The 266369-nt window shown below is 45.5% G+C and overlaps 1 protein-coding gene across 5 annotated transcripts; it reads left to right on the top strand.

The window, feature by feature from the left end:
- The first annotated feature begins 72160 nt into the window (after positions 1-72160).
- Positions 72161-265845, top strand: SMOC1 (SPARC related modular calcium binding 1). 5 transcript variants are annotated; one of them, XM_030559687.1, is made up of 13 exons: positions 72161-72468; positions 142381-142552; positions 150357-150469; positions 172323-172422; positions 179502-179549; positions 205590-205646; positions 211962-212042; positions 236690-236882; positions 240686-240768; positions 245652-245757; positions 252655-252902; positions 257258-257308; positions 260412-265845. In XM_030559687.1, exons 1-13 carry the CDS (start codon positions 72361-72363, stop codon positions 260426-260428), a joined length of 1377 nt encoding a protein of 458 aa, XP_030415547.1. In that variant the 5' UTR covers positions 72161-72360; the 3' UTR covers positions 260429-265845. The 5 variants fall into 5 exon arrangements, with proteins under 5 accessions (XP_030415547.1, XP_030415546.1, XP_030415549.1 ...); XM_030559686.1 differs by having other exon boundaries at positions 205557-205646; XM_030559689.1 differs by lacking the exon at positions 205590-205646.
- Positions 265846-266369: the final 524 nt, after the last annotated feature.

Raw genomic sequence — 266369 nt, 5'->3', positions numbered from 1 at the left:
CTCCACAGGGACAAAGCGCATCTGATCCTGATCGCACCTGCGTGGCCCAGACAGCACTGGTTCACCACCCGGCTAGATCTGTCCGTGAACACCCCAGTTCCTCTCCCTCTCCTCCCAGACCTGATCACACAAGACCACGGCAGGCTTTGTCACCCAGACCTGCAAGCCCTCCACCTCATGGCATGGCTCCTGCGTGGCTAAACGCGGCGGAGTTGAGCTGTTCCGCTCCGGTTCAGCATGTTCTCCTCAGCAACAGGAAGCCTTCCACCCGCTTCACGTACTTGGCAAAGTGGAAACGCTTCTCTTGCTGGTGCGCAACTCAGGGCGTTACTCCTTCGGGTGCCTCGATCCCCACGGTCCTAGACTATCTCTGGTACCTTAAGCAACAGGGCCTGGCGGCATTCTCTCTGAAGGTGCACTTAGCGGCCATATCCACCTTCCGGCCAGGCGAGGATGGCCACTCCGTGTTCTCCCACCCCTTGGTCTCTCGGTTCATTAAGGGCCTAGAGCATCTCTATCCCCCTGTACGTCACCCTGCCCCTACCTGGGATCTTAATTTGGTCCTAACCAGACTTATGTTCCCACCATTTGAACCGCTAGCGACTTGCTCGCTCCTGTACCTATCATGGAAAACAGTCTTCCTGGTGGCCATTACATCGGCCAGGCGAGTCTCCGAGCTGAGAGCTCTCATGGTGGACCCCCCATACACTGTTTTCCATAAAGACAAGGTACAGCTGCTCCCTTATCTGGTGTTCCTCCCTAAGGTTGTGTCTGCCTTCCATACCAACCAGGACATCTTCCTCCCGGTCTTCTTTCCAAAGCCCCACTCTTCTCGGCGGGAGCAGCAGCTACACTCCTTAGATGTACGCAGGGCACTCGCCTTCTACGTTGAGCGAACAAAGCTGTTTCAAAAGTCTCCCCAACTGTTTGTGGCGGTCGCGGAACAGATGAAAGGTCTGCCAATCTCCTCCCAGAGGATCTCCTCCTGGGTGACCGCATGCATCCGTGCATGCAGGGCCGTCCTTAGGCATAGGCAACATAGGCAGCTGCGTAGGGCACCTGAAAATTTGGGGCACCACTGGGTCTTAGTGTCCACCCTCTTGTTTTCCTGTCCCTGTTTTGACCCTTTCTGCAGGCTCCCACAGAGGGCTGCTCTAGCCTGGTGAGTCTTCCTTGGGAGGGAATCTAGTAGTTAAAAGTGAAAAAACCTCCAGCCTGCCAGACCTATTAGCACAACATTGAAACTGTTAAAGAGACATTCAAGGGGTAATAAAGCCATTTAACAGGCATTTGCCAACCCCAAGGTATATACTGACAGGTTTCAGAGTGGTAGTCCTGTTAGTCTGTATCAGCAAAAACAAGGATGAGTCTAACAAATTATTTGGGCATAAGCTTTTGTGGACTAGAACCCATTTCATCAGATGTCCATGAAAGCTTATGCCCAAATAAATTTTTATACTGTCAGTTTGTGACTTTACTGACAAAAACAGTTGTGCATTAATGTAATATTTACACAGAACATGTCAGTCTACAGGACCTTAGTTTAAAATTTGCTTTAAAAATATTTCATTAGTGAGCTGGTGAAGATTATAAAATCACATTTCTAAAAAATGCTTGCATAGAGTTTTAGATGCACAATCATCTTTAACCTTAAATGTGTGGATCTTCACACATAGTTTTTTAAATAAATCCTTCAAAAGACCTCCCTTATCTAAAATACACATTTTAATTACTATAGTTAAAAAAAAAAGTGCTTCCAAGTCTTCCTGTCCTTTCTGTCCATCCCTTCACCACCTCTCCCCCTACTCCCCACTGAAGAGAGCCCTTAAAGGGACAACAGTCCTTCCCTTCCAGATAGCTGGACAAAGAGTTCCCTTTCTTTACTTCTGACTATCCGACAAACTAGTTTTAAAAGAACCCTCCAGCAAAATCAGTACCTTAGTAAGACAAAATCCTTGTTATACCTAAAATCTTTGGAAACATATTTTTTTAAAGTTGGTGAAATTTCATAACCATGTCTCTTGTTATGGAGATCACACAAAGTAAATTACTGTTCCCTTTTTCTAAAAGCAATGAACATTGTTATGAACACACTAAATCTCTCTGATTAATTTAAAAGAATGTCTTTGTTTCAGTGAGTTAGATATGTAGTAATCTGGAATGCTGGCTTAAGATTTGAGTACATTTAAAATATACATTAAACTTAGAAATTCTGATGAAGAAAATGTAAAACAGAGAAGAGCTGCATCATGTATTCCATTATATGTAATGTTGTATTCAGCAGGACAGCTGACTCACCCTTACTATGAAGCTTTTGCAAATAAATCTCTGACAAACTTCAGGGCATATCAAAAAACCTGTGACTGACATTTTTTATTCCCAAATTTTAGTGCTTTTAATTAGGTACTTTCTTCATGTCCATTCTGCATGAGGGAGAGTGCATGGAAGTCTCTGCGGGGAACTGTGACTCTCCGCCACCATGAGGCAGGCTGGGCATCTCATTATCCTTTGCTGTCAAGTCCCTCCTCCCCCTCCCCCACCAGGCTGTGAGCTTGGGCTGCCATCCGGCATAGGGGCACCAGTTTAATAATACTGCCTATGGCCCCATAAATCCTAAGGACGGCCCTGCGTGCATGCTATGACCTAGCTCATGTCCCTTCGGGCCACCTTACAGCACACTCTACTAGAGCTCAAGTGTCATCAGCCACCTTCCTGGCGCGCGTGCCCATCCAGGAGATATGCCATGCAGTGACCTGGTCATCAGTCCACACCTTCACCTCGCACTACGTGCTGGTCCAGCAATCTAGAGATGATGCAGCCTTTGGCGCAGCAGTTCTGCATACTGCCACATCTCACTCCGACCCCTCCACCTAGGTAAGGCTTGGAAGTCACCTAACTGGAATGCATATGAGCAATCATTCAAAGAAGACCTGCCGAGTGTTGCTAGGGTAAACGTTTCTCCGACGAACGTGCACGCGGCGCGCACACACCTAAATGGAATGGATATGAGCAACACATCTCGAAGAACAACAGTTACAAAGGTGAGTAACCGTCTTTTCTTCAAGATGTGTTGCTCATATCCATTCCAGTTAGGTGTGCATGCGCCGTGTGCACGTTCATCGGAAGACTTTTTACCCTAGCAACACTCCGTGGGTCGGCTGGGCGCCCCCTGGAGTGGCGCCGCTATGGCACTCGATATATATCCCTGCTGACCCAGCCACCTCTCAGTTCCTTCTTGCAGGCTACTTCGACAGTGGGGAAGGAGGGCGGGTTTGGAATGGATATGAGCAACACATCTTGAAGAACAACAGTTACAAAGGTGAGTAACCGTCTTTTCTTCTTTGAGTGCTTGCTCATATCGATTCCATTTAGGTGATTCCCAAGCCTTACTTGAGCAGTGGGGTCGGAGTGAGATGTTGCAGAATGCAAAACTGCTGAGCCAAAGGCTGCATCATCTCTGGACTGTTGAACCAGAGCATAATGTGAAGCGAAGGTGTGGACTGAAGACCAGGTAGTTGAATGACATATCTCCAGGATAGGTACACGAGCCAGAAAAGTGGCAGACGAAGCCTGAGCCCTGGTAGAATGTGCGGTGAGGTGGCTCGAGGGAACGTCAGTCAAGTCATAACAAATACGGATGCACACTGTCACCCAAGATGAAATTCTCTGGGATGAGATAGGGAGACCCTTCATTCTGTCTGCCACTGCAATGAAGAGCTGGGGCATTTTACGAAATGGTTTTGTCCGCTCGATATAAAATGCGAGTGCTCTACGGATGTCCAGGGAGTGCAATTGTTGCTCCCATCGTGATGAGTGCGGCTTCGGGAAGAAGACCGGGAGAAAGATGTCCTGGTTAACATGAAAGGCGGAAACCACCTTAGGGAGGAATGCCGAGTGTGGTCGCAACTGCACCTTGTCCTTGTGAAACACAGTATACAGTGGGTTCACCGTGAGAGCACAAAGCTCGGAAACTCGTCTGGCCGATGTAATGGCTACGAGAAAAGCTGTCTTCCAGGACAGGTATAGCAACGAGCATGTTGCCAATGGCTCAAATGGGGCAGACATAAGTCTGGTTAGAACCAGGTTGAGGTCCCATGTTGGGGCGCGGCGGTGTACTTGGGGGTATAGGCGTTCCAGGCCCTTGAGAAATCTAATAACTATAGGGTACGAGAACACGGAGCGGCCACTCTCCCCTGGGTGGAAAGTAGAGATGGCCGCCAAGTGCACCCTCAATGAAGATACCGCCAGGCCCTGCTGCTTAAGAGACCAGAGGTGGTCCAAGATGGAAGGGATCGAGACCTCAGTTGGAGTAACATTCTGCATTCCGCACCAGCAGGAGAAACGTTTCCACTTGGCCAGATACGTTGACCGAGTGGAAGGCTTCCTGCTACTCAGGAGTACTTGTTGTACTGAGGCAGAGCAATGCAACTCTGACTGGTTTAGCCACGCAGCAACCACGCCGTGAGGTGAAGGGCCTGCAGGTCTGGGTGGCGAAGACTGCTTTGGTCCTGAGTTATGAGGTCTGGGTGGAGTGGTAGGGTAATTGGGTTGGCTATCGACAGGTCGAGCAGCGTGGTGTACCACTGTTGCCTGGGCCACACTGGAGCGATCATGATTAGGTGCGCTCTGTCCCTGCGGAGTTTTAGCAGGACTTTGTGAACCAGCGGGAACGGTGGGAAGCATAGAGCAGCCGGTTCTTCCATGGCATTAGGAATGCGTCCGAGATCGATCCCGGTGAAAGACCCTGGAAGGAGCTGAACATCTGGCATTTCCTGTTCGCGCGGGAAGCGAACAGGTCTATGTGGGGAAATCCCCACTTCTGGAAAACCAAATGAATAACATCCGGGCGTATCGACCACTCGTGGCACAGGAAGGACCTGCTCAGTTGATCTGCCAGAGTGTTCTGAACCCCTGGGAGAAAGGACACTACCAAGCCTATTGAGTGGGCTATGCAAAAGTCCCAGAGTCGGATGGTCTCCTGACAAAGGGGGGAAGATCGAGTCCCTCCCTGTTTGTTTATGTAATACATGGCCGTTGTGTTGTCTGTAAACACTGAGACACAACGGCCTTGTAAATGTTGCTGGAACGCCTGGCACGCCAGGCGGACTGCTTTCAGCTCTCGGACATTTATGTGTAGCGCCAGTTCCTGAGATGACCAGAGGCCTTGAGTACGAAGGCGTCCGAGGTGAGCACCCCAGCCGAGAGATGACGCGTCTGTCGTCAGGGACATTGAGGGTTGTGGCGGATGGAATGGCAGCCCTGCACACACCAGGGAGGGAGTCAGCCACCAGTCTAGGGAGCCGAGAGTGCTTGGGGGAATGGTAACTATTGTGTCTATTGGGTCCCTGCCCGGGCAGTATACCAAGTTGAGCCAAGTTTGGAGAGGATGGAGGCAGAGTCTGGCGTATTTGGTCACAAACGTGCAAGCAGCCATGTGACCTAGGAGACCGAGACAAGTGCGAGCCGAGGTCATCGGGAAATTCTGTAGACCTCAGATGATTGTGGCCATTGCCTGAAACTGCGGCTGTGGTAAGTAGGCCTTGGCTAGATTGGAGTCCAGGGTAGCTCCTATGAAGTGTAACCTCTGCGTGGGAACCAGAGTGGATTTATCCATATTGATCATCAGGCCTAGACGTGTGAATAGGTCCTTGATGATGCCCACATGCTGGGTGACTTGTGTCTCGGAAGCTCCTCGTATGAGCCAATCGTCCAGATATGGAAAAACGTGTATCCGACGTCGGCGGAGATATGCGGCGACTACGGCTATACACTTTGTACATACCCTTGGGGCCGTAGAAAGGCCAAAGGGCAGGACCGTAAACTGGAAGTGCTGACGGTCGGCTACGAAGCGAAGGTACCTCCTGTGCGGAGGAAAAATGGCGATGTGAAAGTACGCGTCCTTCATATCAAGGGCAGCATACCAGTCTCCAGGATCCAAGGATGGGATAATGGTCCCCAGGGATACCATGCGGAACTTCAACTTTATCATAAACTGGTTGAATCCTCGCAGGTCTAGGGTAAGTCCGAGACCTCCCTTTGACTTGGGGATTAGGAAATAACGGGAGTAAAACCCCTTTCCCTTTTTGTCCTTTGGTACCTCCTCTATCGCTCCCATGGTTTCGAAGCCCCCTTGGGGTCCTGACTGGCATCTGCGCCCACCTCGTCCGCACCACCTGCCAAAGTCTTGTCTGTGTCTAGGCACAAAGTACGAGTGGTGAGGCTGGGGACGGAAAGGCCTGCGTTGGGACACCAGCGTATGCATGCCTAGAGAACGCATTATGATCCTATTGTCCTTCAGGCTTTGCAGTCTAGGGTCAGTCTTTTCCGAGAAAAGACCTTTATCATCAAACGGCAAGTCCTGGATAGTATACTGCAGCTCCAATGGGAGGTTGGAAACCTGCAGCCATGAGATGCGTCTCATGGCAACACCCGAGGCCAGAGTCCTGGCTGCTGAGTCAGCTGCATCTAGCAAGGCCTGGAGGGAAGTTCTGGCCACCTTTTTCCCTTCCTCCAAGAAGGCAGCGAACTCTTGGTGGGAGTCTTGAGGGAGTAGCTCTGTAAACCTACCCACCTCTGCCCAGGTGTTGTAATTATAGTGGTTGAGCAGGTCTTGTTGATTTGCCATCCAGAGCTGTAGGGTGCCTGCCGAATACATTTTGCGGCCGAGCAGGTCCATTTGCCTAGCCTTTTTCGACTTCGGGGCTGGCGCCTGTTGGCCATGGCGCTCCCTCTCATTAACGGACTGAACCACTAGTGAGCAGGGAGGAGGATGGACATACAAATACTTGTACCTCCTAGAGGGTACCATGTATTTACGCTCGACTCCCCTGGCCGCAGGAGGGATTGCCATATAGTGTCGGCATTGGCTTGGATGGTCCGAATAAATGGTAGGGCCACTCTGGTGGGGGTATCCGCCGACAGAATGCTCACTACCGGGTCCTCTACCTCTGGGACCTCCTCCACCTGGAGGTTCATATTGAGTGCTACCCTTCTGAGGAGGTCCTGATGGGCTCTCAGGTCGATTGGAGGAGGGCCCGAGGAGGATGTTCCTGCCATTCCCTCATCTGGAGAACAGGAAGAGGAGATGCCGGGGATGAGCGGGTCCTCTGTGGCCTCTTGCTCTTGGGCAACCTCCTGCTCCAGTGAGACCGGAGAGACTGATGGGTGGACTGGTGCTTCCTCCATACGAGCCGGAGGGGGACAGCTAGCTGTTGCCTCTGGCACTTGGTGCTCTGATGGGGCAGAATGAGACGGAACTACAGGAGCACCTTGGGCCTGGTGGTACACCCAAGATGTCCAAAAGGACCATTGATGTGGGCCTTGGTCCTGGGTCTGGGCCTCTTGGAAGACTCCATTGGGCACATCCGAATTGCGGTCCTGAGCATCAGAGCTGTCCGCATGGGACAACACTGAAGTGTGTCTGGAGGGCCATGGAGGAGCAGAGAAGCCCTGGGCAGAGTTCCTGTCTCTAGTGGACCTTGCTCTACTCGGCACCGGTGCTGGTAGGCATACCGGTGCTGGGAATGAGATCGGAACCTGCGACCGGAGCGGTGCCGGGAGGTCGACCGAGATCTCGAGGCTTGAAGTCGGGAGCGGCTACGGGAGTCACGGTGCCTGGAATGGTGCCGAGAGTAGCGGGCCGGTGAACGGGATACCGACTGGTGCCGCGAGTGCGACCGGTATCGAGGAGGAGAACGGTGCTGGGACTGTAAGCGGCGTCGGGAGCAGGAGCACCGTCGGGACCTAGAACATCTGCAGAACCGTGATTGTGAACGGTGCCAGTCCGCTGTGCCGACAGAAGGTGGTCTTATCAAGGCTGGCTTGCCTATAGACTGTATTACCCGCACCGGTGGTGCCAGGGGTAGAGGCAGCGTTGACTCTGTCATGGCAATCAGATCCCTTGCCGTTGAGAACGTCTCTGGCGTGGATGGGATAGTAAGCTCTATTGCGGCTTGCGCCGGGGAGCTAACAGGCGCCGGACTCGATGGCCTTTGTGGGACCGGAATCAACGGTGCCGACGTTGTCGGTGCCGCGGCGGGTGTCGGCGCCGGGCGATCCAACTTAAACGAGCTCTCTGGCTGCGGTGCAGGTGGCACAGAGGCAGCGAGAGTCTTAGTCTTTCTCGACCTCGGGGAGACGGAACGGTGTGGAGCCAACTTTGGTGCCGGTGATGGCCAGTGCCGAGAGGCCTTGGCAGTACTGGCGCGGTCCGGTGCCGAGGAGGTGCTTCTGCCCGCTGATTGACCAGTGCTCGGTGCCGAACGCGGAGGGGTGAGAACCGCCTCCATGAGGAGCTGTTTAAGTCTGAAGTCCCGCTACTTTTTTGTTCGTGGCTTGAAAGCCTTGCAAATGTGACACTTAGCTGTCAGGTGCGATTCCCTGAGGCACTTCAGACAGGAGTTGCGTGGATCTCCTGTCGGCATCAGGGCTTGTGACAGGCCAAGCACGGTTTGAAACCCGTTGAACCAGGCATGGGCCCTGGCACTGGGTACGGGGAAGGGGCTAATCCCCGAACCCCTCTTAACGATATTACGCTAACTATACTATAAACTAAGTATAACTATATAAAAAGTTTACAACTATCTATTCAATAATGAATGAGAGAACTACGAGTAGCTAGGGAAGTGGAGGTCAGCTAAGCTGCGCTCCACTGTTCCAACGACCGACACGGGCGGTAAGAAGGAACTGAGGGGTGGCTGGGTCGGCAGGGGTATATATCCGGTGCCATAACGGCGCCACTCCAGGGGGTGCCCAGCTGACCCACTGAGTGTTGCTAGGGTAAAAAGTCTTCCGACGAACGTGCACGTGGCGCGCGCACACCTAATTGGAATCGATATGAGCAAGAACTTGAAGAAGAATATAATATTCTATAGTATTGCAACTTCTGAATCCTGTGGGTGGCCCTAGACAAATGGGCAGTTTGGCTCTGGATCCAGAATGTTCTGTCTAAGGACCCTCTAGCAATAGCATGCTGAGAGTGTATTGCAACATGGTTAGAGATGGGTCCTTTCAGCTGAGGGTGAGCCAGGGTCTTCTCTGTCCCATCGTAGTGTCTGTCCACGAGCTGGATCACCTTGTTCCAGAGCTCTGAGGTGTCCTAGGAAGCCATCTTGCCCAGCTGTATCCTACTTCAATTGAATGGTTGGTAGGTCAATCACCAATATGGGCAGCTCCATTCAGTGTGGATGAATCACGGAAAGTTCAGCGGTGCATCTGGTGAAGACACTTAATGCTGACAGGAAAGCATTCTCCCATTGGCATAATAAAACCACCTCCATGAGACGCTCTCCCGCTGACATAGCGCCGTCCGCACTGGCGCTTCTGTCAGTGTAACTTACATTGCTCGGGGAGGGGGGTGGCTTATTCACACCCCTGAGCGACATAACTTATACCAACGGAACCTATAGTGCAGAAAAGCCATGTCCTGTTCCCAGGGCTTGACCAGAGTGCACAGTGTGTTTAAGAAACCCCTGTGTGTGTGAGATTGGGGTGCTTCCCCTGTCAGCTGTGTGAGGCATCTCTAGCAGGTGCAGAGACAGTCCTGTTCCATGTAGTGCAGTGTTGGAAGCAGTGGCATGACACAGAACTCAGTATGTTACACTTACCACTTTTAGCTGCTGAAGAATTCAAATGCAGCCAAGGCTTCAGTGAAGTCTGATCTTTATTTACCCATAAACAAATGACAGAGCTCACTGTAGCAGCATGGGAATTGCCATATGTCATAAACAGATAGTTAAGGGTTAATAGAACAGAAGTACTTCATGTCTCTTTTGCCTGTAAAGGGTTAACAAGTTCAGTGAGCCTGGCTGTCACCTGACCAGAGGACCAATCAGGGGACAGGATACTTTCAAATCTTGAGGGAGGGGAGTTTTTGTGTGTGCTGTTAATTTTTGGTTGTTGTTCTCTCTGGGTTCTGAGAGTGACCAGATGTGCAACCAGGTTTCCCTCCAATCTCTCTGATACAGTCTCTTATATGTCCAGAATAGTAAGTACTAGGTAGATAAGGCGAGTCAGGCTTATGTTTGTTTTCTTTATTTGCAAATGTGTATTTGGCTGGAAGGAGTTCAAATTTGTATTTTGCTGAAAGGATTTTAATTTGTACTTGTATATTTAGGCTGGGAAGGTATTCCCAGTGCCTATAGCTGAAAGACCCCGTAACATATTCCATCTTAAATTTACAAAGATAATTTTTACTGTTTGTTCTTTCTTTAATTAAAAGCTTTTTCTTGTTTAAGAACCTGACTGTTTTTTTTTTTTAATTCTGGTGTGAGATCCCAGGGGACGGGGTCTGGATTCACTAGGGAATTGGTGGGGGAGAAAGGTTAATTTTCTCTCTGTGTTAGGATTACTTTCTCTCTCAGGGAGAGTCTGGGAGGGGGAAAGAGAAGGGGGGGAGGGAAGGTGAATTTTTCTCTCTGTTTTAAGATTCAATGAGTTTGAATCACAGTGATCTTCCAGGGTAACCCAGGGAGGGGAAGTCTGGGAGAGGCAATGGGGGGGAAAGGGTTTACTTTCCTTGTGTTAAGATCCAGGGGGACTGGGTCTTGGGGGTCCCCGGGCAGGGTTTTGGGGGGACCAGAGTGTACCAGGCACTGGAATTCCTGGTTGGTGGCAGCGCTACAAGTACTAAGCTGGTAATTGAGCTTAGAGGAATTCATGCTGGTACCCCATCTTTTGGACGCTAAGGTTCAGAGTGGGAGTTTATACCATGACACCATACTAGATTAGATCAGTAGGGTGCATCTAGCCCACTATCCGGTCTTTGGCACTGGCCAGCACCAGACACTTTGGAGGAAGAAACAAAACCCCCCATAGCTGATGATTATGAAATAATCTTCCATAGAGGAAGTTTTTTCCTAATTCCTATCAGTTAGTTGTCGGCTTAAGTCCTGAAACAATAAATTTATAGCTCTGGTTTAGGTCTAGTCTAATGTAATTATGGATGTTCTCACTATCCATATACATTTCTAATCTTTAAAAATCATATTAAGTTCTTGGGCTCAATGGCAGCTTGAAGCAAGGAGTTCCACAGATGAAGTATACTTGGGGATCTTTTTATTATTTGTGTTCCAGTAGCAAGCCCACTGTGCTAAATATTGTCCAAGCACCCTCAAAACACAGTTCCAGCCCCAAAGAGCAGCAGTTTTTGTCTTATTTTAATTATGCAAGAAGGACACAGTTGTTGGGAATATGCTTTAGTTTCCATCTGCTCATTCTGACAGCAAACAAAAGACCGAGTAGCACAGAGGAAGTCATTATCTCCAATACAGGGTGCTTCAGGAAGTTTTAATGAAAACCAACCTAACAAGATTAGTGCAAATGAGAGTGGCCCATTCTGTTACAGGCAGTAATCAATAATAAGGTTTATTAACCTATCAGAGCCTTTGTATTGTAATGATAATGAGCTTACATGTATAGTGGCCTTTTAGTGGGGTGGATCACTATATGCTTTAAAACTGATATACTTCCTAGGCAGAAATCACTGCATCCAACACTGTGATGCAGATGTCTCTGGAGTGAAACATGGCAACTATTTCAACAGTTTAGGACAGGAAGTGAAGAAGATATTACAGGTGGTGTCTAGCTGCTCTGTAGTTACATTTGCATTAAATTTCTGTTCTACAAAGGCTAAAATGATCAGGATGAAGACTGGTAGGCCAGGTCTGGTCCAGAGGGATACTCTTTGGAGCAAATCTGAGGTCATTTGATCTAGAGGTTTCCCTGTACTCCAAATAATGAGCTGTTTTCAAAGTTGCAAAAATCTTTCAATGCTTTTTTGCACACAGCAAGGGGAAAATGGTGAGTAAGAGACCCACAACATATATATCCCTGTACCTCTACAGAGGTTGCCAGCTCTCATGATTTTGTCATGAGTCTAGTGATACTTGGTGTTTTTACTTAGATCTCCAGCTGCTGGAATCAAGTGATAAGGTGAGAATCTCAGCTTTTATTTAAAAAAAAAAGTTTCTAGCTCACATGGCTGTGGAGAAAAACTTGAAAATGTGACTTAAGTGCTCCCTAAAGGCTCAGAAATGGAAGGTAAATAAGAAGAACCCTTAACATTCTTTTTTAAATATTTCTTAAGCCAATCTCATGATTTGGGTGCCTGACTCATGATTTTCAAATGCTTGGGATTGGCAGGATTGGAGAAGATGCTTTCTTCTGCCCAAGCCATCTATTTCAGCTAGGAGTCATTCTTGCCTCTGAATTTTAATTTGTCTGTGGATGGACCTTTGCACTAGATACTTTTTTCCACACGTCATCTCTGCCCTGTGGAAACCAATAGCAGTGCTTTGAAAAATGGTATGATCGCATGGCGTATGTGGGCTGAAGTATGAGCTTGAGGTAACTTTGATTGGCTGCTAAGATTGCCAGAAGACTAGCTCAGGTGCAGCAATAGTTCCTGATTTCCAAGCTGGCTGAGAATGACAACAGAAACAACTTACACCAGCTTCCCTTGTTTATTCCCATCCCTGTGTCACCTGGCCTGAGGAATTCACCAGAAATGGTCCTCCATTTCTCTCTAGTGCACTGAAGACCCAGCACCATCAAAGAAACAGGGCAGCTCTGTGAGGTGAGAGTTACTCCTTTGTGGTGGGCCTCTCAGAACAGGCAAAGGGAGAAGAGACCTCCGTTGCCACAGAGTTCAAAAGTACAAGCTGCTGTGGTCTAGGGCCAGTCCTGGCCCGTCTTTCCTGGCTGATTTCTTCTGCAGAAGTCTGCTGCTGAGGAATTCCACAGACCTGTGATTTGGAGGGGCAATGGAGATGACAATGTTAGTTTGAAAGGCTGGTAAGTGCAAATGCACCTGGCTATGTGCTCCAGACCTACCAAGCTCTTGGGTCAGCAACAGAACCTTCTCAGGGCCCTAAAGCCTACTTAAGAAAAATCCTGTGCAATTTAACTGGGATGAAATCAGTAGGGCTGTACTGAAATGTAAACAGGATTTATAGCAATCACTCTAAAAACCTGTTACGGTGTATAAAGAATTATCTCCTTTTTCTAGATATTGTCACCATCTAGAATTCTGTTGCAATGAGAGAGTTCTCTGGAGTGCTTAATTAAAAATAAAACTACAGAGAAGGTATTATTTTCTATTAAAGCTTTTTTTCGTGCGCTGGTTGCTCCATAATAGTGATGCCTGGGGCCTCTATAGCATCTTTTTTTCCCTGAGGCTCATGAAATACTTTTTATACATTAAGCCCCATAGTTCCCTGGGGAAATGGAGGCAAAGAGCAGTTAAGTGACCTGCTTACGGTCATGCAGCAATTTGGTGACAGAGCCAGGAATGGAACTAAGGGCTCTTGACTGTCTGTCCCCTACTCTAGCCACTAGGCAATGCTCTCTCACAGAATGTGTATTTGTATGATTAGAGAGCAGTGTCAGAGCAAGGCTTTGAATGTCAGTAGCTCCTTCACAATGAATTCTCCTGGCCTATTTATTCTGGAAGCAAGGGCCGCCCTGCCAGATTTTGTGTTTATACCACATTGTCACTACAACTGAAAAAAGCTCCATGATTTCTAGCAGCTTTCAAATGGCTGGCTGTTGTTCAGAGTGTGTGCTTCAAGATGATACTTGAAGTTAGCTGGGAACTAGAAGGCTTAAAGGGATGAACTCTACTTCCTCTGTAGGGGTAAAACCAGTCCTGGCCAGCCTCATGTACATGAATTATAATGTTACTTAACTATAGTGAGGTACTATGTGGTTGGCTGCAATCCCAGAAGTTGTGGATTTGATTTCACCCAAAAGAGCCACCGCCAGTCTACCCAGCTACAAATGGGTACCTGATCCATTGGGTTAGGGGAGTCAAAGGTGGTCAGACCCAGTGCTAGCCACCTCTCTCTCTTGTGTACCATTGGCTATGGAAATTGATGTGCCTCAAGCACATCAGCCAAATGTGGCTCGGGGTGGACTTTGACTTTTACTCATAGTTCTACATACTGTGTTTTGTCTTAGTTGGAATATATCTATGTTGTGATTATATACATGACAATGGATTGTTACTGTGACTCTACGCATGAAAGGGCATAAGAATTGTGCAAGATATGCCCTGGACTGAGTGGGTCACCCTGAATTACAAGTGGTGGACTCTGGCTTGGGAACAGGCTTCAAGCTCAACAGGAAAGTGCAGAAGACTCTGTTCTAGAGAGGAGGGGCTGTGTCCAAGGATTCTGGTTTGCTGTAGGTTCTCCCTTCCCCCAGGAGACTCTGAATGCTGTGGGGAGTGATTCTGGGGGAATGGACTGTCTTGGATCAAGCTGAACTCATGATGGTGCTGCTGCTCCATAGCTGACTTTGCAGTGAGGCCTGACTGAACAAATGGCAGTGGCCTAGGGCCAACTTCACAGCACCCTGACAAGTGGTGGCAGCACAGAGCTGACTTTGCTGCAAGACTGACCAGACCTGTGGTATGCAGTGTGATTGTAGCCATGTTGGTTCCAGGATGTTAGAGAGACAAGGTGGGTGAAGTAATATCTTATATTGGACCATCTTCAGTTGGTGATAGAAACAAGCTTTCGAGGCTCACAGAGCTCTTCTTCAGGTCAAGGAGTACCTTTCCCAGACTGGTGGTGGGAGAGGAATTATCTCAGAACTGAACCAGATAGCTGCACATCAGAGCAGGTCCTGGTGGTTTAGACTTTCCTCTGCCTGTCTGCCCCAGCTTAGAGAAGTCACATCTGATCTCCCCTGCTTTTCATTGAGTCTAGCTGGACCTTTGAATGAGGTTTTAGGAAGGTAAGGATTGCTGTATGACTAAGGGTTCTGGACCAAGCCAGGCGACGAATATTTGCAGTTGTAGGGTTGGCCATGCCAGTGGTTTTGCTCATTTTATTGCATGTAAATTCTGTCGGGTTATCTTGTTTCTTTTGTCTCTGCCCTTGTCTCCAAATAAAGTATTGTGATTCCATTTTCCTAAGGGCTCCAGAGTGCTTGCAAGAGGGGGAAAACCACCTACAAATGTGGCCAGGGAGGTTATATTTTAATTCCCCATAGCCTGTACTCCTACTTCTGGCTAATATCAGCACTTGATGGAAGGGTTACACTGTTAAAGCCTTGAATGATATAGGAACAGGACCAGAAATAGTCCCTGTTGTAAACTATCTCCCCTGGCAGACTGGCTGGAACTGCTGACTGAGCCAAGGTATAATCTTCTCAAGAAGTGGAGGTGAGGGCAGGGCTATTTTTGCAGGGGGCACATGGTTCTAGAAGTCTCTTCTCTTCTGTGTACACCAGGATACATTTGTGGGGTCCTTTCAGGGTATATCTGTGTGTGCATGGTCTGGATATGTTGTGTATATTTCTGATGTCCTGGGGAGGGTTGTTTGCTTTTTTCATTCCTCTGTGGGACCCATTGCCCTTCTGTATCATTACAGAAAAAGAAAAGAGTGACAGTACTAGGTCATTTGCTCCTCACCTGCTGGTCATTTAACAGCTGTTCTCTAAAGCATATACTACAGTCTGTGGTGCTCTGTCCTCCCTAGTTTTAAATGTAAATGAAGTAGGAGCCCTGCCTCTTTTAGGTCCTGGTTCAGCAAGGTCCTTAAGCACTTGCCTGACTTCACTGACTGCAATGGACATAGAGCTACTCACAAGCTTAAGTGCTTTGCAGAATTGGGGCCCCTGTGCACACTTTTGCAGATAGCCCCACTCACAGTGCAGCCTCCTCCCTTCCCGTACAATGTCAACACATGCTGCAGAATCCCATAGAAATTACTGCACATATGGAAAGTGCAATTTCCAAGCCATTTTTAACTCAGTCAAATAGAAATCAATTTTCACCACTACACTCGGGTGCTTCTCTTCAACTAAAGCAATTTCTCTGCCCAATTTCAGCTTTCAACCTCAATCTTCCAGTAAGCCTTTGACAAGGTCCCTCAACAGAGGCTCTTAAGCAAAGTAAGCTGTCATGGGATAAGAGGGAAGGTCCTCTCATGGATCAGTAACTGGTTCAAAGACAGAAAACGAAGGGTAGGAATAAATGGTCAGTTTTCACAATCGAGATAAATAGCGGGGTCCCCCAAGGATCTGTACTGGGACCTCTCCTGTTCAATATATTCATAAATGATCTGGAGAAGTGGGTGAACAGTGAAGTGGCAAAATGTGCAGATGATACAAAATTACTCAAGATAGTTAAGTCTAAAGCTGTCTGTGAAGAGTTACAAAGGGATCTCACAAAACTGTGTGATGGGGCAACAAAATGGCAGATGAAATTCAGTGTTGATAATTGCAAAGTAATGCACATGGGGAAAACATAATCCCAACTAGACATATAAAATGATGGAGTCTAAATGAGCAGTTAGCACTCAAAAAAGCGATCTTGGATTGTGGATAATTCTCTGAAAACATCTGCTCAATGTACAGCAGCAGCAGTCAAAAAAGCTAACTATGTTAGGAGCCCTAAGAAAGGGATAGATAATAAAAAAGAAAATATCATAATGCAACTATATAAATCCATGAGACTCTCACACCTTGAATATTGCATGCAGTTCTGGTTGCCCCATCCGAAAGAATATATATTAGAACTGGAAAAAGTACAGAGAAAGGCAACACAAATAATTAGGGCGATGGAACAGCTTTCGTATGAGGAGAAATTAAAAAGACTGGGATTGTTCAGTTTAGAGAAAAGGGGGGATATGCTAGAGGTCTATAAAATCATGAATGGTGTACTGTAGAGAAAGTGAATGGGGAATGCTATTTAGCCCTTCACATAACAAAAGAACCAAGGGTCACCCAATAAAATTGACAGGCAGCAGCTTTAAAACAAACAAAAGGAAGTACTTCTCCACACAGCACACAGTCAACCGGTAGAACTCGTTACCATATTGTGAGGGCCAAAAGTATAACTGGAATCAAAAACAAATTACACATGTTCATGGAGGATAGGTCCATCAGTGGTTATTAGTCAAGATGGTCAGTGACACAACCTCGTGCTCTGAGTGTCCCTAAACCTCTGACTGCCAGAAGTTGGGACTGGCCGACAGGGGATGGATCACTCAATACTTATCCGGTTCTGTTCATTCTCTCCAAGCATCTGACACTGATCACTGTCGGAAGACAGGATAGAGGGCTAGCACCACTGGTCTGACCCAGTATGGCCATTCTTATGTGCTTAACCTATTTCAGCTCTACAGCTGCTTATGAAAACCGAACTAAACCAAACTTCCCAACAATGCTTTTATAACAGGGAAAATGTGTTCTAGCCTCTCCCTTCTCATTTTAGCTTAAACTTCCCAGAAAAATTCACCTATAGGGCAGGGAACAGATTTGAGAAAAATTGCAGCCCAGTGGGTGAAAATACTGGAAAGTTATGAATAACTGAAAACATGAGGTTGTTTTAATGGCGTGATTCATGTGACCTTAACTATAGTGCTAGCTAGTGTACCAGCTATAGTAATGTTTTGATTTACAGTGCCTTATGTACACAGGGAATTGCCTGCCTGTTAATGTTCACCTAGTGCCCTCCCTCTCAAAATCTTCCAAAGGCTCTTTCTTCCATTGATGTGTCTAGCTAGAGTGACATGTATGAATATGTTCTGTTTTGTGCTGTTCTCTAGTCTATCTGCTCAGACCTTTTAGAAAGTAAGAGCTTTGAGTCAAGGATGCTGAGCCCAACAGTGTGCTTGGTGCTTTTAGAACAAAGGCAACACAGTTCTTAGGAGATCCAATCTATTTCAGATACAGACAGTTATAGTTTGTGCTTGGCACATCTGATCTATGGCACAGTGCTGTGGTACACCTGCAGTGGTATATAAATAACAATGATAGCGTTGTCCAGAAGGCTTCAGGCATCAAGAGCCAAGAAACAATTAAAATGTATTATTAGCTGTTGGCAGCAATTGTGAGGGGGTGTTAGTGCATAACTGACCTGGATTATTTACTAAATAAAACCCTCCAGGGTAATTCACATACCAAAGAGCTTTGAAGGAACACAGAGGTCAATGGAAAATGGCAAAGCAACGGAAAACACTCTTTATATTTTAATGTACAAGATATGCTAGTGATTACCCTGTGGCTCCTAGTGTGCCTCCTGGAACATCAGCAGAGCATGGGGTTATATAGAGCCCCATCCTACCCATGGTGCACTCAATGGCAAAACTTTGTTAGTTGTTTTAAAAAAAAGCCTCTTCCATCTTTTCTTCCTGGTTAGGTGGTCTAACATGACATAACCCAGAGACTTTCAACAGGTCTGACTCATAGACTCATAGACTTTAAGGTCAAAAGGGACCATTATGATCATCTAGTCTTCCCCTTCTATCTCAACCCCAGTGAAAGTGCAACACTTCTTCCCTTTTTTCCCTGCCTGTCCTTTCTGAACAAGCTGTACCCTTCTATTCCAATGTTCTAGTCATGTGAATATCCCTCTAAATTATCTGTGTTGCCAATTATGTCTCAATTTTGATTATTCACTAGTATTTCTCATTCTTCATGTTTATTCCCCATACTTCTTGCATTAGGATACAGACATCTAAGCTATTTGTTAGATTTCCCCTCTATATTCCCTCTTGTCTCTCTTTTGTGCCTGCTGTGATTGCCCATGTTCCTCCCAGATTCCAACCCTTCACCCAGGTTTCCATGTTTTGGACTTACCTATGTTTTTTGTCTCCTGCCCATGTTGATCCTAGTTTAAAGCATGTTTCACTAGCCAGTCTGTATCTGAAGATATTCTTGTCCTTCCTTGATAGGTGGACCCCATCTCTGCTCAGCAATCCTCCTTCTTGGAACAGCATCCTATGGTGGAAGAATCTAAAACCCACCTGCCAACACCATCCACGCAGCCATGTATTTACCTCCAGGGTGCGTCTCTCTGCCTGGGCCCCTACTCTTGACTGGAAGGATTAATTAGAACATCACTTGCACCCCAACTCATTTGCGCTCACTTCTAGACCCCTGTAGTCATTTCTGATCTGCTGAAGCTCATACCTTGCAGTATCATTAGTGCCCACATGGATGAGCAGCATGGGGCAGTAATCAGAGGGCCAGATGATCCTGATAAATCCTTCTGTAAAGTCTCTGATGTGGGCCCCAGGCAGGCAGCATACCTCCTGGGATGCCAGGTCAGGCTGGCAGATAGATGCCTCTGTCCCTCTTAGAAGAGAGTCACTGGCACCACTACCCTTCATTTCCTCTTGGGAGTGGTGGCTGTGATCCTCCCAGCCTTAGGGGTACACAGCTTCTCCTCTTCCACCTGTGTGGGAGATGCCTTATCCCTTGTTGCCAGAGCAGCATAACGTTTTTTTTTTCTGTGGATGGTGGGTTGGATCTGGGGTGGAGCACTGCCTGCTGCCAGAAGTAACCAGTAGCCTGGTACCTCCCTGTGAAGGAGCAGGTTTCTCCTTCCCTGATGGTGCTAGTCCATTCCTCTCCAGCTGGATTTCTTCCTCAAACTTGGAGGTCTCCATATGCATGTTTCCAATGAATTCCTCCTGTGCACAGATGCACCTCAGCATACCCACCCCCTCCCTGTAGCTCTCCCCAGCCTGGTTTTCTGTGATGGGGAAATGCAGGCCACAGTCTCTGCAAATCCACACCGGGGCCTGGATAGAGGCATCTATGGTTAGGCTCTCTGGACACAGGCACCAGTGGAGGAGCCAGGAGCAGTGCTGCCATTAGCGATCAAGCCTTTCCAAACCATGGTGATTTTATTCTTTCTCCTTCCTAAAAATTCCCTCTCATCTTCTTGTGTTCGCTAGCTCCCCTTGGTCACTTAGCCTCTGGCTTTTAAACCCTTCTCTCTTAGGTCATCCATCACAGAAAACCAGGCTGGGGAGACCATCAGTGTTAGATGTGCTTACTGCTAGAATCTCTAAGGTGGCAGGTGGGAGAGCTGCAGGAGGAGGTGGGTATGCTGAGGAGCATCTGTGCACAGGAGGAATTCATTGAAAACATGCATAGGGTGATCAAGAATCAAAGATAGGCAGCTTGTGCCATGAGAGCACCCACTCAACTAGCAGTTAGTAGGACTCTAGCCACAGTCTCCAAACCACAATCCCCAGCAGGCCACCCTGTAAACTTACCCTATATAAGCAACGTATTTAAGTGTAGTGAGTTTGTAAAGTCTGAGATGAGAGTTTGCAAAAACCACTTTATATAGAGACTTGTTTTAGTAGCCAACATAAAGATTTTATTTCTCTGGGACAATTCTTTAGAGAAGAGGCTGCTATGCCTGCAGCCACTGAAAGGTTGTATATGTACCCGGTGAACTTCTTTTTTTTTTTAATATATAAACATCTTAATGATGAGGACTTAAACATTGCCTTGCCGTCCTGGTTCACACTTCCAAATATAAACCTTTCTTCCCCACACATTTAGCCCCTATAATTACCTCTTTACTCCAGTGCCAGCAGTCCTCAATCAGGCAGTGTTATTAACAGAGAGAAAAGAGAAGAGGAGGGAGAGGTGGGAGAGAGAGCCACAAAACTTAATTTAATCACAGCACCCCATGCTCAATTTAACAGACACAACGGCTCAGAATGGGGTCCCTGTGCAACGGGAGGGCAATCAGTGGAGCGTCCCTGGAAAGAATTAATTGTGGATGACAATGTGTAAACAGTGCAGATGAATAGGGCGTGCAGGTGTGAGCCACCGGGGCCATCCCAGGGACTTTTTCACACGAATTTCAGCTCCTGCACTGCTGACCTGCTCCCTAAAACATGATTAGTATCGGCGTTGAGAAACCATTCAGGGTGTCAGGACTTGGCACATATTAACTATCTCTGGGGCAAGGGGAGGGAGTACTTCGGGGGCTATGAAAGGAGGAAGTCTGGCGGACAAGAGGAGATTGTTAAAGGGCCAAAGCATCCTTGTCGCTTTGAGATGCACTCTAAAGAAAATCCAAGAGAGCTGAAGTTGAGAAGCATTTAATGTTCCCCAAGCTGTGCCGAAAACAAGACATTGCATCGCAGAACACTTGCTGTGCGTGTCTGTGATAAATATTCATTATATTTATGTTACTGACTTTCTTCTTTGCTGTGGCTGCATAGCTCTAGATTCTTCATCTTGAGAGATAAGCAGTCAAAACAGGAAATTAATAACACAGCTGCACTGAAAACAGGAAAATTCTCCTCAGTAGCATGGCCACTATTCAATATATAAGAATCCCCCTTTGCCAATACACTGGTATACATAAGGCGATACATACAGATGGGATATTTGGATAATAGGCCTGATTTACAGAAGACAGGCTGGAGAAATCTAAATTATACACTCTGGCCTCTTGCAGCCAAATGGGGAATTCATGCGGAGAGGACAGGTTGTGTTGCTTGTGGTTTTTCCACTAGTGTCAACAGCGCTGAGTGATGGACAGGACTTCATAGGACCTAGTAGCCCTACTGGTGGAGACTCTTGAGGGGATGGACTGGATCAATGTATCTCCTGAACCCTACAGCACTCCTTCCCTGTGAAAGGAGCCTTCCACAACCCCACGACCACTTCAGTGACTAGGATTGTCACTGGTGGAATCTGACCTTGCAGTGCACTGAGAAGTGGCTCTGTAACAATGCATTGTGAAGTTCCAGAGCTAGGCCTAGTTCCTCAAAAGTATTTAGGCTCCTAACTTCTATTGAAATCAATGAAAGATGGGAGCCTAAATATCTTTGTGGATCTAGATCTTTGTGTCTGTCATGACTCCATGTCGGATGTGCTCAGTTTACAAGTAACAAGATGATTCTTCTAACTGCCACCAACACAAATTCACCCTAGAATCTGACAGTTATGCTGAGTTCTTTGCTACCCTTTATGATCTTTGCAAAGTTGTTGTAGCTGTGTTGGTCTCAGGATATTAGAGACACAAGGTGGATGAGGTAGCAGCTTTTATTGAACCAGCTTCTGTTGGTGAGAGTCTTCATAGCTTTGCTAGACTCTAAAAATCGTGGATTTATGGCTTGTTACAACTGTCTGCAACCCAGTGATCCTCCTTTGTCCTATGACTTGCAAAGGTCTGAACTGGCCACTTCACCTTAAATGGTTTCTTGCAACATGGTTAATTTCTTTGTTTAACGATCTGTTCCCTCTTGTATGTAGCTGTGACACTCTGAGGCCTGGTCTGCACTACAGGGTTAGGTCAATGTAAGCTTGCATTGATCTAACTGTGGAAGTGTCTTCACTTAAATTTCGCTGCTGCCAACTTAAGTGCCTCTCTATGCCAATTTAGTAACACCACCTCCTAAGTGACGTACTGTCACAGACAATGTAATTAGGTTGATGCTGTCATAAACAGATAAGTAAGAGTTAATAGAACAAACTGCTTCATATCTCTTTTGCGTGGAAAGGGTTAACAAGAACAGTGAGCCTGGCTGTCACCTGACCCGAGGACCAATCAGAGGACAGGATACTTTCAAATCTTGAGGGAGGGAAGTTTTTGTGCTGTGCTGTTAGTTTTGGTTGTTGTTCACTCTGGGGGCTCAGAGTGACCAGATGTGCAACCAGGTTCCTCTCCAATACAGGCTCTTATAAGTTCAGATTAGTGAGTACTAGGTAGATAAAGCGAGTTAGGCTTATGGTTGTTTTCTTTATTTGCAAATGTGTATTTGGTTGGAAGAAGTTCAAATTTGTATTTTTGCTGAAAGGATTTTAATTTGTACTTGTATACTTAGGCTGGGACGGTGTTCCCAGTGTCTATAGCTGAAAGACCCTGTACCTATTCCATTTTTTTAAAATTTACAAAGATAATTTTTACTGTTTTTTCTTTCTTTAATTAAAAGCTTTTCTTGTTTAAGAACCTAATTGCTTTTTTATTGTGGGGAGACCCCAGGGGACTGGGTCTGGATTCACCAGGGAATTGGTGGGGAGAAAGGAGGGAAGAGGGAGAGAGAGGCTGATTTCTCTCTGTGCCAGGATTACTGTCTCTCTCAGGGAGAATCTGGGAGGGGAAGAGAGAAGGAGGGGGGGAAGGTGCATTTTCCTCTCTGTTTCAGGATTCAAGGAGTTTGAATCACAGTGATCTTCCAGGGTAACCCAGGGAGGGGAAGGCTGGGAGAGGCAATGGTGAAGGAAAGAGTTTACTTTCCTTGTGTTAAGATCCAGAGGGACTGGGTCTTGGGGGTCCCTGGGCAAGGTTTTGGGGGGACCAGAGTGTACCAGGCACTGGAATTCCTGGTTGGTGGCAGCGCCACGAGTACTAAGCTGGTAATTGAGCTTAGAGGAATTCATGCTGGTACCCCATCTTTTGGACGCTAAGGTTCAGAGTGGGGAATTATACCATGACAGACGCAATGTCTATGTAGACACTGTGTTGCTTACGTTGACTGTTACTGGCTTTCAGGAGCCCTCCTACAATGCACCACAGTGACAATACAATCAATACAAGTGGTCCGGAGGATGTTCACTGCCAACACAAGGAACCACGTGTGCACCCACACAACTGATGTAATAACTGCATTGGCTGTATGCTAATGAAAGTTAGGTCAATATAACTCTGTAGTGTAGACATGGCCCGAGTGCCTTTCCCAGACCTGAAGAAGAGCTCTGTATAGCTTGAAAGCTTGTCACTCTCACCAACAGAAGTGGGTCCAATAAAAGATATTACCTCACTCCCCCTTGTCCTTTTATAATCTGTAAACCAGAAAGATCTTGCAACTGGCAATTAATAATTCAGATGGTGATGCATTAGGCAGAATAGACTCTCTTAGTCACCCATGGCTGTGTTAGTAATCGAGGGTTAACAGAAGTTAAGTGTCAGTACTAAAAATATATATGTCAGTCAAATCACCAGAACTGCTGGCCAAAATTCAAAGTGAACTTTGCTGAACACTTCTGAAATTCGGGCTTCTTATTTTATTTAGATGCCTAACTATGCACTTGGGAGCCTAATTTTAAGCACTTGTTTGTGAATCTTGGCTGGGGATAATACTGATTACATTTGAGTACTGTTGTGAGGCTTAAGTCACAGCGCATCATCCTACTCATGCTGCAGTCAATGGGAGTCTTGCCACTGACTTCAGTGGCAGCGGTGCCAGGTTGTGATGTTTGCATAGTGGGTATCCATTAGTTGCAGAAGTAGCCCAATTTAGGCCAACTGAAGTCAATGAAGCTGCTCCTGTAAGAGCTGAGAGAGGGTTTTGTGGGATTGCAGCCTAAAAGATGGACAAAGATCAGACAAATACACAGTGGAGACCTGGTAGTGGAGGTGGGTTGGAAGATAACTGGGATTGGTGGTAACATAATATTGGCTTGGTTTATCTTTTTCAATCGACTCTGCCATAAGAGCTGGTGTGTGTAGTCATGTTCACCAAGGTCTGCAGATTTCCCTTGGAATCCCTTACACCTCTGATGAGTTAGGTAAAGATGAGGCTAAAGGTGCCTTCAGCATCCCAGAAAGTGTGGATATTATGTTTTTCAAATGACATGTAAAATTAAAATGGTTTTTTTTAACTATTTGTGGTCATCATGGAGTACACGGCATGTTTCTCAAGAGTAAGCTTGTTAACGTTGGTGTCCTGGACAAATTTCAACTAAGGTATATTCTCCTTACAGTTTCAACAAGATTAGGACAAGAAATTAAAAATAACACTTTTTGTTGTATTTGCTGCCATATGCTGTTTATATATCTGCTAGATTCCACTCCAGAGGTAGGTGCATTTCAGTTGTGAGTGGAGTGATCATCACAACTTGTAAAGCATTTTTAGATCCCTTGGGATGAAGATGTTATAGTTATCATTATTCTTATAGAATCACCTTTTTGAAAAGTATTCATGTTTATGCATTTTAGTTTCCCTTTAATTTTTTAAAGGGAGATTAATGTGCTAGAAATTTCTTTGGCTAGTCAGAGTTCTTCCTTTTTATAAATCTAGCTCCTCGATAGCTTCATTTCAGGTAAAAAAAAAAGTGCATTATTCAATTATGATGTCAAAATGTCCCATTATACTAAAATAAGAGTGATAAATGCAATACTTAAAAACTTTTTGGAGTCACATTTCAGAAAACAGGTGCCTGAATTCTGCTTGAAAAGTATTCATGCATGAGCGCCAACTGAGAATTCTGCATGCAAAAAAAGTAAATGCGGAAAGCCAAGTTCTCTTCAAGAACTCTTAAGTGATGCTCTGAGGGCTAGTCTGACACAAACTTGCATTGCAAGAATTAAATGTTTTAATTTACACCTTTGATTATTTCAGTGCAAGCTCTGAGAGTAGATACTATTATTAGTTTAGTTTAAGTTTGTGGGGTAAAAAATCCAACAATTTGGGTTAAGTTGCTAAGAAACTGTGATGATAACATCTCAAGTTTGTACACCCTAAAGTAGGGATCCGAAACATCTTTTTATTTATTTATTTTGCTCAAGTGTTTGCTCTCTGCTCTATAATAATAACCTGGATGATTCTAGCAAACAGTAAATTGGATGAGTTGGTAGAATAGAATCAAATATTGATGCTCACTAAAAATCAGTAGGTCAGTAGCCTTAGGATGCTCAGATAACAAATTTCAAATGTGAACAGGATGAAATGGTGACATTAAATGAAATTAGAAAAATAAATGAAATGTAATTAAAAGAGAGAGGAAAACTATTTGCCAGAATTCAGTCTGGGGAATCGAGATTTGGATAATCTGAATTCAGTGAGAGGTGAGGGAACCGGAAGATAAATTGGAAATGCTGTGCTGGGATTATTTCCTGAGGCTTAGTCTACACTGCACACATCAGTGTAATTATGTCATTCAAGGGTATGAACAATCCACACCCTGAGCAATGTAGTTATACTGACCTTAACCTCGTGTGTAGACAGCGCTGTTGGTGGGAGAAGAGCTTCTCCCACTGACATAGCTACCGCCTCTCGTGGAGGTGGAGTTATTAAACTGATTGGAGAGCTCTCTCGTCAGCATAGAGCATCTTCACTAGGTGCAACTCAGTGGCATAGCTGCATTGGTGCAACTGCACCGATGTAAATTTGTAGTGTAGACCTGCCCTAACTCCCACATGGGTTGTGCTGCTGATTTTATATGATATCCTCCCACATTCACCCCTCAATCTGACATAAAAAATTCCCCCAACCTAGCAGGTTGCTCAAGTTTCCCTGTGGACCAGGCCAAAGATCTGTAGTTTACAAGGAAAACCAGTAGACTTGGCAGGTCCCTTTTTGCCAGCATCATCACAGGCTCACCAACCAGCCTTCAATGCTGGCTGCCTCATAAGGAGCCAGACGCAGTGAGTGGAGAAAGGTGCAGATTAGGCAGCTGGCAGGGGGCTTGAGGCAATGAGAGATGCTATTCTCAAAGCACAGTAGTTCTCTAGCTTCTTGCAGCCACAGTACACTGACCCCCCACCTCACTATGCCCACAGATATCCCATCCACATACATACACGCAACCGGCTCCTCACTCTTTGTTCCCCTCCTTTCCAGTAAAGCAACCAGCAGCTCTAACTCAAGTGTCATAGGATGGAAGGGTGCAGCCAAGTCCACCTCCTCAATGGTTCCATCTTTGCTCCTTCCTTGCTGGTTCAAGCAGCTCTGCTCCTGCCCTCCTACTGCTCTGCTGGGCCTGAGCTGCAAATTCTTTTCTTGGCTGGGCAGGGACTTCAGTGAGCAAGGAATGTCCTTGCTGACAGTCCCTCAGCACTGGCTGGGACACCGGCTCCCTAGGATGGATGACCCAATTCCAGGACCATTTCAGCTAAACCAGGACTCTTGCCAGGTATGTCTTTACTATCTTTCATTTTTACCACCTTTAATTTTTTGGAAACTCAGTGTGCTATATTTGGAAGACCTGAGCCTTGAAAAAGCTATAAAATCTGATCAAAGGGATAGCTCATACTTAACCACCAGACATTTTATCAGTGCCTACAACTGTATTTCTGTGTCTTTTCCCAGGTAATGCCTGATGTTCCCCTTTTTCTGCCCTACTCCCACCTGCGACAACTTATTCCCTGCAGAAAAGTTTCTATGGAAGAACACTTCTGTCAAAATGCAGAGACCCTAGAAAACTGAATTAATAAGTGCTTTGTAACAGCGATAACTCTTGTGTATGGCCACCTGAGCTAGGTCCTCAGCTAGTGTAAATTGGCAGAGCTCCACTAGAGCACAGCTAATTGACACCAGCTGAGGATCTAGCCCATAAATGTCATTCTGCACAGATGGGGCATCTTTCCTGTGAGGATTACTTTACAGACACTGACTATCGCAGCACCATGGTGAGCTGGGTGAGTATTGGCTCAGTTTAAGAGATGAGGAAATGGGTACAGAAGAGATAAGTGCCATATCCAAGGCTCCACAGAGAATTAATGGAAGGATTAAGAAAAGGGAGGATGCTGATCCCCAGCTCCTGTTAAACGCAAGACCACAATCCTATCCCTAATTTTTACAGAAACCACATTTAAACCCTATCAAAAAGACCTCTGTGAACAGAATACTTACATGGGGGCAAACTCTGCTTCCTTGCAGCCTCCTTAGTAAGTCTGGAGGTTCCCAGACACCATGGAGCCAGTACAGTTCTGCTGCATGGGGAGGGAGAGTGGAGAGTTCAGGTTATGGGGAACCTACCCAGGGATGCACACCTCTTCTTCACTGCAGGGTGCAGATCCACTGTTGCACACGGGGCTTTGAAAGGTAGAGGTAATAGCAGAGCCTGGTGAATCCTCTAGCCTCTGTCCCTGTGGAGTGATTTTATAGGAGGCAGGATGGCTTTAGTAGTGGTGGTGACTACGGAGTGGTAGGAGTGGGAAGGATTCCTTTGCCTCGCCCCTATAGAGCCCCTTATATTTGGGCTGTGGATTTGGGGAAGGATTGACCCCAAAATCTGAACATTTACACAGGGCTGCCCAGAGGATTCCTGGGGCCTGGGGTCTTCAGCGGCGGGGGGCCCTTCCATTCCAGGACCCGCCACCAAAGTGCCCTGAAGACCTGTGGCAGGGGCCCCCCACCACCGAATTACTGCCAAAGCAGGACTCGCTGCCGAAGTGTAGCCTGGTCTTCGGCGGTAATTCGGAGGCGGGGGGGGCCCCGCCGCGAGTCTGTGGGACACTTCAGCGGCAGGTCCCGGAACGGAAGGGCCCCCCGCCGCTGAAATACTGCCGAAGACCCAGCTGCACTTCGGCGGCGGGTCCCGCGTCAGCAGTAATTCGCTGGCGGGGGGCCCCTGCCACGGGTCTGCAGGGCACTTCAGCGGCAGGTCCTGGAGTGGAAGGACCTTCCGCCGGTGAAAAGCGGGAGCGGAAGAAGCTCCGGTGCCTGGAACTTACGAGAGTTTTACGGGACCCCCGGAGCAAATGAAGGACCCCTCTCCAGGGGCCCCCAAAAACTCTCGTGGGGGTACCTGAGGGGCCTGGGGCAAATTGCCCCTCTTGCCCGCCCCCGGGCTGCCCTGCATTTACATAAGACAGAACAAGTTAGTTTTTCTAAATTACCTTCCCATTTGTATTGACCCTCTTCTTGCTGATTTAATATTTGATGCTCTTCTACCAAGTCAAGCCAATTAACTGGAACCAGACACACATACAACACATGTTCCTTGCTCAGGGATGTTTCTCTAGGACCCAACTGGCTGACCATATCAAGAGGTCTGATCTGAAAGTCCAAGACACCGGTAGACATGCACAGTCTTGATTTCAAATGATTTTGCCAATGCACTGACGTTCCCTATCTCACCTTTTAGGTGTGTATGTGATTGTGAGAGGGGGAGAGACTTAAAGGCGAAGGACATTAGAAATTCTCCATAACAACCAGAACAACATTATGGTCACTACTACTGAGTGGTTCAGTTACATTTGCCTCTTGGAACAGATCCAGTGCTTCACTAAGAACTAAATCAAGAATTGCCTCTCCTCTTGTGAGTTCCAGGACCAGCTGCTCCAAAAAAGCAATCATTAGTGGTGTCTAGAAACTTTATCTCTACATCCTGTCCTGAGGTAACATGTTCCAAATCAGTATGGGGATAGCTGAAATCCCCTATTATTGTTGGGTTTTCTGTTTTTGTAGCCTCTCTAATCTCGCTGAGCATTTCACAGTCACTATCACCATCCCAGTCAGGTGGTCGTTATTGTATCCCTATAGTGTGCAGCTATATTTTTATTAGTCAAGCATAGAATTTCTATCCGTAGAGATTCTATGGTACAATGTGCTGCTTTTAAGATTTTTAAAATATTCAACTCTACGTTTTATTTCACATATAGTGCCACTCTTCCACCAGAGCAACCTACTTTGTCATTCCTATTTATACCCTGGTATTACTGTGTCACATTGATTATCATTGTTCCACCAAGTTTCTGTGATGCCTGTTATATCAATATCCTCATTTAATGCCAGGCACTCAAGTTCACACATCTTAGTATAGTAGACCTCTAGCATGTGTAAACAGGCACTTATAAAATTTGTCAATATTTAGTCGTCTGCCTTCATGTGATGTAATTGAATGGGTCTTTCTTTTGTTTGACTGTTTATCTCCAGTTCCTATCTGTGCTTTATCAACTTCTCTTCTTTACTAGGATATAGAGTATCCCCTTTAATAAATCCTTCCCTATGGGACGTCTCTGTCTGAACTGTGTGCGCCTCTGCACTTGTTGGCTTCCCCCCGGACCTCAATTAAAGATGCTACAGTTGGCCACCTTTCTCTGTTTCCTCATAAATACCTTTGACATTTGTAATTAGATGCACTTGACAAACTCAGGTTCTGACATCAAAACCATTTCTATTCTGCAAGAGAGGGTTCAACCAAGTATCTTGCTTCTCTCTGCCTCCTGGCCAGCATCTCTGTGAGACCAGAGTTTTTGCAGTGCACTTGACCCTGAATTGGAGTTCCTGATTTCTCTTGTACGAGGGCAGGAAAACAGGCTTCGCCCAGAAGACTACACCAGTAGATTGGGGGACTGGAACTTTGGAATCATTTGGAGGGACAATCTTTTGCCAAAGAGGGGAATTAACACTAGAGGAGACTGTAAGCCATTTAGCTTCCATATCCAAAATACGACATAGGAGGAATTCAGGACCTGCTAGAGAAAGTTGCTGTGGGCTCTAGGAATATGGAGGAAGGGTTGTGAGGAAAATGTCATAAGATATGGACCAACATCCAGACTTCTGGGTGCTATACCAGAATTGACAGTCCAATAGTTCACCTATCCCTTTGGCTTAGTTTGTGAGATCTGAAGCTGAGGTGGTTTGGCTCCAGCACGGAGCCTTAATGATGAAGACATATCAGTAACCACGAACACTCTCCAGCTTAGGTGTTAAAATATAGTATGAATGATTGAGGCACTTGGAGTGCAAGAGTCTCTGCTGCTTTATACTGAATCTGAGGCGCAAGCCAGTGAGGCCTGTGGGCTCAAAGTGAGAATATTTCCTTTCATTGACTAGAGATGGATTAACTAGCTCTAATAAAGTAGAACCTGACCAAACCAAACCTTCCCCCAAAACTCAGGCTGAGTACTATTTCTCTGGGTGGAGTAAGAGAAATTTGAGTGACTTTTTTTCCTGACATGTTTTTAGGCATTTGCACTTCTAATTCCAGCTGGGAGTCCACAACAGAGGCAGGTTCCTTAGTTATTAATTCACTATTATTAAATCTTATCTTGCATTTCTCTGAATTCCACTAATTAGGATTGTTATATAACCTATTCCCAGATTTGGACCTTAGCGTCCAAAATATGGGGGTTAGCATGAAAACCTCCAAGCTTAGTTACCAGCTTGGACCTGGTACTGCTGCCACCACCCAAAAAATTAGAGTGTTTTGGGGCAGTCTGATCCCCCCGAAACCCTTCCCTGAGGACCCCAAGACCCAAACCCTTGAGTCTCACAACAAAGGGAAATAAATCTTTTCCCTTTCCCCCCTCCAGGTGCTCCTGGAGAGATACACAGACACAAACTCTGTGAATCTAAACAGAGGGACTCCACCCTCCCCATTCCCAGTCCTGGAGAACAGAATTACCTCCCTCTTCACCCAGAGGGAATGCAAAATTAAGCTAGTAAATCTAACACACACAGAGTTTCCCCTGACTTCTTCCTCCCACCAATTCCCTGGTGAGTACAGACTCAGTTCCCTGGAATTTCCCACTAAAGAAAAACTCCAACAGGTCTTAAAAAGAAAGCTTTATATAAAAAGAAAGAAAAATACATAAAAATGGTTCTTCTTCGAGTGATTGCTCACATCCATTCCAGTTAGGTGTGCGCGCCGCGCGTGCACGCTCGTCGGAAACTTTTTACCCTAGCAACTCCAGTGGGCCGGCAGGTCGCCCCCTAGAGTGGCACCGCCATGGCGCTCGATATATACCCCTGCCGGCCCACCCGCTCCTCAGTTCCTTCTTACCGCCGTGTCGGTCGTTGGAACTGTGGAGCACGGCATTGCTGTCCTCCACGTCCCTAGCTCTCCTTGTTACTACCGTTGTTACTACAGTTGTTAGTTAGTCGTTAAGTATAGTTAGTTAATTAGTTGTAGTGTAATTAGTATTTGTATATAGTTGTTCGCCGGTCTGGGCTGTAGCCCTTCCCGGCACCCGGCACCGGGCTCATGCCTGGTTCGCCGGGCTTTAAGCAATGTGCGGCCTGTAAAAAGCCTATGCCAACCAGCGACCCTCACGACGCGTGTCTAAAGTGCCTGGGGGAATCGCACAGGTCGGACAAGTGCCGCATTTGCAAGGCTTTTAAGCCCAGAACAAAGAAGGAGAGAGACCAGAGACTCAGGACTCTCCTAATGGAAGCGGCACTTGACCCAGCAGCTTCGCAGGCCGTGATCTCGACGCCGGCACCGGATCGCACCGGCACCGGAAAGACTCCCCGGCACCGGCCGTCCCCGGCACCGGGTGCAGAAACGAGACCATCAACGTCTGCTACTCCAGCCAGGCAGATTTGAATGGAGCACCCGGCATCGACATCGGCCGCGGCACTACCGGCACCGTCGACTCTGGGCCCGGTGGGTCCATCGAGTCCGGTACCGCCAAGCTCCCCCATAAGATCTGGGGTTGAGCTATTGGTCCCATCCACTCTGGAGACCTTCGCCTCGGCACGGGACCTTATCGCCCTGACTGAGTCGACTCAGCCGCCACCCCCGGTACCTCCGGTGCGGGTAGCATCTAGGGGCAAGCCCACGATGACGGCACGTCTCGGGACTCACGCTCGCGATCGAGGTTCCGACGCCACGGTCGCTCGAGATCCCACCGCCGCTCGCAGTCCCGGCACCGCTCCCCTCGGCGGTACCGGTCGCACTCGCGGCACCGATCGACCTCCAGACGGTCACGGTCTGACTCCAGCCGTCGATACCGGCACCGTGACTCCAGGAGCCAGTCTCACCGGCATTCACCACGCCAGTCGACCTCCCGGCACCGAGCTGGTGGCAGGTCCCGGTCCCGGTCGACCTCCCGGCACCGCGTCGGTGGCAGGTCCCGGTCCCGATCCCGGCACCGAAGCAGCTGCCGGTACCGGTCCCGATCCCGGCACCGAGACAGAACCCGGTCCCGATCCCAGCGCCGCTATGACTCCCGGTACCGATCCCCGGCACCGAGAGGATCTTCGGTGCCGAACCGCGCAGACTCTTATCACCCGCGGTTGGCCCCGCCATGGCCTTCTAGACAGCCGTCGGTGTCATCTCAAGCAGACAGCGTATATGCGCTGGGCACTGACAGACAGGCGGCGTTATTCCAGGACCCTCCGCAACAGGACCAGGGTCCGCAGCAGTGGGGGTTTTGGACACCCTGGGCGTACCATCAAGCCCAGGGCCCCCAACAGCTTCCTCCTAGGCCTGCAACGGCGGAGCACAGGGTGCCAGAGGCTTCGTTGTCTCGCCCCCCTCCCTCCCCTGATGGAGAGGAAGGATCGAAGCAGCAGGACCCTGGTCTTGCTCCTGAGACAGAGGCGAGGGCTGAGGGGGACCCCCCACTGGACACTTTCTTGCCAGGGGTCTCCTCATCCTCCTCCCCCGACGAAGCGGTGGCTGGCACTTCCTCCAGTAGCCCTCCTCCGCTAGATCTCAGGGCACACCAGGACCTCCTTAGGCAAGTAGCGCAAAATCTGAGCTTGCAAGCCGAGGAGGTCTCTGAGATCGAGGACCCCATCGTCACCATCCTCTCATCCGATGCTCCCACCAGGGTCACCCTCCCCTTCATTAGGACGATCCAGGCCAACGCCAATACAATCTGGCAGTCACCGGCCTCCATCCCCCCTACGGCGAGGGGCGTTGAGAGGAAGTACATGGCCCCCTCCAAGGGCTACGAGTACCTCCACGTTCACCCGACACCGTGTTCCCTGGTGGTGCAGTCGGTGAACGAGAGGGAGCGCCGCGGACAGGAAGCCCCAGCCCCCAAATCCAAGGAGGCCAGGCGTATGGACCTCCTCGGCCGCAAGGTCTATTCGGCTGGGGCCCTTCAGCTCAGGGTTTCAAATCAGCAAGCCCTTCTTAGCAGATATGCTTTTAACTCATGGGTGGCAGCGGACAAGTTCAAAGAGCTGCTGCCACAGGAGGCCCGTCAAGAATTTGCGGCCATTCTGGACGAGGGCAAGAAGGTTGCACGAACCTCACTACAGGCCTCTTTGGACGCTGCAGACTCGGCTGCCCGCACCCTTGCCTCGGGGGTAACGATGCGCCGCATCTCCTGGCTTCAGGTTTCTGGCCTTCCAGCGGAGCTCCAATACACCATCCAGGACCTCCCGTTCGAAGGCCAGGGCCTGTTTTCAGAAAAGACAGATCCCAGACTGAAAAGTCTTAAAGACAATCGGGTCATTATGCGCTCCCTCGGGATGCACACGCCAGGAACGCAGCGCAGACCCTTCCGGCCACAGCAGCAACAGCAGCGTAGGCCATACCCCCAGTTCCACCAACGGCAGGACCTTAATAGGCGCCGCGGCAGGAATGGAAGGCATAGACATTCGGGGAACCAAGGGGGGCAGAATCAAAGCTCCTCCAAGCCCTTGCCTGGGCCCAAGCCTTTGTTTTGAAGGTGCGCCCGACGGCACAATAACAGTTTCCCCCACGGATCCTTCCCCCCCGTTTTCCAACCGCCTTTCGTTTTTCCTCCCGGCGTGGACCCAAATCACATCGGACCGCTGGGTCTTACGCACGGTGCAGATGGGATATCGCCTGCAGTTTATATCATTTCCTCCTTCCCGCCCCCCTTCCTCGTCCCTCTTCAGGGACCCCTCTCACGAGCAATTCCTTCGGCAGGAGGTACAGACGCTCCTCAACAAAGGAGCTATAGAGGCGGTTCCGGAAAACGAGAAAGGCAAGGGGTTTTACTCCCGCTACTTTCTGATCCCCAAGGCCAAGGGAGGCCTCAGGCCTATCCTCGACATGCGAGAGCTCAACAAGTACCTAGTGAAGTTGAAGTTCCGCATGGTATCCCTGGGGACCATTATCCCATCCCTGGATCCGGGAGACTGGTATGCCGCCCTCGACATGCAGGACGCTTATTTTCACATTGCCATTTGGCCACACCACAGACGTTTCCTTCGATTCGTGGTGGGCCACCTTCACTACCAATTTGCAGTTCTCCCATTTGGCCTTTCTACGGCTCCGAGGGTATTCACAAAATGCATGGCTGTCGTTGTGGCACATCTTCGGCGCAGTCGTATCCACGTGTTCCCTTACCTAGACGATTGGTTAATTCGGGGCACATCGGAGCTACAGGTTTGCAGCCACGTCCGCAGGATCACCGGCCTGTTTGCTACCTTGGGCCTCATGATCAACGTAGACAAGTCCACCCTGCTCCCCACGCAGAGGGTGGAATTCATCGGGGCCGTCCTGGACTCCACCGTGGCCAGGGCTCTTCTGCCGTTACCAAGGTTCCAGGCGTTGTCGGCGATCGTTCAGCGATTGCGGGCAGCCCCCTTAACATCAATACGGACATGTCTAACCCTATTAGGCCACATGGCAGCATGCACATTTGTGACCGGTTACGCTCGGCTCCGCATGAGGCCCCTCCAGTCGTGGCTCATCGCACATTACCGGCCGGCAAGGCAACCACTAGACATGCTGATCACACTTCCCCAGGGGGTGTTGGATTCCCTGAGCTGGTGGCTAGACCAGTCCGTAGTGTGTGCGGGGCTCCCATTCCACCCACCCCAGCCCTCGGTGTCCCTAACGACGGATGCCTCAGATCTGGGCTGGGGGGGCCCACCTGGGATCCCTGAGAACACAAGGCCTGTGGTCCCCGCAGGAGGTGAAGCTGCACATCAACATGCAGGAGTTGAGAGCGGTCCGCCTTGCTTGTCAAACGTTCTGTCACCAGCTTCGGGGTCGTTGTGTCGCGGTGTTTACCGACAACACGACGACCATGTACTATATCAACAAGCAGGGTGGCACCAGATCCTCTCCCCTATGTCACGAGGCGATGGAACTCTGGGACTTTTGTGTAGCCCACTCCATTCACCTCATGGCTTCCTTTCTCCTCGGAGTACGGAACACACTGGCGGACCGCCTGAGCAGATCCTTCCTCTCACACGAGTGGTCCCTTCGCCCGGACGTCGCCCTCTCGATCTTCCAGAGGTGGGGTTATCCCCGTGTGGACCTCTTCGCGTCCGGGGGGAACAGGAAATGCCAGGCGTTCTGCTCTTTTCAGGGCAGGGAACCCGGGTCTATAGTGGACGCCTTCCTTATCCCGTGGACGACCCACTTGTACTACGCGTTTCCCCCGTTCCCGCTGGTCCACAGGGTCCTTCTGAAGGTGCGCAGGGACAGGGCCCGCGTGATCATGGTAGCCCCGGCGTGGCCCAGGCAACATTGATACCCCATGTTGCTGGACCTGGCCATAGCCGACCCAGTTCCCCTGCCCCTTCACCCGGACCTGATCACCCAGGAGCACGGGACTCTCTGTCACCCGGACCTGCAGTCGCTGCACCTAGCGGCGTGGCTCCTGCGTGGCTGACCAGTTCTGAACTGCGCTGCTCCACCCCGGTACGGGAGGTACTCTTGGGCAGCAGGAAGCCTTCCACTAGAGCGACTTACTCGGCCAAGTGGAAGCGTTTCTCCTGTTGGTGCGTGGAGAAAGGTCTCCGCCCGATGGAAGTTTCGGTGGCCAATATTTTAGACTATATTTGGTCCCTCAAACAACAGGGCCTGGCGATATCGTCCTTGCAGGTCCACCTGGCGGCTATCTCCACCTTTCACCCGGGTGGGGATGGCCGCTCCGTTTTTTCTCACCCGACGGTGAATAGATTCCTGAAGGGGCTGGAACGTTTATACCCTAACGTCCGACTCCCTGCTCCAACCTGGGATCTTAACCTGGTGTTGTCTCGGCTCATGGGGCCCCCCTTCGAGCCGTTAGCTACTTGCTCCCTTCTCTATCTCTCTTGGAAGACTGCCTTTCTAGTAGCTATCACCTCAGCTAGACGGGTGTCGGAACTCCGGGCTCTCACGGTAGACCCCCCGTATACAGTCTTCCATAAAGATAAGGTGCAGCTGAGGCCACACCCGGCCTTTCTCCCCAAGGTGGTCTCAACCTTCCACATCAACCAAGAGATATTCCTCCCGGTTTTTTTCCCGAAACCTCACTCTTCAGGCAGGGAGCAACAGCTCCACTCGCTTGATGTCCGTAGGGCTCTCGCGTTCTATGTGGAGAGGACCAAACCGTTCCACAAATCCCCCCAGCTTTTCGTGGCAGTAGCGGACCGCATGAAGGGGCTTCCCATTTCTTCGCAGCGGTTATCCTCATGGGTAACTTCCTGTATCAGGACCTGCTATGAGCTGGCCCATGTTCCTACGGGCCGTGTGACTGCGCATTCTACTAGGGCGCAGGCGTCGTCGCTGGCTTTCCTCGCCCGTGTGCCCATCCAGGAAATCTGTCGGGCAGCGACCTGGTCATCGGTCCACACCTTTGCTTCCCACTACGCCCTGGTCCAGCAGTCAAGAGAGGATGCGGCCTTCGGATCTGCAGTGCTCCATGCCGCTACTTCTCACTCCGACCTCACCGCCTAGGTATGGCTTGGGATTCACCTAACTGGAATGGATGTGAGCAATCACTCGAAGAAGAAAAGATGGTTACTCACCTTTGTAACTGTTGTTCTTCGAGATGTGTTGCTCACATCCATTCCACACCCGCCCTCCTTCCCCACTGTTGGAGTAGCCGGCAAGAAGGAACTGAGGAGCGGGTGGGCTGGCAGGGGTATATATCGAGCGCCATGGCGGCGCCACTCTAGGGAGCGACCTGCCGGCCCACTGGAGTTGCTAGGGTAAAAAGTTTCCGACGAGCGTGCACGCGCGGCGCGCACACCTAACTGGAATGGATGTGAGCAACACATCTCGAAGAACAACAGTTACAAAGGTGAGTAACCGTCTTTTTCTCTGTATTAAGGTGACACATACAGGGTCATTTGCTTAAAAGAATATTGAATAAACAGCCTTATTAAAAAAGAATACAATTTAAAGCACTCCAGCAACTATATTCATGTAAATACAAAAGAAAACCAATAGAAACCTTACTGCCTTACTATATTTTGTACTTACAACTTGGAAACAGAAGATTAGAAAGCAGGAAACAGAAGTCCTCCCATAGCCGAGAGAGAGAGATTCAAGACAAAGGACTCACACACTACAAACCCTCCACCCAGATTTGAAAAATTTTTGTTTCCTGATTGGTCCTCTGGTCAGGTGGTTTAGATTACTTCTTTCCAGGTGAAAGAGACATTAACCCTTAGCTATCTGTTTATGACAAGGATAGATTCAAAAAATGGTGCAGGGAGGGTAAATGATGGCAGAAACTGACAATGTGTTGATTCAGTACATCTCTCCCTATCCCATACCAACCACTCTAACCATGCTGCCTTCCCAGTCAGGGCTTGGCTTGTGATGGATGGGAGGTTACAGCAACTTTCCACCATTGTGTCTCCTAGAAAGGGTGTCACCTGCCACCTCAGAGATCCTTTGCTTAACTCTGTCAGCTTCTGCTGTTGTAGACAATTTAGCTCACTGAGTTTATCCCAATTAATAAATAAAAGTGAAACAAAACTAACAAAACCTGCATCTATTTTCTTGTACAATATTTATATGAAGATCATTAATAACGTGCATTCTTCTTCGAGTGATTGCTCATATCCATTCCAAGTAGGTGTACGCGCCGCGCGTGCACGTCTGCCGGAAACTTTTTACCCTAGCAACTCCAGTGGGCCGGCAGGTCGCCCCCTAGAGTGGTGCCAGTATGGCACCTGATATATACCCCTGCCGGCCCGCCGCTCCTCAGTTCCTTCTTACCGCCGTGTCAGTTGCTGGAACTGTGGAGTGCGGCTTGCTGACCTCCACATCCCTAGTTCTCCTGTACTTGTTCATCGTTTTTCGTTGTAAATAGTTCATAGTTAATTAGTAGATAGACTGTTAGCATAGTAGTTAGTTAGAATCTTGTATATAGTTGTCTAACATCGCTTGCGGGTGGGCCGTTGCCCTCCCTGGCACCCGGCACCGGGCCCATGCCTGGCTCGCCGGGCTTCAAGCAGTGCTCGGCATGCAAGAAGCCGATGCCTACGAGCGATCCCCACGACACGTGCCTTAAGTGCCTGGGGGAATCGCACATCAGCGAAAAGTGCCGCATTTGCAAGGCCTTCAAGCCTCGCACGAAGAAGGAGAGAGACCAAAGACTCCGCGCTCTCCTTATGGAAGCGGCTCTGTCTCCGGCACCGGCGGCACAGTCAGCCAGTTCTACTCCGGCACCGGACCGCGCCGGCACCGGCAAGACGCGCCGGCACCGACCATCTCCGGCACCGGGAGCAGACTCTCGTCCCTCGGCGTCTGCAACACCATCCAGGCAGGCCCGAGTGGAGCGCCCAGCACCTACCCTGGCCGCGGCACCGCCTGCAGGACTGCTGTCGACTCCGGGCCCGGAAGGTCCGTCGAGTCCAGCCCCTCCTAGCTCCCCCTTAAGATCAGGGGTCGAGCTACGGGTACCGTCTACGCCGGAGACCTTTGCCTCGGCTCGGGACCTGATCGCGATGACAGAGCCATCGCAGCCTCAGCCGGCACCCCCGGGACGGGTAACCTCCAGGGGTAAACCGATGCTTCGAGCGCTGTCTCCCGAGTCCCAGCACCGATCACCCCGGAGGCGTGAATGCTCGCGCTCGGGGCGCCGCTTGGAGTCCCAGCACCGCTCTCTCAGGCTGTACCGGTCGTACTCACGGCACCGATTGCCATCTGCACAGTCCCGGTCGGGCTCATCTCACCGCCGGCACCGAGACTCCAGGAGCCGTTCACCTCAGTGTTCGGCTCCTCGGTCGACCTCCCGGCACCAAACCGGTGGTAGGTCCCGATCCCGGTTGACCTCCCGGCACCGCGCTGGTGGCAGGTCCCGGTCTCTGCTGCCGTCCCGGCACCGCGATCATCGAAGGTCGCGGTCCCGCTCCCGGCACCGACATCGCTCCCGGTCCCGATCCGGATCCCGGCACCGGTCATCACGCCGTTCCCGATCCCGATCCCGGCACCAATGTGGGTTGCGGCACCGAGCCTCGGCACCGAGGGGAGCGTCGGTCTCGGCACACAGAGTCGCATACCAATCAGGCTCAGCGCCTCCGTGGCCATCTAGGGAGCCATCGGTCTCTTCCCAGACTGACAGTGCCCATGCCATGGGCCAGGAAACGCAATCGGCCCTGTTCCAGGACCCTCCCCCACAAGAGCGAGGGCCTCAACAGTGGGGGTTTTGGACCCCATGGGCGTATTCCCAGGCCCAGGGTCTGCAGCACATTACCCCCCGCCCTACGGGGGAACGCAGACCTCCGGAGGCGACGGTATCTAGACACCCTCACTCCCCGGAAGCAGACGGCAGGTCCAGTCACCGGGACCCAGAGCTCCCTCCAGGGACGGAGGTGCAGCCCCACACGGACCCCCCCGTGGACACTTTGTTGCCGGGGGTTTCCTCGTCCTCTTCTCCGGATGAGGCAGTGGCGGGTACCTCGTCCTCCAGTCCTCCCCCGCTGGATCTTAGGGCGCACCAAGACCTCCTCCACTGGGTGGCACAGAACCTGGACTTGCAAGCGGAGGAGGTGTCTGAAATTGAGGACCCGGTGATGAGCATCCTTTCCGCCGATGCGTCCACCAGAGTGGCCCTGCCCTCTATAAAGACAATCCAGGCCAACGCCAATAACATCTGGCAGTCACTGGCCTCCATCCCTCCGACCGCTCGAGGGGTGGAATGAAAGTACATGGCCCCCTCGAAGGGCTATGAATACTTATACATTCACCCGACACCCTGCTCGTTGGTGGTCTAGTCGGTGAACGACAGGGAGCGCCACGGGCAAGAGGCCCCAGCGCCCAAGTTGAAGGAGGCGAGAAGAATGGACCTCCTGGGCCGCAAGGTCTATTCAGTGGGGGTGCTACAGCTCCGGGTCTCAAACCAGCAGGCCCTCCTCAGCCGCTACTCCTTCAACTCGTGGGTAGCGGCGGGGAAGTTCGCGGAGCTCTTGCCTCCGTACGCCCGCCAGGAGTTTTCCACCATCCTGGACGAGGGCAAGAAAGTAGCAAGAACATCGCTACAGGCCTCCCTTGATGCTGCCGACTCGGCCGCTCGGACCCTGGCCTTGGGGCTCATGATGCGCCGTATTTCTTGGCTGCAGGTCTCTGGCCTTCCACCGGAGCTCCAACATACAATCCAGGATCTCCCCTTTGAAGGCTAGGGCCTATTTTCTGATAAAACAGACCCGAGACTAAAAGACCTCAAGGATAACAGGGTCATAATACGGTCACTGGGAATGCATACGCCTGCGACGCAGCGCAAGCCATTCCGGCAGCAAAACCAGCAGCAGCAGCGGTGGCCGTACGCCCAGTTCCACCCATGGCAGGACCTCTCTAGGCGCCGCGGCAGGAACAACCGCTGCAGGCAGTCCGGTGGCCAAACGGGGCAGAATCAAGGCTCCTCCAAGGCCCCTCCAGTGCCTAAGCCTTCCTTTTGAAGGTGCGCCTGAGGGCGCAGTACCAGTTTCCCCTCCGGATCCCTCCCCGCAGTTTTCCAACCGCCTTTCTTTTTTCCTCCCGGCATGGACCCGAATAACGTCGGACCGTTGGGTCTTGCGTACGGTGCAGGCCAGTTATCGCCTGCAGTTTTCTTCGCCCCCCCCACCCTCCATCCCCGTCCCTTTTCAGGGACCCCTCTCACGAGCAATTCCTCCGTCAGGAGGTACGCGCGCTCCTTGTCAAGGGAGCCATAGAGGCAGTTCCGGACAACAAGAAGGGCAAGGGGTTTTATTCCCGCTACTTTCTAATCCCCAAATCCAAGGGCGGCCTCAGGCCCATCCTCGACCTGCGGGAACTCAACAAGTATATCGTGAAGTTGAAGTTCCGCATGGTATCCCTTGGAATCATCATCCCATCCCTGGATCCCGGAGACTGGTACGCCGCCCTCGATATGCAGGATGCTTACTTTCACATCTCCATTGCCCCCCAACACAGACGTTTTCTCCGCTTTGTGGTCGGCAGCCAACATTATCAGTTTGCGGTCCTCCCGTTTGGCCTCTCTACGGCCCTGAGGGTGTTTACGAAATGCATGGCAGTCGTCGTCGCACACCTTCGACGTTGCCGCATTCACATCTTCCCCTACCTGGACGACTGGCTGATCCGAGGCACATCGGAGCTGCAGGTCCGTGCCCATGTCGACAGGATCAGCACCCTCTTTGCTGCCTTGGGCCTCGTCATCAATGTGGACAAGTCTACTCTGCTCCCCACGCAGCGGATAGAGTTCATTGGGGCCGTTCTGGACTCTACCCTGGCCAGGGCCTTGCTACCCTTCTCCAGGTTCCAGTCACTGTCGGCCATCATTCTACGTTTGCAGGCGGCCCCGCTGACCTCTCTACGAACATGTCTGGCCCTTCTAGGCCACATGGCGGCCTGTACGTTCGTAACGGCATATGCCCGACTCCGCATGAGGCCTCTTCAATCATGGCTCATTGCGCAGTATCGGCCGGCCAGACATTCATTGGACACAGTCGTCACCGTTCCTCAGAGGGTACTGGACTCTCTTCGCTGGTGGCTGGACCAGTCCATGGTCTGTGCCGGGCACCCGTTCCATCCGCCCCAACCCTCAGCATCCCTGACCACGGACGCCTCAGATCTGGGCCGGGGGGTGCACTGCGGCAACCAGAGAACTCAGGGCTCGTGGACACCTCAAGAGATCAACCTCCATATCAACATACGAGAGTTGAGAGCGGTCCGCCTTGCTTGTCAAGCGTTTGTCCATCTCCTTCATGGTCGTTGTGTCGCGGTGTTCACCGACAACACGACGACCATGTTTTACATCAACAAGCAGGGCGGCACCAGATCGTCTCTCCTGTGTCTCGAGGCAATGCGCCTCTGGGAGTTTTGCATAGCCCATTCGGTTCACCTTTCCGCCTCCTATCTCCCGGGAGTGCGGAACACTCTAGCGGATCGGCGGAGCAGATCCTTCCGTTCGCACGAGTGGTCCCTCCGTCCGGACGTCGCCCTCTCACTCTTCCAGAGGTGGGGTCGTCCCCGGATGGACCTCTTCGCGTCCAGGCACAACAGGAAGTGTCGAGCATTCTGCTCCTTCCAGGGTCGGGAACCAGGGTCTCTAGCAGATGCATTCCTGATCCCATGGACAGCCCACCTGTGTTACGCATTCCCCCCCGTTCCGCTGATACACAGGGTTCTCCTCAAGGTGCGCAGAGACAGAGCCCGGGTGATTCTCATAACTCCAGCATGGGCCAGACAGCATTGGTACCCCATGTTGCTGGACCTCTCAGTAGCCAACCCAGTTACCCTGCCCCTACATCGGGACCTGATCACCCAGGACCAAGGCAGGCTCTGCCACCCGGACCTTCCGTCTCTACACCTTACAGCATGGCTCCTACGTGGTTGACAGGCTCCGAGTTGCGCTGTTCTACCCCGGTTCGGGAGGTTCTCATGGGCAGTAGAAAGCCTTCCACCAGGGCGACTTACTCAGCTAAGTGGAAGCGTTTCTCCTGCTGGTGTTCAGAGAAAGCTCTTCGCCCTATGGAGTCTCCAGTCACCACTATTTTAGACTACATCTGGTCCCTCAGGACCCAGGGTCTGGCGTTGTCGTCCCTCCGGGTCCACCTAGCGGCCATCTCCGCATTTCACCCTGGAATGGACGGATGTTCTGTCTTCTCCCACCCTATGGTGGCGAGATTCCTGAAGGGACTGGAGCGGCTCTATCCACAAATCCACCCTCCGGCCCCTTCATGGGACCTCAACCTGGTCCTAACTCGGCTCATGGGCCCTCCATTCGAGCCATTAGCTACTTGCTCCCTGCTCTACCTCTCGTGGAAGACCGCCTTCGTAGTGGCCATTACCTCAGCTAGACGAGTGTCAGAGCTGAGGGCCCTCACAGTGGACCCCCCGTATACCATCTTCCATAAAGACAAGGTGCAGCTGAGGCCTCACCCTGCCTTTCTCCCCAAGGTGGTCTCAGCTCTCCATGTTAACCAAGAGATTTTCCTCCCAGTCTTTTTCCCAAAGCCCCATTCGTCCCACAGGGAGCAACAGCTCCACTCGCTAGATGTCCGTCGGGCGCTAGCTTTTTATGTGGACAGGACCAAACCCTTCCGCAAGTCCCCCCAGATATTTGTGGCAGTAGCAGACTGGATCAAGGGGCTGCCGATTTCCTCCCAGAGGTTATCTTCCTGGGTTACCTCCTGCATCAGGACCTGCTACGATCTGGCCCACGTTCCGACGGGCCGTGTGACTGCTCACTCCACCAGAGCACAGGCATCATCACTGGCTTTCCTTGCCCGGGTGCCAATCCAAGAGATTTGTAGGGCGGCGACCTGGTCATCGGTCCACACATTCGCTTCCCATTACGCCCTGGTTCAGCAGTCCAGAGATGATGCGGCCTTTGGCTCTGCAGTACTCCAGGCCGCGACCTCTCACTCCGACTCCACCGCCTAGGTAAGGCTTGGGAATCACCTAACTGGAATGGATATGAGCAATCACTCGAAGAAGAAAAGACGGTTACTCACCTTTGTAACTGTTGTTCTTCGAGATGTGTTGTTCATATCCATTCCACACCCGCCCTCCTTCCCCACTGTCGGAGCAGCCGGCAAGAAGGAACTGAGGAGCGGTGGGCCGGCAGGGGTATATATCAGGTGCCATACTGGCGCCACTCTAGGGGGCGACCTGCCAGCCCACTGGAGTTGCTAGGGTAAAAAGTTTCCGGCAGACGTGCACGCGCGGCGCATACACCTACTTGGAATGGATATGGGCAACACATCTCGAAGAACGACAGTTACAAAGGTGAGTAACCGTCTTTTAACAATGGGAGTAAAGTCTGAGACGCTACTGAAAATTTATAGGAAATTCGCCTTTCTAATGACATATGGTGTAAAAGTCAACTCCTAACAGAGCAGGAGGAGCCCATATCTGAACATGTTCACACATTCAGCATCCCTGCTGATCAGATTACACCTCTACCTCAATATAACGTGACCCAATATAATATGGTAAAGCAGCCCTCCAGGGGGGGCGGGGCTGTGCACTCTGGTGGATCAAAGCAAGTTTGTTATAGTGCGGTTTCACCTATAACATGGTAAGATTTTCTGGCTCCTGAGGACAGCATTATATCCAGTCAGAGGTATACTAGTTTAATAATGGAGAAAGTGGTGATGAAATGATAGTGGATGCTCTTACATGTTTCTTGGTGGGGGGGAGAATGTCCCCTCCAATGTCATAAGGGTGGCAAAGATACTCATGCTGGTGGTTTCTTTCACACCTTAAAGAATGTGTGAGGTGTCAATTTTTGCACAAATTGAAGCATTGGCTTGATCTAATGACAGATCAGATTCTAATGAAAGAGACTCTGGGGAGAAGGAAGGGGGTGGAAGTGTGGGTGGGTGAAAGACCAATGATAGAAGGGTAAATGAAGGCATGTTTTGAGAATGCTTGCGAGATGCTTTGCTGTTTTTTCCTCTCTCTCTTCCACAAACACTTTGCTTCTCATCTGTGCTAGTTTTCATACCACTTGGGCCCAGAGTGGTAGGTTGCATTTGCCAGGCTCAGATGATGCCTGGTGCTAGTTAGGCTAGAGTACAGAGTACTGCTGGCTGGAAATGGGGGTTCCAGTTTTGGTAAAACTTTGCCACAGTCAGTTTCCATCATTCAAAACACATGCAGCTCGGTTCCTTTCACTTCTAGATCACTTGCTGAAATCCAGTCCAGGTAGGCAGGGACCTAAAATTATTTGACAAGCTGCTTGGTGATTTGAGTAAGGGGTCTCAGTCCATTATCTAGTGGAAACACATTCTGAAGTGATCACTTGTTGGCCATCTCAGCCGAGGTTAAGGACTGAACAAACTGTGCCATCTGATCTCCTCTCTTTGCCCTGGAAGTAGTCCTTCCAGGTCAGGACTGAGGCACATTCATGCGGGGAAGCTGGAAATGCAGCTGCCCATGCTACACCCTGTTTTTTTGCTAGAGCATTTAAGATCAGAATACTACACTGACATGACTTTAAAACAAAACAAAAAGAGCTAAACTGGGTCCCAGTGAAGCTCTTTGAAGGAACACACTTAGAGAAGCAAGATGGTAGATTGCTGGAATGTTAATCTACTTTGCTCCAGTTCCTCCTCTGGTCCTGTGCCTTTGCTGAAACTTTTGGCTCACCTTGTGCTATGGAAAGCAGTAAAGAAAAAGCTTCCTCACTCACCCCATTTGATTCCTCACTGTCACCTGCTGTCAGGAACAAGGCCCTACAGCTGTGCCTGCTCAGTCTCCTTGACAACATAATGAGCACAGCTGGGCTGCATCAGCTAGACTGCCTGATGGAATGCCCTGCCTGATTGGCTGAGGAAGCTATCAGGTTTGCTATTAAGCCCAGCAGCTGTAGTAGTGGTTTGCCAGCTGTGTCAAGCATTTGTTCATGGCTGTGATAGTTCTTGCACCTGCTTGTTCCTAGCCTTGCTCCAGGTAACCTGGTTCTGACTCTTAGATCAAATTTCATCCCTGGTATCTGGGCTCTAACTCCTGGTTCCTAACTCTGGCTGTGATTCTTGGTGCTGATAGCTGGCTACTGAACTGTGTCTGGCCACTAGGCATGACCACCTGCACCCTGGTCCCTATCACCTGCACAGGAGCAATCCCCACTTTCTTGTGAATGTTCTCCTAATGGAAACCTCTTCAGTTTCTTGGCTCTTTTTACACCAATTATCTATGGGCTTGGCAGAGAGAGCCCTCAGGCAGGGTTTTATTATTAAAAATCACTTATTTCTATGTGAATTCTTTGCATAATGAGTCCAGGGCAATTAAAGGCTCTGGCATGCACCATAGAGAGTCCTATCCCTGTCATTATCTTGGAAATAAGTGCTTCATTGCTAACACAGAAGGGCTTCTCCCAAATGACCACCCTATGATGAAACTACTGTGCTTTTTTGTAGCAGTGTTGAACTTTCATCATGGAACCTGAACTCATGCAAATATACCTAGTTTTGCATTCAACTCAGCCCAAGTTTCACTGTAGGAGAGTGACCCAAAGCTTCGTTTTCAGCAAACCTCAACCAATTTATGGATTGATACTGAAAACATCTGACACTCGGTTTTATAGGACTTCAGGTTGAAAGTATGGGGATCTGGATGGTTTTTGATTGATATTTACTTTGTGTTTTGAGTTGCTTGAACCCACAGCTCAGGAGGGGAGCTCATGCAAATCAAAACAAATAACTGCAGAGTGCATGCCTTTGTCAGCGAACCACTTTCTAGGGAATATGCAACCTTGTGTAACATGGCAGCCACCGTGTAATGTAATATGCATGTATTTTGACTGTCATCTACAGGTAATCCTGAGTATAGTCATTATTTGTACAGGAAATGACTGTTAGACTCCACTATCTAAAATCCTTAACACAAAGTTGGCTGTATTGCTGTTAATTAGTGTAATTTTCTCTACAACACCAATGTTAAGATCTGATATCTCTTGTAAAGAAAATCATATCTGTGAATAATAAGCCAGACAGCTAACTAGAGAAAATTTAAGGTGAGTGAGCAAGAGATGTCAATATAGAAGATATAGGGTGTGTACATACATACACAGAAGACTGAAGATCAGTGGTAATCATAGAAACTTGCAACTTAACTATCACATTACATTACGAATGTCCTACTGTAACCTGTTACAACTAATATACAGGGCAGGTATAGTCTCAATACTATTTTTTACACTGGAATGTACTATGCTATACATATCTTACCCCTCTGAGATTGGTCTTGTTCAAACAGGAAGCCTCACTTCTTCTTCGAGTGATTGCTCACATCCATTCCAGTTAGGTGTGCACGCTGCGCGTGCACGCTTGTCGGAAACTTTTTACCCTAGCAACTCCAGTGGGCCGGCAGGTCGCCCCCTAGAGTGGCGCCGCCATGGCGCTCGATATATACCCCTGCCGGCCCACCCGCTCCTCAGTTCCTTCTTACCGCCTTGTCGGTCGTTGGAACTGTGGAGCGCGGCATTGCTGTCCTCCACGTCCCTAGCTCTCCTTGTTACTACCGTTGTTACTACCGTTGTTAGTTAGTGGTTAAGCGGACAGCGTATATGCGCTGGGCACCAACAGACAAGCGGCTCTATTCCAGGACCCTCCGCAACAGGACCAGGGTCCGCAGCAGTGGGGGTTTTGGACACCCTGGGCGTACCATCAAGCCCAGGGCCCCCAACAGCTTCCTCCTAGGCCTGCAACGGCGGAGCACAGGGTCTCGCCCCCCTCCCTCCCCGGATGGAGAGGAAGGATCGAAGCAGCAAGACCCTGGTCTTGCTCCTGAGCCAGAGGCGAGGGCTGAGGCGGACCACCCGCTGGACACTTTCTTGCCAGGGGTCTCCTCATCCTCCTCTCCTGACGAAGCGGTGGCTGGCACTTTCTCCAATAGCCCTCCTCCGCTAGATCTCAGGGCACACCAGGACCTCCTTAGGCGAGTAGCACAGAATCTGAGCCTGCAAGCCGAGGAGGTCTCTGAGATCGAGGACCCCGTCGTCAGCATCCTCTCTTCCGATGCTCCCACCAGGGTCGCCCTACCCTTCATTAGGACGATCCAGGCCAACGCCAATACAATCTGGCAGTCACCGGCCTCCATCCCCCCTACGGTGAGGGGCGTCGAAAGGAAGTACATGGCCCCCTCCAAGGGCTATGAGTACCTCCACGTTCACCCGACACCATGTTCCCTGGTGGTGCAGTCGGTGAACGAGAGGGAGCGCCGCGGACAGGAAGCCCCAGCCCCCAAATCCAAGAAGGCCAGGCGTATGGACCTCCTCGGTCGCAAGGTCTATTCGGCTGGGGCCCTTCAGCTCAGGGTTTCAAATCAGCAAGCCCTTCTTAGCCGCTACGCTTTTAACTCATGGGTGGCAGCGGACAAGTTTAAACAGCTGCTGCCACAAGAGGCTCGTCAAGAATTCGCGGCGATTCTTGACGAGGGCAAGAAGGTTGCACGAACCTCGTTACAGGCCTCTTTGGACGGTGCAGACTCGGCTGCCCGTACCCTCGCCTCGGGGGTAACGATGCGCCGCATCTCCTGGCTTCAGGTTTCTGGCCTTCCACTGGAGCCCCAATACACCATCCAGGACCTCCCGTTCGAAGGCCAGGGCCTGTTCTCAGAAAAGACAGACCCCAGACTGAAAAGTCTTAAAGACAATCGGGTCATTATGCGCTCCCTCGGGATGCACACGCCGGGGACGCAGCGCAGACCCTTCCGGCCACAACAGCAGCAGCAGCGTAGGCCATACCCCCAGTTCCGCCAGCGGCAGGACCTTAATAGGCGCCGTGGCAGGAATGGAAGGCGTAGACAGTCGGGGAACCAAGGGGGGCAAAATCAAAGCTCCTCCAAGCCCCCGCCTGGGCCCAAACCTTCGTTTTGAAGGTGCACCCGAGGGCACAGTACCAGTTTCCCCCACGGATCCTTCCCCCCTGTTTTCCAACCGCCTTTCGTTTTTCCTCCAGGCGTGGACCCAAATAACATCCGATCGCTGGGTCTTACGCACGGTGCAGACAGGATACCGTCTGCAGTTTGTATCTTTTCCTTCCTCTCGCCCCCCTTCCTTGTCCCTCTTCAGGGACCCCTCTCACGAGCAATTCCTTCGGCAGGAGGTACAGACGCTCCTCGACAAAGGAGCTATAGAGGCGGTTCCGGAAAACGAGAAAGGCAAGGGGTTTTATTCCCGCTACTTTCTGATCCCCAAGGCCAAGGGAGGCCTCAGGCCCATCCTCGACCTGCGAGAGCTCAACAAGTACCTAGTGAAGTTGAAGTTCTGCATGGTGTCCCTGGGGACCATTATTCCATCCCTGGATCCGGGAGACTGGTATGCCGCCCTCGACATGCAGGACGCCTATTTTCATATTGCCATATGGCCACACCACAGACGATTCCTTCAATTTGTGGTAGGCCGCCTTCACTACCAATTTGCAGTCCTCCCATTTGGCCTTTCTACGGCTCCGAGGGTATTCACAAAATGCATGGCCGTCGTTGTGGCACATCTTCAGCGCAGTCGTATCCACGTGTTCCCTTACCTAGACGATTGGTTAATTCGGGGCACATCGGAGCTACAGGTTTGCAGCCACGTCCGCAGGATCACCGGCCTGTTTGCTACCTTGGGCCTCATGATCAACGTGGGCAAGTCCACCCTGCTCCCCTCGCAGAGGGTGGAGTTCATTGGGGCCACCCTGGACTCCACCGTGGCCAGGGCCCTTCTGCCGTTGCCAAGGTTCCAGGCGTTGTCGGCAATCGTTCAGCGCTTGCGGGCAGCCCCCTTGACATCGATATGGACATGTCTAACCCTGTTAGGCCACATGGCAGCATGCACATTTGTGACCGGTTACTCTCGGCTCCGCATGAGGCCCCTCCAGTCGTGGCTCATCGCACACTACCGGCCGGCAAGGCAACCACTAGACATGCTGATCACTATCCCCCAGGGGGTGTTGGATTCTCTCAGCTGGTGGCTAGACCAGTCCGTAGTGTGTGCGGGGCTCCCATTCCACCCGCCCCAGCCCTCGGTGTCCCTAACGACGGATGCCTCAGATCTCGGCTGGGGGGCCCACCTGGGAACCCTGAGAACACAGGGCCTGTGGTCCCCACAGGAGGTGAAGCTGCACATCAACATGCGGGAGTTGAGAGCGGTCCGCCTTGCTTGTCAAACGTTCTATCACCAGCTTCAGGGCCGTTGTGTCGCGGTATTTACCGACAACACGAAGACCATGTACTATATCAACAAGCAGGGCGGCACCAGATCCTCTCCCCTATGTCACGAGGCGATGCGACTCTGGGACTTTTGTATAGCCCACTCCATTCACCTCACGGCTTCCTTCCTCCCCGGAGTGCGGAACACGCTGGCGGACCGCCTGAGCAGATCCTTCCTCTCACACGAGTGGTCCCTTCGCCCGGACGTCGCCCTCTCGATCTTCCAGAGGTGGGGTTGTCCCCGTGTGGACCTCTTCACGTCCGGGGGGAACAGGAAATGCCAGGCGTTCTGCTCTTTTCAGGGCCGGGAACCCGGGTCTATAGTGGACGCCTTCCTTATTCCGTGGATGACCCACTTGTTCTACGCGTTCCCCCCGTTCCCACTGGTCCACAGAGTCCTTCTGAAGGTGCGCAGGGACAGGGCCCGCGTGATCATGGTAGCCCCGGCGTGGCCCAGACAGCATTGGTACCCCATGTTGCTGGACCTGGCCATAGCCGACCCAGTTCCCCTGCCCCTTCACCCGGACCTGATCACCCAGGAACATGGAACTCTCTGTCACCCGGACCTCCAGTCGCTGCACCTAGCAGCATGGCTCCTGCGTGGCTGACCAGTTCTGAGTTGCGCTGCTCCACCCCGGTACGGGGGGTACTCTTGGGCAGCAGGAAGCCTTCCACTAGAGCGACATACTCGGCCAAGTGGAAGCGTTTCTCCTGTTGGTGCATGGAGAAAGGTCTCCGCCCGATGGAAGTTTCGGTGGCCAATATTTTGGACTATATTTGGTCCCTCAAACATCAGGGCCTGGCGATATCGTCCCTGCGGGTCCACCTGGCGGTTATCTCCACCTTTCACCCGGGTGGGGATGGCCGCTCCGTTTTTTCTCACCCGACGGTGACTAGATTCCTGAAGGGGCTGGAACGTCTATACCCTAACGTCCGACTCCCTGCCCCGACCTGGGATCTTAACCTGGTGTTGTCTCGGCTCATGGGGCCCCCCTTCGAGCCATTAGCTACTTGCTCCCTACTCTATCTTTCTTGGAAGACTGCCTTTCTAGTAGCTATCACCTCAGCTAGACGGGTGTCGGAACTCCGGGCTTTCACGGTAGACCCCCCGTATACAGTCTTCCATAAAGATAAGGTGCAGCTGAGGCCACACCCTACCTTTCTCCCTAAGGTGGTCTCAGCCTTCCACGTCAACCAAGAGATATTCCTCCCGGTTTTTTTCCCGAAACCTCACTCTTCAGGCAGGGAGCAACAGCTCCACTCGCTTGACGTCCGTAGGGCTCTCGCGTTCTATGTGGAGAGGACCAAACCGTTCCGCAAATCCCCCCAGCTTTTCGTGGCAGTAGCGGACCGCATGAAGGGGCTTCCCATTTCTTCGCAGAGGTTATCCTCATGGGTAACTTCCTGTATCAGGACCTGCTATGAGCTGGCCCATGTTCCTACGGGCCGTGTGACTGCGCATTCTACCAGGGCGCAGGCGTCGTCGCTGGCTTTCCTCGCCCGTGTGCCCATCCAGGAAATCTGTCGGGCAGCGACCTGGTCTTCGGTCCACACCTTTGCTTCCCACTATGCCCTGGTCCAGCAGTCAAGAGAGGATGCGGCCTTCGGATCTGCAGTGCTCCATGCCGCGACTTCTCACTCCGACCCCACCGCCTAGGTATGGCTTGGGATTCACCTAACTGGAATGGATGTGAGCAATCACTCGAAGAAGAAAAGACGGTTACTCACCTTTGTAACTGTTGTTCTTCGAGATGTGTTGCTCACATCCATTCCACACCCGCCCTCCTTCCCCACTGTCGGAGTAGCCGGCAAGAAGGAACTGAGGAGCGGGTGGGCCGGCAGGGGTATATATCGAGCGCCACGGCGGCACCACTCTAGGGGGCAACCTGCCGGCCCACTGGAGTTGCTAGGGTAAAAAGTTTCCGACGAGCGTGCACGCGCGGCGCGCACACCTAACTGGAATGGATGTGAGCAACACATCTCAAATAACAACAGTTACAAAGGTGAGTAACCGTCTTTTTTGTTGCCCAGACTATTAAAATTCACTAAGGTACCTTGTTTTAGGTATACCCCAAATTAAACAGTAACAGGAAAGAGGGCATAAAGTTGTTTGACATCAGAAAGATTCTGATAGCACATCCAAAGCTATGCTGATGACTAATTTTTCAGAAGAAAAGATTTTAGAATGCGGAGGCAAACTTGTTCTAATTGCCAGACAACAGATATCTTCCCAATTCAGAGTTGGATCAACGCCCTCCAACACAGTAGTGGCTTGTGCAACTATTGAGCAGGAAGGGTACAGTGCCTAGGACAAGACACATCCTTCCTCAACTTGATGTACCTGAAAAATCAATATTAGCTGCCAGCAGTAGTAGGGCTTTTATCCTCTTTAGGCTGCAGTTGGCCACTAGAGGTCAAAAGTATCAATTTTTTACATTACAGATTTACATTTCAATTGCTACACTATGTACATGTGTAATAAATTGTTGTATAGGTGAGTTATGTAAGCAAGAATGTCTTAAAAATAACGTAAAAGCAGCAAAGAGTCCTGTGGCACCTTATAAACTAACAGACATATAGAAGCATGAGCTTTTGTAGGTGAATACCCACTTCGTTAGATGCATGTAGTGGAAATTTCCAGGGGCAGGTATATATATGCAAGCAAGAAGCAGGCTAGAGATAACGAGGTTAGTTCAGTCAGGGAGGATGAGGCCCTCTTCTAGCAGCTGAGGTGTGAAAACCAAGGTAGGAGAAACTACTTTTGTAGTTGGCAAGCCATTCACAGTCTTTGTTTAATCCTGAGCTGATGGTGTCAAATTTGCAGATGAACTGAAGCTCAGCAGTCTCTCTTTGGAGTCTGGCACTGAAGTTTTTTTGCTGCAGGATGGCTACCTTTAAATCTGCTATTGTGTGTCCAGGGAGATTGAAGTGTTCACCTACAGGTTTTTGTATATTGCCATTCCTAATATCTGATTTATGTCCATTCATCCCTTTCCATACGGACTGTCCAGTTTGGCCGATGTACATAGCAGAGGGGCATTGCTGGCATATGATAGCGTATATTACATTGGTGGACATGCAGGTGAATGAACCAATGATGGTGTGGCTGATCTGGTTGAGTCCTGTGATGGTGTCGCTGGTGTAGATATGTGGGCAGAGTTGGCATCGAGGTTTGTTGCATGGATTGGTTCCTGAGTTAATTATGGTGCAGTGTGCAGTTACTAGTGAGAATATGCTTCAGGTTGGCAAGTTGGGTGGCAGGCCAGTCCTCGCCCACAGACAAGGCCTGTGAAAGTGAGGGTTCTTCTTCGAGTGATTGCTCATATCCATTCCAGGTAGGTGTGCGCGCCGCGCGTTTGCCGGAAACTTTTTTACCCTAGCAACTCAAGTGGGCCGGCAGGTTGCCCCTTAGAGTGGCACCACTATGGCACTCGATATATACCCCTGCCGGCCCGCCCGCTCCTCAGTTCCTTCTTACCGCCGTGTCAGTTGCTGGAACTGTGGAGTGCGGCTTGCTGTCCTCCACGTACCTAGCTCTCTCTTGTACACTGTTCGTAGTTGTAGTTGTAAATAGTTTTAAAGACAGTTTAAAGTAGTATATTAGTTAGTTGTTTATTGTATACAGTTGTATAACTTGTTCCCGGGTGGGCCGTTGCCCTTCCCGGTGCCTGGCACCGGGCTCATGCCTGGTTCGCCGGGCTTCAAGCAGTGCTCGGCATGCAAGAGGCCGATGCCAACTAGCGATCCCCACGACGCGTGCCTCAAGTGCCTGGGGGAATCGCACATCATTGAGAAGTGTCGTATATGCAAGGCCTTTAAGCCTTGCACAAAGAAGGAGAGGGATCAAAGACTCAGCGCTCTCCTAATGGAAGCGGCACTGACTCCGGTACCGGCAGCACAACCGGCCACTTCTACTCCGGCACCTGACCGCGCCGGCACCGGCAAGACTCCCTGGCACCGTCCATCCCCGGCACCGGGAGCAGATCCAAGACCCTCGACGTCTGCAACACCATCTAGGCAGGCTCGAGTGGAACGCCCGGCACCTACCTTGGCTGCGGCACTGCCTGCAGGGCTGCTGTCGACTCCGGGTCCGGAAGGTCCATCGAGTCCGGCCCCTCCTAGCTCCCCCTTGAGATCAGGGGTCGAGCTGTTAGTCCCATCTACACTGGAGACCTTTGCCTCGGCACGGGACCTGATAGCGCTCACGGAGCCATCGCAGCCTCAAACCATGGCACCCCCGGGACGGGTAACCTCCAGAGGCAAACCAATGCTGAAAGCGCCATCTCCGGAGTCCAGGCACCGATCGCCCCGGAGACGTGAACGCTCGCGCTCTGGGTGCCGCTCGCAGTCCCGGCACCGTTCTCCTCGGCGGTACCGGTCACACTCGCGGCACCGATCGGCATCTGCATGGTCCCGGTCTGGCTCCTCTTACCACCGGCACCGAGACTCTAGGAGCCGTTCACCTTGGCGTTCAGCTCCTCGGTCGACCTCCCGGCACCGAGCCGGTGGTAGGTCCAGATCCCAGTCGATCTCCTGGCACCACGTCGGTGACAGGTCCCGGTCCCCACTGCCATCCCAGCACCGCGATGAACGCAGATCGTGGTCCCGCTCTCGGCACTGACCTCGAGGCAGATCCCGATCCGGATCCTGGCACCGACTACCACGCCGTTCCCGGTCCTGATCCCGGCACCGGTACGACTCGCGGTACCGATCCTCGGCACCGAGGAGATCGTCAGCATATAGAGAGGTCTATCAAACTGGCTCGGCGCCTCCGTGGCCTTCAAGGGAACCATCCGTGTCCTCTCAGGCGGAGAGCACCTATACGCTGGGCCAGGACAGACACTCGGCCCTGTTTCAGGACTCTCCACCTCAGGAACGAGGGCCTCAACAGTGGGGGTTTTGGACCCCCTGGGCGTACTGCCAAGCCCAGGGTCCGCAACATATCACTCCCCGCCCTGCGGCGGAACGCAGGCCACCAGAGGCAACTGTGTCTAGACCCCCTCCCTCCCCGGAAGCAGAAGACAGGTCCAGCCACCAGGACCCAGAGCTCCCTCCAGAGACGGAGGTGCAGCCCCAGACAGAGCCCCCCGTGGACGCTCTGTTGCCAGGGGTTTCCTCGTCGTCTTCCCTTGATGAGGCAGTGGCGAGTACCTCGTCCTCCCGCCCTCCCCCCCTAGATCTTAGGGAACACCAGGACCTCCTCCGACGTGTGGCACAGAACCTGGACATTCAAGCAGAGGAGGTCTCTGAAATTGAGGACCCTGTGGTGAGCATCCTCTCCGCCGATGCGCCCACCAGAGTGGCCCTGCCTTTCATCAAGATTATTCAGGCCAACACTGCTACTATCTGACAGTCACCGGCCTCCATCCCTCCGACCGCTCGAGGAGTGGAAAGGAAGTACATGGCCTCCTCGAAAGGCTATGAATACTTGCACGTTCACCTGGCACCCTGCTCCCTTGTGGTCCAGTCGGTGAACGACAGGGAGCGCCATGGTCAAGAGGCCCCGGCGCCCAAGTCTAAGGAGGCGAGGCGGATGGACCTCCTGTGCTGCAAGGTCTATTCAGCGGGGGCGCTACAGCTCAGGGTCTCGAACCAGCAGGCCCTCCTTAGTCGCTACTCCTTTAACTCTTGGGTGGCGGCGGGCAAATTTGCAGAGCTGTTACCGCAGGACGCCCGTCAGGAATTTACCACCATTCTTGACGAGGGCAAAAAGGTAGCGAGGATCTTGCTACAAGCCTCCTTAGATGCTGCGGACTCGGCCGCTCGGACCCTTGCCTCGGGGCTTACAATGCACTGCATTTCCTGGCTTCAGGTCTCTGGCCTTCCGCCAAAGCTCCAGCATACTATCCAGGACCTCCCCTTCGAAGGCCAGGGCCTGTTTTCGGCTAAGACAGACCTCAGACTAAAGGACCTTAAAGACAATAGGGTCATAATACGGTCTTTGGGGATGCATACGCCTGCGACACAGCGCAGGCCATTCCGGCAGCAGAACCAACAACAGCAGCGTCGGCCGTATCCTCAGTTCCGTCCGCGGCAGGACCTTAATAGGCGCCGCGGCAGGAACAACCGATGCAGACAGTCGGGTGGCCAAACGGGGCAAAACCAAGGCTCCGCCAAGGCCCCACCTGGACCCAAGCCTTCATTTTGAAGGTGCGCCCGAGGGTGCAGTACCAGTTTCCCCTCCGGATCCTTCCCTGCAGTTTTCCAACCGTCTTTCATTTTTCCTCCCGGCGTGGACCCAAATAACATCAGACCGTTGGGTCTTGCGCACTGTGCAGGCCGGTTATTGCCTGCAGTTTTCATCGCCCCCCCCCCCACCCACCACCCTCATCTTTCTTCAGGGACCCCTCTCATGAGCAATTCCTCTGTCAGGAGGTGCAGACGCTCCTCGTCAAGGGAGCCATAGACGAGGTTCCAGAGAGCGAGAAGGGCAAGGGGTTTTATTCCCACTACTTTCTAATCCCCAAGTCCAAGGGGGGCCTCAGGCCTATCCTCGACCTGCGGGAACTCAACAAGTATATGGTGAAGTTGAAGTTCTGTATGATATCCCTTGGAACCATCATCCCATCCCTGGATCCCGGAGACTGGTACGCCGCCCTCGACATGCAGGACGCTTACTTCCATATCGCCATATCCCCCCAGCACAGGCGTTTCCTTCACTTTGTGGTCAACCGCCAACATTATCAATTTGCGGTCCTCCCATTTGGCCTCTCTATGGCCCCGAGGGTATTCACAAAATGCATGGCAGTCGACGTCGCATACCTTCGGCGCGGCCGCATTCACTTGTTCCCCTACCTCGACGACTGGCTGATCCGGGGCACATCGGAGCTGCAGGTCCGCAACCATGTCCGCAGGATCAGCAGCCTCTTTGCTGCCCTAGGCCTCGTGATCAACGTGGACAAGTCTGCTCTGCTCCCCACGCAGAGGATAGAGTTCATCAGGGCCGTTCTGGACTCTACCCTGGCCAGGGCCTTGCTACCCTTGCCCAGGTTCCAGTCGCTGTCGGCCATCATTCTGCGCTTGCAGGCGGCCCCGCTGACCTCTCTAAGAACATGTCTGGCCCTCCTGGGACATATGGCGGCCTGTACATTCGTGATAGTGTATGCCCGACTCCGCATGAGGCCTCTTCAATCTTGGCTCATCGCGCAGTACCGGCTGGCCAGACATTCGTTGGACACAGTTGTCACCGTTCCCCAAAGGGTACTGGACTCCCTTCGGTGGTGGCTGGACCAGTCCGTAGTCTGTGCGGGGCTCCCGTTCCATCCACCCCAGCCCTTGGCATCCCTGACCATGGACGCCTCAGATCTGGGCTGGGGGGCGCACTGCGGCGCTCGGAGAACTCAGGGCCTGTGGACCCCTCAGGAGCTGGACCTCCACATCAACATACTGGAGTTGAGAGCAGTCCGTCTTGCTTGTCAAGCGTTCGTCCATCATCTTCAAGGTCGTTGTGTCGCGGTGTTCACCGACAACACGACGACCATGTTCTACATCAACAAGCAGGGCGGCACCAGGTCCTCTCCCCTATGTCTCGAGGCGATGCATCTCTGGGAGTTTTGTATAGCCCATGCCGTTCACCTTTCCGCCTCCCATCTCCCGGGAGTACGAAACACTCTAGCGGATCGACTGAGCAGGTCCTTCCGCTCGCACGAGTGGTCCCTCCGTCCGGACGTCGCCCTCTCACTCTTCCAGAGGTGGGGTCATCCCTGGATGGACCTCTTCGCGTCCAGGGAGAACAGGAAATGTCAAACATTCTCCTCCTTTCAGGGTCGGGAGCCCGGGTCTATAGCGGATGCCTTCCTGATCCCATGGGTGACCCATCTGTTTTACGCGTTCCCTCCCTTTCCGCTGATACACAGGGTCCTCCTCAAGGTGCGCAGAGACAGAGCTCATGTGATTCTGATAGCTCCAGCGTGGGCCAGACAACATTGGTACCCCATGTTGCTGGACCTCTCAGTAGCCAACCCAGTTGCCCTGCCCCTTCATCCGGACCTGATCACCCAGGACCATGGCAGGCTCTGTCACCCGGACCTTCGGTCTCTGCACCTTATGGCATGGCTCCTGCGTGGTTGACCGGCTCCGAGTTACGCTGCTCTACCCCGGTTCGGGAGGTTCTCCTGGGCAGTAGAAAGCCTTCCACCAGGGCTACTTACTCGGCTAAGTGGAAGCATTTCTCCTGTTGGTGTTCGGAGAAAGGTCTTCTCCCTATGGAGGTTCCCATCACCACTATTCTGGACTACATCTGGTCCCTCAAGGCCCAGGGTCTGGCGTTATCGTCCCTTCGGGTTCACCTAGCAGCTATCTCCACGTTTCATCCTGGAGGGGACGGATGTTCCGTCTTCTCCCACCCTATGGTGGCAAGATTTCTGAAGGGACTGGAATGTCTCTATCCACAGATCCGCCCTCCGGCCCCTTCACGGGATCTCAACCTGGTCCTAGCTCGGCTCATGGATCCTCCATTTGAGCCGTTAGCTACTTGCTCCCTGCTCTACCTCTCATGGAAGACCGCCTTCCTAGTGGCCATCACCTCAGCTAGACGGGTGTCGGAACTACGGGCCCTCACAGTAGATCCCCCGTATATGGTCTTCCATAAAGACAAGGTGCAGCTGAGACCACACCCCGCCTTTCTACCCAAGGTGATCTCAGCTTTCCACATTAACCAGGAGATCTTCCTCCCCGTCTTTTTCCCAAAGCCCCATTCGTCCTGCAGGGAGCAACAGCTCCACTCGCTAGATGTCCGTCGGGCGCTAGCGTTTTATGTGGACAGGACCAAACCGTTCCGCAAGTCCCCCCAGTTATTCGTGGCGGTAGCGGACCGGGTCAAGGGACTACCGATTTCCTCGCAGAGGATATCTTCTGGGTTACCTCCTGTATCAGGACCTGTTATGACCTGGCCCACGTTCCGGCGGGCCGTGTGACTGCTCACTCCACCAGAGCGCAGGTGTCATCGCTGGCTTTCCTTGCCTGCGTGCCGATCCAAGAGATTTGTAGGGCGGCGACCTGGTCATCGGTCCACACATTCACTTCCCATTACGCCCTGGTTCAGCAGTCCAGAGATGATGCGGCCTTTGGCTCTGCCGTGCTCCAGGCCGTGACTTCTCACTCCGACCCCACCGCCTAGGTAAGGCTTGGGATTCACCTACCTGGAATGGATATGAGCAATCACTCGAAGAAGAAAAGACGGTTACTCACCTTGTAACTGGTATTCTTTGAGATGTGTTGTTCATATCCATTCCACACCTGCCTTCCTTCACCACTGTCGGAGTAGCCGGCAAGAAGGAACTGAGGAGTGGGCGGGCCGGCAGGAGTATATATTGAGTGCCATAGTGGCGCCACTCTAGGGGGCGACCTGCCGGCCCACTGGAGTTGCTAGGGTAAAAAAGTTTCCGGCAAACGTGCACGCACGGTGCGCACACCTACTTGGAATGGATATGAGCAACACATCTCAAAGAACACCAGTTACAAGGTGAGTAACCATCTTATCATTGTCCAGGATGGGTTGTAGATCTCTGATGATGCATTGGAGGGGTTTTAGCTGGGGATTGTATGTGATGACCAGTGGAGTTCTGTTGGTTTCTTTTTTGGGGTTTGTCTTGCAGTAGGAGGCTTCTGAGTACACGTCTGGCTCTGTTTATCTGTTTCCTTATTTTCTCGTGTGGGTATTTTAAAGTATCTTTTACAACAGATTCTGAAATACTTACGTACAAACATTTATTTACAGAAGTACATGGTAAACCTGTCCTTTAACCACTCTAATGATCCCTTTTCCTTCTGTCCGTTAAGTGTTTTTTGTGTTCCTGCCCTTGTCACCTTTTGTATATAATAGAGGTAAAATACTTGACTTATTCCCAACTGACAGTATACCTTGTCCTCGAACTCCCAAGATTTTACCTACTTCCTGAATCAGATTTTGCAAGTGAATTTACCCAATTTGCAAACAGATGTGCTGTTGCTGTGTGCAACTCTTGAATTTCTGGTTGTGCTAAAGGGAGTCCTTGAAAGCACAGGGTGTGCCATTCTGGATGGGCATACTGAGAGACTGCTTTGGAAAATTTGGCTTGTAATGTTTTAGAAAACAAATCTATTTTGAGGAGCAGTCTCCTTGTAGAGTGCATGTGCATTCTTAAAAATTGGTGCTGCTAGTTTTGCTTTAATATGCCTGCTTCTTGGGATCTGGACCATCTTTTCACTATGTGTGTGTTTGATACCCAGTACGGTAGTACCCTGATCCCTGACTGGAGCCTCTTTGTTACTACAAACCAACAATGAATGATACCCTTGTATGAGTGTGAATGTGTGGGCCAAAATTTACAGGCAACTTCTTGTTGGATGGGAGCAGGGTTGACTTGCCATTCGAGGGGAGGAAGGAGGAGCCACCAGATCAGGGAATGGGGCTCTGAGCAGCCTGCACTCCCCCTCTCAATGGTAAAGTGAGGTCTGTGGTCCTAAGGTAGTGTCTGATCTAAAGCCCCCTGTAATTAGTGGGTTGACTTCATTGAGCTTTGCATCTGACCTGTAAAGAGGTGCCCACCCTAAGGGGCAAATCCTGTCCCATCCTCTGAGGGCTTGAGAAGGACCTGCCTGCCCCAGAACTGCTGTGGTCCCACTGCCTGGAGGACGCTCAGGATCTATGCATTTAGTTTCGCCAGGATTTCCTGGATACTGCCACAGAACGAGGAGATGGGGATGGGCCGGTGAAACTGCTGTTGCACAAACCTGCCTGCTCTTCTCCCAGTGAGTTGAAGAAAGGGGAGGTAGAAGGGAAGTTACCCCAGCCCTGAAACTGGAGTAATGGCTGTGGGCTGCGGAAAAATTCCTCTTAACCTCTGAGGAGATTCCCCACTGCACACCTCATCTGTTCTGGGGAGGGTTGACCAGGGCCACCCTTAGGGGTCAGCAAGTAGGGCGGTTGCCCTGGTTGGCTTTCCCTAGGGAGTGCTGGACTGCTGTTGTGCTGCTTTGCAGGCTGCTGGTTTTTTTCTTCATTCTGATTGGCGGGCCATTTTTTGCTTCATTGATTGGCTGGCTCCTTTTTTGCTTGACCAAAAGGGGCACCAAAAGTTTTCTGTCTTGACCAGCAAAATGGCTCAGCTGGGGCCACTCATGGGGCTGAATACAGATGTTACAGGCTCTGCATGTGTAGATCACATAAGATCTGCCAGGGCAAGCTTTGAAAGCATTCCCTAAGAAGACCTATTCGGTACATTGAAGCTATAGGTGCTGTGATGGTTCTTATCTTCTCACTGTCTTCTTGGGACTGAGACAGCTCACAGTACCTCCCATGGGGACTGTAGTCCTGTATAAATGTTCAGATAGGCAGGTCTATTCACTTGAAGGAGTTTTCACATGTAAATCGAGAGTGCAGTGGGTTATGATGTGGCTTGTACACAAATATATATTATGTGGGTCAGATCCTACAAACCCTTACTCAGAGTATTCCAGTAATCCCATGGAAGGCACCTCTTTCGTGAGTAAGGTTTATCCTATGAGTAAGGGTTCACATGATCTGACCTCTTATTTTCAAACTTGTTTCTGTTCCCAACAGAGTGGAGCTCTTTCCCTGGCATCTTCTGCCTGTCTTTTATTTATGTCTATATAAAAGTACATATAAGGTATGCCAAGTACATGCAATATTTGTAATACATATATATAATGTGTGTGTCTTACAAATATTGCATGTACTTGGCAGAGGAAGACCTTTCTCTGCCAGCCATTGTCTCCCTGTCAAGGTGCTGTACTCCCCTAAGGAGGTAAATGGGAGCTGAAAGTGCTCAGCACCTCTTGAGAAGTACTCAGGATCTGGCCCACAAGAAGCATTTTTTCACTTCTCCTTGCTTCATCCTCAGTATGTGTTACACTTTCCCCTGCTTTGCAGAGATCATTTGTACTCTCCTGGTTCATTAGCTGCTACCCCCTCCTGTCATTGGACAAAAAAAAGGGCCTTACTGTTCAAAAGAACACATGCAGCAATCATTAATGCTGACCCTAATTGTGCCAATTCAAACCACTCAATAGCTCTAATTAAAACATCTCTTGTGCAGGGCATTGAACAGTAACAAAACTGTCACCCTGAACAATCAAATTGGAATTAAGAATTTTTTTAGTGGGGTGTGCAAATTTCATTGCTGCTGTTAAAAGGGTCATCAGAAGAGGATTAAGTGGGGGGCTATTGTGGGCTGCAAAGGAGGCTATCTAAAAACAACCCATATCTTTTGGTCACAGTTTGAAACCAGAAGACCCTTAACTCCCTTTTCTACTCCCACCATCCACTCTCGTACCCACCCCCATGCAGCAAATAACACCTGCAAGCAGAGTAGACAAGCTCTTGGTTACCAGACACATGGATACCACAAGTCAATTTAAACATCCACAAATGGGGATGGGGGGAAGAGAGGGGGGACCCTTTCCTATCCCTACAGCTTTGTTTCTCAAGGTCTCTGACTACACTTTCCTGTGCACCATAAATAACTCTGCAATTGCATTAATTGGTTGCATATTTGTTGACACTGGGGTGGATGGGAGGTGAGTTGGTTGGGAGGATTTTTGCTTTTAGTGCTATTTAATACTGCTTTCCTCAGATCTCCCTTAATCTCCAAACTCTCTCCCGCCTCCCCCATCATTTTGGATTCACATGTCTTTTAGAATAGCTTTATAAGTGTGTGTGTGGGGGGGAACAGCATTAAAATTCCTTTGATGGCACCCATGCACACACATCTGTTCTGTTTAAGTTTCCCCAGCAATGTCTATCAATCAAAAGAAAAAGGGTTATATGTACCTCAGTGGGATATTCCAAAAAGATGGTTGCAGGCAATTATGTAGTGAATGGCTTTTCTCTGTATGAAGTTTCTGGCAGCAGTCAGAGGGAGAGGATAATTTATATGTATAAAAATATAAACACATTAAAAAAGGTGTAGAAGCAGCAAAATTAAGGGAATGATTGGATTGGCTAGCACAGATTCCTGTCTGTGTCTGTTTTATTTAAGAGATGAGCTTGTTCTCTGAACTCCAGGTCTTGATCCAGATGCAAAAGTCCCCAAACACTTTGAGTGTTCAGATTTATGGCTTTGGTTCAATCCATTATTGAGAGAGGTGCCAGGCACAACATTTAGCTCTGGGTCCAAACTACCCCAATGTTTAGCTCTGGGGTTTTAATTTAGGGTACTTTGAGCTAGCATTTGCTTCCAGCATATTCTTAGTTTGATTACAGTTGCTAGCTGGGACTTGCTGGTGGAGCAGGAAGGTTCATGATCTAGTATATGGAGCATCTCCCTTCTAATCTATTCTGAACCAATCCCCAACATGGTGTTATGGGGAGCTATTGTTAGAACTGACCTCTTCCAGGTGAGGCCACAACTGCCTATGCTGACTGAAGATTCTGTGGCAATTCTCATAGGAGTGAGGTGGTAGCTTTGGTGTCTGGGCCAAATTCAAACTCTAGAAACTGCATTTAGCCTCCCTGAATTCCCTCTGCAACCTCATTTGGAAATTGACTCATCACGTCTTGTTCTAAAGTGTTGGGTAGTGTTGTTGCATGCTGTTAGAGAGCTGCAGCATTCTGCTCTAAAGGCAACATCATTTCAGTGATGGGTAAAATAATCCACATTTACCGTAACATTCAACTCAGCCATGACTAGCAGCTCCATACAATATACACGCATCCATTCTGTATCACACAGCAATGGATTGTGGCATGTTTTTAAAGCATTTTGAGATCCTGTAGATAAACTGTATTGGATTAGTGCAGAATATTAACACGGTGGCCACCTGAACTGAAATCCACTGGATAGTTCTGATTTTCGGTGGTCTGTCCACTGCCCTGCAAATCTGGCTCATAAAACAGTGGAAAGGATCCCTAATTTTTTTCCCCAGAAAGAGAGTTGTTGTGTTGTGACATGATACATCTGGGTCAGTAAGTGATTTGACACAACCTCATGCTATTTATGTCTTGACATCATGAAGCAGTGTCACAATGCAATTATTTGGTCTTGCTGCAAGATTAACAGGAATAGGTGGTAGTAATCCCGCCTAGCAGCCCAGTTACCTTTCTTCAGATCAATATGCCCAGTGGGGATGGTGAATAGAAAGGGGAAAGAAATAAGTCTTTCATTGTAACTAGTTTTGTAAATTGGAGAATCATGTTGAATGTCTTTGATAATACATTGCATTGACATAGGGGAGCATTTCATGAGAGGATCTCAAAGCACTTTACAAATCTTATCAACTGAGTCTTAGACCATATGGGGAAATGAGGCACAGAGAGGTTATATGACGTTGCTCAAGGTCACCCGGCAAGTCAGTGGCTGAGTTGGGAACAAATCCCAGGAGTCCTGACTAGCTGTCACCTGCTCTAACCACTGGATAACACTACCTCCTTTTCTGAGCTCCACCCTCTGTCCATCTAGCCCAGGGGTCAGCAACCTTTCAGAAGTGATGTGTCAAGTCTTCATTTATTCACTCTGATTTAAGGTGTCGTGTGCCAGTAATACATTTTAACGTTTTTAGAAGGTCTCTTTCTATAAGTCTATTATAGACTTATAGAAACTAAACTATTGTTGTATGTGAAGTAAATAATTGTTTTTAAAATGTTTAAGAAGCTTCATTTAAAATTAAATTAAAATGCAGAGCCCCCTGGACCAGTGGCCAGGACCTGGGCAGCGGAGTGCCACTGAAAATCACCTCACGTGCTGCCTTCGCCATGTGTGCCATAGGTTGCCTATCCCTGATCTAGCCTATGAAGCCTCATATTGCTGCAGTTTTCTGGGTATGGGAAGGAAATTTCCGTAAAACCTGCTCCAACCTAGAGTCCCATGTGCTGTTTGCAAGATGGGGAGATCCAGGCTGAAAGCAATCAGCTCCGTCCTCATCTCCCGCTCCCATTTCCTTTGTGGCAACGTTGGAACCTAGTCCCTTCACTTTAACCTTCAACAGGCCTCTTCTGCTATTGCACCTTGTGCGTGGTCTTTGAACATGTGGCTCAGCAGCTGGAATGCCGAATGGGTGGGAAATTATATTTGTTCTAAAAAACTCTGTATCAGTTTACAGAAGTTTGAGCTTTGCGCAACTTTAGATACATGGAGCTGGTTCTCAGGGCTGCAATTTAAATGCAGGATTGGATGTTGTCACTGTGAAGAATAACAGTCTTAAGACACTGGTGTCTTTCCCCTCATTCAAGAAGGAAAAGACAAGTCCCTATCACGTTAGCCGCTGTAGAAAAGGTGCCACTTTTTAGGCTCTGATACAAAACTGTTGGACAAGGGCATCTTAAATTTGTATCTTGCTGTTGTGTCACCTTTCTCTCCAGCAGCCCTGAAGATAAGAGAAGCCTAAGCCAAAACCAAGGGTCCTCTGTATGGAAGATATTTCGGAGTGTTTTAATGTCTCAAAACATGGGACAATCCAGAATCAGAACTGTTTCTGAAAGGCCAATGTGTGCCATTAAATCTTTCAATGCATTTATTTATCTATGTCTATATTTAGGCTTGTTAAACAGATTCAAGTGAAGAAAATAATCCAAACACAGACATTTAAATAAAAGAGAGTCCATGTGCTCCCTGTGCCCAATTCTCCACAGCCTTGGTCCTTCCTTTGTTTTCAGTTACACCTTTGTAAAGAAGGTGAGCTAATGTACCTAACTGAGCACTCCAATTTGGTAATGTGCCAGGCAGTAGAGAATTAGGACCATTGACTCGTGCAGTTCATATCATTGTAGTCTGAGGGGGAAATTTCCCAAGGGCTGGTAGTTGCATTTTATCTTTAAAAGGCAGGTATGGTGAGAAAATTGACTCGGGGGGAGAAGGGAGAATCAGACATTCTTACTCCACAGATCTGCTCGCTCTGTGTATTTAGAGTCACATCTGCTTAGCGTAGTGACAAAAATGACTTTAAAACTTTGTTCTGGTTAGCCTTTCAGCTCTTATTATGCCTGTGGAGGTGGAGGTCTGCTCATCACACCTCGATGCAACCCCTCCCTTCCCTTGCCCAGGAGGTGTCAGAGAGGCTTTCTGCTAGCAGGGAGGTCCCCTACGCAGGGGAGATTCTCCACCTGCTCTTTCTGGCCTTGGCAGCCCAGAGAATCTGACTCTCAACACTTGTCTCTATTCATTCTCTTCCCAGGTGGGTAGGACAGGCAGAAGGAAACCCTGCATTATCAAGCCAGATAAAATCAATTAGAACCAAGATTCTCTCTTCTGGGATTCGTTTGGAGTCCAACCCAACTTAAACTGTGTAGCTCATTCAAAAAACTGAGAAATTCCCAAACTACTTCTTGGTAAAGGTTTTTAAGGTTGAAAATGTTTGCACCTTGATCACTGTAGTTAGGTTGACCTAATCCCCTGTGTAGATGTAGCTAGGTTGACAGAAGAATTCTTCTGTCAACCTAGTTACCACCTCTCGGAGAGGTGGATTAACTATATTGATGAGAGAACCCTTCTATTGATGTAGGAAGCATCTCCACTACAACAGCACAATTGCAACACCATAGCTGGCTGCTGTAGTGTAGACATACCCTGAGTTAACATTTTGTACACTATCTTAAAGATGAAAATCCCTGTGAAGGTGCTGAGTACAATTATTATTAAGGTTGGATAGATGTATACGAGGCTTGATGTTTGCAAGTGTCCTGCTTTACTCAGGCATATAATTTTTTTCCTAAATAGTAATCTACACCCCTTCTGTACTGATATAAACAGTAATAGAAATACCGTGACTGTTCTAGCAATAACATGTCTATAGGGATTCCAACAATCATTAACATTATCCCAGTGCAAATTCCCCTAGTACCCCACACAGCAGCAGCCATGCCTGCAGAGACATAGCAATGTTATGTTGTCATACACGATGATTTCAGTCCTCTCAGATACTAGTGATTTTTATGCTTTAGGCTTAATAAGGGTAAAATTCACTTTACCCCCATAAAGCCCAAGTATTTAGGCTGTACATGGAAGCTGAGAAGGTGAAATTCATCCCCATCTTAAGATGGCTGCATAACCTCCTCCATTTCACAGCTGCCACTTCAGCCTGTGAGGAGGCTACTCAGGCCAGTGGACCTGTGAAAAAGTGGATCTGCAGCCTTTCCCTGGCCCACCCTCAAATTGCTCTCTTGCATCACTCCTGCATATTCTGGCATGGATTGCTGTGTGACTGCTGAGCTGGCAAGCCTCTTGTCCCCTCCTGCAGCCCCTAGACAGTGGAGGGCTTTGTGCTCGTTCTCCTCACCAGAGACAGGTTTCCCTCTAAACCCAGACTTCCACTAGCTGGACAATCTGCTATGAGAGTGGAAAGGCTTGACCATCTTTCTATAAGATGAGGCCAGATAGCTTTCTTTTCCCAATACTATTTGTTTGGGGTAGTTGGATGTGCTACTGAAGAGATAATTATCCAGAGCATTCAAGAATCTCAGACTTCAAAAGATTTCCCCAAATTTGCATCTCTTCTTTCTATTATATTTCCTGCTTCCTTCTTGTAACCAAAATCTTCTCTTTTCTTATGCAAAGTGGGTGAAATTTAGCTGTGCTGGGAATGGTTGCAACACCCACTGACTTCAAAGGCAGCTGTACACATTAATCCAGGACTTAATTTTCCCTTGTATTAAAGTAATACTTCCTAGAAGTCAGCAAATTACTGTTGATCGTAAGTCAGAACAATCATTTCCATTAAACACAAGCAAATGTGGCTTTGGCTTTGACTAGACATAGGTCAATAGACAAGTCCTGTGAAGGTTCTGCAGTCTATTCCAATGAAATTCAAATCACAATAGTAATTTTTGTGGCATGTAACACCGACGTATATCTAGTTTAACATTTTCCCCAAACAACTGTTATCAAAACAACTAATAACTATCTTGTACTGTACAAGAATTTTAAAACCCTGTACACATTGTATGCAGACTGTTACCATAATAATCCTCAACGCAAATATGCACACTTTGAGATTATTTAATAATGTAGAGTGCATATTGGGTGCAATGTGCCAAATAGCCCAAATTGTACTGCTTTAGAATCCCACCTCCAACAACACTGTGTAGTTGGGATGGGGTTTATGAATTCCTTGTGAAGCGTCAAGATACTGGGCTTGCTAGAACTTGTTATATAGGATCCAACCATTCATCTATCTTTCTTTATTATTTCATACCTCTCTTTCTTAGAAGTTTTCAGTTAACTACCTGCGCTAAGCTCTGTGCTGGTGTAACACCATTGACTGAAGTGGAGCTGTGTTAGCAGAGAATTTGGCCCCACATCCTTAAAAGTGATGGCTGGGATTTTCAAAAGAGCCTGTGGGAAGGAGGTAGGCACTCAACTCCCCTAGGCTCATTAGTGCATATGGAACTCCCTGATGTCCCAACTCCTCTTCCCATTTGCCAGGCATCCTTGGACAATTAAATGGCAAGAATCATTCCATTAGTCTAACTTGTTTCCTTGGGGATTTTTTTCAGCTGACATGGCAGTATAATATATGCGCATCAAATTCTGTTACACAAATTCAAATTAAAGACAAATGTTTAAGAGTGAGAGCGATTAACCACTTGAACAAACCACTAAGGGAAGTGATATATTCTCTCTTGATGTCTTCAAATCAAGACTGGGTGCCTTTCTGGAAGACATGCTTTAGACAAGTAAGTCATTGGGCTCAGTACAGGGGTAAGTGTGTGAAATTTAATGGCCTGTGATAGACAAGAGTTCAGACTAGATGATTTAGTGGTCCCTTCTAGCCTTAAACTCTATGAATATATTAAAACCTGCTGTACACAGCCTTCTCCAATACCTGCAAAGAAGGTGTACATCATCAGGGAGAAATAGCAGATGATCATCCGTGATAGGGAATATTGACTTTGGAAGAAGTTGTACATAACATGCCAATATGATCAGAAAAAATTTTAAACACGAAAGAATTTGATCCTTTTGAGATTATGGTGGAGAGATTTTGACCCTCTAAGGAGTTTTTCTAGGGTATCACCACCCTCAGAGCCACCAAGGTTGTTATGATTCTTTATGGGGGATTAACAAAGTTACCATCTCTCCACAGTGATGTTATTCAATATAATATAAATAATTATATTTATCTAGCAGCAGAATCCCATCATGCTTTGCCAATGGGATATATAGGAAGCACTTTACCCCCTAGTGAGATGCAGCCATTTCTAAGGTGGAACAAAACAAGTGTTTAAGAGTATCCAAGAAATTACATAACAATTTAGCCCAGAAGCAGAGAATAGCACCCCATATTCAACTGAAATTGCAGGAGTAATGTCAGGCAGGCAGAATGTAGCTACCCACACTGGAATTTAGCAATGATTTTTAATGCTACTTCTCTAGTGTCATGCGATCTAAATGGATACCAGTATAGAGAAGGAATACATTATTGGTCCCCTTCCCCTGCTCAATGAAACAATAATAGGTCCTGTCTCCCTTTGCTTATACCATATTTCCACTGGTGTAACTTCACTGGCTTCAGTGGAATCACTCTTGATTTACACAAGTGTAAAGTGAGAGGAATGTTAAACTCAAACCTTGCTCCTGTTAAGTCTTTGTTCACAGCACACAACTACTGCATGGTATGGCATAAATTGCGCTCTACACAGGAAAGGCTCTGGACTGGAATAGCAGGGGATGTTGTAGGTCAGGATTAACCAGAACTGGCAGAGCTGTACCAAAGCCTAGTAATGGAGTAGGAGAGAGTGGTGCAGGTTAGGATAACGGTATATTGGCAGAGCTGGGTGGGGTCCCTGGGCTGGAATAAAAACGAGTATGGGTAAAGTTCTGTGTGAATGCCATACTGCTTACCCAGTCTAGGCTAAAGTAATATTTCTCTGTATTAGGGTTTTTTAAAATAATGCTTCTTTAAAAAAAATTGAAGTAACCACTCAGCTAACCACCCTAGTCTGCATAACTTCCAGTGAGATGCCACACTTACAGGATCTCAACCAGATAGCAGGATTTTCTCATGCGGGTGGTACCTGCATCTCTCCATATCAAACTAATGAACCTTTTGGGTGGTTCTTAAAAGATCACTGAATAAGCCAAAGCTAAAACAGCCTACTGAAATGTTCATACATGTCTTGTGCATTTCCATCCAATCCCAAAAACCTGCTTGGTGCAAAGGGCTCTCTGATTATAATTTCAAGAACAGTGGTTATTATATATTGGTATAGCACCAGCAGTGTGTGGGGCATCATGAATGTACATCAAACTTGGACAGACAATTTAAAACTGAGTTTTAAAACTCACGAAGATTAGAGGAAGAAACCAACACAGAAAAGCCTAATTCATGGGATGTCCCAAGCAAGCTCTTAACAAGAGGGCAGATATTGCCATAACCAATGGAAGTGTGATCTTTTCTGACTGCAGCTCCCCTGTACTGACTGACACCCTTGGCCCCTTACAATCACCTCTCCCTTTGGCTAGCTGGTGAAGTGCACAGAATCTGTCATTCATGCTGTGCAGTTAATAGGCCTGTAGGGAGTAGTGGAAAGTGATGCAGTTGGTACACTACCCCCCTCAGAGTCACCACGCACATCACTTATTTGATGTCCCTGAGCGCTACCAGTCCCTGCAGAGCTGGAGGCTCCTACTCTTTCCCTGATACTGCACTGGGATGAATGGCTGCCTTTGCAGGTCCTCAGAAGTACTTTGACGTTTACTTGTTCCTGTAATTAGATTTAGATTGTGAGCTCCTTGGGAGCAGGGACCCTGTCTTATGTTTATACAGCACTCAGTGCACCACTAATACTTGATAATTGAAATGATATGCTGGCTTTGAGCATAACTTTGTAAACCAGATTTGCCTATCTGCTTACAGGTATATCCAACCTCTACTGAACAGAATAAGTTGGTGATGAGAGACTGTCCATTCTGAAACTGCTAGAGTGGATTCTGCTTTCTGTTCCCCCAGAAAGAGGACACACGAGTGACCTTGACTAGCACTGAGAGTAAGAGAAGATGTTAGGTCTAATATGACACAAAATACAAAGCTCAACTTTTATGGTGCCCAGGGAGATGTCTCATGGTTTCCAGCAGTAGGGGTTTAACTCCCAGCTCAGACCTCCCCTAGGTGTAAGGGGGAAGAAGCAGGGCTGAGGACTGAAGGTGGAATCCGATTTTCAGATAGAAGAAAGAACACACTATAAGACCAGGCAGATGGAGAAACTGCTTTGCGGAAGGTATGGCTGGTTTCCCCTTGGTTGTTAGCTCCTGTAAGAATTTGTTTTAAGTTTTCTTCCTGCAAAGACTGGACTTCATAAAGATTTAGGATTTGAGGAAGATGTGGGGGAGGAGGGAAATATATCTGTGTGGGTGGGTGTTGGGGGGGGGGCAGGGATCAATTGCACTTTTGATTGCTACAGTCCTTGACACTCCCACCAGCTCCTAAACCCCATGTGGAGGTTTCTAGGCCATCACAAGTAAGTGAAATGGAAATGTAAGCTCCTCACTGCTTCATCACCTTCATAGACTATCAGCCTGGGAAGAGACCTCAGGAGGTCCTCTAGTCCAATCCCCTGCTCAAAGCAAAAGCAAGACCAACACCAGTTAAATCATCCCAGAAAGGCCTTGTCAAGCCCAGCCTTAAAAACCTCTAAAGATGGAGATTCTACCACCTTCCTAGGTAACCTATTCCAGTGCTTCCCCACACTCCTGTAAGTCTTGAAGCATTGTGTCTTGAAGCATTCCAGGACAGCTGGAAAATGAAACTGATTGTAAACCAAAGAAACGGTCTGGCCTCTCTCTTTTTCTTGCTGGAGCTGGGCGAGGGGTGAACAAACCACTGCTGGGACACAGGGAAAGAGCTCTTTAGGGCGCTGCTAGTTTAGCTAACCCCAGGTGCTGCCAGCACCAGAGGTGAAGCGATTGACGTGCACGATGCTTTGAACCCGCCTGCGTCTCCCGCCCTGTGCCCCCCCGCGTGATTCCTGCTGCTCCTCACTCTGGATCTCTGCCGCTGGAACCCAAACATGCAGCCTCAGGGGGGCAACCTGAGAAACCCGCTGTCCGCTCCCGCACGGAGGGAGCCGTAGTGAAAGGGAGGGGCCCACCCCTCGCTCCCTGTCATTGGCTCTTGCACAGCAGCAACGCCGCTGTTATGGGTGCTTCCCTCAGTCACTCCTGCTGGCCCCGCCCAGGCAGGGTCTTTATAAGGGGGATCCCAATGGCTAGGACTTAGGCATTTAACCTGGTGCCGCTAAAGGGGGCAGAGCTGGGTGGCTCAAGTGCCCCGCACGCCCCGGCTAGGGCAAGAAACTCTCTGGCTTTTCAGGGCGGCTAGTGTCCCGTGGGCTAAGGGCAGGGGTAGGGCTCCAGCTGCAAGTTAAACTCCGTCCAGCAGAGAAAGGAAAAAAGGGGGGTTTCTCTCGTGCCTGTAGCCCCCAGCCCTCAAGTGACGATGCTCTCCAGACCCTGGTGCAGCGTGGTGACTCCCCAGCTGCTCCTGGTGCTGCTGCTGCCGCCGCATCTTCCTCAGGTTCAGAGCCACAGGGCCACTGGGCCCCGGGTAAGTGCGAGCTTCTTGCTTTTCCCCGGGATCTCTCTCGCGCCCCCTTCTCCCAGCGCGCGCGCGCTCGCTCGCTCAGTACAAGGGAATCATTGTCAGGTCACAGCCAGGTTCTCAGCCAGGTGCTGCTCTCATTCCCGCTTGGAAAATCCCCTCCTGCCCCGCACCGACCCTGTCATGCTTGTCAGGTACACTACGGGCTTTTGTGTGTTCGGGTGCCTGGGAACTTCAGCTGCGGTCCTGCATCGCTCCTTGTTTCTGGGATGCACCGCGGATCCCCCCCCGTTAAGACGTCCCCGGTGAGCTGTTGTCTGCCTCGCATCCCAGAGGGGCTCCCCACTCTGCTCTGACGGAGCCCTGAGGCTTCTAGCACTGGCCCTGCTGTGCTTGACCCATCACCACCTCTGGAGTGCTGCTGGAGATGCCTGCTGTGTGGTCAGTGATAACTGTTCAGAAGATCCCTAAAATCAAGCTGAGTACCCAAAACAGTGGGGCATGCATTTGTCAGGGGTTGGTGCAAAAGAGAGGAGCATGTTAATATGCTGTATTTTTATATTGTCAGCCTTGTGTTTAATAGGACCCCATTGGTTCCCAGAATATAGCTTTAGGACTTTTCTTCTTATGCTTCTAAGTAGGGATTAAATGAATCCCTGCAATAAAGCTAGATGCCTTCAGCCCAAACATCTCCCTCTAGGAATCTAGTTTTGTCTTAATCTATGGTTGGCTCTTATTGGGATGATTTAATTTTACTTACAAAAGTATTAAACTATTCTGGGGGAGAACAGCTCTCTTCTAAGTATGGTCCTCCTGCTCACATGTTACCTACCACTACAGCCTCTAGATTGGGGTAATGACTCTGAATTCTAAGGCCCTAAAACAGAAGCTGTTCTCAAGTCAATGCTGCAAGAAAAACACACTTCTGGGTAAGTGGAAAAACTTAACCTGTATGTAAGTATGTTGGGTGCACTGTCCACATACACTGTTTGCTAATTGGTCTGAAATGTATGTAGGACTCTTTACTCCGAATATAGCAATAGGAGACTTAACAAAAAAAAGTGGTGTACTAAACCAGATTACTATCTGAATAATATACACACACTTAAAAAAACCCTCTCAATACTGTGGAACGACTATAGCTGCCACATTAAAAAAAAAAAAAGTGTGTCCTTGTGTTCAGCTGCACCTTGTAGCCCTTTTATGACCAGATGTGTAACAGCAGCAGTTAGAATGTGGCAGATTGGATCCAGTGCATATCATAAATCCTTGGAGACAGGAATTTTGACGGTTGGAGGAAACACAAGATTTTGAGATACGCATAAATGTTCTAAATTAAGTTGTATTGTTTGATAGTAAAGCACTTGCTTTCAAAATCCCAAAGGTCTGGGCAGTTAATTTTTTTCTTTGAAAAAAGCATGATTCTTTTCAACAGCTCAATCTAGGTACTTTATGTGGCCCCTCATCAGTGAAGTAGCTGAGAGCCTTAATTAGGAACAGCTGAGATGAAGAATAAAACAAACAAACATCCTGATGCTAGCCTGGGTAATTGCACAACAAGCCTGTCTGTCAAACAGATTCCTTGTAGACTTTTTTTTATATACTGTATTTTACAAGCCAGTGTAACTGCTCCCTAGACTGTATTTTTTTGAAATACAAGTTACTTCAAGAGAATCTAAAACCCAAACACAAACAGCTGTTGAGTCTGTGTTCTTACCCTATGAATTCAATGAACTATTTTTTTTTTCTCCAAAGAACTTTCCACAGTCAGTGGGAAAAGTCAGCTAATCTGACATCATAGCTTTTGGTTTATTGGAAAGACCTGTGCCCTTAAAAGTTTAGCTTATGGGCTCTTCAGTATAAAATCATGGATTTTATGTATTTCACTAGTAAATCCTCTCCACCCTCTTCAAGTGGCTTGTTGAAAAGAGTGGAGTTGTGTAGTGGTGTGCTCTCCTCCCCACAACTTGTTCCACCAGCATGTTGAAATTCAAATCCTATCTGTTACATTCACCTGATGATTAGGCGCTCACAATAAAGCTGTCACTGGTCTAAAGGTGCCATGTTTTAGATTGTATCTACATTACAAAAAAGTTATTTGAATTATTCATTGTATTTTTTATTATGGCCACTAAGCTATACCACTCACTGTTTCTCTGATCCTGAGAATAGATCTGTGATAAGAGTGAAGAGAAACATCTGGCTTGTTAAACCATATCCCCTTCAGAACCCTACCTCTTTGGAAGTGGGCAGGACTGCAATTTTAGGGTTTGATTCTGCAGACTTATCACAGTGAAGTCAGGCTACTTTAGGATACTAGGCACTATATCTTGTAGTGTTTGTAGGCTTTAACACTTACTCAATTTGCAGTATTGTTGTAGTTGTGTTGGTCCTAGGATAGGAGAGAACCAAAGTAGGTGATGTAATACTTTTATTGGATGAACTTCTGTTGGTGGAAGGCTCAAGCTTACACAGAGCTCTTCAAGTCTGGGGAAGGAAGCAGTGTCTGAGCTAAAGAAAATTTGGGACAGATAGTTAAGTAGAAGGGGGTGACGCATGTTGGAGGCAGTCATTTGTATAGTCTCTTCTAGTTTAATAAACCACTTAAACTTTTATTTAGCTGAGACACTCTCTGCTTCATAGGTGCTGGAACTGGAGGTGCTGCCACACCCCCTGCCTTCAGCACCCCCACTATACAAATTGTTCCAGCAACACTGCTCTGCTTCCTTCCTCAGACATGAAGAAGAGCTCTGAGAGTTCAAAAGCTTGTACCTTCCACCAACAGAAGTTGGTCCAGTAAAAGATATTCCCTCACCTACCTTGTCTAACTCTAGTCATTTCAAATGACTAGAGTAGTTCCAAGTATTACTCCTGTGCCTGAGTCCTCCATACAAAGTCTGATTTTTACAATTCCATTTTCCTATTCTAGAAAGTTTTTCTCCTATTGCTGAGTGAAACCCTGGTAAATGGTGTGACTATATAAGGGTAAGAAGGGCATATGGGTATAGAAAGTATTGTTAAATAGACAAAGTAAAACTAAAAACAGAGTAACCTTTCAGTTAGAGTAATATTGATCAAATATTTTTCAGAAGTCTTTTTTTGTACAAATTGACTGCCACTAAGGGTATGTCTGCACTACATAATTAGGTCAAATTTATAGAAGACAGGTTTTTTTAGAAATTGTTTTTATACAGTCGATTGTATGTGGCCTCACACAAAATGCTCTTAGTGCATTAAGTCGGTAGACTGCATCCACAGTACCGAGGCTAGCATTGACTTCCAGAGCGTTGCATTGTGGGTAGCTATCCCACAGTTCCTGCAGTCACCACTGCCGATTGGAATTCTGGGTTGAGATCCCAATGAATGCCTGATGGGGCAAAAACACTGTCACGTGGTTCCGGGTACGTGTCGTCAGCGCTCCCTCCACCCCCCCCTCGGGGAAAGCAACAGCAGACAATTGTTTCACACCTTTTTTTCCTGGGTTACCTGTGCAGACGCCATACCATGGCAAGCATGGAGCCTGCTTAGCTCACTGTCACCGTACATCTCCTGAGTGCTGGCAGATGTGGGACTGCACTGCTACACAGTAGCAGCTCATTGCCTTTTGGCCGCAGACAGTGCATTACGATTGGTAGCCATTGTTGTACTCCTGGGTGCTCTTTTAGCTGACCTTGATGAAGTTGGTCAGGGGCGCCTGGGCAGACATGGGAGTGACTCAGCCAGGTCATTCCCTTTTCAAGTTTCGTCTCATGGAGACTTAATCCTGCCAGCAGTTGTACTGCAATGTCTTCTGCTGAGCACCCAGGAGATGATGATGGCTAGCAGTCATACTGCACTGTCTGTTGCCAGCCTAAGATGTACAAGATAGATGGAGTGGATCAAAACAAGAAATAGACCAGATTTGTTTTGTATTCATTTGCTCCCCCTTCCCTCTGTGAAATCAACTGCCTGCTAAACCCAGGGTTTTGAGTTCAATCCTTGAGGGGGCCATTGTGTGTGACAGTTGTTCGTGTTTCTGCTTGATGCAAAGCCACCCCCTTTGTTGATTTTAATTCCCTGTAAGGCAGCACTGTAAGCCATGTCATCAGTTGCCCCTCCCTCCGTCAGAGCAATGGCAGACAATTGTTTCGCGCCTTTTTTCAGCGCAGACGCCATCGCACTGGGAACATAGAGCCCGCTCAGATCACCGTGGCATTTATGAGCACTGTAAACACCACATTCATTATCCAGCAGTATATGCAGAACTGGAACCTGCAAAAGCGAAACCAGGCAAGGAGGTGATGGCAGCGCAGTGATGAGTGATGAGGACATGGACGTAGACTTCTCACAAAGTACAGGCCCCCGCAATGTGCACATCATAGTGTTAATTGGGCAGGTTCATGATGTGGAACACCAATTGTGCTTGTTTCCCGGGCCCAGAGATTGGTGGGACCACATAGTGTTGCGGGTCTGGGATGATTTCCAGTGGTTGCAAAACTTTCACATGCATAAGGGCACTTTCATGGAACTTTGTGACTTGCTTTCCCCTGCCTTGAAGTGCCAGAATACCAAGATGAGAACAGACCTCACAGTTGAGAAGCACAGGTGGTAGCCTTGGGGAAGCTTGCAATGCCAGACAGCTACCAGTTGGTTGGTCATCAATTTGGAGTGGGCAAATCTACTGTGGAGGCTGCTGTGATCCAAGTAGCCAAGTCAATCAAAGAGCTGCTGATATCAAGGGTAGTGACTCTGGGAAATGTGCAGGTCATAGTGGATGGCTTTGCTGCAATGGGATTCCCTAACTGGTGGTGGTGTAATAGACGGAACCTATATCCCTATACTGGCACCGGAGCACCAAGCCAGCGAATACATAAACCGAAAGGGGTACTTCTCAATGGTGCTGCAAGCACCAGTGGATCACAAGGGTATTTCACCAACATCAATGTGAAATGGCCAGGAAAGGTACATGACGCTCACGTCTTCAGGAACTCTGGTCAGTTTCAAAAGCTGCAGGAAGAGTGTCATGGTATAACCCCCACTCTGAACCTTAGTGTCCAAAAGATGGGGTACCAGCATGAATCCCCCTAAGCTTAATTACCAGCTTAGATCTTGTAGTGCTGCCACCAACCAGGACTTGCAGTGCCTGGTATACTCTGGTCCCCCCAAAACCTTCCCAGAGGACCCCAAGACCCAGACCCTCTGGATCTTACACAAGGAAAGTAAACCCTTTTTCCCCCACCATTGCCTCTCCCAGGCTTTCCCTCCCTGGGTTACCCTGGAAGATCACTGTGATTCAAACTCCTTGAATCTTAAAACAGAGAGGAATGCACCTTCCCCCCTCCTCAAGAGATAATACAGATTCAAGCTCTGTGAATCTAAAACAGAGGAATTCCACCTTCACCCCTCCCTTCTCTCTTCCTATCTCCCACCAATTCCCTGGTGAGTACAGACTCAATTCCTTTGAGCCTTAACAAGGGGAAAAAATCCATCAGGTCTTAAAAAAGAAAAGCTCTTAATAAAAGAGAGAGAAAAAGTAAAAGTTGTCTCTGTAATTAAGATGGTAAAGGTTACAGGGTCTTTCAGCTTATAGACACTAGAGAGAAGCCTTCCCCCCAGCACAAATACAAATTAAAATCCTTCCAGCAAAATACACATTTGCAAATAAAGAAAACAATCAAAAAGACTAAACCACCTTTCTACTTGTACTTACTATTTGAACAGAAAATTAGAGATCCTGTAGATACATCTGGTCACTCTCAGAACCCAGAGAGAACAACAAACAAACAACACAAAACACAGACTTCCTTCCACTGAGATTTGAAAGTATTTTGTCTTCTGATTGGTCCTCTGGTCAGGTGTTCCAGGTTCACTACTTGTAACCCTTTACAGGTAAAAGACATTAACCCTTAACTATCTGTTTATGACAGAGGCTTTCTTTCCAGGCCAGAAAATAACCATTGGGGATGCTGAAATGCCTATAGTTATCCTTGGGGATCCAGCCTACCCCTTAGTGCCATGGCTCATGAAGCCATAGACAGGTAGCCTGGACAGTAGTCAGGAGCTGTTCAACTATAGGCTGAGCAAGTGCAGAATGGTGGTAGAATGTGCATTTGGACACTTAAAAGTGCGCTGGTGCAGTTTACTGACTTGGCTAGACCTCAGCGAAACCAATATTCCCATTGTTGTCAGTGCTTTCTGTGCACTCCACAATATCTGTGAGAGTAAGGGGGAAATATTTATGGGGCGATGGGAGGTTGAGGCAAATCGCCTGGCTGCTGATTACACAAAGCCAGACACCAGGGCGGCTAGAGTACAGGAGGGTGTGCTGCGCATCAAAGAAGCTTTGAAAACCAGTTTTGTGACTGGCCAGGCTATCGTGTGAAAGTTCTGTTTATTTCTCCTTGATTGACTCATTCCCTGTAAGCAACCCACTCTCCCCTTTCGATCACAGCTTGCTTTCTAAGGAAATAAAAAGAACAGGAATACTTGTGGCACCTTAGAGACTAACAAATTTATTTCAGCATAATCTTTCGTGGGCTACAGCTCACTTCTTCGGATGCATAGAATGGAACACACAGACAGAAGATATTTATACATACAGAAAACATGAAAAGGTGGAAGTACACATACTAACTGGAAGAGTCCAATCAAGGAAATAAAGTCACTGTCATTTAAAAATCATGTATTCTTTATTAATTGGTTCATTCTACTTCCCTGTAAGCTAACCACCCTCCCTTCCCCCTTTGATCACCGCTCGCAGAGGCAATACAATGATTGTTCCTTCTCATTCATGCATTCTTTATTAATTCATCACATAAATGGGGGATAACTGCCAAGGTAGCCCAGGTGGGGTGGGGGAGGAGGGAAGGACAAGGCCACACTGGACTTTAAAACTTAAACTTTAAAACTTATTGAATGCCAGCCTTCTGTTGCGTGGGCAATCCTCTGGGGTGGGGTGGCTGGAGGCCCCCCACCATCATGTTCTTGGGCGTCTGGGTGAGGAGGTGATGGAACTGGGGGAGGAGGGCGGTTGGTTACACAGTGGCTGTAGCAGTGGTCTGTGCTCTTGCTGCCTTTCCTTTCAACCATACGCTGAAGCATATGAGTTTGATCCTTCAGCAGCCTGAGCATTGACTCCTGCCTTCTGTCAGCAAGCTGACGCCACCTATCATCTTCAGCCCGCCACCTTTCCTCGTGTTCATATTATGCTTTCCTGCACTCTGACACTGTCTGCCTCCACGCATTCTGCTGTGCTCTGTTAGTGTGGGAGGACAGCATGAGCTCAGAACATTTCATCTCAAATGCATTTTTTTGCCTTCTAATCTTTGCTGGCCTCTGCAAAGGAGAAACATATGCAGCTGGTAGAGGCGGGGGGTGGAAAAGAGGAGAGTGGTAGTTAAGACACACACTTTATAGAACCATGGGTACACTCTTTCACGGTAAACCTTGCTGTTAACATTACATAGCACATGTGCTTTTGTTACAAGGTCGCATTTTGCCTCTTATTGTGGGTATGCCAGTTTGGTGTGAGAGATCACTCACGGGGGGCCAGGCAACAGACTTTGGCTTGCAAGCAGTCATGGCAGGCCACAGTCTTTTTGCTGCTTTAACCTTCATAACATGTGGGAATGGTTTCGAACATCAGCGCCCTGATTTCCCATACCAAGCAGCCATTGGGTTGGCCATTTAAAATGGGCTGGCAATTTAAAAGGAGGGGCTGCGGTTTCCGGGTTAACATGCAGCACAAGTGCAACTAACTCCCCTCCTCCCCTCCCAATTCTCTGGGATGATGGCTTCACCCCTCCCACCACCGCATGGCTAACAGTGGGGAACATTTCTGTTCAGCCATAGGCAAACAGCTCAGCAGGAATGGGAACCTAATAAAACCACCCTATTTCAACCAGGTGGCCATGAATATCACTCTCCTGAGGATAACTCATAAAGAATGGATGTTGTTTGGATGCTAGCAAACACCGAGACCATATGCTGCCATGCTTTGTTCTGCAGTGACTCCCAACTACGTGCTACTGGCTTGGCATGGTAAAGTGTCCTACCATGGAGGATGGAATAAGGCTGCCCTCCCCAGAAACCTTTTGCAAAGGCTTTTAGGAGTACATCCAGGAGAGCTTTATGGAGATGTCTGGGGATAGAGCAGAAATCCTCCAGGGACGTGTTAACAGACTTTTCCAGTAGCTGTACTGGCCGTGAATGCCAGGGCAAATTAATAATTAAACACGCTTGCTTTTAAACCATGTATAATATTTACAAAGATACACTCACCAGTGGTCCCTTCTCTGCCTTCAGGGTCTGGGAGCCCATCTTGAGTGGGTTCAGGGGGTACTGGCTTCAGGTCCACAGTGAGAAACAGATCCTGGCTGTTGGGGGAAACTGGTTTCTCCACTTCCTTGCTGTGCGCTATCTTCAGCTGCTGCCTCATCTTCCTCTTCCCCAGAACCCGCTTCCATTTGCATTCTACTCCATCGATGGAGTCAAAGCACAGGGTCAGGGTAGTGATGGCTGCATTCCCTAGAATGGCATGCAGCTCATCATAGAAGCAGCATGTTTGGGGATGTGACCCAGAGTGGCCGTTTGCCCCCTCCCCCCCCCCTTTTTTTTTTGGGTAGGCTTGCCTGAGCTCCTTAATTTTCACACGGCACTGCTGCGAGTCCCCGTTATAGCCTCTGTTCATGTCCTTGGAGATTTTTTTTTTTTCAAATGTTTTGGCATTTCATTTCCTGGAACAGAGTTCAGCTAGCACGGATTCATCTCCCCATACAGCGATCAGATCCTGTACCTCCCATTTGGTCCATGCTGGAGCTCTTTTGTGATTCTGGCATTCCATCATGGTCACCTGTGCTGATCAGCTTGCAACATTGGCCAAACAGGAAATGAAATTCAAAATTTGTGGGACTTTTCCTGTCTACCTGGCCAGTGCATTTGAGTTGCGAGCGCTGTCCAGAGTAGTCACAATGGAGCACTCTGGGATAGCTCCCAGAGGCCAATACTGTCAAATTGCATCCACACTACCCCAAATTCAAGGTCGATTTCAGTGCTAATCCCCTTGTTGGGGTGGAGTAAAGAAATCAATTTTAAGAGCCCTTTAAGTTGCGAGAGGGGGAGGGCTTTGTCATGTGGACGGGTGCAGGGTTAAATTGAGGTAATGCTGCCCAATTCAACCTAAAATCGCAGTGTAGACCAGGTCTCAAAGTCACAGTATGCTGTGGGTGGCTGCCTGCCTGTACCTACTGGATTTCTGGTGTATGGGTCTCTTGCTTCACTGTGGCTTGATGAGCCCCTCAAAAGGGGCATACTAATACTTGTACCTGCTATCTTTGTCTCCTGGCCTAATAAAATTATGGCAGCAGTTTGAATCTATTTGAGGCTATTCTAGGTTTCCCAGTGACTTGCTATGCAGAAAATCTCATTTAGTATGTATAATCTGACCATCTTTCAGACTCGTAATAATTAAACATACTCACTGAGATGGTCTATAGGAACCATTAGAACCTAGGGTTCCCTAGAAATAACTTGGAATTCCTGATCTAATATTTCATAACGTGGCCAATATCTTAACAGAGACTCTTCTCTTGAACCTCTTCTGCTCTCTTTTGTGATCACATTACCACCCTCTTCCTGTGCAGTCTAACATCTCTATGCAACGGCAGCAATTGATCATATGGAAAAGTAATAAGAATGTCTTTTAGCTGCCTGTAAAGTGTTCTCATTAAAAAGTTAATTGGTGTCTTTCCTCTTCTCCTATCTCTCTCAATGGAAGAGTCAGAGCCAGAACCATGTCATTCTGGCACCAGTTCTGCTCACCCTGCCAGCAATTGGTCTTCAGAGCACCAATAGTCCACAGACCAGGTTCAAGAGTCTGTACCTGAAGGCTGAGGAGAACACTTGGCTGTCTCTCTAAAAAATCCAGACTGCTATGTGCCATTTAGCAGCATTTGTTCATTCAATAGCAGACCAGATGGGCTGTGCCCCCAAGCCCTGCTTTTCTCACTTGGGGCTGGAGAGGAGTGCTGGCAGGAACCTTCATCCCCCCCCAGCACAAGGCAAGCTAACATGGTCTCCTGCAGATCCATTTCCTCCTCTTTGAGACCAATACCCAAGTGGGGAGCAGTAGGACAACCTCCAATTCTGTATGTCATAGCAGAGGGTAGTGGCACTATTGTGGTGCCCTAGGGCTGTGAAAGCAGTTGGTTTATGTAAGAGGGATAAAATGTGGGTTGCAGTGCTTCAGAAATCCCCATAAGCAAGAAGAGACTACGAGATCGTGGCCCAGTCTTGAAAAGTCATCCTCCCTTTCTCTGAAAAGCATAGGATTGATGAGACTTTGGGAGCTGAACCCCCAACATCCCTGTAGAACTGGTCATGAGCTGGAGACAGGTTGTGAGGATCTTTCCCTCCCTTGTAGAGCAAATGAAAACAACCATCTTGGAATCCTTTCCTAAAAGGTTTATATGCTTCCTAGGGTGGGGAGCAGAACATAGCCAGGTTTACAGGGGTCCTCCTGACCCCTAGTAACCTGGACATTGATTTTGAAAGAGGGTGCATGATGGGAATAGCTACTTGGAGAAAACAGCTGGAGGAGGTGCTACTAGTAAAGTCATGGAACAGAACAATGGGTGCCAAAGCCATAAACCAGTGTAAAACAGGGATCAGAGAAATCGGTCATGAGATAGTGCTCACCATGGCGGAGGTTTACTATGTGGACTAATGGTAACTCTTCCCCTACAGCTGTCCACAAGTAAGGACCCCAAATCACAACCTCCGATAATGAGGAACTGAAATGGACTACAGCAATCCCCAACCCCTAAATAAGGGTCATGGACCACACCTGAAGGAATTTGAAATGATAAAACCTGTATGAGGAAGCCTGTGTTGTAGTAATGTCCATGAATTCTGTAACCTCCTGCAAGGGAGATGGCCCTACTTGTTCCAAAAAGCAGATTCCCTCTGTGTTCTCTCCATTGCACCACCATAAGAGAGTGCAGTCTGTGTGAGCCTGAAGCTCTGTTTAATATCTTGCACAGAGAAGATCTCGGCCCACACTGCATAATTCAGATTGGGATTAAAACTGCCCTGATGTTTGGTACTTGGTTTGGGCTCATCCATAAGCTTTCCTTTCAGTCTTTCATTAAATTAATTTTTTTCTTAGCTTTTTTGGATAGAAAATGACTGACTAAAAAGTTGTAATGGCGCAGAGTTTATTTTGGAGGGACTACAGTAGTGGAAAATTGTAAGTAGGTAACAAAAGGGAACACTCTAGGTCAGATTCCTTCAAGCGTAATACTACCTCTATCACTGCTGAATTGCTATAGTATTATGCATCTGGTCTCAAATGTTTAAATTATGACTGCATAAGATCTTCATTTAAGTGAGTCTAGTTCTACCTAGAACAGTTCCAGCTTTTTTTCTTTTTGCCCGTTAGGTCTGCATGTCTATTTTCTGTTGGGGAGAGGAGGGGGGAATCTTAGCAGGTTGGCTGCTATGGGGGCCCCTTTACCATTTGGATTATGTCAAGGTTAATGTTAAACAGCCGGTAGGTGGTGGGGGTGTGTGGTTTTTTTTTTTTTCCTCTTATGCACCCAAGAGGCTCAACATGCTGATCTGATTTGCATTGTTGGTTATGCACTTGTGTGGTAAGATAAGAGTTGACTTTACTTCTGAGATCTGTTTAGCATGGTACCCAAGAACTAACACAGGAATAGGCAACCTATGGCACGTGTACTGATTTTCAGTGGCACTCATGCTGCCTGGGTCCTGGCCACCAGTCCAGGGGGCTCTGCATTTTAATTTAATTTTAAATGAAGCTTCTTAAACATTTTAGAAACCTTATTTACATACAACAGTAGTTTAGTTATACATTATAGACTTTGATAGAAAGAGACCTTCTAAAAACATTAAAATGTATTACTGACATGCAAAACCTTAAATTAGAGTGAATAACGAAAAACTCGGCACACCACTTCTGAAAGGTTGCCGACCCCTGGATTAACACTTTGCTAGTATTATACAATATTTGGTTAGCTTTCCTCATTCTGTGTGACTTGAAAAACAATCCATTATACAGATGTCTGATTAGCCAATTACAGCAGCTTTTTCAGCAACTAGTCTGCATTTCAGGACCTCCCTTATAACCCTGTCATTTTGGGGAACAGAGGAGTTTGGGCTGAATTTCTACTTTTAAATAGCTGTCTTTTGCAAGGAATGAATTTGGTGTTTTGCTTCCATGAAGGCTGGTAGCATATAAAAGTGGGTAGGTAAAACACACGAAGACCCTCAGCTAACTGTACTGACGCTGTACTGAGGATACAATCCCTGACTCTATCTGTGACTGCAAGTTACATAAAGTTCATGCCCTATGTGTTATGTAGCTACAGAACTTGCTATGGTAGTCGTTTTTTTTCAACCTTTTTCATTTGCAGACCTTTATTAAAATTTTTTTGAATGGTGGTGCAGACCCCTTTGAAAAAAATCTTACATAGTCTGCAGCCCCCACCCCCAGGGGTCTGCCAAACCACAGGTTGAAAACCACTGTGCTGTGGAAGTCATCCCTTGCTCCAGCTGTTTAAACAAAGCATTTGAGCATGTGTGGTTGCTAGTCTAGTTTGAAACTGATACTGTGACTTCCTGAATTTATAGCAGTCTGAATCAATAGCTGAGAGGGCTGCAAACTCCCCATTTAAACGAATGGGGATGGTAGCTCTTGTCCCTGCACAAACCTAGTGTCTTAGTTTTTATTTGGACTATACACTTACAATAAAAACCAAGGCTATGGAATTGAATTCTACATCACTTACAGCTTGCTGCTCTTTGTCTTGCATGCCTCAATCTGGGGATTTTGTCAAGTGGCGTGGCAGAGGCTGCCATCGCTACTGACAATGGTGTCACTTGAGAACTAGGTTTAAAAATTACTCTGTGCTATTGGGCAATGTGAAGCTACAGACATCATCCAAGCATTCTGCTATAGATGGGGAAATTAGGGAAAGGCTAATGAGTGTATTGTGTGGTCATGTCTCCATCTAATGGCTGGCTCACATAGCAAAAAAGCCCTACTACTGCCAATGAAGTCTCCTTAGCTCAGTCACAGAAATTCTCAGGATTGGTCTGTCTGCTTGTTTTTATTTTCCTTTTGGATGGCAAGGTCCTGGTTCTATCCCTGATGTCATGTGTGCTGTCTAGCTGAACACCAGTGCTTGTCTCTGGGGCACATGGAATATCACCAGGACTATGACTTGTGAGTCTTGTCAGGCCAGATTGAAACCCACAGTTGCTACTCCTTGAAATATAAAGGAGGCAGAAGTAGCTCATGCTTCTTGGTGGAGGCAGTGAAGGTGACAACATGCTCATGGATTGCTGTACTCATAGTCAGCATTCTCTGGAACTAAGCAGTGTGACAACTGCATCTGTATCTGCGTTGGCTGTGATGTACTATTGCAGGCTTCCTAGGTCTGTAGTATGTGGCACTCGTTAACAAAAAATGTCAGCTCATACCCATCAGATGAACTGTGCATTGGAACTCAGCTAGTAACAGCCACGTTCAAACACTGCTGTGCTGCAGTTGCAAGGTTCTGTTTCCCTTTTGGTCAGGGCCTGTCTATTTTAGTAGAAGGTCAGGTTGTATTGAAACTGGTAGTGAAATGCATGCATGTGTGTAAAGGTCTTTGATTAAGAGACTTGCAGATCCTTGCATGCAATGTGAAGGAGTCTCTTGGCCTCTTCCATGTAAAAATACATTGGATGTGTTTAAGCTAGGAAACTAAATGGAGGTGGGAAGAACCTAGGGCACTTGTTCACAACTCCATCTGGGCCATTTCAGAGTGGAGACTTGTCTCTTTCAAAATCAGTTGATGTGAGCTATTTGGCAACTGCTCTGTTACAGTATGCAACATTCTTAATTGCTCAGTAAGATCAACAAATTCAGTCTAATGTTGAGGTTTGCAATGCCTGAGAGGGAGTTGATTTGGGTGCATATTTGACTGGATTGTAAGCTGTTCAGGGTTGGTACCTTGTATGTCTCCCCTCTTGTACGCTGCTGACCACAGTAGCATTCTGATCCTGATTGAGAGCCTGGCATGTGGCTGCAATAAAATAATAGCCAGTAGTACCTTCTTTACTTTACTTTATGCACTCATGCAACATCCTCTTCTCTCAAAGGCTTTGTCATCCTTTCCCTGACTTCCCTCCTTTTGGATTAGGGAAAGTTCATCTCTTAAAAGGACACTACCAACTTGTTTAAAGGTTTATGGCTGGCATGAGATCAGAATAGTCCAATACTCCTTTATTTGCCTCCCCTGCATTTTCATATTTACCTGTGGACTATTCATGTAGGAGGACAATTCCCTCCAAGTTTTTGCCACAAAAGTTTTTCTTTATCCCTTGTAGTCTTCCAGTTTTGCTTCCGAGTGCTGTGTGCTCTAGATGGCTTCACTCTATCCCAGCTGGTGCCATTAGGGTAGTACTATGAATAGTACAGGTATTATGCTGATGTGGCAAAGGGTGTAGGGACAGTGGTGACATCCAAAAGGGGATGGAGTCCTACCAGACTAGCAGCACCGAAATATAGCTCTGTTCGGGGTTTCCCAAACTAGCTGACAGGGCATGCTTAGTGGACAGTGTGTGTGTGGTTTTGTTTCCCCCCACCACACACCGGCCTGGGGGAGAGGGGCCACTAGAGAAGAGGGGGGTATGTGTGTGAGAGATCCTGTAGCTTGCTCCTTTGGCAGCCCGTAAGTCTGCTTTGGGAGATGCTCTTGTGTTTAAAGTTTAAGCTTCTTTTCTATACTTCTCTGAAGACTAGAACCAACACCCTGAATTGGATTGAGAAAGGAATGAGGAGCCCATGGAGAGTTAAGAACACATCCCACCAATGCTCTAGACATGGTATGCTGCATATTATAGACACTGGAGCTTTCATGAGGTGGTCTCCTTCACCCCAAGGTACTGACTTGCAGTAGTCTCATCTAGAAGTGGCAATCATATGGATACTACATGCTAAGACTGTATGTAGATTAGAAGAATAGGTGAAGTCTCTTAGCGAGCTAGTGGTGAAAGAAGGAATTTCTTGCTATCTGAATAACTTAAGGCAATGATGAGATTTCTCATGGTCTTGCATCAGCCCCCTGAGTAGCCCTCTAGGTGGTGAGGTGAGGATGTGGCCAATTTCACAACTAACAGTAATGGTTTTCTTCCTATCAGCATAATTTCTACCTTCCCTGAGAGGACCTTGAACTAGTTATCTCTCATCCTGATGGCGTGGTGATGACTGCTAAAAAGGCAGCATGCAATAGCACAGCACTGGCATGTTGCAGGTATTGATGCTTGTGGTGACTGAATTGCTCCAGGAGGGCTCATGTGTGGGTTGACAAGGAGAGAAGACAAGTAATTTTTGGTTTCTGACACCTCTCTCCTGCTAATCACCTCTGTCACGCAGGTTAAACTTGAGGTGGCTGCTTTTCATCCTAGATCCAGTTTCTACTGACACTGAGGTAGTAGCGTATCCCCTTCTAGAGGAGCAAGAAATGTAACTGGTGGTGGTGGCATATTAATGTCATCTGAGCCCATAGGCCAAGAGTCTCAGGAGTGACTAGTGATCTTGTGTGCTTCAATTGTTGAATACCCTACTTGTTTCCTTAAAGAGGCCTGACTTTTCAAAGAGCTGCACACTAAAGTAAGATTGGAAAAAAGATACCTCTATTCTCTGTGAAATGGAATTATTTCAAAATTTTGTCTTCTGATTTGCAGACGCTTGGAGCTGGGCATTCCCAGCAGCTGCCTCTAGTACATCGTTGCTGGCAGCAAAACAAACACAATGGGAAGAAACTACTGTCGGGTTTTCATACTCCCCTATTTTGTGAGAAGAATCACTGAGTTGGGTAAAATTGAGTAGGCAAATGCTACATGGCTCTTAAAGCAGGATTTGGTTCTGATCAAAACTTAAAAACAAACAAACAAACAAACCCAACCTTTTGCTGTGGAGTGAGTTACATTCCCAGATGGGAAGTCTGATGTGAGCTGGCAAATGTGTGGTTTAGGAAGTGATTCTTTATTCAACTGGGGAGACTGTTGTATTCCATTTCTGGGGGACAGATACTTTGCCTACCTTGAAGTATTTTGTCATATTTTTCTATTTATAGTGACCATTTCTTTAGCAAAACGTAATGTGTTCTTAGTTGTTCCACAATACTTATTGCCATACAAGCAGAAATGGCCTCATCTTAAAGAGGGAAAGGAGTGCCCTGAATTCTCTCAACACTGGGTCTGGGTCACCCGTCCATTGGCTTTGGGGGATACCTATATATGGAAGGCTTCTGGCACGTCCTTTAGGCTCTAACTGATCAGTGTCCTAGATCAGAAGGCTCTTGCAGTAGCAAAAACCGAACAAAACATAAAGGATAGAACTTTTTTAATCGTACTCCTACTTGAAGAAATGATTATTGTAAAGACAGCATTTATTAACAGGAATTGAAGACCACTTTTTCAGTGAGTCACTTGCCATTTTCTGTCCCCTACCTCCACCCACTCAATAAATTTCAAACAAAACCCAACCGGGGAGAAGAGAACTCCTTAGAATGTCTGACATTTTCTGCATGTGGATGATGGCATGCACATCACAAATGGAATGTTCACTTTAGTCGTGTTTGTAGTAAATCTACACTTGCCCCAGATTATTTGGCAAAGGTTTGAGGAAGTCAAATCTGATAACTAGGGAAAAAAAACAGACTATGAATCTTTGATAGCTGGATGGTGAAGGCTAACCTTCAGATCCCCGTCTTCCAGTCAGTTCTTATTCACCTTATGAAATACCTGGATGTGCTTTTTTTGTATGTTAGAATTGCACATTCATTTCCACTTGTTTTTTATTTAGGAGAGACTTAAGAAATCCCTATTCATGATTGTGAGTGTTCAAAGTACTAATCTTACCTTTTAACTTGACTTTGTCACCACTAATGGTTGACACACCAAGTGCTATTTAGAATAACTGATGTTTAGAGGTAGATTTAAACATGGGAGTAATTCCCTTCTGATTTGTTGCTTGAGAGCAAACCAGGATTTCACTTGTTAATGTTGAACATTAAAACCCAGGGACTTTTTGTGTATTAATCCTGCAGTGAAGTAACCAAAGTCAACATTATTACATCAGCTGCTTCTGTGTAATAGAGGTCAAGCGGATTCTGAGTCCCTGCAGGAGCCAACAATAGGAGGAACTGTCTAGTGATGTAGACAGCACTCTTTTTCAAATAGATCTGAATCTGGGGAGCCCACTGCTTAGTTAAGCATGATTTGGCTCTATATATTATGGTGGAAATCTGAGAAAGGACATATCTGTGGTTTCCTTCTGTCTAGTTCAGGATAACTGCACCTGTATTTCCCCTCAGCTGTTGCCTCTCAAGTGGAGATACACATTTCTCTTCCTTTCTCATCGGGATATTTCCAGGCTGAACAGTTCCGTGCCTACAGGGTAGTGGTCTCAGCATAGATAGGTTGCCCAAGGACACCTGCTTGCTTGCTCTTTGTAGATGATTTAATAGGTATAATGCTACAGTTAAGGTACTGCACAGCACGTCCTATGTAAGCCTAGTTTATTCTTAAGATAAAAAGCATTACAGAGCAAACCATAATAAAAACCTACAGGTATGTTAATAAGATTACCAGAATTAACCCCAACCCTAACATGAATTCTGGCAGGAACAGTCCTTCAGCATTTCCCCTCCCCTCCACCCCCAAAAAGGGGGGCGGGATTCCTGTGGTTACCAGTTCATCACAACTTCAGCTTAGAACAAGAACCTAGTCCTTCCAATCCAACCCTAAGGATTTGGGGTGGGGGCTGTGGACCAGGGGTCTGTCCACTTACTGGATCAAGAAGAGGGACCTAAATCTGTTTAAAAACAGGCTATTTAGCCATAACCCATTTTTGTCTGTTGGTCCCTGGAGAATCCAGTTTGAACTGGTTTAGGCAAACCTCTCCAGGGAGGTGACCTCTGTGGAGACTGTTAGGACCAGAGTAAATTTGCCTAATCACCCCCTGTTGTTCTGTTTATCCTTTCCCATGGAAAAACATACAATTCCGCAGTCACTCATGCAACCCTACTGTGTCAAGTGTCCTGTTTTAGTCTGGACTTTCCAGTCAAAAAGGGGACCAGGCAGTGTTTGGTCAGATATACTGATCAGACACCCCAAGTCCACTCACTGTGGCTTGGGGAGGTACTGGGTCATCAACCCACACCAGCCCCTGCACAGCTAGGGCTGCCTCCTATCTGCATCTCATAGGCAGGCAGGCATCTCCATGTGAGGCTGTAGCTCCTGTACCAGTCCTGGAGCAGAGGAAGCCCAGCTGATTGGGTGAGGGAGTTGAAGAGGATCAAGTGATGGGGAAGGGGGAGGGGAGAGAGGAGTAAGTGTCGGGGGGGGGCGCGCAGGGCCTGGGGTGAAGAGAGAGAGAGAGTGGTGAGATCTGGTTTTCAGAAACTAGAAAGTTGGCAACCCTAATGCACAGTTACCTTTTTAATACTAATTCAATGAGATATAAATTACTTTCTTAAATCCATAAAGTTTGTTCAGAAAATTTACAGAATATATTGTCAGTCTCTCACCTTCTAAACGCTCCTAGATGGTGGAGTTTACCCTCCCCCCACTCCCCGATTGAAAGAGCATGGGTCCAGCCCCAAACTTTTTGTATTTACTTTTAGGACAACACTACCATTTCAGTTTCTGGAGTCCACCACCATTCCACACTCCATTGGAGTATTGCAGCTTTTGTCAACTGTTGTACTAAAATCCCTATAACCTAGAGACCTCTTGATGTCACTGGCAGAGAGTGCATAGAGTTTTTATAGGCCTTCTCTGGGTTGAATATATACCTAATAATTCACTAAAAAGTAACGTGAGGTCTCTGAGAGCCAGTATCCCACCGGTGGTCATAATGACTGCAAAATGTATGTACAGATAATATTTAAGGACTTACGTTTATACTGAAAATATGTTGTGATAGGTCAACTTCTGGTTATCTGTTTGTTTCCTTTCCTTTCAAATAGGAGGCAAATTAAACTTATCTTGCTGTCTGGCTATGTGTATTGGGCATTTTATATCTCCCAATGGATGCCTGTTTGCCTACTGAGCCAAATGCTAATTGGAGACTAGGAAATCTGTAAATTTCCCTTTCAGGAAAAAACCAACAGCAGGAGGGGATCCTCTTTGAGTAAAGACAGTAAATTATTGGGGTATAGCTATGGGTGTTGTCTTATGAACGGAGGGGCTTTAGCCAAACCTGGCTGTAAAATACAGGGAGGACTTTGGGTGCATTGCTCTAGAAGACATGAAAGTACCTAGTTAAGCAAATCTAGGCTCTAGAATGCATTCTATGATTGTATTTGATATGTAGCCATTTGTTTCCAACTTTCCATCACTGGAGTCTCTCTAATTTGTTAAATCAACTCTATGCTTGTTTTCTATAACTATAACAACATCCAGTGCTGTGTGTTAAGTGGAGTGGTGATCTGAGGTGTAACTAGTAAGCTGGAGCATACTGCTTCTTTGGAATAGTGTGAATCGGTGACTAGTGATCAGTGGAGCAGGAGTTAGCATCTAACTGGAGTGTCCCATGGGGCTTGAGAGTTAAAGTGCTTGTTGCTCTCAGTAGAAAGAGTGGGACCTGCATAGGCCTAGAAGGGAGTACTTGTATTGCTCCAGCCAGTGGAATCAGAGAACTGACCCACAGTAGGCACGGACAGGGCTTTCTTCTGCAAGGGCAGGTGGTAGTGATGTGCCTTGCTAGCCTACATACTGCCAGGAAGCATCACAATCCCTCTTCCCTCATAAAGGGGTGTGTGTGTGTGTGTGTGTTTCCTCTGACTGGAAGTAGGCAAGGAGTGCAGAACAGGTGACCCAGCATGGGGGTGCCACCAACTTTTATTGGAGTTGGGTTACCTCAGGGGGAGGAGGTGGGAGATGAAAGCCAAAATGATATGGCAGGAGCATCAGGGAGGAGACCATGTACATGGGGGCCTGGCCCTATGAAGGGTGCTAGACCAGGAGGCAGTATCACAGAGGTTGCTGACCTCCTCTCACAGAAGGGGACTCTCCATGCATGGCTCGAAGCAGCCGTTCCCTCAGCCACATAGAAAATAACGTGAGATGGGCTGCATCAAAGAAACAGAGGTGGCAAGACTGTTCAATGGTTAAAATGCAGGCCTGGCCTTTGGGAGACCAGGTCTCTATTCCTGCTGTTTGAGTTCTGTGGGAGTGTTGGTCAGGTCTCTCTAATTACAAAATTAAGCTGTTGCCCTCTTAGCTCACAAGGGTGCCAAGGCTGAATCCTTTGTCTGCAAAACAGTTTGTTCTCTGATGGAAGCGGCTTTTGCAGAGCAGAATTCTGATAACACAAGGAAAATCTTCCTTTTTCATAGTGATTCTTTTTTGGAGAACTGTTTGGTTTGTGAAGACTGCGGCGCAGATCTTGCTATCCCCTGAAACTTACTTTAAATGGCAATGCTTCAGAAATGTTTCAAGCTGTTGAAGAGGCTATTACAGGGGGCTGAATAAATAACTGGCAAGTGTCCTTTCTAGCTGAAGCCTGGAATCCGCCCTGGTAATTGCAATATAAACTGTTAAACTCGAAAAGAAAAACAAGCAAAAAAAGCAGATGTTTCTTTATCAGTCTGAAAGGTCAACAGTTCTCCTGGAAAGAGGGGAGAGCAAAGCACCTCCAACTTTGTCAATCAGCATGACAAGATTAAAATGCAATGCAATTAATCTCACTTGCATTCATTTAATTCCCCCTCCTTCTTAGTTAATTACTGGGACATTCATTTAGACCTGGGAAGGGAATTCTCTCTTCCTGCTTTGCCTCAAACTATCAGTTTTGTTTGTATTTTGACCACAGTATGACTAAAGCTTTTTAAAGGTAAGTTGAGTGTAAGCTGGTAGCACAAGTTAGAGAAAAGACAATGGTGGATGGGTGGAACTGGCATTGTCAGTGTAGAGCACTTGTGGGAATGGCGGCTTAAAATATTAGTGGGAAGGGGATTAGGATGAGTTGAGCTAGTTCCTGCCTATATTTTCCTCTTTTACCACTAATCTGTGGGCTCCAAAAACACATACAGCTGCCTCTGAAACTATCTGCAGTATAGCTAGCAATACAGACGATAACCAGGGGTACTGGAATAATTGGTATAGTAGGGGTGTTGAGAGCCATTGAACCGATCTGTAAACCCTGTATATGATGGAAACCACTTCAAGACGGGAACGCTGATGTGCTTCTGTGACTAGCATGGGATGAAGTAGGGACATTAGTGATCTATTCTTATCTCTACCACAGACTTCCTCTGTAATCCTGGGCAAATTTCTTAATGTTTCTGTGCCTCTTAACTGCTTTTGAAGGAGGTGAACTTACTCCCTTTTTGTGTAATGAACTTTTGAGATTTATAGATTAAATTGGCAAGATCCTTCATAGGCAGTGTTTTTTGTTTTGCAAAAACAATATGGCAAGATCCTATGTGCTCTGCTCCAAGCTTTAGGGAAAGTGTATGGAGCATCAGCCTGAATTCAGTTGTCTCTTTAGGCTTTTATTGAACTATGGTTTATTGTACAGTGTTCCTTGTACTAAAATAAGTAGTTCTAGAATTCTTTACACTGGCTACTAGATTGTCAGTGTGTCACAGTTTCTTGCACTGATGGTGGATAGCTGGTCTGTAGATGTTTTGGGCTGGATGAGTTGAGGAGGGGACCTGCAGGTTTTGACAGTTGGGTAGTGCAAAGTTTATGCCTTTTGACATCTGGAAAGGTGTGAAGAGATTTTTGGCTCCCAGGAAGCTCTTGACCAGGGGTTCTCAAACTGGGGGTTGGCTATCTCTGGGGATAGCAAGGTTATTACATGGGAGGGTTGCAAACTGTCAACGTCCACTCCAAACCGCTCTTTGCCTCCAGCGTTTATAATGGTGTTTAATATATTAAAGTGGTTTTAATTTATAAGTGGGGTTGCACTCAGAGGCTTGCTGTGTGTGAAAGGGGTCACCAGTAAAAAAGTTTGAGAACCACTGCTCTTGAGGCTTCAGGTTGTGGGGTGGTGGTCTATGCCATGGTAGCAGGGCTGGGTGAGTTCTGAAACGTTAATCCATATGGGGTGGGAATTCCAAAACCTCAAGGAGTTAAGCACCCAAATCCCATTTGATTTACAGTAAGAGCCGGGCGCTCAGATTCCCTTAAACTCATTTGACTATCCAAGTCTCAAGCTCCCAGTTTTTGACCCAAGCACGCCCTGATAGTTCTCCACTGGTTCCAGGGGAAGGTGGAATACTTTGCACTATGTGGGCAATCTCGAGGGAGCAGAGGTGGTGCTTCTCTTCTGCTAAAAAAATCATGGATAATCTGAAAGGAAATCCCCTCTTAATCAATAACCAGCTTCAATGTAACTTTATACAAGCTTTTAAAAGACAAGACATCTCAGTTCTGGACTTCTTCCTCTCTTTCAGCTTGCTGGAGCTGAGTATCGCAGCAGATGTGACCCCAGGTTCAAAGGCTAGTGGGGCTGCCAGTGATACCAAAAACATTGACCTGGTCTGAGAGGGAAGAAAAGCTAGAGCTGCTGAGTTGTCAGTGCATACTAAAGTCTGATTGTAATCATGTGGCTTGTGGGATCACTTGTGGTCCCACAGTGAATGAAAACAGTTTATGAATGCAGCATATTGATAAATACAAAGTACAGTTGCAGAAGTTACTGTGGAGCATATTGCTGATTTTTCAGAGAGGCTCTTTGAGAGGAAACTTCATCAGAGTTCAGGGTTTATAGTCAGTGTGCTTCAATTGTTTTAGAAAAGCCAGTGTTTAGAACCTCCCCTATAGATATCTGTTAGACATCCAGTATGACAGACCAAGATTCATGGTTTTTTATCTCTGGGTATCCGTTGTTTGCAGTTTATTTTTCTCCTCCTTGAGGTTGAAGCAACAGGAAGGGTTCCAATATTTGTTTTAAATTTTGACCTTTTGTTGGGACAATAAAAAGGCTAATGATTTCACAGCCACAAGTGATCTCCCAAGAGAAGTGAAACTGACCAGTTTGGTGAACACTGAGTTTTTTAAACTTTCAAACACTCCAGGATCCATTTGTTTTCTTGCGACAAATGAGTCTCTCAGATGGCCGAGGCCTTTACAACCGCATTTTCCCAATGCCTCATGAAGGATTCATTTTCCGCCTCAGTGATTTCCAAGCCTTAACCTGGCCTTGCATTTATTGTTACACTTTGGCTTTAAAGTGCAATACTTCCTTTCATTTGTTATATGGGGCTCTTCCAATGCTGGCTATGCCTTCCTGCATCACTCTGCTCTAAGAGCAGTTTTCTGTAGTTGGGGAGTAGGTGCAAAAAATGTAGGCTGAATATCAAGAACAGTGACCTCTATTAGCTTCTGGAAATCCCATTGCCTGAGATGCTAATATTGTGGTGGTATTTTTACAGTAACCAAAGGTGTGCTGTGCTGGGTACTTTCTAGCTGTTAAATGAAGACAAGGCCTTTCCTAGAGAGCTTACTCTAGGCATGCCTCAGTGAATAACAAACAATAAGGAGAAGAAGGGCTAAAGGAGAAATGAGATCATCTAGTTACTTAGTTTAGGCATGTGTAGATCTTGGAAGTTCAGTTAAACAGTTGGGGTTTTTTCTAACCTCTTTCTTTTCTCAGAACATGTATGTGACTGTCTGAACTGTGGTGTGGTACAGTTTGTATAAAAGCTGCTACACTTAATGAAATAAAATGGGGGAGGGTGTACTAGAAAATAGCACTGGAACATATGCTATAGGGAACATGCCAGCACTGAGTGAAGGGGTGAACAAGCTGATTTAATAGGTCTCTTCCATTCCTTCCTTACACAGGGCACAGTGGTCAAAAGCTAACAGTTAGCATTTTGAAGTGACTTAAGCTGCTTTTGACCCTTCTACATAGCCTGTCATGTGGAAGAGACTTATGAGGCAACTCTGAAAAATGCAGGAACGTAAAATCAGCTGCCACTTGGGACTTAGCAGTTGTCACTGTTGTAGGGATGGCTATTGAGAACTTCATGGCACGGCAGACAGATCTCTGATCCTCTTGCTTCAGAGACGCAGGCTTCTTACCTGCTTTAGCAAAAGTGGAGTAATTCTGTTTCTAGCCGTTGGAGAGCAATGGCACACACATTCTTGTGTGGTACGGTATTGTGCACTTGTCTAAAAGGCACAATAGCTGATGCTTATAAGGCACCTTTTTAGAGCTGAAGTGAGGCACATGAAAGCAACATATATTAAATCCCAAAGTTTTATATTTAGAAGTACAAGGACTTGTAGTCAAGTAATAAACTGCCAGTGCCGAAGAGCTGAATATGCAACTGTAACACTGTCCTGCTGTATGCCCAGCTACCAAAAGGCTGGCAGCATGGTGGTCTCTTTGGGGGGCTGGGGTCTCTTTTGTTACAAATTTAATGAAACTTTAAAAGATAAGCCCATGTTCCCTTATGCTTCTATACTGTGCTGCAGCCTGCAGTAAGAAGCTAAGCAGTGGTATGGCTTTGCCTTGAAAAGCTAGTACAGCTCCCTTTCCACTTCATTGTATTAGGCCTAGTTATACCCTTGTTATAGATTAAACAATTGCTTTCCCTACTTTGTGGGTGGGTTTTTTTTGGACACTATTGTGCTGGCAATCAAATACCCTCGTCAGTGGACCAAGTTGTGTATTTGGTTCAGTGTCTCTTCATAAATCTATCCAATCCAACCTTAGTATAACCACACTCCTTAATTTCCAGTGATGCTTGTTTACTTCATTAACCATAACCCAGAAGGGATATAACTTGGCTTAAAATACTTTGGGGAGAAACTTTCCAAGCTGAACTATACACACATCTATGCAGCATAACTTTTGTGCATAATAAAGTTCCACTGAAGTAAGTGCAAGATCTCTGCACTAGGAAAGAGCAAGAATAAACTAGTAAATAAGACCATGGTGGGTACCTGAGTGTGGTGAGAACAGTAAACAGGAAGGGAATACTACTCTGGGGTGTGAGGAATGAGTGCTCTCCATCTTCTCAGGGCAGAGGGGAAGGGCTCAAACTTCCTTCACAGCCAGAGTGGCTCTGGTAGTTTTAATATACATCCAGGTGTTTGCATGGTTCCCACTGCAGACTAATAATGACAATATAAGACCAGCCTATAAGTGAGTGTACTTACTTACATGGGAGGTTGAAAAACTACCATTTTCTGGTTCTTGTAATCTTAATTGCTTATCCCTTGGGTAAATTTGGCCTGGCAGTTGCTCTGGGGAAATCTGAAGTGGTGGTTTGTCACAAGAGCTGTATATGAAGAGCACTTTTTCCTGTGGAATGTATTTGCTCCCTATTACAGATTAATATATTGACTTTGACACATCAGTTTGTCAGAGATCTGCCTTGAAGGGCAGAGGCAGGTTTGGAAGAGAATTGTATTCTGCCTTCCACAGCTTCAGTTGCCAGCTGAATTCTGATTCTAGGAAGTAATTGCTCTGTATGAAGCAGGAGGCGGTACTTGACTTTTTTCAGAGTCTGAACTTGGAGTGTAGACAGTTGAAAAATGAATCTTATTTGATCTGGCAGTGAAGGCAGGAGGAAAAGCAAGATCTAAGCTCAGAGTCATTCTTCTGACTTCAACTTTTAAAATCAAATTCTTGCCCTCTGTAACAACCACTTTGGATTGGGGTGGAAAATAAACTTCCTGTTTTACATTTTGAGAACTCTGGGAGAACTCTTTGGATTCTGGAGGTGTGGGTAGAAGGCCAGATGAATTAGTCTAATAAGGGGGGCACTGTGGACTTAGTAGCAAAAAGGAGTTTGACTATTAAAACCAGTCCCACTACCAATCTGCCACATTCCTGACAGCTGCTGCTTATTCTCTATTGTCAAATTCACAAGGACTCGCTTGAAACTGAACAGTGAGATGATCATATGCATGCTGGGCTTCTCAAACTCATCTGTTGCTTGTTATAGCTAAAGCCTGGGTTGTCAGTTGGCCTTCAGTTCTCCTTGTTTAGATTTGCAGTCTATGAAAGTGAAAATTTGTCACATGTGTATATACAGTATGTCAAGGCATTCCCTTCACAACTAGGATCAAGGTACTTACTGGGTTGATGGGAGTAGTAGATCTGGAACAAATAGAATTTCTGATATTTAACTCAAAGGGGAATCTAACAATGTTGCTGTTCCCAAATAGGGGAGAAGGGATGCCCAGGACTCCTTTCTGCTTCTCAAACCTAAACAAATCACAATGGGGTGGTAGATGTTAAGTTCTGAGATGACTTAACACATACTGATGTGTGAAGGGTGGGGGAAAAAGGCTTGCATTGGTATGTTTCCCGTCAGGCCACACTTGTTAGCTCTTGTTGATCTTAATAGGCTGCCAGTTGCAAAAAGCTCAAATAATTCATTGTAAAGAATTTCTTCTTGTGCCATGCTCGTGGTGTCTGGGAAACTTGGCATGTGCTATTGTCACAGTTGAGGTCAACCAAGGAGTTCTTACATGTGTTCCTTAGATTTGAATGTGTACTGTGGGGGTGGGTTGTCTTATTGGGGCAAGGGACCTCAAATTTGAACTTGTTTCCTCGAATAGTCATAGCAAGATCTCTTCTTTTAAAGCCCAGGACAAAACCTATGAGTCACAGATAGGCCATTAGCCTGGGTTAGAAGGCAAATTTTGAATGCCCTGGAGCAGCTTTGTTTGTTCAAGAAATGCTTATTGGGCTATGCTACCCAGAATCCTTTAACAGGAAGTATGGCTTAGTGGTAATATATCATAGTCATCATGGTAAACTGAGCAGATGACTAATGGAAGGTATTCAGGAAATATTGGAATATTTGAATCTTACAGTATTGTCAATCCCAAATTCTCAAATCATGAGACTGGTTTAAAATACATTTTGGGTGTCTACTTTCTGATTGGTATGTGTTCAAGCTTCTGTCCAAAATGAAGGGCTAGAAAGTAGCTTTTCATTTTTTAAATGAGAGCCGAGATTTGTACATATGGTAACTCTGGGGTTTTTAACACTTGATATTGTAAGACTCACGGTGACCAGCTCTAACTTTCAGAATTGCATAGGATTCATTCAAGCACTAATTGTATGTGGAGCTGGGTGGTTTTGGTTTGCAAGTGGTCAGTGTAAACCACTGTTTGATTTCCTTTCCCATGGGCTTGTACGTTTATGGGCGGAGTATGATAAACTCCGGAACTCAAAGCAAGACAGTCAAGTCTGTCAAATTTCCCTTGGCTTTGTAAACAGTGCAAAGTTGGGGGCTGAAGTCTTGAGCTCCTGCTTTAGATTTAAGTTATGTAATCACTATAGTATCTGCTTCAGTCTGAAAATACGAGGACCAGGATCAATACGTTGTGTTACATGTAGTACTGAGCATGCTAGGTTCCCTAGATAAAGAATAAAAGCTGCATGTGTTCAGGGCAAAACCTCTGGGTACAAAAAACCAATGATGCTACTTCCTTCAACCAGCTGTGAGTTGAAGCACAGTTTACTGTTCTGATTCCAGCTATTCCAAGAAGGGAAAGGTTTGGGTTGGTCTTAAAGTGCCTAGGAAGCCCAAATTGCCACAAGCTCCTTCCATTACAGATCAGATCAAGGGGCCTGAGGGACCTTCACTTCCTCAACCCCATAGATTGCCAAAGATTGTAGACTAATTCTAATGCTGGCTGTGTTCGGACAGCTCCCATCTCTTCCGTTGTGGAGAAAGCGAACTACTGTGGATGTGTTCAGATGGGCTCTGGATGTGAATACTCAAAGGTAACACCTTTTTTTCTTAAACTGGAGTTAAGAACCTCACCCACTTGGTGCATACTGCTTCAAAGAGAAGATAGATAAACGGACTACTATGGTATGGAGCTGCCAGTAAACCTAGGATAAATTCAAGGTTATCTGGGATTTCAGAGGAGCAGAGTCGAGACTGTGTTCAAGAAATCTAAAATGGCTACAAGTGTCCTGCAAAAGAAGGTAACCCTCTCTACGTTCAAAGAGACTATAGAATTCCTGTCTAACTCTGTTGGGTGGCAGAGGGTTATGAAAAATGCAAGAATTCCTACATCTCTTCTCCTCACCTCAGACTAGGAGAGAATTTTAACTGCTGCCAAGAAAGTGGTCTGTTCTATAACCATAAAATGCTGTATCTTCTTTCCAGACTTCGGTCTAAAATTTGTATTGAGGGAAAACCTTCATTCTTTAGAAGCAAGCTTCTTTAGATCCTAAAGAAGATCTTGCTTTGCTAAATTACAGGGTAAGCATTTTGGTAAAGAATTTTGCTTGAGGACACTTCTGTTCTTAGTTCTAGCTGGCTTACATTTCCCATAGGGGCCTGGTCCTGCTCCCATAGAAGTCTGTGGCAAGACTTCTATTAACTTCAGTGGGAACTGGACTGAGCCATTAAACAGGAGCTGTTGGTACACACAGGTTTCTCCCTCTTGCCCACTTAAATTGCAGATCGCTTAAATGTAATGATTTAAACAACAATATGTAGTAACATAATCCCTCTGTCTACTTATGCTGGTAAAATTGATGTCGGATTTCTATCTGGCTTAGTCCAGTATTATGGAGTTCTCTCTAAGAAATGTGTAGACCCACAAACTTGCCTGGCTTCTACCCAAGATCAGAAAAAGCAGCAGCCTCTTCATTTGACAAGTTAGCAAACTTTGGCAAATCTCAGTGGATTTGATCTGAATTGGTAATTAAATGCCAAACCAGGACCAACATCTGTGGGCTTAGATTTCACTGAGCACTCAATTCAGTTGCTGAATTACTCTTGTCATCTCTGTGAAAGTCTGCTTCTTAGCCCTAAACCTTCCAAGTGTTGGGCAGGGATGAATGTTCCTCATCTTAAATAGGAATTAAGTTAACTCCATGCCATAATGGGATTCATCACCCTGTGAATTTCTACAGCTCTGTCGAGCATTAAGTGGGTTGGATGTAGCTGTCAAACCAAGACTCCCACTACGGGACAATTGACAACAGGAGCTGATGGGCCTGACCCAACAACTCTTCCATGGTATGAAGCCAAGTAGCCCTTCCTAACCTAAAGAACTCTAACTAGCATCTGTTGGACCACTTTATCTTCTATTTGTCAGATAACTGTTACTCCATTTCACCACAAACTACCCAGGGATGGTGGTGGGGAATTCTTTAGAATCCTCCTTCTCGTTCTGTTGGATTTTTATTTTCTTAAAGGCTTCAAGCCTGCCAGAGGATGGAAATGGCTCATAAAGTAACGGGTTAATCTGATCTGCCCCTATTCTTACCCCTTCTAGTGTCTGCCCTTTTAAGCTAGTGGTTAGCAAGAGGTCACTGCTGCTTTCCCAGGTGTGGGACTCTTGTGCTGCTTTGGAGGTCACTTCAGGACTAGGAAAGGGCAGGTAGATGGGTAGGTGAGTGACTCTTTTTATGTAGGAGGTGCCAGATAGTCTTCCCACTTGTCAGCTGCAGGAGCTTCCTGCAGTGAGGTTTGGAGGGCAGGGGGGTTGATTGTTCCCTGCTCTTGCTGTTCCTCTGCCTTCCATCTGGTGCAGTCTTAGATCTTAAAACAAAACAAAAAACCCCCTTACAAAGGAGATGAATCAGTTAAATATTATCCTCTTACCATTCTAATAAAAAACAGAAATGATATCAACAAATATTTCAAAATTCACCTATGTCAACCTGAATTTCTAGTAGACAAAATTCAGTAAAGGCTTTAGGGGAGAGGGCGGGAGATGTAACAAATAAAACTGTACTGGATATTTCAAGCAAGTGCTTTAAACTTCCCATTAGTACTTTGTGGCTTGCAGCATCAAGGGTTTCTAGCAGATTTAGAAATACAACAAAAATGTTGCTGAGAACTCCACATAGAGTAAGAGGAGCTTGTTAATCAGGGTAGTTGCAGTACTGAAGGCAGTGGTGGGGGGAGCGGAGAAGAGAACTGATACTTAATCAAATAGTCTATACTATTATCAAAAGCACCTTCAAATGTTGCCCTCTTTCAGGGAGTGGAGCTGGGAATGCCATGTCAAAACCTGAACCTGAAAATTAGCAGGGCCATAGCTAAGTGTCCTGCTTTATGTGGGCCATCTTGCATCTGGCCATGATTTTTAACCATTGTCCCGCATGGCCACATTGCTACTGTAAAATCTCGAAGGAGCCACAGAAGTCAGGAGGAGGGCTGTCCCTTTTATGGCCTGGCTGAGCATCTGGTCAGGGCATAGGAGCCTGTCAGTCACCACTGGGCAAAGGCAGGAATTAGGGGGCCCCCAAGCAGGTGGGAGAACTCTGCCCCCAACACACACAAGCTGGAGGCGGTGTCTGGTGAGGAAAGGTTGTTTTTTTTTGTTGGGGATGGGAGGGGCTTGAGGGGCTGGGGACAGGTGTCAGGGTAGATCTGGAGGGTTGGTGGAGTGATAGGGGAAGGAGAGTGAAGGGGCTGGGAACTGCAGGGAGCAGGTGTCTGGGAATGGGGGTGACAGATCTGCATGTGTGAGGGGCTGGTAGGTGACAGGTGGTGCTTGTTGCTACTTGGCAAGCTTTCATGGTTGTGAGCTGCATGTCTTCGATTACAATCAGTGCTGAAGAAGCCAGTCAGCTAATAGTTTTGTTATAAATAGTTCTAGGCTATTTGCATATTTGTGTGCGTGTGAGAATGTATACACTGATTGAAAACTGCTTTTTATTTAAAGTGTGTGTGTGTGTGTGTGTGTGTGCATCAATTAAAAAAATTGATGTCCCTCACTTCAGAGCCTGGGGGTTGAGTGAGATGTTTAGCAAGAGTACAGTAGATGGACCAAAGGGTGGCTAGAACAATGCCACCATTAAAGGACAAGCTTGGGATTGTATGCATTGTAATGCTTTGAGAGTTTTTGGCATTTCAGGGGACAAAGTTTAAAGGACTTCCTAATGTGCAATTAACTGGACATTTAAAAAAAAATCTTGATTTCAATAGTTAACACTGATCAGAGCAGTGTGAAGGTTAGGGGCCGGTGAGTGTTCTAGCAGTGGAGTTCTGTGTTTACTTTAAACTCAGCACTGCAACAAGGTCCTCTGCTCTAAATAGTAATAGTGGCTTGTTAACCAACTGTGTATGTTGGGGAAAGTGAACATGTCCAAGCAAGCTGGGGATAGCAGATGAATTAGGCTTATTAGTTCAATGTCAGGTCAATAGCTTTCTTGGTCACACATGAGGGTTTGCTAATACAGGAGAAATTCTCCATGGAGTAGGGACTTCGTGATGATCCCACCAGACACATTGTGATTTAATAGGATTTTATTTCCTATCCATAAGCAAGTATGCCTCACCAGTATGTGGCCTAGCTTTCTGTGCTAGAATGGACAGACTGACTTAAGAGAACCAGTGCTGGCAAACTGTTTGTTTGTTTTTAGCTCCAGCTGTGGACTTGAAGAAGCTCTGAGAAGTAAATCAAAATCCAGCTGGGAAAGTGAGTTGTGAGCTACTCCGAGGCTGGAACAGACTCCTTTATTCGTTCGTGTTGTGGAGTGATTTTTTTGGCTGAATTACCTAGTGTACTCTATCGCTTTAGCAGTTACTGTCTAACCTTAGTACATAAGCATACCCCAGTTTATTTTACCTGCTGAAGAATGGTAAAGAACATCCTCATAAGACTCTGACTTGTCCTTTTATTAAATTGGATTAATAGGCATTTAATTCCAAGACACTAACTTAGTATACAGCAAAGAACAATTTCACAAACTGGTCAAAAAGGATGAATCACTATGGTAACTAGTCTAAAGTTAAAGAGCCTTTTCAAATGAGCGAAGTCCTATATCTTAGCAAAAAACATGCTATTGTACCTTCCACTTCAGATGCCTTTCAGGCTGTCTGGAGACACTGGTGGGTGACAATGGGTTGGTAAAGAATGGCTTTGAATTTAAAGCCTGTGCCTGGGAGATGATAGAAACCTGTGTTCTATTTCCAGCTCTTCTATAGGCTTTCTGTGTGAACGTGAGTGTCACTTAATCTTTCTGTCTTTATCTCAAAAGCTTTTCTCTAAAATGGATAATGACTGCCTTATAGGTGTGCTGGGAGCAGAGGCAGATTAAGATTTATTGGGTCCCTCGGCACAGAACACTTCACACCCTGGGGACCCAGGGGTTCCAGTACTGGGGGACCAGGCCTGCCCACTTTTTAACGTGGGTGTAGTAGTCTTGAGTGGGCATGGAGTGGTTGTGACCTGGGTATAGTTTGGGGGCACAGGGGCTCATTGCTTCCCCAAACTACAAGCCTTGGGCTAGAGGTGACAGTAGTGGTGTTGCACGTGGCTGCTGCCTCAGGCACAAAGCCCTGGCGGCAGTGAGGGCAATTTGTCACTGGGAGTACAGGATGCAGTGGGGGTGGGTGGGAGCAGGGCAGGTGGTGGCAGGCACCAAGAGAGTCTAGGTGGAGTGTGTCAACTGTTGAGGTCTGGCCAGTAGCAGCAGGAGCTGTGTTGGAGGAGCCCACTCTGCTTTTGACCTTCTTGGGGCTTCCTGCTGCCTCCCAGCCAGGGCAGGGCTGCCTCCTTTCCACACGCTGTTTTGACAGGCCCCAGGAAGGGGGCAGGAGACCCAACGAGAGCCACTGCCTCTGGATCCCCACCCGCAGTGCAATGCCCTGGCAGGAGGGACATGGGCCAGAGGCTGCTCTTGGGCACTCTGGCCTGGGCCCAGGGGCGGCTCCAGGCCCCAGCACGCCAAGCATGTGCTTGGGGCAGCATGCCATGGGGGGCGCTCTGCCGGCCGTCAGGGGGGGCAGCAGGCAGGCTGCCTTCAGCAGCATGCCTCCGGAGGGTCTGCTGGTCCCGTGGCTCTGGTGGAGCCATGAGACCAGCAGACCCTCCACAGGCATGCCTGTGGGAGGCCCACTGGAGCCGCAGGACTGGCGACCGGCAGAGCGCCCCCTGCGGCATGACGCTGTGCTTGGGGTGGCGAAATGTCTAGAGCCTCCTCTGAGGGCAGGTGAAGGGTCCAGGGTTCCTCACAGTGGGCCAGGCTCCCTGTGTAGTAGTGCTTACTACTGCCTGGCTCTGGCTTCCAGCCTGGCTGGAGGTGGTGCCTGGGTTGGGGGCAAGGAGTAGGGCTAAAGTTCTGGTGCCCATGGGGGGGCAACTTCTACCCAGATGCCGGTGCTCCTGCAGGAGCCCATGAGTCCATACTTTAATCTGCCACTGGTTGTGAGGTTTAGTACCTAATACAGCCTGTTGAATTCCACAGGTGAAGAGTTACAGAAGTATAAAGTAGCTTCTGAAGATGCATAGCAGTTCATTATATTAAACAGCTGTTTAATGGGGACAGTATTAGCTCAATTTACACTTGAGGGATGGTTTTGACCCCTGCCAAGGAGGGTAAGTGGTGGCTTATCATACCTATTTAAAACATTTGGTTAAGTTCTGATTTTGTAATAAAGAAGCTGCAAAATGTTTATCCTACTGAAATGAATGGGAATTTTGCAATTACTTATTGGTCCTAAAGGCCCATATAGAAATTGAGGGCCCCTCAATGCACTAGGTGCTTTGTAGTAAGAGTCCCAGCTCTAAAGAGCATACAATCCAAACAGACAGGAAAGTCGAGGAGGAGATAGTTCCCATTGTACAGATGGGATACTGCAGAATAGATATTAAGGGCTTGTGTACATGGTACAAGGTGAGTCTCCTCTTACGCGCATTTAACATGCATGAATTCAGCTTTGCGCGGTCAGCAAAAACAAAAAACAAAGAGAGAAATAGCAATTTAAATACTGTACCTGTAGTGCAGGCAATTCCGCCTGCCATTACACTCAATGTAATTTTGACTATGTGATTTTTGCTTTACGTGCTGACAGCAGAATGTAACCCCAGTGTAAGATGAGACTCGCCTGTACAGTAGTGCACATCATTGGTGTGCATTTGAATGTGCTACCCACTGTGTTGCACACTAATTGGCCTGTGTGGGTCCTGCTGCCATGCTCTGAAAGTTCTCAACTCTCAGTTCAGTGTCTGTGTTGCCCTGCTAACAACCTCACTGATGCCCAGGAACTGTCCCTAGGTGGGGGGAATTAAACCAACTGCTGTCACTTTTACTACAGGATTTTATTTCATCCACTTCAGGCTATAACATTTGTGTAGCATCTTTCAACAAGGATCTCCAAGTGCATTAAGAGAGGTGATATTGCACTCATTTTACAGGTGGCTAAAGTGAGGTACAGTTCAGATTACTTGTCCATGAGTGCCCTGTAAAAGAGGATTCTACCCTATAAGTTTGCTACATTCCAAATATTATCTATCTTGTTCCCTTTTCAATTCTATCTAACATTTGTGATCTTTAAATCTTAACTTGGCTAGCTTGATCTCTTATGATTTTGTGGGCCTTGACTATAACAAAACTCCTTTATACTAATTACTACATAGATTTATGGCAAAAGTCTACATTGCCTTGATATCTGTCATTTCTTTTTTAAAAGTTGACACTTCTGATGTGTTTGAACTGCCCGTGTCACCACTGTATGTGGTCTTCATATGTGCTCTTGTGCAAAGAACTAAGTCTGCTTGCAATCTACATCTGTCTAATCTGTTTATGTACAGAAAGACTTGATACACAGATGGAACACTTATGATAGAGAGCACCCAGAGTAGCTTTGTAATGTATAAACTGGGTTTGAATTGGCCAGGCCAACTCTGAACTTAGCTATATAAAGCTACTTTCAAATATGAACAGTCAGACGTCCGTTGTTCAAGTTGATCTGTGGTCCTCCACTCTTCAGCCATACCCCCACTTCCTGCTGCCCTTCCACAGGCTCCTTCTAGCCCTATTCCTGGTGTACAAGGCTTTTTTCTTTGTTTTGTTTTTTGTTTGTCTTTGTTTTCTCTGTACAGCTTTCCATGTAAGCGAAGAACACTTTCTCCAGACTGTGTTGGTTGGTTAGTGATCTGAAGCACAAGGTGGCGTGCAGGCTAACTGATATGTTTTATAAGCTATCAGAGGGGGCTATGGAAATGGAGTAGCACCACAATAAAATTGCTACCATGTTGCTGCAATAAATGGTCACAGAGGAAGTGGTGGCTGCAAATCCCTATTCACATCAATGAAGAGCTACTACACAGATCAAAGCACCTGAAGCAGCAATAATGAAGCCCTCGGTGTGCTTTTCATCGCAGACTAAGTGTGTGTTTAAACATTTCACCACAGATTAATTACATGCCTTTTGAGATTGGTAAAGTGGGAATGATATTTGCCTGTGGGGAAAACAGCCCTGGTTTAGTGACTTGCTGAGCAGGTCACTGGCCTGTTAAAAAAGAGAACCCAGGACTTCAGCTCCCAGATTTGTCCTATTGTAGGACTGGGGCAAATGGAATTTTAGCTCTCATGACATTCTGAAAAGTCCATGCCTTACTGAAGCTGAAAGCTCTTGGACTACTGCAACATTGAGGAGTGTGGATAACAGCAGGCCCTTCCAGAAGAAAGGTGCTGGAGAAATCTCTGGCAGCAACATATTGCTGTGTCATGAAATATCTTATGGGGTTTCCATGTTCCTTCCTACTGCCCTGTGTATTTACTTAGTCCCTGACAACCTCAAACTTTCTGCAATGCTGGGCTCCTGATTTGTGTATTTTTAACTTGCATTGCTTTTCACAATTTATGTTTGCACTTGGGTATTAAACACTTTTTTTTTTTTTTAATAGTCCTGGTTTTATTAACTTCCTGGAATACCAACTCGGGGCAAGCAGCAGCAATCCATCAGCCTCTTACCTGACAACTACATTATGTTCTGTCACTGCGCAAAAACAAAACAAACAAAAAAACCTCCCTCCAAGCATTTATTTGAAATACATGAAATGGAGTCAGTTATAAGTGGGCTCCTGTGAGGGACTTTTTTGGCAGGTTTACGAGGTGGTGGTCAGCCTGTTTAGACACATTGTTTAAGAGAATCCAAACTGCTTTCAAAAGTTTGGCTTTAATAAAAAGGCTGCAGTGTTTTTTGATGCTGAAAAATCAATCCCCCGTCCGAGTCAGGAACTTGGATATAGCGAAAGGGCAGGAGTGGATTTACTATGAAACTGTGTGGTGGCATGTGGCCCCCAGCGATGGGGGGGACCCCCTAAAATGCAGGACAAATATCTGACAACCTGCCCCGGAGTCCCTGCCAGCAGCACAGTGGGGCTCAGGCAGGCTGCCTGCACGCTGTGGCCAGTAGCCCCACACCACTTCTGGAAGTAGCCATCTACTGGCATATCTCTGCATGCTCCTGGTTGGGGTAGGGAAGGAAAGCAGCTTTATGTGCTGCCCCTGCCCCGGGACAGCACATGGAGACCCACTGCCCTCCTTCCCCCAAGAGGCATGCAGAGACGTGCCAACAGCAGGGCTAAGGCAGCTCCTTGCCTGCTCTGTGCCACTTTGCTCCCAGAAGTGACTAGCATGTCACTGCAAGGTGTGTCTTTGCACGCTTTCCCTGCCCCCCAAGCACCAACTCCACAGCTCCCACTGGCTGGAAACTGTGTGCCAGAGACCCTCTGGTCCTTACCCTCCCCTCCACCTAGGAGCCACTGCTGGAGGGGTGCATGTGCCAGTTGCTTTGGGAGCTGCACTGACTCCCTCCTGCACCCCGACTCCCAGCCTAGAGCCTGCAGCCAAACTTCCTCCCAGAGCCCACACCCCTCACCCACCTCCCACTCACCAACCCTCCTACCCCAACCCAGAGCTCACACCCCCTCCTATACCCCACCCTCTGCCCCAATCAAGGTACCTCACTTTATTTTCATTTACTTCCCATTACTTATAGGAGGAGGAAGGAAAAAAATGGAAAAATGGGGGGTGGGGGAGATAAGAAAACGTTCCTCCTTTTTCTTGGCTGGGTCCGGGGGTGGGCTGAAAATGAAGCTGCGCACAGGGCCCTGCTAACTCTAAATCCACCACTGTGAAAGGGTGATACGGATGTCAGAAAACCCAAGCCCCATGATGGAGTAAGGACGGGATAAGGGAATGTGTGGGTTGTCGTGAGTTCAGCAACCAAGCTGGCTGGCAATTCTTCAGTTAAAATGGCTTTTGTCAGAAAATGCAGACTGGTTGGATCTGCAACAGGTATGTTTCCAGGGAGTGTATGTACACACAGACCAAGCTGATTCAGAGCAGGGACTTGAACAAGGTCTTCCATATCCCAGGTGAGCATCCTGACCCCTAAGCTACTGTCTGTTGAGGTAGGTCTTATGGTCCCTCCTCTTCCCCCTTGCCTTCCTGAAAGGTCTTGTTTTCACTCTTTAACAGAATGAGGCTAATATGTGTTTTCAGTCTTGCACAAAATTCTGGTTTTCTGACTAGTCCTATTCAGGAATAGATTTACTGGATTGTTGGGGCCTAGTGCTCTTCTTTGGCACACTAGTTGGGTCTCCTCAAAGCCTGTTGTGCTCTGCCCCATAAGGACCCAGTCAATTTGAGGTTGTGGCCCGCCCAGACACTAGGATAGATGCATACTATTCCTTTATGGAGTAGGAGTTGCTACAGAACATGTTGACTTTGACCCCACTCCCCGCAGTATTGGCAGGATGACTCCTAGATAACAATGGGCCAAAGCTGCAAAGTTCAGACTAGAATGTTTCCAACAGGAGGGGCTATTCAGGAGGAAGATGGTTTTAATTCTAATAGACATGAGGACCAGCTGCAATGATAGAATGTATCTGGGCTCACCTGTTTCCCAGTCATGCTTAGTTGGGACAGCTCTGCTTTTGAGTAGTAGAAGTATTTTTTTTTCTTCTGTGTAAAATATCCCATCCTGCCGGAAGAATGGGATATTGGCTATGAAACTCCTGTGTCTCCTAGAAGCTATACTTACCTGCAGCTTTCATCTGCTCTAGAGTTGTGTGTGTTTCATCCAGGCAGAGGAAAGGGAAGTGAAAGTAGAAAGCCAACTTGTCAGTGGAAGTCAAGAAGCTGGTGGTGATTCTTAATTTGCTCTATATGCAGAGTAACTTCCCTTCCTTATTAGATACTTCTACATACAGCCTGGTTTGTAATAGGAGCTGCAAGGGTTTGGCTAAATGGATTGAAAGGTGGCCATGTTGTGCTCTAGTACTTACTTATGTTCTTGGTATCCTGTGCTGAAATGCTGTTTTGTAACTTCCTACACACAACATACCTCTCTGAATCCCCACAGATATTCCTCTGCCTGCAGGACATTGTGTGTGGAACACAGTCTTCCTTCTTGTCTTCCTGCACCAGCACACCACTGTTATAAACAGTTGTGCCAGGTTTATTAAAAAAAGCTCTGATCTCTTGCTATACTGCAGTCTTGAACTCAGATGTGTGTGCCATCTGTCTGTGTCTCTCTCTTTCTCTCAATCCCCTCAAGAAACAACACCTGAGAATGCAGAAGAAACTGTCTTCAGGTCAAAATAAGCTAATCATGCCTTGAACTGAACAATAAGCTCATTTGAGTCAGCTTTGTTAGGGTCCCTCATTTACAAGTTCCCTTGTTCTTTGGTTCCTTTTCAACCTGTTGTACCTGCAGCAACTTCCAGCTGACCTTTTTGTAGAAGTGTGTACTACATGAAAAATATTCCAGTCCTTAAAGGTGCACTGCAACAGTCACCACAGCTCTGAAAGCTTCATACCACCATAAAAACCCACAATAGGTAAAACAACAAAAGGGGAATAAAGGTTTGGGAAGAACATTATTAATACAAGTGACACTCTTTTATCCTTGTTTTCAATGTGGGAAATTAGCCAGCTTAGCCTCAGCTCCTTGGCTAATCATTCACTAGCAGATTTCACAGAAGAGTCAGGGACCCAGGCTTGCACACAAAGGTGTTCCTCTGCATGTCGAACAACTACAGAATGTTTGTTTCTTCCCCCATATGGATCACAAAATAGGATTGCTGCTATAGAGGCACAAATGTCAAACACAATAATTGAAGTGGAAAAGAGCTCTTCAGTAAAACTACTCCATCTGCTGAAGGTTTTTGCAAGATTGGTCACTAGCTACTGACTAGCCCTGTTTTTAAATGATTCCAATAATAGGAGACTTTCATAGCCCAACAAACCTGAAAGTTAGGTTATGTTCCCTGATACTTAGGTTACGATCTCCATTTGTGAACTTAATCATAACTGGCTTTTAGGCTTGAGCCAGAATCCTAGGTAGGAACTCCCCTAAGCAACATGAATGTTTGGGATGTAAACCGGCATCTGGAGCCAGATTTTGCACCCAAACACTCCAGAATCCATGGTGTCCCTGTGCTTGGGCAACAGATATTTTCATGATCTGGAGTTGGCTTTTATCATTTCCCCCCCCGCCCTCTTTTTTTTTTTTTTCCCCCAAAGTACCCTTTCTGTCTAGTATCTAGGAGTTAAAGATAATGAATCTAGCCTTCAGACTGCTTTGAGGTTAGGTTTTACAGATGAGGAAACAGACTAAGGGAAGTTCCTTATCAGAGACTGTATTGCAGCTCCAGTAATAGAACTTGGTGGTGATTCTCAATCCTGTATGTAACCCATACAATCAGATTTTTCCTCTCAGCAGCCTTCTTTGGGAAACTGAACCCGAAGTGGTCTATTTGCTTGGACAGCCTCTGAATGTTTGAAAACACTAAGTTTTTTCCCTTAGAGATTTTTTTTTTATGGGTTTGCTTTATAGTTGCATGGTTTATTTTCATTGTCTTATTTTAGCTAAGTAATTTTTTGGTGCTTTTTTGTTTAAGTCCTTCTCTGTTGCACTTTGAAATGTGACAACATTGCTTGGTGCAATAGTTTTCAAGAAATCGTTTGACGGGGAAGTTGTATTTCCATCTACAACTGGGAGACATTGAGGCCTTCATCTGGAAGGAGGAAATAAAGCTACATATTAGTTCTGCCATTTAGACATTATTCTATTACTTTTTTTTAAAAATCAAAGTGTAGTAATCCAGCATCTGGTTTGCTAGATCAAAAAAATAGCAGTTTTGGGGGGATGGTGTTTTTGAATAAAAGCTTAAAATAACCAGTCCTAAAACCCTGTACTATTTTTGCAAAAACGAAGGAACACAGCAGTGTTAGACTGTTGTATTGTAAAAGAAGAGGATGAGGTGACTGAATTAGCCTTATCTGACAATGGAGCTAGAAATTGGGGTGCAAATGCAGGGCAGTTAAATATCTAGTTAGTGGGGTTTTAATTCAGATGGGAGGAAAGTGAGAATGGGACAGATCCAGGCTGCACCAGCCTTATGGGCTTGTATGTGATACTGAGATGAAAGGGAAACCAGGGGCTGGAAGTTAGGCCAGATCAGGATAGACAGAAGGAGGGAATGGGAGCTGGAGCATGTGTGCTTGTGATATGAGTTAAAAGGGGAAAAACACAAACAGGAGAGAGATAGCAATGTGGTAGCTTATTGAAAGCCTTTGGAAAGAATAGCAGTGCGTGGTGAGCTGGTTGTGGTGTGGGATTTCTTGGTCCTGCTTGTTTCTCTCTATGGTTCTTGTTCTGAATTCTAAGAAATAAAATAGTGTTACATTGTTTTTATTCAAGTCCTCTCTAGATGGAAGCTTGCAAACTTCTTTGTGAATATGCTGTGAATATACCAGGGAGAACTGGCAACGAGGATGGATTATAATAAAGAGAAAATATCTGAGAAAGTCGGCTGCTCCCTAAAATGGAGGTGCACAATCGGGGCGGCCCATCAATATAGGTGAATTAGGCGGTTGCCTAGGATGCTAAGTTAAATGGGGAGCCAAATTCAGGGGAAAAAATTCAAATTAAAAAAAAAATAGATACCATCATTTCAATTCCCATGTGTGTATGGAGGGAATATGAATTATAATTCATTTCTCTACATTTCTGAATTTATTAATGTCAAATCTTTTATTTACTGCAAAAATATTTTAGCAATTTTTTTTTCAATTTGTGACATAGGGTCAAGATGACCACTCTGCAATTTTGATAAGCAGTAACTCAACCACAATGAAACACCTCCGCCAGTGGCAAGAGCTGCAATGTTAGTGGCACCTAACTAGAATATACATCAAGGTCGCATAGCTGGAAATTCATGTAGAGCGGAGATATCACAAATTGATACATGTCAAACGGTCATTTTAACACATTGCAGAATCGAGCAAATGTGGTAGAAAATTGTTTCTTGGTGCCAAAGAATAAAGAACAACCTCTTTCATCATTATAAATCCAAAATCAGTATCTTTAAGCATTATTAAACCTTAGTGTTATTGGGCTGTATAAATACGAAGTTTTCTTTGTTATAACTGGTTCACATGTAATAAATAAGATCCACAAAAGAAAAGTAACAGTGTTAATGCTTAATAGACTAGGAAAGTGATGACATCACAATCTAACTGGGTAACTGTGAGGAAGGGGATTATTTTCTAAACAACCGATGTCAGGTTATAATTTTGAAAAAGATCATTTTGTTTTCTTGTAAACGCTGTAACTAACTGTTTAATAGGTAAGTGAGTATATGTTACTAATCACTGAACCTTTAAGCAGTGAAAAGATGTGTTGGGATGGCTGCTATATGGTTTAAATCGCCAGCCATGTGGTGGGTGTCAGCCGTCCTTAATGCTATAATGCTTGCAATCAGGAGCACAGTACATAATATTCAAATACCCCATGGCAGAAAGAGGAAAAAGAAAACCCTCAGGAGTCGAGTATCATTAGTGAAAGGCTGAGAAGAAAAAGGGCTAAGCAAAACAGCAGGGATCCTTCCTGAAATATCTTCTCCTTAATCCAAATAAAGATGGAAGTAGTTCACAGCATCCAGATGAAGGAATTTTACCGGAGTTGAGGGTAGCTCATATCCAGAAAAAAGTAGTTTGGAAACTCAAGATGATGGAAATTTACAGCATCAGACTAGTATGGAGACAGTTTATTCACCTTCAGAGGCACATGCAGAAATTGAAGTAAATGAAGTAGAAGGAAGAAAGGATGAGGAAGTTACAAACAAGTTACAGTATGGGGACCCAGCTTCATGGCCCAGATGTGATGACAGTGTGTGACAAATTCTCATGGAACGTGGACCCAAACAACTTCCTGAATTTCCCTTCCCTAAGGATGGAAATAAAAGAGAATTCTCTGCTCAGCATTACAAGAGGAAACTCCATTAATGGGGAAGAAATTAATCAAAACTGGTTACAATATTCTTCAGTGTCAAAGGACTCTGTTTTGCTTTTGCTGCAAGTTATTTAGAAATCAACTGGTGTATCACTGAAAATGGTTCAAAGGACTGGAAAAACATATCTTCAATTCTCTCTTCACATGAAAAGTACAGAACATTTGGAATGTTTTCAAAATTGGAAAACTTGAATTACAATTGGAAAAAGGAAAACATCCATGTAAATTTTATTCATGTGATCAAGGAAAAAAGAATACTGGCAACAAATATTAGAGTGTCTGATTGCTTTAGTGAGTTCTTGGTAGGCAAAACTTAGCATTCTATGGCCTCCAGTAGAAATGAAAAATTATACACTCCAGGTAACAGAAACATTTTTTAAAAAAAAATTTGTTGAATAACTAGCTTGCTTTGATCCAGTCATGAAGGAGCATCTAAGTAAAATAACTGATCATGAACACAGGTTCATATTTAGGAAAAAATATGCAGAATGAACTGATTGAAATCCTAGCAAATGCCATTAAAAAGGAAAATTGTAGAAGCTGCCCATTCTTTTCAATAACACTGGACTGTACACCAGATGTGAGTCATGTTGAACAAATGACAATGATCATTCATTTTGTGGATATGGAGAAGTCTGCACATGAAGATAATGTTGAAGTGCTCAAACATTTTTTTGGGTTTCGTACCACTGAAGGAGACGACTGTAGCATTTATGACTGAAAGTATTCTACGAGAGCTTGAAACAATGTCATCTGTTGAAAACTTATGTGGCCAAGGCTATGATAATGGGAGTAATCTGAAGGGTAAAGACAGTGGTGTGCAAAGAAGAATGATGGAAATCAATCCAAGGGCATTTTTCGTTCCCTGAGTATGCACTCTCTGAATCTGGTTGTCAATGATGCTGCTAGATGCTGTTTGGAGGCAAGCGGTTCCTTTGACCTGGTACAAAGTGTGTTTTCGTGTGTGTGGTGTTTTTTGTTTTTGTTTTTTTCCTCAGGTTCAACACACCATTGGGAGATTCTGACTCACCATGTGAATTCTCTAACTGTGAAACAACTTAGTCAGACAAGATGGGAGGGTCGCATTGATGCTTTGAAGCCTCTTCACTATGAACTTGGAAACATTTATGATGCCCAAATTGAAATTTCTGATACTACCTTTACTGGATCATGTGGCAAATGGCACGTTCAGATGCAGAAGCTCTTGCAAATGGCCTTCCAAGTTCAAATTTGTGACTTCACTCATTTTGTGGTATAATATCCTTTTTGAGATTAACCTCACTAGTAAGCAGCTTCAGAAATAGACCTTGAACATACATTCTGCTATTCAAAGACTGCAGCAAACTATAAAAAATATTCTGGAGGAATTCAGAAGTGATAAAGGGTTCGAAAGAACACTAGTCAATTCTCTCGAGCTTGCTGCAGAAATAAACTTTCTTTTGCCAAATGCGAACTGGCTCTGGTTCAAATTCTGTCGGAAACAGCAGTTTCTGTATGAAGGACGAGACACCCATTCAGAACCCAAAACAAAGGTTCAAAGTGAATTTCTACTTTGCAGTCCTTGATACTGCTAGTCACTTGGTTGATGAAAGATTTCAACAGATGCAGCAGCTAGAGTCAGTATTTGGCCTTCTAGATGATATCCACAGCTTGCAAAGGGAAACAGCAAAACAAATAAGGAATTTTGTATAAAAACGGAAGTTGGCATTGACTTGTGAATATTCAAAAAACATTGATACTCCAGGCCAATGGGAGCTGGGGGTGGGGCAGTGCTTACAGGTGACAGCAGCGCTCAAAGCCTTCTGGCCCCCCTGCCTAGGTGCTAGATGAGTTGGTCACTTCCAGGGTGCAGCGCGATGCCAGGAGCCTGCCTTAGCCTTGCTGCACCACTGACTGGGAGCTGCCAGAGGCAAGCCCGAACCCCAACCCCGTGCCCCAACCTGGAGCACTCTCCTGTACCCCAAGCCCCTCATCCCTAATCCCACTCCAGACCCTGCACCTCTAGATGGACCCTGCACTCCAATCCCCTGCCTCAACCCATAGCCCCCTCTCACATTCTGAATCCCTCAGCCTCAACCTCCAGCTTGGAGCCCCCTCCCACACTCAGAACCCCTCATTTCTGGCTGCACCCATAGAGCCCTCACCTTCTCCTGCCCCAGTCCAGTGAAAGTGAGTGACGGTGGGGGAGAGCGAGCCACTGAGGGAGGGAGAAATTTAGTGAGCAGGGGGGTGGAGCCTCAGGGAAGGGGCAGGCCTAAGGTGTTTGGTTTTGTGCAAAGTTGGCGACCCTAACGTGAATGCTTTCCAGAGTGAACTATTCAGATGTTCCTGAGCAGTAGGCTGGACCAGATCCTTTACACAGTTACACCAGTGTAATTTCTACTGCAGCTGATGGAGTCACCAGAGTAAAAATTGATGAGATCAGAACTGGGCCTAAATGGGCTTAGGCAATCTATGATCATTTGCTTTTGAAGGAAAAGCCTTGGACTCTGAACTTCTTGGCATATAATTAAGCACTTGGCCACTGCTAAATGTTACAGGTCAAACAGACCTGTTGTGCAGTGGAACATGCCAGGTACACTCTGAACATCCCAATGTTTTTTCAATGGCATGTTAGTGGGTGATAATAGCACAGCAGGCATGGATAAAGAGCACCAGAGGGCCTATGCAACCTGGCCCAAGCAAAAGCTGTATTGGCAAATAGCCAGGAACTTGGACTGCACATTGTTTGCATATGATGGAGAAGATTGCAACTGCCCTCCTGTTTTAATAATCAGGAGGTTTAATAATCTGTGGCCCATGGAGTCTTTTGTGGATAAAATTGTCCATCTTGATCCAAGCAGCATGGGAGATGTACCACTACTTGTATAACTCGCCAAGTCTAGATCAGCTTCTTATAGTTATATTTGCTCAGAGTGAGGGGTTTTTTGGGTGGTCAAATAAAATATCACTAGTTTTTCCTACTTCTGTGCAGAGGAATAGAGGAGGAGATTGTGTGCCTCTGCTCGTAATTTTTTGATGATTTCCACAGTTTGCTAAGCACTGGACCCACATGAAGGCACAGTTTTACCCTGCAGCCTACAATCTGAAGTCTCAATCCTGTGCTTGGATCTTTGCAAGCGGAACTCCACTGATTTGAGACTCCATGTCCAGTGTGGATTGAACTCTGGATTCTGTTTTAAGATCTGGACCTTTAAAAGACAATAAGCATAGGAAGAAGGAGGGGAGAAGGAAAACTGAAGTTAAGGTTAGAAGGGACTACCAGATCACTTAGCCTGAGCTACAGACCACAGACCACCAACAGCACCTCACGCCTGCAGGTTAAACCCCCAAACCAAAATTAGACCAAAATATTCCAGCTGACAAAATGGTGGTGTGTGTGTTCTTGTTTGTTTGTTTTTTGGAAGGTTGGTCTTAATTGTCTGATCTTTAGCCAGTCTTTTCAACATTACAAAGAGATCTTTTTTAAAAAGTTGTTTCCTGGTTAATCTCTAGACTTTTTTTTTTTTTCTTTTTAAACCCCTACTCTACTTAGTTTTATCCTTCCAGATGTGTTAGCCAACTTACACCACCTGGAGTAGGATCTCTTTCAACACATTCGTGTGTGGTGTTTAAGTCTAGAGCTGAGGTTCCTTTGTATATTTTCAAAGATTTTTAAACTAATGTCAATCATTAATTCTTCCAAACTCTGTGCAACTGAAGCAAGTTTTGCTGCGCTTTCTGGGAAGTGGTCAGGTACAGTGTTTTGCTTCAATGTCTTCTTGAGCAGAGGTATCCTCTGAAACTAGTGGAGTTACTCCATGGATGAATTTGGCCCATTTTGTATGCAAATACCAGGAGGGGAGAATTATGAGGGAGAGGCTAAAGACAATAGTTAATTGAATAATGGTAAGCTGTCTCCTACTGATGCACTTTCTTCACACTTCTGTCCTCTACATCTGCTTCAATGGTGAAGAATTGCTTAACTGTATACGCTGCCTTTATCCGAATGCACTCTGCAGAGGAAGCTCTTTACTCGCTCCTGAAAACCAACTCTTCTGGAGTGGGACATGATAGCTGTTGAACAGTGAAGAGCAATACCTTGCAGAAGTTTAGGACATGGAAGTGTGGAAAAAACACTATCCAACTGAATCTGCTCGGAGAAATGTAGGTATGCAAAAATAATATAATACCTTTGCAATCTGGCAAAGACACTAGTGCCAGCAACCCCAACTCTCTTGTGTAAAATGCCACAGCATTCTTTTAATGGCCATAAACTATCAGGGCTGCTGCTGCTGCTGTTCTGAGCACAGCAGCACTTGACTCTTCATTGGAGGTCTCCCATTTATTAGTGTAAGATGTTGGATGGAGAGTAGTCAGGGATTGGAGCCACTGAAAGGAGTCATTCAGTTTTAAAGTGCTTTCTTAATGTAAAAAAGTGCTAATCTGACTGACTCGTCCATCTCTTATATTGGATTTATCTCACAGTGGTCATAATTAGAGCTGGGTGAAGCCTTTCTGGCTAAACTGCTTTGTTTAAAAATGCAGATTCAGATTGACAAATGTTTGGCCAACTCGTGTAGATTTTTGTCCAATTGTTTTGGCCAAAATTATACAAAGAGAATTCAGAACTGTTTAAACGAACCTTTTGACCTGTTTTTTTGCAAGCTAAATTCACAAGGAGATTTAGGCACCATTCACAAAGGTGGTGCCAGTGCCCCCTTATAACGTTTAGCCAGTGTGTTAGGGCATTCACTCGGGATGTGCGAGACCCACTCTGTAGCAAGGACTTGACCCAATGTCCTGTTTCTTTCCCCCCTGTGAGGTGTCCTAATCAGTATGCTGTTGGCTATTCTGGGATGGGTCTACCTCAATCTCTTTTGTTAAAGCTGTTCCACTGTGTATGAAATGTTTGAATAATCATTGGGCTAGAGAAAGTGTATAATCTGGTGGTTAGGGCACTCAGCTGGGAGGGGAACATCTGGGTTCCAGTCCCTGCTGCAGGGCTTGACATTGCAGGCGAGTGTTCTAACTATTGGGTATAAGAAGGGTGGCAGTGTTGTCACCTTCTCCAGGAATCTAGCCCTTCATTTCCTTCACTGTTAGCTTTTGTATTAGGTCAAACACAAAAATGTGGTTTTCCCCAGTGCTTCTGATTTGCCAAAAATTCTGGAATCTGTTTTTGGTTTGAACCAAACAAAAAAGTTCTCTCAAATCATCATGTGTTTTGGAACTGCTAGTGAACCAAAAAAATCAATTTACTGCAGTTCTCTAGTCATAAAGCAAACAGTATGGTTACACTTCACGTGCCCTATATGCATTTCTGTGCATCTGTCCACACAATACCTTTTAGTTTGCCAAGTGTTGCATACCAGGAAGCTATCAAGCAAAAACAGTTACTCAAAGCTGAATAGTGACTTTAACCCTTACTGATGTCACCCTCTGCATACTGTTATCGACCAATAATGAGCTTTCAGTGTGTAATATGGGTGCATGTGGAACATGGGGCAGGCTTTTTCAGAGAATCTGAATCTGGAATCTCTTCAGAGATGGCGATTGACAGCTTTATGTAGGAGTTCAGTAATGTGCTTTGTTCTCTGGAGATACCCCATTGTAAAAATAGAGAGGGAGGTTGATGTTCTAAGAGAATTCATCGGACTCTGGCGCTTGTGGTGGTCTGTATTTGGTAGTATAGGAGTGGAATTTTAAAATGTATAAAAAATTATGACTGCAAGTACATATTGCCATATACAAACTTTACTATAGTTTGCACTTCTGTAGTGTTTTGCAGATGAGGATCTCTCCACTCACTGTGCAGTTCTTAAGCTTCAAGCAGAGCTTGACTATTCCTTAATCCCGTTCCTGCTGTTATGGCAGCAGGTCCTGTGGGACCCACAGGATCCAAGTCCCACTGCAGGGCTCTCCGCTACACTAGTCCCATGCAGAGGTCTACTCCGCACTGCCCCTAGATAAATGTGTGTTTGTTTATTCCTAGCTTACAAATAGAAAATTTCAGGCATAGAATTTAGTTACTACTTCAAGGTCATACAGAACGTCAGCATCATAGCCGTGATGCAGCTCTTAGCCCTTCTGTCGCATAAATGCATATGTTAGCCACAAGGCAATCCTTTTCATTTCCTGTCTTCTATAGATCTTACCATCTTGAGATAAGATGGCTAGTTTACACAAGTGTGACTCCTGATCACACTGACTTCTAGGCAGCGTTTTATCAGCCCCAGACAGAATTTGTGGTTGAGGACATACTGAGTGCTCCTGCTGTAGTTTTGTTAAAGTTGGACTGCATCTGCACTAGGGGTCTTGTTATAAAATTTGCCACTATTTTTAGCAGTGGCCGTGCTCTGTAGATGATAGTAATGGTGTGAGCACTAGTTTAAACAAGGCTCCAAGTAGCCCATTGTATTACACCAGGCATTTGAAACACTGTCCTATTTAAGCCCTGTGCAGTCTAATCCTTTTCGGTCTGATAATACTTTGTCCACACTAGTGCCACCATGGATGGGGCCAAATCAGTGGTGATAATGGTAGGACTTTTCCTTTCAAATTGCCTAGTGCAGACAAGGCCTCTATGTGCATACTTTTTTATCTAGTCCATGTCGATTTTTATTTACTTGAGTTTTAAATGCATTGTTTGCTCAGTTTTTAGTATCTGTACAGTATGAAAGCAATTTGATTTAGTATCAACCTACTTAAACTGCACACCCTGCCCCAAAGGAAATAAGTTAGATGCCCTTTTCTCAATACCCCCTCAGGCAAATCCCTTGAGGGCTGTCAGATGGGAGCTGTACTGGATTGGCAAGGAGTGAGTTCTAGAGCGAAGGGTGCCTCCCCTTTTTAAATCTGGAGGGTGTTGGCACAATCACCTGAGATAGTGGGAAGTCCAAATCACATGGTGCATTTATACTGTAAGTCACCATCAGTATAGGGGTTTTTGTTTTTTGTTTTTTAACCACAGGGAACTAAATGGAAGCCAGAAAAGACTGTAGAAACACTGCTAAGCAAGTGGGCCACCATGTTCTGCAGTAGTTTCAGTTGCCAAATAGTCATCGGCTGTGGCACCATTTCAGGAAATTGTAGGAATCCACAGACATCAATGACTAGAGAAGCCTGTATCTTGAAAGGAGAGGGTGCATTCTTCTACTCGGTTGTAGACAGAAAAAAGTTTGGCCACTGCTGCTACTTCATCTAAAAGCAGCCATGCATCTAACCAGGGCCGGCTCCAGCTTTTTTGCCACCCCAAGCGGCGAAGAGAGAGGGGAAGAAAAAAGACATCCGTGATTGGCGGCACTTTGGCAGCTGCTCTACTGTGCCGCTTCATTCTTCGGTGGCAATTTGGCGTCCCATGCTTCCCTTGGAGAGGGACCGAGGGACCCACCGCCGAATTGCCACCGAAGGCCTGGACGTGCCATCCCTTTCCATTATCCGCCCCAAGCTTCCTGCACTGGTGCCTGGAGCCAGCCCTGCATCTAACAGGACACCTGCCCCAGATCACTAAGCAATCCATCCATCTCTTTCCTCACTGCCATGCCTGCAACAGAGATGGTTAAACCTTGTCATCTCTTCCGGATATTTCCCATTGGCCTGTGTTCTGGATGGAGCTTCATCCATGCCCTCATCTCAGGACTGCCAATACAGACAATACACTGCCCATTGGCTAGAAAGGAAATGTCATGTGACCTCTCATCTCCATATTCACCAAATAACTTCACTCTGGTCCAGTGTCCTCACATGCACACCGAACACACACACAACAGGAATATGTACCCTGAACAGAACAATTCAACTTAGCCCTCCTGGTGTCTCTCTCTGAGAAAACAGCTGCTCACATATAACTCCAATTGCACAGTCTGCAAATGTCTCATGAACACATTAAACTCAAGCTGGTATCAGACTGCTGATAGCCCTTTTAAAAATGGATGTTTGATCTGTGTCCATTGCCAGAAGAAGGGTGCTGACTAATGAGATCCAGAAAATCTGAGGAATCTAGATAAAGCCACAGCTGTTTTGCCATTGCTTTCTCAATAACATTTCCCAAAAAAGAAGATGAGAGAGGGATGGAGCCTAATAATCTTGTCAAGAATGTATTATGCAAAGGTCTTATTCTCATTTTAAGAGACCCTGATACCCTACCCCAATTCAGGAAGATAGAGTACAAAAAAATAGATCTTGTATGTGCATGCTAGATTAATAGCCAGAAGGGACATGCATGTGGATTGTACCTTGATGTTTGCAAAATGCTTCTGTAACCCTTCTGCCCCTCTGAGTTGGCAGCAACAAGGGCTGGGTTCAGTATCCAGGGGTTCCGTTTCAGTAACACAATGCATAACCGACTCGAGCCCTCACCCAGTGACCTGGGACACTCTCACATACCACACCCCCCTGGACGCCTCTAGGAGGCAATACTTCCCCTCTCGCAAGCACGGAGTCTGAGTGTAGCAAAATCTTTTTAATAAAGGAAGGAATCAATGCGGCATCCCATTGGAGAAACACCACAAACAGGATTATAACACAAACCATAAACAAAAACCGACCTCCAAGTACGTTTGGCACTGTCCTTTTTCCCCTTAGGGTTTTAAGTCCAATCATCCCGAAGTCCAACAACCCAAAAGTCTCTGGTCAATGCCACCCCAGAGTTCGAGAGTTTATCGGTAGAGGTCCCTCCCCCCAGCCTGGGTAGAAGGGGGCATCTTACATGGTCCAGGGCCAACTGCCCTGCCTCTCCGTGGGTTCTGCTTCCGCCTTCTCCACGAACTGCTTCGCTTTACCAGCCGCTCCACTCTGCTCCTCCAGCTGTCCTCAGAAACTGCTCCGCTCCACCAGCTGTTCTGCTCCATGAGCTGCTCTAGTTCTCCCTGCAAACTGCTCAGCTCTGTTCGCTCTGTGGGCCGCTCCACCCGTCCCACAGCTACTCCGCTCTGCCAGCTACTCCGCTGCCACCAGCCGTCCCCACAACTGCTCCACTCCACCAGCTGCTTGGTTCCACAGTATAGCTTCAGGCTCCCCTACTAGTTAGCACAGTACTCAGTGCTCTCAGCTCAGTAATTTCAGCTCTTTAGTGATTTCAACTCTTAGTGATCTCAGCTCTTAGTAGGGGAGCCCCAGTGCTAGTGCATCATTAGCCCAAAGTGAATTCAGCTCAGTAACCTGTATTTAGATTCTTGAGGGAATAAAAAAATCAACTCTGACATTCCACAGTGGAGAGAGGAGGGGGTGGAAATGGTGCTGCTGGCTCCACAAGGAGACTGCACCACCAGGCACAGATACCTGTCCCCAGCCTCTCTCAATTCACTGGGTTTTGGAACCCATGTCCCTTGTCTAGCAAGTACCACCCAGCTGAGGGGGAGTCATTTGTCACCAAGCAGTCCCACAGCTCGGCAGTCTGGGATAGGGTAGGCGTGCCTATGCAAATACTTTCTCTGAAATTCTTTCCACCAGATGTCAGGGTAGAGCTTATCCTGACTCTGCTTACACTTCTGAAACTTTGAGCACAACTGGAGGAAAGTTGATCTGGAGACCTTTATATACGTGTTGGAAGACAGAATTTGGACCAGAGGTAGTCAGCAATCTGAAAGGAGGTGCACATGTTTAATTCTGTTACTGATGTGGTGGTGTTTGGGGCTGATACTGAAAACAGTTCAGTGTTCCAGTGGGAGTCTGCAAGCAGCTTCATCTTGTGCACTGGAGGTGAAATGTAGTGTACAGCTGGAAATAAATGTCTGCAAATTTGACTTCCCTCAAGAATGAAAAATGTAAATTGCAGTGCATGCTTCTAGCAGCAAGTAATCTGCATCAGTTACCTGCAGTTCCTAGCCAGGAGTGTGAAAATAGTTAACTGTAACTGTGTGGCCAGCCTCCCTTGTGATTAAAATAAACAAGCACTAAAACGAACAGTTCTACAGTACAAAATTATTGTGAAAAATCCTGTCCACTTAAGCAAAAATCCAGTCCACAGCTTTTTAGACTTTGACAGAAATACACAAGTATACAGATAAATTGTTCATGTTAACATTAAATCACTTTTTTAAAAACTCTGTTTAGTCTTTGAAGGGATATAGGCATTAAACATATGTGCCAAAAGTGAATTCTGCCTTGGATTGGGGGAATAAGTACCAAGAACTGAGAGGAGTTTCCTCTAATGTCTCTCTAGGTAGTATGGATCTTCTTTTTGGGGGAACATTTCTACCCCTTCCCCACAATTATTTAATAGCTATAGGTTGTTTTTTCCTCTTCTGATGGGCTTACTAACAGTGACCATGTTAACGGCTTGCTGGCATTCCATGTAGCATGTTTACATGCAAGATTTTCCTTCAGGAATATCCCATGAGCATTCCTTTCACTAAGTTCTGGAAATACTTTGTCACTTCATTGGTGAAACAAAACTTTTCACATTAATAGAACTAACCTTCAATCTGTTGTCAGGATTCCTTTGGCTTGTTCTGCCATGCTATTTGCTTAACAAGACCCTGAATCTTTTTGCAAAAAGAGCTCTTAAAAAAAGAAAAGGAGAAAAGAGAAACTGACAGTACAATAGTATTTTCACTTTAACTTAAATGAAAGCAGTTTGCTGCAGTAATGTTAGTAGACATTAAAATCTATTAAAGATAATTATTCCCATTCCTCCCCTCCACCCTCCAATTTTTAGTAAATTGGTTGACTAAATTCAAGGTTTTGCTTCTGAACCATAAAAGGATTGGGTTTGCATAGGTCAGAACAACTTCACACACTAGTGTAACCCACTAGGAGTAACATATTGAGACTACAGACCTTGTGCTACTTTGGAAGTAAGTGCAACCCTTGGCTTGGTTTCTGTTTTTCCTCTTTCCTCCCCTCCCTTTCTCCACCCATACTCCCCCCCCCCCCAAAAAAAAATCTCGGATTTGTGGAGTTCATGCCTAGTAACTGAGAACTTTATTTCCTGCCGTTCCCCAGCCAAAATCCCCTTAATTTGTTTATAACAAAGTTAACTAAAATTTATTGTTTCTAAATTACTTATTCCTAGCTAAGCAATGTTTTGTAATCAGATTCAGAAAGTCCTGGATGCTTATGGCAGATGAGAACAGATACATAGATCTCCATCAACAGTTTAAGTCTATCTCCCATGTTTCAGAATGTAAGCAATTCTGAGATGGGTTAGGAAGGAACCTGCTGATAGTCAAGTTATTCTAGAACTGCTTACTATGGGGTTTCCTGCTGCTTCTCCTGAAGCAGCTTGTACTGATATTTGATCAGTAAAGCTACGATTTTATCACAGAAGTTGCAGAAGTCACAGAATCCATGACTCCCAAAGACCACCATGACCTCAGCCTGCAGGTGGCTGGGAGCTGCAGGGGTACCCCCGCCACCCAAGGCAGCAGGGCCTCTGCCTAGTGGCTTCCCATTTTGTGTTGGATATTTTTAGTAAAAGTCAGGGACAAGTTATGGGCATCTGTGATTTTTTTTTTTATTGCCCATGACCTGTCTGACTTTTTTACTAAATATATCTGACAAAATGGTAGCCTTACTGATCAGTTAACAGAAAGCTTTCACCATCTACTACCTGTCTAGTGTGACTCCTATGATGGTCCCACATCACAACTAACACCTTATAGTTCCCTTTACTGGCAGACTACAGACTCTATTCTAAGAAAGTTGGGGTCCTCCAGCTACTGTTTTGAAGAGGACTGGCTAGGGGGTAGGAAAACTTTCTCTGTTGCTGCCCATGCTGTCCCACTTCTGTGAACAAGACTTCGCTCTCCAGGGCTGTCAGTCTGTCACCTTTCAGCAACATTAAATTCACACACAAAGGGCCCAAACTATGCTTGCTCCTATCACTTCCTGGCGATGTAACCATTTGGCTTAAATAGGTATGAGGGAAAGAAGATAAAATAAACCTAACACAAAAGCCAAATAAAGTAGGAATATTAAAGTAAGGTGTCCCTTGGGGATTTGAGTGGAAATAGGAGTTCGCTCTTTCACATGTCCTGATTTTTCTTCCTTTTTGCTCTAAATTCCAGGCCTCCTTTCTTTCTTTAGCTAACAGCATTATTTTTGTTCCTTATTTAAACCATGCCTTATACATTTAGTTAAAATAATACAAGTATCTCTGGGTCAATGTAACCAACCCTGCTAAAGGAGATACATTGATTGCTTCAAGTCCAAAATTCACTTAACATCTAGAACCTGGCTCCATCTGATATATTGGAAGGAGCTCTTTAAAGATCTGTCAGTGTGTACCTCTGTTCATGGGCATGTCCTGTGTATATAAAAGAAGAATAAGTATTTATTTTACCCACATAGTTAACTGTAAGACTTTTTTTTTTAAAACTGTGCACCTTATCTTAACATTTTAGGATGTCATTCTGACAACTTACACTCTTATTACACTTCTTAAAACAAAGACTGTAGTCTTGAAAGATCTACCTGTCATGCAGGTCAAATTTTAAAATGCATAAAAGGAAATACCTGTCCGCACAATACATGATTCGGTTGTGCATCTCACTGCCACAGTACATTGAAGTCAAGAGCTGCTTAGCAGACTTAAAAAAAATGTTTATACTGCTAACATCCAGAGTTACAATAATAAAGGTTCAAAAATGTGTCAAGATATGACAAGGTCTAAGAGGTTATGAAGAAAGTTTTCCTGTAGACTAGTTGCTTCAGAGCTACTCACTATGAATTTCTTGCATTTTTGTTAGTGGCTAGATGTGGATGCTTAGTGAGAGCCAGGATACTAGACTGGATGGGTTGCTGGTCTAATTTGATATGGAGATTCTTGTATTCCCTATAAAGAACATTAAGTTCCTCTTAAAAAAAACACAGGAGAAACAACCAAAAAAACTTGGAAGAACAAATGGAATTTTAAGGCTTGAGGGAGGGAGAACAGATTGAGAGGTATGTGTGGGTGGTGTAAAATTGCTCTCACCCTGTAAAAATCTCTAACTTCAAACATTTATATCCATAAAGAACCATTGAAAGGCAGCGAACTCTGGGATGGGAGAATGGTTGGGGGGAACCCAAGAAGAAACTTGGGTTAAGAATGACAGAGGTAAATATACACTTTGATGGAAAGTGCAACAGACTTTTTAATGCTCGCAAAGAGCAGACTGGGCTTTTTGTTGTGCAGTGCTCTCTCAGAGGAGACAGTCAGCCTTTGGAGACCTATCAACTGAATGCAGATGGACAGCATCAACCTTCCTGGATTTAAATCTTGTAGCCTTATTTCTTATGTTGGCAGTAGTGACTTATGAAGGCTGTGTTCCAGTTTCCACTGGAATACTTCTTTCCCAGTTGCTCATGAACCTGATGGCATTTACAGAGAATAGTCTTCTTAAGGATAATGGAACTTGGAGTGCTCTGGAGTTTGGAATGGGTGGGATCTTCCAATCTGGGGTTGGGAAGGAATTTCCCACCAGGCCAGATTGGCAGAAACTGAGATTTTTTTTCACCTTCCTTGGCAGCATGGGACACGGGTCACTTGCAGATTAAAAGTAGTGTAAATGATGGATTCTCTGTAACCTGAAGTCTTTAAATCATGAGTTGAGAACTTCAGTAACAGGCCCTTGCCTCTCGCTCAATCTCAGGTGTGGGTGAGGTTCTGTGGCCTGCAATGTCCATGAGTCTAGAAGCTCTAGGAAAAATATTCCTTAGTATGTGGAGTGACATGGCAACAGCTTTCCCTCCATTTGCTCCTCTGGGGCCCTGTTGTGGCATTATGGCTACTGCTGGAACTGTGCAGTAAGAACTCTTGAGGAGACCCTAGATAGCTCAGTTGTACCTACCTCTATTTAGTTGTCTCAGCTGTCGCTGGCATGAGTTGATGCATCCAAACAAAGTATTCATTCTCTCTCTCTCTCTCTCTCTCTCTCTCTCTCTCTCTCTCTCTCTCTCTCTCACACACACACACACACACACACACACACACACACACACACACACACACACACACACACACACACACACACACACACACACACACACACACACACACAGTGAGCTTGCTGTTACACCTTGCATTCACCCTAGCGCTGTACTCCATTTATGTTGCTGGTAGTGCTTTGTGGACATGTGTCCTAGAGTTCAACACTGCCCCAAATTACAGTGCTTCCAGGATGATTCTGCTTGGCCTTCTGGCATACTTTGCTGATGCATAAGGGATTGTAGAAGGACAGGTCTAACTCTCAAAACACCCAGTCTTCCATTAGGAAAGTCTTCCATGGCAACCAACTTGACTTAATAGTTCTCTTGATCTCCTCCTTTGGTATGGCTCTCCTCTTTGCAGAATGGAGAGTTCTCTTTAAGAACAGCTTTCCATGGATTTACCTTGTTTTCTGTATCAGAACATTGAACTTCATGGGCAGTAATATGATTGAGTTGATGTGATGGTTAATTCTTGGGGTGCCCCAGAGTGCCTAGCATGACTTGTGGCATGATCCAGATGCAACTCTCTTGTGTTGACACAAGGCATGCTAGAATGTACGATGTTGTATGTCTAAATCTTCTAATTGGGACAAGGCCAGAGAGTTAATGCAGCCAACATTTTATTTGCCATGTAAAGCTTTCAGTGCCATATTATGACATAAACGCAATAATTTTAATTTCTCTTTAGGGCTTCTAAGCCTTCATAGCTCTGACCTGCTCAGAGTACTGCAAAGTAGCCCCACTAGGGATAGGTGCTTCTTCTGTGGAACACCTAATCTATATTGTAGCAGAGCTTGCCTCTGGAGTTACAGGCACACCACAATTGGCACATTTGTGCTTTCCCTAGGCGCACAACTTCTACAGCTCTTGGAAAGAGGGTGACGTCAAAGTATGTGGGAGATGATGGTATCCAATAACTTCAGGCTAGGGAGTTAACCAAACCGTAGGAACCTACAGACATAAGAGAATAACTCTCTTATTTCTAGCATATCACTTAAATAATAGAACATAATTATTTAAAAATTACAGATCAGAATAACTGGTGAAAACCTATCCCTCTTGGATATGGGATGAGTGGACGCAAAGGAATGCCTTACCCAAATTTGGGTAATGATTTTTCCAGATTGTGCCATGTGGTGCATGTATCGCATGCACGTTTCCAAGATGACCACCTCTATTTAATTTTGAAATTAAGCTATTTCTATACTCCTAACTCACTAACACGATGAAGGCAAAAACGGTCTTGCAGTTCTCAATAGACTGATGAGACAGCACAATTAAAAGCATTGGTAGAATGTCGGCAAAATGACACTGCTCATGGGAAAGGATGGTGGAGAATAAATGCTGGTTGGGTTTTATGGCTTTTCTTTCTCCAGCAATGATGAAAACCATAACAATTTTCATGGGGCCTACAGAATATATTTCTGGGGGAGGGAAGGGAGAGTGAAGAAAGGAGGAAAGACACCTGGATTAAATAGATGGATTCAGTTATGTTCACTTGCATCTTCTAACACTTCAGGAAATTAAAATTAAAGTTATTCTTTGGCATTAAAGGACAAAATGGGCAAGATGAACATATTGAAGTGCAACAGTACTTAAGCGTCTCCCTATTTATAAACATATCATGTGTTTGACTAGGACTACCAACTGTGAGCTGGCTCTAGAAAAATAGCTCGAAGACACTGTGCTGCTTTGGCTTTGTTTAGGGCTAAATTTGTTGCATATGGAACACAGATAGAACATTTTAATTGTCAGAGGAGCCCTTTAATTGATATATCAGAATTCAAGAAAACTATAACCTCTAGCACTAGCATTAGGATGCCTTACAGATTGTTTAAATCAGAGGTTGTTCCTTATATTCTATGCTTTCTCATAAACATGAGAATCTGTGTACACATTTGTGACACTGTTGTCCAAGATCTCTTCCAGCTGGAGGTACCCTCTATTGCTTATCCCATCCTATTGGCTTTAAATCCCTGAAATCCTGCTGTTTAAGGAGAAGATACATCCCATTATAGTACAAGAGCTGACTTTTAACCATCTAATGGCAACAAGGCTGTGATTGCTTTGTTGGCTGGGGGGACAACCCAGGTACCAATATGGCTGCTTATAATAGTATGGGATACAACGACATTGGGGAAGACTAACTTGTGTAATACAGATCATATGACACTTCATGTGTATGGCTTCATTCTTGAATTATGCTGAAGAAGCAGAAGACTCCCTCTAAATCAAACAGATTGAGTTATTTTATTAAAAACAGGAAAACTTTCAGGATGCTGTTCTGGTCTTATTGAAGTCAATAGGAGTTTTTCTATGGACTTCAGTGGGACCAGAATTTCATGCCTTGATAGTAGGTGAGCATCTGGATTTCCTATTTTCCTCCAGTATTTAAAATAGGAAAATTAATACTAGGGGGAAAAACCCCACATCATAGTGTGTTTAACTTTTCTTTATTTGTGGGTTAGACTTGCATTTCTTGTATTCAGATGTCAGTGCAAACTTCTGATGGCCTGAATATCTGTTGCACTTTCATTCAAGTAACACAAAAATACTTTAAATAGACGAGTGAAATTAAATCCGGGAGTTGTGGGGGTTCTATGACTTCTTCCCAGACTACCCACATGACCTCGGCTAAAGTTAGTGCAGCCAAAATCTTCCTTTCAGGAGCATTTTTAATGCATGTTTTCCCTTCTGCATGAGTTAATATTCAAATATCTTCTCCCCAGCTACTCTCTCACCACTATAGCTATTCAACACTAGTTGTGATGCCAGTTTCAGCCTTGAAGTTGCTGATTCCTAGGGCAGAGGACCTGGAAGTGTTTTTTATATTAACTGACATACAATACAAGCTAAGCAGAGCAATCTGTTTCAACATTTAATATTTATGTTCTTCATAGTTGCAGTTCAATAGTATACTTCCTATTCTAGTCTTATGATTTTAAGGGATGTTTAGTCAAATTATTTGATTAGCTGTACAAAACTGAAATGACTTATAAAAAATAGACAGGTGTTGTAACTGCCAGATATTGAAGTGTGTTAAAAATTGTATTCTACCCTATGAAACTTCACAATTTCTAGTTTAGTTTAAATTGGACATCTAATAGTCTATTTACACAATTCCTTCATCACAATCCATATGGAAGAAGACGGAAGATGTCAAGGTACTAGATAATTAATAAAAAAAATCAGCATTGGAATTTAAGTATTACAATTATTCCTAATCTGTGTAAGGGTCTAGTCCTCATTCTCCTCTAAACCAATAGCAGAGCTTGTGGAAGTAAGATCAGATTCTAAGAATTTCTCTTGAATTCTGTCACTCTTTGTGAAGGTAGTCCTGAGCATGATTCTGGTAAATACATACCCTTCAGAAGGACCCAGTCCCCATAACATCTTTGACTCTGGTACTTATATTGGGTTATGACTCACTTCTAGGACACTAGTTCACATACTGCTCAGGTCAGTAGCTTCTTGGCTTGTGGCAATGCCAGGAAAAAGAAATCAGAGGTTGAACCAGAACTGAAACTTTTAGTGAATTTAAAAAAAATCAAGTTTTTATGCAGAGTCAAAAAACCTGTCTTCAAGACCAGCGGTAGAGTTTTTTGTGCCCTAGGCGCACGGCCATTTCGCCGCGCCGCTCCTGCAGCTCCGGTGGAGCTTCCGCAGCCATGCCTGTGGGAGGTTCACCGGAGCCGCGCGGGACCAGCGGACTGTCCGCAGGCATGCCTGCGGCAGCTCCACCAGAGCTGCCTGCTGCCCCCCCCCCCCGGGCAAAATGTCGCCCCCTGAAAATCTTGGCACCCTAGTCTATTGCCTAGTTCGCCTCAATGGAAGCACCGGCCCTGCCTGTCTTGATCAGATTTGTCCAAAATCAAAATGAGATTACATTTTTTGACAAAACTGGAGTACTAGATTCACAAAATGTTCAAGGAGTGGGGCGGAGACCTGAGTTTAAGGGCTGGTCTATGCTAGAAAGTTAGGCCGACCTTGCTTGTGACTCTCATCCCTGGAAGATGCAGTTAAACTGATCTAAATCCAAACATAGACAGCGCTAGATGGACAGAAGACTTCTTCCATCAACCTAGCTACTGACTCTTGGGGATGCGAATTTTCTACAGGCACGGAAGAGCCCCTTCTCTCACTATTAGTGTTTCTAGTGTAGATGTATCCGAAGTCTCATCTCTGTCTGAAGTAAAGGATTTGAACTTGTCTCCCACATTACAGGAGAGTGCCCTAGCCACTAGGCTATGGGATATTCTGGTGTGAGACTCTTAACTCTCATCTTCTGCTTTGTATAAGATAAATAGTGACTGGAGTAGGGGCTTTTCTCCCACATACTAGGTGATTGCCCTATCTTTCTTAAAAATGGGACACTGCAATATTATATGACCAAGCAGTAGGGCTCCCACTAACATCCTTGCAGAAGCAGACCTATTGTGGCCAGCTTATGTGACTTGATTGCGAGTCTCATGATATTTGGGGTGTGTCTTAAAGTCCTGCTTCCTGAAGTGATGAGATTACATGATTCAGCGTGGTAGCCGTGTTACTCTGTATCAGCAAAAACGAGGAGTCCTTGTGCAGGGCTGGGGGAAGGATGTTTCGTGCCCTAGGCAAAACTTTCACCTTGCGCCCCGCAGCCCTGAGGCGTCCCCCGTCCGTGGCAGCTCCCCACCCTCCACTCTGAGGCACCCGCTCCAGCTCACCCTTGCTCCGCACATGAGCACCCTGAGCATGCCATAGCTGCTTCACTTCTCCCGCCTCCCCGGCTTTCGGCACCTAAGCTGATTGGTGCCGCAAGCTTGGGAGGTGGGAGAAGTGAAGCAGCTACAGTGTGTTCAGGGAGGAGGCGGGGCAGGGATGAGCTGGGATGGGGAGTTCCCCTGCGGGCCGCCCCCCTTCCCCCTTACTTGCTGCAGGCAGCCCTCCCCTGCCCCAGCTCCCTCTGCCTAAATGCCGGCGGCGACTGGGGCGGACGAAGATCCGGCCACCGTGGTTGCTGCTGAAGAAAATGGCCGAATCCCACCGCCTCGCCTAAATGGTTGCACCGGCCCTGCCTGCATTGCCCTCAGGCCCAGCTCAGTCCCTCTGCCAAAGAGCAGCCTGTGTGACACAAGCAGAGGCGTTCCCATAGGAGGCATCACCACAGAGCTGTGGGCTTATCTGCACGGCCTGCCTCACCCTGGGTGGAAGGGCCTGCTCCTGTCCCCAGTGTGAGTGGCTGATTCAGCCCAATAGTGCAGTTTGTTCACATCAGAGAAGCATCATGAATGATCAACCTGAGTGTGGATTTTCTATAGCAGGTTGGGTTCCTGAGTCAGTGCAGGGACTGAGAGGGGAGGGTTTTGCACCTCCCTGATGTGATGCTGGGGCAGGCAGGGGACAGAGAGGCCACAGTAGTAGGTCAGAGCAGCCTGCGGACCGCCCTAGCTTGCCCTCCCTACCTCCCACTGCCATAGTCCCTATAGGCATCACTGTACCAGGGGATCCCTAGGGTGCAGGCCTGTCTCTTCCTGCCCTCGATCTGCCCTGAAACATCCCCTGTGCCAGAAGAATCTATGGGGTTGGCACTGAGCCCCTGGTGCAATTCACCCAGGGGAGCCATGCGGCCCCTTGGTGCCAGCCCAGCTTCACCCTACTCTGCACACACAGCAGGTGCAGAGCGACTGCACGGGAGAGGAGAAGGAGCCTCCTTGGTTGAGTTCTCTTGAGCCTGCCTATCTCTATTTTCAAGAAAACCAGGAAATTCAAACACAAAAGATACTTTGTAAAAACAGTTCAGGTGGCTGAGAGACAGCGACGCAAAACCCAAATGCACAACGCTAGGAAACACAGCACAAAACCATTCACCTACATCCCTCCTCTTCTCTCTCTCACTCACACACTGCCCATTCCCCCAGCCAACCAGTCCTACTCAGCTATTGTCACCACAGTCAGACACTTAACTCTACCCTCCGTGGAATGCCATGAAACAATGCTTATGTCTCCTGAACAAAAAGCTACATAAAGAAATATGCATAGCAGAGATCAGCACATGCACCCTGCTCAGGACACATGACCAAAGGAGCCCCAGTGACATCAATCTAAAACTGTTCATTACACCCCCAAAAATTCTACATAACAGCTGGAGCTTACAAGTCCTCTCATATGCTACCTGTCACCATTTACAAACAAAGTTACAGCACATAAACACTGCAATCTGTGCAATTATGACTTACCAAATTGCAGAACCCATCAAAAAGATTGAGATGTAATATTGCTCCACATAAACAAATATGCTACCCCACAAAATCAAAATAACTTGGTTGGTGGCCTACAACTGTGAAATGAAGGTTCAATGTCTTAATATAACAACGCCAACTCCAAAATACTGCCACATTTACACCTACTTCCACATATACTCTTATTATTGTGCAGATTTCCCATCTTAAATTAATACTGAACACATTCAAAATGAATGTTTGTTTATTTAAAAAAAATTCTTTAGGTTACACCTGTATTGGGAAAAATACTGGTAACATATTTCAGTTCACAATATTAAGATTACAAACAAAAAGGACATATAGTAGTGATTCTTGACAAGTCCTAAATGGAAATAAAATGCCATGAATGGAGATATCCTATCTCCTAGAACTGGAAGGGACCTTGAAAGGTCATCAGGTCTAGCCCCCTGCCTTCACTAGCAGGGCCAAGTACAGATTTTGCCCCAGATCCCTAAGTGGTCCCCTCGGGGATTGAACTCACAACCCTAGGTTTAGCAGGCCAATGCTCAAACCCCTGAGCTATCCCTCCTCCTCAAAAATACATCCGATGAGCCAGATTCAAGCTAACCATGAGAAACACAGATTAATCCCATAGGAAGACTGGCATTAAACAGGCCCTGTCTACAGGTGTGTTTTGATTTTGTAAACACTTCCCTGCTGGGCTAGCCTGGGGCTTACAGATGGCAGAGTTAAGGGTATCTAGGTGGCCTGTGAGTGTGGATAAGTAGAGCAGCTTTTCTCTGGGAATGGATGATATCTGGGAACAGGGATGTGTGGGACTGATGTACCAAGATACATGGTGTTACACTGTGTTGTGAGTGTTCCAGTTTTGCATTGTTGTCCCTTAGAAACTTGTTCTCCTTGATGTTACCTTAACATTGCACACAACCCCTTAGCAACTTGTTTTTTACCACTGTAGCCTATGTCCCTGGGGACACCCCTGGGTGAGTCACTGCAGCAGGGACCGACCCTGAAATTTCTGCTTTCCCATGCATGAGCTGCTGCTCCCTGAGATAAAAAAGCCCACTGCTTGGCCAGGCTACAGCTCCTCAGCCTCCTCCTCCAGCTCAGCCAAGCTGAGAGGAGAGAGCCTCAAGGGTGGGGATGGGTCACAGATCTCTGAACTAAGGTGGGAACCAGAGAGGTTCCCTACTGGTGCCAGGCCTGCCCAGGGACCTGGGGCACTAGCACAGCCAGGCTGGGCACCTCTCTGGCTCCCTGGGTGCTAGAGACTGGGAGCCAGGCCAGAAAGGGGGCAGCCGCGGGGATAGGTCCCTGCCAGTCGCCAGGACCCAGAACCACGGAGGGGAAGGGGCTGCTCCTGGGCTCCCATCGAGCCGCCCCTGTGCTGGGGCTCCCCGCATGTGGCCCCCTTACCTCCTCCACCAGGGCGGGGAAGTGCTCCAGGGAGGAGGCAGGCAGGTCCCCGTAGAGCAGCTCCCGGGGCTGGGCAGGGCGATCAGCAGCCCGGGCCCCCTGCGCAGGAAGAACAGCACCTTGCCGCGGTCAGGGCTGGCGGGGAGCTCGGTGCTGAGCGCCAGCTGCCCCGCCAGGCTCAGCGTCACCAGCAGCAACAGCGGCGGCTGCCCCGCGGCGCCCTCCAGGAAGCCCTGCAGCAGGGGCTGCGCCTCGGGGCTGCCCGCACAGTGCTCACAGCACTCCGGCTTCAGCTGCTGGCTCAGCACCATGCGCTCCCCGAGCAACCGGACTTGGGGATCCGAGGTGGGGGTGTCCCAGAGCGGCACCAGGGTTTTTGGTGCCCTGGGGGGGTCCTTGTGTGCTCCCGGTCTTCGGAGCACTTGGGTGGTGGGTCCCAGAGCAAGTGAAGGACCCGTCGCAGAATTGCCACCGAAGACCTGGAGAGTGGAAGGACCTCCCGCTGCCGAATTGCAGCCCCCAAAATTCTGGTGCCCTAGGCGACTGCCTAGGTCGCCTAGATGGAAGCGCCGGCCCTGTCCTTGTGCCATCTTGGAGACTAACAAATTTATTTGGGAATAAGCTTTTGTGGGCTAAAACCCACTTCATCAGATGCATGGAGTGGAAAATACAGGAGCAGATATAAATACATGAAAGGGTGGAGTTGCCTTACCAAGTGTAAGGTCAGTCTAATGAGTACTCACACCTTCTTGTCAACTATCTGAAATGGGCAACTCTCATTACCACTTCAAAAGTTATTTTTCCTCCCTTGGTTATCCTGCTGTTCATTGAATTGTCTGGTTAGACTGACCTCATACTTAGTAATGCAACTCCCATCATTTCATATATTTATACCTGCTCCTGTATTTTCTACTCCATGCATCTGATGAAGTGGGTTCTAGCCCACGAAAGCTTATGCCTAAATAAATTTTAGTCTCTAAGGTGCCACAAGGACTCCTCATTGAGATTACACGACAATTTTTCATTTAGAAAAAGTTTCTAGCCCTCATGGTTATAGATGAAAGCTTGAAAACTGAAGCTACATGAATAAGTTACTTTGTTTAGTTTGCTGGCAGTCTTTGAAAAATTGGGCTTGGGAGAAGGGGGAAAATACAGTTTGGGATGAACCACGTCCAAAAATTGTGCATGTAAAATAAAAAATAATAATAATAATTTTTGGCAAATCCCTTCTCCACGTAAGGCAAACAACTTATTCACTGAAAAAGTTTTGTTCAGCTCTATTAAAAACCAGAGGGTAAATAAAAAGGACCTAAGTTACCAGCTAAAATGAGATTTAAAAAAAAAACACATGATATTTGACCACTTGGAGCTGGGAATGCTGATTGCATCATTCTAACAGATCTCTTCAGAAACTCTCCATTCTGTGTAGTCTTCCCCTGCTTATATATCAGTGTGTTTGGTATATCCTGGATATAACATTCAAAGTACATTAAAGTAATATGTGTTCATGACTGTCCATGTTTTAGTGGTAGCACAAAACTAGGGGCTTTTTTAAAGCCCAGAACACAAGGTTTCCACAGTCCGTAAGAGAAGCCCATGTATATGGATAAGGCAAATCCCAATTTTTGGATTTAAAAAAAAAAAAAAAAGCTCAAAAACCTCTCCTCTTTGAGCAGTGACTGAGGAATGTGCACCCTTCTTTTAAATAAAATAATAAATAACTACACCTGCCCCCATCCCTGCCCCAACTTTGAAGCTTAATGCCCATGACAGTCGGGCATGTAACGCTTGCTTGAGCCGTGCTGTGTGCAGGCTTCTTTCCACAAGTTCCCCTGTCTTATTATGCAGCAATCCCTGCTGTTAGTAGGGGCAACATTTACTCAATTCTACCAAGGCACCTTACTTCTGACCTCATCACATCTCACGTCTCCATCTTTTTCAGTCTGTGTCCCCACAAAGTTCTGCCAACTTGTCACATTCTGGATCTTCTGCACCTCTTTCCTGAAATGTAGTTCTGCCAATATACCTTAATCCAGAACTGGCACATCCTGCCTCTTCCCTTCCTTGTGACTACTTCCACAAAGTTAGTGTTCCTCAATCCAAACTTGCTATTCCTGTTTCAGGGCAGCTGCTTCAGTAGAGCCTACCATTTCAGGAAAAGCCAGGCTAAATTGTTTGGTGTGCTTACGGTGGGGACTAGAACAAGTGACCACTAAACTCATTTTCACTTGTGGGGTCAGACCTTTCTCTGCTAAATAACACAAGTGGTTCCAGCTGCTATGCAGCTGCAGGGAGTCTGCTTTCCTTCGGTCATTAAAAACCCTTTAATCGGTGTTTGGTTGTCAGCAGTGGTGTCGAGGTGTGGGGAAAAAAAGCAGATAGCTTTGCTGGCAAATGTAGCTCTATTCTGACCTTTTATCTCTCTCTCTCTTTCAAGTCTGAAGAAGCTGAAACTAGTTTGGGAAGTGATTGAGTGAGCACCTGTGTAAATGCATTTGCAGACTGGAGAGGTTAAGGTTCTGGTACATAAATGCTTTCACAAGGTTCCCCTCACATATTGTGAGATTCTGATTTGCAAATTGTAAACATTTGAGGGGGGAGGGATGCCTCTTATGTGCTTTTGTACTGTGCCTCACACAAACTTAAATGGCCAGAAATGTAGCTCTGCATCCATGGCATATTCCCCCCTTGGCTTTTCTGTAGAGACTACCAACAAGGAAGACAATAATGATGTTCAAATTTGAAATGGGGCAAAGCATTAGCACGTGTACCATAAGGACCAGTCCTGCACTGCATGTATAGTAAGGTGGACTTGTAGATCTAGCATATACAGACTAAAGTGATGGGTTCACTAAATACCAACAAATGGTCTTTCCATCGCTATTGTCTGTGGCAAAGGCTGCTGAGAGGTGTTCACCCCACAGCTCAAAACTGGACTGAGAACCACCAACTAGACTGAGATTTGAGAACCATCTGTTTTCTTGTAAGCTAACAGATCTGTCTGAAGGAAATCACTTCTAGTTCTCTATCCATGATCTGGGCTAGATTGGAACTTGTATTCTACAAGTAAAAGATTCCACAGCCCTTTAGCAACATCTCCAAGCCATCTAGCCCTTTTGGCCATGCTGTTGGATTATTAAATTAGACGACTTCCCAGCCCTGATTTAGACAGGCTTTATACAGAATTGTATATCCTTGCGGAATTTAATGCAGACTTTTTTCAACATAATCTACTTTTCAATAAAACAAGCACCAGCTTGTGTAACTTCTTAGACTGCAAACTCTTTTTGGCAGGATTGGCATTTTAGGTGTAAGGAAACCACCTTGTATGCCATACAGGTACTACTGTAATCCAAACAACCAATGTTGAAAAGGCTTTTGATTTTGTAAATTGGCTCATTAGAGTTCACTGACAGTTTTGTTTCAGTAAACTTTCAGGTTGCAGGCTGAGTTTCTGTAACTTGGAAGCAATACTGTGTGGTGGTAGACACTGACTCCATTTTAGGGTGCCTCCTGGATCTTTTGGTATCTAGGGCTCAGTGTGTAACATGAAGAATTTGCAATAATGTAACTTTAGGCCAACAGCCCAAGCCATCAGAATGGATTGTGTGAGAAACCTTTTGTTTCCCCTGCTAGGAATGGCTTCTGTTTCCAAATGAATGTTTTTATTACCTTTGTTGTACTAATTGTAGATGTACCCTGCAATCTTAAAACTCCTTCTTAAAATGTGTACATTTGGGCTGCTGGAAAACCCACAGCAGCCTTAACTGCCTCTGCTATCACAAACTGGTAGAGGGCCTCAGTTTCTCCCATCTATGGCTTTGTCTCTGGACCTCAGCATACCTGACTGGATTGTCACTGGAAAAATGTTTAGCACTTCAGTGAGTACAAATAGACTAACAGTAATTAGAGAAATTTAAACTAACTAACCTATTATACACTGACAAATAGACAGAAATTGGGTCCAATCCTATTATGTTGTTATGAAGACCAGGATCAACATTTAAAAATAATAAAAAGATCAGAAATTCCCAATTGTGATGAGTAATGCAGGAAAGGAATTAACAAACTTCAAGGACTCCTGTACTTTTACCACTCCTCAAATCCCAGGCAAGTGAGCATTTAGAATAAAATTGGCTTGCACTATCCAAATTAAATCCAGTGCAGAGCCCACTTTTATCAGCTGTTTAAATGAGATTTCTAATCATTCACTTGTACCCAAAGATTCACCAGCATACAGAATGAATTTGATAGGTTTGTGATATTAGCCTTCTTGATCCCTTTACAGATTATTGAACGATAGACGTAATTTAAAATGAAACTTCAGAGAAGCATCTCTTTTTTTGGAGTGGTAAAAACCAATCCAAACTAGAATGTTGGGCAATGGTCCCCCTCCTCTCCCCAGTAGCTTTAACCTCAAAGCATAAAACAGTCAGACAGCTTTGTAGACAATTGTAACTCCAAGGTGATTATGGTGATGACTCACATTTCCCTGTACAGTATCCAGCTATCAGTGCACTTGAAGAGCTGTGCCTTTGTATATGCAAGGAGAGTGTCAGTCAGTGCCCATTTGCCAGCCAGCTCTGGACTGCTGAGCTCATAAGTGCTTTGGCAGCAGGCTGGGATACTAGCGCTTGAGAAAGGGACTTCGATTCCCAGGCTTGAGAGTTGGCAGCAGAGGAAAGGGGTTTTGAGAAGGAAGGTTGAAGTTAAGTATATTTTGGGAGAGGGATAGAGAGCTATCCCTGCTTGGTCCTTATAAGACTCATTACAGGAGCTCCACTGAAATTTTGTTGCAAATAGTTGCTCTGATTTTTATGTAGAAATTGACAATATCTACCAATAAACAAGGGTGTATGTAAGAGGAGCCAAGAGAGAACTGGAAAAGTAAAAGGGGCTATTAGAAAAACAGAACCTGCTGAAACTAATCTAGTGGTTATAATAGGGGACTGGCAATCAAGGTTTCTTGGTTCACATCAATTCAGGAAAAGGACCTTGGTATCATTGTGGACAGGTTAATAAACACCTCTGTTCATTGCGCAGCTGTGATTGAAAAAGCAAATCCTGGTTTTGTGATGAAGAAAAAATATGGAAAATATAATGCCATTTTGCAAATCAATGGTGTAGCCTTCCTGATGTGCAATACTGGTTGCCATATCTGAAAGGATATTGCAGAATTAGGGGTTTCAAAGCAGGACAGTGAGAATAATTAGGGACCTCAAAAAAAATCTCATATGAAAAGATTGGGATTGTTTATCTTTAGAAAGAATAAGAGGGGACATGATAGAATTACATAAAATAACACATGGTAGAGGGGGGACTTCTGTTTTATCTTGTGGCACAAGAACAAGTGGATAATCAATGAAATTTAAAAATGACCACTTCAGAACTGATAAAAAGGAGATACTTTTTCACAGAACATATTAGTGTGTGGAACCTGGAGGTGACAATTACCTCCACCATAGGATGTCACTGAGGCTGAGCATTTAACAAGGTTTCAGGAGGTATGGCTATGCACATAGATGTACAGGAACAACCAGAGTTATAATATATGCATATTTTAAAATGTTTTTGGAAGGGATATAAAATGATCTTCAAATGTTAAGGTCTGTTAAAGAGGTCTGTGATCAATTGTTCTCAGTGTCCACTGAAAGTAGGACAAGAAGTAATTGGTTTAATCTGCCTCAAGGGAGACTTGGGTTAGAAATTGGGAAAAACTTGCTAATGATAAGGATAGTTAAGCACTAAAGTAGGCTTCAAGGGAGGTTGTGGAATCCCCGCAATTGGAGGTTAAGGACAGGTTAAACAGCTGTCAGGGATGGTCTAGGAATACCCGGTCCTGTCTCAGTGCAGGGGAGTGGACTTGATGACCTCTTGAGGTCCCTTCCAGCCCTACTTTTTCTATAATTCTATGATTTCTGTTTTAGGTATTAAACCAATATCTACACAGATTAGCCCACCTTTGCCTCCTGCAATGTTTGTTACATCTTTGGGTGCAGCATGTGGTGTTGGCCACTGTTAGCAACAGGATACTGCCTAGACTGATCACAGACCCATTCAGTACAGCATTTTCTATGTTGGGTTTGTTGTTGGCTTTGTGCCTTTATACCCACTCTTTCAGAGGCTGCACACTGAGTGGTGGTATTGTTCAAAGAAAATTGGTGAATGGTGGTTCCTTTCAAAACAAAATACATTTTTAAATCAGATCGCTCTTCTGGTGAAAATCTAGATGGAGGTCAACAATTTAAATTGCATTTATCTCTGCGGTCTTCAAAAAGTGTCTGTGCTGACTTAAAAAATCAAATATTTTTGTCTCCCTCCTCCCCCACTTTTTTCACCTCCTTCAGTTTTTAATAAGCGACCGTGACAGAGACCCACAATGTAACCTCCACTGCTCCAGGTCCCAATACAAACCCCTCTGCGCTTCAGATGGCCGGACGTATGAGTCAATGTGTGACTACCAGAGAGCCAAATGCAGGGACTCAAGTCTGAGTGTGGTGCATCGAGGCAGATGCAAAGGTAAGTGAATCACAAACTGGTTATTTTGAGATGGGGGCAGGAACCCTATTTCCTCTAAGGATGGATTCTGGCATGCTTATGTTAAATAGTACATTACTCCATGAGTAATCCATTGAAATACCCATGCTCGGCTGAGTATACTATCTGAATCTGGCCCATAAGTGGATGGAGGATGGGATGATTGCTGACAACTACAGAGGAAGTAGGGAATATTGCTGATCAAGGGACCAATAAGCATCCATTGAGCTGTGAGTTCGGGTACACAGAACACAGATCAGTCACCCATCATCTCTCTCTTCTCCCCACCCCCTTCCCCTGCGCAAGTGGATTTGATTTCTGCAGTAGGTGTACGCAAAGATGTGTAAGTACAGCAAAGGACTTGGAAGTCTCTTTGTACTGAATTAGCGACATAATGCTTCGTAAAAGTTTTACATAACCCTCTTTTGTTCTCTCTGCCACTGTTGCAGCTCTGTGCAAGGGGGTGGGGGGAGGACTTTCTCTGCTTCACAACCCAGTTTCTTTATTCCTTCAGTTTGATCATGCAGTGCAGTCACAATTTCTCGCTCATGGAAATCAATCTTTTGTCCTAGAAATGATTAGTCCTGTGGTGAAGTTGAAATAATAGAGCTGTGTCTGTGCTGCTCTAATCGGAGGAAGATGGGCTGTAAGGGAGAACACTTATTTGAGCATAAATATCTTTGGCAATCTAGTTAAAGTGACAAGAAAAACCTATAAAAAACCATGTGACGGGCAAATGAATTAGGTTTTAAGCCAAACTTTTTTTTTGTTTTGAAAGCTTTTCCCTATCCTAAAAATCCCTCTCTAAAGTCGATAATGTAGAACTTTCTGGAATTATTTCTTCCACTTTAGATGTTTCCATGGACTATGGAGATGCCTGATCAGATACCAGTCTTTCAGCTGAAAGACTGGTAACTTTTTTGGGTCATCTACTGTCAGAGGCATTCAACTGGGAGCACTGTCAATTTTTTTGGTTACTGAACAGAGGTTAGTTTGGGTTCGCTAGTATGACCAAGATTTGGCTAACAATTCAGCCAGTCTTTGACTTAGGACACATGGCCTACAATAGTGTGGGGACATTTGAGCACAATGGTAATTTCTTTTTTTTTTTTTAGACATGAAGAAACTGTAGATGAGATCCTTGTGCAGCTACTTGCCACTATGAATAAGAACTTATTGGGTCCTCCTTGCCATCCACAGAGCTGGGAGACTACAATCTGGCACATCAAAAGATGAACTGCAAATATTTTAAAGCTTTGTTATTCCCTTAACATTCTGCAAACAAATATGGGAATTTCCTGTGGGATGGAAACTCTGAATTTCCCTCTGGTCATATCCTGAGAGTGGTCTCCTGCATTACTTACTATCCAAATGCTGCACTTGATTTCAGAATTAATTTCCTTATGGGTGTGTTGTTTCTATGGTTCTTGTATTTCAGTTCTTCAAACGTTATTCTTCACAACACCACTGTGAGAGAAGGGACTGCTATTATCTTGATTTTACAGATGGGGAGGTGATGCAGACACACTAATGTCAAAAGCTTAAACTAATTTTGAGTGTCCAATTTGAGATGCCTAGAACTTGATTTTTCAGAATACTTTGAACATAAGAAGTGCTATTTACATAATACTAAGTGCAGCTCCCTTTGACTTCAGTTGCAGCTGTGAGCACTCAGTACTTCTGCAAATCAGACATTGGGTGTCTCAGGTTGGGCACCCAGAACACATGTAACACAATTAGTGGCCACCTGAAAATCCTGATTTATGACTTGGCCAGCATCACACAAGAACTCCTGTTGTAGAGACAGGGATAGAATCCAGTTCTTCAGGACAACGTTCAGTTACCTTAACCATGAACGCATCATAGGCGTGTGCATGGGGTATGCCGGATGTGCCCAGGCACACCCTAATGCCTGTGGGCTGGATCCGGCCCCTCAGGGCTTTGGATCTAGCCTGTGGGATTTGCCTCCTGTGGTGCCGCAGGCCCCGCACCACTCTCGGAAGCGGCTGGCATGGCACTACGTCCCTGGGGCCCGGGTGGGGAGGAGCAGAGGGCTCTGTGCATTGCTCCAGACACTGCCCCCTTCAGCTCCCATTGGCCGGGAACGGGAAACCACAGACAATGGCAGCTTCAGGAAAGGTATCTGGAAGCATGGCAAGGGCAGCACGCAGATCCCTGTGCACCCCACCCCCCCAGGGCTGCACAGAGACGTGGTGAGCAGCATGGGGCCAGGGCAGGCAGGGAGCGTGCCGCCACAGGTAAGTGGCACTGGGCCAGAGCCCGAACCCCTCCTGCACCCTGCCCCCCAACTCTCTGCCCTGATCCCCCTGCCTGCACCCCGTGCCCCTCCTGCATCCCAACCCCCTGTCCTGAGCCCCCGTCACACCCTGCACCCCTCCTGCACCCTAACCCCCTGCCCTGAGCCCCCTGCCTGCACCTCACACCCCTCCTGCACCCAACTCCCTGCCCTAAGCTCCCTGCCTGCACCTCACACCACAACCTCCTGCCCTGAGCCCCCTGCTGCACCCTGCACCTCACACCACAACCCCCTGCCCTGAGCCCCCTGCTGCACCCTGCACCTCCATGCACCCCAACTCCCTGCCCTGAGCCCTCTCCTGCACTCTGCACCCCAACCCCCTGTCCTGAGCCTCCCATGCGCCCCACACCCCTCCTCTGCCCCAATCCCTTGCCCTGAGTCCCTTCTTGCACATCGCACCCCCTCCCACACCTTGCACTCCGTCCTGCACCCCAACCTTTATGATGATCGCCTTCTTTAAAAAAAAAATTCCCTGGGTGCACACCTTAATGAAATGTGGTGCACACACCTTGGGAAGCATCCTTTCTCTTCCTGCAGTCCCCTCCCTCATTCACTATTCATCTGCCAATTCTGCAACAAATGAGGCAAGGTTCCTACACACAACAGCTTTTTCACAAGCCTTGTCCAAAGCATAAAGGTGCTAGAGATTTGTCAATTAAATGATTAGGTAATAACATGGGCGAAAGTTATTTTTCCCCCAATCTCATTTTCAGAATTGGCTGAAAGGTTTTTGCTGAAACTGCACCCCTGTGTGCGCGCCCCACCCCCACCCCCTCAAAAAAGTAGCTAGAGGCAGAGACTTAACATGGAAAATTTTTATCCCAAACAGCTTCACACAGTTTGACACAGTTTATAATAGAACTATTCAGAATTTTCATCCCACAGGGAAGTCCAAGATTTTGAAACTTTTGTTGTTGTTCTCACCCCCCTCCCCCACCAAGCCCCTCAAAGCTCTGGATAAAAAGTCAATCACAGGAGTTTTCATTAAACACAGTATTCTGAAAATGGTTTTTGATAAAGTTGAAATGTGTTGATTTGTTCTATTTTTCTAAATATAGTTGAAACATTTCATTTCAACTTTAATTTTCTATCTCCTAGAAAGGAAGTGTTATGACTTCCCACAGATTTTTACAAAATGTTCCTGTGAAACATTTCAATTTAATTGGCATATTCCAATGGAAAACTGTTCCATAGCTACCTGCACAGCCTATCATGCTGCAGGCCACAGATGAAACTTGTGCATTCTTTATAGATACAAAGATAAGTGTCTAGACCAGTGGTTTTCAAACTTTTTTCACTTGAGAACCTCTTAAAAAAAAGTTTCAAATGGAGATGCAGACCCCTTTGGAAATCTTAGACCTAGTCTGCAGACCTCCAAGGATCTGTGGACCACAGGTCGAATACCACTGTTCTATGCTAACGACAACCTTTCACAGACCCCTTAGGCCTAGTCTGCAAGCATGCGCCTCCATCCCCCGTGTTCCATGGTGGTTTAGACTTTTAGACAGGCACTCGTCAGTTTCTTCTTCTCGTCTTTGGATACATTTGCAGCATTGTCTGTGACCAAGCTGCATACTAGACATTTGAGGTTTTTTCCAGTTTGTTATAGCTTTTACTGCTACTTCATGTAAGTATTCTGCTGTGTGTGAATTTCCTGATGTATCATTTGTTTCTGTAAGGAAGACATTCCATTCTTCTTCTGTTGTCACATAAGCACATACAACAGGATCATTGTGGACATTTGCTCCAAACATCTAGACTTAGGTTAACAATTTCACCCTCTAGACCTTTTGCACACTGCTCATTCTCTTTCATAAACTTTATCCAGCAATTTGCCTGCAACATCTGCTCTGTTGGGTGGACTGTATCTTGGTCTTAATGACTGAACCATGTTAATGAAGTGTGGGTTCTCAATACAGAAAGGAAAGTTTGTTGCATAAACAAACTAGGCAATTTTTTCATCAGTTACCTTTTTTTTTTTTTTTGTAATCTGCTGGTTCTTATCACAAACTTATCCATGGCTTTTTCTGGATGATGGAGATTTATTTTTTTATTTTTGCTACAGGTGATATGCTGTGGCTATGTGACTGAAACACTATCATTGGCAGATAGTTCTGAAACCATAGAAAATGATGGTGAACTTGAAGATGGATAGTCTTCAGAATTCTGTATGTTGAGGATGGATTCTCCTTAACAAAATAAGTCAATGCAGTTATTTAATTATTATTATTACCATACTGCTCACTTAGGCCTGGGCTACGCTGGGGTGGTGGCGGTTCAAACTAAGATACGCAACTTCAGCTACGTTATTGGTGTAGCTGAAGTCAAAGTATCTTAGTTCGACTTACCTGGCCATCCTCACGGCCGCGAGTCGACCGCCACGGCTCCCCCATCGACTATGCTTACTCCTGCCAAGATGCAGTACGGGTGTCTATTTGGGGATCGATTTATTGTGTCCAGACAAGACATGATAAATCAATCCCCGATACATTGAACATTACCCGCTGATCCATCGGGTAGTATAGACGTACCCCTAGTGAATGCAATGAGTAATACTGACACTCAGTACTACTTTAAAGGTGAAATTGTAAAAGGAAGATCTGCTTATTTCAGCTATTTATTTTTTACCACAACTGCATCTAAAATGATAGTACCATAGAGTAACAACGTGTGTGTGTGTGTGTGTGTGTGTGTGTGTGTGTGTGTGTGCGCGTGTGTGTGTGTGTGTGAAAAAGTTTACCAACCTGAAGATCCTGCATGTTAAGACATGTTCCTTGCATCATCTTCAATGCAGCTTCCTCATGAGAAGGAACCCTTTCATTCGGGCAACCAGACCTTTTTTTTTCTTTGTTGCACTGTTTTTGCATTTTGCACACATGCCTGTCTTATCCACAGGTAGAGGAACTTCATTAAAATATTCCCAAACTGGGTCTCTTTTATGGCCTGCAGCCATTATAGGTTTTCCCTTCTAGTGAGAGAATGGTGTGGTAGATCTCAAATCAGTGAAGGCTACTCAGACCTCAAGACTTCTGGAATATGCTGCTCAAACAATTTAGCTTTTGTTTCTACCGCCTGTCCCTCCCTTCGCACACTTATCTCCAGACTTCTTCTCCTTGTCCAGATTCATTCCGCCCCCACCAATCTTCTATTCATTGAACTTTTTGAAACTTTGCACTTTTAGAGAGAGGTAAGGGATTGACTCTGTGTTCACAAATTTGCAGGGGGACAGTGGGGTTGGTTGTTGTTTCTCACCTCTATTTATTTGTTTATTTAAAAACATTTTTACTGTTAACAAACATGTTACATCTGGAGACACAAATCCACAGTTTGAGAACTGTAAAACTAATAATCTTTGGTATCTTCTAGACTGAGCCCCAGTGGGTAGATAGAAAGATTAACCTAAATAATCTATACAGAAGCCCTTGGAACACCATATGATTGGGTCCCTAATCCATGAACTATTGGAACTCATTTACAAAACTTTCTTAAACATTACATGAATATATTGTCTCCTACTATAGATTTAGAATTTATAATCTCTATTCCACGATGAGATATCTTTGAGCTAAAGTTTTAATTAAAAGCAGCAAAGAATCTTATGGCACCTTATAGACCAACAGACGTTTTGGAGCGTGAGCTTTTGTGGGTGAATACCCACTTCGTCGGATGCATGTATTCACCCACAAAAGCTCATGCTCCAAAACGTCTGTTAGTCTATAAGGTGCCACAGGATTCTTTACTGCTTTTGTAGATCCAGACTAACACGGCTACCCCTCTGATACTTGAGTTTTAATTAAGAGAGGTTTTTCCTCAAAAAGCATTTTATCAAAAATCTAATTTAAATTAAAAGAAAAATCCAATTAATTTTTATCCACCCTGCCCAAATGTCATTCTGGCCAGGGATGGTTAGTCATCTTTTCTGGATACTGGCATGGCTATCCCATGTTGTGCATCTTAATATCACTACATAGACTGGCTAGGAGGGATAGCTCAGTGGTTTGAGCACTGGCCTAATAAACCCAGGGTTGTTTAGGGATCTGAGGCAAAAATCTGTCTGGGGATTGGTCCTGCTTTGAGCAGGAGGTTGGACTAGATGACCTCCTGAGGTCCTTTCCAACCCTGAAGTTCTATTCTATGTTTGCAAACAGTATTTGTATAACTGTTACCCCACCCATCCAATTGCACTCCTTTCTGTATGCATGCATGTATGTATGCTATACCCATTTGTTTAGTGGGGTCTTAGATTTGAATTGTAAACTCATTGCTGTGGAGATTCTCTTCTGTACATTTACAGTGTCTAGTACAATGGAGCCCCAGTCCTGATCACTGGCTTTGCAGCACTTTTGTAATACAAATATCAAGTAGAGGATCGGATCCTGCTATCCTTTCCCTGAGAAGCATCCTGGAAATGGGGATCCAGAGTTGGGGCAGTGCTACTCCATATGCATAAGGGTGACCGAATCTGGTTCTGCTGAACAGATATGTTGAGTAAGAAGTTGCAGTTTTCAGTCCTTCCAAACCCTACCAGCAGCGCTGTAAGAGCGGTTTTTAAATAAATGTAAACACTAATTTAATACTGTGCCTTTTCAGGGTAGAGGGAAGTTTTCTTTCTGACCCTGCAGGTGATCAGCGTAAGGCTTATCAAGTATAATATTTGTTTGTCCTTTGTCACAGGATAAGATGGGCCTATGAGGGGTTGAGGTTCCAAATGCTGCTATCACTTGATTTAAGTACCAGCCGGACTTGAGGCCTTAACTCCTCAGCTCACCCTGTGACACTTTCCTTAGCAACAGGTTGACTGACTTACACCTGATGCGGGAGGGACACATTGCGTTGCACTCCACTCTCCAGCTAGATAGTACTCCATGCAGGAGTCCCCTCTTAGGAAAGGAAGTTAGTGATAGCACATCCTTGCCTGAGGGGCTCTTATGAAGGAGGGCAACTTCAGTTGGCTGCTAGTGCTGTGTCGGTCTTACTGGCAGAAGCTGCCTGGGGGGTGCGCTCAATTGGAACATCCCCTCTGCAGCTTTGGTTACACCCCTTCTGCTGCCAGCATTGCCTGATACTGGACCTGTGCTGGCTAGCTCGAGACCATCCAGAGAGAGAAGGGGTTAGGAGCGTCTTGCGCTCCTCTGCCACCTCTGATGGACCTTCAACCACTGCAGACCCTGACTCTGGCATTTCTTAGTAGAGACCAATGTCCCTCAGGGGTGAATGTACCCAAATGTTGTTGCTCTTAAAATTTGCCACTGCTTATAAAAGTTACTTTGAGCTCCTGGATCCTCCTTCCAGGAGATGTTAAATTGCCTAATGATTGTATTTCTAATGTATCGATAAAGATAGTAGGAAAACAAGTCTTATCTCATGGCTTCCCACTGTATCTTTGCACAGCTGAGTGTAGCCTCTAGCCGTCTTCTGGAAAGCCAGTTGATACTTAAAATCAGAGTGGATTTTTGATTCCCTTTGCAGATGCTGGCCAAAGTAAATGTCGATTAGAGAGGGCTCAGGCGCTGGAACAGGCAAAGAAGCCCCAGGAAGCGGTCTTCATTCCAGAATGCAATGAGGATGGATCATTCACACAAGTAAGACTTCAGTCAGCCTATGTCTGTTCCTGTTGCCTCTGCCTGGAAGGAATTATCTACTAGTATCTGACCAAAGGGAAATGATGACAAGGTGGCAAAAATATACAATGGTGGGCAATCACCCCCACTGACTTGGAGATCAAAAGCCCTTGGCCAGTTGATAGCTGTTTGGCCTGCGCAAAACATGGTGTTGGTCACTCCTGTACCTAAAGGACAAGCGTATACATCAGCATCCACCTTCACCATGACTTGTGTTAATTAGCTCCCTTGTTAAGTCCTCTGTCTGTGCTGGGACTTAATGTGCTATGAAGTTGAGCTCCATGGTCATTCCTTCAGCTCAGGCTTGAGGCTCGTTGACAAGACAGTGTGGGACAAGCTTTCTCTGCTGCTGGTCACTACTGTGCCTGTTCTGGTGAAAGAGGGCTAGTCTCCAGAGCTGTCAACTCAGCATCTTTCATTGGCACTATATTTATTGAAAAACTCACTTGTAAGGAGAACTAACCCCTGCTTATTGCTTTAAAATCCTAGATCATATGGCAGTGAATGGTGGTGGGATTTCCAATGTTGTCTTCCGGTAGGTGATGAAGGAACAGGCCCATCAAGTAATGGTGCCTCGAGTATCCAAATATGGGATAATCTCCTCTTGCTAGACCTGAGTGTGCTAGAATTGCAGATTGTCTAAAAGGCAAAAGAGAAATGCCTTAATTTAAGAAGCCAGCTTGGGAAAGTGCCAGCTTGGGAAAGCACCTGCTTCTTACTACTTAAAGCTTGACAACCTCCAGGCTTATGTGAAATGAGTTTGGTAATGACTCATTCACAGTTTCAAAGAGTGACCTTCCCAAATGGTTGAGCAGGGAGTATTGCTACCAACTCCCATTGCTATTCCAAACAATTGCCCTTAACCAGAGGGAAGGCTGCCATAGTGTGGATTTTCAGAGAAAGAGTGGCTTGGGGAGACTCCAAGGGTAAAAGAGATTTAGTCTTGATGCTCAGCTCTCTTGCATGCCAGTGCCTGGAGTGGTTGTTGCAGTGGCCACTCATTGGAGCTGTCGCGCGCTAGTGACTAGGGATGTAAAAGGGAGTCGTGTGCAGTTTCCTCCCAAAGCTGGGTAAATGGGAGAGGGGAATAGTCTATTGGACTTGGCACAGGGCTCTAAGCCAGCCATTGGAGGCTCTAATCCTGTTTTTTTGACCTTGCCCAAGTTGCACAACCCCTCTGTATTAGTTTCCTCATGGGTAAAATTGGGATAGAATTTCCCTGCTACATAGTGAATTACTCCTCAAATCCCTATGTGTAAAATGCTTCTGTACATGAAAAGTCTAAGTACTATTTAATGTTGGCTTCAAAATGATGAGACCGAGAGTTTGGGGACCAGTTCAAACAGTCTGGGATGCCTTGGGGAAGGGGAAAGAGAGGATTCTCCTTGCAACCTCTATTCCCCTCCCCCACCACAAGTATGTTTAAGGATATCATAAAAAGTTAGTTTTTCCCCCCTAACTTTATTTTTCCCCCATCCTCACCTGCCTCTATATCTGTTGCATTTTTCTACCTTAAAGTGGGTGCAGTCTTATTCATCCTGCCAACTTCCTGGTGTCAAGTATAATTCCCAAATCTGGACCTTAGCGTCCAGGATATGGGTACTAGCATAAAGTCCTCTAAGCTTAATTACCAGCTTAGATCTGATAGGCTGCCACCAATCAGAACTTAGAGTAGAGCACCTGATAGACTGTGGTCTCCCCCAAAAACCTTCCCTGGGGGTCCCAAGACCCAAATTCCTTGAGTCTCACAACAAAGGGAAATAAACCATTCCCTTCCCCCTCCCTTCTCCCTCCCAGCTCCTTCCCGCCCTGGGAACACTAGGAGATCGCCTGATTCAACTTCTTGAATCACCAGACCGAGAGGAGTGTTACCTTCCCCCTCCCTTCTTCCCCCTCACCCAGAGGCCATACAGATTCAAGCTACGTGAATCTAACACAAAGAGAAAAATTCTTCTCCCCACCAATTTCCTGGTGAGTACAGACACAATTCCCTTGAACCTTAACTAGGAGAAAAAAATCAAACAGGTCTTAAAAAGCAAAACTTTTAATAAAAAAGAAAGAAAAAGTAAAAGGTACTCTGCACTTTAGATGGTAAAAAGGTACAGGGTCTTTCAACTTATAAACAATAGAAAGAAACTTTCTCCAGCAGAAACACAATTTAAGCTACTTCCAGCAAGTACACATATGCAAATAAGAAAACAATTAAAAGACTATAACCGCCTTTTTTCTTACTCACAATTCTGAATAGATAAGAGACTGTAGCAGGGAGATTGGCAGAAACCTGGTTGCACCTCTAGTCCCGTCCAGGACCCAGAGAGAACAAAGCCAAACCCAAAACCCACAAACAAAGGCTTCCCTCCACGATATTTGAAAGTATCTTGTATCCTGATTGGTCCTCTGGTCAGGTGTTTGCAGGTCACTGTTTGTTAACCCTTTATAAGTGAAAGAGACATTAACCCTTAGCTATCTGTTTATGACACCTGGCATGAATGTTTTATTTTTTTATTTTTTCATCCTCTTTTCCTGAACAGTTTGCAGAGGCAACCTCCTATTTGTGTGTGTGCCTTATTTCTGGGAAAGGTAGGAAATGATGGATGGGGGGTGAAATGGAGGTGTTTCTTCCCATCTCATCACTCTTGCAGACAATCATTAAGATTTGATCTTGTGCAGAGGTATGTGGATTATATTGATGTTGGTATGGGACATAGCTATGTTTAGGGAACATAGCATAGTGGGTTCATTAAATGGGCCATGGTGAAGTCTGTTTGCATGTTCCCCCCGCCCCCCACCGCCACCTTTTTTTTTTCCTGGAGCTGAATTTCAGCATGTCCCCCATAAATTGTGCTTCAACATCTAGAGATTAAAATGTCAGAGGATGGGATGGAATTTCTGACCTAACTACTGGAATTAGAGACCTAGTGATGGTTTTGTTAAGTATGTTGGTGATGGTAGCTGGGTGAGCTGCTTTGGCATTCATTGTACAGCACTTGGTCCCAAACATAAGAATGGCCATACTGGGACAGACCAATGGTCTGGCTAGTCCAGTATCCTGTCTTCCAACAGTGACCAATGCCAGATGTTTCAGAGGGAATGAACAGAACAGGACAATTACTCAGTGATCTGTCTCCTTTGGTCCACTCCCAGCTTCTGGCAGCTGGAGGCTTAGGACACCAAGAGCATGGGGTTGGATCCCTGTCCCTGACCATCTTGGCTAATAGACATTGATGGACCTATCCTTCATGAACTTACCTAATTCTTTTTTGAACCCTGTTAAACTTTGGCCTTCACAACATTCCCTGGCAAGGAGTTCCACAGGATGACTTAATTGTGTGAAGAAGTACTTCCTTATGTTTGTTTTAAATCTGCTATTAATTTCTTTAGATGACCCCTGGTTCTTGTGTTGGGTGAAGGGGTAAGTAACACTGCCTTATTCACTTTCTCCACACCATTCATGATTTTTATAGACCTCTAGCATATCCTGCTTTAGTAGTTTCTTTTCCAAGCTGAGCAGTCCCAGTCTTTTTAATCTCTCCTCACATGGAAGCTGTTCCATCCCTGTACTCATTTTTTTTGCCCTTTTCTGTATCTTTCTCATTTGAAGCATTGCTCTTTCTGTTTGTTTTTTGTTTTTTTGTTTTTTGGAGATAGGACGACCAGAACTGCACGCCATATTCAAGGTGTGAGTGTACCATGGATTTATATACTGGGATTATATTTACTGCCATCTCGTGTATCCCTTTCCTAATGGTTTCTAACCTTGTTAACTCTTTTGACTGCTGCTGCACATTGAGCAGATGTTTTCAGAGAACTATCCACAATGACTCAAAGATCTTTCTTGAATGGTAACAGCTAACTTAGACTCCATTTTATATGTAGAGTTGGGATTGTTTTCCCCTGTGCATCACCCTGGGGGGGTAGCTCAGTGGTTTGAGCATTGGCCTGCTTAAACCCAGGGTTGTGAGTTCAATCCTTGAGGGGGCCATTTAGGGATCTGGGGCAAAAATCTGTCTGGGGATCAGTCCTGCTTTGAGCAGGGGGTTGGACTAGATGACCTCCTGAGGTCCCTTCCAACCCAGATATTCTATGATTCTATTTATCAGCATTGAATTTCATCTGCCATTTTGTTGCCTGGTCACCCAGTTTTGTGAGATCCTTTTAACTCTTCAGTCTGCTTTGGATTTACAAAACTACTCAAGATATAGTAGTTATCATCTGCAAATTACACCACCTCATTGTTTACCCCTTTTCCCAGATCACTTATGAAAATGTTGAACAGAACTTGTCTCAGTACAGATCCCTGAAGGACACCACTATTTACCTCTCTAGGTTCTGAAAACTGACCACTTATTCCTACCTTTTTGTTTCTTGTCTTTTATCCAGTTACTGATCCAGGAGAAGGCCTTCCCTCTTATTCCATGACCGCTTACTTTGCTTAAGAGCCTTTGGTGAGGGAGGTTGTCAAAAGCTTCCTGAAAATCCAAGTATGCTACATCCACTGGATCACCCTTGTCCACGTGTTTGTTGACCCTTTCAAATAATTCTGGTAGATTGGCGAGGCATGATTTCCTGTTACAAAAGCCATTTTGACTCTTCCCCAACAAATCATTCATTAATTTGTCTGATAATTCTGTTCTTTATTATAGCTTCAGCCAATTTGCCTGGTACTGAAGTTAGGCTTACCAGCCTGTAATTACCAGGATTGCTTCTGGAGCGTTTTTTAAAAATTGGCATCACATTAGCTATTCTCCAGTCATCTAGTACAGAAGCTGATTTAAGTGGTAGTTTATATACCACACTTTAATAGTTCTGCATTTTCATATTTAAATTCTTCAGAACTTTTGGGCGAATATCATCTGGTCCTGATGATTTATTACTGTTTGCTTAATCAATTTATTCCAAAACTGCTTCTACTGAGACCTCAATCTGGAACAGTTCCTCAGATTTGTAACCTAACAAGAATGACTCAGGTATGAGAATGTCCTGCACATTCTCTGCAGTGAAGACAGATGCAAAGAATTCATTGAGCTTCTCAGCAATGGTCTTATCTTCCTGGAGTGCTCTTTCACCACCTTAATCATCCAGTGGCCCAACTGACTGTCTGGCAGGATTCCTACCTCTGATGTACTTGGTATTTTCTCCTCTATAAGGATGTTAAGTGTAATACGGTATTGTCACTATTACTGGGTGGTTCAGCTATATTCAGATGCTATGCTCCATTTAGATTAAATCAGGAATTCCCTCTCCGCTTGAGGGTTCCAGGAATAGCTGCTCTAAGAAGCAGTCATTAATGGTGTCTAGAAACTCTCTTGGTATCCCGTCCTGAGGTGACCTACACCTAGTCTCCCTAACATCCTCAGCCATGAAGACTGCAATAAAGAATTTTAGTTTCTCCGCAATGACTTTATCATCTTTAAGCGCTCCTTTTGTATCTCAGTCATCCAGGGGCCCCACTGGTTGTTTAGCAGGCTTCCTACTTCTGATGTACTTAAAAAACATTTTGTTATTACCTTTTGAGTTTTTGGCTAGCCGTTCTTCAGACTCCTCTTTGGCTTTTCTTATTACATTTTTACACTTAGTTTGGCAGTGTTTATGCTCCTTTCTATTTACCTCACTAGGATTTGACTTCCACTTTTTAAAAGATGCCTTTTTATCTCTTACTGCTTCTTTTACATGGTTGTTAAGCCGTGGTGGCTCTTTCTTTTTTTTAGTTCTTCTACTGTGTTTCTTAATTTGGGGTATACATTTAAGTTGGGCCTCTATTATGGTGTCTTTTTTAAAAAAGCATCCATGCAGCTTGCAGGATTTTCACTTTAGTCGCTGTACCTTTAATTTCTGTTTAACTAACCCCCTCATTTTTGCATAGTTCCCCTTTTTGAAATTAAATGCCACAGTGTTGGGCTGTTGAGATGTTCTTCCCACCACAATGATGTTAAATGTTATATTATGGTCACTATTTCCAAGCGGTCCTGTTAGATCCCTTCTTTTAAAATAAACCTACTGATGGCTTGTCCTCACACATTGAAGGAATACCTGGGAGTTCATCTGCACCTCAGCTGTATTTTCAAAGTTCATTCTTACTCCAAACAGGATAACCCCTGCTGGTATCCTGCCCCTGCAATCTTCTGATTAGCACTTTGCTCAGACTGTAAATGGGGGTCCATTGTGAACAATACAATACTCAATTTGCGTATGACCAGCCAGAGTGAAAGAAATCTCTCTTCTCCCATGCCTTCCAGGGAGATGTGACTCACCTTTTGGTGACTTGCTTTAACTCACAGATCTAGATAACACTTTTTAGTATATATACATAACTCTTCACATGTTCCTATAGACCTCTCACAATGATTATGATGGTTAGTGTGACTTTGTCACATAAGTGTCTAATGAAAGCCTTTCTCTGGCAGACTAGTAGATAAATGCCAGAACCAGGGGATCTCTAACTCTGATGTACCCTTGTGCCCCCTGGCATCAAAAGGTCCTTCGGTCGCAGTGATGTTATGTAATACAAGGGTATCATAACCTAGTCCCAGATTTGGACCTTAGCGTCCAAAATACGGGGGTTAGCATGACAACCTCCAAGCTTAGTTACCAGCTTGGACCTGGTAAAGCTGCCACCACCCAAAAAATTAGTGTTTTGGGGCACTCTGGTCCCCCCAAACCTTCCCTGGGGACCCCAAGACCCAAATCCCTTGAGTCTCACAACAAAGGGAAATAAACCTTTTCCCTTCCCCACTCCAGGTGTTCCTGGAGAGATACACAGAAACAAGCTCCGTGAATCTAAACAGAGGGATTCCACCCTCCCCGTTTCCAGCCTTGGAAAACAGAAGTACCGAGAGCTAATCTCTCTCCCCCACTCACCCAGAGGGAATGCAAAGTCAGGCTAGTAAATCTAACACACACAGATTTCCCCCTGACTTCTTCCTCCCACCAATTCCCTGGTGAGCACAGACTCAATTTCCTGGAGTTCCCCACTAAAGAGAAACTCCAACAGGTCTTAAAAAGAAAGCTTTATGTAAAAAGAAAGAAAAATACATAAAAATGGTCTCTCTGTATTAAGGTGACAAATACAGGGTCAATTGCTTAAAAGAAATATGAATAAACAGCCTTATTCAAAAAGAATACACTTCAAAGCACTCCAGCAACTATACCCATGTAAATACAAAAGAAAAACAATAGAAACCTTACTGCCTTACTATATTTGTACTTACAACTTGGAAACAGAAGATTAGAAAGCAGGAAACAGAAATCCTCCCATAGCCGAGAGAGAGAGACAGGCAGAGGACCAAAGAACAAAGGATTCACACACAAACTTCCCTCCACCCAGATCTGAAAAAGTCTGGTTTCCTGATTGGTCCTCTGGTCAGGTGTTTCAGGTACTTCTTTCCAGGTGTAAGAGACATTAACCCTTAGCTATCTGTTTTGACATGCCCCCCAAATTGCAGACAGTGGGGAAGCTCACTGGCGGCGATTTCCTTTCAGAACTTTAAAATAAACAGATTAATACAACACATGCACCTTTACATATACCACTAAGTATATAACTAACAGACTTTTACATTTTAAGAACACTTTTTAACTACTGGATTTTGGGAAACTCTAACGGGAGAGTGCATCAGCTACTTTGTTAGAAGCTCCTGAGATGTGCTGAATTTCAAAATCAAAATCTTGGAGAGCTAAACTCCAACGAAGAAGTTTCTTGTTGTTCCCCTTGGCAGTATGAAGCCATTTTAGTGCAGCATGGTCAGTTTGTAGCTGGAACTGCCATCGCCAAACATATGGGCGTAGCTTTTCCAGGGCGTACACAATGGCAGAGCATTTCTTTTCACTGACTGACCAGTGACTTTCCCTCTCAGACAGTTTCTTGCTGAGAAACACGACAGGATGGAAGTTGTGATTCGTTGCTTCCTGCATGAGAACTGCTCCTATACCACGCTCAGATGCATCCGTGGTTGCTAGGAAAGGCTTGTCAAAATCCGGGGCCCTGAGTACAGGGTCAGACATGAGCGTCGCCTTAAGCTGGGTAAAGGCCTTTTGACACTCATCAGTCCACTTAACTGCATTTGGCTGGGTCTTTTTGGTCAGGTCGGTCAGTGGGGCAACGATTTGGCTGTAGTGTGGTACAAATCGCCTGTAGTACCCGGCCAAGCCTAAGAAGGATTGGACCTGTTTCTTTGACCTTGGGACAGGCCACTTTTGGATAGCATCCACCTTGGCCTGTAGGGGGTTTATGGTTCCTCGATCCACCTGGTGCCCCAGGTAAGTCACTCTGTTTTGGCCTATTTGACACTTTTTGGCCTTAACAGTTAGTCCGGCCTGCCTGATGCGCTCAAAGACCTTTTTCAGGTGTAGTAGGTGTTCGGGCCAGGAGTCTGAAAAAATGGCCACATCATCGAGGTAGGCAACTGCATATTCTCCCAGTCCTGCTAGTAGACCATCTACCAGCCTCTGGAAGGTGGCCGGGTGCATTTCGAAGGCCGAAAGAAAGGATATTAAATTCATACACCCCCGCATGGGTGACGAATGCTGACCTCTCCTTGGCAGGTTCATCTAGCGGTACTTGCCAGTACCCCTTGGTTAAGTCTATTGTAGAGATGAACTGGGCCCGTCCCAACTTTTCCAATAGCTCATCGGTGCGTGGCATTGGATAGTTGTCTGGACGAGTTACCGCATTTAGCTTACGGTAGTCCACGCAAAAGCGTATTTCCCCATCTGGTTTGGGTACCAGAACCACTGGAGATGCCCATGCACTGGTAGATGAGCGGATTATACCCATCTGTAGCATGTTCTGGATCTCCCGTTCTATAGCAGCTTGGGCATGAGGAGACACCCGGTAGGATGGGGTTCTAATGGGGTGAGCATTACCTGTGTCAATGGAGTGGTATGCCCGTTCAGTCCGTCCTGGGGTGGCTGAGAACAATGGGGCGAAGCTAGTGCACAGCTCCTTGATTTGTCGCCGCTGCAGACGTTCCAGGGTGGTTGAGAGGTTCACCTCTTCCACGCCACCGTCTTTTTTTCCTTCGTAGTAGACACCGTCAGGCCACTCAGCATCATCTCCCTTGACTGTAAACTGACAAACCTGTAAGTCTCTGGAATAGAAAGGCTTGAGAGAATTAACATGGTACACTCTGGGCTTTAGTGAGGAATTGGGAAATGCTATGAGGTAGTTCACAGTTCTCAGGCGCTCTTGGACCGTGAATGGCCCTTCCCATGATGCTTCCATCTTATGGGCCTGTTGCGCCTTCAAGACCATAACCTGGTCTCCTACCTTGAAGGAATGTTCTCTGGTATGTTTGTCATACCAGGCCTTTTGCTCTTCCTGAGCATCCTTTAGGTTTTCTCTAGCAAGGGCTAAAGAGTGTCAGAGGGTGCTTTGTAGGTTGCTTACAAAGTCCAGAATGTTAGTTCCTGGAGAAGGCGTAAACCCCTCCCATTGCTGCTTCACCAACTGTAATGGCCCCTTAACCTCGTGACCATACACAAGTTCAAACGGTGAAAACCCTAAACTGGGATGTGGTACAGCCCTATAGGCAAACAGCAACTGCTGCAACACTAGGTCCCAATTACTGGAGTATTCGTTGACGAATTTACGTATCATGGCCCCTAAAGTTCCATTAAACCTTTCCACCGGGCCATTGGTTTGATGGTGGTATGGGGTGGCAACCAAGTGATTCACCCCATGAGTTTCCCACAGTTTTTGCATGGTCCCTGCCAGGAAATTAGATCCTGAATCTGTAAGGATGTCGGAGGGCCAACCTACCCTGGCAAAGATGTCTGTTAGAGCCAGGCACACAGTGTTAGCCCTGGTGTTGCCTAGAGCTACAGCTTCCGGCCATCGGGTAGCAAAGTCCACTGAAGTCAGTATGTACTGCCTTCCTCTGGGCATCTTTTTTGGGAAAGGACCCAGAATATCCACAGCTACTCACTGAAATGGGACCTCAATTATGGGGAGTGGCTGGAGAGGGGCCTTGACCTGGTCTTGAGGCTTTCCCACTCTTTGGCATACCTCACAAGACCAGACATACTTGGCAACGTCCTTGCCCATCCCCTCCCAGTGGAAGGACTTCCCTAACTGGTCCTTGGTTCTGTTCACCCCAGCATAGCCACTGGGATGATCATGGGCTAAGCTTAAGAGCTTCCCCCGGTACTTAGTTGGAACCACCAACTGTTTTTGCGGCTGCCATTCTTCCCGGTGTCCACCAGAAAGAATCTCCTTGTATAAAAGTCCTTGGTCTGTAACAAACCGGGATCAATTAGAAGAGCTGAGAGGTGGTGGGGTGCTCCGTGCCACCGCCCATGCTTTCTGAAGGCTGTCATCTGCTTCCTGCTCAGTCTGGAACTGTTCCCTTGAGGCTGGGGTCACCAGTTCTTCCTCAGACTGTGGACTTGGGCTTGGTCCCTCTGGAAGCGATGTAGGTGATGGGGTTGTTTCCATTGCTGGTGAACCGCTCTCCGCTGGTGCACCTGCGGGTATTTTAGGCTCTGGCTGAGCCTTTTGGGTATGGCTGTCTGTTGCTTCTGCCAGTTTTGGCTCGCTGGCACCCTCTGGCATTGAGTTTGAAGATGTGGTTGCAATTGCTGGTGCTGGTTGCTGTTCCAGTTCCGGGCCTGGGACTGGAGGTGCTGTGGCTGTTTCAGTGGTTGGCATGGAATCCGGGTCCACTACCTCTGTCTGGGTCTCTGGTAACACAGACGGGGCGTCTGTGGACGGCTCAGGAACAGGAATGGGTTTGGAAGCTTGCCTGGTTTGGCTAAGTGTAACCATTCCCACTCTCTTGGCCCACTTCACCTGGTTGGCCATGTCTTCCCCCAGTAGCATGGGGATAGGATAATTGTCATAGACTGCAAAAGTCCACATTCCTGACCAGCCTTTGTACTGGACAGGCAGTTCAGCTGTAGGCAAGTCTACAGCTTGTGACATGAAGGGGTAAATTGTCACTTGGGCCTTTGGGTTGATGAATTTGGGGTCTACGAAGGATTGGTGGATAGCTGACACTTGTGCCCCCGTGTCTCTCCACGCAGTAACCTTCTTTCCGCCCACTCTCAAATTTTCCCTTCACTCCAAGGGTATTTGCGAGGCATCTGGGCCTGGGGATCTTTTGGGTGATGGTGGTGTAATGAACTGCACTCGGATGGCGTTCTTTGGACAGTTGGCCTTGATATGTCCCAGTTCATTACACTTAAAGCATCTTCCATCTGATGGGTCACTGGGTCGAGGTGAGTTACTGGAGACTGGTGAGGTGGAAGAATACTCTGTCTGTGGCTTTACTTGGGTTGTAGGTGGGGTTTTTGGCTGCCCTTGGTTGTAGGGTTTATGGTCGGTGTGCCCTCTGGGGTATTCGTTCCCCTTGACAGTAGCTTTCTTGCTTTCTGCCACTTCCATCAATCTGGCTCCAATCTCCCCCGCCTCGGTGAGATTTTTGGGTTTTCCATCTTGTATGTACCGTGTTATGTCCTCAGGAACACCATCCAAGAACTGCTCCATTTGTATGAGGAGGTGCAGTTCTTCCAAGGATTGAATATTGTGTCCTGATATCCAGGCCTCATAATTTTTCCCAACTTAGTAGGCGTGTCTGGGAAATGACACATCTGGTTTCCACTTTTGGGTTCTGAAATGCCGACGAGCATGATCCGGGGTTATCCCCATTCTTTATCTGGCCTTGGTTTGAAAAAGTTTATAGTCGTTCATGTTCTCCTTAGGCATTTCAGCTGCCACCTCTGCTAAAGGTCCACTGAGTTGTGGCCTCAATTCTACCATGTACTGGTCTTCAGAGATGCGGTACCCAAGACAGGCTCTTTCAAAATTTTCCAAGAAGGCCTCGGTGTCATCACCTGCCTTGTAGGTGGGAAATTTCCTGTGCTGTGGAACAATCATTGGCGCAGGGCTGTTAGGGTTGGCTGTGTTTTGCTTAGCCTTTTCTAATTCCGTGGCCTGTCGGTGGGCTTCCCTCTGGAGTTCCCACTCTTTCTCTTTTATTTCCAGCTGTTTTTGGTGGTCTGCATCTTTGGCTTCTTGCTCTCTTTTGTAGGCTGCCTCTCTGGCTGCTTGTTCTCTTTGGTAGGCCACCTCTCTGGCTGCTTGTTCTCTTTTGTAGGCCACCTCTTCTTCTTGTAGTTTTCTGAGGTGGGCTGCATTTTTGATCTGTTCTTCTCTTTCTTTCAGCTCCATCTCTTTTTGTTTTATTTCTAGTTCCTGTATTTTTTTTCCATCTCTCGCCTGTGCTCGGCGTCTTTGATTTGTCCTTCAGCCTCCATTTTTGTCTTGTTAGGCATGGTTCCTGTTTTCTTGTGTTGGGGTGCCCTCCGGTGTTTATTGTCTGAACTGCAGGCTCTGTTGTCTCCTGGGGTCTGCCTAGCAACAGTGCCTTTTTCCCTTTCTTCCTCTAGCTAATCTTTTCAATGTAAAGTAAACCAGAAAAACCACTTTATTTGCATGTGTATAGTGCTGGTATTTGACTCCTAATGGGAGTGCTATTGTGTGACAAAAGAACCGTAATAGTCCCTTAATGGTTCCTTGCTTAGTATGCAAGCCAAAAATTGCTAGAGAGAGCAGAAAAAAAAATTCTCTCTGGTTCCTTTTAAAAGCAAACCGTTCCTCTCTGCTTAAAAGCACCTAGCAGAGAAAAGAAAAATGTAATATTCCTTCTGGCTTCTGGATTCTATCTTTCCCACAAACGCTGCCACTCATATCATAACCTAGTCCCAGATTTGGACCTTAGCGTCAAAATTATGGGGGTTAGCATGACAACCTCCAAGCTTAGTTACCAGCTTGGACCTGGTAAAGCTGCCACCATCCAAAAAATTAGAGTGTTTTGGGGCACTCTGGTCCCCCCAAACCTTCCCTGGGGACCCCAAGACCCAAATCCCTTGAGTCTCACAACAAAGGGAAATAAACCTTTTCCCTTCCCCACTCCAGGTGTTCCTGGAGAGATACACAGAAACAAGCTCCGTGAATCTAAACAGAGGGATTCCACCCTCCCCGTTTCCAGCCTTGGAAAACAGAAGTACCGAGAGCTAATCTCTCTCCCCCCCTCACCCAGAGGGAATGCAAAGTCAGGCTAGTAAATCTAACACACACAGATTTCCCCCTGACTTCTTCCTTCCACCAATTCCCTGGTGAGCACAGACTCAATTTCCTGGAGTTCCCCACTAAAGAGAAACTCCAACAGGTCTTAAAAAGAAAGCTTTATGTAAAAAGAAAGAAAAATACATAAAAATGGTCTCTCTGTATTAAGGTGACAAATACAGGGTCAATTGCTTAAAAGAAATATGAATAAACAGCCTTATTCAAAAAGAATACACTTCAAAGCACTCCAGCAACTATACCCATGTAAATACAAAAGAAAAACAATAGAAACCTTACTGCCTTACTATATTTGTACTTACAACTTGGAAACAGAAGATTAGAAAGCAGGAAACAGAAATCCTCCCATAGCCGAGAGAGAGAGACAGGCAGAAGACCAAAGAACAAAGGACTCACACACAAACTTCCCTCCATCCAGATCTGAAGAAGTCTGGTTTCCTGATTGGTCCTCTGGTCAGGTGTTTCAGGTACTTCTTTCCAGGTGTAAGAGACATTAACCCTTAGCTATCTGTTTATGACAAAGGGTATATTGGTAGAGCTGCAGGAGGGACCCAGAATTGAAATTAAAATAGTAGAGGCTGCCGTAGATCAGGATTGAGCTGCTTTTTCAGAGTTATGTGAAGGAAGATCGCACACAGGATACAACTGCTCTGTCCCTTGCTCGCTTAAGCCATTGCTATATTTTCCTACTTCTCCAAAGTCCTGGGCTAGTGCTCTAGCCACTGGGCGATCCTCCTTACTCATGTGTGAGATAAGTGTGGTTTGCTGGGAAGGAGGCAATTGAGACAAAAAGAGCGATTTCCTCTGTTGTTCCCTGAAGCACTATTACAAGGAGGACAGAGTGGGCTCAGATGACTTGCATTCATTACTGTTGCCACAAAGAGCTTCAGAAAACCCTTCTCTGATGTTTTGGGCTCATCTTTCAGATAAAAACCATTTGTTTCCTCTGCAGAGTCCAGGGCGTTACAAAATGAGGTGAATGAACCCACCTTAACATTGAGGTTCAGTCACAAGCTATCCAGATTTTTGGACACATGTCTGAGAGCAATCTGAAAGTTGAGTGCTTCCAGAGAGCCCAGAAATACCACAGGAACAGTCTCTCATAGCATTTCAGTACTTAGGTCCTGGGCCCATTTGGAACCCAAAATGCAGAGAGACTAAAAATGGAAAATGAGTGGTCAGGAGAGTGGAAAATTCATTTGAAACTCAAAAATTAACTAAGGTCATTCTAGCTCTTAGTTCTAATTGGTTCACCCATCTCTAATCACAAGGGAAGGTGTAACACACACGGTCAGAAAGCAGAGTTGCTTTGAACAAAACCAATGTCTATCCCTTTTTCCTCCCGGGGTCCAGTTAGACTCGGTGGTAATCAGGAGGGCATCAGGTAGTGTCTCTCCTCTACTTGCCTGCTGTGATCAAGAAGAGTCCACACTACCACCATTTCAACCCTTCCATGTGGGTAAATTATTTCCCATCACGATAATTGTCAACACTTAACCCAGTGTAGTACAACCAGGCTGATGAAAAGCAAGTTTTATTCACAACACAATATTTGATTTGATTTAATTGCATGCAATTGAGAATTAATTCATGTTGGGCAAAGTTGTAGTTTACTTTAAAATGATTTCTATTTCCAGTGTGGTAGTGGTGGTGTCTTTTTTTTGTTTGGTGGTAATTCCTTTTCAAGCTGCATTGAACCTGTTGTGATCTGATCTTCCTAAATAACACAGACTGTACTGGGTAAGCTGTACTGCTTTGCTGCTTAGTGCCATAGGGCTTGTTGCCATGGGCTCAGGGAGAATTACATTCTTCATAGTTTTCCCCAAGCAGGTTTTCAGAAAAGGTCGTTGAAGTTTAAACAAAATCAATTACAGACAAACTAAAGTGAGTGTTACTAATCACATTGCTGCTTTGGGTGCATGGCTTGGTGTGGCTTTTCATGGCATGTCTCCTTTTGTCCCTTCTGTGTCCACTGTCAAAGTTGGACCCCGTTACTCGGCAAGCTGGCAATCCCAGAGAAGCAGCATTTTTTTTCAGTGCATTACTTTACTTGGAATTTCTCCATTCCAAGAAGCAACTGCTGGCACAGTGGTCTATCAGCCCTACAGTGGTACAGAGTGTGCTCTTAAATCTAGTGCTTCACTTACGCTTTTCTTAAGGTGACATGAGGCTTGGGAGTTAAGCTGATACTGATTGAGCAAAAGACATTCCTAACATGTTCAGCAAGCTCACATTTTAACATCATCCTATAGAAGGCTGATTTGATAAAACACTGTTTTATACCAGGGGTTCCCGCACAGTAACTTTATTCCTTACCAAAGTAGCCATTCAGACAGGACTTCTGCATGTTGCTTGTCCCTTAAAAGGGTGTTGTATTAGAAAAAGGGGGTGCCATCTCTCTGATTCCTTTTCCCTAGGGATATCAAAATATTGGAGCCCAATTCTGCAAGATACTAATCAACTCATGCAAAGTACTGAATGAGTATCATCTGCTCCCAATGACTTCTGTGGGAGCAAAGAATGTTCAGCACCTCACAGGGACTGAGCCCTAATTTTGTAGCATTTCTTATTGATTGGTTCTTTAGAATCCCCAACAGTAGAGCATCCCACACTCAAGAGGAGTTTCCTGAAGCAAACCAAAGACTATAGATCTCACTGTGGTCACATGTTGAGTATTCCTTACTTCTGTTTGGTATGCATTGTGTCAGAAAGATTGCAGTGGTTTTGTTACCAGTGAGAGGTGTTGTGGCTTCAAAAAGGATGTTGGAAAAATCTGAAGAGGATGTGGAAAAGAGCTACAAGAATGATTTGAAGTCTGGAAAAACATGTTGTAATGGGTTCTCCTCCCCCCCCCTCCGGGTGCCACCTAGAACTAGGGTACCACTGAGCCCACCTGACCCACTAACTTGGGCTCTCTTTACACTATACTGCTGTGACAGGCTCTCAAGTCTCCTCTAGCACACACAGAGGTAGGGACATACTCAGCTGCAGCTTCACACAGATGCTGAGATCAGCTCTGAATGGGAAGACCCCGCTAAGGAACTGCCTAGTTACTTAACTGCACACCCCCCTTTGAAGGGTAAACCCAAAATTTATATCCTCTTGCACTGCGCAGGGAACTGTACAGTGTAAGCTCATGAAATTCGCCTCCTCTCTCAGTGTGGAGGAATATATGCAACAGCTTTGTGTCCTGTTAGGATTTCCATACACTGGTTTTTAGACACAATAAAAACACATTAACTACAAAAGAGAGATTTTAAGCGATAAGGTATAGCAAGCAGATCAAAGCAGATTACCTAGCAAATAAAACAAATGCAAGCTAAGTGTAATATACCAAAGAAATTGGATATGTGTAGCAAATTCTCATCCTAAATGTGTTTAGGCAGATTGCAGAGATTCTTGAAGGCAAGCTGCACTTGCTTGCGGATTAAAACTCCAGGTATTCCTTTCACAGGCTAGGAATCCCTCTAGCCTGGGTTCAACCCTTCTCCCACAGTTCAGTTGTTGTTGTTTCTCAGGTGTTTCCCTGACCAAAGGAGACGCTTGGAATCAGTGAAGAAGAACCATGATGATGTCACTCCTCTGCCTTAAATAGCTTTTTCATATGGCTGGAATCCTTTGTCTCCCAGTTTTAGTTCTCGCCCCTTTCAATGGAAAAACACTGGTATTCTATGATGGAGTCCAGTACCAGGGGACTTGGTCACATGTCTGTGTAGGGCCATAGCAGCCATGACTTGGAGGCTGTTTGTAGCATCCTCAGGAAAGCTCCCCAGTGGGAGATAAGCATTTTATTAGACCTATTGTTCTTTCTAATGGCCCTTCCCAGCCAACCATCTTGACTGATTGCATTCTGTCTAGTGAGCATTCCCCAGGTATGAACACATTTGAAATAGATGCATAGATAATATTTTCTAACTTCGGATACCAAAATGATATATGCATACAAATAGGATAACCCTATTCAGTGAATTATAACCTTTTCAATGATATCTTACATGACTTAACTTGTATAAAATACATGTTATGCCATAATCATATCATATATATATATAATATTACTATGAAGAATATGGGGCTATCATAACCTTAGTCCCAGATTTGGACCTTAGCGTCCAAAATATGGGGGTTAGCATGAAAACCTCCAAGCTTAGTCACCAGCTTGGACCTGGTACCTGCTGCCACCACCCAAAAAATTAGAGTGTTTTGGGGCACTCTGGTCCCACTGAAAAACCTTCTCTGGGGACCCCAAGACCCAAATCCCTTGAGTCTCACAACAAAGGGAAATAATCCTTTTTCCCTCCCCTCCCTCCAGGTGCTCCTGGAGAGATACAGAGACACAAGCTCTGTGAATCCAAACAGAGTGACTCCCCCTCTCCGTTCCCGGTCCTGGAACAAAAAGGACTTTCCTATTCCCCCAGAGGGAATGCAAAATCAGGCTAGCCAATTCAACACACACCGATCTCCCCTGATTTCTTCCTCCCACCAATTCCCTGGTGAGTACAGACTCAATTTCCCTGAAGTAAAGAAAAACTCCAACAGGTCTTAAAAGAAAGCTTTATATAAAAAAGAAAGAAAAAATACAAATGGTCTCTCTGTATTAAGATGACACAATACAGGGCAATTTCTTAAAAGAATATTGAATAAACAGCCTTATTCAAAAAGAATACAAATCAAAGCACTCCAGCACTTATATTCATGCAAATACCAAAGAAAAGAAACCATATAACTTACTATCTGATCTCTTTGTCCTTACACTTAGAAACAGAAGATTAGAAAACAGAACTACTTCTCCAAAGCTCAGAGAAAGCAGGCAGCCAGAAAACAAAGACCTCAGACACACAATTCCCTCCACCCAAAGTTGAAAAAATCCGGTTTCCTGATTGGTCCTCTGGTCAGGTGCTCCAGGTGAAAGAGACATTAACCCTTAGCTATCTGTTTATGACAGGGGCGTAGTGTGTCACATGCCTCCTAGTGAAAGATTTGAGTTCAATGTATTCAGTTCACCCAAGAGAAGGTAAAAGGTGATTTTGGTATCTGTCTTCAAGTACCTACGTGGGGGAGGATTTCTAATGATAGGTAGCTCTCTAAACTAACAGAAAAAGGCATAATGAGATCCAGTGATGGGAAGCTGAAGCTAGATAATATTCAGACCAGAAATCAGGTGCAAGGTTTTTAAAGTGAGTATTTAACAATTGGCAGCACTTACCTAGGATGTGGTGGATTTTCCATCACTCGAAGGCTTTGAATAGAGACTGGATGCCTTTCTAAAAGGAATGCTATAGCTCAAACAGAAGTTATGGTCTTGATGCAGAAATTTTTGGATGAGGCCTGCATTATACAAGAGATTTGATTAGATCTAATGCTCCTTTCTGGCCTTAGTAATCCATGAATCACTGTAGACCATCTTTATAGTTGGTTTTACAGTATCTGTTAGCTGCATCTGAATAAAACTGGAACTGGCACCATGTGTATGTGCAGGCATGTACACCACATGTATAGAGTAGCTCCACTCTGCAATGTGCTCTGAAGACAGCAATTGTTTTCTTTTCATGTGGAAATGTTGTTCTGAATGTAAAAGGAATGTTTCTCTTGCCTCTCTTTCCCTCCCCCCACTTCTCTTTTATTATTGAATGAGCCAGGAAATGTTTGTTTTTTGTTTCTAATCTGCTATTGGATATGAAGCAGTTATCAAACACCCTGTCTGAACAGCAGTCACTGTGTCGTCTGAACATTGTTGTGTGTTTGTTTTTTAGTGCAATGTTGCTCTGAGCTGTTCCAACTCCACATCAGGCACCCTAGTGCTTCTTTATAAGAAACTTCTGTTTTCCCTAACTCAAAAGACTGGTTGAAGCTAACCCCAAACTACTGTTCAGCCCCCTAATATCTACTTCACACATGCACATGTGACTAACTCCTCTCCCATTTCCAGTTTATCTTGTGGCAAACAACCCCTTGATTCTCTTTTGTCAAATCCATTGTGAAGGGGTGATCCAGCCAGCTTGTTAAAAGATTTTTAGAATGGTTCAGAATCTCATTCTGGCAACTCCAGTGTGGTATTGAAGAGATCCCAACAATAGTTTCATTCTCTGGACAAGAATTAAGAAGCAGAGGAGCCTGCCAGTGACTACAGTTTTAATGTTTTCATATTCTAATGAATTTGACAAGGGCAGGAATTTATTCATGGGGCCAGTGGCTGGAGTGTTAGCTTCTGTTTGATTTCACACATTGTACTGGGCGGGGGTAGGGTGGAGGATAGAGGGAGCCACTGTTGCAATTTTTAATTAATGTGGGTAACAGCAATAAAGCAATTTTTGTTGGGTGCATCCTTCCTGCTTTTCATTCTTCAATCAAGACATAATGGAGATGGCATATCCCTTACTCCTGAAGAATAGAAATTGCGTCCTCTTGCCTAATTACTAAGTCAGGTAGGAGCAGGCTTCCTTTTTTAAAGTTAATTTGTAGTACATAGCATAGTTCTGAAAATCTGTAAACTCCTTGTGGGGTTCAATCTCTTCCCCCCCTCAGTCATTCATATCATCATATCTGCTTGGGCTTTATAACTTAAAATGTTCAGCTGTCAGCCAGATAGATTCACTGTGGGTTCTGAAAGTCCAGCTGTATCTTTGACTCCTACGTCTTCACCAGTAATGAATATTCTGGCTGGAACTTAACTAACAATTTTGTTGACAATGCGTGAGACATAACAGGATCCATTGCTGTCCCCAATAACTGTTGATTTTCAAGGCTGAGGGGAGCTGAACTTAAAATGTTTCCAGTAAATCTGGATGATACTGAACGTTTATAGGAAGATAACACCCAAATTCGATTCTGCATTTCCACAAGAAGCCGATCTGTGGCATAAGGTCAGTCTTTTTCTGGGAAACTTTTTATTAAGGCAAAGTTACCATAATATGTTAATACTTTTTCTGACTGACCATGTTGTGTAGTCTGGCCATTGTGATTCACCCATAACTATCCCTCACCCTGCACAAAGTTGTGGATTGGATTTAAATAAGCATAAAAAATTCAGATACCAATTAGAAAGTGCACAACTGTTTGGAAAGCACCAAGAACTCTCAAAATTCCTGAGATGCAGGAGCTAGGTAAACATTTCTAACCATCACCTGGCTTGATAGGGGGGAGGGAACCTGGCCTTTTCCAATTACCTGCCATTAGAAATGGTGCTAGACCATCTACTTTCCTACCTTCCCTATAAATACTGAACATAGAAATGTAAGGTGAGAATGAGATGGGTTACATTCCTCCAGGCTCATAATTGCACTCTTTGGGTGCTGGACCACCATTGTTCTGACTCTTAAACATTCTGTGGTCAAGTCTAGTGTCCTGGACTTTAATCTCCCAACGTTGTGGTTTAGGTAAGCTTGAGGTTTCTAAAAGGTCTCTGTTCTCAATTTCCTGGGCAGTTGCCTGAGTCCCATGTGGGAGGGGGTTAAAAGAGGCATGGATGAGCCCAATATCAGCTAGTATGAGCCATGGATCATGGCACATAGTCTCAGTGCAGCAGCAGGAAGCTATCCAGGGTGCAATGATGGAGAAGCAATGTGATGCAGTGTTGCCAACCCTTGAGATTTTTATCATGCGTCTCATGACGTATGGTGGTGTACTTCAAGCCCTGGCTCCTGGAGATGTGAGGCTTTACATGAGGCTTTCAGCTTGCTTTTTTAATGAAAGTTTCCAGCCCTCATGATTGTGGAGAAAAGCTTGAAAATGGGACCCCAGGGTGTCTCAAACTCAAACAGAAAGCAAAGAAATGAACCTCAAGTTTTTTGTGGCAAGGGTTGGGGAAGCTTTTATTGAACCAGCATGCAATTGAGAGGGATAGTACAAACACCAGTCATATCAGTTTATATGTATGGATAATGGTAAGTAAAATGGTGGCATGAATAAATATGAACCAAAGGAAGGGACAGAGTGAGGTGTAATGCTACACACCACAGATAAAATGTAAAAGAGACTGCTAAGGGGAGATATGATTGAGGTCTAAAATCATGACAGGTGTAGAGAAAGTAGGTAAGGAAGTGTTTACTACTACTCATAACACAAGAACTAGGGGTCACCAAATGAAATTAATAGGGAGCAGATTTAAAACAAAGTATTTCTTCAAATAAAGCACAGTCAACCTGTGGAACTCCTTGCCAGTGGATGTTGTGAAGGCCAAGACCATAACTGGGTTCAAAAAAGAACTAGATAAATTCATGAAGGACAGGTCCATCAATGGCTATTAGCCAGGATGGGCAGGAATGGTGTCCCTGGCCTCTGTTTGCCAGAAGCTGGGAATGAGCAACAGGGGCTGGATTACCTGTTCTCTTCGTTCCCTCTAGGGCACCTGGCACTGGACACTGTTGGAAGACAGGATGCTTGGCTAGATGGACCTTTGGTCTGACCCAGTAGGGCCATTCTTATGTTTTCAGAGGAGATTCTGTCAGTTGCTTCAAGTCCTGATCTGCAGACTGGCTAACGGGTTAGAATAAAGCTGAACCTTTCTTTAGCCAAACATAAAGTACCACCGTTGTCTAAACCAGTGTCTACCAAAACTGAAAAAGCATTTTTTATTCACAATCTTTCATGCTGAAAGGATGGGCCTCCCAAGCTGAGGTTCACTTTGAAGATGCTGGGTAAGCAGAGATGCACAAGAGCTAAGGTTAGGAAGGCATTGTGGAGGATACTTTGAGAAATGAAGTGTCAGTTATTGCTCTTTCCTTTCCTGAACAGGTGCAATGCCATACCTACACTGGATACTGTTGGTGTGTCACTCCCGATGGCAAACCCATCAGTGGCTCTTCTGTGCAGAATAAAACTCCTGTATGTTCAGGTACTGTGGTGTGGGATTAAATAAGCATTTATTTGATTTAAAATATTGGTGGAAGAGAAAGGGGGGGGGGAGCTGTTCTGTTCCTAGTGCCACTAGTTCAGTATTTGTGAGTGACTTTACCAACTTGCCAAACTTAAGTTGCAGCTGTGCCCACTACTCCCAATCAGTTGTGTGCACCTTAGCCATATGGCAGCTTGTGTTCCCAATCTCTCTCTCATGGTTGTGGCAGCTCCATGGCTGATTGGAGTGCAGAGATGCAGTGAAAGACTTACAGAAGATAGTTAAGGTAGGGAAGTGAAACCGCAGCCTGGAATAGAGGGATGGGGCTATTTTTTACTAAACTGTACTTCAGAGGATTTATGGGCATGTTTAAAGAATGAGGCAATACAAGTTTAACTATGGTTGACATGGTAAGTTCTTTGTGGGAATTAAAGCTCAGCTACTATTCAGTTCATGCAGAAGGACAAGATAAAGTTAGAGCCTCTCTCTCTCGAGTTTCTCCATTGCCTCCTAACACAATAGACACAACTTTCAAGTGAATTACTTTCACTCCTCCAGTTTACTGACATCCTGACCCCTTTCGGTGTACATGGCTGCTGTTCCAGTTCCATGCAAGAGAGGGCTGCTAGATGTCAAGGTTTAGCACTTCTCTTACTCCAAGGGAAAAAAAAAGTGAGTGGCTTGCAGCAATGCCTGGAAACACTATAAAACAAGCTTCATTCCAGCTATTCAAAGCGCCATTGGCTCGACCCTTGTCTCTGGAGAGATGATCCCTTTAGAGGTGAGGTGTCTTGGAGTGGCAGTGAATGTCCAGCAGAATGAACAGTGTGTGAGTATACACAGGTGATAGTGGAGTCTGGAGAAGATGGAGTAGAGAATTTCCTGCCCATGCCACTGAACTAGTGCAACTCTCCTTTGTATCATGGCTATACTACTGAAAGCTGGCAAACTGGGTGATTTAATGGCATCAAACTCCAACCATTGGGTCAAATGTGAGATAACTAGAGATAGAGCACGAAGGCAGCAGTTCTATTAGTTTGCTGCTGTTAGAATGCTCGGGAGACCGTGCTCCAGTTTCTGCTATTGGTTACTATTGGTAGCTAGGCGGCGCACTGTAGGGTGAGAGTCTTGTACCTGAACACACAGAATTTTAATCTTTTATATTTAAAACTGATAGCAGACCCTCTAAAGCCAAATACTTAAAAAAAAAAAAAAAGATTTTTGGAGGCTGATAGGGTGACTTGATGGGGTTGTACATACCCATTTGTCCTTCGTTTTTCCCATCCTAGTCTCTGGCTCCATGAGCTGGCAGGTAGCACATACAGCACCCTGGGGTGGGTGGATGGGTGACTGCTTTGTGTAGCTCATTAGCACCCAGCTCTGATTTTGAAAAATGTTGAGTCCCCATGACATCTCACTAAAAAGTGGATTTGGAAATACTGTTTATGATCAATGTTGTGCTATGTTCAGAAGTGGCCTATATAAATTCCTCATACATCTATGGACTTGTGCCTGTTGATATGCACACCCAAGGTGTTTATCTTGAATGTATTCTTCACACTCACCTTGTTGTTTGTCCCTTATTCAGAATAGGACAGAAGTTTAAACAATTTTTTTTCTTCTCTTATTTGGTGTGATGTCAGCAGATGGCGTATGGTAATGAGGGAGCTCGGTGCATCATACTATAAAATTGGGGAGGTCACATTTTTTCCCAACCAGGAGTTACACAGATACCTGGCTCAGAATGCTGTAACTTGAGATACTAGATGTTTCACAGGCATGTTGTTTTCACACTTGGTGGGAGATTATAAGTTTTGAATGATCTTCTCTAGAAAATAGAATGCTACAGCAAATTGGCTTGCCTCAGAATATGATCTTCCTTTACATTTTTACTGTATAATTTGGTAGATTGGGTCTTTCTGATAGTGTTTTTTTCCCTCTCTTATAAGATTCACTTTGTTGTCACCAGGAAACTTGGTCTGTTTTTTGTAGGACACTTAAGTCCCTAGACCCTGTTGTATTTGTGTTTCCCACTGCTAATTCTAGAACAGCAGATTACTGACAAATTTATTCGGAAGGATGGGAGTCTCCCTTAAGAAGAGCCCATACACTGCTTAAGATCTGACCATGAGACTCATATAGGTCCTGCGCAAGCCTTTTGCTCTAGGATAAACTTTATATATAGAGCTCAGTTATTTTTTTTTATTTTTATTTTTGGTCACACACACGGAAGCCAGTGAAAGAAAAACAGAAATGGCCAAGCTGCATATCTTCAGTTTGGCTATTGAAGGGGTTTAGGTACAGGGAGCACTCTGCTCTTGATTTGATCCTTTTGTATTTGAAAACAGAGCTTTTCCTTTTAACTTTCACACTTCTGAGAGAATTGCCCAAATAGCCATTGTCTCTGATTACGTTGTTAATGTGAAATTGTTTGAGAGTGCCTCTTTATAAGGCAACTAAAGAAATAAATACAGGATGTTATCTTTCACATGAAGATTAGAAGGTGGGTTGTGTGGTGTTTTTTGTTTTTGTTTTGTTTTTTAAAACCCACCACTTTAAAATTAAATCCTGTCAGTAGTTCAGAGTCCTGTTTCCTCAATGATAGCTGGTGACATTCAGGGGTGGACTAAGACTGTCTGGGTAAATCCAGGCCCCATTTAGAGCTCTCCTCCCCAAACACACTGTCCCTGCTCACATTATCTTTCCCAGCCACCTGACTCTTCCTCCCTGACACTTACAAATTGACTCATCCTCTCATATCCCCTGTTCACAGTGACTTACTGATCATGCCCCAAACCCCCTTGGATTTACTCATGGTTTCTTACTGACTTGCTGCTACATTAAGCCCCTTCAAATCACGGAGTCCAGATACTAAGGCCTTGTCTGCACTATGGAGTTTGGTCAATGCAAATTTAAGCCAACAATCAAAAAATGGTATAATTACATCATTTGTGCATGTTCACACAACACTCCTTCTGTTGGCAGAGTGCATCCACTCTTGGTGTTGACAGTGAGAGCTGTGTTCTGTGGGTAGCTGTCCCACTGTGCTACTCGCCACCTTCTGCAGCTAAGAGTTGTGGGAAGGCAGAATGGATCACAGTGCATCATGGGTGTGGACTCAGTGTCTCATGATGCAGTTCTTTCCATCCCAGCATTTCATGGGCTTCTGACTGCATTTGGCAGCATTTTTCAACAGTCCTCTTTTTACTCTGCACCCACCATCTCTGTCTGAAAGGTTGGATCCTGCATTGCTCTCTACTGTTGTGGTCACTGTTATGGACACATTGCAGCTGGTCTTGCAGTATATCATGAGCTCCCAATCTGAACAGGAATCTGAGGTGCCTGGCCTGCTGTGTGCCTTGAAAAGAAATAGCCCCAGATTACTTTGGGCTTTCACAGAGCAGCTGAACATGGTGGACCATCACTTATGGGCTTAGGAAACAAGCACTGAGTGATGAGATCGCATCATTATGCAGGTCTGGGATGGCAAGCAGTGGCTGCAGAACTTTCAGATGTGGAAAGCCACCTTCCTGGAACTGCGTGCAGAGTTTGCCCCAGCTCAACAGCGCGAGGATATCAAAATGAGAGCTGCCCTGTCGGAGAAGTACATGGCGTTCACTGTGTGGAAGTTAGCGACTCCAAATTCCAAACTGATTTGCAACTGACCAGTAGCAGTCAGGAAGTCGACCGTTAGGGCTGTGTTAATGCAAGGCAATTAATCACATCCTGCTACAAAGGGCTGTGACTCTTGGCAATGTGCATGAAATAGCAGATGGCTTTGCAGCAGTGGGATTCCCTACCACTGTAGGAGCGATGGATGGCATGCATATTCCAATTTCGGCCATGGACCATCTTGCGATGGAGTACATCAATAGAAAGGGGTACTTCTCTATGGTATTGCAGGTGCTTGTGTATCACCATGGCCATTTCAAGACCTCAATGTGGGGTGGTCTGGGAAGATGCATGACGCACACATCTTAAGGAACACTGGCTTGCACAGAAAGCTCCAAGCAGGGACTTCCTTTCCAGACCGGAAGATTCCAGTGGGGGATGTTGAAATGCTCATAGTGATTCTGGGAGACCCAGAGTACCCCTTACTCCCATGGCTCATGAAGCCTTACGAGGTAAACCTGGACAGCAGCAAGGAACAATTCAACAATAGATGGGCAGGTACAGAATGACCACGGAATGTGCCTTTGGCCGATTTAAAAGCATGCTGATGGTGCCTTTATGGTAGATTAGACCTCATTGAGGAAAACATTCCCATGGTCATAGCAGCCTGATGCGTGCTCCATAATATTTGTGAAGCTAAGGGTGAAAAGTTTTCCCAGGATGGAGCATGGAGGCGGATCATCTGTCTGCTGGATTTGAGAAGCCAGATACTAGGGCTGAGGGACACAATGGGGGGCTATTCGAATCAGGGAAGCTCTGAGGCAATGTTTTGATAATGAAAGACACGTTGCTGGTGCTCTATATGGCCCTTTGCCATGCTTTAACTTGATGTCTTGCATGAAAATTATGGTGATTTCTGACTAGGATATGTAGTCAGCCAAATGATCAAACTGCTACTATTGGCAGCAACCACTGTGTGTAGAAGACAAAGGAAGATTGGTTATCTTTCAGAGTTTGTTTTTATTAAATACCAATTAACACACACAAGGCTTGTTGGATGGAGTAGTGTAGGATCTCAGAACTGTGCATAAGTCCAGCTATCATTTTGGAAACTGTCTGAAGGTGTGGAGTGAACAGGGTACTGAGACAGTCCAGGAAGTTGCAGGGAGTGTGTGGGAGTAGTTTTTGGAGGGCACAGAAAGCAGTTTTTTGTATTGACTGCGAGGTGGGGAGGGAGGGGGAGAGGCAAGCATGCATGTGTTCTGCCTGGAATGTGATTAGGGACTTCAACATCTGTTTGCACCTCCATCACTTTTATCATCCACTCCTGGCCATTTACAATTCACTCATCACTCTCCTTTCTGTCCTGCCTTTCTATTTTAAATTTTTCCTTCAGAGTCTTTCCACTCCCTGTGCTCTTTTCTGCCTCCGCCCCCCACCTATGAGGATTGGAGGCGGCTCCTGGGCAGGGAGGAAGAGGGCTCCATGTGTTGCCTCCAGGCACTGCCCCTGGCAGCTCCCATTGGCTGGGAACAGGGAACCACGACCAATGGGAGCTTCGGGGAAGTACCTGGAGGCGCGGCAAGGACAGCACACATGGAGCCCTCTGTCCCTCCTTTCACAGGGGCCGCAGCGCTTCTGGGAGCGGCTCGGGACTGGGGACAGGGACAGGGACAGGGCAGGCATGCAGGGAGCCTGCCCTGGCCCTAGTGTGCGCTGCTGCCACCCTGGAGTCGCTTGAGGTGAGCGGTGCTGGGCCGGAGCCCAAACCCCTCCTGCACACTCCCCCAACTCCCTGCCCTAATCCCCTGCCTGCACCTCATACCCCTCCTGCACCCCAGCCCCCTACCCTGAGCCCTCTTGTACACCCCTTCTCTGCCCCAGTCCCTTGCTTTGAGTCCCTTCATACACCGCACCCCTCCTGCACCCCAACCCCCTGCCCCACATACAGTTTCTCCACCCAGATGTGGTCCTCGGCCCAAAAAGTTTGCCCACCTCTGTCCTAGAATAATGATCACTTTTTTTTTTGCAACAGTATTACACTGACTCATATTTAACTTGTGGTCCACTATGACCTCCTGATCCCTTTCCGCAGTGCTTCTTCCTAGGCAGTCATTTTCATCCTATTTACTTCAGACCATTTATCCAGTTTGTCCAGATCATTTTGAATTTATAATCCTATCCTCCAAAGCACTTGCAACCCCTCTCAGTTTGGTATCGTCCACAAACTTTGTGTACTCTGTATGCCATTATCTAAATCACTGATGAAGATATTGAACAGAACCAGACCCAGAACTGATCCTCGCAGAACCCCACTCATTATGCCCTTCCAAAAGAGGAAAAGAAGTCCTGACTCACCACGCCACTGGACAACCCTGCAGTGTGCCCTACATCATCCTCCAACTCAACCTTCTAGTCTACAATTTCATCCTTGAGGTTGAGTCTGCTGTTTGCCACCACCAGCCCCGCGAAAGTGTCCACAGGGCTCTTGGCAGTAGAGGTGGGGTCACCACCAAGGAAGGTATCCAGTTTCTTATAGAAGCAGCAGATCTTCAGCACCAAAGCTATGGTTTGCTTCCCTTGCCTTCTAGTAGGCTTGTCTCAGCTCCTTTATCTTTATATGGCACTACTGCATGTTCTGTTCATAGCCCTTATCCCCCACACCATGAGAAATCTAACCACAGGTATCAAAATTCCTGTGGTTGGAGCAGAGCTGGGACTGCACAGCTTCCTCCCCCTCAGAGCCAGTAGATCCAACAACTCAGCGGGAGATCTACTCCAAGTGGGAGAACATTTGCCCCATGGAACAGACATGGTCAGCTGGGAAGATGGGATGTGAACTGTCCACGCCGAGCAAACAGGAAGTGGAATTTCAAAAATTCCCAGGTCTTTAAAGGACAGGGGATGGGACAGATGCTTGTGTACCTGGGTGCAGGGCAGGGGAGTTCAAACTGCTGACCAGAGTGCTCGGGATGGGCATTGTGGGACACCTCCTGGAGGCAGTTTACGGTGACATAAATGAGCGTAGTGTCTACACTAACACTTTGTCAATATTAACTTTGCTGCAAAAAGCTCTACACCTCTTGTCAAGGTGGCTTTATTTTGCCAGCAAAGCAGGAGAGTTTTGTTGGCAGAAGGAACATTGTAGTGTGTACACCTCTGCTGTTTTGTCGACAAAACTATGTACTGTAGACAAGGCATAAGGATCACTTGTTTAATGTGACCCTGATTTGACCGCCTTAATGCGTAAAACTGTTCCTTGTGCTGCCATAAGTGTTTGCCATGGACTCCTACAGTGGAGTCTTAGAACCCTAGATGGGGTTGCTGGAAGTTTAAAAACAACCCCTGGGGATTAGGCTACTAAAGTATATTTTTGTGTGACTGTGTATGTGCTGTTTGGTTATGCTGCCTCTAAACAAACTATGTCTTGATATCTTTTGTTTTGTTTTTGTTTCTCTACCTTTAAGGTTCAGTAACTGATAAGCCATCGAACCAGGGTAACTCGGGAAGGAAAGGTGAGTGAAGTTCTGTGCTTCAATAAAGTGTGTGTTGGATTAGGGTTGCCCAGCCAAACCTCTTGAGACCTGATAAAACTTCTGTTTTAAAACAAGCCCAAGAGAGAGGGTCTAACGCGTACTCCAAAAGCCTGTGGAATAAGGTGGCATCAAGTCCAATACACTGCCCTCATGGGATAGAACTTTGCTTTTATGAGGAGAACAGGGTTTGTAGAGTCCCCTGGAGGGGCAACAGATTCAGACTAACCTTCATTTGTTTACTTTTGCTTTTATTATTGACACTTATTTATTAAGCTCGCCCAGAAACAGATGCAGTCTAGTGGTGAGCGCTCAGGACTAGGAGCCACAAGTAATGATGTGATACTTGTGGCAAGTCACTTAAGGTGAGATTTTTTCAAAAGTGTCTGCCAGGTAAAACTTCCACTGAGTTCAGTGGAAGCAGATTTTGGCTGAATGTTTGTGAAAATGGTACCCCATGCCCTTTGCTGCTACATGAATTCTTTTGTGGAAAGCATTAAACAGAAGACTTCTCTGCCACTCCTTCCTCCTCCAATAGCTCCCTTCTTTTCCACACCACATCCTCCCTGAGCTAAAGACTAGAAATGTCACCTACTCCTAAATTGTTATACCACATTCCTTGTCTTGTAAAACCAGTTTGAAAAATCTGAACAGGATAATAAATGCTGATGGGATGGGGTTTGGGGAACAGTAGATGTTAATGGGAAATCATTGAGTCCCATCCATCCCATACACCCCAGTCCCCAGTTCAGTGTCATCTTCTCAGTTTCTCCTTCAAGAAAATGGCTTGTGGTGGGGATGAAGGCCACTTCCTTGGAAAAAGCTCCTGCTATGATAGCTGAAGCAGCATTCTTTTTTTTTTCCTTTCTAAACTAATAACTTTTGATGCTTTGATTCCCAAGAAAATGCCTGCTTCAAGGAGGTTAAAAAGTCAGAGAAGATTTTTTTTTTCATGGAAGGCTGTCAAACTAGTCTCTAAAACCACTTAAAATGGTAGACATTTGCCTTTAAATTATTGACCTCTATTTGACGAGATTTTGGAGAAAGGGGGACGTTTGTATTTTTAATCAAATCAATATAAATTTCAAGAATGCATTTCTCCTCTCTCCATGTACATTCCACATCATATATTGCACATGTAGGGCATTTCTTAGCAAGATATTATGTGGCTCAGCTTGAGGCAGGGGAAAGAAGAAGTGCATGGAAAATATTTGGCTTTTCTCGATAAAATAACGCAGAATAACACTGGTCAACCTGCTTCTTATTTTAGGTAAAGACATATCTCTGTAAACCTGTAATTGTATTAAATCTGAAGCCCTGTATAATATGATATATTACTAATGTATGTTCAGGTGCCTTGTAGGTCTAGCCTTAAGTACAGGAAAATCAAGTTGCTGTTTGGGGCATGGATTATCATAGAACCCTTGGAAACTTGCAATTCTGTCCTCATCTCATCTGCTGACCACAGGGTTAGAGTGTGAGGCAGTTTGTATCACTCTAATTTCCACTGGGCAGAAGAAGCAATGGGAAGAAGACCTGTGCTCTTTCTTCCCCTTTCATCCCATTATATAGCAACTTGGGGGCAGGAGGGAATGAGTGAGTAGGTACAGTAACTCCACACTGAAAGTAGTCCTCTCCCAGTTAACGTTATTCGTTGTTCTCTTGCTGATCAGTTAGGGAACATGTTTGTTTAAAGTTGCGCAATGCGCCCTTATGTCATTTGGCAGCTGCCTGCTTTGTCCACTGCTTGCAGGAAGAGCAGCCCATAGCAGGTAGCTGGTGGCGGGTTGGAACCAGAGTGGACCAGCATCCCACCATCAGCTCTCTGCTTCCCTAAATTCCCTGTGTGGAAGCTGCCCAGCAGGCTATCAATTGCTGGCAGTTCAGCTGTCCCTCCCCCCCACTGCCATGTGTTGCTTCTGCCCTCTGCCTTGGAGCTGCTCCCAGGAGCCTCCTGCTTGCTGTGCTGGGGGGGGAGAAGAGGGGCTAATGTCAGGGTCTCCCCCTGCACCCCACCTACCCCATCTCCATGGGGCGGGGAACGACACGACGGGACTCAGGACGGAGGGAGTTTCCTGGGAGCAGCTGCTGTCTCAATTTGCTGATCTACTTAACAAAGCAGTGTACTTAGAGCAGGGTCAGGGTACTTAAAGGGGAAATGCGCATCTCTCTCACACACACAGGGTATGTGTCACTGTTTCCCCTCCCTCCATTCGTGCTGTCTTCTAGAGTGTGAAGCTACATTAACAACAATGGGTTAACCCTTGAGGGCTCAGCCAAAAGTTAGTTCATCATTTAGCAGTAAGGCTAATATCCCTGGAAAATATCCCATTCACCACTTCAAGCAAGCTTCACAATCATCATTGCTGTGTACAGTATTAAATTGTTTGTTTAAAACTTACATTGTGTATATACACGCATACACACACACGTGTGTATATGTATGTATAAAAGTGTGTGTGTGTGTGTGTTGGGAAAAAAAAGTTTTCCCTGGAACCTAAACCGCCCCCTACCATTTACATTAATTCTTATGGGGGAATTGGATTAACTTAACATCATTTCGCTTTAAGTCGCATTTTTTCAGGAACATAACTACAATGTTGAGCAAGGAGTTGCTGTAGAGGAGTAGGCCGCAAACTGAAGGCTAACCCTGTCTGTTAAAATCACATATTGCTTCTCCTTGTCATTGGTGCTCTGCAGAGCACCATTGCAAGAATATGCTGTACCCAACCATGTGGCCGCAGAACCGTTTGAGCTACAGCTGACAGTTTAGGGAAAAGTCCAGTTCTCTCCAGCCCAACATGCCATAGACCCAATATAAATACCCAGACCTCTCTAAACATACCTCTGTTCCTGTCTACTTATGCAGTCATGCAACCAACTTCTCCCTTTTCTCCGTGTTAGTAAGCAAAGGTTTGTACACAGTTCTATAGCCTCACTAGCTAAGTTGTAAGACCCATGAGTGAGTCTTGGGGCGGGGGGAGATGTTTCACTGTTTTGTTTTTTGTTTTGTTTTGTTAAAAAGATTTCACTGTGTTTTTTGGTTCAGTTAAGAGTGGAGAGGGAAGCTAGAAGAGATACGGCTTTCAAATGAAGATGAAAATGTGAGCTGACACTGTTTCTCCTGGATGCTGTTAAATAGGTGTTTAGGTCTTTCTTTTACTCACCTGGGTAAAGGAAACTAGGCTTGATTTATAACTGAGGCTCAGCAAAATAATGCAAAGCAAGGGTAAATATGTTCTGGATGAGCTGTCTGCCATATCAACATGAATAGTGTTTAGCAATTTAAATTCCTGTTTCACTTTTATAGGCTACATTACCATGGAGTATAATATTCAAGAGCTGTTTTGTTTCCCTTTGCAAAAGCTGGAGATAGTATTTGAGATTCCTCCAAGTTGGGAAAGGTCCTATGACGTTAGTGAAATGTAACCCCTGGTAACGCCAGAAGAGGCTTATCCTGCAATGAGATCACTAAGATTTCTAGCTCTACTAAGTGGAAACAATGAAAAGTGCTGAGCCTTGTACAAGATGCACAAAACTATACTCTTTGGGCAAACTGCTTCCAATCCAATAGATCAGAATGGGGAAGACACAGCATGCTGGAGAAGCCAGGAGTCACTTGGAGGTGTTTTTATTCTTTAAATGTTTTGACCTGGCTCCCTTTGCATTGGCTCCATGGAAGAAGTGAGGCTTAAAGGACTTGGATATAGGAAGGATAGTAGCTTGGCAAATCGGCGTTCTTGACAGGGACTGTCACTCCCTCTTTTGAGGGTGATTCCCCCATGAGTAGTGCCTCCCGAAGTTTCTTTTATGTTAGCTGCACAACCTATCTTGGAAGAGGCAGAGGAATAAGGGGAGAGCACACTCCACAAACACTCACACCCAGAGTCCTTCTAAACAGATAGCAGGTGAAATAGTGCCATTGTACTCAGGGGTTTACCGTCAGTATGCTAAGCTTCTGTTTGGAGAGTTCCATTTATTTAAAGTAATCTAAAACTATCCTCCCTTGGGTTTGCCTGAGGAGTGTAAGTCCTAGATGAACTAGCTGATGTCTATACGACAGTGCTGTAGACATTTGCTACAGCAACAGAAGGGTTTTTCCATCACTCTAGTAAATCCACCCCATTGGGAGGAAGAATTCTTCTATCAACCTAGCAGGGTCTGTGCTGGTTGGGGCTTAGGTTGGATTAACTTAATGTGAATTCTTCCTTCTCCTGAGCAGCGCAGCTAGATAGTCCTAAGTTTTGGGTGTAGACCAGGCTTAATAACATTTAGACTCAGGTGGAGAGTCCCACACAATGGAAGGGGGTTAATAAGCTGAAATGTGGTGATTCGCTACTGATGTACGCATTCACCGGTCCCTTCTGGGTTCCATAATGTGGAAATCCAAATTTGAACTGTTCCCTGAAGTTACAGAAGCCCAGCCTGGGTGTCCACTGCCTCAAAGTTATTTCCTGGCTACCAAAGCTAACCAAGTATGGGAAGCCCTTGTGTTGCAAACTCCTTCACAGCTTGTGGCAGCTGCAGTGGGGAGAGGAGGGGCAGGGAGTAAATATCTTCTGTCCTGTGATGACAGGGGAGATGGTACAACTACTTTGTAGTAGTAGGATGTCTGGTAATTGATCTTACAAAGCGTGGACTGTTTTACTTGCCTGGACAACCCCGTGGAGACTTTCTTGCAGAAATGTCCCTGGATGCTGACTTGCTGCTGCCACCCACTTTATCTGGAATCCTTCCTCATTTTGGCCTTCTGAATCATGTAGGGTCCCAGCCCATTGGGCTGTCTTGGGGGAGAAGAAAACACAGGGCAGCATCTTAACACGCTTTTCCTCCTCCAGCATCTCTTGATGAAATGAGCTGCTCAAGCATGTCTCTTAAAACACTCCCAGGCTAATCAGGTGGTAAGGCAGATTGAGAAGCAGCTGGGGGAAATCATTGCAACACAAGTACCTTATGGCTAGTAATTTAGGGAGAATGGTGTCCTATGTGAAAAGTACAGGACATAGGCAGAGAGGAACAGATAGTGACTGAGACAAAGAAGGGGAGAGAGAGGAATGGTTTCTTGGTAACAGAGCTCGATTCCAGCGTGACTTAAGTGGATTTGCACAAATGAAATTGTCTATGCGCTCTTAGCCTTTTTTGTTCAAGATAAACATGCCTTGGGTACGACTTGTAAACTTAAAAAAACACTAGAAAATATCTTGAGTTTCTTTTCAAGGGGTAAACTGACCCCGGACCCACTGAACGACTCAATGTGCTATCACTCACACATATTAATCTAAATATTCAACCAAATTTAGCTTTGACATCAGTACAAAATGTAATTCTCTTTGTTCATGTGGGTATATGCAGCACACAAAAAAAATACTGTTAAATATAAAAGTTGAGTTCTGTAGTTAGGAAATGCCAGAATTCAGGTTGCTTGTGCAAAACATTTTTTCACTAGCCTTGTTCTTGGAAACAGCTGAACTGTTTTGGCTGAAATTTAAATTAAATAAATAAATTCAGCCTCAGGCAGACACCTGGCATGTTAAACTTTGTTTGACAAAGTTATAAATAACTGAAAACAGGATCTTATAATGGGAAATGTTGGGCAACCTTAATAGGTGGTGTGACCCTCCCCCTTTATAAGCAGAGCAGATTAAAACATCAGTTTTTCACAGTAATTAAATTGGAACATACTTCATTTTAATTTTATTGCAGAAACTTTAGACTTATCAGTGCTTGTAGTGTTTGTAGCTGTGTTGGGCCCAGGATATTAGAGGGACAAAGTGGGTGAAGTAACTTTTATTGGAACAATTTCTGTTGGTGAGAGAGACCTGAAGAAGAGCTCTGTGTAGCTCGAAAGTTGGTCCAATAAAAAAAGAGATTACCTCACCCACCTTTACTTTTCAATGAAATAAAACATGGATTAAAAAAATTTTTTTGGAAATCAAACTTCATTGAAATTGATATGTTTTTTCAAAACACCTTAGGTGAAAGTTCATCTTTTAGCAAAAACTAGCTTGAAAGATTTGACCAGCTCCAATATATACTTACATGGCTCTCCTCTGAAAAGTGGCTCTGGTGGAGTGATATCTCCTTAGCTGCAGATCTGCTCACTGTAGAAATTCAGTCCTATCAACACACACTAACAACACAGGCTGGGGACTTTCAAAGGAGCCTGAGACCTCCTCATTAGTCTATCTAGTCCTGCAAAGAGCCATCATGCTGAGAGAGAGAGGGGGAGGGATCCTTTTTCTTGTGCATTCTCAACAGAATTGTTCATTAAATTCCAATCCGTTATACCTATGGAAAGTCAGTGGTGTACCCAGGTGTCCCTGAGAGCATAATTTAGCTTTCAGAACCTTTAGTACTGGTTATGGGTGGAGGGGCTCGGGGTGGAGAAAATGAACGCAGCTTTGACCCTCAGAATCCCAGCTGAGTTTGCAGAGACAGCAGTAGCATGTACCCTTACATTGTTACTGGTCACTTTTCACACTAGAACCACCCTTTTAATGATTAATATTAAACAGTTTTATGGGGAAAAAAATCAATCCAAAAAACGTACAAGTACAATTATCAAAAACAAGGATCAGAAACAGGGCCAGGTTAACCTTTTGTGCCCTTCGTGCCAACCATATTTGTACAGCCCATGGGGGCAATGGAGCATGGTCTGGGGAGGTCAGGCCCTAGAGCGAGGGGCCAGCCAAGGGCAATGGGCATGGCATGACATGGCATGGCAGGGGCGGCCCCACTCCTCTCAGCCAAGTATGAGGGCACTATTTACACATTGGCAGTTGCCAGATGCACAGTGGCCTGCTCAGTCTTGTGCTGCCAGCATAGCCTTTCCCCTGGGGGCGGGCCCATGCCATGCCACACAGCCCCCATTCCCTCCCAACGCTCCATAGGCTCTGATTCAATGGGTGCTTCAGAAAAAAGAAGTGTGTGCTGGCCCTGCCAATCAGCTCCTCCCCCTCTCCCCCAGCACCTCCTGGTAGCTGCTGATCAGCTGTTCAGCGGTGGGCAGGAAGAGAGGGAGAGGAGCAGGGGCAGGAAGAGGTGAGGTGGGTTGGAGTGAAGGTAGGGCCTGGCCCTCAGGGAAATCAGAAAGTCGGCACCTTGGCAACATCTCTGATTGCCTATGGCCAGAGCCTGGGACCCCCACAAATGCACAACACCACCTCTGCCCAGTGCCCCACACAGTTCCCCCCACTCCTTAGTGTCCCAACACACACATCATCCCTGCCCCCCCAAGATCCACTCCTCCACCTTTAAAATCTTTAAAGATGTTACTCAACTCTGCCTGCACTCTTAGAGTTGTTGGGTGTGTTTGCTAAGATGCTCAACAGTGAAATAATTCAATGTTGACCCTATACTACATCATCCTCAGCTTCTGAGTTAACCTCAACTGAAAGTAATGGTGACAGATGCAAGTTTTTGCTATTGTGTAACTGGCAATTCAGATAACCCCACATCAGATGCCATTCAAAAAATTTCCTTTCAATGAAAACATTAAATTTTTAGAAATCAGAAGATAAAGTCAAGAGAAAACAAATGAGGTCACTAGCTAAGGACAAGTACAGGACATTGCCCTTCATGATCTTAGTCTGACCCCTCGTACTGTTGCTTTGGCTAATTGCTTCCTATAGCAGGACCTCATGTACACACTAGATATTTTAGCTTAGTTTTCATTCTGTTCTGTAAAACTAGTGTAATGCAACAGGAGAGCTGGGGGGCAAATGTTATACTTGTGAATTGACAGCTATGGGGATTAAAGTATCCACTGAACAGATACAGCTGGGGTCATTGACATTTCCCCCACCACATGGCCATCTGGTCCTTCCCCTCAGTAGGTTATACTGCCAATAAATGGGCAGCTTAGTGCAGACTGTGAGGTGACTGATGGGGGCACTTGTCCCCTAGAACTCCATAGAAGCAATAGACTTTGCCCCAAAGAGCTTACAGTGTATAGTGCCTAGCTCAATGTGGCCCTGATGCTGACTGAGCCTTTATGTGCTACAACAATGCAAGCAAATACAAATCATAGGCCCTAGACTGTGCCAGGGATTGAACTGACCCCCAGAACCTGCACCTGCACTAATATGTAGGGTGGAGTGGTGGTTTTTTTTAACTGAGCTGGGGATTGAAGTTACTTCTGCTCTTCTAGCCCCCTTTTTTCTTGAAACCCTTATGAGCCCCACATCTTTTGTACATACAGATCTCTTTTGTGACCTGCTAGATTCTTCTGAGGTCCTGGACTGCTTTTCCCTCTACCCCTCCTACCCAAAGCATGCAAAGACTGTTTTTATATAAGATATATTTATTTGTGGAATTACTAAACTCTTTTGGACAAATGCAGACTTGGGGCAAGGTGCTGCAACTCCAGTTGAAATCAGTGGAGTTACACTTGCTCCCATCAGCTCTGAATTCTGCCCTTTGTGGTCCTGAAGAAAAAATTCGGGGGGGGGGGGGGGGAATTATTTTTTGTCCTCTTCCCCTCACTTGCACGCATGCGCTGCAGACATAGCCGGTGAGGTATCCATTCTCTTTGCCTGCAAGGAAATGAAAAGCCGTATTGTAAGCCCAAAACTAGTCTGGTTGTCAGCCAGGAATTAGTCCTCTAAAGGAGAAGGGTGGGGGAGAGAAAAGAGGCCTGGGTGGGCAGAGGGGTGAAAGTACACATAGAGATAATTTTTGCCTAGGTTCAGTGCACATGGGTAGAGCTGTAAAGGGGTGTCCTGGTTCTTAAATATGCAGGTGTCAGGGGGAGTAAGGAAGGGAGCTTGTGTTCTTAGACACATGTATGTGTCTGGGGGAGTGGGGTCAAAAATTTAGACTATTTACTTAATCCCTTGGAACAGTCCTTTCTCTTCTGTTTTCTTTTTGTATTTAACAGACTGCTTCACAGGGGACACGTGTGGTAATTAACACATGCAGCCGTAGGGCTTCAGCCATATGTCTGAATTTCAAATGGCCATTGATCCAGGAAACTTACTGCCATCCCCACCCCCACTTCCAGGCCCTCTGCCTTGAAGATGTGAGGAAATTGTACAGATTTTCCCTCAGACACACCAGGGCTAGAGGGGAGGAGGGAAGGGCAATGTGTGTGTATGTGTGTGTTTGTGGGGGGATAACCCTTTTTATGTTTTGAGAAATTAGTAGTTTTCAAAATCTTTACCAATTATGGGCCTAGTCCTTACTGACAGGCAAAGCTCACATGGAGCTCAATGCAAAAGCAGGCCCACTAGCTTTCTTTATTCTGACTGCACGGAAGCAATTTAAAGGCAGTATTTTATAGGGAGACCCCCTTCAAAAGCAGATGTTGCCTGCTTTTTAAACACATGCTCCTTCCTTGCACACCCACAGGTGTTAGCTCTCCTGCACCTTCTGGTGGTGTCAGATCGGTTATTTCTGCAGATTTCTGAGCAGCCATTGATGTGATGGGCTTGTGTGGAAGGAGGAGGTGAGGAAAATATTTTCTACAAAAGCTGGGGACCATGCAAGAAAGCATTTTGGGCAACATAGATTGAATCTTTAGTTTGATACAGAACTTAATCCAGTAGTGTGGTGGTTGGTGTTGCCTATGCTATGAGCCATAACGCTGCTATTGAGAATGCACGAAGCTCTTCTGCAAGCTGTGTGGTGGGGAGTGGAAAGGAGAAGTTACAAAGAGCCTGGATGCGAAAAATTATGGTGTCTCAAATAAGGTCTGTGCAGGTTTTGGTTTTGTTTTTCACCCCATATAAAAGTTCTTCTAGTCCACCTGCAGCAAAACCAGAGTTGGGGTTATCATTCTAAATTCATATGTTTTGATTTGAAGAGAGACCTGCAGTTCTCAGTTTTATTATCATATTAGCAATACTTACAGAATCAGATAAAATGTTCTCTCCAGCCATGTGGGAAGCGATAAAAAGTGAGTCTCTCTCCTCTTCTTCCCATCTCCAGTCTATTTTTAGAACTTGTCATTGCACTGTGTACTGAGAGAGAACACTGGCTTGTGCCAATTTCTAAACCTCATCACTCACTTCAGTTTAAATAATGCTAGCACTCTGGAGGTGTTCCTGTTCTGGGAAGAATGACAACTCTAATAAAAAGTGTATTCTGTGATTCCTGTTGCTAGCAAGTATATGACTTACCTGGCACTGACAGCATCACAGTTCTGCCTGTGCTGCTTCTCTCCCCGCTCCAAAATCTAGAGTTTAAAAGAGTTTTCTGGAGCAGAACTCTTCCCCCTCACCCCCCCTTTACTTGAGGGCAGGATGAGCACTTATTTTCTAGCGGAAAGTGGCTCATATTCCTCTTTGTCAATGGGTCAAAATCTGCACTGACCTGTACTCTGGGCAGCCCTTTTAAATAAATAGGACTTGGTCCATTTGTTTTGCACATGATTTATTTTATTATTTCTGCTGGCTTTTTCACTACTTCTTTCCCCCTGTTTTATTGGTTCCGTCTCCACTCATCTTAATCCTCTCTAATGAAATTTAGTCCTGGAAAAAGGTGCTGGATTGACAGTGACTGGAGAGAAGCATAGATGGCTGTGATGAAGGTTTTTACCAGATTCTGCTGTCGGTGTGCTTCAAACCTGAGATGGGGAGCGGAGTTGTCTCCATGGCCCGTTCAGTCCTTGGCTTTTGAGATCTGGCAATTGTGCTATGGGCAGCTGTCCACCAGAAACTGGGTTGAGATCCATGACTTGGACCACCAAACAACCATCAGATGGTAATGAATTTTGTAAAACCATTGTCCTTTTATCTTTACCCAATCCCCTAAACCATCCAGTCTCTCCATCCTTTTAAATATTGTTCACATCCTCCTTAAATCCTCCTGTCACTGGAGGATTGTCTTTACAGAGGGCTGAGGAACTTAATAGTTCTCCAACTTTTTCATGTGGTGGAGTGCTTCTCATGTCAGAGATCCCCTCTTAATCCCGATGCTGGACCTTACTTGTGGCAACTCTGGTAATGAGAAATTAGTCATGAGAAGTATCAGAGGGGTAGCCGTGTTAGTCTGGATCTGTAAAAACAGCAAAGAATCCTGTGGCACCTTAAGAGTGCTTTTGCTTTTCTGACTGACCCTGAGAACCTTTTGAATTTCACTCATTACTAGTATAAAGCCCCCTTCCTGTTTTCCCCACACCAAAAAAAAGTTCCAGAAGAGTTGTTACCGAAACTACACGATACGATGGTTGGTTTGGTTGTCTTGCCTTTCATGCAACAGTATCAGGAAGGGCTTTTCTGCTGACTTTGCGCAGCTCATGCAAGTGAAACCAGGTATTTAAGTGGTACTTACCACAGAGATAGGTTTGACTTGCGGAGTTCAAATCTGGATCTATACTTTCCCACAGCTGGAGGAGGTTAGCACCTGGTTTTGGTTTGACCTATTATTGTGCCAGCTCTGAATTTCAGATCCAGAGGATTTGGAATCTGAATGTATCCAAAAGTTTGAGCTATTCAGATTCAGGGTTTTTGTCTGAACCCACCTCTAGTGAAAATGCATAATCAAGATCTATAATAGTATCAAATTTAGGAGAAGTTACCTACAAAACCAACTTTACTGGATAATAGCTTGATAGGTCTTTATTTTTCAAAAGAGAGCTCTTGTAATTGATGGCTACAAAGAGGCTGGTGGGAATATAGATAGGTTTGTTTTGGCTAATGACTGTTGAAGTTTGAGAACTTGGCCAGTAAATGAGGATTTTGGATTTTAGAGAGATACCATCTGAATGTCAGGATTCAGGACTTTTTTCTTTTTTTAAAGTCACCGAATCCCAGAGACCAGAGTGATGCCATTAATACAGAGAGTGCTGCTTCGGGCCCTTTTGACACATTGCTTTTGAAGGACCAGGACCAGGAAGAGAGAGCTCTTTGTTTGCAGTCAGAATAAACTCATTGTACACCCAGACAATTAACTCTTCAATCGACTTGCCAGCCTCTTTAAAGCACTCCAGTCCCTCTCTGTCTATCTCAAGTTCTATTCAGACACATAAGCACACCAATGTTTTTTGTTTATTATTCTGAAAGTCCTTCACTAGAATAGTCGGAGCGGATCAACATTGTCCTCCAAGCAGCATTTATCTCCGCCTGGCAGTGAATGTGTCAATCAGGAATCAAAAAGCCAAACAGAAGAGGCTTTGAATCGTGTCATCAGGGGTCGAAGCAACTTCCAATGGACTGTGCGTGGGACAGGCTTTCTCTCAGGGCAAAGAATTGTGCTGTCACAAATGCGCTGACTGTATTGGACCACAAAGTCCTCAGGGCCTGAGGGTGTTTTTTTTTGTTTTTTTTCCACATTGGCGCACCTGCAAGGAGATGTGAAAAGGGGAGGGAGCATGAAAGGGAAAAGTGAATGCCTTCCAGAAGGCCCAGTGGATTCTGCTCTTTCTACTTGGTTGATTCTCAGAACATATCATTGCAGTAAATGCCATGAGCATTTGTACAACAAGAGGTACGGTTAATTTAGGAAGCACACAGATCTGTTATTGCTGGAGTGCACAGCAGCCCCTATAGCAGAAACTCCCTAAGCATGTCTGTTCTAAAGAGCCTTTTCATGTTAGCCCAAAAGGCAAACGTTTTATAAAGTTAAAATTTTCCAGATCTGGTCTCTGTGCAAGGGTGTGGTGTTGTTTATTACTAAGGATAAGGGGGGGAAATGTTTCTGAGAATAAAGACAGTGTAGGGGAAAATTATACTTGTTTGTGTTTGTGTTTTTTAAGCTGTTTTCCTTAATAGCTGTAGAAGCTCAGTGGCTCATGGTGGGGAGAGGTATAGAAAGCTGGTAGAGATCAGGCTGTGCTTTTCAGTTTTGGTTGCCTGATGGAAAAGCTGTCTTGATCTGGCCAAGTTATAAGGGTTTAAACATTTCTTCTTTCTGCATCAGCACTAATTTTTCACTATTGTTTTTGGCAACGTGCATCTGTGTATAACAGTTGCATGGAATTTTAGATCCTACTAAGAACTTGTAAAAATCTGTTTCCTCCGGTGTGGAGATGCATATTGAATGAGGCGAAGCTCTATTGCTGTGACCTTGAAATATGCATCTTGTGCATAAAGCAATGTTCTAATGCGATCTGGTGATTTCTTTTAGCATATGGTAAATTTATAGAATCTGTAATTTAGAATTTTTAATAGAAGTCCAGAAGCTCAGTAAAACTATGCTTAAAAGAAAAAATGTAAGCTTGCAAAATAAATTATTCAAAATTCAGGACATAATAAAACTATGGTTCTCCTGTATTAAGTTAACTCACAGGGCAATCTGTGATGTCATCCATGCTGTTGAAAAAAATTGAGAATCCCAGCTTTATGGTAATATGTACACCGAAAAGGGCAGAGCTAAGGTTGCATGGATAATGTTAACTTTATCATTTAGTGGTTCACTTTGCATTTTTAGTGTTCTTTCAACAAAGATGTTTATATGGACTTGCCTAGATTTTTAAAAAACTGTTTGCTAGACAGATGTAGAACACTGAGTGGCTGAAATGAGGCCCAGCTTACTTAATTTGCAATGTGGTGTTGAACAGCGAATGCAAATTGGATATACATGTAAATAGAGATCATATGGAAGGTGTTGAGTCTGGCCTCATTCTGCTCACCCTCAGGGATCATATCCCTAGGCTCACCTAGAAAGTACACATGCAATTCTACTCCAGCCTCTGATGTCCACCCATTGTGGAACATAGCCAGGCAAATGCTATCTGCTTCCAAAAAAAAAAAAAAGTATCTTCCTTGGGCACAGCTACCCAGTTAGTTTGAATCTCTGAATGCCAACAGGTTGAATGAAGTCTACAAGCCCTTGGGCTCTCCACACTTCAAGCTGTCTACACACGGTTACACACATGACACCTGGATGGTAGCATGCTTTAAAAATCCATTCTTTGTTGTACCCTTTAAAAAAGAGCAGAAATGAGCAATATTAATCTCCCAGGAATTCCAAAGGAGAGGTTCTTCATTGGGTTAGACATAAGAACGGCCATACTGTGTCAGATCAATGGTCCGTCTAACCTAGTATCCTGTCTTCCAGCTGTGGCCAATGCCAGATGCTTCAGAGGGAATGAACAGAACAGGTAATCATCAAGTGTTGCCCATTCCCATTATCTGCAAACAGAGGCTAGGGACACTTCAGAGTATGGTTTTGCATCCCTTCCCATCTTAACCAATTGCCATTGATGGATCTGTCCTCCAGGAACTTACCTAGTTCTTTTTTGAACCCTGTTATAGTCTTGGCCTTAATAACATCCTCTGACAAAGAGTTCCACAGATTGACTGTGCATTGTGTGGAGAAATACTTCCTTTTGTTTGTTTTTAAACCTGCTGCTTATTAATTTTGTTTGATGACCCCTAATTCTTGTTTATGAGAAGGAATAAATAAGGAAGTGTTATTTACTTTCTCCACACCAATCATGATTGAGGCTGCAAGTTGGTCACGGAGGTCACAGATTCTGTGATTTTTCTGGGACCTCCATGACTACTTCAGTGGCCGATGCGGTTGGCTTGGGGCCACCTGAGCAATTTAGGCAGCACCTGGGCCAGCTGCACCGGCTGCTGCAGGGGCAGTCTCGGGCCACCCCCCTCCCACAGCAGCAGCAGAGGTTTGGGTATGGGTGGGGACCCAGGGTTGTGGGTTGGGGAGCAGGAGGAGGTGAGGGGGATCTCCCTGGAAGTGGCAACATGTCCCTCCCTCAGCTCCTAGCTTTGCGTGCTGCCTCCCCCTGCAGGCACCGCCCCCACAGCTTCCATTGGCTGTGGTTCTTGGCCAATGGGAGCTGCAGAGCTGGCACTTGGGGCAGGGGCAGCAAGCAAAACTAGGAGCTGAGGGAGGGACATGTTGCCACTTCCAGGGACCCACAAGGAGCTGGGAAGGGAGCCTGTCAGCCCCACCAACCCCCCCGCCACTAGCCGGGGTCCTAGACCATGCACTGCTCCCCCCAGCACCTGCGGTGCTCCTCGTACTACCCCCACGGATTTAGTCAGGGGTATATACTATAAGTCATGGACAGGTCATGGGCCGTGAATTTTTGTTTACTGCCCATGACCTGTCCATGACTTTTGCTAAAAATACCCATGACTAAAATGTAGCCTTGGTCATGATTTTATAGGCCTCTATCATATTCCCCCCCCTTAGCTGTCTCTTTTCCAAAATGAAAAGTCCGTCTTTCTATTCTCTTCTCATATGGAAGCTGTTCTATATTCCTAACTTTTGTTGTCCTTTTCTATACTTTTTCCAATTCCAGTTATCTTTTTTTGAGGTGGGGCGACAAGATCTGCAGCCAGTATTCAAGATGTGGGCATACCTTGAATTTATACAGAGGCAATATGATATTTTCTGTATTATCTATCCCTTTCCAAACGATTCCCCACATTCTGCTGGCTTTTTTGATTGCTGCTGCACGTTGAATGGATGTTTTCAGAGAACTATCCACATGACTCCAAGATTTTTCTTGAGTGGTAACAGCTAATTTAGCCCCCATCAATATATAGTTGGGATTATGTTTTTTCTAATGTGCATTACTTTGCATTTATCAATATTGAATTTAATCTGCCATTTTGTAGCCTGGTCACCCAGTTTTGTGAGATCCCTTTGTAACTCTTCAGAGTTTTCTTTAACTATCTTGAGTTCTGTATCACCTGCAAATTTTGCTACTTCACTGTTTACTCCTTTTCCCAGATCTTTTATGAATATGGTAACCAGTACTGGTCCCAGTACAGACCCCCTGGAGGACACCACTATTTACTTCTCTCCATTCTGAAAACTGATAATTTCCTGTCTTTTTAACTAGTTACTGATCCAGGAGAGGACCTTTCCTCTTATCCCATGACAGCTTACTTTTCTTAAGAGTCTTTAGTGGGGGACCTTATCAAAAACTTTCTGAAAATTTAAATATGCTATGTCTACTGCATCACCCTTGTCAGTATGCCTGTTGACCACCTCAAAGAATTCTAGTAGATTGAGGCATGATTTCCCTTTACAAAATCCATGTTGACTCTTTCCCCAAGAAATCATGTTCATCTATGTGTTCGATAATTCTGTTCTTTACTATAGTTTCAACCAGTTTGCCTAGTACTGAAGTCAGGTTTACCGACCTGTAACTGCCAGGGTCACCTCTGGAGCCTTTTTTAAAAATTAGCATCACATTAGCTACCCTCCAGTCATTTGGTACAGAAGTTGATTTAAATGATAGGTTACATACCACAGTTAGTAGTTCTGCAGTTTCACATTTGAGTTCCTTCAGAACTCTTGGGTGAATACCATCTGGTCATGGTGACTTCTTACTGTTTAATCAATTTTGTTCCAAAACCACCTCTAATGACACCTCAGTGTGAGTCAGTTCCTCAGATTTGTCACCTGAAAAGAATGGCTCAGGTTGGGGAATTACTGGAGGTTGCCTTAAGACAGAATACAGATTCTAGTGCTGCTTGATGGCAATGCAAATAGTTTTGGTTTTTTCAGATCACACTGAAGAAATGGCAGGTTCATTTATTTGTCTTGTCTGCATGCACCACAAATGCATACATCTCACTTTGGCGCAAGGGACATCTCTACTAGGCAGGCAATGCAGTGTGCTAGACCAGCTTTAGCCGTTGTCTCCTCCTTCCCCAACTTCTCCCCATATGGTCTATGCCTCTGGCAAGATTGTTTATTAATATTAACATCCAATATCTGTGCCTCTTTCCTTGATAATGGCAACTCATTTTACTCCTGACATAAACATATACTTAGCAAGCAGCTAGTGATTGGCTTGGAGAATAAAGATTGCTTTGTTAGAGCAAAATTATTTTGCCTACATTGTGGATAAGGCCTATTATTTGAAGTGTGGCTCTGCCCTGCATATTCAGTGTGAGTTCTGTGTGTGGATGCATGCAGAATGCTCCGTAGGGAGGTTGACAGTAAGGGTAACTACAGGGGAAATTCTCCCCATGAAGAGTCTTTGCCCTTCTAGTCAGTGCAGGCAAACAGTCATCTGGGTACTTAGCCACACCATTGCTACACTAAAATGAAGGAATAATTGTCTTCTGTCCTCCGGAGAGTCCCATGATAGTGGAAGCTAGGTGGCCTTCTGGCTCATAGCCAGTGTCCTGAGAAGATGGCAGGAGGAGAGAAGTATTTGCATCTATCAGTGTCATACCTTCCAATGGTTAGATTTTCCAGCTCTGCTTGCAGAGATTTATTTTTCTCTCCCTCCTCCCAACAGGTGATGCAAGTGTGCAACAGAGAAAGGGGGACTTGTGATGAAGAAATATGGTTTCAGGATTGCACACCACACTGTCTTCTCTGTCCTATTAGCCATGTCTGTTTCTTCTTTGAGTGCTTGCTCATGTCGATTCCATTCTAGGTGTGTGCATGTCCATGTGCACCGTTGTCAGAGATTTATTTTTTCTTCGTGGTATCCATAGGGTCAGTTATGGCGCCCTCTGGAGTGCTGTGCTCACATGTGAGTATATCAGGCGCCATTGGCTCTGTGCCCTGACTCTGCGCCACTGGCTCTGCACCCCTCTTATTGCACATGGTGGTTGGTTGGAGCATCTCTGTCCCTTGCCTTGCAAGTGATCAGCAGTTTCCTCCTTCACTTCGTGTGTTAGAGCTGTAAATAGTTTTGTTTACTGTAGTTAGTTAGTAAGTAGCTGTTAAACACTGTAGTTAGTCAATTACGGTCCCAGTGGGGACTTTTCTGGGTTTTAAGCCCTGCACTGACTGTAATCTCATGTAAAAGAAGTGTAGCACTGTAAGAACTTTCATCCCAGGACACACAAGAGCATGACATCTGTTTGAGGGCCCTCCTCATGGAGGCAGCTCTCTGCTCAGCCTCAGAGCCGTCCCAGCTGGACTTGACTTCTAGTACTTGGCCTTGTTGCTCAGTGCACCCCTGGCACCAGGCTCTACCCGGCACAGTTTCCCTTCGCTGGTGCCCAAGAAGAAGTTGAAAGTGGGACTCGGCACTGAGTAAGAAGGACCAAGGGACATCAGGTAAAGTACCCTGTTCGGGCTGCTCACCCCCCTGGAGCCACATGGGGATACATCCCCTAGGGGACCTCCTGCCCCTGCAAGGGATCCGCCACACACCTTAAGGGGCGGAAGGGGACCCATACTCATGGTGGAGTCAACATCTTCCAAGCCCCTCCCGACGACCAGAGAGCAAAGGGCTCTTCCAGCGCAGCTGGCACTGCGTGCTATGATGGAACCAGCAAAGGCTCCTTGTGAGGGCAAGCCAGCCATGAAAGTCTCCCACAAGGTGAGTAAACACTGCTGGTCTCTGGAGCCGAGGCAGAGCTCTTTGTTGCCGTGCCCCTGGTCTCTGCATCAGCCCAGGTCACTGGTTTGCCAATTCAGATTACTGGCTCCGTGCTCCTGGTCTCCACCCTTTCATCGAGACTCACCCAGAGGAAGGCGCTGGTCACTATAAGGTCTTCATCAATCATTCTCCTGCTGATCCTCTCCATGACATCGATCAGTCACCTACACCACAGGAACATTCCTCAACACAGTGCTGCTCACCCTACTCCCAGAGCAGATCCCACTATTCAAGGCACTGTTCCCCCCACGGTGACATTTAGTCCCTGTGGTCATCGGAGGAGGATTCTTCCAGCATGGAGAGGGAGTTCAGCCCCTCACTGAGACAGCACCGTGGCAACTGGGCTCTTGAGGCTGCATCCACCTCTGTGATGCTGTCCTGGCAGCAGGGCCAGTGGCCAGCACAATGGTCCTATTGGAATGCCTGGGGTATGCTGGTTATGCTAATGCCCCCTTCGCACCAATCGTCGATCGTCGCTTCAGACAAGCATTTGGCGGCACCGAGCTTGGTGTGTGAAGTGCAATCGGATGCTGTGGTGGAAGGGCAGGTGCCCACTCAGAGACCTACCACCTTCCCCCAGAGGGGATTTTGCCCCCCGGGCCCTCCCCTGGTGGTCCAGTCTCCTCATCCTCTCCAGATGAGGCTGTGGTGGGGCCCTCTCATGCTAACCCACCAGACAATTTTAAGGAGCGCCAAGCCCTGCTCCAAAGAGTGGCCACTAACTTAGACCTAGAGGTGGAGGAGATGGCGGAGCAATCAGACACCTTGTTTAATGTGCTTTCCTCATAAACCCCTGCCCATGTTGTGATTCTGGTGCACAAAGGGATCCTAAAGATTGCCAAAGCCCTCTGGCAAACCCTGTCCTCAATCCCACCCACCTCCAAGAGGTTGAAAACAAGTATTTTGTCTGAGCCAAGGGGTTTGAATACTTGTATACCCACCTACCCCCAGGTTCATTGGTGATTTCTGCGGCCAATGAGAGAGACAAGCAAGGGCAATTTCGTTCCACCCCCAATAATAAGGAGGCCAAGAAACTAACCTTTTCAGAAAGCAAATTTATTCTATGGCTAGTCTTCAGTTCAGGGCTGTGAACCACCAGGCTCTTTTGGGGAGATATCACTTCAACTTACAGGACTCTTTCCTCCATAAATTCAAGGATTCGATGGCCCATGATGTGGCTCAAGAATTTGGGGCCCTTGTTGAGGATGGTACTATAGCGGCTTGGTGTTCCCTCCAAATGGCATGGGACGCTGCTGGTTCAGCGACCAGGGTGGTTGCCTCAGCAGTGGTCATGAGACACAGTTCCTGGCTTCAGACCGCAGGCCAATCCGAGGAGTTGCAGTCCTCAATCCAGGATCTCCTCTTTGATGGGACTAGGCTCTTTGCAGAGCAGATGGATGTGAGGCCTCTTCCATCCCCTCCCTGGATCTGGGAGACTGGTATACCACTCTTGACTTCAAAGACACCTTTTTTCATATTTTCATCTTCCAAGGACGCAGATGTTTCCTCCCTTTTTATGGTGGGCCAGCGTCCCTTCCAATTCACAGTGCTCCCCTTTGGCCTCTCCTTGGCCCTGCATGTATTTACAAAATGTATAACCCTGGTAGCAGTGAGTCCAGGTCTATCCTTATCTCAACAATTGGCTCAGCCAGGGCAGGTCATGGGATCAAGGGCAGAGCAGTCTCAATCTGGTGCGTTCCACTTGTCGTGACCTGGGACTGTTACTAAACAAAAAGAAATCGATCCTTATACCAGTGCAACAAATAGTTTATAGAGGCGGTCCTTGAATCCACATGGACCACGCACATGGGCACACACACGCCTAGAATGGAATGGACATGAGCAAAGCCTCTCAAATAACAGTTATGAAAGGTAGGTAATACTTTTTTCTAACCATCCAAAGAACACCATGAGAAATGAAATATATGATCCCATCATCCATGCTGGGCTGCTATGGATGTGAGGATAGGACAGAGATGCTCTTTCTTTGCCCCGAGTTTTGGGAAACTGCAGCTAAGAGCAAAGTCCTCTTGATGATTCTGTAGGTGCACATCAATCGTGATCTGGAAACATTGCCATCTAGTGGTGCTAGGGTACATGATTCACCTATTTCTCTGCTCATATTCTGTATGGGCAGCTGCTACACTTGCACAGCTTTCTTAAAGCTATAGGGTTTTTTAGTTCCTTGCAGGAGGCAATAGATTGTAATTAATAATGATGAAACATTTTCTTGGCATTTTAAAGGAACTACATATCCTTCTTTTCCCCCTATGATATTGTATTCTAGGAACTTCTGGGAAATCTGAAATGCCCTGGTTTTTCATTTTATCAGAACGCTATTTTTTTTAATGACTACAAAATGTTTGTTTATAACTTATTGCTATGCCAATTAGAATTTTCTCAGTGTTTTTACCAGGAACAAACAGCCCAGTGGAACGAGAGTTCAGTTTGACGAGCAATGGCTTGAGTGAAAAGAAAAGTCAAAGGAGAATAGACACTATCATAGCTGCTGTTCTGCTCCAAGTTGAAAGCATTGTGAGACACAGAACAAGTTTCACTAAAACTTGTTGGGAACACTGAGTTGTTGAAAAAATCCTCTGGTCCGAGAAATAGACATGCAGCTGGCAGCAGCAACACTAGTGTGTACTTTGTAAAATAAAATGTATTTCTTGTCTTGTGACTATTACATGACCCCTAACCAAACCAAACCAAAATATTATGTCTCCCTGGTTTTTTATTTTTAAGTGAGTTCACCTCTGCTGTATTTTTATTTATTTTTAAGTAAATGTGAGGAGGAATCATGTTTCTTAAACAGGACAGGTACTGTGTTCTCTTGTGTCTGGAAAGCATAATTTTTGGTGCTACCATGATGAATTTAATAATTGCAAATTCAGCTTTGGCAGTTAAATGGGGGAAAGTGTGTGAGGTTTTATTTGTCATATTAAGATACTTAGTTTTTAGGAAGATCTTTTAATTTAATTTTATATTTATAGATTTTTATATGTTTATATTTCTATATAGAATATTTTATTATATTTTTATCTATTTTTATATTTATATAAAATAAAAACATACCGTTTATAGGCTGTGTTTTGAGGTTTATTTTCAATTGGTGCATTATCCTGAAAATCAAACCAAACTGATAATTAAATGACTATTTCTGGCTAACGCTAAAAGGAAGGCCTCAGTTCTTGAGAAAGAGTCAATATTTACCAAAAATGTTTTGTTTTTTGTTTGTTCTTGAGATAAGCCTAAAACAACCTCCCTGATTAAATCATGCTGAACTTCACCAAAGTTCAGATCTAGATCTGAATATAAAATTTATGGCTCAGATCTTTTTCTAGCCCCTCCCCCCCTTGTTGATTTGAGTCACTGTTTTTAAACTTGAAAAGCAATTCTCAAGTTACTCAGTGGATAAGCATTCCTGGTAATATTCTAAAAGAGATAACCATACTGGCAGTTCATTGTGCCCAGTCCTTTCCTAATTATATAACTTTTTCAGACTGCTGTATGTCGTGTTGACTTCTAAATCCTTAAGAGCCAGCTAAACTGTTGATATGTTGTTAACTGCTTCAGTGGAGTGGCAGAATATCACCTAAGAACTATAATTTTTTTTAAAGTAGTTGCTGTGGTTTCATGAGTCATGTTGAAGCCCAGCACCGTGTTATGACAAAGAATGAAGGTTAACTTACCTTTCATTAGACAGCCTCATTTTTAAGGGATAACATCAAGATAAAATCAAGGGCCAAATTGTCCTCTAATTCCTATGAAGTCAAAAGAGTTACACTAGGAAAGCTTTTTTCCTGTATACTTAAAAATTTTCTTATCTTTGTTACGAAGTAATATTAAATATTAAATATTAAAACTAGGAGGTGGTTGTAAAACTAAGTTCAAAATTTTTCACAGGGGTAAAAATGGTGGTAGTGAGGAATGAACTGGAATTTTTCTATTTTGACAAAAAAATAAAAGTTCCTCAGTTTGTGTTTTTCCACAAAATGTTTTGAGGTTTTTGTTGGAAACACTGAAAAACTTCAAAAGAAAAGTTTTCCATTAAAATTTCCACATCCCCATAAAGGGGGGATTTTTGGTTGGAAAAATCTGTAAACCAAAACTATGATCACTTCTACTAAGAACGCTTCGTTTTACTTTTCATCATTGTTGCTGTCTGTGAACTTCTTTCACTTCCCTCATCTTGATCAGTAACCGGTCTATTTCCCTTTCATTTTCTTATTTTATTTCCTCGCCTGTGTGTGTGTGTGTGTGTGTGTGTGTGTGTGTGTGTGTGTGTGTGTGTGTGTGTGTGTGTGTGTGTGTATGTGTTTCTGACACTATATGGAAATTTTAAACTTAAATTGAAAGCAAAATCTATTCCTTGAAAGTTCATTGACATTTTTATTCATATTAGGTTAAAGCCTGACCCCACTGAAGCCAAAGGCAAAATTTCCAATTTGACTTCAATAGATCAGGATTTCACCCATTGTTTATTTGTGTATAGAGCTGGTCAGGAATTTTCCATTAAGGCTTTTTGGCAAAATGCAATTTCTGCACAATTGAATGTTGAGAAAATTTCAACTTTTCCAAAACTTTTTGATATTTCTGTCAAGAAAACGGAAACTAAATATGTAAGGTAATGTTTCATTTCGTGGATAGATCTCTGAAGATGTCCGCGCAGTGTGCAGAGGTGGTCAAAAAAGCAAACGATGTTAGGAATCATTAAAAAGGGAACAGAGATTAAGAGGGTAAATGTATTATTGCCCTTATATAAATCAATGGTACGCCCACTTCTTGAATACTGCGTACAGATGTGGTCTCCTCATCTCAAAAAAGATATACTGGCATTAGAAAAGTTTCAGAAAAGGGCAACTAAAATGATTGGAGTTTGGGATGGGTCCCATATGAGGAGAGATTAAAGAGGCTAGGACTTTTCAGCTTGGAAAAGAGGAGACTAAGAGGGGATATGATAGAAGTATATAAAATCATGAGTGATGTGGAGAAAGTAGATAAGGAAAAGTTATGGGAATAAGTAAATAATACAAGAACTAGGGATCACCAAATGAAATTAATAGGCAGCAGGTTTAAAACAAATAAAAGGAAGTTCTTCACGCAGCGCACAATCAACTTGTGGAACTCCTTACCTGAGAAGGTTAGGACTATAATAGCGTTTAAAAGAGAACTGGATAAATTCATGGAAGTTAAGTCCATTAATGGCTATTAGCCAGGATTAGTAAAGAATGGTGTTCCTAGACTCTGTCAGAAGGTGGAGATGGATGGCCGGAGAGAGATCACTTGATCATTACCTGTTAGGTTCACTCCCTCTGGGGCGCCTGGCATTGGCCACTGTCAGTAGACAGGATACTGGGCTGGACAGACCTTTGGTCTGACACAGTACGGCCATTCTTATGTTCATGTAAGCTATTAGAACAGGACTAGATCCATTATGGGTGTTTCCACTTTTCTCTGAAGCCTAATATATTGATCACTGTCAGAATATAGGGTACTGGGCTGGCTGGATCAATGGTCTGAGCTGGTGTGAGAAATCCCCTGCTCTTAGAATAAGGAAATGATTGGTCTACAGGGAAATAAAATGCATTTGTATGTTTACTTAATATAAATGGCTATGCAAAATAGAGGTTGAACTTGGCTGTTACTCAGCAAGACACCCTAGTAGCACTCTATTGGTGTCTACCCAGTTAGCTTCCTTTGTTAAAAGTGAAAACACATTTCTAGCCCTTCTAGGTGTAAAGAAGACATTTAGGGTGTGCCTCATTGGTATGCTGTTTACCTGCACCTGTGAACAGCCAGCGTGGAATGACAGCTGTAAAGGAGGAATACACTGACTCCATTTTATCATAAGGACATGCTAACTCTGAAGCCTAATGATGGAAGTGTCAACATTAACTATTTAACTTCTTGTCATTTTAGTAGAAACATCCAGCTATTGTTGGCATGCGGGCAGACCTGTGGATCATGGGAGGAGATTGGGTGGAATCCTGCTGCCTTCTCTTTGGCCTGATCACTGATGCAAACTCTTTAAAATACAAAGAATGACTAAAAGATGCAGCCAGTGCATAAATATTAAATTTATTGGGCTAAACCCTAATTCTTTTTACCTACTCAGCTTTTACTTGGTTTTTATTCAGGCAAAACCATCATTAAATGGGAGCCTTGCCCAGCCCAGATCCCGTGAGCTGCTAAATACTAGCAGTTACTAGTCTCTTTACTTACTCCTGCAGCACTGGCCATTTCAGCTGAGAATTTGGCCCACGGATATAGCACTGTTTTATACATTTATATGGTAAAAATTGTATGCGTTCTGTGTGTTCACATGTATTCTAACTACACTTGCTGAACATACAGACAATGCGTGAATCAAGGGGGCAAATGTATAGAGGTCCTCTATTGCTGTCTCCCATCTCTTTTACTTTCATGGAATTGCACAGGTGAAATGAAATTTGAACCGTACTTTTTCAGTTTGGGTTCCCTTTCTGATTAATGTACCTAGAAATAAATAATCAATGCTCTGATTAAAAGGTATTTAAGCTCAAGTCAATTTAAAAAAAAACCTCTTTGTCATGAGAATGTTGCCTGAATAGTCTTGTTTTCCATCGATTCTGCCCCCGCCCCAGCCTCAAATATTTTGTTAGGGGCTTTGTAACTGTTGAGCTCTCTCCCTTTCCCATAATGTGTCTGATGTAAGGTCATGCAACAAAGGCATGTTGTAAGTTCTCTAAAAGCATAACATGCAAGAAATATCCAGGTTTTCCCCTCACCCTCACTTTATACAGCACCACCACACTGTACAGCAAGACTGAACTGAGGAGTTGAATTGACTCTCCCAATTATTTTCAGTGTAACTCAGTGTTTTCCCTTTCAGTTACTTCTACTGTGACCACACATACTATATTTTAAGGCCATATAGAGATGGACATAGAAAGGGACAACAAATTCAAACACCCTGTAACTTTCAGAGGGCGGAACCAGACCCGAGCACAAATTTAACAATCAGTGGCTGTCTGCATAATGTAAAACCGGCATATAATCTTTTGCTTCTGCGGCCCTGTGATTTTTGTTTTTTCTTGTGGATTTGACTTTGTTTGGTGTACACTTTTAAGAGAGAAAGATTCCACGCTTGTTGCCAGAAGGCACCGAAACATAATATATCGGGGAAAGCTAATCTAAGAAAAGTTTTTCTTCCCATCTCTCATAATCATGTCAGAGCTAGAGGGCAGCTTGACGTTACCACTGTAAGAAATAAGTTTTCCTATTGACAGACCATTTTTAACAGCACTTCAATGAATGGTGATGCCAGGCTCCACGTTGGTAAGTTTCAGAAGACGTTCTTTAAACAAAGAAGATAATTAGAAGGACTTTGGTCCATTAATTCCCAGCTCCCTGGTGTCACAGGATATCAGCTGTGGGGGATAACTCCACCTGATCCTAAAAGATGACCTCTAATCAGTGCATCAGGGAGAAGGGGAAGACACCCATGGTTCATGTCAGTGAATTTCCCGCACATAACAATCTTAAACCTAAAGGTAGTGATCATTGCATGTGTACTGTGACATACCACTACTGTCCAAGTAAACTCTGAAAATTTATTATGTCTTGACTTTCTGTCTTTCTGTCTATCTTTCTTCTCTCTCTTGGACTTGGCCGGGCCATGTACAAATCCCAATCATTCAACAGTACTGGAGAGTAGATAGTATTTACCTCAATAATGGTAGTTTCTTTTCGGTTCTTTTTAACCCTCAATTCAGATGATGGTTCGAAGCCCACGCCTACCATGGAGACCCAGCCTATTTTTGATGGTGAAGGTAAGAGCCTCTCTTTTAAATACATTTTTTTCTCTCTCTCGCCTTTGTTGTTCAAACCCTGGCTTTAACCTGCAACGCAGTAATGCCCTGAATCTTAAGTTGTCTCCAGTTCAGAGTACCCTTGGGACATGAGGTATTTTTCCAAATCCTTTCCCATCCTCCCTTCTTCCCTGGTATCCAACAATAACACCAGTTGGACGAATCCTTTGGATAACCTCCGAGAGGAAGATGTCATGGCTAAAAAATGCTCCCTGAATCAGAAATGACAGTTTCATATATTCCATCCTTCCTCCCCACTGTGGTATTGGTACAAGGAGTTTCATAACTTCTGCTGAAACACAGCAGCTTCCCTCAAAGGGAGGAAAAGGCTAAACTACAGTCTGTGAATGTTGACTTGGAGAAAAATGTTGGGAGATTTCTTCATTTACTTAATGGAAAATGCATCACTGAAGAGAAGTGGTAAATGAAGTCAGCGTCCTGGGCCCACCTGATCCATGGTCCACCAAGGCAGTTTCCTCTTTCAGATGTGCAGACTCAGGAATTGTTGTGCCTCAGTTCATGGGAATCCTTAAATTAAAGCAACACTGCTGTGATCAGTTATAATTAGATGTGAGCCAAAAAATGAACCTCTGCTATGAACCCCTTCAGATGTCCTGGCCAGGGGAGAGCTGCAGATTTTAGTGCTGAACCTAAGATTTTAAGATGGCGTTGTGAAAAGCGACAAAGTCCTGTGGCACCTTCTAGACTAACAGACATATTGGAGCATAAGCTTTTGTGGATGAATACCCACTTTGTCAGACGCAGTGGGTATTCACCCACAACAGCTTATGCTCCTGTTAGTCTATAAGGTGCCACAGGACTCTTTTTGCTGCTTTTTACAGATCCAGACTAACATGGCTACCCCTCTGATACAAAGATGGAGTTGAAACCAAAAATAGAAGGGATTTGGCAGGACCAGATGGTGCCACCGGTAGCTTCTCCCTTCACCTGACATGAATAGGTGGTTATGATGGGTTTTGGTTTTGGGGGGTTTGGAGGGCTAAAATAAGCATATTTAATAGCAAGTGACTGCAGTTCCATCATTTCCATTTGCATGGACCTAGCTTTTATACAAAAAAATTTGTATCCGCTTTAAAAAACAAATAAGATACCTAAGCCAAAATATTGTATTCCCATATAAATAGACAGAGGAAACAAAACCCTAGTTGTCAGTCTCCTGTTTACATAAAAAAACCCTGTTCCTTCTAGCAGCCATCTGGTATTGTATTAAATTGCTGTTTGTAATAACAGCATGCTGCTGGGCTTTCAGTTTACCCCAAGATAGTGGTTGTGAATGCACAGTGGAGGGAATGCACTAAGAAAATGTGGATTTAACTACAGGAAAAATTACCAAACAGTGCACTAGATTAGTCTGTGAAAGCCCTGTCAGAAGCTTCTTAGGGAATGGTGAAAGTCGGGTCATTCAGACAAAGCACTAGAGAGTACACTGCAGAGACAGTCCTACCCTGGCGACCCAGAGGACATGTAGAGCCTAAAAGCTCTTGTGTGCCTCTCTTCTGTGCAAGACATTTTAAAGTCCCCAATCTTTGCTCATTCAAAGGACCCATCATTCTGCACTGAGATTGTAGGTGAGACCAAGGGGGAAATGGACCATAGCTAGCTTGTACAGCGTAATGAAGGACCATACACCCGCTTTGTTTTGTGTGTGTAACTGTGAATCTTGCAATACATCATGCAAACATTTCTTTCCTCTTGCATCACGCATGTCGTAACAGGAAAGGTCAGATTTTAGGCCTTCTGTTAACTTGGGCAGCATTCCTTTTGACCCAAAGGAGGAGAGGCAGCATGAGACTGGGAGCTATCCAAGTTCTAACACTGACACACTGTGTGACCTTGAATACATCACTTTATTGCTTTCTCTCTGTCAGTTTTCTCACTTCTGAAATAGGGACAAGTAAACTTCCTACTGCTCTGGGGGGTTGTGATGATCTCTTCATGGTTTGAGACCCTTTAATGGGAGACGACAGAGAAGGCCAAAGCATTGTTCTGTTATCCATTATGGCTGGGGGTCTCAAAGGTGAGAGTTAAATGTACAAATCCCATTGAATTTCAGTAGGATTTGTATGCTTAACTCCTTTAGGCTCTTTTTTTGAAAATCTCACCCTGTGGGTACAGAATTGGTAAACAACTCTGGCCCAGTAATGGGATTTTAGTAAACAATTGGTTACACCTGTGCTGTTGCCATGGAGGCACTGGGGCTGCAAAAGTGTCACTGGAGCTTAATTTGAAGGCATTGTGGTTGCAGGACTGGAAGGAAAAGGGGTTAATGTTGCCGTGAGAATCTTTATTACTCATGTGACGAGCAAAAAGGAAAACTGCTTTGACCATCACATAGGGTTTGGGGATGTCAGATTGTTAAAATGAAAACTGACTTGATGTTTAGAGTTTTAAATGCGCTGGTTTTCCCCTGAAATGTGTGTTTGAAAACAATTTCTTCTTTAGCTAGATACAAAAAGCAAAACCTGGCAGCAAAACCCTGAAGTTAAATTACTTTTTCAATAAACTTTTTTTCGACTAACGTATTTCCACATATCCTTGAAAGGGGAAAAAATTCTTGTTTGAAAGAAGTTCCTTAAATGGCATCAGTTATCTTTGTTAGGGAAAAAGGAGAGGTCAGCTTTAGATGGTAGCTCTTGGGTTATGTTGTCTGAGACCAGATTTTTCAAACGTGGTTATAACCCAATGTGTGCTAGGCTGGTTAGGAAGTCTGCTATTTATATAGGTGTCTGAATGAGAGCATAGCTTTTTTGAAAAGCAGGCACCAGTTGTGGGAGTAGACCACTCCTTGAACTTTGCCCTTAAATCTGAGGCTATGCCTACACTATGGTATTATTCCGATTTTACAGAAATCGATTTTTGGAAACATTGTATAAAGTCGAGTGCACGCGGCTACACTAAGCAGATTAATTCAGCGGTGTGCGTCCATGTACCGAGGCAAGTGTCAACTTCCGGAGCATTGCACTGTGGTAGCTATCCCATAGTTCCTGCAGTCTCCCCCACCCACTGGAATTCTGGGTTGAGATCCCAATGCATGATGGGGCCAAAAATTTGTCACAGGTGGTTATGGGTAAATGTCGTCAGTCTTCCCTTCATGAAAGCAATAGCAGACAATCATTTTGTGCCCTTTTCCCTGGATTGCCCGGGCAGACGCCATAGCACAGCAACCATGGAGCCTGTTCAACCTTTTTTTCACTGTCACTGTATGTCTACTGGATGCTACTGACAGACACAGTTCTGCAGCGCTACACAGCAGTATCCCCTTGCCTTTGCAAGTTAGCAAAGACGGTTACCAGTCATACTGTACCATCTGCTGCTGTCATAGGTGCTCCTGGGCAGCCTCGGTAAGGTCAGTTGGGGGTACCTGGACAAAAATGGGAATGATTCTCCAGGTCATTCTCTTCTTTAAGTTTTGTCTAATGGAGAGACAGTCCTGCCTAGAATATCAGGCAAGCCTATTAAAGAACCAGAGAGGCAAACGGCCGCTCCAGGTCAGAGCCCCAGACATCCTGCAGAAATGATGAGCTGCATGCCAGTCTAGGGGGTGCCCCTGCAACAACCCCACTCATTGCTTTCCCTCCTCCCCCACCCTTCCTGGGCTACCGTGGCAGTTATCCCCCCATTTGTATGATGAAGTAATAAAGAATGTATGAATAAGAAACAACACTAACTTTATTGCCTCTGCAAGCAGAGATCAAAGGGGGGAGGGGAGGGCGGTTGGCTTACAGCGAAGTAGAGTGAATCACCATTCTGCACTTGGTCAGCCTATAGCTGAAAATGAGAATCTGTGATAAGCACTAGGATAGAAGCACAGGCAGGACTGAATCTCCATGTGTGTGTGGGCCTTTGGTTGACACTGGTAAAATACAAAATGTCCCAGGATATGTATATTGGGGGTCAGTTCTAAACAGCATTTTAATTTTTGTATTTGCAGCAAAATGTAGAGGTCTAAGTATCTGATTGTGAGCCCTGGTAGCAAGGAGTGCTGCTGACTGGGAGAGCAGCCTGAGGCAGAAGCCTCCAGCTGACATGATATTCCAGGCAGGACTGAATCTCCATTAGACAAAACTTAAAGAAGAGAATGACCTGGAGTCATTCCCATTTTTGCCCAGGCACCCTCAGCCGACCTCACCAAGGCCAGCCAGGAGCACCCATGGGATGACGATGACGGATACCAGTCCTACTGTACCGTCTGCCGTCCGCAAAGCAAGGCAAAGGGATGCTGCTGTGTAACGCTGCAGCACCGCGTCTGCCGGCAGCATCCAGTAGACATTGAAAAAAGGCAAGAAACTATTTTTTCCCCTTTGCTGTCATGGGGGGGGGGAGGGCTGATGACATATACCCTGAACCACCCGCGACAATGTTTTTGACCCTTCAGGCTTTGGGAGCTCAGCCCAGAATTCAGAGGGTTTTCAGAGAGTGAGGGAACTGTGAGATAGCTACAGTCGTCAGTCTCTCCTCCGTCCGTGAGCATCCATTTGATTCTTTGGCTTTCTGGTACACTTGTCACAGCTCCTTAAGTTTCACTCAACACTGTGTTGAGTCCCTGTTGTGGCCTCTGTCCATCATGGCCTTGGAGATTTTTTTTCAAATGTTTTGGCATTTCGTCTTTTGGAAAGGAGTTCTGATAGAACAGATTCAGTATCTCCCGTACAGTCCATGCTGGAGCTCTTTTTTGATTCTGGGACTGCATGGTCACCTGTGCTGATCAGCGCTCCATGCTGGGCAAACAGGAAATACAATTCAAAAGTTTGCGGGGCTTTTCCTGTCTACCTGGCCAGTACATCCATGTTCAGACTGCTGTCCAGAGTGGTCACAATGGTGCACTGTGGGATAGCACCCGGAGGACAATACCGTTGAATTGCGGTCACGCTAACCCTCATTCGAAATGTCAATGTCAATTTCAGCGCTACTCACCTCGTCGGGGAGGAGTACAGAAATTGATTTTAAGAACCCTTTATATCGAAGTACAGGGCTTCGTGGTGTGGGTGGGTGCAGGGTTAATTAAATTCAATGCTGCTAAATTTGAGATAAACTCAGTTTAGACCAGGCCTGATGCTCCCCACCCCACCCCCCCCATACCCATACACACACGTGCTATCTCTGTGACACTCAAATAGCAAACAGGTCAGGGAGGTATAGCTTCTGACTCTGGGTTGCAGTTCAGCAGCTCCATTACGAGACCCTGGATTGGTGTGAAAGGGTTTGGGACAGATGACTAAATTGCTCGATGCTCCTTTCACAAGCAAACGCTCCTATGATTGCTGTAGCTGAGAGAGAGAGAGAAAAGTTTCTCCTCCTAACCTTTCAGTTTGTTTACTTTGTGCATTTGATTATTTATTTATCTTTTTTAGTCAGTCAGCTTCTTCCTTGTTGAACAGAGCTATATAAATGTCAATAGGCAAACAGAAAAACCCTTGTAACATTTTTTTATATTAAATAAATAAATCGGGCCCTACTAAATTAAAAAATATTCCAGTTTTCAATAGAGGATGCTTTTGTTAGTTTTAAAAAGTCCCTTTTAGAGACTACTTAGGGTATCAAGTACCCCGTTCAACCTCTATTTGAATATCTCTCTGTTAAGCAACCAGTTTTTATTGTCCCTTGAGGGGTTGCGTAAGGCAGGGTTTGCTGTGTTTTGAACTCGAACAGTATAACATGTTTAATCCAAGGATTTCTAAGCACTTTCTGAAAGTCGATATCTGTGTGTGTTTTGGTTTAGTGCATCAGATACAAGTCCTTTAACTAGATCTGTTTCTTTAACCTGCTTTCTTTTAAGTGTTCCCAGCAGTGCTCTGCATTTATCTGTTTGCTTTTGATTTTTTTAAAAGGGAATTGACAATTGGAAGTGGGTGATCAGCTGCTCTCTGGGGTCTAGGGTAATGTTTACATTCCTGATTTTAAAGTATTTTACTGAATTTCATGCAACTCTTAGTGGAAAACGTGACATGCAGTACCATACAACATAGTCCGTACCTCTTCTGAGTCAGGGCTGAAGGGTATGAGGCAGGATACTGTGGGCTAGAGAAAGCAGGAAACAGAGATGTAATATATGGAAAGAGATAGAGGTGGTGTGTGCTTGTGGTGGGAGATAATTAAAGGCTCACGCTACACAAAATGCACAAAGGAACCCTGGAGGACATGTCAAAACCCAAGAACTAGGATGGACCAGTCAGGACACCTCCACCTCCATCATGCCTCCCCCCCCCCCCAGTGGAACGAACATGGTTTTGTTAAGTGTTCTTCATTGTCTTTCAGAAATCACAGCTCCCACACTTTGGATCAAACACTTGGTCATCAAAGATTCCAAACTGAACAGCTCCAGTATAAGAAATTCAGGTAACGAATGCCTGCTTAAAAAAAAAACAAAAACAATTAACTAAGCAGCATGATCCTTTTCCCAGGACTCCTCGTTTCTTCTTCCTCTCTTGCAGCTACAATGCTGCTCTCAGCACTACAGTGTGGGGAAACCCAGGCAACAAATGAGAGAGGGTCTCTTCACTGTGTACCAGGTATATACTGAGGAGAGTTTCTGTTCTCTAAAACAGGAACTTGGGATACTGAAGAAAACTTTAGGTTTGTTCACCCACGGCTTCATACCAGACTACCAGTCTTCATTCCACTCCCATGTTCCCTCTCATTAACTCTGTGTCATAACTCCATGAACGAACACTTTCCTGAGAGCGTCCTTATTGCACTGTGTGTGTGGTTCCCAAGGAACTGAGGTTGTTGCTAAACTTGGGTTCCAATCTAAGTAGCTATGATCACCCAAGGCAACTGTAGTGGTATTTTGGATAAATGGGTGATAGTGACTCTGAGGTGAGTTGTCCGTGGTGGACTTTGCAATAAACATGAGCTGTAAATGGGTGAAGAGAGAATTATTGCTTTGCATAGCAGGGTGGGAAGAAGTTCCACATGTGAAAGACAACGCAGAAAAAATAACGATGGTGAGAGGAATGAGCAGGTCACTGGGATCAGGGAGGTGAGACGCTCAGGTGGAACAAAGAACAAAAGGTGGAATAGGCAGAAATGAGAAGAGAGATGTAGGCAGGGTTTGTGATGCTTCCTAGTGGTACCCCGGGCTGTGAGGAACCTTGCTACCATCTGCCCTTCTTGTGAGGAAGCCTTGTTGGTACCTACTAGATGTCAGCACTCTCACTGCCATGGGCAACACAAACAGTCCCCTCTCAGCCTACGCAGGCCATGCTGTCCCTTTGCAGGTTAGTGACAGGCACGCTCCAAGCATCCCTCTGGAGCGTCTAGCCTAGGCTGACCAGACAGCAAGTACGAAAAATAAGGACAGAGGGTGAGGGGTAATAGGCACCTATATAAGACAAAGCCCCAAAAATCGGGACTGTCCCTATAAAATCGGGACATCTGGTCCCCTAGTCCAGCCTCTGATCTACTGGACACTCGCAGAATTCCCAGATCTGTTATTCACAAAGGAACAGTGCATCTCATCTTACCAGTTTCACCGCTCTGCTTAACTCTCAGCACCTGTAAGTGTTTTCACTATAAGCAAATCTAAGTTTATTTAACAAAGAACAAAGATTCAAATAATAGCAGCTAGATAAAAGGATTGGAAGCAATCGAATACATGTAAAATAAAATCACAATGCTCTTTCTAGATCTTAATGCTTAACTAACAAGACACTGTCCTATCTAATGAAGTTGAGCCCACCCAAAGTCTTCTACCTGTATTCAATCAGAAGCCTGGCTGTGAGCCTCCCAAGCTCACAGACAGCTTGTCCTCTAGGTGAAGGATAGTGGGTGTCCCGCTGCATTCTTCTCATATGCCAGGCTAATTCTGTAATCTTAGTAGGGAGGATGTCCTGTTTATGACTGTGTATTCCTTCCTGTAGATTTTATGAACTCTTGTCAAAGTCAGTCTTGATTAGCTGTTAGTTTCCTAGGCAAATGTATGTACATTGTAAGACACAATGATCAGCCAGGGAGATAAGTGTTGTCTACCCCCTGCCGGAACAGAGTCTGTTTATCACCTTCAGGTGATCAGTCTTAACTTACATATCTTAAGAACGTAGTTTTAAATCTAGATACTTAACTCTGTAAATATCATCCATACACTTCTCTCCTAATGATTAGGACAACCAGTAGATTAATGACTGCTTGTAGAGACCTTGCATGCCACCCTTTGGCACACTACGATGGAGACATCAAACCCAGGGGATCCTTGTAAATCCTTGTGCACCACTTGTGTACTCTTGTGCAGAGATGTGAGAATGGAGAGCTAGAACTTGAGGCAGAGAGTGAGAGAGATTTGAAGAGGGGAGTAAGATCTGAGCAGTAGGTGAAGCTGATGATTTGATCTGCTGAATGTTTTGGGTAGACTGGAGGGAAATGATTTGGGAATTGGGAAGCCAGACAGGAGGAAGCTGCTAGGAGATTACCAAGATATTGATTTAAGATTTGATAAATAGCTATCGCCATCCACACACTTTTGTAAAGAGACAAGAAATAGACCCGGAACAGGTTCTGTAAGCAAACATGCGCATGCACACGCACCCCAAGCCCCAGGTAACTTGTGGAGGCAGTTTAAACTAATTGTTAGTGCCAGTCTCTTGTTTTTATTCCAAGCTTAGCCTAGGACTCTGATCTTCAGTAATTCACTTAACCTGTCTCTGTTTTTTCCCAATCACAAACTGAAGGTGATCTGGAGCTAAATGGCAGAAATAAAGTAGGCTTAATTAGCTAATGTGGATAAAGTAAGCTAGATCCTTCATGACCTCCAGATTGGATTACAGCAGCATGGTCGACATGGAGTTACCCTACAAGACCACCCAGAAATTTCAGCTGGTGTAGAAGTGTTGGCCCGCTGGCTTAGTGGTGTTTCAAATGCAGAGCAAACCATACCTGTGCTCCATGAACTTCACTGGCTACCAATTTATTCCTGGTGTCATCCAAAGTGGTGGTTTTGCTCTGTAAAGCCATATATGATTTTGGTCCTGGCTATCTTAGCAACCACCTGCCTCCTTATGCAACACTTCTGGTAGCTGAGACTCAAATGAGAGACTCTTGCTTCCAGTTCCTGGATCTGAATTTGGGAAGGGGAGGCTGAAAAATGGGTATCCTCAGTAGGGAAGAGGAAGGTCTTTGACTCTAGAATTTACTTGGCCCCATAGATCTTTTGACCTTCCCAGCATGCTGCAAGCACTATCTGTTCAAGCTTTCCCTCAGGAAACTGCCTGTTGCTTGAGAAGGAGTTCCTTTTGTGAACTTGGTCCATTTTGTTCTTAATTGGTGATTTTTTTTTCAATGACTGTAAGTGAACCCAGAGATTGTATTGGGCACACATTACTAATCCAAAAATAAACTCTCAGCTGGAGAATTTCAAATGAGTACAAAAAAAGACAACTACCACAGCAAGGTAAAAGGAGCTGTTAAAAAATCTCATTGCACATAATTGATTGCCCTCAGATGATGTACTTTCCCCTCTTACATCAGTTACAAGGTATTATGGAAAGTTGCTAATTCTAGACTCAATTTTTCACACTGTGCCATGCAAACCTGCAGTCATTTCTGTTTGCTACAATGAATTACTGACATCGGGGAAAGGCCAGATCATGAAAGCAGTTATGGAACAGCTGACACATTTAACACACAACTCTCAGCTCCCTTTCTACTGTTTTTTATGGTGCTTTTTATTCTGGATTTTTTGTTGAAGGATGAGGGCATGCATCTGGAAGCTATGGAAGGAAAGCACTATATATGAGCTAAGTCTTAATAAGGAAAACTTTTGAAAATATGATGATGACTGTTAATTGCTTATGTATTTGATGCCCAGGATGAGATACTTATGTGTCTTAAATTGGGTATCCAAAATTAGTGGATGCTTTTGGTAACTTTAACTTACAGCAGTGTTAGATCTTATTGCACAGTATGTTTTCATTTTCTCTCATTGTATTTTTGTTTTTAACAGGTTAAGGTAAGTTTTGCTGCCAGTTTTTCTGCATGGGCTTGACTGTATTGCCTCTGAGCCTAAAGCTCCTCAAATTAGGTAAATTCTTATATTGTCTTGTCATCTTGCTGTATTTTAATGGACTTATTGATCTTGGAGGTGGAGAAGGTCTACTAAGTTTATCTACTCCCTGCTCCCCAGGCCAGTGAATATTTCTTCTCTACATTAGGTAACGTTTTCTACTGGAGTTTAAATACCTCCAGCAATAAAGCTTCCACCACTTCCTGTGGGAGAATTTTCCGTTCTCTGGCTACATCTACACTGCGCACTAGGGCTATGGTTCCCGCTTATGTAGACACACTTGGGCTAGCTGACATCTGAGCTAGTGCACTAAAAATAATAGTGTAACTGGGTAGCACAGGCGGCAGCAGCAGCCTGGGCTAGCCACCCCAAGTATGGGCCCACTGAGTTTAGGTAGGTTTGTACTTGGGGCAGCAAGCTTGTGCTTCTGCCGCCTCCCAGCTACTGTCTTCCCTGCTATTTTTAGCATGCTAGTATAACCCATGTCTCCCTCTAGTGGCACCTAGACCACTTAGCGATTAATGAGTCTTCTACAGCCTTAGCTAAGGCATTTGGCTTTTAGCTCATGCATTAGAGGCTTATATGTTTAGCTTCAGAGGTCCCAGGTTCGATCCCACCTGCTGACGACCAGGGTTCTTTGGTGTTACACTAGCTCAAATGAGAGCTAGCATGAATGTGTAAGTGAGCTGGAAATCACACCCCTGGCTCGTAGGGTAGACATGGCTTCTAATAAAATTCACCCTTCAGATCAGGGGTCGGCAACCTCTGGCACACGGCTCACCTGAGTAAGCACTCTGGTGGTCTGGGCCAGTTTGTTTATCTGCCGCATCGGCAGGTTCGGTGGACTGCGGCTCCCACTGGCCCGGCCCGTCAGGGTGCTTACCCTGGCGAGCCACGTGCCAGAGGTTGCCGATCCCTGCTCCATGTGTTTTTCCTGATATCTAGCCTAAATTTCTTATCTCTGTTTCTTCTCATTACTCCAGGTTCTCCCTCCTTGTACCAGCCTAAATCAGCCTTTCGTTCCTTCACGTTCTTCAAATGCCTTTAGTTTGTATGTCCGCCATAATAATCATTTAGCCACATGTTCAGTAGTGAACAGGGTTCAAGTAAATATCACTTTCACAGGAAGTGAGTGTCATTCCAGGCTACACTGGCATTGGACGTCCTGGAAACGTAGCGTTGTGGCCATATTCATCATGGTAGGAACATAGGAATTGCCATGTCAGATCATATAAGTGGTCTGTATAGTGGTGTCCTTTCTCTGGCTGGCCAATGTCAGATGCTTCAGATAAGGTGTTAGAATCTTCAATAACTTGCTGACTTTCTTTTTAACTCCCATGAATTGGTGATTATGATGTCCCATAAATAAAATATACAAGTGAAAGGATCGCACTCAGGGATGAACTGCAAAGCTGGGAACTCATATAAAAGCAATAGAAATTCAGTTAATGCTTTTCCCATTACAAACAAATCCCAAGCAAAACCACCTTCATTAGCATCTTCCCACCTTCTGACTTGGTAACAAATCTCCAGATGCAGTAGTCTGGCCTCAAATCTTGTTCTGCCTCTGGACCTGTAACTGAGTAGTTGACAGCCACCTACTTTCTGCTTCCCTCAGCTTCCTCGTATACTACATATCATTATATGAAAATATATGTAGCACTTTATAGTAATCACTAGCTAATCCTCCCCCTACCCAAACCAAGTGAAGTAGGTATTACCTCACTTCTACAGAAGTGGAAACCTAGGTACAGAAAGATGAGTGTGTGGCCAGAGGTAAAATAAAAGAGTCAGTGGCTGGATTAGGATTTGGGACTGCTATCTGGCTCCTAGCTCCAGACTTGGGCTACCAGACCCCACTGCCTCTCAGTTACATGCTCCAATATACATTCCAGTTCTGTCTCTCTCACTACCACTGCAGCAAAATGTAGAGAATGGCTGTGATTTTAAAATATAGATGGATGGCAGCAGTTCTTGCATTGTGCGCCCGCATCTCTTCTCCTCCGCCACCCCAGCTTTATAACTCCTGAAGTGTTATGTGGATAGTGTTGCTGTTTATTACAAATTTGGTTCTGGGACAATTCCTGACAACTCCTCTTATTTTCAAGAAAATAAATCGAGAAATTGTCCTTTTGGGAGTGTTCCTCTCCACCAAGACTGCTCCTTGCTGAGCCTTCTCCAAATCCATTCATGCTAATAAGTGACTTGATTTTGGTTAGAGAGAGATTCTAACCATGTAGCCAACCCATCCTGGCAACCTTTAAGAAAACCACAGGGTGATGTAATGAGCTCATGCATGGAAAGATAAACAGCTCTAGGAAAACCAGCAGTAGTAGTCTCAAGTAAATACTCTGCAATCACCAGTGTCTTGAACATGACGTTACTTGAAAGGAAGAATGAGTAATATATTAAGGTTAGCTGCTGAAGATAGGTGTGTGTTTTGAATCTTGCTGTTTATTTCTAAATCCTGCTCCTTGGATGGGTGCCAGTTCCATGTGGGTTTTTCTTTGGGTGCTAGAGCAGAAGAGTCCCTCTGGGCATCCTTTACTACTGCTTTCTACTGATACAACTTTTTGCTTTTTGAAGCTCTTCCAACACAGAGCAAAGCTATAAATGAGCTTTGAAATGAAAAACAAGTGTACAGAAACTAGGATAGTATTGTTCATATGTTAGTTTTAAAAATTAATTTACCTTAAGGATCAGGCTCAGAGGCATAAGAGCAAGAAGCAACATGAAATCTGGGTGTCTGATGTGCAAGGGAGCAAAAGCAGTAGAGGCCTTGCAGGGGGATAGTGTGCCCCCATGGGCAACATGGAGATATTCCAAGTTGGTCTCCACAGGTCTTCATGGTGAGGTGGAATGTGGCTGAATCATGCTGGAGGTTGGGTTGTTCTACGAAGTTCAGCTCCAAATGGCCAGAAAACTGCTTAAGCCGGGAACAGGGAGCCATATCTGCTAGTCCTTGGGGTAAGGATTCAGTTTCCTCAGTCCTACCCCTTGTACACACACTGTAGCCCTTTTCCTCTGGCTTTGTTTGTGCCCTTAGTTAGGCTGTGTGCACCCTGCTTGTTACAACAGAGGGTATGTCTACGTGGCAGTGGAGAGGTGTACTTCCTAGTTTGGGTAGACAAACATACACTAGTTATGTTCAAACTAGCGCAAAATAAAAAGGCAGAATGGCCACAGTGACATGGGTAGCAGCTTGGGCTAGCGACTCAAGTACGGCCCCAGGTATGTACCAAACAGCTAGTCTGACACCATCAATGCCATGGCATTCACACTGCTATTTTTAGGTGCTAGCTAGCATGTATAGGTCTACCCAAGCTGGGAATTACACCTCCCAGATGCTGCGTAAACATACCGTATGTGCTAACAGCCTTCTTCACTTGTCCATCACCTTGTCACGTGCCTTGCTTGAGGACATGGGACAGTGAGAATTCTAAAGAGGTAGATACAGATACACTCATGTACTGGCTTAACCAGAGTGATTCTTGCTCACTGTAACAGGATGGCGAACTCTCAGTCCCTGTATGCAAACACAGGACTCTTCTGTTGAGTCACCTGGACCACTGATACTATAGCTGTGCGTTAAGAATTAGTATGATTACTGCTGAGCTGTAGTGGCAGGTGGGTCAATCAGGATATGAAAGGGCTGGGACAGAGAAGGTTCTGGAGGGAAATGCTAGGAACTATCAAGATTAGGGAGAAAGTTCAGACTGAGGTTTGTTTTGTTTGGGTGTCTTTACCAATAAAACCAACCCCCAGGAATGTGGAAGGTCTGGACTCTAACTCAGGGTCTGTATGCTCTGTTAAGGATGGGGAGGCATTGAATCCATTCATATTTGTGGGTTGAACTAACTATCATTTGCAGTCAGAAGAAAATTCCTTCGTGTCCTGGTGGCTGGGCATTTGAGGGTTGCAGGGTGAACCTCCTGGGAGTAGATGATGGGCGTATCCTCCACAGTTTTTGGTAGTATTGGTGAACTTCAGTAAAGGTGTTCAGGTTTTTGAAAAGCACAACAGAGATCTGTGGCTGGGGGCGGAGTGGGGAAGGTATAGCCTGGCTTTCTCCTTAGCTTTTTATTTTTAATTGTTCCCCAGCCAACATCCTGCTCCCCACAGGACTCATGGAACTTCCCATCTTTCCCCCGTCCCACTGTCTTAGAGGACTCCTGAGTCCCGCTGCCTCTGTTGGGCCCAGTTTTTGCTGCCACCATGACTTTCGCTCCCACTCCTTTCATCCAGACATGTTACCCTTCTTTGCCAGTCTCAGTGAATTTACCACATCACCGTAAAGTGGATTACAGGGCATTGCAGACTTGTGCCTTCGTAGTTTTTGGCTGGTAGGTGGCACAAAGTCAATGGGCTGTCAGTGAGGAGGGAGGAGAGACAGCACATTCGAGCCCAGCGCAAGCATAGCTGGACCTCACACAAACAAGGGAGAGGGCAGCAGCCAGAGATGTAGACAATTTAACTAGGCAGAAAGCTAGTTTCAGTGAAACCAAAACAAGATTGGCTAGAACCAAGAGAATCTACGTAAACATCGGAGACCTGCTCACTCTGCGCCCAGTCCTTTTTGTCTTACGTTTCCAAGCCTCTGTCTCTTCTTGGCATGTGTATGGGACCGTTCAAACATGACTGGTTCCTGTGGGTGTAAAAGGGAGGGAGAACGAAGCTCCGCTCTCACACCAGGAAAGGGCTCTGATTGATAGAAGGGAGCAGATGGTCGGAAAGCTTGTAGCCATAGCTATTGTGCATCCATCAGATGTCTTTCCTGGCTGCAGTCCCATGTCTTGGATTCATGCCTCCCTATGCAGTATTTCCCCGATATGTCGGAAGTGTTGAAGTACAACACTAAAGTCACCTTATCACCCTCGTACCCCTTGGGTGCCCTCCAAGTTTAGTTCTTTGTCCTATTCTTTTTTTCTCTTCTATAGCCATTTGGCCTTTGGTAGGTGTCAAGCCAGCAACTGTCCTAAGCAGCCCCCACTGAGGAGAAACCTTCACTGGTATAAAAACTCACCACTATGAAGTCACTCAGTTACAGACAGGATTGATTTAAATCACTTATTTTAATCATGATTTAAATAATTGGTTTATTTATGTTTTTGCATATTTACTTTTTAGTTATTTTCCTAAAGAAATATTGATTTCCCTCCCCCTCACCACTGGCTGGTTACTATAAAAACATGTTGCTTTACAACTAAATACAGCCTTTGTACTAAAATGCAGTGCTTCTTCTTGTTAACCAGGAGGATACACATTATATTGATATACTTATTTAAGCAATTATATAGCTAAACTCATATTTATTCAAATTTTTAATTTTTACATTTTCATTACATTAGAAAATGGTGAATGAAGCATTTCTTATTCACTAGATTAATTTTCTACTCATAGTTTGCATCAAGCAGCATTTGAATGGAAATTGGAATGTACAAAAACAGCATTTTCATTTTTTTATTAGTTGAATAGAACGCCCTTAAGTATGTATCCAGCACATTTATTTTGTTTTTTATCAAAACGTGTTTTAAGAAGATAGGAATAGCCATATTGGGTCAGACCAATAATCCGTCTAGACCAGTAACCTGTCTTCCAACCGTGGCCAATGCCAGATACTTCAGAGGCATGAACAGAACAGGGCAATAACTGAGTGATCCACTCCCTGCTTCTGGCAATCAGAGGCTTAGAGATGCCCAGACCATAGAGTTGCATCCCTGCCCATCCTGGCTAATAGCCACTAATGGGCCTATCTTCCAAGAACTTATCTAATTCTTTTTTGAACCAAGTTGTACTTTGGGCTTTCATAACATCCCCTGGCAATGAGTTCCACAGGTTGACTGTGCACTGTGTGAAGAAGTACTTCCTCATATTTATTTTAAACTTGCTGCTTATTAATTTCATTGTCTTGTGTTATATGAAGGGGTAAATAACATTTCCTTCCTTACTTTCTCTGTACCAGTCATGATTTGATAGACCTCTGTCATATTCTAAGTTCCCTGTAAGCCTATTTAGCACTGCTTAGGAAACCCAGCCGGAGGAGAAGCGCCCCTCCCCCAGCCCAAACTTAGCCCATCCCCAACCTACTGCGACCAAGTCGGCATGACCCTGCTGTGGCCAGAGCGCCCCTCTGCCGGCCCCAGCCTGGACATGCTGGGGCTGGGGAAGGGGTGCCTATCCTACTGCCCCAGCCATGGAGCTGCAGCAGCAGGGAGAGGTGCCTCTCCTTACCCAGCCCAGGTGCAGCTGTGGGGAGAGAAAGCTGTGGGGAGTCCTCTCTCTCTCTCTTCACTGTATCCCCGGAGCACCCTCCTGCACCCCGGCTCCACCCCAGAGCCTGCACCCCCAGCCGAAACACTTACACCCTGCACCCTAACCCCCTGCCTGAGCCCTGAACCTCCTCCTACATTCCAAACCCCTCAGCCCCACCCCACTGCATGAATTTTATGTGCACCAATATGGAGGTGATGTGTGACACATCACCTCCATATTGGTGCACATAACAAAATTCATTCTGCACATGGGTGGGAAAAATTAAAGGGAACACTGATCATATCTCCTCCTCCTCCTACTCCCCCCATCTCTCTGCCAACTTGAACAGTCCCAGTATTTTAATCTCTTTTGTATTTAAAACTAACTGATTTATTAAACAAAGGAATTCTCTGTAGTCAGTTGAACTGATAGTTCTGGTCACCATGCCCTTCAAGATTTTAGAACTAGTAGATCTCATTCTCTCACACTTCTTTTTCTCCATGAATAAAAGCTACGGAAAACAAGCTCTCCTGCTTTTTCAACTCCAAACTGGTTTCTTAACTTTGAATGACCTAGTGATTGAACTAAACTAGTTGAAAAAATTTAAATGAAGAAAATATTCTCTCTGCACTTGCAGAAGAGGCTACTGTGGGGGCTGGGGAAGAGGAATGGGTTAGCACTTCAGCAAACTCTGGCTCCAGGTACTTAGCCAGTTACTTCCACCAGTTCAGTGGTCTGACTTGTTTAAAACTTGGCAGCAAACATATACAGTTTAATATTATTGTTTGTATTGAATTTAAATTATTTTAATAGATTATAGTACATCTACACCTAAGCATAGGTTGTCTATTTCAAATTTACTTTTAAATGGGATTATTTTGTAAAAATAAACCTGTATTTAATTTAAATAAAATTAATCTAAGTAAATATTTTTTTAAAAAATCCTTGATTTTATTTTTATCCAGACTGCTTTAATTTTCATGATGAATCAATGATGTTTCCTGCTGAGTTCCTGCCTTGGAAGCCAGATAATCAGTTGTCCTAGTGATGATCCTTCACTAAGGGCTAATCTACACTGGCAATGCTAAAGCATTACTGCAGGGCTTTAAGGTGGCTTGTGTGGTCATGACAGAGCACTGAGAGAGAGCTCTCCCAGTGCTCTAAAAAATCCACCTCCATGAGGGGCGTAGCTACACTGGCACTTCACAGCGCTAAAACTTGCTGCACTCGGGGGTATTTTTTCATATCCCTGAGCAAGAAAGTTGCAGCACTGTAGATTGCCAGTGTAGACAAGCCCTAATATTGCATGTTTGTGTATGTGCATGCATATGCAGCTGCTCTTCTGGCTGTGCATACTCTCTCATTGCAGCTGCAGTCCAGTCACGCGTTCCTTTCCTGGCTGCTGCCAAAGGGATCCAAACTCCATCACGGAGTCTCTTACCTAGATGCTATTTAAAGTTAGAATTGGAGTGATGTATCACTAGCAAGTGTGATCCTCCAGCAGACCTGAAGTGGCGAGGGGGGGACACACTGGAAGAGTCTAGAGCCAGGACCCTTCCCAGCCAGTCCGTGAGCAAACAGTCATAAATAATGTGCCATTGGGGAGCAGTTAATCTGCTCTATGAAAAGGTGCAAAGTATATAAGTGAGGAAAAATAACAATGTATAATAATCAGTTTGCAATCCTAGGTGCTAAGCCATATGCAGCTAGGCAAATAAATGAAGCTCCCCCTTAGTGCCATGTGATAAATCATTCCCAAAGAATTCCGTCCCCACTACCCCCAAAGAAAGAAAACAAATTTCTCTAGGCGCAGTCATAACTGCTACCTCCACAGCTGCCTGTTAAGGAAAAGGGCCTGGAGAGAGGGGAGGGGGATGGGCAGCAGAGAGGTACACGGAGTTGGAGCAAAGCTCTTTGCTAAACCCCACAGATTTCCATTTAGGGTTAAAACCAGAGGGTCAAATTCTTCTCTTGAGAAGCTTCTACTGAGGCCAAGGGTTCAGGTTAGGGATCTTTTTGGACGATAGAGAGAAGGGGAGGCTGGAGAGAACTGAATTTGGTTTTACAAAGGCTCTGCCCGATTGAAGGAGGTCTGTGAACCTGCAGGGAGAAGTCCCTTAGTCGTGATGTGCATGCACATATATATGCCTATGGCGTGCTGCACATGCACTACAAACCTGCATGGCGCGCACACACTAATCTGCCCCCCACGTTCATGCATGCACACCCTGGCCTGTGCATAGACATGTGTGCACACAAGCACCCCTAGGTGCAAAAGGTGGCCATTGCAGTGGGCAGCCAAACCGTGTTTAACGCAAATTAGCCTGAATCAGTTAACAGTCTCCTACATGACTCCCCGCAGCTATGTCCTGTATCTCCAATACTGTCGGGGGAAATGCTGAAATGCTGTTCTTACACAGTGCAGCCAGCAGAGGGAGGTTACTTTCTTCAACAATAGTTCCTGCTGCTAACAAAAAGTGTGGGAGCAGGAGGAGTAGGGATGGGGGGTTCTCTCAAGAGTATTTAAAGACTGGGGTGGAAACACATACAACTTCTCATTATAGTCAAGTAGGAGTCAGGACCAACTCCAGGCACCAGTGGAGGAAGCACGTGCCTAGGGTGGCACATCCTAAGGGGTGGCATTCTGTCCGTTCTTGGGGTGGCACAGTCTGGGGTGGCTTTTTTATTTTTATTTTTTTTGCTTGGGGCAGCAAAAATGGTAGAGCCGGTCCTGGTAGAAGTTGTTGCATATTCCTCAGTTGTGCAAAGGGAGCTGAGATCAAATAGTGAAAGCAAAGGGAGTGAAGAAATGAATTCAGCTGTAGCCCAGAAGGCAATCAGGAGTTAACTATGCCACAAGCTGCCACTTGGTGGTGAGGAATTTCATAGACATAAGGGAGTGGAGTAATCTTCTGACTCCCTCCCAAAACAAGAACATCAAAGATCAATTGTTTCCATCTCCTGTCTGACCCATCTTCTGAGTGGAGCTGGCCTGAAGCATTGTTCATAGCTGGATTTGGATCCAAGTTTTCTCAGTTCAGAGGTGTTCAAATTCAGGGTTGTCATTTGGCCATTGTGGAGATAATGCTTAGATACAACCACAGTAGCTGCTAAATGAAAACCAGGCTGGCTGTGAAGCTCATTCCCAAACTTCTACAAAGTTGAACAGCTTGAAGCCAAACTTGAACAGCTTAATGGGACAAAATCGGAGGGCCCAGATAATCTTCATCCAAGAATATTAAAGGAACTGGCATATGAAATTGCAAGCCTATTAACAAGAATTTTTAATGAATCGGTAAACTCAGGGGTTGTACCATACGACTGGAGACTTGCTAACATAGTTCCTATTTTTAAGAAAGGGAAAAAAAGTGATCCGAGTAACTATAGGCCTTTAGTTTGACCTCTGTAGTATGTAAGGTCTTGGAAAAAATTTTGAAGGAGAAAGTAGTTAAGGACATTGAGGTCAATGGTAATTGGGACAAATTACAACATGGTTTTACTAAAGGTAGATCGTGCCAAACCAACCTGATCTCCTTCTTTGAGAAGGTGACAGGTTATTTAGACAAAGGAAATGCAGTAGACCTAATTTACCTCGATTTCAGTAAGGCATTTGATACGGTTCCACATGCGGAATTATTAGTCAAATTGGAAAAGATGGGGATCAATATGAAATTGAAAGGTGGATAAGGAACTGGTTAAAGGGGAGACTACAACGGGTCGTGCTGAAGGGTGAACTGTCAGGCTGGAAGGAGGTTACTAGTGGAGTTCCTCAAGGATCGGTTTTGGGACGAATCTTTTATTTAACCTTTTTATTACTGACCTTGGCACAAAAAGCGGGAATGTGCTAATAAAATTTACGGATGACACAAAGCTGGGAGATATTGCTAACACAGAGAAGGACCGGGATATCATACAGGAAGATCTGGATGATCTTGTAAACTGGAGTAATAGTAATAGGATGAAATTTAATAGTGAAAAGTGCAAGGTCATGCATTTAGGGATTAATAATAAGAATTTTAGTTATAAATTGGGGATGCATCAGTTGGAAGCAACAGAGGAGGAGAAGGACCTTGGAGTATTGGTTGACCACAGGATGACTATGAGCCGCCAATGTGATATGGCCGTTAAAAAAGCTAACGCAGTTTTAGAATGCATCAGGCAAGGTATTTCCAGCAAAGATAAGGAGGTGTTAGTACCGTTATATAAGGCACTGGTGAGACCTCATCTGGAATACTGTGTGCAGTTCTGATCTCCCATGTTTAAGAAGGATGAATTCAAACTGGAACAGGTTCAGAGACGGGCTACTAGGATGATCCAAGGAATGGAAAACCTGTCTTATGAAAGGAGACTCAAAGAGCTTGGCTTGTTTAGCCTAACCAAAAGAAGGTTGAGGGGGGATATGCTTGCTCTTTATAAATATATCAGAGGGATTAATATTAGGGAGGGAGAGGAATTATTTAAGCTTAGTACCAATGTAGACACAAGGACAAATGAGTATAAACTGGACACTAGGAAGTTTAGACTTGAATTTAGACGAAGGTTTCTAACCATTAGAGGAGTGAAGTTCTGGAACAGCCTTCCAAGGGGAGTAGTGGGGGCAAAAGACATATCTGGCTTTAAGACTAAGCTTGATAAGTTTATGGAAGGGATGGTATGATGGGATAGCTTAATTTTGGCAATTGATCTTTGATTATCAGCAGGTAAGGGCCCAGTGGTCTGTGATGGGATGTTAGATGGGATGGGATCTGAGATACTGCAGAGAATTCTTTCCTGAGTGCTGGCTGGTGAGTCTTGCCCACATGCTCAGGGTTTAGCTGATTGCCATATTTGGGGTCAGGAAGGAATTTTCCTCTGGGGCAGATTGGCAGAGGTCCTGGAGGTTTTTCGCCTTCCTCTGCAGCGTGGGGCATGGGTCATTTGCTGGTGGATTCTCTGCAGCTTGAGGTCTTCAAACCACAATTTGAAGACTTCAGTAACTCGGACATAGGTTAGGGGTCTGTTATAGAAGTGGATGGGTAGGGTTCTGTGGCCTGCTTTGTGCAGGAGGTCAGACTAGATGATCATATTGGTCCCTTCTGACCCTAAAGTCTATGAGTCTAACTTTAGCAGCTCAGGGGGTTTGATTCAGGCCAACCACTGCCATTGGGGATTTTAGGCTGTATAATTGATGGGACTTCAGTGGTCCAGGATCTAACAGTGTGTCTCAATCTCTGTGTACCATGAACCACTACTCTAATCCAATCAAGTCAACAAGATGACACAGACAATTTCCAAAGTGTTCTAATGAGCTGTGATTTAATCAGGGTAATAGATAACCTGTATGTAAATGGATTATGTGGCCAGGCAAAATAGTTGCTGTAAGTTACCTTTTTGCCAAGATGATGCACGGTGTGCATAAAAATAATGTGGTCATTTTCCTGCTGTCCTCTAGCTCCATAACTTGTCTGGCCACTGTTTTAGGAGGTTTGCAATGGCTGTGTGACTGCCTGCCTGGGGCAGCAGACGGGGGATGAGCACTGTCTGGAAGGCAGGTGGGGTAGGCTTGCAGGAATAGGTGACTACCATCCAAGTAGAGCAGAATTTTGCTCCTGCAGGATTTAGGAGTACTGCATAGCAGGACCCTACCCTGGCTATGCAGCAGCTAATTCCCACAAGAATAGCACACTACTCCTTTGCAGTTTAAGAGGCCTGAGTAGCAGCTACCTCCTTCTGAAAGTCTACCCTGATCGCCAAGACAGTGCTTCACCCCTTCTGCTGACCCCTGTTTTCTGTCTAAGGGGCTATGCAGTATATTGAATAATGTTAGAATTGGTTAACATTGCAATGTAACTCAGTGCAGCTCTGCCATGTCAACAGGGGGAAGCGTGGGGGGGGCAGGGAAGTGGTGGGGTTGCTGAATAATTTAGGTCTAACATGCCACCTGCTGCAAGGCACTTTGAATGTAATAAATCAACAGATAAAATTCTGCAGCGTGCAGTATATACAGTAACTTTTCCCCATGTTGTCTGCTGAGAGATTAACAGTCAAAGCAAGGACAGTTGAATGTGTGCACTGGGGACAACTGCAGGGAATATTTCTTTCTACTTTAAAAAATAAAATAAACCCTGAATGTTCTTCCAGGCTGATGGTCCAAGATTGAGACAGGCTGCAGTGGTGGTGCTGCTGATGAGTAAGAGGTGGGGAGAGATTTATACTATACCCAGGGCCTATATTTGCTCAGCTGGTATTGTGCTTTTAGAGAAAACAGAAGGGGTTGTTTCTGCTCCTCCATCCACGTCCCTGCTTTGCAGAGTGGTGTCTAGTACCTGTTCACCATGCTGTTTTAGCAGGACTGCCAACCCTTGTGTGCCAGCACCCCCGGGTTATTTAAAATCCTTCTTTGCCTTTGAGGTAGAAGGGATGCAAACCTGCAGCAACTTGTGATGAAACTGCTTCCTGGATGGAATTTTCCGTTTCTCTAGTCCATTGCTTCTGAGCGTCCTAGTTGGACAGAAAGGCACCTGTTCCTCCACAAGTTCAGTGCTCTATACACCACAATGGATCTGTTTATCACTTACACTAAACCTCCTTAGCACTGCTCTGACATTGTAAAAAAGCCTTGAGTGAGTGTAAATTACATCACGTTACGCTTTAAGGCCTCTTGATTCTACCACAACAGTGTAAATGAGAATCAGGCTCAATGGATTAATCTCTTTGAGAAGAGCAAATGTTATTCCAATTTCACAGAGAGGAAAACTGAGGCACAGAGGCCCTTACTTGCTGAAGGCCAGTGGATCAATGGCAGAGTGAGAAACAGAAGTGAGGAATCTTCGGTCCAAATCTGTGATGTTTCTGCTGTTCAGCCCATCCACCAGCAGCTGCTGTACTCCCTTTTAGCTCCCTATCTTGTAGCAGAGCTTGAAGCGAGGTGACAATGGCATGGCAAGATATAATTTTTAATTTAAAAAAATGCTATTGCTAACTGGGCTTGCCCTATAGTTCAGCATTGTCGATAATGTGCTACTAGGCAAGAGGTGAGAGTTTTGTCCCTCTGTCTATGGGCTAGCAGTAGGCTGAGTGTCAAATATCAGTGATTCCGTAGCTGGTCCTCCAGGTTCTGTTTGCATTTTAACCTGCAGGTTCAAGTTGGACTGCAGGCAGAACTCAGAGGAAACTGCTCATGAGGAAATCCTAGTGCCCAAGTCAGAGAGAAGATGGTGCATGTTGCTCTTACCACACAGGCACATGTGTCTGGCTCTGGAGAAAAGCAATTTACAAGGCAGAACAAAAACACTCCAGAAGAAGCAGTTCTGTAATTATGAATCAGAGTAGCTAGTGCTATGCTTTGAATCAGCCTGTCTCAAATGATTTGCCTTTCAGATAACACATGGTGACCTGCACTGTATGACCAGTCTACTCCCATTCCTTGTGGCCTCTCATCTGTTTTAGTAGGAACTGATGAGTCTGATAATATGGCTGGCTGGCTAACTAGCACCAGAGCTACCATTACAGCTAATAATGCAGGACTTAATATTAGCACCTTCCATTCAAGGATCTCAAAGCAATTTAATTGATAGACTTAGCCTAAAAAAGCCATGTAAGCACTGGAGAAATTGAGGCATGGATATCTTCAGTGACTTACCTGCACACAGCAAGTCTGTGGCAGAACTAGGAATAAAACCCTGAATATCTCCTTCAGGTGATTATCCATATGCACATTCCATGAAGCTGGGAATAGAACCCTGAATTTTTTTCAGGCCTGTGCTTTAGCCACTGGGCCTCAGTGACTGCTTGCTTTCCAAAGCTCACCTGCTCGAGCGAGAGGGAGAAGCAGTTCTTGCTGACATGATATGATTTAGCAAGATTTTGGGAAAGTCTTTGGAGGGTGTTTTAATTACTGACCATTAGTGAAACAGTATCTACCCCTCAAGGAAGAGTCTGAGCAGTAATTTATTCTTCTAGTGCTCCTTGGCATTTGCTCTTCTCTAGCACTGCCTTGCATCACCTAATTCCCCAGATCTTTAATAATCAGCTGGCTAATTAGGCAGTAGTTGAGTCCCTTACCTCATCAGTCCACTTCTGTTTCTGTGTGGAGATGGTAGAGGTATGTGTCAGACAGTGCATTTCTCAATGTGTGAGAGAGCAAGAGACCTTTTAGGAATGTGATGATGCATCTCTCAGAAGATCATTGCTAGGGAAAATTTGTTCAATAAAAAAGCCACAAGAAATGTCTTGTCCCCATGTCTCCTGCTATAGCTCATCGCTTCGGAAGATGCCTGTTTTTAAAATGCTCTAAAGAGTGTTAAAAGCAGCTGAGAGTGAAAAATAACAAGTAGTTAGCATTTTAGAGCTGAGCAACTACAGCTAAAATGGATATTTCTGCCACAAACTTTCCTCTAATACACACACTCTCTCTCTCTCTCTCTTTCTATCGTGCTCTTGCATGCTTGCTGGCAGTGGGTAATGCAATCTTGATTTGCTGACTCCCAAAGGTTTTGTTCCCTAGCAGCAGCAGTAGTTTGGCTGAGCTAGTGGGCTTTTTTTTGCTGACGGCTGTCACAAGTCACAGCAGAAAACAGGACAACATGATGATTATGTCTTTCTTTTTTAAATGGTTACAGTAGTATTGTTGATCCTGGGTAGCTTCTCACTCACCACACTCCCATCAACTCAGTAGATGCTCCTCTCTCACTAGATGTAGATCTATGCATGTTTTAAGGTTTTCTTCCTTTTTTCCCTTTTTGCCTATAACTCCTGCTAACTCAAGTAGGGAGTCATGCTTGTAGACACCCTGCACTTCATGGAGAGGACGAGCTTCTTTTTTGGGCTGCAGATGAATTTTATAGCTGGTGTCTGGCTTACAGCTTATTTGGCATTCCAGAGTTTCCACTGCCCTAGATCTAGACATGCGTCTGACGAAGTGAGTATTCACCTATGAAAGCTCCAATGCATCTGTTAGTCTATAAGGTGCCACAGGACTCTGTCGCTTTTTACAGATCCAGACGAACACGGCTACCCCTCTGATACTAGATCTAGATGACGTCATTGAAGGTTCACCAAATTAAAAATCTGAGAGATACAGGAGATCTGTTTGGACATCTTACTTTCACTGTCAATGTAGGCTTGGTGGCTACAGCACAGTCACAAGTGCTTTTCTCCAGTCTACTTCTAAATGTCTCAAGCAACGGAGAGGCCACCATTTCCTTCAGTGGAACTGTTCCTTACTCTAACAGAACTGGTCATCGGGGAACTCCTCCAGCCTACGTTCTCTAGTCCTGATCAGAGCAAGCTTAGCCGTATGTGCAGGACTGGAACCCAGGAGATCTGAAATTTAATCTGGGCTTTGTCCCCAACAAACCACGGGCATATCACTTACACTCTCTGTGCCTCAGTTTTCTCTGCTATAATATAGGAATAGTTCTGCTTGCTACTTCAGGGAGGTCTGAGGCTAATTCATTTAACATCTGTAAAGCTCTTTGAAATCCTTGGGTGGAAAGTGCTGTAGAAGTATAAATTATTGTTGTAATAATTTTCCATTACGCTGTGTTAAGGGTTTGGACCAGTCTAAACAATTCCTTTCCATTAGTGGTGTTAATGCTCTTATAATTGGTTGTCATAGCCCCTAGTCATTACCATTTGTGGAAGTTACACACATTTAGAACAGGATTTTCAGAACCCTCAGCTTCCATCTAATTCTGTCCCTGTTGAAGTCAACAGTAAAACTCCCATTGATATAAATAAGAATGGAGATTGGACAATGCTGAGTGCTTCTGAAAATACCACAGTTAGTTCTCTCAATCTTTCCTCATAAATCAATCCATCTAACCCCTTAATCACTGTCACTTTCTGAATTCCACATGTCTCTTATAATAAAGTGCCTGTAAGTTAGCACAGAAGGTCAGATCATCAGTTGGTATAAACCAATGAAGTCAACTGAGCCATGCGAATTTACGCTAACTAAGAAGCAGTCTCACAAGTGCTTAAGTCCCTTCCTGCATCCATGTATCTAACTCCAAATAACATTGACTTTTTTTTGCTAACACATTGCACTGCACAAAGTTTGCTGTCCACAATCAGCCCTAATTCTCTATTACAATACTGCTTTTCAAGATACTCCTTCCTATAAAATGTTTCAGATTGTTTTCCCATCATATATTTATCCAAGTTAAATTTAATTTAATTTTTTTGAATGAACCCATTCTTAGATATCTAACCATCAGCCACTGTTGTGACTGCATGAGTGTCTAGATATGGCACTGAGTATTTTTTGTTTTATCTGTTTTTGCAGGTGTTGGTGACTCTTCACAATTTTGTATCACATGCAGATTTTGTTCACAGCTAATGAAAGTATTAAAGATGAAACCTGAGGACATATTTATTTAACAGATATAGCAAAAATGCCACCACCTGCTAGTAAATAAGTTCAATTTCACAGCTGTGGTATAATGGGGAGATTACAGTACACAGATGTGAGATCCTAGTGTTTTTAAGTCTAAAGGGAAGAAAAAACTTGTAGGTTTCCTGTACACAAACTATTATCACTACATGCATTTAAATAAACATTCTCCCCCAATAGGAAGCAGCTATCCTGCAACTGTCCCATTCTCCTCTCCCACAACTAAACCAACGTCAGCCCCTTGCAAATTGGTTAATTTGCCTCTGAAGTTAAGCCAGCTACTCTCACATCCCCATATCACAATTAAAAACTGTTTTGAAATATATTTTGCAATTTAAATATTATATATATCTTGTAATTTTCTAACAAATTGAAACTTCCAAAAATAATTATACAGGAGGGCTCAGGTCAGCATGACCTTGTCACATATGATTTTTATAGAAACATTTTTTCCATATTGAAAATCTTGTGATGCCCTTCAAATATATCCAACACAACAGAAGAAAACTGACTAAAACCTGGGTGAGCACCTAAACTTGTGTATGTGCACATATCTGTATAATATGCAATGGTATGTGAGAGTGAGTGATGTGTGGCCATGAATGGAGTTTTGCATGCCATCTTTATTCATGGATTGGTACGAACGATAAAAAGCCTCTATCCATACGTTCTAGATGCCTTGCACACTGTCACATGTTGCACGTAGATTATAAGGTGCCAAGGAGATGTTTTCCCAGAAAAACAATCTGCACAGTGAGGGCCTGATTCAGTTGCAGTGAAGTCACTGGGAATCTTCCCGTTGGTTTCAGTGGGTGTTGGATCAGGCCCTAAGGCCTGGTCTACACTGGGGGAGAGGTCGATGTAAGATACGCAACTTCAGTTATGGGAATAGCATACCTGAAGTCAACATATCTTATTTCGACTTACCTCCCATCTTCACAGCGCGGGATCGATGGCCGCGGCTCCCCCGTCAACTCCACTTCTGCCGCTCACCCTGGTGGAGTTCCGGAGTCGACGGGAGTGTGTTCGGGGATCGATATATCGCGTCTTAGATCAATCGCTATCCGCCGATCCAGCGGATAGTCTGGATGTACCCTAAATGTTAATTCACTTCAAAAAATTACAGCAATATTATTTGGCACAAGTGAAAGGTGCCAGAGTTACCCCTGGAGAAGGAAGTAATTCCAAAGAGTGACCCTGGGATCCTCCATCCAGTGAGCAGCACCTCCAACTTGTCTCAGGGAAACTCCTAGAAGGCCTCTTCTACATTAGCAAACTTCATAGTCAGAATTCACTACTAGTGATGCCATGATGAATGCTGAAGTATAGCTAGGATTCTGGTGTTTTCATCAGTGTTTGTTTCTCAGGGACCGGCTTGCTGCCTTACTCAACTGTGTCAGGGAGATCTCGGGGACCGGCGCTGGTCCACAGACTGGTCACTGAGAAACACCACTCTAGAAGACATGGCGGTAAAATTAATACTGTAATCCTGCCTACATCTTGGCTTTCACCAACAGTGGAGAGTGATGACTACACAATTTGCTAGTTTAAACAGTCTTGGGTGAGAGTCCCCATGGTCCGTTCAGTCCTTGGAAGTCTCAGTAGAAAGACAACAGGGAGCCAATCAGTGCCAATTATGATGGCGTTTGTTGTGACATGGATGCCTATGTGCCATGAACTAAACAAAGGCTGCCAAATTCATTTCACTGACTAGGTCTACAAAGCAAAACCAAAAAACACCCCACAAAAACCTTGTGGAAGCAAATCTCAGAGCCCAGGTCAACTGACTTGGTCTCACAGGGCTAAAAATAGCTGAGAGACTGTTCAGGCTCAGATTGGAGCCCAGACTCTGAGACCCTCCCATGTCACCAGGTTTCAGAGTCCAGGCTCCAGTCCAGGCCTAAACAGCTATGCTGCTATTTTTAGCCTCCCAGCATGAGTCCAGGTTGGTTGACCAGGGCTCTGAGAGTTGCTGCTGTGAGCATTGGTTTTTTTTTTTGCTGTGTAGGTGTACCCATAACCCATTAACACCCATCAGATGGTAGTGATTATCAATCAGCTCTGTTTTCTATTAGGAGTTCCCTGGGCCATCCATTCCCCCACATTTTTCTTGTTAGTATACTGGGCAAAGAGAAAATGTTTTTAAATGCCACTGGTATAATGCAAGCATAAGTATGTGTATATGAATGTACATTTGTGCACTGCATATACATGCACAGTGATGTATACTCACACAGTACTGTATATATGTCAACTAAGGCTATGGCTGATTAAAAGAAAAGTGATTAATTTTATAACAAGTTGTTGTGCGGGGCCAAAAAAAGCATTGGTATTTATTTTTTTTTCAAAGGAACTTTTAGTGCCAGTTTTGCAATACTCAAAGGACTCCAGAGAATTTGTACACTGAGGAAGCTTTGGGGATTTGGACAGAAAAATGTCTGGAATGTACTTCTCTTCAATGGAGTTTTTTCTTTTGGTTATTAAATAAAGTGAATTAATCAAAAATGAGGTGATCATAGGCATGAAATTCTGTCTCTCTTGTTTGCTTCATCGAACTAAATGAATTACTCTCTCACCCAATGGCCCAGGTGTAAATTGCTGTCAGGCAGGGACCTTGAGTAAGCTGACCCCTTGTGATGTAATTGATTTGTTAAGAAGCCCACAGGCCTCTTACTGAATGACTCCTCTGTCCGCATACAGCTTAGGAACAGTCAGGGTTTTTTTTAAGATGTGAAATCTGTCAGCAAAGTGAAGTCAGCTTAAATATCAGCTGAGACTTGAGCCCTTTCAGTTGTGTTGATTTTATTCCCCCCTCTTCCCCTCCTCTTTACCAATCAACTTTCTTTCTGGTTAAGTCAGACTTGCACATAGTTAAAGCTCTTATATTAAACCTCATTTGTGTGGACTCGTGTGTGACAAAGTCTAAGTGTCTTTTGTTCACAGTCCTAAGGAGTTTCTGAAATGCTTGGGGCAGAGGACATCTATGGTCTCATGGAACCTCTTTCACTGGCTGCTATGTTACAATTATAAATCATGGACAGTTGGCCTCTGGTAACCAAAGCAATCTGTGCCCAAATAATTCCATTCAGAACTGCCAGACTAATTCTGTGGGTGGCACCCCCGGCCCCCAGAAAGAGCAGACAGTTGTGTAATGCAATGTGTCCCAACTGACCATCAAAATGTCTGCAAGTTCAGGTCTAGACACTTCCTGTCAGGGTTCTGAGTTAGTTTCTTTACTGAAAACTTGAAGTGCCCTCTGGGCATGAGAGAGGATTTTAAGCAATATGGTTTATTAAAGTGTCCTGCAAAAGGGGGTATGGAAGAGGGGAGCATTTGTCCCCCTCACTTTTTATCATGATACATATTTTAAGAAAATCCAGAGAGTTTATTGGGGTGTTCTCTACTTTCCTTTTTTTTTTTAAAAAACCTTAAGAATGTCAAGTCTTGTCTTCCACTTTTTTCTAGATTCCTTAGGTGACTAGAGAACTTGAAGCAACAATTTTCTCAGCCCTCAGGTCAAAGACCAGATGGATGTGTCTGAGGTCTTCCAACAAACATAATTTTTCTCTAAACTGTTTCAGTTAAATAATTGTTAACATTATAGGTTTGTAAAGTGTGTGTGTGTCTCGTTCCCCTCTAGTGGCTGGTCCATATAGAGGAGAGCAGCCTACTACATCTGCCAGCTAAATGAGTTTGACCTCTTACTCATGTGATAGAAGCCTGACCTTTGGAGCAGAAGGTTCCAGATTCCTGGATGACTCTAGGGGACACTTCTAAATGGTCTGTTCCCTAGTGCATATCACCTGTTTTATCTGTTCCCTCATGGATGATGCTAACAAGGAGGCCCTCTTTCTCTATAGTAGAATGGAAAGGGACACGGCCCTTTCTCCGGTCTCCCAGGGTATACCGTGTGGGGAAAGAGAAGCCTAGGTGCCTTCTCCATTCCCCAGGACATACTGGGGAGTAAGGAAGAAATAGCACGCTCTTTCCATGCCCCAGCGGTGATGCGGTTGGCCGTCCTCTCTGTTCCCCCAGGGTATGCAGTAGATGCACTCTGTCTAGGACATACTGAAAGCAGGAGCAGCCTATCCATTTTTATGGCCAGAGTGGAAAGTGTATTTGGTGCACCCCTTCACAAGTGGCTGGCTGTCGTCATTAGGAGGAGGATTTCAGGTCCAGAATGTAACACTGATCCCTGTGCATGCTGAGAAACTTCTTTTGAATATTGGAATTTCCTAGGGAAGGAAGAGAGATCAGGCATTCTCAGGTCTGACTAGCATCCTGAACGCTGAGGTTTGAGAGTTGCCCTGAAGCCATGTTTTGTTGCAAAGGGTGATGTTTCTGTTTTTCCTTCTTTTCCAGAGAAAGTTCACTCGTGTGACCAGGAGAGACAGAGTGCCTTGGAGGAGGCCAGGCAGAACCCCCGTGAGGGTATTGTCATCCCAGAGTGTGCTCCTGGCGGGCTGTACAAACCAGTGCAATGTCATCAGTCCACGGGGTACTGCTGGTGCGTCCTGGTGGACACAGGGCGCCCCTTGCCTGGTACTTCTACCCGGTGAGAGCAACTTGCTTTGAACGTGGCTTGTAAGGTGGAGCATGAAATAACTATGAAAGAGAGAACACCAGTTCAGAGAAAACAAGGGAACCAAAGAACTCGGGAATTGCCATACCAGAGTTATGCAGTCTAGGTTCCTGTTTACAACAGTAGATAATGCTCCAATCAGCAACCAGTGCAACTGGGCCTGAGTTGGGTGCTTAAACCTCCTTGTCTACATGACTGTTCATATTTTCTTAATATTTTCCCCTCTCTCTGGACCCAGTCTCTTCTACAGCCGAATAGACTAATTAGTATCATGTATTTCTGTTATATGCACTGAACTTCTCAGGGCTGAACTGTCGGGCAAGGTGAAAGGACAATTCCAACAGAACACACATGCATTTAAACTCAGAAGTACAGCTACACTATGAAGGATCTCCCTACCTCTGTCAGACACTGTGCTTTCCTAGTCTTTACCATTAGTTCAGCATGGGGAACACCTTTAGATTAGTGAATGAAGCATGGAGATGGAAATTGGGAAACCTTAGTCGTGTTACTGGATGTGCCACTGCCTAACTGTCAAGTTACTTCACCTCTCTCTGCTTCAATTTCTTCATCGATAAAATGGGGTTAATGAGAGCTGAAAAGCTCTGGGAGACTTAGGGATGGAAAGTGCTATAGGAGTGCTAAGTTTTATTACTTTCAGGGTGAGGGGCAGAGGAAGAGGAAACACACCTACAGAATGTGTGTATATGAATGCACACTTTTTTAATCCCACTGATAGGTACTGTACTTGAAGTGGAGACAGGGCCGGTGCTTCCGTTTAGGCGACCTAGGCGGTCGCCTAGGGTGCCAGGATTTGGGAGGGCGGCATTTTGCTGCCCTTGGCGGCAATTCAGCGGCGGGGGTCCTTCCGCACTGTGGGTCGTTGGTGGCAATTCTGCGGCGGGTCATTCACTCGCTCCAGGACCCGCCGCCAAAGTGCCCTGAAGACCGGGAGCGCGGAAGGACATCCCCCCCGCCGCAGAATTGCCGCCAACGACCGGGAGCGTGGAAGGACCCCCGCCTAGGGCGCCAAAAACCTGGCGCCGCTCCTGAGTGGAGAAGAATGCATCTTTCACTCCAGTTGTGTGCACTGGACTCAGCGAAGCAGAGAGGAAAGGACCTATATTACAGCATATATAGTAGCACCCATCAAACTTAGGGATTTGTCAAGGCTTTCATTATCACTCACTGTTTTCACATGCTCTTAATGTTCTGACAAATGCAGACTTCTGGCTGAAATATGCCATGTTCACTCTAAGTTCTCTTTTTGCAGAATCCAGTAACCTATGTGAGAGTTAATGTAAATGTGAAGTAAATAGCCACTTCCCATATAAACTATACTTCAAGACTCTTTTTTGCTCACACACAGCTCAAATACAGCTGAACTTTACAACTTGAAATGCTCAGAATGGCTGATCCTCTCTGAGGACTGGGCCTGGTTTTTATCTGCAAAGAAAAGAACACCACCAATGAGTTCTAGACACTTGGAAACTTGGTTTTCCTGATTGATGGTAACAGTGGCTTAGGTTGAGGTTAGGAGCACTGATACTAACTATCACACTAAGGGCTCAGTTGCATTGGATAGGCACGTGTCTGCATCATGGAGGAGCAGAGCCTCCACAGGAAGAAGTGTGGGAGCCCTTTACTGCACAGGGGGAGTGTTACTGCTGCCCATCCTTCAGGGCGGTACAGCATGCTTTTCTTTTGTCCTGCCACCAGAGATGGCCAATGCAGAGGAGGAAGGGCCCTGCATCCTCCTGTCATAGTATTCTTTCCCAAATCCAGACCTTAGCATCCAAAATATGGGTACTAGCATGAATTCCCCTAAGCTTAATTACCAGCTTAGATCTGATAGGCTGCCACCAATCAAGACTTAAGTAGAGCGCCTGATAGACTCTGGTGTCCCCAAACCCTTCTCTGGGGACCCCCAAGACCCAGATTCCTTGAGTCTCACAACAAAGGGAAATAAACCATTCCCTTCCCCCTCTTTACCTCCTCCCAGATCTTTTCCGCCCTGTGTACCCTAGGAGCTTACCCTGCTTCAACTCCTTGAAACACAACACAGAGGGATCAGGTTTCTCCCCCCTTTCTCCCAGAGGCCATACAGATTCAGTTCCGTGAATCTAACACAAAGAGGAAATTTACCTTTCCCTCCCTGCTCTCTTTCCCTTCTCCCCACCAATTCCCTGGTGTTTAACTAGGAGAAAAAAATCAAACAGGTGTTAAAGCAAAGCTTTTAATAAAAAAAAGAAAGAAAAAAGTAAAAGGTTTATCTCTGCAATTTAGATGGTAAACAGTTACAGGGTCTTTTAGCTTATAGAAAATGTATAAACAGCCTTATCCAGAAAAAATACAATTTAAACTATTTCCAGCAGACTACACATTTGAAAATACAGAAAAACAATGTAAAAGCCTATATTGTCTTTCTACCGTTGTACTTACAAATTGGAAACAGAAGATTAGGGAGCCTGGAGATTCGTGTGGTCACTCTCAGAGCCCAGAGAGAGAACAGAACAAGAACAAAGGACCCACACCCAAACTTCCCTCCACCCAGATTTGAAAGTATCTTGTTTCCTGATTGGTCCTCTGGTTAGGTGTTGTTTGTTAACCCTTTCCAGGTGAAAGAGACATTAACCCTTAGCTATCTGTTTATGACACCTCCCCATATCTGCTCTCTTTGAGCTGGCTTGCAGACCAGGAGAGTTAGAAGAAAACAGTCCCTGTGTTTAGAGGCACAGAAGCCACAGGCCTGTTATCCCTGGCCACTGACTGGGTGGTACAACAGGAAAGAAAGTGGCTTGCATTATCCCCACTCTTGTGTATCCCCGTAGTGGCCAGGAATAGCCTGACACCACGTTGTCATGGCTAGTACTGATCTAGAAAGCTCTTGGAGAACTGCATGGCCAGTCAGATTTCAATACAGAAACCGATTCTTTATTGAAATCTTTGTTCCTGTGCATCATAAAGCTCTCCAGGCAGGATCCTGGAGGCCGCACAACTTGAAAGCTCCACAGAAACACATTGTGGGGTTAGCAAGTTCTGATAAGTAGCCTCTGTGAGTTTGAACCTGGCTGTGTCAGCAGTAGTGAGTCTGTGGACACAGCTGCTGTAGAGAGGGGCAGAGAGAGGGGCACCCCTGAGGTAGCTCAATCCTGGGCTATTCTGAGACTTTTTGAAGAGAAGGAACCGAACTTGAACTGTTTGAACTGGCAGCTAGTATAGCTTCTGGAGATGCTTTTATTGGTCTGCTCTATTTAATAGACAGGCTGCTGCATGTTGAAATGTGCACTCTGCAGGTGGTTATCTGAATCAAGGCAAGGCACAATGCATTACCCTCCCCCTACCTCAAAGTTGCAGAATGCCTGGCTTGCTGTGCTTAAGCTCGCAACTAAGAGAAATGAGCTTGACCTCCTAGCCAGCTGAAGTTCAGAAGATTTTCTTGGTCATCTAGGCAACCACTGATAGTGAACAGTTCTTGAGGACCCCAAGGGTTGACCGCCTTCTGACAAGCAAAAAGAAGAGGCCTGGGATAGAAGGCAAAATTACCTTCATGCTGATTCCTCTAAGTGCTGCCCTCTTCCTACAAGCATCACCCTGGTCGTATGCAGATTGAGTCTGAGCCAATTTATTTCTTACCTGGATTCCTGTTTTTTGTTTTTTCCTCTGCACTGAGCCGATGAGGCAAAACTGAAATGGTCGCCAAAGTTTTAATGACGACGTGATGTGTCTGAAACTATATCAAATAATTGAACCTCCTTCTCCTCTTCCTTTTCCAGCTATGAGACCCCGGTGTGTGAAAGTGATGCCAGATCGAAGAGCAGAGAGATTGACGATCCATTCAAGGACCGAGAGCTTCCAGGTTAGAGTGGAGCAGACATCCATCTGTCATTAATGCTGGTTACGTGAGAGAAGGGGAAAGTCCATGCGTTGTTTAGGAGAATGGGGATTTACTGTATTTATATGTTTTAGCATGGATTTGTGTGTGTGTGTGTGTGTGTGTGTTATGGTCTCTTCACCTTTTGACGTCCATTTCAGGCAATGTACTAGAGGCACTACTGGTTTACAGAGGATAGTTCACCAGACAGCAAGTGTGAAAAATCAGGACAGGGGTGGGGAGTAATAGGATCCTACATAAGAAAAAGACCCAAAAATCAAGACTGTCCCTATAAAATCGGGACATCTGATCACCCTAACAGAGGGGGATGGAAAATCCTAAAATTTTCCTATGGGCTGGCTGTTGCCTACCTTCCCTCCCCTTCTTGTTGTATGTCTGCCATTTGAAAACAAAATACTGACACAGCAAAGCAATATCTCTGAAAGAAAAATGGTATCCAGCTCTTGCTCAGTGAGACTGTGGGAACCAGCAGGGAGAGGGGTCATCTTTGAACCTCTGTCTGGACAGAGCCACTTTTCTCTAATCAGTGACGCTTTCACAGCTTCAGCACCTACCTCTGGCAGCCACCGCAGGAATCAGGTGACATAGTTGACAATGACTGGCTGACCAACCAATCCCTTGCTACTAATGCAGACAAAGGACAGTAGTGCTCCTGGTGTATGCTGATTCTTTGACCAATGCTGGCTGCTCAGTTAAGCTGGGCTGAATCCCTCCTGCCCAGTTCTTCCCTTATCCCTGCCTGCTACAGAGCTCAGCTTGGTCGATAGCTGCTCCTGGCCAACCAATCCCAGAATCTCACCTCTTTCCTTATAACTCAGAATGGTCCCCTCCCTAGAATAGAAGGTGAAAATTGCTTGCACCTCCTGGGGGATTGTGTGTGTGTGTGTAGTGGTTCCCAACCATTTGAGGGCAGAGGATGAAAATGGCTTTCTCATCTGCCTTTGTGTGCTCTAGTTGCTGTCTCCTTCCCTGCCCTTTGGAGGGAGAGGGTAAAAATTGGTCCCTTCCCTTCATTTATATGGAGCTTGGACATGGGGCAGAAACTGCAGGGTTGCCCCAGCCTAGTGTGTTTGTATGCAAGAAAATAGCTGGGTGTATGGCTGTGCACACAGGAAAATACAGCTGTCTGCGAACAGAAGAATGATTGGTGCAGAGACCGCAGGTGGCAGGGGAGGGAGAGAGAGAGAGAGAGAAGCAAGTAGAAGTAATGAGCTGAGAGGGAAATGTTCATAGACTAGGAGGAGGCAGAGAGAAACTGGGAAAGGGAGAAGGAGAAATTGAAATAACAATTAAGAAAGGAGAGAACAAAACATAGAGCACTAGGAGATAGAGGCCAAAAGGAAATAAAAGAACAATTTGCTCATTAACCTTGTTGGAGAACTAGAATAAAGAAATTAATGCTGGAAAAGAAAAGAAAAGATTTTAAGATTCAGTAGAAGGGAAAAGAAAAGAGAAAAGTGGAGTGACGGAAAAGCTAAGGCAGAATAAATGTAAGGGAGGCATAGTTTCTTTTTAAAATCAGTTTATCAGAATTGTAATGCCTAAATACATGCACACATATTGGACAGTATGTTGGAGTAAGGCTATGTCTACGCTACAGACCTTACAGTGGCACAGCCCTACCGCTACAGCTGCACCTCTGTAAGGTCTCTCATGTAACTGTTCTATGCTGACGGGAAAGACCTTTCCCATCTGCATAATTAAACCAACCCCAATGAGCGGCAGTAGCTGTGTCGGCAGGAGAGCATCCAGGGTCCAGTCTCCAATCACCGAGTATATCCCGGGTAATCAGGAAAAGGACCTTATCCCACCCTCTGCATTACAGAAAGAGGTCCTCCTCACCGGCACGTTTCAAGGGACATGCTGTATGGAAGTGGCATCTCAAGATGTCATGGGCTTGAAGAAGAATCCTTGCCTCATAAGTAACAGGTCCCAGGGCTGGCTCTAGGTTTTTTGCTGCCCCAAGCAAAAAATTTGCCGCCCCAAGCTCCGAGAGCACAACTGCCCAAGCAACAAACAAACAAACAAAAGAATAGGTGGCTGGAATGCCACCCAACAAAAAAAGAGTGGCCAGAATGGTGCCCCTGGAATTGTGCCACCCCAACCACGTGCTTGCTTTGCTGGTGCTTAGGACCGGTCCTGACAGGTTATAATGGTTCTGAAACATAGGACCTATTTTCAAGGATGTTTTCTCAATGAGGGAAGTGAATGAATCAGTTCTGCAATCTATTAACGAAGGAGTGAGGTAGAGAGTCTCTGCCCGAGATACTTAGTGGGGCCTAAGGAGAGAGTCCCTGCCTGGGCTTTTCATGGAGCATCAAGGAAAGGGGGCTTGGGGAGGGATGGATGGTCCCTGCCTAAGCCCCACCCTCAATTAATGTAGGTGGCGACTTGTAGTGCCCCCCATCTCTCAAACTCCCAGGTACAATTAATTTGGGCTGCTTGTCCCCCCCATAGAATTTTGGCTGCTCTCCACTCACTGTCTCCTGGGCACCCTGCTGTGTCCTCTCTCCCCACAGAGCTGTCCTCCCAGCTGCTGTTACTCTGCCTCCTGCTCCTCTCACACCCTTCTAAGGAACAGAAACAAGGTGCCCAGTTGTTCAGAGACCAACCTTATTTTCCCAAAAGGGAGGGAGACAGGTTGGGAGGAGGGAGTGGAGCCTTCCGACCTATAAAGAGCCCAGTAGCTCATGGCCTGCTTCACTTCTTCCTCTCCATCCTTTTTGCTCCTGGGCTCCTTCCCTGGAACCTTCTCTCTGCTCCTTGGGGAAGGGGGGGGGGTCTAGAGCTTCCAGAAAATATCATCTTTTCTTCCTTTGCCCCAGCCCCAGCAACTGCAGCTACTGCTCCCTGTCCTTTGGGACACTGCTTGAGAATGCGGTGCAGCAGGACAGGTGGCAGAAACCACAGTAACGGGGAGGGGACTGCATACTGTGGCACAGATGCGGTGTGGTCTCAATGGCAGATTCTGCTAATGTGACTCCCCTGCAGCTTCCTCTTTCTTCCTCCCCAGATGTATTGGGCAGCTCCTTCAGCTAGATGCTTGGGTGTATTCACGTGCACTACGGTTGCTGTCATTGCTGCTCAGGAACCCCCCAGAGGGTTGCTGATCCCAGCTGCAAACTGTCTGAGAACTGCAGTGGTTCTTGTTCATTTGTGACTCCATTTATAGACTCATAGACTTTATTGCCAGAAGGGACCATCATGACCATCTAGTCTGACCTCCTGCACAACACAGGCCACAGAACCTCATCCACCCACTCCTGCAATAGACCCATAACCTCTGGCTGAGTTACTGAAATCCTCACATCCTGATTTAAAGACTTCAAGTTACAGAGAATCCACCATTTACACTAATTTAAACCTGCAAATGATCCATGCTCCAGACACCTAGGAAAAAAATTCTCTGTAGTAACTCAGAGCCCTCCCCATCTAATGTCCCATCACCAGCCATTGGGGATATTTTGCTACAGACAAACTTGGTTACGTGACATTGTAGGCAGTCTCACCATGCCATCCCATTTGATTCAGGCTGGAGATTTCTATCACATGGTCAGTGTATTAACTGGGCTTAGGTATGGTGAGCCATTAGTGATCCACACAGTCACATCAAAGGAGTGAGGGAAGGAGAGGAGAGCTATAGGATGTTCTGTTACTTTCCCATTCCTATTTGCTCCCTCTGCTGAGTAATACTCCCAAGCCAAACATGAGTGAGATCTTCCCAATTAGTCTTAATTGTCTCAGAGGGACGCCTTTATTGGAGGACTCGGTGAGGTTGTCCAAAGGGTCACCCCATTCTTTGAAACCTACATTGCTGCAGCCACTACATTAATTGCCCCCACATAAAAAATCCTGCACATACCAAGGGGAGAGAAACTTACACACCCACACACGTGTGTACATGCACACATACAGTGCTATACAAATCATGTCATAGCTGCTTCCACAAGAACCAGAAGAAAGAAGGAAGGAGAATTTGTCATTTGCTATCTGCAAGCAACTCTGCTAGTCCTAGCAGAGAGTGAGATGCTGAGATCCCTTGGGAGATGACTTCTAGCAAATGTTTTTTCAACCTTCTCATTTTCTGCAACAAAAAGCTCTTTTAAGTGAGTGGTCTACTCCTGCTGGCATAGCAGCTTACCCTTTACGTTGCTGACATTTTCTGGACTGCCTGCCAAATGAGTGCTAAGGGGCGGGTGAGTGTGTGTAATATATGTGATATGGGGAGATGCTAGTGACTGTTTTCCTTAGATTGGGTATGGCAGAAAATTGAGCCTGCATTACTGCAAAGGAGGAATTTAGTTATAATAATTTGCAAGTCACTTTCAGCTGTCAAAGCGATTGTGGTTAGTTTCTAGATCTTTGTCATGGGTCGTGTGTGTGCGTGTATGGGAACACAGAAAATGTTGACAATGGTGCTCTGTGTTGGTGGGAGGCTGCCCTCCTGGCAGGGGTTACTGGGAGCATGCCAGGAATCAGCAGTGAACGCTGATTCTGCTTAGCAGGGGAAGCTGGTGATCTGAGGCCTTTACTAGACCCCAGAAGAGTCACCCAGTGAAGTGAGGCAGAAGGCAGACAACTGGGGGTGCCAACCAGGAAAGAAGTGAACAGTAGTATTCATGCAAAACACAGTCAGATCTGGAAGTAGCTGGAATTAGCTGAGTACATGTGAGAGGCTAAATGCTGCTCAAGGATTCTTCTACCTTTGGTTAGAGACTTATTAAAGGTGCCATGTTGAACCTTACAGATACAGAGACTATGCTATCTCCCCATTGAAGGAGGTTGATTCAGGGTAGGAGACTGACTTTCTGGGTTCTCAAGATACTCTTCCTCTTCATGTTTTGCAGGCTGCCCAGAAGGGAAGAAAGTAGAATTTATTACCAGCTTACTAGATGCTCTGACTACGGACATGGTACAGGCCATTAACTCAGCTGCACCTGCTGGAGGTGGGAGGTGAGTCTGGAGAGCATTCAAACGTGAACAAGACAGCTACAGATCTCTGGACGTCTGTCAAGTGGGGTGGGGGTTTCTTGATCTGAACTCGAGATCATTCTAATTCTACTGGATACAGGAGAACTACTGTCACTGTAACCCCGACCACCTGCCCTTGCAAAACTGTTCTACCATCAAGGTCAGCACATGCCATTTACAGTGATTAATGAGAGCTCAGTAGGAGGAAGTCACTTTCTCTTTCATCCTCTGGTGCATAAAGAGAGGCCTAATAAAATTCAGATCTGTTTATGGAGGCTCTGTGGACTAGTGGCTATAATGGGACTGAGAATCAGAATTCTTGTGTTGCCAGCTCTTGCAATTTCAGCAGGGGCTAGAGGCCCTCTGGCCGTGATGTGAGAAGCTCCAACCCTCTTGCAAATTTCAGCCATGTCTAGAGGCGCTGGAACAATTTTTATAATGGGGGTTCTGAGATCCATTGAGCTAAACTGTAAACCTTGTATATGATGGAAACAACTTTAAGCTAGAGGGTGTGGCAGGACCCCTAGTTCCAGCACCTATGGGGAAAACCCCTCTGATTGACTGCCTTCCCCATGTCCCCACTTCCTGGGGAAGAGCAGCCAATCAAGCTTCTGTGAGAGGTAAGCAGAGTTCTCCCCCTTCCCTTTGGAGACACAAGGAATTCTTGGGTGAGGGAGGGGTGAGAAGGAGCAGCCGACACCATTCTCACAGGAGGGGAAGGAGAGGAGGGAGCAGAAACACCCCAGCAGCTCTGCTCCCCCACCCATGAACAATGAGCCATTCTGCTCTTAGCTCCTCTGTCTCTCTGGAAGGGGGAGAAGGGATCCTACTGTAGCCCACCTCCCCAGGCCTGGGAGAGAGGGTTGAAGAATCCCTGAAGCTGCAAAAGGAGCGGAGGTGGTGCTGGGGATATAGGCAGAACTGATGTAGGGTGTGGGGAGGTGCCTAGTGAATTGCTGGGCTGGGAGAGGGGCAGATGTGGGGCTGGCAGGTGACACACAATGAATTAACTGGAATGTTGGGCTTTGGGGAGAAGCTGGGAGCTCTGCTCCATTAGGCAGGCAGTGAGAGCTCCTGCAGTTGATGTCAACATCACCTCACTGTGTACATTTGGGAGAGCTGGCTACTCCGTTTAAATTGCCACATACACACTGGGGGTGGGCAGATTGAGTTCAAACCTCAAAAGACAAGCCAATCCCCCCCAGTGCAATCTTTTAAATAAATCTCATGATATGTTGAGGGGTGGCTTATGATTTCTGAACTTCTGGGGTTGGCATCACGGACTTCCGTTTCCAGCTCTTCCAGGGATGGTGTGTGAGATGTCTGGCAGCCTTTTAACTTCTTCACGCCTCAGGTTGCCCATCTGTAAAGTGGGATAACAACATTGTCCTACCACACAGGAATGTTGTGAGGATTAATATGTTGGTGTTGGTGAAGTCTTGTATATAGAAAGTGCTGCCAGATTTGCCTGTTACTTTGGGGTATGCTCATTTCTTTGGGTTACTCTTCTGGGGGGTGGGGCGGGAGGGGTAGGGAGTGTTCTGAGCTATCATGAAGAACCTAGGTTCTCTAGGGCTGGGTTCCTCCAGCCCCAGAATCGGATGAACACACCCACACATACATTAACAGAGTGGACGGGTCAATCAGCGCTGTCAAGCTGGTCCCTTATATGTCTTTGGACTCACTGGGCTGGAAGAAGCAGCACTTTCAAGCTGCCTCTCCTTATATGCCCGCGGGCTCCATGAACTCCGTCAAGCAGCACTTTCAAACTGTTACCCGTATGCGTCCCAGATTCAGCACGTCCCTATCCCCACTCTCACATCAAGTAGATTACTGCCAGTACAATTATGATGAGCAAACCCCACAGTATTCTGGGTGCTGCAGGGATCTTTCGCTTAAGTAAAAGAAGCATTGCTGCAGTGTAAATGGGGGAAGCTAAAAACACAAAAGAGTAAAGTTCAGCGAGAGAGAGAGAAGCAACCAGCTTAAACATACAAGTTATTTATTGAATAATAGTGATAACTACACAAGGAGAGCCTAAGCCAACATAACATACATTATTAAAGGTTAATACCAAAGGTAGAAAGGAAAACAGAGAGAGAGAAAGAGAAGGGAATTTCACCACTCCCTGAAGCTTGAACTGGTTGGGGTTCCCAGTTGATGGTGTAGCTCAGGGTCCTGTGGGCAGGAGACAAGCAGAGTCTCCAGCACGATCAGTCAGGAGAATATGGAGTCCCGGTGGAATTGATGCACAGTTTGGATCTAAGCATTAGAACACTGACTGGAGAGTGAGTAGGGATTTTTGTAGAAAAAATACAATGGTTCAAGAGAGAACACTAAATTTGTTTGTAGGTAAGCTGATGACTCAAGGATTTTCTTTAGGCTAGACAATAGGAGCTGATCCCTCTTGGCTATGGGTGGTATTTTCTTCCAGGGAGCTCACAATGCAACTAGCCTGCTTCAGTATGTTGGATATCAATCAAGGATTCATTACTAGAATTGATTTGATAATTGTTGAGCTTGGTATGTGCAGGCATAGGTTCATTAGCATCTGGAGCAGAGATTCCCATGATGCAGTGCTTCCCGGCTTTTTCTGGTCCCAGAGTTCAGTGCGGTTCTCTGTTATCCATTCTGTATGCAAATTGAGATGTCTCCCTGTCCCATCTCCCATGCAGATGAGGCTAGGGGAGTTGTCTCTGCTCTCCATTTTGTATGCTAATGGAGATGTCTTAATCTTGTCACCCTTGTCAGGAAGGGTCTAGGTGTGTCTCCCATCTTCCCTTCATTGCTCTCTGCAAGTCTTTTCTCTGATGGGTTTTGGTTTAAGCAGAGGCTGGTTGTGGGGGGGGGTTACCATTCATGAGTCAGACAGGCTGGATACTGCGCCCTGGTTCCCCAAGAACACAGAGCTGACTGGTATCAAAAGGCAAAGGATTATTATTCTGGTTTATGTGCGGTCTGCTTGATAACACTGAAGAGTTTAATGCCAGCAGAAAGTGCAGGTTGAAGTATTTAGAGGTGTGCAGGACAGACATGCATGTATGTGTGTGTTTTATTTAGGGCAGTCAGGCTGGCACACCCTATTGCTCCAGAGAAAGTGAGAGCCATGCATGTGTTTGATATTGGAGGGTCAATGTGCAAATGTCCCCAACTTTCATCTTTGAAGGTACTGAAGGGAACAGAATGGTCTCTAACTGCCTGACATAAATATTTATTTGTTTCTGAGGGTTTCACCTTATGCCCAGTTATTCTCATTATTGGTAGTTGTGCATCAATATCTAGTTAAAGTCCGCCAAATTATCATGGTGGCCGAGGGCCTATGAATTGAATTCTGTACAGTCCATCAGGTACCAATATGCCTGGCATATCCGAATGCATACAAACAGAATGACAAATGTTTGTACAGTAGTATAAGTTTTAAATATGCTAGTGTGGAAACACATTGTTCCCTTCCTAGCACTCCAATTGCCAATTTGGGGAAATTTGCGTGGCACAAAAACAGTGGATGTGTGTAAAGGAAAACCCTTGAGAATATTTCATATTTATTTAGCATCCCTTTTGGATTTCTCGGTCAGCACTCTTGCAAATAAAGTTGACCACAAAGCAGTATTGTAGGGAGGAGAGATGTCCATAAGGACCAACTACCTTTCTAAAAACCTTGCTTACTTCCTAAGTCCTCAAAGCGTTGTGTATTTCTAACCTTTTAATGGGGCCCTTTCTGGCAGCATCCTTCATTATCTTGCTTTTCACAATCTTCATGTTGATTTATTTCAAGCTACAGTGTCAACAGCCAGTGCGCAAGGGGAAAAAGAAACTGTTCAACAGCCCACTCCAAGTGAGGCAGATTGCTCCACCACCCAAATATTTTGCATGCCTGCAGCCATAATTAAATGCAAGAAACTTCTCTGACGTAAACTTGCACATGCACCAGGCCATCTCCAAAGAGCTTGTGTCCAGCTTCTCCGTTGTACCACACCATTCTGGTGCCATGTATCTTGCAGAGAAAGCATCTTAGGAATCAGAGACTTTGAAATAAATAATGTATTGGTACAATTTTTATTTTGGATCTCTGAGTCTGCAGAGTTTGTGCTGCAAGTCCCCCTGTACAGTCCTCCTGGGGTGGGGCTGAGGGGGAGAATTCTAGTATACTTCAGAAATTTCTAAAAATGACCTCAGATTGTGCTTTTATTCTCTCTCTAATATTTTATCTACAAGGTCCAACTTCTCACCAGTGCTAGAAACTAAATGTTTATCACAGTAGAAAGAGGTGTTCCTAAGTCTCAAAAGGGCTAAAACACTTGTTATTAGCCCTGACAATTTGTGACATGTTTGGTTTATGAGATACTGGACCAAAACCTTGCCGCTGTGCCCATAATAAATGTTAACTTTGCACCTCTCTGACCAGGCAGGACACATCTGAGAGGAAGGAAGAAAAATATGGTGGGTCTGTTTGTTTATTTTTTTAATGTCAGCAGAGGTGATCAAAGCTGTGAGACAAATTGCATTTACTTTGTGGCCATCACCACCCATATGATAACTATTGCAGCCAGAATCACTCCAACTAAGCTTGCACAACAGTTTCCATTCTAACACCCTTTTCTGCTTTCTCGTAACTTTACGACACTTTCATCTTTCAGGCTGAAGTTTCCAGTGCTTGCTGTCTGCCTAAATAGGCTGTCACTGCCACGCCACTTCTGTGTTTTTTAAGTTTGAGCAAAAATAGGCAGTGGTCTGAAGCAAATGTGAAATCATTTCTGATAACATTTTTGGATGACACAAAGATTGGGAGAATGGTACATGAGCATGAGGTTTATGAGGGTATCAGGACTAAATCAAGACCTTTTGAAGTTTTTTGATGTAAAAAGAGACAGAAAGCCAAAAGACCTGTTTTGGAATAGCTAATAGCCCAATGGTTAGGGCACTTCCATGGGATTTGGGAGACCCAGGTTCAAGTCCCAACTCTGCCTGATTCAGACCAAGGATGTGAATCTTGATTTCACACATCCCAGATGAGTACCCTGACTACTGGGCTGTTGGCTATTTGGAGGATGGGGTCCTCTCTCCATCTTAGACCTAAGAAACTTTTTCCCAATGGTAGCTACATGAAAACTGGTATGTTGCCTCAAAAAGTTTTGGTTTCAGGGAATTGGCATTTTCTAAGGAAAAACTGTTTCATTGAAAATTTCCTGATCAATCCTAATACAGAGGAATTTGTAACAGCCCAGAAGTGAATTATGCAAAAGAAATTATCAAATAAAATCTTTAAAAATAGGTTTTGTAGTTTATTTTATTCTCCCCGGTTTTTAATGTTCATTTGTTTTTATTATCTCAGGCTTCCCAAGGCCTTGGGGCAGGGCCTTCCTTTCAAAACTCTATTTTTATCACTTGTAAAGCGGCTTGAGAAGCTTGCCAGTGATCACCATCTTCCCCTAGACTCTGATCACAACCTTCCATGCCATGCTGTAGACTTCCCCTCCTTACTTTTCTGAATTAAAGTGCAGATTGATGAGGTGGTTGGTTTTTCACTTACCTAAACAACAGTATCTGCTTTGTAGAAGGATGCTGAGAAGGCTGGAGGGCCCAAAGTATGGCAGCCCTTTCTGCCCCCCAGCTGCGCAACAGAGAAGATGTCATCCTTGCCCTTTTCAAATGGATCGCTGATACAGAAGAGACCACTACTCTCTAAAACTATCACCAGGCTTGTTTCAGTGTGTTCAGAGGCTTCACCTATAATGGGATTGAACCTAGGTATTTATACTGCACCCACAACCATAGAGCCTGAGACCCACACAGGGTTCTGAATTTATAATTCACCCAACCTTCCTATCACCATTGGGGTGGAGTAAAACAGCATGCTTGGAATCTGAGCTGCACTCCTGGAGGTCGTCTTACAGAGGTAGAGCACCAGGCGGCAGTGCAGCCATCGAATTACTGCCTACCGGCAACTTTCTGGGGAGGGCTGGCTGAGCTACTTCACTTTTGGGAAAGAGGCTAATGTCTTTGTACTGATTTAGTCTTAATCTGTCTTGGCCCCTTCTCTACCCCCACTTGCAGAGGAAAGAAAGCGGAGGCCACCTCTGGAAGCCATTCAACTTTTATAGCATCATTCCCTTGAACACGTTTTGTTTCCTCCTCATTGAGAACTGTTTATTTGCCGCTGTTAGATAGGCAGCATGTGGTGCACAAGACGTTGTTTGGGTTTTTTTTTTTAATAGCTCCACAGAAGCAGTGGCTATGTTCCCCACCATTCTTCTATGGTGAAATGATGATTTGAAATTGAACGCTGCTGGTCCTGACCCCTTGATTTTTCATCACAGTTTTTCTTTCTCCCTCGCTCTGCAGAATGTGAACTCACTAGTGTTGCATCAAACCTGCAATGTTGGAGTTTGAAATGAAGGAAAAAGGATTTTGCCAATTCCTTCTTATTCCTTCTTAATGGATTTGTGGCGTTTGCCCGCTGCAGTATTGAATAGTGCCTTAAAACAATGTGAAAACAGTTTTTAAAAATGCAGTGACTAAAATACATGAGACAAGAGCACATAAACAGATGCAGCAAAATTGTCCAAAGACTTTTTCAAATAAATAAATGCATCTTGCATTCAATCAATTTGAAGAGCTGGATCTTGTTCCTAGCGATTGGGGTCCACATCATATAAACCACTGTCACACTTGGCATTAATTTTTCCCTTCACTGGCAGTCTCAGCTGAGAGACCAATAACAGCCTCCTGGACCAGGAATCTACTTCTTCTGGTCATAGGAGGCAAAATACAACACAGGTTGTGATAAACAGAACAAGAGATGCGGCTGGGCAAAAGGCACATACAGTCATTAACAGGAGCATCCCTGTGGTTTGGGGGCCTGTGTATTTTGTTTTCTAGGTTCTCTGAGCCGGATCCCAGCCACACACTGGAGGAGCGGGTGGTACATTGGTACTTCAGCCAGCTGGACAACAATAGCAGCAGTGACATCAACAAGCGGGAGATGAAACCCTTTAAGCGGTACGTGAAGAAGAAAGCCAAGCCCAAGAAATGTGCTCGACGCTTCGCCGACTACTGCGACCTCAACAAGGACAAGTCTATCTCGCTGCAGGAGCTGAAGGGGTGCTTGGGAGTCAGCAAGGAAGGAGGTGAGCCATTTTCCTTTCAGAACTGGAGCAGCAAGGCAGCCAACTGTGCAGAGTTAAAAACAAAATCAGCAACATGGCATTGAATGTTTGAGCTGCTCAGCTTACAGGCAAAAAGATGGGCGCATCTAGCAGCCAGTCCTGCAAACGCCCTTAATTCTTGCTGTTTTATTATTTGTTTTGTGATGGTGCTTAAGGGAAAGAAGGAGCACAGCCAGTGGGGTTCACCACAGGAAATTCTGTAGGTCTGACATGCTGTCTACGGGCATACGTGCCCCAGGGCTACAATTACAGCTCCTGGGCCAAGCCATTGAGATGTGTGTGCATGTGCTCATGCATTTCTCTTGTTCATGTCTTTGACGCTACATGCAAAACTCATTTGCACCAGATTAGCACTGGGTGGTTGCATTTGGTTGTTAGCACCTAAATATTACTGTTATATGTGCATTACAAACTTTAATTAATGCAAGCCTGTAACATCACTGTGGACGTCCACAGTGTTAAAGCAACTGGCATCCCTAGTTTAGTGGAAGCTTTTCCCTACTCCCCAATAATTTGCTGTGGAATAATATAAAATAATAGTAACTGTATTCCTTAATTTTATTACCTTCTTCCACTAAGATTAATGTGAAAAATCAGTATTAGTGCTATCTGGCTTTAGAATGTTTCAAAGAGTTCCTTCCACAGGATGACTGTGCATTGTGTGAAGAAATACTTCCTTTGTTTTGTTGCCTGCTGCCTATTAATTTCATTGGGTGACCCCTAGTTCTTGTGTTATGAGAAGGAGTAAATAACACTTCCTTATTTATTTTCTCCACGCCAGTCATGATTTTTCCTCTATCATATCCCTCCTTTAATCGTCTCTTTTTCCAAGCTGAAAAGTCCCAGTCTTATTAATCTCTTATATGGAAGCTGTTCCATACCCCTGATCATTTCTGTTGCCCTTTTCTGAACATTTTCCAATCCCAATATATCTTTTTTCTGAGATAACGCGTCCAGATATGAATACAGTATTCAAGATGCGGGTTTACCATGGACTTATATAGAGGCAATATGATATTTCCTGATGTATCTATCCCTTTCCTAATAGTTCCTAGCATTCTGTTGGCATGCACAAGTAGGGTGAGGGAGTCTTTTGGGGGGAAAGGGGTGGAGGCACAGTACTGAACATCTGAGAGTGACGCGGAGGATATTATAGAGCAGGGGGATCCTGGGACACAGAATCTTCATTTGCCATTTCTTCTCTCTTCTGTGTGGTTAAAGAGATGGCATTAAACAACCAATTAAAGAAGCAAAGAGTCTGAAGGATTGAAGGGCAGGTTGGCTCTGCCTCTCTCCTTTGTAGTCTTCCCACTTCAAAAATAGCCAGTAGCTCGTCCCCCACCCCACTCCAACTTTCCCTGCCACTGTGTCTGCACTCAAGCCGGAAAGTATAAATCCTAGCTTGAGGAGACATACCCACACTAGCTTTGATTGAGCTAGTCCACTAAAATTAGAAGTGTCGCCTCCATGGCACCAGGAGCTTGCCACCCTGAGTACATACCTATGGGCTCAGACGGGATCGTACTCAGGGCTGCTAGCCTTTCACCAGGGGTGGCTCTAGGTATTTTTCCGCCCCAAGCATGGCAGGCCAGCTGTCTTCAGCGGCTTGCCTGCGGGAGGTCTCCGGTCCCGCGAATTCGGCAGCAGCCTGTGGGAGGTCTGCCGAAGCCGCGGGACCAGCAGACCCTCCGCAGGCATGCCACTGAAGGCAGCCTGCCTGCCACTCTTGCGGCAACCAGCAAAGTGCCCCCCGCGGCTTGCCGCCCCAAGCACGCGCTTGGCGTGCTGGTGCCTGGAGCCACCCCTGCCTCTCACGCACTTATGGTAGAAAGATCGCTTGGGTCTGAGAAGTGGAGTTGTCTGCCTGCCATATTAGGTCTTCAGTGTCAATTTACCCAGAGTTTTCCCACTTGCGTTTTTAAAGATAAGTAGGTTTAAATGAATGTCACTATCAGCAGTCTGGCTCTGCAATACCAAGTTTGAATGTAGAGGGCGTTCTCTAGTATCTTCTTGTTCATGTGCAAATTCTGCCCGCCCTAAGAGGAGGAGTAAACAATCTCTGTAAAAGCACTTACCTGTTTAAGATCAAGAGGGGAAATAAAACCTTTAAGAGTTACTGAAGTGTAGCCTTCAGTTTGTTTTCAACCATATTCAAACCGTACAGTCGCAATAACACAGACTCGCAGAGAAATTTTTGAAATTCCCACAGAAGATCAAACTGCCATGGGAGAGCAGGTTTGGCTTCTGTGTTCTTGCTCATCAGATTCAGATGCAATGGTGGAGGCGTTGCTTTGAGGTGCACAAGGTTCCTTACTAGATCATAGAATGAACAGTGCCTTGGTGGGTCTGAAAAGCTATTCTGTTGTGTGATTTCCACTAGTGAGAGTTCAGGGGTAAGCAGGTGTATGACAATGCTTTAAATTCATGTGTTTGATGGCGGGAGGCATAGGAAGGAAAAAAGATAGCACTTCAGAGAGCTAAACCCACTGCAGTTAATTGTGGTTTCAAGCAGTACTGAGCAATACCCTCTAGAGGCCTCTGCAGGAGGCGTCAGCCAGTTGGTGACACCCAGAGCTGTATAAAGACAACAAGGAGTCTGGTAGCACCTTAAAGACTAACAGATTTATTTGGACATAAGCTTTTATGGGTTAAAAAAAGAAACTGCTTCTTCAGATGCAGATGTATGTTTGTCTAAGCTAAAAGAAGAAGCTCATAGAGATCCTGAATTTTTATTGCCAGGATCCTGAGTAGAGTCCCAATTAGCTACGGAAGAATCTATCTTTTGACAACAGAGCTGTGGTTTTTGTTTTTTGTTTTTTTCTTCTGCACCCTGACCCACAGGCAATGAAATAGGTTAGCTAGAACTTATCTGACCTTGCTAGGACAGGTGGCTGGCACAAAACTGGCGTTCTGAGGGGCTTTAAATAACTTACCACATTTATTCAAAAGCAGCAAAGAGTCCTGTGGCACCTTAGAGACTAACAGACGTATTGGAGCATGAGCTTTCGTGGGTGAATACCCACTTTGTCGGATGCAAGTGGGTATTCACCCACGAAAGCTCATGCTCCAATACGTCTGTTAGTCTATAAGGTGCCACAGGACTCTTTGCTGCTTTTACAGATCCAGACTAACACGGCTACCCCTTTGACACACTTATTCAATTCCTCTTATTAATGATTTAAATAATCCAACAGGTTTGTATTAAACTCCACTATCTCCCTGACTTCAATCTCTCTCTGTCTCCATTCTCTTCTGCATTCTACCACTTGTGCCTCTGTCTCCACAGATCTCCTGTGGCTCCCTCCCTCCCTCCCTCTTTCTAAGTGTCCCCTCATCCTTCTCCTGCACAGTCAGGACCAGATTTTCAAATGCTGGCATCCTTTTGTGTGTGTGCAAATAATCAAAGCATACAGTTTTTTGCACCTCCAGTTTAAATCACATAGATGTCAAAGTCCTTGAATGTGTCTTTCTCCAGCCCAGCATGGAAATGGGAAGCTAACTTGCTGATTCTGGTGGGAATGGTTTTCTTCAGATTTCCAGACAGTGACCAAAATTATCAAATATGGGTGCCTGAAATCAGCACCTAAAAGCCACATGTAGGCACCTATGTGGAAATGGGCTCGCTTTCAAGCGTGCTGTGCTCCTGCAGGTCCCACTGAATTACCCCTGAGAGTTGCAATGCTCAGCACCTTTGAAAATCAGGCCACTCCTCTCTAGGTGCCTGGGTGTGGCTATAGGTATCTAAGTGTGAACATTTTGGCCCAACTTTGTAGGCACCAGACATTCAGATAAGTTTGGACCATCCAGTCTCTCTGAGCACCTTATAAACTGTCCATTCCTCTTAGTGGCCTTTAGAGAAACCTAAGTATTTTTCTTCTATCCGGTTTTCCAGTAGTAGGAAGAAGTCTCAGGAACCTCATACCACTAAATATCTTTCAGTTCTTATTCCTCTCGCCCCTACTCAGGAGCAGGCAGAAAAGTTTAATTCTTACCAAAACTGAATATTTGGATTTCATGAGATTCCCACATCACAATCCGAGATCTTAAACTGGATTAAAATGTAGATTTTAAAAGTCTAACTCTAAGAGATGATGCAGGCCAGGACTGAGATGCACTGGCAGAAATAGGTGTGTGTGTAAATATAAGGGAGTTTTGCACAGAACCTGCCTATATTACTGCACCCAGCTGCAGTCAGCAATAGTCCTTCATTGTCATTAGCAGAGCAATCATTGCTTTTTCCTAAAATTATCCCCAAAATTCAGAAGAATCAAAAACTGCTCACAGTACTAAGCAAATAATGTTCCTGGATTTTGCAGGTAGTGCTAGCAGTTTCCCTCATGGAAAAAGACAAGGCATTAACCCTTTCAGTAAGTATTTTATCTCTTATTTTTGTTTCCTTTTTCTTCTGTAGCACGCACATACCTCAAAATTCATGGGTCCCTCCCCATTTTCTTGCCTCACATCTGTCCAACGAGCTGACAGACTAAGAGTAGCTAAGGCATGGAATTTGGAATCAGGGAACTGAGAGTTTCATTTCCCACCCTCCCAGTCAACATGTGAGAGTTTGGGTAATTTTTTAACTTGAGCGTCAGTTTTCCAAACAGGGTAATAATATCCACTGCTTATAAAGTAGGTTATTAAAGAACCTTGATTTTACTTCAGGACTTACTCTGTGGTGCTTCCTATTCAAATATATTTAAAATTTCCAAATGCCACATACTGCATTTCAAAAGCCAGTTGAAGGACATGGTAAATCTTATGTTGCCCACATAACAAACAAGCGCATGATTCTTTTAAAAGAATTAAGAAATGCAAATTTCTCACAAATTTGGTTGGTAAAGGTAACTGGGTAGATGGATTAAGAGCTACCTGACTACTTTCTGAGATCTGTTAGTGTGGTATAGAGCTGTTTCTAGGGGGGTTCCATAAGGATCAGTAGGACTGATGCTATTCAACATTTATCAGTGATCTGGAAATAAATCGCTTTTGATTTAAATAAAGATTGGCAGAGTGGCCAATAACGATGAGGACAGGACAGTCATACAGAGCAATCTGGATTGCTTAGGAAGCTGGGCCCATTCAAACAAAATTCTTCTTAATACGTCTGCAAGATCATACTTCTAGTAACAAGGAATGTAGGCCATAGCTACAGAATGGGGAACTGTTCACTGGAAGGCACTGAGCCTGAAAAGGATTTAGGGATCAGAAAGAATAAACAACTCAACATAAACTGTGACAAAAAAGGGCTAATGTGATCCTTACATGTATAAATAGGGGAGTAGTGATTAGTGGTATGGAGGTGATTTTACCTTTGTTTGCAGCATTGGTGAGACCAAGACTGAAATACTGCACAACATTTTAAAAAGGATGGTGAAAAAATGGAGAGGTTGTAGAAAAGAGCCACAAAAATTATTTGAGGGCTGGAGAAAATGCCTTCCAATGAGAGACTTAGAGCACTCTCTGTTTAGCTTTGCAAAAAGATTCAGAGGTGACTGGATTACAGTGTACAGGTACTTTCACGGGGCAAAAATACTGAGTACTAAAGGGTTCTTTAATCAAGTGGAGAAAAGCATAACAAGAACCAATGGCTGGAAGCTGAAGCCAGACAAACTCAAAAATTAGGCTCACATTTTGAACAATGAGGGGGATTAACCCTTGGAACAAATTACCAAGGGAAATGGTAGATTCTCTGGCTCTTGATGTCTTCAAGTCAAGAATTGTCTTCCCAAAAGGCACCCATGCTTTAGCCAACTTATTTGGGCTCAATACGGAGTACTGGGTGATATGTAATGGCCTGTGATATACAGGAGGTCCAAATAGGGGATAAAATGGTCCTTTCTGGCTTTAAAATCTCAGAATCTATGAAAATAATGGAACAACCTGTAACTCTCAGCCATGGATAACTGCATTTCTTATGGGGTGTTATCTTGACTCTTGTATCTTAATACTTCCCATGCAAGTGTAGCCCTTAGAACATCGATCAATAGACAGAAGAATTTTTGTTAAAATATTAACTATTTTATTTTAGACTAGATCCCGTATTTGACAAAGCATTAGGCAAGTCAAAATTTCAAACCAGAGCAGTTTTCTAATGAACTATAGCTCAGATTATCAAATGAATTTAGTTCAGACTTTGCAGGAACATTCCTCTTTGCCTTCAGGTAAAAATGGCAATTTTCAGTCCTCCCTGAGCTCCATGTTGTATATGTAGAACATGGCCATTAAGCCACCATTATAGGAGAGTGAAACTCCTCTCCATGACCAGCCAGCTCTGCCAGCCAGCCCAGAAGGGGACAGAGCCATAGTTCTGCCTCCTTCCTGCTATAAATCCTTTCTGTATCCACACAAGGGCCAGCCACAGTCTGGTCCAGTGGGCTAGCAAGGGCCAGTAATGTGAACACCGTCTGTATGCCAGTCTTGGCTAACAGGACAGGAGAAGCCATAGGAGGAGATGTACTGCAGGGAAAAATGTGTAACTCCATTAAAGTACAAGGATACGTTGTCTCTCGCTCATTTCCAGTGAAGTGAAGGCCAGTGCATTAGTGAAACTTGCAGCTTTGCTTCCAGTAGCTCTCGGCCTTGCTTTGTGCTACTCTGTGTGGGATTTCTAATCTCAAAAGGATTACTACTGGAACCATGTGGCAGCAGTTTGTAGCCTAAGGCTTTTCATAACAGCAGTGGATGCGAACCTCAATACAACTGGCTAAGCAAACCCCACTGCTCCCTTACTGCTGTGGCTCCCCAAGGTCTTAAAAGAGCTCTGAGGATTTTCAAGTATTAACATCCCTCAACTTCCTGTGAATCCACACCCCAAGTTTTCTGGGTTTCCTAAAACCCCAGCATTAGCTTTGGAGCCGGGGCTTTAGCAGCACAGTGGGCTTTGGAGCATGTTGTCCAGGAATGCTGCTACAAGGGGTTAGCAGAGCGGTTTCTGGGTCCTGCTGCTGGAGGGTTGGGGAAAAGCTGCTTTGACTTGCGATTGAATTCTTCGCAGACCTGCCTGCTTGATGGGGTAGGAACACAGCTGCCCACCCTTTGAGATGATTCACACTGGTAGTGCAGTGAGAGCTCCATCCGACTCACCAGAATCAGTAGGAGTTCTACTCTTTAGTGGGGACAAGATTGGGCCTTAGGTAGAAGAGAGGGGGTAGGGTTTTGCCCAGACCATTCACCCATTCCCCAGGAGGGAATGAGCAGCCATGGTTTGTGTTTAAAAATACATCCATGCCTAAGGCTGTATGTGTGACTCATCCAACGCTTCCTCTTCCACAAGGTTATTGCTTGTTAAATCCTAGTCCTTGTCAGCCTTGCAGCTTACTATGAAAGCATTGCTCTCCAGAAGCCTTGTTCTGTCACAGAGAGGCTGTACAGCACACTTACGCTGGCTGGCTGGCTGCAATTTTGGTTTTAATTTTGGTTTTCGTCTCTCACCTCCCTCAACCAATATTCTTCCTGACCCACCACCTTCAGTAGGACGCCTGGTCTAGGAGCAGACATGAACAGAAGACAGGAAGCCACCTGAAGGATGGGCAGATGGACACCCTACTGCCGTGTGGCATTGGCAACATCCAGCGTAGCAGAAGTGACACCCAGAACGTTTGCACTTTTTTTAATGATTGATTTGTTTTTTTGTTTTCTTTTAATGTCATTATCTAATACTTTAGGGGAGGGGGAATGAGAGCATGACTTAAAAAAAAAAACATTTGAACAGCTACTGACAACTTCAGTTTCTGAGTTCACGGGAACTTGAGAAGAAAGAGATTTTTATATACTGTAAATAAATATATATGTAAATTGTACAGTTGTCTTGTACAGGGGTTGGAATCACTGTTTGGTCCCTCCCCTCAATTTCATAGGCTGTTAGGGTTAAAGGGACATCTTGACTTCTGGAATCCAATAATGCACTCTCTCGCTCTCTCTCTAGCACCTCCGTGTGCATAAAAGCAAGTGTATTGCCACAGCTTGTGCTCACAGATGTGCACTGGGGGTCCCAGTTGTGCAGTAGGCCAGATGCTTCTTGGGAGTTACTGAATACACCCATCTGTCACTGGAGTTGAGGGCCCACTGCAGTGTGCGGGATTGGGCCTTTGGGAAAGCAGCACTTTTTTCCATCAACGAACTGCAGATAAAGAAGCAGGAATGGGTGCGAATTCAAACCTGAACCACAGAAGGCACAAAGATAGCGCCAGAAGTAGCTACAGATTGGGTAGTGGTGAACAACAAACCTGTTGCCATCCAGACAAGGAAGACATGCAGAGAAGATGCCATATCTTGGAAATCTAGTGGCACCAAGAGCACAAGGAGGAGTACCAACAGTAGGGAGGCTTAGTATAGGGAGATCCCAGTAGTGCCAGTGGAGTACAGGGAAAGCACAGAAGTCCTGCATCTTCACATATCACAAAGTGATCATAGAAATATCCTCTATTCGTATATTAGAATAATACAAGAGGAAGCATGATGTAGCTCTGCTATGCTCCTGAAGCCCCCTGCAGCCTGCTTAGTGCTACACGGGAGAGATGAGAGCACATATGTCAACAGAGAAAGATACAACAAGAGGCCTGTCTCTAGGAGTCTACTTTCATCTCTGTCATTTTAGCCCAGGCTCATTAGGAAGGCGTTGTTCATTACAACCTGAACAATAGCTGCTCATGCCATGGGTTCCCGTGCTTGCTGTGGGTGACTATCTTCCCATGCAGTAGTCTGATCTATCAAAGTTCCCACCTCCCAGGAATCTCTCTGTTCTGATGTCTGTAGTGCAAGCCGTAGTGATGCACACTATTAAAGCCGTGGCAATGGCCCAGCTTGAACAGGCTGCTGCGTTCAGAGATCACAGTGACCGTTTCAGCTGGTGGTGCCTTGGCCAAAGTTAGTGTCTTGTTCGTCTCAGTTAGACACACTTGTGAAATCTGTAGAGGGACAGAATCAGCCAGGTCTGTGCATTAGACAGCGAGGGGTGCATGGAACATGATTGGAAGCAGCAGCACATTCCTGCTTTGTGCATCTCTAGCCTGTTTGACCATGTGCACGTTATGAGGGGGGCATTATTTACAACCGGCTTTCAGATGTCAGACATGTCATGCTCTCCTGCCACTCCAATTTGGACTGCAATCTTTGTACTCAGCTTTCTTACACACATTCTCCTTCTAACCTAAGGTTGCCAACTCTCCAGGATTGTCCTGGAGTCTCCAGGAATTAAAGATTGCTCTTTAATTAAAGATTGTCATGTGATGAAACCTCCAGGAATTCATCCAACTGAAACTAGCAACTCTCTATTACCTGCTGTCTGCATTCTGCTGCAGTAAGGGGAGCAGCTCTCTGGTGACATTGTTATCCATGTACTTTGGCTGTTTCGCTCACAACGGGGCCGCTGTGTTATTGCATATAATGTGGTCAGTGGGATTTCTCTCCTCTCACCTGTACACACGCAATATATAATCTACTCTCAGACTAATGAGAATTGGTAGACAGGCACCATTGTGTACAGTGTTTGTGTGCTCTGGGTTTGAAACTAGTCCTTATTTGGATGGTGGCAAAGCTGTATGTGCAATACCCTTGAAGTGTCTTGAAATGGAAACTGCTCCTGGTGCCAGACATCATGCCAGGCTGTTGTAGGGTGACCCCAGAACATTGCTTCTCAGCAGCATTGCATCGTGGCAGAGAGGCCTTGCATCACGCTGGGCTGCGTGGCTTTGCGACATGGTGTTGTGACGTAGCACACTCACAGGGTGCTGCTGTGACATCGCTTGGTGACAGCAGTGTGTGTGCTGAACTTGCATCACAACACAGCAAGTTCACGCCACACTGTTCACTAATTAAATATTCAGAGGGGGCAGGGCTTGACTGCAAAAATAAATTGCTCATTGGATTCCAGAGCATGGGACCTTCTGGATGAGAGCAGGATTGAAGCTGGGTTAAAGTGTTTGGTCTAGATTAAAAAAAACAGGAAACTCATGGCAAGTGTCTCCCTGAAGCACAAATCTCACAAACCCACCATAAAGAAGAACCGTTGTCTTTAGTGAACAGCAGCACCTGCTGCCGGCTTCTCATTGTAAATTACATACATTGTATGTGCTCTTCTGGCTTTTCCTTTTTATACTTTGGAACAGGGTGTATGTGTACGTTGAAACGATTTAGTTTAGTGTATAATGAGAAATCTCAGTTTCCTCCTCTAATCCTGTTGTAGGAGTGAAGAATGAACCCAACTTTGTAAAAAACAAAAACAAAAACAAAAAAAAAATCCTTTTCTTTGTATGCTAGTTTTAGGAATGGTAAGCACTGGCTGCTGTTCTCACTTATAGTCACAGCCAGCACAAGCAGAAGGTTGGGTGCCAGGGTGGGCTCTCTCGTATGGTCTCTGAAAGCAGCAAATCTTCAGCAGCAGAAGTGGACTGGTAGAGGTCGTCGCTGCCTGTTAGCTCAGGGCGGTAAAAGCCCCTAAATCTAGCCTTGGTGGCTGACACTCAAAGACTCATTGCATCTTTTCTGCTGGAAACTTTAAGCCAGTGAGCTCACATTGCCTATTGCCATGTAAACCCTTCTGCAACCTTTGTTCTGCTGTCAGCCCTGCCCTCTCTCTAAAGGATGCTTAAGAAACGTGCCACACCTACTGTCTGCAAGTTAGTAGTCTGGGCGCCTCTTCAAGGAAGCCAAGCTATTGTCTGCTTGTAGGGACAGCCTCAGAACCTGTGGGATCCTAGGTGAAATCTGCCAAGGGGTTGCCTTCCAGTCTGAGTCTGCTGATGGAATGGAAATCGAACAGTAAACGGCCTCCCCTTCCATTCCCGCTGGAGAAGGAGTTACTGGGTTTACATAGGGTCCTGAGCAGTTTCTCACATGGCTTGTGCCTCACATTACTGTTTGTGCATGAGGATCCGAGTGATTCTGTACTGCTGGACCATAATTACAGCATAACTGTGGTCTAGCTTTTTGTGTGTTGGACAGTCACACAAACTATCCTGGCCCTGTGACATAAATCAGTCATTCAGTTGTCCATATCAAAACTGCACAGTGGCTGCAGCTCTCTGACAGTTCTCTCAGAACTAAAACTAGAAATGTTAGCAGCAAGTCCTCCTGCAGCAGCACTACAGTTCCCACCAGACAACTGAGTGCCAACCCATCTGTTGGGAGGTAGAGCCGAGCACATCCTTTCCCAGCAGGAGCAGGCCAAATGCTGTTCTCATTTATGGCACTGAAGTCCATCAATCACACCGGTGTACACGAAAGCAGAACTTTATGCATGTCTCACCTATCCTTGTGAATCCTTCTGAATATGTTCATGGCTGCTCTGAGTGAGTGGTGAAAACAGCCAAGACAAAGGAGAAGAGGCCAAGGGCCCTACAGAGTAAGTCTACATCCAGCACTGGTCCTGTTAGAGGGGAGATACTTCCTTGTTCTCTGATCACCAGTGAAGTAAATTTCATATTGTCTCCCACAGTGGGGTTCTGTTGACAGCATTGTTCGTTAGACTGAAAGGCAGCTGGCTGGTTTTGGTTTTGTAATAAAATAGATAAATGTTGCTTTGGAGTCTTGTGGAACTTTAATTTCCAGAGTTCATCCCTTTCCTCTGCATCTCACCCTGACAGTTGCCTAAGCAGAGCCCTGGGAAATGGGCAGTTTCTGTTCACAGTGGTCCATGCCAATCCTTAGTTTATTTTGGTCCACACGGGGTGAGCCCCATACGTCACTTTCACGAGAAGAGTGAAACACACCCAAGAGCTCAAAGTGAAACTTGGACAAAAGCAGCCCCTTGAATCAGCCCAGGATCACTCAAAGCCAGTGAATCCTCAACAAGGAAGCTGGGTTGAGCTTTGCTGCATTTCACCAAGTGCCGGCATTTCAGCTGTACTGGCTGTGTGGTTTGTAAAATCTCTGTACAACTTTTTTCATGAGTGATGTACCCGAACACGTGGATGCTAATATCTAAACTGTATTCTTAGATCTATTCACTGAAATTTGGGTTATTGCTGATTATGTACTTTATGTACCATATGATGTCACAAATAGGTTTTTTTTGACAATCCAAGCACTATACCCAGATGTACAGACACACTTTTCTCAGCCTGTGTATTATATAATTTTAACATTAGCTTTAATAAAATACTTTAGGCAAGGCACTATATAAGAATGTTTCCCTAGTGAACTGAACAGCAGAGCAAATACTGCCACCTACAGTTCATGGGCATTTTCAACAGTTACCAATGAAAAACGCTAGTGGTCTTTAAGGTGTTGTTCACGCATGCTTTCTCCTGCCTTATGAAATGGCTGCACGTTCTCTCACTTCCCCGAAAGCATGTTGTGATTGTGACTAGTAGTAACTTCCTGGCTATCCTCTTGTTAGGGCCAGAGAATCCCCATCATCTCGGCACCCCAAACAGAATATTCAGGGCAGGTGGATTCAGACCATGTCCTTAGCAAAGTCTCTGCTGCAGGCTCCAGGCCACAGTTGTGAAGCTGGGATCTGAATTTTCCTAAGTTCAGGGTGGAACAGAGGATGAATCAGACCCCACATTTCTTTCTGCAACCATCTCTAGTTTGTAGAAGGGCTCAGTAGAACATTGGCTGTGAAATCTCAAACCATAGGAGTCACCTGGCCTCAGTTTTCATTCCACACACTCAGACAGGGATTTAATCATGTGGAGATTCAAGCCCAGGCGTATTCTGCTTTTAAAAGCAGGACATTGTTTCCCAGGTAAGGTATGAAGGCAAGACTTGTACTGAGGCTGGGGTCCCTGAACACCATTGGGAGTCCTGAAGAGAGAATTATTATTGAAGTAGTAGGTGTGTAGCAATGGCAGTTCTGTTACAGATTCAAAGCAGAGCACTAATGACTATAAGAGCTGTAAGAATTGGCTGAAGTGGTGTGAGAGAGCGAGTGAGCGAGCAACCACATTGATTTCAATAGATGTTAGGAGTTGAAATATCATTGTGGATCTGACCTACGTTCTTTATCTGAATATTAAGGAAGGAATTAAAATGTTCAAAACTGACTAATAATTTTGCAAGCCTCTAGTTTCAGGTGTCCTTTACAGGGTCCTGATTTTTCAACATGTGGGTGGTCAGCACTTTTGGAAAATCAGGTCCCTCTAAAGTGTCTCATTTTGGGCACCCAGAAATGGAGGCACCCAAATCATGTGTAACTTTTGTAAATCTTGGCCGTAGGCTTGACAGCATGTCCCTCTAGTTACCATAATGAGATCAATGGCATAGTCGATGCCTATCATAAAGCTACTGATTCTATCTCTGCAGCCTTAGACAGCCCTGAAGTAGGATCACGTTGGGAAGCTTTTACTCACAACCAGGGTTAGCAACTTATATTAAAAAATATATGTAATGTAAATCTGCAGAACCTGACGTGCTCAAGTGCCAATATTATGTAATGACAAATGTATTTTTCTTTCACTCTAGTTGCAAGCCCACTCAGTCTCTCTC

Source organism: Gopherus evgoodei, chromosome 4 (assembly GCF_007399415.2).
Source record: "Gopherus evgoodei ecotype Sinaloan lineage chromosome 4, rGopEvg1_v1.p, whole genome shotgun sequence".
NCBI classification, from domain to species: Eukaryota; Metazoa; Chordata; order Testudines; family Testudinidae; genus Gopherus; species Gopherus evgoodei.
Note: the sequence above shows the minus strand (reverse complement) of the source record. Positions and strands in the feature narration are given on the sequence as shown.

Excerpts from the sequence above, each read along its gene's own strand:
- SMOC1 (XM_030559686.1), top strand. The coding sequence starts at position 72,361 with ATGCTCTCCAGACCCTGGTGCAGCGTGGTGACTCCCCAGCTGCTCCTG. Across the intron at positions 205,647-211,961 it reads GCCTATTTTTGATGGTGAAG|AAATCACAGCTCCCACACTT; the intron begins GTAAGAGCCTCT and ends ATTGTCTTTCAG. Across the intron at positions 245,758-252,654 it reads GCACCTGCTGGAGGTGGGAG|GTTCTCTGAGCCGGATCCCA; the intron begins GTGAGTCTGGAG and ends TTTGTTTTCTAG.